The sequence below is a fragment of the Ambystoma mexicanum genome, chromosome 3q, assembly GCF_040938575.1.
Source record: "Ambystoma mexicanum isolate Mex_15411 chromosome 3q, UKY_AmexF1_1, whole genome shotgun sequence".
NCBI classification, from domain to species: domain Eukaryota; kingdom Metazoa; phylum Chordata; class Amphibia; order Caudata; family Ambystomatidae; genus Ambystoma; species Ambystoma mexicanum.
In genome coordinates this window covers 1,245,572,674-1,245,861,031 of record NC_090926.1, presented here as the reverse complement: position 1 = coordinate 1,245,861,031, position 288,358 = coordinate 1,245,572,674, and the positions used below count along the sequence as shown (strand labels likewise).

General features: G+C 50.0%; 1 protein-coding gene across 1 annotated transcript; it reads left to right on the top strand.

Moving 5' to 3' along the window:
* Positions 1 to 97,604: 97,604 nt before the first annotated feature.
* CNN1 (calponin 1) lies at positions 97,605 to 263,623 on the top strand. Its single transcript, XM_069604210.1, has 7 exons — positions 97,605 to 97,795; positions 232,812 to 232,933; positions 235,610 to 235,676; positions 240,932 to 241,069; positions 246,882 to 246,992; positions 251,196 to 251,342; positions 263,085 to 263,623. Exons 1-7 carry the CDS (start codon positions 97,736 to 97,738, stop codon positions 263,334 to 263,336), a joined length of 897 nt encoding a protein of 298 aa, XP_069460311.1. The 5' UTR covers positions 97,605 to 97,735; the 3' UTR covers positions 263,337 to 263,623.
* The last annotated feature ends 24,735 nt before the right edge of the window (positions 263,624 to 288,358 follow it).

Genomic DNA, 288,358 nt, shown 5'->3' with positions numbered 1-288,358 from the left:
TGTTTTGCTATAGTCAACCTGAGTGTGACGGGTATGCCCAGACGTGGGTCCCAGGTCTGCTGCTCCTAAAGAACCACACTTCCCCTCACTGATGGGGCCAAATAAGGCAGAAACATGTCTGGGGATGCTTGTGGTCTTGTGCAGAAGGGATGTGACGAAGCAGTTAGGGCTGGACTGGCCCGCTTGGGGTAGGACCAAGCCTAATTTGCATATGGTCTTTCGTCTTTTGTAATGGCTTGGCTGGCAAAGAACGATTGTCTAGAGGGTTGCTGAGAGCAATGCCAGAGGTTAAGATTAATTCTAAACCTTCCAGCCATCACCTCCTTTGTTTTGCTGTGGTTTCTTTCTGAGCCTATGTGAATTCTTATATACAAAAGGGGGTAGGGGGTAGGAGGGTACTCTGCATCACTCAGAATACACATTTTTTCAATATATATGTTTTCACACCATATAATAAAAGCAAAGCTGGGCATAGAATATAGTTATTTATTAGGTTCTAGAGCTATTTTCCAAGAAAATGTGATTGTCCTTCATTAACAATACACTCAGGTGCTTGGTAATTTGTGTTGTGTAATTTATGTTTCGCGCCCACAGCGCTTTCTCAAGGCCTGTTAATTGTAATGGGAATAAAGACTCCAGCTGGCATAAAAGACTGAGGTTCTTTTCTTTCCTAATACTACCATACCTCCTCTTTTTCCTCCTCCTTCTATTCCCTTTCCTCTTGCCAGCATTATAAATAACCAACTACAATTACATTTCTTTAACTTGTTCAGCACTTTGGCGTGCAGTGCTCTATAAATAAAATAAAAAATACAAATTAGAAATAACGCCACAAGTCGAAATTTCATCAAGATATTAATGCGGAATTCCCTTTAGGACTGCGGATAGACGCGTGCAAAATTAGGTACGCAGCACTTTTTGGATATTTGTTCCCAGTATGCAGCATTCTGCCAAGATCTGCGAGGGGGCTGGAGTCATTTCTCCTGTTACAATTTATAGGCCTTGAGACATCCCCGTGGATGTAAAACAAGCGTTGATTAAAGTTTATGTGCAAAATACTCAAATTATCAAGGAGCTGAGTGCATAGTTAATTAAAGAAATATACCTGGACACACCAGGGCATATCTCTAGTCTAGAACCTGAAATATAACTATTTTCTACATCCAGCTGGACTTGTATTATGCGGCATGTACATGCACATTGAGGTGCAGTGCCCACTGCGAAACCCCCTGCACTGTTTTTTTAAATGTATTTTATTATTTTGTATTTTTTACTGGTTTAGAGAAAAAACATTACACAAATGAAAAAGAACAAAGAAAATACATTAAAATAAAAACATTCAATTTCCATATTTCCAAATTAAAAACATGTCAAAACATAGGGGCCGATTCATGTAATAATTGTGCCCCGAAATCGGTGGCGCAAGCAAGAAAAATCTAGCGCACGCGTGTGAATCGCACGCAAGCGATTCATGGAAGTCTGTGTGCGTGTTTTTCCTGGGAGATGCGCTGAAACCGCTTGTGGGGCACATGTCACTGCGACATCCGGAACGCCGTGCATGACGTGCACAGCAAAAGCGCCCAACGTGTAGCCCACACACAAAAAAGGGGGCAGAACACACGGAATGGGGACCAACGCGTGAAAATGAGGGCGTAACTGGGGATGTACTGCTAGGAAATACATGGAACGCCCACACGCTCGCGAACAACACGTATTCATGGAATCGAAAATGGAAAACCCGCGCACACCAAAAGACACGCCCATGCGTAACCACGTCTGCCACACAAAGGCAGGCGGAAGCCACCCTGCGCTATATAAAAGTTCACGCAAAAAACAAACACGCATATACAGCTACGATGAATGTCCCATTTCTCGCAGCAGTGATCGTTGGACACCGCAGGAGGAGGAGAATAGCCAGCACCACATTTTTTTGCCCAGGACTGGCCTTTTTGGAATGCCTGATGACGAGGTCTAAGGCAGGTATAGGTTTCCACCTCATATCATCCTAGACCTAGTCACTGAGTGGGAGGATGACCTCACATCACCCACCATCTGCTCCCAAGCACTGAGTCCCTTGAAAAAGGTGCTCAATGTCCTGCATTTTTTGGCCACTGGGTCATTTCAGAGGATAACTGCCATAGTTGGGGGCGTCTCACAGCCCACGCAGTCACGCTGCCTACACGAGGTGTTGGCAATCATGACTGCGCGCACCTCAGTCCACAGGCACATATACATGCCCAGAACATCCGCAGAAAGGCAGGCCATGGTCCAGGACTTTTACAGGGTGGCGCACTTCCCTAAAGTGCTTGGTGCCATAGATTGCACCCATGTGGCCCTACGTCCACCTAGGGCCACTGAGAACATCTGCCGCAACCGCAAGCACTGGCATTCCATCAACGTACAGGTTGCTTGCGATGCCCATGGAATCATCACCTCTGTCTATGCAAACTATTCTGAGTCTACCCTTGACAGTTTCATATACTGAATGTCCGCCCTGCACCGGGACCTGGAAGCTGGGGAGCATGGCAACACATGGCTTATTGGTGAGTAGAAATGTCTGTGCACATGCATGCATGTCACACACAGACAAATACACAAACCCAACTAATGATAACCGTCATCACCTCCCCAGGGGACAGTGCCTACCCTCTGAGCACCCACATGATGACGCCAATATGGAACCCCACCACACCACCCCAGGTAAGATACAACGCAGCCAATATTGCAACCAGGGCCATAGTGGAGCACACATTCGGAGTGTTCAAGTCACACTTCCGCTCCCTTGACTGGTCTGGCGGGCAGCTACTATATGCACCCCCAGTAGATACAGAATCATTGTGGCAGCATGTGTCCTGCACAATGTTGCAACAGGCAGGGCGTACCGGTGGACATGGTGGTCCCCCGACGTCCCCAACAACACGCACAGGTGCTGCTCATGGGAGGGGAAAGGGCACGTGGCAAGGCAACCCGGACCCAGCTTGTGGCCCCACTTTTCACCTAAACTCCCACCCCTGCGGAGTGCACACAGGCCTGGCACATACCAGGTGAATATCGATGATGACAAAGAGACACTCAACTATCACAACCTTACCACCCTGAGAATGTTTCCATGGAAGTGCTAAATTGTGTGCATCCCTAGCTACTTAAACATAACCAATCCGGTATGACCAAAAGGAACACATGCAAGGTGCATATCCCACCACCCCCTGCAAAACAGGCTTTGAAAATCACTGGTATGTCACCCAAGCCCTCCCAACCCCCATTACCCTCGTCGGCCACACAATCACATGGCATGCAACAGCAAAAGAGCAAACCAAATGCACAACACATGACAAATTAGTCACGAAGTGCCACGTGATAAATGGAAACAGGCCTGAGACAATCACACCTGACATGGAATCAGGTCAAATGACTGACCAACAACCTCCCACACATACAAAGTCATACACAAATGCATGCCACCAGTGGTACCATCAACAAAAGACAGAATGCCTGTTGGCATGCACATTGGGCAATCCAAATCCACAAATCCCAAAAGCGTGTGCTGTGTGTGTCCCCTCTAACACACCACTCAGCACACACCACAGTGAGCGGCCATTGTGTTGGGGATACACCTTGCGCATCATATAAAAAAGGACAAGCAACAAAAATTACCCATTGACGCATGTACATGATCCGAAAATTGTAAGTGATCATGTGCTGCAGGGACACAGCATGGCAGAGAAGGCAATCTGTGTGCACGTGTGGGCATGGATGGGTGGTTGTATGTGTGGTGGTGCGTTGTGTGTGTGTCAGTAGGGACATGCACTCAATACATGCATGTGAAATGAAGTGACCCTCAGTGTCCTGTACACATCACATGTGAACATTGCCCATGTGGACACCCCAGTGTGTCAAACCACACCAATCCCCTGACACCGGAAAAGTAAACCCAACACAGGAACATCCATTGACCAGCAGAACACATTATGTACATAGTACCCCACATTGACAATGTCAGACAGTGACCAATTGCTGTAGCCCAAGCGTACTGTCAGACAACGAAAGCCCCTCCCTCATTTCCTCATCAACTTGACCTTCAGTGAACTGTCTCTGAGGTCCGTCGGCTTCTTCCTTCTAGTCTACCTGGCTTCAGGATCCCCTTTCTCCTTGGTTTTCTTGTACTTCCTTCCATGTAAATAGGGTCTAGCCCCCTCAGAGGCCACCTTGACCGGTAAAAATACCAAATCGCAGAGAACTCCAAGGAGCCAAACCCCCAAACCAAGGAAAAAGCCTCAAGTCGCCAAAAAGCCCTGGAAGAGTCTCTAGTAGATGACTTGAAGTTGTAGTATATGGGAAAGTAAATGTCCAAGCTGAATGATGGAATAACTTCCAAGGTTGCAAAGTTGTAAATGGTTCAACAGGATGGGTAGGAACTTGAGTAGACAATAATCAATGAGGATGCCACAACTGATGGGTAGAGCTGAAACTTGAGTATAAAATACCCAAGGAGGCTGGCACAACAGGATGGTTGAGCTGAAACCCAATCAATCCTTGATAGCGTGAACGGAGAAAGGCAGAGACAGCACAAGTCCGGAAAGGCAGAGTGAACGCGAGATCGCGGGAAACAGCTGACAGCAAGTTAAGAGCCAGACAGTCAAATAGCTTTGGTAAAAGTCCGAAGTAAACATAAAGGTATGGATGTAATAGATGAAAGATAGGAGGAACGAGAGAGAGAGCGAGAGAGAGAGAGATGCTGTGGTACAGAAGTGTACCGAGGCTAACCGAGGCAGCGTACGAGTAAGCTGAAAGAACTGCACGAGAGACGAGTGGTCAGATCTGCAACAAGGACAGTAGCAGGAAGATAAACAGGGACCAAAGGCACCGGAGAGTGAAAAAGGAGTAAAGGAGCTGGAGTCTAGTAGAAAAACTGCGCCGTCATGCAGCAGCGAAGTCCAAGAGGGAAGACAGATACAACGTACCGTCCAAACGGAGCAGAGCATAGAAGTAGTCTAGGCGGCCATCTCGGGTGAGGACTGGACCGTGAGTTGTGGTTCTTGGGTCACATTCCTAATGCTTCCACCTTTGCCACAATTCCTAGGGTGTGAACTTAACACGTACCAACTTGACACTGTCACCACCCAGCCCCCTCCCACCATCAGTGTGGCTTTCACAGCTAACGGGTTCAGGCTACCGTCTACAGCATAAAGTGCATCAAGCACGTATACAGGCAAGAAATGAAAAACATCACAATCAACTTCAATAAAAGCGCAGTTCAAAAATGTACTCACCAACATTGATTGCAGACATGCCATGGAGAAAACATCCATAATCCCCACTAGGGGTGTATACACAGGTAGTACAGCAGACTGGCCACAGATATGATGAAAGTCCAATGCCCCTGTGTAATTTGCTGTCACACCGAACCATCCTTGCAAGCCCATGGAAAGGGGAAGCAGGAGTGGCATATGTGTCAGGACCCCAAGCCACAAACACATAGATGAGACAAGCTTGTATGGGCCCAGCTGGAACACATAGTGGATGCTTTCAAAAGCCACAAAGCACCACACCGTCACATGAATGCACAATAGACAAACAATATTATTTATTTTTTTAAAGAAAATGGCCACATACGACCTGGGGCTGGGGGGGTCACACAGGAGGGGGTGGTACAGGGTGCACCTCAACACCCACATGCGATTGATGATGTTGAGATAAAAAAAAATGCATGGGCTCAAAGCCTGCATGGCCCGACCTTTGTGGAAGATAAGTCGTCGTCCTACTCACCCTCTGGATAGAAATCAGAAGGTGGACGTTGTACAGTTGCCTGACCACGCCTATCTGCAGCTTGCCCCTACACGGCAGCAAGCATGCAGGTCTGGTAAGCCTGGTACTGTGTGTCAATGGTACGTAGGTCAGCATGCAGCACCTCATGTGATACGCGTATTTCCTCTTGCAAGGTATCCTGTGTAACACAGAGTTCTGCCTGCATGGCCTCACATGACATCTGGAGAACCTCCCGGCATGCACGTAGCTCAGCCGAGATGGTGTTCTCAAGCTGTTCCAACCTCACTTCTGACAGCTGCCTCTGGGACATGTTCAGCACACCCAGAGTAGATCTGAGGGATTGGTGTTCAACCATCAGGGCCTCCCTGTGTGCCTCTGCCTGAGCAGCAATTGCTTCGTGCAGAGACACCGTTTCAGCCTGGCGTGCCCTGTTTGAGGCCGCCATGCCCAGCCTGAGTGAGCGGCATGTGGACTGCGCTGCCTGCTGCTGGAGCTCCACCTGCCTATCAGGGGGGAGCATGGATTGGGCCACACTTTCCATGCCTTGAGCAATCTTCTCAATAGCTGCCCCCTGTTACTTTGAACTGGCATACATGGATTGCTCCCACTCAGTATTCCTCGGTGGCGCACGGCCAACACGTTGCCAGACATTACACCTGTGGGACACAAGGAGCCGTGGTCCTTGCTGGATTGGTACTGCCCGCAGCTGCAGGACTGCATCCCTCCATTGACATGATGCCCAAGGCACATCAGCAACTGGTGTGGAGTGTGACTGTGCATCCAGAACCACCACAGGTGGACGTTCCAACACTGCATGGCCCCTCAGTGCAGGTGTTGCGGACAGAAGATCATCCACATCAGGCTCACTCATCAGCAATGAAAAGTCATGATGTGCATCCAATTCAACATTGTGCTCAGAGTGTTCATCAGACCTTCACTGATTTCCAGCCCTGGACACGACAGTCTGGAGCACAAATGGGTTCTCGTGGTCTACCACCACACAACCCCCACTTGTGCTGGTTTGCTGATATAAAAGCAACCCTGTGTATGGAATGACATCACCATCCTCTGGCTCCATTGCGTCATCACCTGTAACGTGAACAAAACAAACATGAGTAAACATGGCAGCAGCACATAACCCACACACACATAGACATCACTACATCGACAGCCAACACATGAAGCAGACATGTCACACACAACTCAAATTCCAGCATGCATCCAGTGGTATTGATATGCAATGGCATCCCGAAAGCAGAAATGGATGGGTGTAAATTGCAAAGCCTACACATGTACTTAATGTAGTATATCACCTCCATCACACACCACCTCTGGCAGGCACATATCACAGGCAGAAATGACAGATGGCAACAAAGAGATGGCACGTAGCATAAGCATGTTTGAACAGCCAAATGTCCACAGCTGCAAGTGAATCAAAACACACCATGACACACGTAATATGCATGTAGACATGCATCACTAAATCATCATCACCAATATAGCTTCATCGATCTGCAGCTCGGCCCGTACCGGGCGTCATGGGTCCTGAAGACATAGTGAATGTCCGAGCAAAGCGAGAGCCTTTAACGAGGTATGATGGACCATAACGCCCAGTACGGTCCAAGCTGCCAGTCCATGAAGAACACATGTGTAAATAAACACTTTCACACACACCTAAGTAAGTAGCTGCAATGTTGCACAACACAACGTTGAAGCTGCTTGCATATGTATATGTGAAAGTGTTCAAATACACCCGTGGTCATATACACCTGTATGGTGTATATGAACAGCATTCCATACAGCAAAGCAAGCAGCTTCAACGCTGCTTGCTTTGATGTATGTTAAAGTGTACACATACACACGTGCAGGTAGCTCGGCGGTAATTACAACCTGATTTGCAGGTTATGATCAATGTGCGGGCTATGCCAGTTAGTATAGGCCGCAGATTGACCGATCAACTTTGCTAAACACCCACTAGGGTGTTTCAATACAAAGTACATGTGTCACAGGATGCACCTGTGCTAGTGCGTTTCATAACAGTGAAGGGATGAAAATCTGAACATACATGCCAGGTCACTTTGACATTGCAGCCGTTGAGTAGGCCTGTACAATGGTGTAACATGGCTCAGAAGTGAGTGGGTGCAGTACAGTACATGTGTACGTTACCAACAATCTACATCAACAAGTACATTTTGATGTCAATCACTTAACATGATGGCAGTGTAAGGACAAGTTCAGCCATCATGTGCAATGTGCATGCACTGGATTGCATGGCTACAGTTAACCCCCCGCCCCCTCCTTTAGTGAAAATGCAGGGAGGCATTGCATGGCAATGGAAGGTTGACCAGAGAACTGTGTATTGGCAGACAGTGTTGGCTAGCGTCAATTGCATCATCTCAGTCAACTGACGCCATAGCAGATGAGAATGGGACAGTAAGCAGGACACGTGATTAACCGTCAGTAGTACATCCATTCATGCAGAAGGCACTACACCAGTTGAACAGAGTCAGGGGGCCTGCAACAGGGGAGGCCTGTGCCCTACACAATGACACCCGAAACATGTGCGTGATGCAGGACTGAGCCAGAGTGAGCATGGAATGGATGACCAAATGCCATGATACGTATATAATCCCGGACACGTACTGCAATGATCATCCTGCCAAGGACACATAGGGGCGTGCATGGAATGCAGATGGAGCATGAATGGGCACTCATGTCCCCGGGGAGCATCTGCCATCTGCACAGTCCGAGTGAGACACCCTGCATCAAGGAAAAAGTATGCACCCCACAGTATGTGTCTGGTAGGTTCGCAGGGGGAAGTGTGCATGTACACAGGAGCGTGGAGCAGGCCATTGCAGTAGTCCAACATGTTACCCACCAGTGCCATGGTGAAATTGAGGTGCAGGGGGGTGGAGGGGCAAGAAAGCATGCCCGCGTGGAGTACCCGCATGCAAGCTGAACACAAATGCACGTCAGTCATGCGATGATATAGTCCAAGTGCTGAGTTCAAAGATACCACAGGCTACATGCAGACTGGTCAGTGAGCTGAAACATGGACCGTAGGGGCAGCCGGGTGACTAGCATGTGAGTAGGGTGTATGTGTGGTGATGAGAACAGTCCCTGTCTGCTTCACATGTCCAGCATGCATCACAACAGGCACACATTAGTGAAGCATTGCATGACTCGCACATGAGAACCATGTACACATAGCATGTAATGGCAGTCATGCACAACACATCACACAAGCAAACAACACATGGGCTGGACAAACACGCAACAACACTCACAGGACGGGGCATCATAATCCTGCATCTCTCCCACTCCTTCGATCAATTGTGCCAGGATGAACTTCTTCCTCCTCAGGTGGTGGCCCACTGCCAGTCACCTGAGTCATGGCATAATTGAAGGCATGCTTTTGCCAAAGCTGGGCAGACATAGTATGGCAATTTGGGCCCACTAGCATATTGCGTTCGTGTTCCGACACGTAGCCCACAAGGAAGTCCAGTTCCTGCTTGTTGAAAGCCTTCTTCCTAGACGTGCCGGAGGCCGGAGCCGTGTCTGGGGTCCCAGCCTCTTGCGCAGGAGCATCCTTCCTCCTCTTGGGCAGTGGTACGGACCCTGACTGGCAAATGCCGCCCTGATCAGTAGGGGCAGTCGATGCTGGTGACCTGGACCAAGGAGTGCAGGTGGAACTGGGATGGAATTGGGAACTGGGAACTGGGATGGAACTGGGATGGAAGCCCTGACTTGCGTCAGTGGCTGCTGGGTGCTCTTGACAGGACCCAGCGCAACAACAGCCTCTGTACCAAGGTCTGTGACCGACACAGTCCTGGCTGGCAGACTCACAGACAGGGTGGTGTTGGCTGCATCTGCCCATGCAGTCGCCAACACCCGGCTGCTTGGGCAGAGTTGTCATGTGGGGGTCACCGGGGGTCGCAGTTGCGACCCCTGAGGTCTCCCTTGCTACCCCTGTGGTCTCCCTTGCTACCCGTAGGAAAAAAAGATTTTTTATTTTTACTTTTTTTAAATGTAAGCTCCTGGGCAGTGGCCAGTGTCATGTGGCTCTTTATTTTTGAAGTGGCTGACTTTCTTGTGCAGGCCTCTTAAAAAAAACGGGGTTCCACAGGTGTATCACTTTGAGCAGTTACGCAAATAAGAAAGAAATAGAATAACACATCATTTGTCTTTCTGGAATTCTATCCAATAATTGCTAGACTCAATAAAGGTTTATTTCCAGGCACACTTTATGTGGCGAGTCACTGATTTAGCCTGTTCTTAAACACCTAAACTCAGCCTTTCACCCTTCTGAGGCCGGTAAAGGAGTACCAACCCAGGTTGGGTGATATTCTATGTATATTTGAACTATATAAAGTGCTTATGCGTAAGTGCTATATAATAACATATCATTATAATTTGGCCTTGGACGTCTGCTTGCATTCACAGTAATTTGGTAATATGGTCCTATACACACTGATATTAACAATACATATGGTGATCCATTCTTGTATAAAATGTATATAACAGTGATATCGCAACCATATTTTTTGCAGTGTACTTAGGAACAATATGTGATGTCCCTTCCTGTTTTGTCAAGGGGTGAAAGGTCGTGTTCCATCGCTTCCTGTGATGTCACTTCGAGGTGGGGATCAAATGACATCACTTCCTGTCTTCCTGTGATGTCATCAGAGGGCAAAGGTCATGTGATGTCGCTTCCGCTACCCCTGTCATTTTGGTGAAATGACGTCCCTGTGCTTGGGGCAGCAGATGACAACACCGCCCCAGGGACATGTGCCTCGGTCAGAGCATCCCTGCACGGACATTGCCTGTGCCTCCTGACCACCTGGAATTCAGCCTGGGAGTCCTCAGGTGCCAACGCATCATGGGCTGGCCGACCCTGAGCCTGGGTGGTGGTCGGCACAGCTGCACCTGCAGCTACCACTACCATTGGGACTGTGAAAGTAGATGAAACTGACTGCCGGGTCACATGGGCGCCAGGGTCAGATGCAAGAGCTGCATCTCCCGGAGCTGCAGGGGGTGGTGGCATGACTGTACCAACACATGGCAGAACATTCTGCCGAAGTGGCGCACCCCTGCCTCTTCCCCCTCTGCAGCCACCCTGGCCACCCTGGACTCCCCCTACTCCCTGGTCACCCTGGCCACGTCACTGACCACGCCCACCACGTGGATGACACCCACCTGAGGTGCCCCTCATCTTTCGTGGCATCCCAACCATGGCACGGATGTACTAGTGCCAATGTGAGGTGTACACGACAATTATCCTGGGCAATTGTGGTGAAGGGGGTGGGGTATGTGATGTAAACAGCACCCCAGTGCTCCTGCAAGGCTGTATGTGACCCCTGTGGGAAAATGACAGGTCTCGCAACGATCAGGTACCCCAAATCTGCAATAAAAACGTGCACGCAAGTTCCGGTAGCCCACATGTGTGGATTTAACCTCCCGCAGTACGCATGGCACCCAGGGACACAAAAAACGTGTACGCATGGGACACACAGGCTACTATGACCTCGAAAAAGGGTATGCGCTATACAGGGGGACCCGCAGTGGAAGAAATAGCGTGCACGACTCACCGTCTGACTAGCGTGGGAAAGAAAAACACGCGTAGGCAAGACCCCCGCCAAAAGAAGAGGTACGTCCTTGATCCGCTGTGAAGTGATGGCGTGTGAAACAACAAGAAGTAGCAACACACGCGTCGGTCTCCACGAAAAGCACGTACAGCGAACTTCTTGCCCTCGCTCACCTTTAACCCGTGCCGAGTGAAACGCCCGCGCGTGCCACATCACTTACGCGCTTACACGCTAAGGCCCTTTCCTCGAATTACACGCCGACGTGCAGTTTTTTCACATGCTAAATCACTCTGCATTGAGCTGGCCACACGACAACACACGGAAGACCACGCTCCTGCCATTTTCCTGCCCCCTAGATCCCCAAGCAGCCTCCCGCGAGCCATCTGCCTGCCTGCCTGCTGCCCACGTGCCCTGCTATTTGGTGCCTGCACACCAGCCATCAGCAGGGGTCCAGTTGCTGCAACCACCCTGCTGGAACAGAAGACTCCCAACTGCTGTTCCATCGCTTCACAGCCCAGACCCAGGACCCAGTTGCCCACCTACACCTGCCTTGGGGGTTGCCACATCGGGGCAAACACCATCTGAGACCACTGGCAACCCCCAGCCAGAGAGGCAGAGGGCTGTCAGCTTCTCAGCCACAGAAGTTGGCATCCTGGTAGAGCAAGTCCTGGGCCATTATGATGCCCTCCTCAGACAACTGTGCACCGACAAAGAAAGATGGAAGAGGACCTGGTCGGACATCGTGGTTGCCATCTACGCGGAGGGGGTGGCAACCCGCAACTTGAAACACATCCAGAAGCGCTGGGAGGACTACAGGTCCAGGACCCTCATGATAGCCCGGCACCTCTTGTGTGCAGCGGATGCAGGGGGGCGCCAGGTCCAACTTTCCATCGACTAGATGAGGTTCCTGGAATGCATCAACCTAGTGCTTCACCACCAGGTCCTAGAGAGGCAGACCTGTCTGGGGTCGAGCAGTGAGTGTCTGGCCTATCCCATTCCACACAGTGCATGTTGAGGTGTGGCAGGAGTGTGCAGCTTGGACATATGTCTGACATGGCCCATGTATGGATGTGTGTGTGCAGGGACATGCCCGTGCTGCATGTGAGTCCAGTCATGTGTGATGCCCATCAATGGTGTATGTGTTCCAATGCATGATGCCCAACTGCATGTGGAGATGCACACATGTTTGCATTTCTGTGTATGTACTATGCCATGGTTGGGGTGTGACACATGGATGCTGGTCCCACCTTCATGTATGTGCACAGTGTACATGTGGGTGTGTCTGTTTGGCATGTGTGTGATAGTGAGACGCCATTGATGCATGTGACCCGGGCATCTGGGTACCTGATTGGCAGATGTGACATAGTTGCCGATGATTGCACTGTGACAGGTGGTGGAGATGTACAGATGCATGTGTGTGGTGCCGTTTGTGCATGTGATTGGCACTCTCCATGTTGATTGTGACGTCATGCCAACCTTTGGATGTTCATGCAGTTACGTGTGCATGGATGCTGATGCCTGCTGCACGATCCCAGTTTATTTGTGCAAGTGTGTGGGTTCAAATGACATGAGTGTTGGGGAGTGTGATGCCATCTGTGATGTCTGACACTGACACTCTTGTGCAACTGTCATGTGTGTAGCAGACCATTGTACAGTGACCTAATGCCTGTGTTCTGTCTCTCCCTGACTGCATCGTCGACTGATGAAGAGGGCGGAGAAGGTGCTGTGGAGCCCAGCGGCAGGGATGCCACCACCAGCCGGAGAGGCAAGGCCCAGCTCCCCTCCCAGGTTATTATATCTTCCGGGAGTGAGAAGTCTGGTGCCGCGTCCATGGTCGCAGCTGCCGAGGGTAGGCCCAAGAGGCCAAGGTTGGAGGTGGACTCCTCAGCAGCAGAAGGGGCAGCCGAGCCCCCACAGGGGCGTACTGAGGAAGACAGCACAAAGTCATCCAGGTTGGTGGGGGATGTGGTTGAGGAAGAGGCCGTATCAGCTCCATGCATGGGGCCTGGAGGGGGAGGTTCCACTGGTGGGAGTGGTGCAGTCCAGGGGCATGGGGCAGGAGGCAGCACAGGTTGCCGCGGAGGTGCCTGTGTGTAATCCTGTCCCTGATCCTGTGACTGCATCATCCCGCACCAGCAGGGATGCCACTGTCCAGGCCCGTACGCAGGTAGGGGATGCGTCTAGAACAACTGGCCATCCTCTACCTGCGGACGTGGCAATCCGTGACCATGTGCAGCCTGTCCTAGTCGGTGTGGCGCTGTGCACGTGTGCTATTCGGGATGACGTCATGGTTCTAGGCAGGACAGTGCACGTCATTCTGAATACCTGCTTGGCCGTCTCGAATTGCTAGGACAGGTCACTGGCGCAGGGTTCATCCGTGTGCTGGACGCTCTTGCAACCCCCTCCTCAACTGCACACCCCCTATGCGCCTTTCATCCTCCGTACTGTCTTCCCGCCCATGTATCACCTGGGCCCCCTGTGGAGCTGCCCCAGAGGCCGTGGCCAGGCTGGTGGAGAGCACATCCCTGCCACAGTCGGGAGTTGGGGGTCCAGCAGGGGTGGTCACACCACCAACTGGATCCCAGCAAATGCAGGATGTGCAGGTATCATCAAGTAGGGCACGTGCACGACGGCGCTGGGGGATTCCATCAGCCCGGAGGCCGTCGTGGTGGCAGAGGAATTTGGCATTGAGGCAGCAGCAGGCTCGGCGTGGGAGGCGTCATCACTTGGGGCCAACACCATCCCAGGGGCAGGCATCGGCCGACGGGCAGGAGGACCCAGGACTGCAAGTGGCAGCGGTTGTGCCAGCAAATCGATGCAGAGCGGCGGCGGGCGGAGAGGGCACGGCTCACGATGGTCAGGGTGGAGAACTCCATGCACCGGGTGTTGAGGCGGGCTGAGAGCCTCGTGGCAACTTGCAGGGACTTGGAGGAGTCCATGGCAACATCCCTGCGAGCCCTCGAGCCCAGGGAACAGGCCCACCTCCGGGACATCGACGTGGAGTTCAATGATGCCTTGGCCCGGAACATCAAGAAGTGAGCTGTCGGACTAGCCCAACGCCTTTGTACATAGTTATTTAGGCATAGGTTTCCTTTCGTTTCATTTATGATTTGGAGCCCACCACCGATTTTTGATAGGTTTCCTTTGTTTTTGGGATCATGGACCCTTGTGACTTACATTGTCAATAGCTCCGGACGTGTACATAAATTCTTTTTTTTTCATCCCATGGAGTAATGGATTCTTTTGTTTTTCAACTTTATTTTCTGTGGAGTTTGGCAATGGAGCACTTTTCATTTTTCATGTCTTGGATTTTTATTTTTCCTTGGATTTACCTTTCTTTTTGGTATTGCTTTGATAATTTGGTCATTTGCATGTGTGGTTTTGATTTTGTCATTTTGTTTTCTTTTTAATACATTTCACGTATCTTCATTATTGTTGTGGTGTACTCTCATTAGTTTTGTGCATGTGTCACTGTCCATTGCCTCTGTCATGTGTCACCACTGTGTGGCTCTGTTGGACATGTCTTTGTGTGCATGTGTGTGGTTTTTTTGAATGTGAAGGCGTGGTGCTTTTAGGGGAAGTGGGTACAAAATATGGTTGTGTGTTTGGACTGGGGTGCTGCGGTGTGGGGTGGGATTTGGGTTGGCATTTCTGACATGGGCCCCTATTCTGACAGCACGTTGGGTGGGAGACATGGGTCGGGGCCTGCTGGCAGGTGCCTGTCACTGGTGGGGGGGACATGAGTCGGGGCCTGCTGGCAGGTTGCCATCAATGGGGGTGGGGTGACATGGGTCGGGGCCTGCTGGCAGGTGCCTGTCACTGGTGGGGAGGACATGAGTCAGGGCCTGCTGGCAGGTTGCCGTCACTGGTGGGGGGACATGAGTTGGGGCCTGCTGGCAGGTTGCCGTCAATGGGGTTGGGGTAGGGGGACATGAGTCAGGGCCTGTTGGCAGGTTGCCGTCAATGGGGTGGGGTAGGGGGACATGTGTCAGAGCCTACTGGCAGGTGCCCGTCACTGGTGGGGGGGACATGAGTCTGGGCCTGCTGGCAGGTTGCCGTCACTGGTGGGGGAGACATGAGGCCTCTATTCTGACAGCACTTTGGGTGGGGGGACATGTGTCGGGGCCTGCTGGCAGGTGCCTGTCTCTGGTGGGGGGACATGAGTCGGGGCCTGCTGACAGGTTGCCGTCAATGAGGGTGGGGTGGGGTGGGGGAACATGTGTCAGGGCCTGCTGGCAGGTGCCCGTCACTGGTGGGGAGGACATGAGTCTGGGCCTGCTGGCAGGTTGCCGTCACTGGTGGGGGGACATGAGTCGGGGCCTGCTGGCAGGTGCCCGTCACTGGTGGGGGGACATGAGTCGGGGCCTGCTGACAGGTTGCCGTCAATGGGGGTGGGGTGGGGTGACATGTGTCGGGCCTGCTGGCAGGTGCCTGTCACTGGTGGGGGGGACATGTGTCGGGGCCTGCTGGCAGGTTGCTGTCAATGGGGGTGGGGTGGGGGGACATGTGTCAGGGCCTGCTGGCAGGTGCCTGTCACTGGTGGGTGGGACATGAGTCGGGGCCTGCTGGCAGGTTGCCGTCACTGGTGGGGGGGACATGAGTCGGGACCTGCTGGCAGTTTCACCTTCAATGGTGGGGGTGCTGGCAGGTTGCCGTCAATGTGGGTAGGGTAGGGGGACATGTGTCGGAGCCTACTGGCAGGTGCCCGTCACTGGTGGGGGGACATGAGTCTGGGCCTGCTGGCAGGTTGCAGTCACTGGTGGGGGGGACATGAGGCCTCTATTCTGACAGCACGTTGGGTGGGGGGACATGTGGCAGGGCCTGCTGGCAGGTGCCCGTCACTGGTGGGGGGACATGAGTCAGGGCCTGCTGTCAGGTTTCTGTCAATGGGGGTGGGGTGACATGTGTTGGGCCTGCTGGCAGGTGCCTGTCACTGGTGGGGGGGACATGTGTCGGGGCCTGCTGGCTGGTTGCTGTCAATGCGGGTGGGGTGGGGGGACATGTGTCAGGGCCTGCTGGCAGGTGCCTGTCACTGGTGGGGAGGACATGAGTCAGGGCCTGCTGGCAGGTTGCCGTCACTGGTGGGGGGACATGAGTTGGGGCCTGCTGGCAGGTTGCTGTCAATGGGGGTGGGGTGGGGGGATGTGTCAGGGCCTGCTGGCAGGTGCCCGTCACTGGTGGGGGGGACATGAGTTAGGGCCTGCTGGCAGGTTGCCGTCAATGGCGGTGGGATGGGGTGGCATGTGTCAGGGCCTGCTGGCAGGTGCCCATCACTGGTGGGGGAGACATGAGTTGGGGCCTGCTGGCAGGTTGCCGTCACTGGTGGGGGGGACATGAGTCAGGGCCTGCTAGCAGGTGCCCGTCACTGGTGGGGGTGGGGGCACATGTGTGGTGGCCTGTGTCAGGTGCCCGTCACTGGTGGGGAGGACATGAGTTGGGGCCTGCTGGCAGGTTGCCATCAATGGAGGTGGGCGGACATGTGTCAGGACCTGCTGGCAGGTGCCCGTCACTGGTAGGGGGGACGTGAGTCGGGTCCTGCTGGCAGGTGCCCGTCACTGGTGGGGGGGACATGAGTCAGGGCCTGCTGGTAGGTGCCCGTCACTGGTGGGGGTGGGGGGACATGTGTGGCGGCCTGCTGTCAGGTGCCCGTCACTGTTGGGGGGACATGAGTTGGGGCCTGCTGGCAGGCGCCCATCACTGGTGGGGGGACATGAGTCGAGGCCTGCTGGCAGGTGCCCGTCACTGGTGGGGGGACATGAGTCAGGGTCTGCTGGCAGGTTGCCGTCACTGGTGGGTGGGACATGAGTTGGGGCCTGCTGGCAGGTTGCCGTCAATGGGGGTGGGGTGGGGGGACATGTGTCGGGGCCTGCTGGCAGGTGCTCATCACTGGTGGGGGGGACATGAGTCGGGGCCTGCTGGCAGGTGCCCGTCACTGGTGGGGAGGACATGAGGTCAGGGCCTGCTGGCAGGTTGCTGTCACTGGTGGGTGGGACATGAGTCGGGGCCTGCTGGCAGGTGCCCGTCACTGGTGGGGGGACATGAGTCGGGGTCTGCTGGCAGGTTGTCGTCACTGGTGGGTGGGACATGAGTCAGGGCCTGCTGGCAGGTTGCCGTCAATGGGGGTGGGGCGGGGGGACATGTGTCGGGGCCTGCTGGCAGGTGCTCGTCACTGGTGGGGGGGACATGAGTCGGGCCTGCTGGCAGGTGCTTGTCACTGGTGGGGAGGACATGAGTCAGGGCCTGCTGGCAGGTTGCCGTCACTGGTGGGGGGGACATGAGTCGGGGCCTGCTGGCAGGTTGCCGTCAATGGGGGTGTGGTGGGGGGACATGTGTCGGGGCCTGCTGGCAGGTTGCCGTCAATGGGGGTGGGGTGGGGGGACATGTGTCGGGGCCTGCTGGCAGGTACCCATCACTGGTGCGGGGACAGATGTGTTGGGGCTCACAAGTGCATGTTGCCATGTGGCCTTCCTGCGGGGCATGGTCAGGGGTTGTAGGGGTGTCCCCTGGGGTGTGGGCTGCCTGCGGGGCATGGGGAGGGTGGATGGGCTGCCTGCGAGGCATGGGGAGTGTGGATGGGCTGCCTACTGGGCATGGTCAGGGTGGATGGGCTGCCTGTGGGGCATGGGGAGGGTGGATGGGCTGCCTGTGGGGCATGGCCAGGGGCCGTAGGGGTGTCCCCTTTGCGCCATGTAGCGGATTTGTGTGGATGTTTTTTGGGCAAGGGGCGGGGTTGAGGGAGTAACTGGCGCTAAAAAATGGGTTTTGGATGAATTACCCCCATAATTATTACAGTTTTCCGGGTCAGTTCAGTAACATAGCCTTGTGAAATCCACTGTCCTCCAAAAATACAACTAAGCACATAATCAACTTACTCAATTAGCTTCAACTGAGTTAAAAAGGAAACAGCCGAGACTAAAAGTGAAGTGGGCCGGCCACTAAAAATCCTGCACCCATAGGAACATTCGTGAATACACTTTAAACACGTCTTCAGCCTTGCACAGGACACAGCGTGCACATGCGCTGCAGGGTCCACTCCAGATGGCAGAGCCCACACGCATTATCAATGCTGAGGTTCCTGATAACAGGTATCTCTCGCGCATGCGCAGAAGGTTAGACCTAAGTCTACCCTCAGGGCATTTATTGATGTGCGCAGGACCAGCACCCAAACGTGTGTATTCACAAACACCATTTCATAAAACAATCAGGGCCTAGTCAATGGAACTTTGTGCGCAGTGCAAAGTGTCTAGAGGTATGAGAACCTCCAGAAACACACGTGTTAATCCGATCATCTTCGTGAACTTTCTTTTTTGCTTCCTCTGGATCAGTAAAAAAGGCGCTCGTGTTGCATATTGTTCTAGATACATGGGCAAGGGCCATGCACAAAGGCAGTGCCCAATGAAAGGCATCGGGACCAGAGAGTCTAGTGGAGCAGAAAGTGCTGGGACCCTGCCCTGCTGTGCCAGGGCGCTGTTCCTACAAGGCCGTCTCCCTGGTCTCCCTGCCTGGGGCCTCGGGGACCAGAGTCCCGTGGAGCACAGAGTGCCGGGACCCTGCCCTGCTGTGCCAGGGCGCTGCTCCTACGAGGCCGCCTCCCTGGTCTCCCTGCCTGGGGCCTCGGGACCAGAGAGTCCTGTGGAGCACAGAGTGCCGGGACCCTGCCCTGCTGTGCCAGGGCGCTGCTCCTATGAGACTGTTGTGGGGCACTGCATACCCCAGCGCAATGTCCTGTGAGCCCCCAGCTGCCTGTGACAGACTCACACATACAGCTTTCCCTCGCCCTGCCCTCAGGGGGTACCTCCTGCTCGGCTCGGGGGAGGAGTTCCGCTGGTAGCCGGCACACTGACAGGAGATCGAGGGAGGGGTCCAGCACCCCCGCCCTCGTCGGGTACGTCCACAATATCTCGGTCCTGGCCTCCCCCAGTTTCTTAAAGAAGCTAACATTCCTCGTGACCGATGGCCGGCCATCCGAGGCGGTCACCATGGACCCTTTCACCGCAACCATGTCCAGCGGCTCAGGTTCATATGTCAGGGATAACTTCTCACGGGGGTGCCTGTTTCGAATTAGCACCTCGTCCCCTGGGCACAAGTTGCTGAGGTCGGAGGCCTCGCCTCACATTCTCCTGCTCTATCCTCAGCCATCGGTCCTGCTCCACCTGCTGGTCGTTGATGACTCCTGGTTCCTTCTCTCCGACCTCAGGCAGTAGCCCCCTCGGCACCGCTTGAATAGTGCTTCCGCCGGGGCCACCCGTGTGGAGGTGTGTGGGGGTGTCCGATAGACCTGCAGGAATTGATATAGCGCCCTTTCCAGGCACCGCCCTTGCCCTTGTGCGATGCGGAACACTTTATTCAAAGTGTGCATAAGTCTCTCCACCTCCCCATTGGCTCTCGGCCAGAGCGGGGTGACTTTCTGATGCTGCACTCCATAATCGTCCATCATGGCTGCAAATCGCTCGCCTTGGAATGGGGCCCATTGTCCGAGCACAGGGTTGTGGGCAGTCCATGAGCAGCAAACACTTTCTCCATCACTACCACCATGTGCTCTAAAGCCACAGACTCGATGAATTCGACTTCCGGGTACCTGGAGTACTCATCAACCACCACCAAGAAATGAGTACCTTGCGAGGTGGAACCGAAGTCCGCATGGACTACCTCCCACGGGCGCATAGCGCGGGGCATTGCTTCAATGGCTGGCTCTCTCTGTGCTGGGGACGGGGCCTGGCACCACACGCATGTAGTTACATACTCGTCAACACGTCGCTCGAGCTCAGGGATCCATACCTTGAGACGTAGGCGGGCCTTGGTCTTGGCAGCCCCTTAATGGCCTTGATGGGCCAAACCAATGACCTCTTGGACTTTGGCCTGAGGGACCACAATCCGATCTCCTCTCAATAGCAGTCCGGTCACCGAGAACGACAGCTCTTCCCGCACCTTCCACAGCTCCTCGAGCACCACCTTTGCCTCCTGCGTGCGCCCTGCCAACGACTCCAGCACACTCTTCCAGGACCCTTGCTGCATGGCCGTTCTGAGGATGCGGAAGCACTCGTCCTGTGAGGCCACAGCCTCCAGTTCCTCTAATGGCAGGGCATTTGGGGTTGCCGCCTCCACCACCAGTTGAACGTGATCATCGGCTTCTTCTGCACAGGCATCCATCTCGCCGTCGGTGTGCCCTCTCAGCTGGCGAGACAGAGAGTCGGCCGCGTTGTTGGAGCCAGGCCGCTAGACCAGCGAGACCCCATACTCCAGCAGCGCGAGCATCCACCTTTCGATACTCGCCGGTGGTTTTGATGATGATGATCCGGCGAGGATTGGGAGCAGGGGCTTATGGTCGGTGACCACTGTCACTGGCCTACCCAGAACGTACAGCTGGAAGTGCCTGCACCCCCACAAGCCAGCCAAGGCTTCCCGTTCTATCTGAGAGTAGCGCATTTCAGTCTCAGACAGTGCCTTGCCGACATAGGCCACCGGGTGGATGCTGGAGTCAGGCCCAATCTGTGTCAGCACGGCCCCCAGGCCGAACGGGCTAGCATGCATGATTATTTTGGACTGAAGGGCGGGGTCAAAGAACGCCATTGTGTCTTCCGCCGTGAGGGCGCTCTTAATGTCCTCGAAGGTTGCCTGTTCAAGTGGTCCCCACTGCCACACTGTCTCTTTCTTAGTGAGGGCCCGTAGGGGCTCGGACTTGGATGCCAAGTTTTTGATAAAGCGGCCACAATAGGTTACCATGCCCAAGAAACTTCTGACTTCTGACACATTTTCGGGTGGGCGTGCATCTTTAATGTCCTTTACCTTTTGGATCGGGAGACAACCCACCCTCTTTGAAACATGAAGCCGAAGAATTCGATGTTTGTCTTCAGAAATTCACATTTCTCCCAATGGAGCGTCAGGCCCAAGGACTGCAGGCGTTCGAATGTCTTGGCCAGTTTGTGTAGGCGGTCCACTTCAGATTTGGCGAATACAAGAATGCCATTGCTGATGTTCAGCACGCCTTCAAGATCAGCCAGTGCACCCCTGATTATGTTTTGAAAAACCTCAGCTGCTGAGGACACCCCGAAGCTGAGTCTCTTATACCGGTACAGGCCCCGGTAAGTCGTGAATGCTGTGATGTACCTTGATTCTGGATGTAAGAGGACTTGGTGGTATCCGGCCCTGAGATCAAGCTTTGAGAAGAAGCGAGTCCCTTGGAGCTTGGTGATAATATTGTCTATGGTCGGTGTGAGATGTCGCTCTCTCCGGATTGCCTTGTTGGGAAGCCTCATATCCACACAGATCCTCACCAAGTCAGGTTGCTAGGGTTTTCTGGCAACCAAAATAGGGGACACCCAGGGTATCGGACCATCCACTTTCTCGATGATATCGAGGTTCACTAGGTTGTCCAGTTCTTTGTCTACCAATTGCCTCAAGTGGAAGGGCACCCTGCGGTGCTTGAGGGCAATGGGTTGCACTGATTTGTCGATATTCAACCTCACTGGGTCGCCAGCCATCTGTCCAATCCCTTGGAAGTGTTTGGCATATTTGTCAAGTAATGTCTGGGTGTCCTCCACGTACACCGAGGACACAAAGCTTACTATTCCGAGGGGTTCCTCTGCCGTGCAGCTCAGCAGTGTGTTGGTGCTGATGGGCATCACGTAAAATCATGCTTTTATTCTGGAACCACCATGCCCCACCTCAGCTACAAATGCACCATCCAGGGGGATTGATTGGGAACCCCCAAATGTGAAAATGCAAGCCCTGGGAGCGGAGAGCTTTGGGGGGGATTCTATGGCGTCATAGTGTTCTCTGGCCATCACATTGACAGACGCCCCCATGTCTACCAGCACCGGGATGGGAGACTCGTACACTGCCAAAATGCATCGGAGCTCTTGGACTTGAGGGACTCTACGCTCGAGACAAAGAAAATGTTCTCTTCTTCTTCCTCCTCCTCCTCGTCCGGTTGTGCACCCTCCTCACCCTGATCGACCTGGGCGACATTGGGCGGGCGAGATTGTCTAAAGAAACCAGACCGCACTGGGCCCCTGGGGACCATCACCGGCAGGGACGCTCTGCATACTCTGGCGTAGTGGTCAGCCATGCCGCACCGAAATCATGTTCTTCCTGCCGCTGGGCACTCAGCAGGGTGAGGCAGGTCATAACCACACTTTAAGCATGCCTCCCCCGGCTTTCCGCCCCTGTCGCAGAAGTTGCCAGCCAGCCTCCTGGCACGGAAGTTGCCAGTCAGCCTCCTGGCACCTCAGCCACCACGCCCTACTGCGCAGACCTCATCCGCTTTGGAGTGACGTGCACCTGCTTCTATCCTTGACACACGTACCTCTGAGACTTCCTGACAGCGACCCAACTCTAGGATGCGGGGAAAAGTGATCCCCGGTTCTCACAGCACCTGTCCCTGCAATTTACCTGATGAACACCCATCTATGAGCTGGTTTCTGACCATGTCGATAGGGTTGTCCCATGCGCATGCCACCGACAGCCGCCTGAGACGGACATAGAAAGTGTCCAGGACCTCATCCTCCTTCTGGTGAATGGAGAGCATCACAAATCTCTCATAATCAGCATTGGCCAGGGGCAGAAAGTAATTGTCAGTAGGCTGGAGGGAGTCCAATATTTCAGGCACAGCAGGCCCTGCGACATACAACAATGTGGCCAACTTGCTGTCATTGTTGGTTTCCATCGTTTCCCTGAAATACATGTCCAAGCAATCGATCCATCGCTTCCACCTGGGCCCAAGGATGAAGGGCCAGACACGTCGAACTCAGGGATGGGTTGAAGTGCCGCTGGTGGCCTCATCTGGGCCATGGCTGGAAGTACAGGTGGAGGCTGGCCTTGAGGCTGTTGTTGAGCTACTGGTTGCCCTCCGTCCTGGTTAGCTGGATCACTCATGGGTCAAGCGCATGAGCACTCCTCTTGGATGACACAGGGGCCACAACATACCCAGCCAGACTGGCTAAAATCTGGCACCTTGATCTTCAAAACTTCCCCACCAGGACACACAAAGCACACCTCTGCAGGCCTTCTTGATCTTCAGCAGTCCACACCAGTTCAAAGCCAGGGTGTAGAGCATGTAGCAAAAAGTCTAATCATAAGGTATCTGGCCACACGGTTGTAATATGGCCCAAAGTCCAGTGAGGAGTGTCTAAAAATTGAGCCAGGGAGGCCTAGGGTACATACTTGGAATAGCAGGTATACCCCCCAGCACCTCACATTCACTTGATGAAAAACACCTTGAAAATGGGAAAATGCCCAGAGTTCCAGGTATATGTGAGCAGAGATAGCTGCCCGCTATTCAGGAATCCAAAAATTAGGCTTGGATGGCATCCGCGGGCCCCTCCGGAGCATCGCAAATCTCCCGTGCCTCAGAGACAAAATGGTCACCACCGCGTGGTTTACACCCTTTCCTCGGCATGGAACGAGTGGATTCCGTCCCTCGTTCCGAAACAAAAATTAAGTTTGCTTTCACCGCCGGGCCCGGGTGTATTACCGGCCTTGTCGCCACTGTTGTGGAGCACTGCATACCCCAGTGCGATGTCCCGTGAGCCCCCAGCCCCCTGTGACAGACTCACACTGAGATGTCTACTCGGTTCTGGCTCCCCGGTCGCAATGACTGTATGGGCATACCCCTTTATTTAAAGGTACGCGACGGAGTGCAACGTCATTCCGCCGTGTGCCGAAGCCCTTAAAGGAGCAGCACCACAGAGGCCGCCTCCCTGGTCTCCCTGCCTGAGGCCTTGAGACCAGAGAGTCCTTTGGAGCACAGAGTACCGGGACCCTGCCCTGCTGTGCCAGGGCGCTGCTGCTACGAGGCCGCCTCCCTGGTCTCCCTGCCTGAGGCAGGCCAAGAGGTCTGTGTGGCCCCAGGCTTCTTGTCATCAAACCCAAAACTGTTGGCTTTCCCAGTGCTTGTTAGTTTAGTGTGTGCTCTTTCACCCATTCCCAGACTTCTCCCTCTCTCCCTTTTGTGGGGTCGCTGACGTGAGTTTTCAAAGCTCCCTCCCACCCTATTTTGGGGTTGGTGAGCTCAGCCCTCACACACTCACGCCCATTCCCTAAACGTTCTGTTTCTATGTGCCTTTTAGTCACCGTCCACAGACACACACTCACCCATTCCCAGACTTCTCACTCTCTCTCTCTTTTTGGGGTCTCTGAGCAGAGTATTCCAATCTCCCTCTCACCCTATTTTGGGGTTGGTGAGCTCAGCCCTCACACACTCTCACCCATTTCCCTTTGCCTTTTAGTCACCGTCCACAGACACACACTCACCAATCTTCTCCCTCTCTCTCTTTTTTGGGGGTCACCCTATTTTGGGGTTGGTGAGCGCAGCCCTCACACACTCTCACCCATTCACCTGTGCTTTTTAGTCACCGTCCACAGACACACACTCACCCATTCCCAGACTGCGACCCCTCGTCTGTTTTAGGTCCATGGGTGTAGAACGAGAAGCTCATCCTACCTTTTGGCCAGTGGAGGTGGAGGGGGGTGCTGGGGCAGCCTCACTATTTCCCAGACCACTCCCACTCACTCTAAGTGTGGGTAAGTGAGAGCAGTGAAGGTGCACTCATTCCTGGCCTGCACTGTGGTATAGTTGAGTGATCACGTCCTGCCAGAGTCCCGCGCATGCCCAGTCTGGGCCCTATCAGTGGCACGCAGGTTGAGCGCGCGCAGCCTTTCGGCGCAGTGTTGGCGCGGGCAGCCATATGACGCAGCCGGTTAGTGCCTGCAGCCTGGCAGGAGGGCATATGATGTGATAGAAGGCCCTGAGCTGGTGCAGTGAGTCCCAGCATCAGATAAACTCTAGAGTTGGCCCAAGCAATGAGCAATGACCCTTACTGGGGGCTGTCAACAGCTGCGCCCGCCTGAGTTTAATCCTAGTGTCCATGTCAATCCTTTGTATTTTAGGATATTTATAGTATGTGCCTACCCTGTGTCAACAAAGCTGTGTGTTGCTGTGAGGTAGGCAGTCCTGTTTCCTGGAATGCTTTGCAGTCTTTAGTTTGGGCTCATAGAGGTGGCGCTAGTCACTTGCATGGAACAAAATATTAGTATAGAAAGCGGTTTATGGTCTTTCCATCTAATGCCGCATCTTATGCCATTCCATCGAATTATTTACATCTAAAAACGTTGCATCTAATGCATGTTTTTTTGGAGGGGTGTTAGTGGGGGGGGGTTTGGGTCCCCCAACCCCTGTGTTTTACCCTTTATAATGCACCTAAACAAAAGTTAACCCTTTACCCTCCCCCAAAATGCATTAGATGCAAAGTTTTTAGAAGGAAAAAATTCGATGGAATGGCATTGACCAGATACCATAGAAAGTATATGTAAACGTGCCACCTTTTGCCTGCCTTTTGTGTGAGGGCGTATATATGCAATCGCTGGACAAGCTGCCCATTCTCTGTGTTTGCTAAACCCTTGTCACCTGATGGTACCTTGAAACAGACACCCGGTCAGACACTCATGTCCTCAAAGTAATGGATTGATTGCAGCTGTTAAGCAGCTCTCGATGTCTTAATAGCTTCTTAGCCCAGCGGGCCCTCAGCCACTTTACTCATAACCAACAGAGAGAGTGGATTATCCCAGTGCATAGCCTGAATTAAAGTACCCCACTTCTCCATGATGCGTCCCTTCTATAGACATGATTAAGAGTGATATTATCATATCATACTCCATGACGTCTTATCCCGGCGTTAAGGCCCACCTATAGCTGCTAGTCCAGCAGAGGAACTACGCCCAGTCCTGCCAGTGCACCGCAATCTTTGCCTGCCTCCCCCTCCCCCCACACCGGTTGTTCTAGTGCAGAGACCCACAGGCAGCTCTGACAGTGTAACTCACCCTGCTCTGCCTGCCTTTTTCTCAAGCTCTCTTTAGCCCCCGAAGCTCAGGGGATGCCGCTGCTGTATCAATAGTTATTCCTTCATACAGAATGGATCACAGTGCACACAGCTGCAGAAATCGGACAGGGCAACAAAGACCACTAAGGAGACAGTGCTGCCCCAAACCCTGAAGTAGAGGGGTCAGTAGTGACTAAGCAGCACTTTCTCTCTGGAAACCGTGAGAGTGGGCTTCGGCGACTCCAGGTGGATTCCCTTCCACCCACCATTCACTTGCATTGATTAAACATCCTGATTTCGACTGCAAAAAATTATTTTAATAAACACTTGAGTCACTTTTGCCCTTAATCATTTACATGTGCATCTAATTAATTTCCTTAATGTCCAATGGAAACCGAGTGCTCATGTCAGGGTAGACGCAAACGTGGATGGGCCAATCAGCATCCATAGCCAAAATATCTGGCTGCTACAGAAACAGTCTGCTCTGGGCTTTGAGGGCACATCTGGCTGCTATACAAACTGTCTACTCTGGGCTGTGAGGGCACATCTGCCTGCTACAGAAACGGTCTGCTCTGGGCTGTGAGGGCACATCTGCCTGCTATAGAAACTGCTCTGGGCTGTGAGGGCACATCTGGCTGCTATACATACTGTCTGCTCTGGGCTGTGAGCGTATATCCGACTGCTATAGAACTGTCTGCTCTGGGCTGTGAGGGCATATCTGGCTGCTATTGAAACTGTCTGCTCTGGGCTGTGAGGGTATATCCGACTGCTATAGAACTGCCTTCTCTGGTCTTTGAGGGTATATCTGCCTGCTATAGAAACTGTTGGCTCCAGGCTGTGAGGGTATATCTGGCTGCTATAGAAACTGTCTGCTCTGGGCTGTGAGGGTATATCCGACTGCTATAGAACTGCCTTCTCTGGTCTTTGAGGGTATATCTGGCTGCTATTGAAACTGTCTGCTCTGGGCTGTGAGGGCATATATGGCTGCTATAGAACTTTCTGCCCTGGGCCGTGAGGGCATATCTGGCTGCTATAGAACTGTCTGCTCTGGGGTGTGAGTGCATATCTGGCTGCTATAGAACTATCTTCCTTGGGCTGTGAGGGTATATCTGGCTGCTGCTATAACATTCTCTGCTCTGGGCTGTTAGGGTGTATCTGGCGGCTATATACCGGTCCATAACTGTCTGCTCTGGGCTGTGAGGGTATATCTGGCTGCTACAGAACTGTCTGCTCTGGGCTGTGAGGGTATATCTGGCTGCTATAGAACTGTCTGATCTAGGCTGCGAGGGTATATCCGACTGCTATAGAATGGTCGGCTCTGGGCTGTGAGGGTATATCTGGCTGCTATAGAACAGTGTGCTCTGTTCTGTGAGAGTATATCTGGCTGCTATAGCACTGTCTGCTCTGGGTTGTGAGGGTATATCTGGCTGCTATAGCACTGTCTGCTCTGGGTTGTGAGAGTATATCTGGCTGCTATAGAACCTGCTCTGAGCTGTGAGGGTATATCTGGCTGCTATATAACTGTCTGCTCTGAGCTGTGAGGTTATATCTGGCTGCTATAGAACTGTCTGCTCTCGGCTGTGTGGGTGTTAGGGAGAATTTTCATTTATGGCTAATTTCCCTCACCTAGTGAGTCTTTCAGCAGTTTTGCTGGATTTCATGGGTTTATTTTTTCCACCTGATTTTTTGCCATGTGTATTTCCGCTGTTTGTGTGATCTTGGGCTCTGGAACTACACCACTCCATGAGCACACTTTGTGTGTGTGTGTTACACAGCACCTTCAGTGCAGTGACACATGTTTGTCTTTGAGACTTCCCACTGACTCCACGTTTCTGGGGCTGACTACTGTCCCCCAGAAACAGGTAAAATTGCCATTTACTTTATGTAGTCATCTAAACTGCAGACCCAATGCACCCCATCTTACATGGAGTATTGAAAGGGTTAATTCCTACCCCTTTTTGCTTGTGCCTCTCTGAGCTTTATTTTGTTCTCTTAACACTAAGACTTGGCTGGTGGCAGTGGTACCTACTCTAACTTTTCTACCGCAATATTGTATTAGCCTCGAACTTAAACCCCCTTGACCAAATACTTTTTATTTTGGCTCCGGTTTGGTTTTATTGCCATTTCATTCTGTTAAAGTCCTTCTTGTGTTTTACTTTGCACGGCAAACCTGGTTTGCCTCCTTTGTTCGGTGTGTATCTGGCTGCTATATACCGGTCCATAACTGTCTGCTCTGGGCTGTGAGGGTATATCTGGCTGCTTTAGAACTGTCTGCTCTGAGCTGTGAGGGTATATCTGGCTGCTATATAACTGTCTGCTCTGAGCTGTGAGGTTATATCTGGCTGCTATATAAACTGTCTGCTCTGGGCTGTGAGGGCACATATGGCTGCTGTAGAACTGTCTGCTTTGGGCTGTGAGGGTATATCCGACTACTATAGAACTGCCTGCTCTGGGCTGTGAGGGTATATATGGCTGCTATAGGACTTTCTGGTCTGGGCTGTGAGGGCATATCTGGCTGCTGTAGAACTATCTGCTCTGAGCTTTGAGACTATATCTGGCGTGTGCTATAAAACGGTCTGCTCTGGGCTGTGAGGGTATATCTGGCTGCTATAGAAAATGCTCTGGGCTGTGAGGGTATATCTGGCTGCTATATAACTGTCTGCTCTAGGCTGTGAGGGTATATCTGGCTGCTATAGAACTGTCTGCTCTGGGCTGTGAGGGTATATCTGACTGCTATAGAACTGTCTGCTCTGGGCTGTGAGGGTATATCTGGCTGCTACAGAACTGGGTGTTCTGTTCTGTGAGAGTATATTTGGCTGCTATAGCACTGTCTGCTCTGGTTTGTGAGGGTATATCTGGCTGCTACAGAAACTGCTCTGAGCTGTGAGGGTATATATGGCTGCAATTGAACTGGCTGCTCTGGGCTGTGAGGGTATATCTGCCTGCTATAGAACTGTCCGCTCTCGGCTGTGAGGGTATATCCGACTGCTATAGAAGTTTGTGCTCTGTTCTGTGAAAGTATATCTGGCTGCTATAGAACTGTCTGCTCTGAGCTGTGAGGACATATCCGGCTGCTATAGAACTGTCTGCTCTGTGCTGGAAGTGCATATCTAGCTGCTATAGATCTTTCTGCTCTGGGCTGTGAGGGTATATCTGCCTGCTATAGAACTGTCTGCTGTGGGCTGTGAGGGTATATCGGGCTGCTACAGAACTGTCTGCTCTGGACTGTGAGGGCATATCTGACTGCTATAAACCTGTCTGCTCTGGGCTGTGAGTGTATATCTGGCTGCTATAGAACTGTCTGCTCTGGGCTGTAAGGGTATATCTGGCTGTCTGCTCTAGGTTGTGAGGGCATATATGACTGCTATAAAACTGTCTGCTCTGAGCTGTGAGGGTATATCTGGCTGCTATATAAACTGTCTGCTCTGGGCTGTGAGGGCACATATGGCTGCTGTAGAACTGTCTGCTTTGGGCTGTGAGGGTATATCCGACTGCTATAGAACTGCCTGCTCTGGGCTGTGAGGGTATATATGGCTGCTATAGGACTTTCTGGTCTGGGCTGTGAGGGCATATCTGGCTGGTATAGAACTGTCTGCTCTGGGGTGTGAGTGCATATCTGGCTGCTATAGAACTATCTGCTCTGAGCTTTGAGACTATATCTGGCGTGTGCTATAAAACGGTCTGCTCTGGGCTGTGAGGGTATATCTGGCTGCTATATAACTGTCTGCTCTAGGCTGTGAGGGTATATCTGGCTGCTATAGAACTGTCTGCTCTGGGCTGTGAGGGTATATCTGACTGCTATAGAACTGTCTGCTCTGGGCTGTGAGGGTATATCTGGCTGCTACAGAACTGGGTGTTCTGTTCTGTGAGAGTATATTTGGCTGCTATAGCACTGTCTGCTCTGGTTTGTGAGGGTATATCTGGCTGCTACAGAAACTGCTCTGAGCTGTGAGGGTATATATGGCTGCAATTGAACTGGCTGCTCTGGGCTGTGAGGGTATATCTGCCTGCTATAGAACTGTCCGCTCTCGGCTGTGAGGGTATATCCGACTGCTATAGAAGTTTGTGCTCTGTTCTGTGAAAGTATATCTGGCTGCTATAGAACTGTCTGCTCTGAGCTGTGAGGACATATCCGGCTGCTATAGAACTGTCTGCTCTGTGCTGGAAGTGCATATCTAGCTGCTATAGATCTTTCTGCTCTGGGCTGTGAGGGTATATCTGCCTGCTATAGAACTGTCTGCTGTGGGCTGTGAGGGTATATCGGGCTGCTACAGAACTGTCTGCTCTGGACTGTGAGGGCATATCTGACTGCTATAAACCTGTCTGCTCTGGGCTGTGAGTGTATATCTGGCTGCTATAGAACTGTCTGCTCTGGGCTGTAAGGGTATATCTGGCTGTCTGCTCTAGGTTGTGAGGGCATATATGACTGCTATAAAACTGTCTGCTCTGAGCTGTAAGGGTATATCTTGCTGCTATAGAAACTGATCTGGGCTGTGAGGGTGTATCTGGCTGCTATAGAACTGTCTGCTCTGGGCTGTGAGGGTATATCCGACGGCTATAGAACTGTCAGCTCGGGGCTGTGAGGGTATATCTGGCTGCTATAGAACTGTGTGCTCTGTTCTGTGAGAGTATATCTGGCTGCTATAGCACGGTCTGCTCTGGGTTGTGAGGGTATATCTGGCTGCTATAGAAACTGCTCTGAGCTGTGAAGGTATAACTGGCTGCTATTTAACTGGTTGCACTGGGCTGTGAGGGTACATCTGGATGCTATAGAGCTGTCTGCTCTCGGCTGTGAGGTTATATCCGACTGCTATAGAACTGTGTCCTCTGTTCTGTGAGAGTATATCAGGCTGCTATAAAGTTGTCTGCTCTGAGCTCCGAGGACATATCTGGCTGTTATAGTACTGTCTGCTCTGGGCAGTGAGAGCATATCTGGCTGCCATAGAACTGTCTGCTCTGGGATGGGAGAGCATAACTAGCTGCTATAGAACTTTCTGTTCTGGGCTGTAATGGTACATTTGGCTGCTATAGAACTATCTGCGCTGGGCTGTGAGGTTATATCTGACTGCTACAGAGCTGTCTGCTCTGGGCTGTGAGGGCATATGTGACTCCTATAAAACTGTCTCCTCTGGGCTGTGAGGGTATATCTGGCTAGTATAGAACAGTCTGCTCTGGACTGCAAGGGTATATCTGGCCCGTCTGCTCTGGGCTGTGAGGGCAGATCTGACTGCTATACAACTGTCTGCTCTGGGCTGTGAGGGTATATCTGGCTGCTATAGAACTGTCTGCTCCGTGCTGTGATGGCATATCTGGCTGCTGTAGAACTGACTGCTCTGAGCTGTAATGGTATATCTGGCTGCTACAGAACATTCTGCTCTGGGCTTTGAGGGCATATCTGGCTGCCATAGAACTATCTGCTCTGGGCTTTGAGGGCATATCTGGCTGCTATAGAACTGTCTGCTCTGGGCTGGGAGGACATATCTGGCTGCTGTAGAACTTTCTGCTCTGGGTTGGGAGGGTATATCTGGCTGCTATAGAACTGTCTGCTGTGAGGATATATCTGACTGCTATAGAACTGTCTCTTCTGGGCTGTCAGTGTATATCTGGCTGCTATGGAACTATCTGCTCTGGGCTGTATAGAACTGTCTGCTCTGGGCTGTGAGGGTATATCTGGCTGCTATATAACTGTCTGCTCTTTGCTGTGTGGGCATATCTGGCTGCTATAGAACTGTCTGCTCTGGGCTGTGAGGGTATATCTGGCTGCTGCTATAAAACGGTCTGATCTGGGCTGTGAGGGTATGTCTGGCTGTTATAGAAAGTGCTCTGGGCTGTGAGGGTATATCTGGCTGCTATAGAACTGTCTGCTCTAGGCTGTGAGGGTATATCTGACTGCCATAGAACTGTCGTCTCTAGGCTGTGAGGGTATATCTGGCTGCTATAGAACTGTCTGCACTGTGCTGGAAGCTATAGCTGCTATAGATCTTTCTGCTCTGGGCTGTGAGGGTATATCTGTCTGCTATAGAACTGTCTGCTGTGGGCTGTGAGGGTATATCGGGCTGCTACAGAACTGTCTGCTCTGGACTGTGAGGGCATATCTGACTGCCATAGAACTGTCTGCTCTGTGCTGTAAGTGCATATCTAGCTGCTATAGATCTTTCTGCCCTGGGCTGTGAGGGTATATCGGGCTGCTACAGAACTGTCTGCTCTAGGCTGTGAGGGTATATCTGACTGCCATAGAACTGTCGGCTCTAGGCTGTGAGGGTATATCTGGCTGCTATAGAACTGTGTGCACTGTTCTGTGAGAGTATATGTGGCTGCTATAGCACTGTCTGCTCTGGGTTGTGAGGGTATATCTGGCTGCTATAGAAACTGCTCTGAGCTGTGAGGGTATATCTGGCTGCTCTTGAACTGGCTGCTCTGGGCTGTGGGGGTATATCTGTCTTCTATAGAACTGTCTGCTCTCGGCTGTGAGGGTATAGCCAACTGCTATAGAATGGTGTGCTCTGTTCTGTGAGAGTACATCTGGCTGCTATAGAACTGTCTGCTCTGAGCTGTGAGGACATGTCTGGCTGCTATAGGACTGTCTGCTCTGGGCTGGGAGGGCATATCTAGCTGCTATAGAACATTCTGCTCTGGGCTCTGAGGGTATATCTGGCTGCTATAGAACTGTCTGCTCTGGGCTGGGAGGGTATATGTGACTGCTATACAACTATCTGCTCTGGGCTGTGAGGGTATACCTGGCTGCTATAGAACTGTCTGCTCTGGGCAGTAAGGGTATATCTGGCTGTCTGCTCTGGGCTGTGAGGGCATATCTGACTGCTATGGAACTGTCGGCTCTGGGCTGTGAGGGTATATCTGGCTGCTATAGAACTGTGTGCTCAGTTCTGTGAGAGTACATCTGGCTGCTATAGAACTGTCTGCTCTGGTTTGTGAGGGTATATCTGGCTGCTATAGAAACTGCTCTGAGCTGTGAGGGTATATCTGGCTGCTCTTGAACTGGCTGCTCTGGGCTGTGAGGGTATATCGGTCTGCTATAGAGCTGTCTGCTCTCGGCTGTGGGGGTATAGCCGACTGCTATAGAATGGTGTGCTCTGTTCTGTGAGAGTACATCTGGCTGCTATAGAACTGTCTACTCTGAGCTGTGAGGACATGTCTGGCTGCTATAGGACTGTCTGCTCTGGGCTGTGAGAGCATATCTGGCTGTAATAGAACTGTCTGCTCTGAGCTGGGAGGGCATATCTAGCTGCTATAGAACGTTCTGTTCTGTGCTCTGAGGGTATATCTGGCTGCTATAGAACTGTCTGCTCTGGGCTGTGAGGGTATATGTGACTGCTATAAAACTGTCTGCTCTGGGCTGTGAGGGTATACCTGGCTGCTATAGAACTGTCTGCTCAGGGCTGTAAGGGTATATCTGACTGTCTGCTCAGGGCTGTGAGGGCATATCTGACTGCTATAGAACTGTCTGCTCTCCATTGTGAGGGCCTGTCTGGCTGCTGCAGAACTGTCTGCTCGGAGCTGTAAGGGTATATCTGGCTGCTATAGAACATTCTGCTCTGGGCTGTGAGGGTCTATCCGACTACAATAGAACTGTCGGCTCGGGGCTGTGAGGGTATATCTGGCTGCTATAGAACTGTGTGCTCTGTTCTGTGAGAGTATATCTGGCTGCTATAGCACTGTCTGCTCTGGGTTGTGAGGGTATATCTGGCTGCTATAGAACTGGCTGCTCTCGGCTGTGAGGATGTTAGGGAGAATTCTCATTTATGGCTAATTTCCCTCACCTAGTGAGTCTCTCAGCAGTTTTGCTGGATTTCAGGGGTTTATTTTTTCCACCCGATTTTTTGCCATGTGTATTTCCGCTGTTTGTGTGATCTTGGGCTCTGGAGCTAAACCACTCCATGAGCCCCACTTTGTGTGTGTGTTACACAGCACCTTCAGTACAGTGACACATGTTTGTCCTTGAGACTTCCCACTGACTCCACTCCATGTTTCTGGGGCTGACTACTGTCCCCCAGAAACAGGTAAAGTTGCCATTTACTTTATGTAGTCATTTAAACTGCAGACCCAGTACACCCCATTTTACATGGAGTATTGGAATGGCTTAATTTCTACCCCTTTTTTTCTGTGCCTCTCTGAGCTTTATTTTGCTCTCTTAACACTAAGACTTGGCTGGTGGCAGTGGTACCTACCCTAACTTTTCTACTGCGATATTGTATTAGCCTCGAACTTAAACCCGCTTGACCAAATACTTTTTATTTTGGCTCCGGTTGGGTTTTATTGCCATTTCTTTTTGTTAAAGTCCTCCTTGTGTTTTACTTTGCGTGGCAAACCAGGTTTGCCTCCTTTGTTCGGTGTGTGGCTGCTATACACCAGTCCATAACTGTCTGCTCTGGGCTGTGAGGGTATATCTGGCTGCTTTAGAACCGTCTTCTCTGAGCTGTGAGGGTATATCTGGCTGCTATAGAACTGTCTGCTCTCGGCTGTGAAGGTGTTAGGGAGAATTCTCATTTATGGCTAATTTCCCTCACCTAGTGAGTCTCTCAGCAGTTTCGCTGGATTTCAGGGGTTTAGTTTTCCCACCTGATTTTTTGCCATGTGTATTTCTGCTGTTTGTGTGATCTTGGGCTCTGGAGCTACACCACTCCATGAGCCCCACTTTGTGTGTGTGTGTTTCACAGCACCTTCGGTGCAGTGACACATGTTTGTCTTTGAGACTTCCCACTGACTCTACTCCATGTTTCTGGGGCTGACTACTGTCCCCCAGAAACAGGTAAAGTTGCCATTTACTTTATGTAGTCATTTAAACTGCAGACCCAATACACCCCATCTTACATGGAGTATTGGAAAGGGTTAATTCCTACCCCTTTTTGTCTGTGCCTCTCTCAGCTTTATATTGCTCTCTTAACACTAAGACTTGGCTGGTGGCAGTGGTACCTACTCTAACTTTTCTACCGCGATATTTTATTAGCCTCGAACTTAAACCCGCTTGACCAAATACTTTTTATTTTGGCTCCGGTTGGGTTTTATTTCCATTTCTTTTTGTTAAAATCCTTCTTGTGTTTTACTTTGCCGAGCAAACCAGGTTTGCCTCCTTTGTTCGGTGTGTATCTGGCTGCTATATACCGGTCCATAACTGTCTGCTCTGGGCTGTGGGGGTATATCTGGTTGCTTTAAAACTGTCTGCTCTGAGCTGTGAGGGCATATCTGGCTGCTATATAACTGTCTGCTCTGAGCTGTGAGGTTATATCTGGCTGCTATATAAATTGTCTGCTCTGGGCTGTGAGGGTACATATGGCTGCTGTAGAACTGTCTGCTCTGGGCTGTGAGGGTATATCCGACTGCTATAGAACTGCCTGCTCTGGGCTTTGAGGGTATATATGGCTGCTATAGAACTTTCTGGTCTGTGCTGTGAGGGCATATCTGGCTGGTATAGAAATGTCTGCTCTGCGGTGTGAGTGCATATCTGGCTGCTATAGAACTATCTGCTCTGAGCTTTGAGAGTATATCTTGCTTGTGCTATAAAACGGTCTGCTCTGGGCTGTGAGGGTATATCTGGCTACTATAGAAAATGCTCTGGGCTGTGAGGGCATATCTGGCTGCTTTATAACTGTCTGCTCTGGGCTGTGAGGGTATATCTGGCTGCTATAGAACTGTCTGCTCTGGGCTGTGAGGGTATGTCTGACTGCTATAGAACTGTCTGCTCTGGGCTGTGAGGGTATATCTGGCTGCTATAGAACTGGGTGCTCTGTTCTGTGAGAGTATATGTGGCTGCTATAGCAGTCTGCTCTGGTTTGTGAGGGTATATCTGGCTGCTATAGAAACTGCTCTGAGCTGTGAGGGTATATATGGCTGCTATTGAACTGGCTGCTCTGGGCTGTGAGGGTATATCTGGCTGCTATAGAACTGTCCGCTCTCGGCTGTGAGGGTATATCCGACTGCTATAGAAGTTTGTGCTCTGTTCTGTGAGAGTATATCTGGCTGCTATAGAACTGTCTGCTCTGAGCTGTGAGGACATATCCGGCTGCTATAGAGCTGTCTGCTCTGTGCTGGAAGGGCATATCTAGCTGCTATAGTTCTTTCTGCTCTGGGCTGTGAGGGTATATCTGGCTGCTATAGAACTATCTGCTGTGGGCTGTGAGGGTATATCAGGCTGCTACAGAACTGTCTGCTCTGGACTGTGAGGGCATATCTGACTGCTATAAAACTGTCTGCTCTGGGCTGTGAGTGTATATCTGGCTGCTATAGAACTGTCTGCTCTGGGCTGTAAGGGTATATCTGGCTGTCTGCACTGGGCTGTGAGGGCATATATGACTGCTATAAAACTGTCTGCTCTGGGCTTTGAGGGTATATCTGGCTGCTATAGAACTGTCTGCTCCGTGCTGTGAGGGCATATCTGGCTGCTGTAGAACTGTCTGCTCTGAGCTGTAAGGGTATATCTTGCTGCTATAGAACATTCTGCGCTGGGCTGTGAGGGCATATCTGGCTGCTATAGAAATGTCTGCTCTGGGCTTTGAGGGCATATCTGGCTGCTATAGAACTGTCTGCTCGGGGCTGTGAGGGTATATCTGGCTGCTATAGAACTGGGAGCTCTGTTCTGTGAGAGTATATTTGGCTGCTATAGGACTGCCTGCTCTGGTTTGTGAGCGTATATCTGGCTGCTATAGAAACTGCTCTGAGCTGTAAGGGTATATATGGCTGCTATTGAACTGGCTGCTCTGGGCTGTGAGGGTATATCTGGCAGCTATAGAACTGTCCGCTCTCGGCTGTGAGGGTATATCCGACTGCTATAGAAGTTTGTGCTCTGTTCTGTGAGAGTATATCTGGCTGCTATAGAACTGTCTGCTCTGAGCTGTGAGGACATATCCGGCTGCTATAGAACTGTCTGCTCTGTGCTGGAAGGGCACATCTAGCTGCTATAGATCTTTCTGCTCCGGGCTGTGAGGGTATATCTGGCTGCTATAGAACGGTCTGCTGTGGGCTGTGAGGGTATATCGGGCTGCTACAGAACTTTCTGCTCTGGACTGTGAGTGCATATCTGGCTGCTATAGTACTGTCTGCTCTGGGCTGTAAGGGCATATCTGGCTGTCTGCTCTGGGCTGTGAGGGCATACATGACTGCTATAAAACTGTCTGCTCTGGGCTGTGAGGGTATATCTGGCTGCTATAGAACTGTCTGCTCCGTGCTGTGAGGGCATATCTGGCTGCGGTAGAACTGTCTGCTCTGAGCTGCAAGGGTATATATTGCTGCTATAGAACATTCTGCGGTGGGCTGTGAGGGCATATCTGGCTGTTTTAGAACTGTCTGCTCTGTTCTGTGAGAGTATATCTGGCTACTATAGCACTGTCTGCTCTGGGAAGTGATGGTATATCTGGCTGCTGTAGAAACTGCTCTGAGCTGTGAAGGTATAACTGGCTGCTATTGAACTGGTTGCACTGTGCTGTGAGGGTACATCTGGATGCTATAGGGCTGTCTGCTCTCGGCTGTGAGGTTATATCCGACTGCTATAGAACTGTGTCCTCTGTTCTGTGAGAGTATATCAGGCTGCTATAAAAATGTCTGCTGTGAGCTGTGAGGACATATCTGGCTGCTATAGTACTGTCTGCTCTGGGCAGTGAGAGCATATCTGGCTGCCATAGAACTGTCTGCTCTGGGCTGGGAGAGCATATCTAGCTGCTATAGAACTTTCTGCTCTGGGCTGTAATGGTACATTTGGCTGCTATAGAACTGTCTGCGCTGGGCTGTGAGGGTATATCTGACTGCTACAGAGCTGTCTGCTCTGGGCTGTGAGGGCATATGTGACTCCTATTAAACTGTCTCCTCTGGGCTGTGAGGGTATATCTGGCTGCTATAGAACAGTCTGCTATGGACTGCAAGGGTATATCTGGCCCATCTGCTCTGGGTTGTGAGGGCAGATCTGACTGCCATACAACTGTCTGCTCTGGGCTGTGGGGGTATATCTGGCTGCTATAGAGCTGTCTGCTCCGCGCTGTGAGGGCATATCTGGCTGCTGTAGAACTAACTGCTCTGAGCTGTAAGGGTATATCTGGCTGCTACAGAACATTCTGCTCTGGGCTTTGAGGGCATATCTGGCTGCTATAGAACTGTCTGCTCTGGGCTGGGAGGACATATCTGGCTGATGTAGAACTTTCTGCTCTGGGTTGTGAGGGTATATCTTGCTGCTATAGAACTGTCTACTGTGAGGATATATCTGACTGCTATAGAACTGTCTCTTCTGGGCTGTCAGTGTATATCTGGCTGCTATGGAACTATCTGCTCTGGGATGTGAGGTCATATCTGGCTGCTATAGAACTGTCTGCTCTGGGCTGTGAGGGTATATCTGGCTGCTATATAACTGTCTGCTCTTTGCTGTGTGGGCATATCTGGCTGCTATAGAACTGTCTGCTCTGGGCTGTGAGGGCATATCTGGCTGCTGCTATAAAACGATCTGATCTGGGCTGTGAGGGTATATCTGGCTGTTATAGAAAGTGCTCTGGGCTGTGAGGGTATATCTGGCTGCTATAGAACTGTCTGCTCTGGGCTGTGAGGGTATATCTGACAGCTATAGAACTGTTGGCTCTGGGCTGTGAGGGTATATCTGGCTGCTATAGAACTGTGTGCTCTGTTCTGTGAGAGTATGTGTGGCTGCTATAGCACTGTCTGCTCTGGGTGGTGAGGGTATATCTGGCTGCTATAGAAACTGCTCTGAGCTGTGAGAGTATATGTGGCTGCTATAGAACTGTCTCTTCTGGGCTGTCGGTGTATATCTGGCTGCTATGGAACTATCTGCTCTGGGCTGTGAGGTCATATCTGGCTGCTACAGAACTGTCTGCTCTGGACTGTGAGGGTATATCTGGCTGCTATATAACTGTCTGCTCTTTGCTGTGTGGGTATATCTGGCTGCTCTTGAACTGGCTGCTCTGAGCTGTGAGGGTATATCTGTCTGATATAGAACTGTCTGCTCTCGGCTGTGAGGGTATAGCGACTGCTATAGAATGGTGTGCTCTGTTCTGTGAGAGTACATCTGGCTGCTATAGAACTGTCTGCTCTGAGCTGTGAGGACATGTCTGGCTGCTATAGGACTATCTGCTCTGGGCTGTGAGAGCATATCTGGCTGTAACAGAACTGTCTGCTCTGGGCTGGGAGGGCATATCTAGCTGCTATAGAACATTCTGCTCTGGGCTCTGAGGGTATATCTGGCTGCTATAGAAACTGCTCTGGGCTGTGAGGGTATATCTGGCTGCTATATAACTGTCCATAACTGTCTGCTCTGGGCTGTGAGGGTATATCCGACTGCTATAGAACTGTCAGCTCGGGGCTGTGAGGGAATATCTGGCTGCTATAGAAACTGCTCTGAGCTGTGAAGGTATAACTGGCTGCTATTGAACTGGTTGCACTGGGCTGTGAGGGTACATCTGGATGCTATAGGGCTGTCTGCTTTCGGCTGTGAGGTTATATCCGACTGCTATAGAACTGTGTCCTCTGTTCTGTGAGAGTATATCAGGCTGCTATAAAACTGTCTGCTGTGAGCTGTGAGGACATATCTGGCTGCTATAGAACTGTTGGCTCTGGGCTGTGAGGGTATATATGGCTGCTATAGAACTGTCTGCTCTGGGCTGTGAGGGTATATCTGACTGCTATAGAACTGTTGGCTCTGGGCTGTGAGGGTATATTTGGCTGCTATAGAACTGTGTGCTCTGTTCTGTGAGAGTATATGTGGCTGCTATAGCACTGTCTGCTCTGGGTTGTGAGGGTATATCTGGCTGCTATAGAAACTGCTCTGAGCTGTGAGTGTATATGTGGCTGCTATAGAACTGTCTCTTCTGGGCTGTCAGTGTATATCTGGCTGCTATGGAACTATCTGCTCTGGGCTGTGAGGTCATCTCTGGCTGCTATAGAACTGTCTGCTCTGGACTGTGACGGTATATCTGGCTGCTATATAACTGTCTGCTCTTTGCTGTGTGGGTATATCTGGCTGCTCTTGAACTGGCTGCTCTGAGCTGTGAGGGTATATCTGTCTGCTATATAACTGTCTGTTCTCGGCTGTGAGGGTATAGCCGACTGCTATAGAATGGTGTGCTCTGTTCTGTGAGAGTACATCTGGCTGCTATAGAAACTGCTCTGAGCTGTGAAGGTATAACTGGCTGCTATTGAACTGGTTGCACTGGGCTGTGAGGGTACATCTGGATGCTATAGGGCTGTCTGCTCTCGGCTGTGAGGTTATATCCGACTGCTATAGAACTGTGTCCTCTGTCCTGTGAGAGTATATAAGGCTGCTATAAAACTGTCTGCTGTGAGCTGTGAGGACATATCTGGCTGCTATAGTACTGTCTGCTCTGGGCAGTGAGAGCATATCTGGCTACCATAGAACAGTCTGCTCTGGGCTGGGAGAGCATATCTTGCTGCTATAGAACTTTCTGGTCTGTGCTGTGAGGGCATATCTGGCTGGTATAGAACTGTCTGCTCTGCGGTGTGAGTGCATATCTGGCTGCTATAGAACTATCTGCTCTGAGCTTTGAGAGTATATCTTGCTTGTGCTATAAAACGGTCTGCTCTGGGCTGTGAGGGTATATCTGGCTACTATAGAAAATGCTCTGGGCTGTGAGGGTATATCTGGCTGCTTTATAACTGTCTGCTCTGGGCTGTGAGGGTTTATCTGGCTGCTATAGAACTGTCTGCTCTGGGCTGTGAGGGTATGTCTGACTGCTATAGAACTGTCTGCTCTGGGCTGTGAGGGTATATCTGGCTGCTATAGAACTGGGTGCTCTGTTCTGTGAGAGTATATGTGGCTGCTATAGCAGTCTGCTCTGGTTTGTGAGGGTATATCTGGCTGCTATAGAAACTGCTCTGAGCTGTGAGGGTATATATGGCTGCTATTGAACTGGCTGCTCTGGGCTGTGAGGGTATATCTGGCTGCTATAGAACTGTCCGCTCTCGGCTGTGAGGGTATATCCGACTGCTATAGAAGTTTGTGCTCTGTTCTGTGAGAGTATATCTGGCTGCTATAGAACTGTCTGCTCTGAGCTGTGAGGACATATCCGGCTGCTATAGAGCTGTCTGCTCTGTGCTGGAAGGGCATATCTAGCTGCTATAGTTCTTTCTGCTCTGGGCTGTGAGGGTATATCTGGCTGCTATAGAACTATCTGCTGTGGGCTGTGAGGGTATATCAGGCTGCTACAGAACTGTCTGCTCTGGGCTGTAAGGGTATATCTGGCTGTCTGCACTGGGCTGTGAGGGCATATATGACTGCTATAAACCTGTCTGCTCTGGGCTTTGAGGGTATATCTGGCTGCTATAGAACTGTCTGCTCCGTGCTGTGAGGGCATATCTGGCTGCTGTAGAACTGTCTGCTCTGAGCTGTAAGGGTATATCTTGCTGCTATAGAACATTCTGCGCTGGGCTGTGAGGGCATATCTGGCTGCTATAGAAATGTCTGCTCTGGGCTTTGAGGGCATATCTGGCTGCTATAGAACTGTCTGCTCGGGGCTGTGAGGGTATATCTGGCTGCTATAGAACTGGGAGCTCTGTTCTGTGAGAGTATATTTGGCTGCTATAGGACTGTCTGCTCTGGTTTGTGAGCGTATATCTGGCTGCTATAGAAACTGCTCTGAGCTGTAAGGGTATATATGGCTGCTATTGAACTGGCTGCTCTGGGCTGTGAGGGTATATCTGGCAGCTATAGAACTGTCCGCTCTCGGCTGTGAGGGTATATCCGACTGCTATAGAAGTTTGTGCTCTGTTCTGTGAGAGTATATCTGGCTGCTATAGAACTGTCTGCTCTGAGCTGTGAGGACATATCCGGCTGCTATAGAACTGTCTGCTCTGTGCTGGAAGGGCACATCTAGCTGCTATAGATCTTTCTGCTCCGGGCTGTGAGGGTATATCTGGCTGCTATAGAACGGTCTGCTGTGGGCTGTGAGGGTATATCGGGCTGCTACAGAACTTTCTGCTCTGGACTGTGAGTGCATATCTGACTGCTATAAAACTGTCTGCTCTGGGCTGTGAGTGTATATCTGGCTGCTATAGTACTGTCTGCTCTGGGCTGTAAGGGCATATCTGGCTGTCTGCTCTGGGCTGTGAGGGCATACATGACTGCTATAAAACTGTCTGCTCTGGGCTGTGAGGGTATATCTGGCTGCTATAGAACTGTCTGCTCCGTGCTGTGAGGGCATATCTGGCTGCGGTAGAACTGTCTGCTCTGAGCTGCAAGGGTATATCTTGCTGCTATAGAACATTCTGCGGTGGGCTGTGAGGGCATATCTGGCTGTTTTAGAACTGTCTGCTCTGTTCTGTGAGAGTATATCTGGCTACTATAGCACTGTCTGCTCTGGGAAGTGATGGTATATCTGGCTGCTGTAGAAACTGCTCTGAGCTGTGAAGGTATAACTGGCTGCTATTGAACTGGTTGCACTGTGCTGTGAGGGTACATCTGGATGCTATAGGGCTGTCTGCTCTCGGCTGTGAGGTTATATCCGACTGCTATAGAACTGTGTCCTCTGTTCTGTGAGAGTATATCAGGCTGCTATAAAAATGTCTGCTGTGAGCTGTGAGGACATATCTGGCTGCTATAGTACTGTCTGCTCTGGGCAGTGAGAGCATATCTGGCTGCCATAGAACTGTCTGCTCTGGGCTGGGAGAGCATATCTAGCTGCTATAGAACTTTCTGCTCTTGGCTGTAATGGTACATTTGGCTGCTATAGAACTGTCTGCGCTGGGCTGTGAGGGTATATCTGACTGCTACAGAGCTGTCTGCTCTGGGCTGTGAGGGCATATGTGACTCCTATTAAACTGTCTCCTCTGGGCTGTGAGGGTATATCTGGCTGCTATAGAACAGTCTGCTATGGACTGCAAGGGTATATCTGGCCCATCTGCTCTGGGCTGTGAGGGCAGATCTGACTGCCATACAACTGTCTGCTCTGGGCTGTGGGGGTATATCTGGCTGCTATAGAGCTGTCTGCTCCGCGCTGTGAGGGCATATCTGGCTGCTGTAGAACTAACTGCTCTGAGCTGTAAGGGTATATCTGGCTGCTACAGAACATTCTGCTCTGGGCTTTGAGGGCATATCTGGCTGCTATAGAACTGTCTGCTCTGGGCTGGGAGGACATATCTGGCTGATGTAGAACTTTCTGCTCTGGGTTGTGAGGGTATATCTTGCTGCTATAGAACTGTCTACTGTGAGGATATATCTGACTGCTATAGAACTGTCTCTTCTGGGCTGTCAGTGTATATCTGGCTGCTATGGAACTATCTGCTCTGGGATGTGAGGTCATATCTGGCTGCTATAGAACTGTCTGCTCTGGGCTGTGAGGGTATATCTGGCTGCTATATAACTGTCTGCTCTTTGCTGTGTGGGCATATCTGGCTGCTATAGAACTGTCTGCTCTGGGCTGTGAGGGCATATCTGGCTGCTGCTATAAAACGATCTGATCTGGGCTGTGAGGGTATATCTGGCTGTTATAGAAAGTGCTCTGGGCTGTGAGGGTATATCTGGCTGCTATAGAACTGTCTGCTCTGGGCTGTGAGGGTATATCTGACAGCTATAGAACTGTTGGCTCTGGGCTGTGAGGGTATATCTGGCTGCTATAGAACTGTGTGCTCTGTTCTGTGAGAGTATGTGTGGCTGCTATAGCACTGTCTGCTCTGGGTGGTGAGGGTATATCTGGCTGCTATAGAAACTGCTCTGAGCTGTGAGAGTATATGTGGCTGCTATAGAACTGTCTCTTCTGGGCTGTCGGTGTATATCTGGCTGCTATGGAACTATCTGCTCTGGGCTGTGAGGTCATATCTGGCTGCTACAGAACTGTCTGCTCTGGACTGTGAGGGTATATCTGGCTGCTATATAACTGTCTGCTCTTTGCTGTGTGGGTATATCTGGCTGCTCTTGAACTGGCTGCTCTGAGCTGTGAGGGTATATCTGTCTGATATAGAACTGTCTGCTCTCGGCTGTGAGGGTATAGCGACTGCTATAGAATGGTGTGCTCTGTTCTGTGAGAGTACATCTGGCTGCTATAGAACTGTCTGCTCTGAGCTGTGAGGACATGTCTGGCTGCTATAGGACTATCTGCTCTGGGCTGTGAGAGCATATCTGGCTGTAACAGAACTGTCTGCTCTGGGCTGGGAGGGCATATCTAGCTGCTATAGAACATTCTGTTCTGGGCTCTGAGGGTATATCTGGCTGCTATAGAAACTGCTCTGGGTTTTGAGGGTATATCTGGCTGCTATATAACTGTCCATAACTGTCTGCTCTGGGCTGTGAGGGTATATCCGACTGCTATAGAACTGTCAGCTCGGGGCTGTGAGGGAATATCTGGCTGCTATAGAAACTGCTCTGAGCTGTGAAGGTATAACTGGCTGCTATTGAACTGGTTGCACTGGGCTGTGAGGGTACATCTGGATGCTATAGGGCTGTCTGCTTTCGGCTGTGAGGTTATATCCGACTGCTATAGAACTGTGTCCTCTGTTCTGTGAGAGTATATCAGGCTGCTATAAAACTGTCTGCTGTGAGCTGTGAGGACATATCTGGCTGCTATAGAACTGTTGGCTCTGGGCTGTGAGGGTATATATGGCTGCTATAGAACTGTCTGCTCTGGGCTGTGAGGGTATATCTGACTGCTATAGAACTGTTGGCTCTGGGCTGTGAGGGTATATTTGGCTGCTATAGAACTGTGTGCTCTGTTCTGTGAGAGTATATGTGGCTGCTATAGCACTGTCTGCTCTGGGTTGTGAGGGTATATCTGGCTGCTATAGAAACTGCTCTGAGCTGTGAGTGTATATGTGGCTGCTATAGAACTGTCTCTTCTGGGCTGTCAGTGTATATCTGGCTGCTATGGAACTATCTGCTCTGGGCTGTGAGGTCATCTCTGGCTGCTATAGAACTGTCTGCTCTGGACTGTGACGGTATATCTGGCTGCTATATAACTGTCTGCTCTTTGCTGTGTGGGTATATCTGGCTGCTCTTGAACTGGCTGCTCTGAGCTGTGAGGGTATATCTGTCTGCTATAGAACTGTCTGCTCTCGGCTGTGAGGGTATAGCCGACTGCTATAGAATGGTGTGCTCTGTTCTGTGAGAGTACATCTGGCTGCTATAGAAACTGCTCTGAGCTGTGAAGGTATAACTGGCTGCTATTGAACTGGTTGCACTGGGCTGTGAGGGTACATCTGGATGCTATAGGGCTGTCTGCTCTCGGCTGTGAGGTTATATCCGACTGCTATAGAACTGTGTCCTCTGTTCTGTGAGAGTATATAAGGCTGCTATAAAACTGTCTGCTGTGAGCTGTGAGGACATATCTGGCTGCTATAGTACTGTCTGCTCTGGGCAGTGAGAGCATATCTGGCTACCATAGAACAGTCTGCTCTGGGCTGGGAGAGCATATCTTGCTGCTATAGAACTTTCTGGTCTGTGCTGTGAGGGCATATCTGGCTGGTATAGAACTGTCTGCTCTGCGGTGTGAGTGCATATCTGGCTGCTATAGAACTATCTGCTCTGAGCTTTGAGAGTATATCTTGCTTGTGCTATAAAACGGTCTGCTCTGGGCTGTGAGGGTATATCTGGCTACTATAGAAAATGCTCTGGGCTGTGAGGGTATATCTGGCTGCTTTATAACTGTCTGCTCCGGGCTGTGAGGGTATATCTGGCTGCTATAGAACTGTCTGCTCTGGGCTGTGAGGGTATGTCTGACTGCTATAGAACTGTCTGCTCTGGGCTGTGAAGGTATATCTGGCTGCTATAGAACTGGGTGCTCTGTTCTGTGAGAGTATATGTGGCTGCTATAGCAGTCTGCTCTGGTTTGTGAGGGTATATCTGGCTGCTATAGAAACTGCTCTGAGCTGTGAGGGTATATATGGCTGCTATTGAACTGGCTGCTCTGGGCTGTGAGGGTATATCTGGCTGCTATAGAACTGTCCGCTCTCGGCTGTGAGGGTATATCCGACTGCTATAGAAGTTTGTGCTCTGTTCTGTGAGAGTATATCTGGCTGCTATAGAACTGTCTGCTCTGAGCTGTGAGGACATATCCGGCTGCTATAGAGCTGTCTGCTCTGTGCTGGAAGGGCATATCTAGCTGCTATAGTTCTTTCTGCTCTGGGCTGTGAGGGTATATCTGGCTGCTATAGAACTATCTGCTGTGGGCTGTGAGGGTATATCAGGCTGCTACAGAACTGTCTGCTCTGGACTGTGAGGGCATATCTGACTGCTATAAAACTGTCTGCTCTGGGCTGTGAGTGTATATCTGGCTGCTATAGAACTGTCTGCTCTGGGCTGTAAGGGTATATCTGGCTGTCTGCACTGGGCTGTGAGGGTATATATGACTGCTATAAAACTGTCTGCTCTGGGCTTTGAGGGTATATCTGGCTGCTATAGAACTGTCTGCTCCGTGCTGTGAGGGCATATCTGGCTGCTGTAGAACTGTCTGCTCTGAGCTGTAAGGGTATATCTTGCTGCTATAGAACATTCTGCGCTGGGCTGTGAGGGCATATCTGGCTGCTATAGAAATGTCTGCTCTGGGCTTTGAGGGCATATCTGGCTGCTATAGAACTGTCTGCTCGGGGCTGTGAGGGTATATCTGGCTGCTATAGAACTGGGAGCTCTGTTCTGTGAGAGTATATTTGGCTGCTATAGGACTGCCTGCTCTGGTTTGTGAGCGTATATCTGGCTGCTATAGAAACTGCTCTGAGCTGTAAGGGTATATATGGCTGCTATTGAACTGGCTGCTCTGGGCTGTGAGGGTATATCTGGCAGCTATAGAACTGTCCGCTCTCGGCTGTGAGGGTATATCCGACTGCTATAGAAGTTTGTGCTCTGTTCTGTGAGAGTATATCTGGCTGCTATAGAACTGTCTGCTCTGAGCTGTGAGGACATATCCGGCTGCTATAGAACTGTCTGCTCTGTGCTGGAAGGGCACATCTAGCTGCTATAGATCTTTCTGCTCCGGGCTGTGAGGGTATATCTGGCTGCTATAGAACGGTCTGCTGTGGGCTGTGAGGGTATATCGGGCTGCTACAGAACTTTCTGCTCTGGACTGTGAGTGCATATCTGGCTGCTATAGTACTGTCTGCTCTGGGCTGTAAGGGCATATCTGGCTGTCTGCTCTGGGCTGTGAGGGCATACATGACTGCTATAAAACTGTCTGCTCTGGGCTGTGAGGGTATATCTGGCTGCTATAGAACTGTCTGCTCCGTGCTGTGAGGGCATATCTGGCTGCGGTAGAACTGTCTGCTCTGAGCTGCAAGGGTATATCTTGCTGCTATAGAACATTCTGCGGTGGGCTGTGAGGGCATATCTGGCTGTTTTAGAACTGTCTGCTCTGTTCTGTGAGAGTATATCTGGCTACTATAGCACTGTCTGCTCTGGGAAGTGATGGTATATCTGGCTGCTGTAGAAACTGCTCTGAGCTGTGAAGGTATAACTGGCTGCTATTGAACTGGTTGCACTGTGCTGTGAGGGTACATCTGGATGCTATAGGGCTGTCTGCTCTCGGCTGTGAGGTTATATCCGACTGCTATAGAACTGTGTTCTCTGTTCTGTGAGAGTATATCAGGCTGCTATAAAAATGTCTGCTGTGAGCTGTGAGGACATATCTGGCTGCTATAGTACTGTCTGCTCTGGGCAGTGAGAGCATATCTGGCTGCCATAGAACTGTCTGCTCTGGGCTGGGAGAGCATATCTAGCTGCTATAGAACTTTCTGCTCTGGGCTGTAATGGTACATTTGGCTGCTATAGAACTGTCTGCGCTGGGCTGCGAGGGTATATCTGACTGCTACAGAGCTGTCTGCTCTGGGCTGTGAGGGCATATGTGACTCCTATTAAACTGTCTCCTCTGGGCTGTGAGGGTATATCTGGCTGCTATAGAACAGTCTGCTATGGACTGCAAGGGTATATCTGGCCCATCTGCTCTGGGCTGTGAGGGCAGATCTGACTGCCATACAACTGTCTGCTCTGGGCTGTGGGGGTATATCTGGCTGCTATAGAGCTGTCTGCTCCGCGCTGTGAGGGCATATCTGGCTGCTGTAGAACTAACTGCTCTGAGCTGTAAGGGTATATCTGGCTGCTACAGAACATTCTGCTCTGGGCTTTGAGGGCATATCTGGCTGCTATAGAACTGTCTGCTCTGGGCTGGGAGGACATATCTGGCTGATGTAGAACTTTCTGCTCTGGGTTGTGAGGGTATATCTTGCTGCTATAGAACTGTCTACTGTGAGGATATATCTGACTGCTATAGAACTGTCTCTTCTGGGCTGTCAGTGTATATCTGGCTGCTATGGAACTATCTGCTCTGGGATGTGAGGTCATATCTGGCTGCTATAGAACTGTCTGCTCTGGGCTGTGAGGGTATATCTGGCTGCTATATAACTGTCTGCTCTTTGCTGTGTGGGCATATCTGGCTGCTATAGAACTGTCTGCTCTGGGCTGTGAGGGCATATCTGGCTGCTGCTATAAAACGATCTGATCTGGGCTGTGAGGGTATATCTGGCTGTTATAGAAAGTGCTCTGGGCTGTGAGGGTATATCTGGCTGCTATAGAACTGTCTGCTCTGGGCTGTGAGGGTATATCTGACAGCTATAGAACTGTTGGCTCTGGGCTGTGAGGGTATATCTGGCTGCTATAGAAGTGTGTGCTCTGTTCTGTGAGAGTATGTGTGGCTGCTATAGCACTGTCTGCTCTGGGTGGTGAGGGTATATCTGGCTGCTATAGAAACTGCTCTGAGCTGTGAGAGTATATGTGGCTGCTATAGAACTGTCTCTTCTGGGCTGTCGGTGTATATCTGGCTGCTATGGAACTATCTGCTCTGGGCTGTGAGGTCATATCTGGCTGCTACAGAACTGTCTGCTCTGGACTGTGACGGTATATCTGGCTGCTATATAACTGTCTGCTCTTTGCTGTGTGGGTATATCTGGCTGCTCTTGAACTGGCTGCTCTGAGTTGTGAGGGTATATCTGTCTGCTATAGAACTGTCTGCTCTCGGCTGTGAGGGTATAGCGACTGCTATAGAATGGTGTGCTCTGTTCTGTGAGAGTACATCTGGCTGCTATAGAACTGTCTGCTCTGAGCTGTGAGGACATGTCTGGCTGCTATAGGACTATCTGCTCTGGGCTGTGAGAGCATATCTGGCTGTAACAGAACTGTCTGCTCTGGGCTGGGAGGGCATATCTAGCTGCTATAGAACATTCTGTTCTGGGCTCTGAGGGTATATCTGGCTGCTATAGAAACTGCTCCGGGCTGTGAGGGTATATCTGGCTGCTATATAACTGTCCATAACTGTCTGCTCTGGGCTGTGAGGGTATATCCGACTGCTATAGAACTGTCAGCTCGGGGCTGTGATGGAATATCTGGCTGCTATAGAAACTGCTCTGAGCTGTGAAGGTATAACTGGCTGCTATTGAACTGGTTGCACTGGGCTGTGAGGGTACATCTGGATGCTATAGGGCTGTCTGCTTTCGGCTGTGAGGTTATATCCGACTGCTATAGAACTGTGTCCTCTGTTCTGTGAGAGTATATCAGGCTGCTATAAAACTGTCTGCTGTGAGCTGTGAGGACATATCTGGCTGCTATAGAACTGTTGGCTCTGGGCTGTGAGGGTATATATGGCTGCTATAGAACTGTCTGCTCTGGGCTGTGAGGGTATATCTGACTGCTATAGAACTGTTGGCTCTGGGCTGTGAGGGTATATTTGGCTGCTATAGAACTGTGTGCTCTGTTCTGTGAGAGTATATGTGGCTGCTATAGCACTGTCTGCTCTGGGTTGTGAGGGTATATCTGGCTGCTATAGAAACTGCTCTGAGCTGTGAGTGTATATGTGGCTGCTATAGAACTGTCTCTTCTGGGCTGTCAGTGTATATCTGGCTGCTATGGAACTATCTGCTCTGGGCTGTGAGGTCATCTCTGGCTGCTATAGAACTGTCTGCTCTGGACTGTGACGGTATATCTGGCTGCTATATAACTGTCTGCTCTTTGCTGTGTGGGTATATCTGGCTGCTCTTGAACTGGCTGCTCTGAGCTGTGAGGGTATATCTGTCTGCTATAGAACTGTCTGCTCTCGGCTGTGAGGGTATAGCCGACTGCTATAGAATGGTGTGCTCTCTTCTGTGAGAGTACATCTGGCTGCTATAGAAACTGCTCTGAGCTGTGAAGTTATAACTGGCTGCTATTGAACTGGTTGCACTGGGCTGTGAGGGTACATCTGGATGCTATAGGGCTGTCTGCTCTCGGCTGTGAGGTTATATCCGACTGCTATAGAACTGTGTCCTCTGTTCTGTGAGAGTATATAAGGCTGCTATAAAACTGTCTGCTGTGAGCTGTGAGGACATATCTGGCTGCTATAGTACTGTCTGCTCTGGGCAGTGAGAGCATAGCTGGCTACCATAGAACAGTCTGCTCTGGGCTGGGAGAGCATATCTTGCTGCTATAGAACTTTCTGCTCTGGGCTGTAATGGTATATTTGGCTGCTATAGAACTGTCTGCGCTGGGCTATGAGGGTATATCTGACTGCTACAGAGCTGTCTGCTCTGGGCTGTGAGGGCATATGTGACTCCTATAAAACTGTCTCCTCTGGGCTGTGAGGGTATATCTGGCTGCTATAGAACAGTCTGCTCTGGACTGCAAGGGTATATCTGGCCCATCTGCTCTGGGCTGTGAGGGCAGATCTGATTGCTATACAACTGTCTGCTCTGGGCTGTGGGGGTATATCTGGCTGCTATAGAGCTGTCTGCTCCGCGCTGTGAGGGCATATCTGGCTGCTGTAGAACTGACTGCTCTGAGCTGTAAGGGTATATCTGGTTGCTACAGAACATTCTGCTCTGGGCTTTGAGGGCATATCTGGCTGCTATAGAACTGTCTGCTCTGTTCTGTGAGAGTATATGTGGCTGCTATAGCACTGTCTGCTCTGGGTTGTGAGGGTATATCTGGCTGCTACAGAAACTGCTCTGAGAGTATATGTAGCTGCTATAGAACTGTCTCTTCTGGGCTGTTCAGTGTATATCTGGCTGCTATGGAACTATCTGCTCAGGGCTGTGAGGTCATATCTGGCTGCTATAGAACTGTCTGCTCTGGACTGTGAAGGTATATCTGGCTGCTATATAACTGTCTGCTCTTTGCTGTGTGGGTATATCTGGCTGCTCTTGAACTGGCTGCTCTGAGCTGTGAGGGTATATCTGTCTGCTATAGAACTGTCGGCTCTCGGCTGTGACGGTATAGCCGACTGCTATAGAATGGTGTGCTCTGTTCTGTGAGAGTACATCTGGCTGCTATAGAACTGTCTGCTCTGAGCTGTGAGGACATGTCTTGCTGCTATAGGACTGTCTGCTCTGGGCTGTGAGAGCATATCTGGCTTTAATAGAACTGTCTGCTCTGGGCTGGGAGGGCATATCTAGCTGCTATAGAACATTCTGTTCTGGGCTCTGAGGGTATATCTGGCTGCTATAGAACTGTCTGCTCTGGGCTGTGAGGGTATATGTGACTGCTATAAAACTGTCTGCTCTGGGCTGTGAGGGTATACCTGGCTGCTATAGAACTGTCTGCTCTGGGCTCTAAGGGTATATCTGGCTGTCTGCTCTCGGCTGTGAGGGCATATCTGACTGCTATAGAACTGTCTGCTCTCCGTTGTGAGGGCATTTCTGGCTGCTGCAGAACTGTCTGCTCTGAGCTGTAAGGGTATATCTGGCTGCCATAGAACATTCTGCTCTGGGCTGTGAGTGTATATCTGACTGCAATAGAACTGTCGGCTCGGGGCTGTGAGGGTATATCTGGTTGCTATAGAACTGTGTGCTCTGTTCTGTGAGAGTATATCTGGCTGCTATAGCACTGTCTGCTCTGGGTTGTGAAGGCATATCTGGCTTCTATAGAAACTGCTCTGAGTTGTGAAGGTATATCTGGCTGCTATTGAACTGGTTGCTCTGGGCTGTGAGGGTATATCTGGATGCTATAGAGCTGTCTGCTCTCGACTGTGAGGTTATATCCAACTGCTATATAACTGTGTCCTCTATTCTGTGAGAGTATATCTGGCTGCTATAGAACTGTCTGCTCTGGGTTGGGAGGACATATCTGGCTGCTGTAGAACTTTCTGCCTTGGGTTGTAAGGGTATATCTAGCTGCTATAGAACTGTCTGCTGTGAGGATATATCTGACTGTTATAGAAAGTGCTCTGGGCTGTGAGGGTATATCTGGCTGCTATAGAACTGTCTGCTCTGGGCTGTGAGGGTATATCTGGCTGCTATAGAACTGTGTGCTCTGTTCTGTGAGAGTATATGTGGCTGCTATAGCACTGTCTGCTCTGGGTCGTGAGGGTATATCTGGCTGCTATAGAAACTGCTCTTAGCTGTGAAGGTATATCTGGCTGCTCTTGAACTGGCTGCTCTGGGCTGTGAGGGTATATCTGTCTGCTATAGAACTGTCTGCTCTGGGCTGTGAGGGTATAGCCGACTGCTATAGAATGGTGTGCTCTATTCTGTGAGAGTATATCTGGCTGCTATAGAACTGTCTGCTCTGGGCTGGGAGGACATATCTGGCTGCTGTAGAACTTTCTGCCTTGGGTTGTAAGGGTATATCTAGCTGCTGTAGAACTGTCTGCTGTGAGGATATATCTGACTGTTAAAGAACTGTCTGTTCTGGGCTGTCAGTGTATATCTGGCTGCTATGGAACTATCTGCTCTGGGCTGTGAGGGCATATCTGGCTGCTAGAGAACTGTCTGCCCTGGGCTGTGAGGGTATATCTGGCTGTTATATGACTGTCTTCTCTTGGCTGTGTGGGCATATCTGGCTGCTATAGAACTGTCTGCTGTGAGGATTTATCTGACTGCTATAGAACTGTCTCTTCTGGGCTGTCAGTGTATATCTGGCTGCTATGGAACTATCTGCTCTGGGCTGTGAGGTCATATCTGGCTGCTATAGAACTGTCTTCTCTGGGCTGTGACGGTTTATCTGGCTGCTATATAACTGTCTGCTCTTTGCTGTGTGGGCATATCTGGCTGCTATAGAACTGTCTGCTCTGGGCTGTGAGGGTATATCTGGCTGCTGCTATAAAACGATCTGATCTGGGCTGTGAGGGTATATCTGGCTGTTATAGAAAGTGCTCTGGGCTGTGAGGGTATATCTGGCTGCTATAGAACTGTCTGCTCTGGGCTGTGGGGGTATATCTGACTGCTATAGAACTGTCGGCTCTGGGCTGTGAGGGTATATCTGGCTGCTATAGAACTGTGTGCTCTGTTATGTGAGAGTATATGTGGCTGCTATAGCACTGTCTGCTCTGGGTCGTGAGGGTATATCTAGCTACTATAGAAACTGCTCTGAGCTGTGAGGGTATATCTGGCTGCTCTTGAACTGGCTGCTCTGGGCTGTGAGGGTATATCTGTCTGCTATAGAACTGTCTGCTCTCGGCTGTGAGGGTATAGCCGACTGCTATAGAATGGTGTGCTCTGTTCTGTGAGAGTACATCTGGCTGCTATAGAACTGTCTGCTCTGAGCTGTAAGGACATGTCGGGCTGCTATAGGACTGTCTGCTCTGGGCTGTCAGAGCATATCTGGCTGTAATAGAACTGTCTGCTCTGGGCTGGGAGGGCATATCTAGCTGCTATAGAACGTTCTGCTCTGGGCTCTGAGGGTATATCTGGCTGCTATAGAACTGTCTGCTCTGGGCTGTGAGGGTATAGCCGACTGCTATAGAATGGTGTGCTCTATTCTGTGAGAGTATATCTGGCTGCTATAGAACTGTCTGCTCTGGGCTGGGAGGACATATCTGGCTGCTGTAGAACTTTCTGCCTTGGGTTGTAAGGGTATATCTAGCTGCTGTAGAACTGTCTGCTGTGAGGATATATCTGACTGCTATAGAACTGTCTGTTCTGGGCTGTCAGTGTATATCTGGCTGCTATGGAACTATCTGCTCTGGGCTGTGAGGGCATATCTGGCTGCTAGAGAACTGTCTGCCCTGGGCTGTGAGGGTATATCTGGCTGTTATATGACTGTCTTCTCTTGGCTGTGTGGGCATATCTGGCTGATATAGAACTGTCTGCTGTGAGGATTTATCTGACTGCTATAGAACTGTCTCTTCTGGGCTGTCAGTGTATATCTGGCTGCTATGGAACTATCTGCTCTGGGCTGTGAGGTCATATCTGGCTGCTATAGAACTGTCTTCTCTGGGCTGTGACGGTTTATCTGGCTGCTATATAACTGTCTGCTCTTTGCTGTGTGGGCATATCTGGCTGCTATAGAACTGTCTGCTCTGGGCTGTGAGGGTATATCTGTCTGCTGCTATAAAACGATCTGATCTGGGCTGTGAGGGTATATCTGGCTGTTATAGAAAGTGCTCTGGGCTGTGAGGGTATATCTGGCTGCTATAGAACTATCTGCTCTGGGCTGTGAGGGTATATCTGACTGCTATAGAACTGTCGGCTCTGGGCTGTGAGGGTATATCTGGCTGCTATAGAACTGTGTGCTCTGTTCTGTGAGAGTATATGTGGCTGCTATAGCACTGTCTGCTCTGGGTCGTGAGGGTATATCTAGCTACTATAGAAACTGCTCTGAGCTGTGAGGGTATATCTGGCTGCTCTTGAACTGGCTGCTCTGGGCTGTGAGGGTTTATCTGTCTGCTATAGAACTGTCTGCTCTCGGCTGTGAGGGTATAGCCGACTGCTATAGAATGGTGTGCTCTGTTCTGTGAGAGTACATCTGGCTGCTATAGAACTGTCTGCTCTGAGCTGTGAGGACATGTCGGGCTGCTATAGGACTGTCTGCTCTGGGCTGTCAGAGCATATCTGGCTGTAATAGAACTGTCTGCTCTGGGCTGGGAGGGCATATCTAGCTGCTATAGAACGTTCTGCTCTGGGCTCTGAGGGTATATCTGGCTGCTATAGAACTGTCTGCTCTGGGCTGTGAGGGTATATGTGAATGCTATAAAACTGTCTGCTCTGGGCTGTGAGGGTATACCTTGCTGCTATAGAACTGTCTGCTCTGGGCTGTAAGGGTATATCTGGCTGTCTGCTCTGGGCTGTGAGGGCATATCTGACTGCTATAGAACTGTCTGCTCTCCGTTGTGAGGGCATATCTGGCTGCTGCAGAACTGTCTGCTCTGAGCTGTAAGGGTATATCTGGCTGCTATAGAACATTCTGCTCTGGGCTGTGAGGGTATATCTGACTGCAATAGAACTGTCGGCTCGGGGCTGTGAGGGTATATCTGGTTGCTATAGAACTGTGTGCTCTGTTCTGTGAGAGTATATCTGGCTGCTATAGCACTGTCTGCTCTGGGTTGTGAGGGTATATCTGGCTGCTATAGAAACTGCTCTGAGTTGTGAAGGTATATCTGGCTGCTATTAAACTGGCTGCTCTGGGCTGTGAGGTTATATCTGGATGCTATAGAGCTGTCTGCTCTCGGCTGTGAGGTTATATCCAACTGCTATAGAACTGTGTCCTCTATTCTGGAAGAGTATATCTGGCTGCTATAGAACTGTCTGCTCTGGGCTGGGAGGACATATCTGGCTGCTGTAGAACTTTCTGCCTTGGGTTGTAAGGGTATATCTAGCTGCTATAGAACTGTCTGATGTGAGGTTATATCTGACTGTTATAGAAAGTGCTCTGGGCTGTGAGGGTATATCTGGCTGCTATAGAACTGTCTGCTCTGGGCTGTGAGGGTATATCTGACTGCTATAGAACTGTCGGCTCTGGGCTGTGAGGGTATATCTGGCTGCTATAGAACTGTGTGCTCTGTTCTGTGAGAGTATATGTGGCTGCTATAGCACTGTCTGCTCTGGGTCGTGAGGGTATATCTGGCTGCTATAGAACTGTCTGCTCTGGGCTGTGAGGGTATAGCCGACTGCTATAGAATGGTGTGCTCTATTCTGTGAGAGTATATCTGGCTGCTATAGAACTGTCTGCTCTGGGCTGGGAGGACATATCTGGCTGCTGTAGAACTTTCTGCCTTGGGTTGTAAGGGTATATCTAGCTGCTGTAGAACTGTCTGCTGTGAGGATATATCTGACTGCTATAGAACTGTCTGTTCTGGGCTGTCAGTGTATATCTGGCTGCTATGGAACTATCTGCTCTGGGCTGTGAGGGCATATCTGGCTGCTATAGAACTGTCTACCCTGGGCTGTGAGGGTATATCTGGCTGTTATATGACTGTCTTCTCTTGGCTGTGTGGGCATATCTGGCTGCTATAGAACTGTCTGCTGTGAGGATTTATCTGACTGCTATAGAACTGTCTCTTCTGGGCTGTCAGTGTATATCTGGCTGCTATATAACTGTCTGCTCTTTGCTGTGTGGGCATATCTGGCTGCTATAGAACTGTCTGCTCTGGGCTGTGAGGGTATATCTGGCTGCTGCTATAAAACGATCTGATCTGGGCTGTGAGGGTATATCTGGCTGTTATAGAAAGTGCTCTGGGCTGTGAGGGTATATCTGGCTGCTATAGAACTGTCTGCTCTGGGCTGTGAGGGTATATCTGACTGCTATAGAACTGTCGGCTCTGGGCTGTGAGGGTATATCTAGCTGCTATAGAACTGTGTGCTCTGTTCTGTGAGAGTATATGTGGCTGCTATAGCACTGTCTGCTCTGGGTCGTGAGGGTATATTTAGCTACTATAGAAACTGCTCTGAGCTGTGAGGGTATATCTGGCTGCTCTTGAACTGGCTGCTCTGGGCTGTGAGGGTATATCTGTCTGCTATAGAACTGTCTGCTCTCGGCTGTGAGGGTATAGCCGACTGCTATAGAATGGTGTGCTCTGTTCTGTGAGAGTACATCTGGCTGCTATAGAACTGTCTGCTCTGAGCTGTGAGGACATGTCTGGCTGCTATAGGACTGTCTGCTCTGGGCTGTCAGAGCATATCTGGCTGTAATAGAACTGTCTGCTCTGGGCTGGGAGGGCATATCTAGCTGCTATAGAACGTTCTGCTCTGGGCTCTGAGGGTATATCTGGCTGCTATAGAACTGTCTGCTCTGGGCTGTGAGGGTATATGTGACTGCTATAAAACTGTCTGCTCTGGGCTGTGAGGGTATACCTTGCTGCTAGAGAACTGTCTGCTCTGGGCTGTAAGGGTATATCTGGCTGTCTGCTCTGGGCTGTGAGAGCATATCTGACTGCTATAGAACTGTCTGCTCTCCGTTGTGAGGGCATATCTGGCTGCTGCAGAACTGTCTGCTCTGAGCTTTAAGGGTATATCTGGCTGCTATAGAACATTCTGCTCTGGGCTGTGAGGGTATATCTGACTGCAATAGAACTGTCGGCTCGGGGCTGTGAGGGTATATCTGGTTGCTATAGAACTGTGTGCTCTGTTCTGTGAGAGTATATCTGGCTGCTATAGCACTGTCTGCTCTGGGTTGTGAGGGTATATCTGGCTGCTATAGAAACTGCTCTGAGTTGTGAGAGTATATCTGGCTGCTATAGAACTGTCTGCTCTGGGCTGGGAGGACATATCTGGCTGCTGTAGAACTTTCTGCCTTGGGTTGTAAGGGTATATCTAGCTGCTGTAGAACTGTCTGCTGTGAGGATATATCTGACTGCTATAGAACTGTCTGTTCTGGGCTGCCAGTGTATATCTGGCTGCTATGGAACTATCTGCTCTGGGCTGTGAGGGCATATCTGGCTGCTATAGAACTGTCTGCCCTGGGCTGTGAGGGTATATCTGGCTGTTATATGACTGTCTTCTCTGGGCTGTGAGGTCATATCTGGCTGCTATAGAACTGTCTTCTCTGGGCTGTGACGGTATATCTGGCTGCTATATAACTGTCTGCTCTTTGCTGTGTGGGCATATCTGGCTGCTATAGAACTGTCTGCTCTGGGCTGTGAGGGTATATCTGGCTGCTGCTATAAAACGATCTGATCTGGGCTGTGAGGGTATATCTGGCTGTTATAGAAAGTGCTCTGGGCTGTGAGGGTATATCTGGCTGCTATAGAACTATCTGCTCTGGGCTGTGAGGGTATATCTGACTGCTATAGAACTGTCGGCTCTGGGCTGTGAGGGTATATCTGGCTGCTATAGAACTGTGTGCTCTGTTCTGTGAGAGTATATGTGGCTGCTATAGCACTGTCTGCTCTGGGTCGTGAGGGTATATCTAGCTACTATAGAAACTGCTCTGAGCTGTGAGGGTATATCTGGCTGCTCTTGAACTGGCTGCTCTGGGCTGTGAGGGTTTATCTGTCTGCTATAGAACTGTCTGCTCTCGGCTGTGAGGGTATAGCCGACTGCTATAGAATGGTGTGCTCTGTTCTGTGAGAGTACATCTGGCTGCTATAGAACTGTCTGCTCTGAGCTGTGAGGACATGTCGGGCTGCTATAGGACTGTCTGCTCTGGGCTGTCAGAGCATATCTGGCTGTAATAGAACTGTCTGCTCTGGGCTGGGAGGGCATATCTAGCTGCTATAGAACGTTCTGCTCTGGGCTCTGAGGGTATATCTGGCTGCTATAGAACTGTCTGCTCTGGGCTGTGAGGGTATATGTGAATGCTATAAAACTGTCTGCTCTGGGCTGTGAGGGTATACCTTGCTGCTATAGAACTGTCTGCTCTGGGCTGTAAGGGTATATCTGGCTGTCTGCTCTGGGCTGTGAGGGCATATCTGACTGCTATAGAACTGTCTGCTCTCCGTTGTGAGGGCATATCTGGCTGCTGCAGAACTGTCTGCTCTGAGCTGTAAGGGTATATCTGGCTGCTATAGAACATTCTGCTCTGGGCTGTGAGGGTATATCTGACTGCAATAGAACTGTCGGCTCGGGGCTGTGAGGGTATATCTGGTTGCTATAGAACTGTGTGCTCTGTTCTGTGAGAGTATATCTGGCTGCTATAGCACTGTCTGCTCTGGGTTGTGAGGGTATATCTGGCTGCTATAGAAACTGCTCTGAGTTGTGAAGGTATATCTGGCTGCTATTAAACTGGCTGCTCTGGGCTGTGAGGTTATATCTGGATGCTATAGAGCTGTCTGCTCTCGGCTGTGAGGTTATATCCAACTGCTATAGAACTGTGTCCTCTATTCTGGAAGAGTATATCTGGCTGCTATAGAACTGTCTGCTCTGGGCTGGGAGGACATATCTGGCTGCTGTAGAACTTTCTGCCTTGGGTTGTAAGGGTATATCTAGCTGCTATAGAACTGTCTGATGTGAGGTTATATCTGACTGTTATAGAAAGTGCTCTGGGCTGTGAGGGTATATCTGGCTGCTATAGAACTGTCTGCTCTGGGCTGTGAGGGTATATCTGACTGCTATAGAACTGTCGGCTCTGGGCTGTGAGGGTATATCTGGCTGCTATAGAACTGTGTGCTCTGTTCTGTGAGAGTATATGTGGCTGCTATAGCACTGTCTGCTCTGGGTCGTGAGGGTATATCTGGGTGCTATAGAACTGTCTGCTCTGGGCTGTGAGGGTATAGCCGACTGCTATAGAATGGTGTGCTCTATTCTGTGAGAGTATATCTGGCTGCTATAGAACTGTCTGCTCTGGGCTGGGAGGACATATCTGGCTGCTGTAGAACTTTCTGCCTTGGGTTGTAAGGGTATATCTAGCTGCTGTAGAACTGTCTGCTGTGAGGATATATCTGACTGCTATAGAACTGTCTGTTCTGGGCTGTCAGTGTATATCTGGCTGCTATGGAACTATCTGCTCTGGGCTGTGAGGGCATATCTGGCTGCTATAGAACTGTCTACCCTGGGCTGTGAGGGTATATCTGGCTGTTATATGACTGTCTTCTCTTGGCTGTGTGGGCATATCTGGCTGCTATAGAACTGTCTGCTGTGAGGATTTATCTGACTGCTATAGAACTGTCTCTTCTGGGCTGTCAGTGTATATCTGGCTGCTATATAACTGTCTGCTCTTTGCTGTGTGGGCATATCTGGCTGCTATAGAACTGTCTGCTCTGGGCTGTGAGGGTATATCTGGCTGCTGCTATAAAACGATCTGATCTGGGCTGTGAGGGTATATCTGGCTGTTATAGAAAGTGCTCTGGGCTGTGAGGGTATATCTGGCTGCTATAGAACTGTCTGCTCTGGGCTGTGAGGGTATATCTGACTGCTATAGAACTGTCGGCTCTGGGCTGTGAGGGTATATCTGGCTGCTATAGAACTGTGTGCTCTGTTCTGTGAGAGTATATGTGGCTGCTATAGCACTGTCTGCTCTGGGTCGTGAGGGTATATTTAGCTACTATAGAAACTGCTCTGAGCTGTGAGGGTATATCTGGCTGCTCTTGAACTGGCTGCTCTGGGCTGTGAGGGTATATCTGTCTGCTATAGAACTGTCTGCTCTCGGCTGTGAGGGTATAGCCGACTGCTATAGAATGGTGTGCTCTGTTCTGTGAGAGTACATCTGGCTGCTATAGAACTGTCTGCTCTGAGCTGTGAGGACATGTCTGGCTGCTATAGGACTGTCTGCTCTGGGCTGTCAGAGCATATCTGGCTGTAATAGAACTGTCTGCTCTGGGCTGGGAGGGCATATCTAGCTGCTATAGAACGTTCTGCTCTGGGCTCTGAGGGTATATCTGGCTGCTATAGAACTGTCTGCTCTGGGCTGTGAGGGTATATGTGACTGCTATAAAACTGTCTGCTCTGGGCTGTGAGGGTATACCTTGCTGCTAGAGAACTGTCTGCTCTGGGCTGTAAGGGTATATCTGGCTGTCTGCTCTGGGCTGTGAGAGCATATCTGACTGCTATAGAACTGTCTGCTCTCCGTTGTGAGGGCATATCTGGCTGCTGCAGAACTGTCTGCTCTGAGCTTTAAGGGTATATCTGGCTGCTATAGAACATTCTGCTCTGGGCTGTGAGGGTATATCTGACTGCAATAGAACTGTCGGCTCGGGGCTGTGAGGGTATATCTGGTTGCTATAGAACTGTGTGCTCTGTTCTGTGAGAGTATATCTGGCTGCTATAGCACTGTCTGCTCTGGGTTGTGAGGGTATATCTGGCTGCTATAGAAACTGCTCTGAGTTGTGAGAGTATATCTGGCTGCTATAGAACTGTCTGCTCTGGGCTGGGAGGACATATCTGGCTGCTGTAGAACTTTCTGCCTTGGGTTGTAAGGGTATATCTAGCTGCTGTAGAACTGTCTGCTGTGAGGATATATCTGACTGCTATAGAACTGTCTGTTCTGGGCTGCCAGTGTATATCTGGCTGCTATGGAACTATCTGCTCTGGGCTGTGAGGGCATATCTGGCTGCTATAGAACTGTCTGCCCTGGGCTGTGAGGGTATATCTGGCTGTTATATGACTGTCTTCTCTGGGCTGTGAGGTCATATCTGGCTGCTATAGAACTGTCTTCTCTGGGCTGTGACGGTATATCTGGCTGCTATATAACTGTCTGCTCTTTGCTGTGTGGGCATATCTGGCTGCTATAGAACTGTCTGCTCTGGGCTGTGAGGGTATATCTGGCTGCTGCTATAAAACTATCTGATCTGGGCTGTGAGGGTATATCTGGCTGTTATAGAAAGTGCTCTGGGCTGTGAGGGTATATCTGGCTGCTATAGAACTGTCTGCTCTGGGCTGTGAGGGTATATCTGACTGCTATAGAACTGTCGGCTCTGGGCTGTGAGGGTATATCTGGCTGCTATAGAACTGTGTGCTCTGTTCTGTGAGAGTATATGTGGCTGCTATAGCACTGTCTGCTCTGGGTTGTGAGGGTATATCTAGCTGCTATAGAAACTGCTCTGAGCTGTGAGGGTATATCTGGCTGCTCTTGAACTGGCTGCTCTGGGCTGTGAGTGTATATCTGTCTGCTATAGAACTGTCTGCTCTCGGCTGTGAGGGTATAGCCGACTGCTATAGAATGGTGTGCTCTGTTCTGTGAGAGTACATCTGGCTGCTATAGAACGGTCTGCTCTGAGCTGTGAGGACATGTCTGGCTGCTATAGGACTGTCTGCTCTGTGCTGTCAGAGCATATCTGGCTGTAATAGAACTGTCTGCTCTGGGCTGGGAGGGCATATCTAGCTGCTGTAGAACGTTCTGCTCTGGGCTCTGAGGGTATATCTGGCTGCTATAGAACTGTCTGCTCTGGGCTGTGAGGGTATATGTGACTGCTATAAAACTGTCTGCTCTGGGCTGTGAGGGTATACCTGGCTGCTATAGAACTGTCTGCTCTGGGCTGTAAGGGTATATCTGGCTGTCTGCTCTGGGCTGTGAGGGCATATCTGACTGCTATAGAACTGTCTGCTCTCTGTTGTGAGGGCATATCTGGCTGCTGCAGAACTGTCTGCTCTGAGCTGTAAGGGTATATCTGGCTGCTATAGAACATTCTGCTCTGGGCTGTGAGGGTATATCCGACTGCAATAGAACTGTCGGCTCGGGGCTGTGACGGTATATCTGGCTGCTATAGAACTGTGTGCTCTGTTCTGTGAGAGTATATCTGGCTGCTATAGCACTGTCTGCTCTGGGTTGTGAGGGTATATCTGGCTGCTATAGAAACTGCTCTGAGCTGTGAAGGTATGTCTGGCTGCTATTGAACTGGTTGCTCTGGGCTGTGAGGGTATATCTGGATGCTGTAGAGCTGTCTGCTCTCGACTGTGAGGTTATATCCAACTGCTATAGAACTGTGTCCTCTATTCTGTGAGAGTATATCTGGCTGCTATAGAACTGTCTGCTCTGGGATTTGAGGGCATATCTGGCTGCTATAGAACTGTCTGCTCTGGGCTGGGAGGACATATCTGGCTGCTGTAGAACTTTCTGCCCTGGGTTGTAAGGGTATATCTAGCTGCTATAGAACTGTCTGCTGTGAGGATATATCTGACTGCTATAGAACTGTCTGTTCTGGGCTGTCAGTGTATATCTGACTGCTATGGAACTATCTGCTCTGGGTTGTGAGGGCATATCTGGCTGCTATGGAACTGTCTGCCCTGGGCTGTGAGGGTATATCTGGCTGTTATATAACTGTCTTCTCTTGGCTGTGTGGGCATATCTGGCTGCTATAGAACTGTCTGCTCTGGACTGCAAGGGTATATCTGGCCCGTCTGCTAACAAGTGGCATGCGCCACACACAGCCATTACTCTGGCAGGATGCTCTGAGGCAAAGCTAGCAAAGCACAGCCATTGTGTGACATAAAACTATACCCTGAAATCCTAACCCTAGGTGCCTCGCCAGCCGACTCCTCCCATCTCTTTCTGCACGTGCGGCCACTCTTCTACCCCATGCCCAGGGCCCTCCCAAAACCTGCCTCATAGTTAAGGATCCTTACAGATTAAAAAAATAAATAGAGATAGAAATCAATCGTTCTGTTTAAATTTGTCTGTACATAAGAGGGGAGGAAATAGAAACGAATGTTTCTCTGATTGGTTCCCCGTGCTGTCAATCATGCATTTTGGGCCAATGGGTGTGAAGACTGGCACCAGGAGGAGTATAAAACGTAGCTGATTTCCCACTTGAGGCTATTTAAATTGCTATTCATTTTTTTGTTCTGGCTGTTGTTATTGGGTTAATTCTTTAAAAAGGGGAGTGGCGATGATTTCCCTGCTAGGGGGGGTGGCAGTGTTTTAAGAAGGCAGTTCTGGAGCAGGGGTGGACTGGCCTATAGAGAACTCTGGAGATTTCCCAGTAGGCCTCTGCACTCTAAACCTCTTTTGTGTGGTAACCCATTTTATTTCCAAATGTTCTAATACGAAAAGACGTGTGCTTGCAGAAAATGTGTAATATGGGGCCACTTTCAATATTATTTCCAGGGTCTCTTTTGTTTCCCTGTAATTATTTCCAGGGCCTCTTTTGGTTCCCAGTAATTATTTCCTGGGCCTCTTTTGGTTCCCTGTAATTATTTCCAGGGCCTCTTCTGTTTCCCAGTAATTATTTCCAGGGCCTCTTTTGGTTCCCAGTATTTATTTCCTGGGCCTCTTTTGGTTCCCGGTAATTATTTCCAGGGCCTCTTTTGGTTCCCAGTCATTATTTCCAGGGCCTCTGTTGGTTCCCTGTAATTATTTCCAGGGCCTCTTTTGGTTCCCAGTAATTATTTCCAGGGTCTCTTTTGTTTCCCAGTAATTATTTCCAAGGCCTCTTTTGGTTCCCAGTAATTATTTCCTGGGCCTCTTTTGGTTCCCTGTAATTATTTCCAAGGTCTCTTTTGGTTCCCAGTAAATATTTCCAGGGCCTCTGTTGGTTCCCTGTAGTTATTTCCAGGGCCTCTTTTGGTTCCCAGTAATTATTTCCAGGGCCTCTTTTGGTTCCCAGTAATTATTTCCAGGGCCCCTTTTGGTTCCCAGTAATTATTTCCAGGGCGTCTTTTGGTTCCCAGTAACTATTACCAGGGCCTCTTTTGATTCCCTGTAATTATTTCCAAAGCCTTTTTTGGTTCCCAGTAATTATTTCCAGTGCTTCTTTTGGTTCCCAGTAATTATTTCCAGGGCCTCTTTTGATTCCCAGTAATTATTTCCAGGGCCTCTTTTGGTTCCCAGTAACTATTTCCAGGGCCTCTTTTGGTTCCCAGTAACTATTTCCAGTGCCTCTTTTGGTTCCCTGTAATTATTTCCAAAGCCTCTTTTGGTTCCCAGTAACTATTTCCAGTGCCTCTTTTGGTTCCCTGTAATTATTTCCAGGGCCTCTTTTGGTTCCCAGTAACTATTTCCAGTGCCTCTTTTGGTTCCCAGTAATTATTTCCAGGGCCTCTTTTGGTTCCCAGTAACTATTTCCAGGGCCTCTTTCGGTTCCCAGTAACTATTTCCAGTGCCTCTTTTGGTTCCCTGTAATTATTTCCAAAGCCTCTTTTGGTTCCCAGTAACTATTTCCAGTGCCTCTTTTGGTTCCCTGTAATTATTTCCAGGGCCTCTCTTGGTTCCCAGTAACTATTTCCAGGGCCTCTTTTGGTTCCCTGTAATTATTTCCAAAGCCTCTTTTGGTTCAGAGTAATTATTTCCAGGGCCTCTTTTGATTCCCATTAATTATTTCCAGGACCTTTTTTGGTTCCCAGCAACTATTTCCATGGCCTATTTTGGTTCCCAGTAACTATTTCCAGTGCCTCTTTTGGTTCCCAGTAACTATTTCCAGTGCCTCTTTTGGTTCCCAGTAACTATTTCCAGGGCCTCTTTTGGTTCCCTGTAATTATTTCCAAAGCCTCTTTTGGTTCAGAGTAATTATTTCCAGGGCCTCTTTTGAGTCCCATTAATTATTTCCAGGACCTTTTTTGGTTCCCAGCAACTATTTCCAGGGCCTCTTTTGGTTCCCAGTAACTATTTCCAGTGCCTCTTTGGTTCCCTGTAATTATTTCCAAAGCCTCTTTTGGTTCCCAGTAACTATTTCCAGTGCCTCTTTTGGTTCCCTGTAATTATTTCCAGGGCCTCTTTTGGTTCCCAGTAACTATTTCCAGTGCCTCTTTTGGTCCCCTGTAATTGTTTCCAGTGCCTCTTTTGGTTTCCAGTAATTATTTCCAGTGCCCCTTTTGATTCCCAGTAATTATTTCCAGGGTCTCTTTTGGTTCCCAGTAATTATTTCCAGTGCCTCTTTTGGTTCCCGGTAATTATTTCCAGTGCCTCTTTTGGTTCCCTATAATTATTTCCAGGTCCTCTTTTGGTTCCCAGTAATTATTTCCAGGGCGTCTTTTGGTTACCAGTAATTATTTCCTGGGCCTCTTTTGGTTCCCTGTAATTATTTCCAAGGCCTCTTTTGGTTCCCAGTAATTATTTCCAGGGCCTCTGTTGGTTCCCTGTAGTTATTTCCAGGGCCTCTTTTGGTTCCCAGTAATTATTTCCAGGGCCCCTTTTGGTTCCCAGTAATTATTTCCAGGGCGTCTTTTGGTTCCAGGTAATTATTACCAGGGCCTCTTTTGATTCCCTGTAATTATTTCCAAAGCCTTTTTTGGTTCCCAGCAATTATTTCCAGTGCTTCTTTTGGTTCCCAGTAATTATTTCCAGGGCCTCTTTTGATTCCCAGTAATTATTTCCAGGGCCTCATTTGGTTCCCAGTAACTATTTCCAGGGCCTCTTTCGGTTCCCAGTAACTATTTCCAGTGCCTCTTTCGGTTCCCTGTAATTATTTCCAAAGCCTCTTTTGGTTCCCAGTAACTATTTCCAGTGCCTCTTTTGGTTCCCTGTAATTATTTCCAGGCCCTCTCTTGGTTCCCAGTAACTATTTCCAGGGCCTCTTTTAGTTCCCAGTAACTATTTCCAGTGCCTCTTTTGGTTCCCTGTAATTATTTCCAAAGCCTCTTTTGGTTCCCAGTAACTATTTCCAGTGCCTCTTTTGGTTCCCTGTAATTATTTCCAGGGCCTCTTTTGGTTCCCAGTAACTATTTCCAGTGCCTCTTTTGGTTCCCAGTAACTATTTCCAGCGCATCTTTTGGTTCCCAGTAATTATTTCCAGGGCCTCTTTTGGTTCCCAGTAACTATTTCCAGGGCCTCTTTCGTTTCCCAGTAACTATTTCCAGGGCCTCTTTTGGTTCCCTGTAATTATTTCCAAAGCCTCTTTTGGTTCCCAGTAACTATTTCCAGTGCCTCTTTTGGTTCCCTGTAATTATTTCCAGGGCCTCTTTTGGTTCCCAGTAACTATTTCCAGTGCCTCTTTTGGTTCCCAGTAATTATTTCCAGGGCCCCTTTTGGTTCCCAGTAATTATTTCCAAAGGCTCTTTTGGTTCCCAGTAACTATTTCCAGTGCCTCTTTTGGTTCCCTGTAATTATTTCCAGGGCCTCTTTTGGTTCCCAGTAACTATTTCCAGTGCCTCTTTTGGTTCCCAGTAATTATTTCCAGGGCCCCTTTTGGTTCCCAGTAATTATTTCCAGGGCGTCTTTTGGTTCCCAGTAATTATTACCAGGGCCTCTTTTGATTCCCTGTAATTATTTCCAAAGCCTTTTTTGGTTCCCAGTAACTATTTCCAGGGCCTCTTTCGGTTCCCAGTAACTATTTCCAGTGCCTCTTTTGGTTCCCTGTAATTATTTCCAAAGCCTCTTTCGGTTTCCAGTAACTATTTCCAGTGCCTCTTTTGGTTCCCTGTAATTATTTCCAGGGCCTCTTTTGGTTCCCAGTAACTATTTCCAGGGCCTCTTTTGGTTCCCAGTAACTATTTCCAGTGCCTCTTTTGGTTCCTGTAATTATTTCCAAAGCCTCTTTTGGTTCCCAGTAACTATTTCCAGTGCCTCTTTTGGTTCCCTGTAATTATTTCCAGGGCCTCTTTTGGTTCCCAGTAACTATTTCCAGTGCCTCTTTTGGTTCCCAGTAACTATTTCCAGTGCCTCATTTGGTTCCCAGTAATTATTTCCAGGGCCTCTTTTGGTTCCCAGTAACTATTTCCAGGGCCTCTTTCGGTTCACAGTAACTATTTCCAGTGCCTCTTTTGGTTCCCTGTAATTATTTCCAAAGTCTCTTTCGGTTCCCAGTAACTATTTCCAGTGCCTCTTTTTGTTCCCTGTAATTATTTCCAGGGCCTCTTTTGGTTCCCTGTAATTATTTCCAGGGCCTCTTTTGGTTCCCAGTAACTATTTCCAGTGCCTCTTTTGGTTCCCAGTAACTATTTCCAGTGCCTCTTTTGGTTCCCAGTAATTATTTCCAGGGCCTCTTTTGGTTCCCAGTAACTATTTCCAGGGCCTCTTTTGGTTCCCTGTAATTATTTCCAAAGCCTCTTTTGGTTCAGAGTAATTATTTCCAGGGCCTCTTTTGATTCCCATTAATTATTTCCAGGACCTTTTTTGGTTCCCAGCAACTATTTCCAGGGCCTCTTTTGGTTCCCAGTAACTATTTCCAGTGCCATTTTGGTTCCCTGTAATTATTTCCAAAGCCTCTTTTGGTTCCCTGTAATTATTTCCAGGGGCACTTTTGGTTCCCAGTAACTATTTCCAGTGCCTCTTTTGGTTCCCTGTAATTGTTTCCAGTGCCTCTTTTGGTTTCCAGTAATTATTTCCAGGGCCCCTTTTGATTCCCAGTAATTATTTCCAGGGCCTCTTTTGGTTCCCAGTGATTATTTCCAGTGCCTCTTTTGGTTCCCAGTAATTATTTCCAGTGCCTCTTTTGGTTCCCTGTAATTAATTCCCGGGCCTCTTTTGGTTCCCTATAATTATTTCCAGGGCCTCATTTGGTTCCCAGTAATTATTTCCAGGGCCTCTTTTGGTTCCCAGTAATTATTTCCAGGGCCCCTTTTGGTTCCCAGTAATTATTTCCAGGTCCTCTTTTGGTTCCCAGTAATTATTTCCAGGGCCTCTTTTGGTTCTTAGTCCACCACTGGTCCGGAGAGTCTGAGGCGACAGCACCCCTCTGAGGCAGAACTATTCAGGTGCAGGGATTGAGTTTAGGGGGATGGGGATGGTGGAGGCTATGGAAGGAGTGTACGATGAGGAGAGGGGAGGAGAGGTTTGAGGAGAAATAGGGAATACTGTCTGGAACTCTATGGAAAAGACAAAAGAGAATGGGAGAAAGGAGAGGAAGAAGAGAAGCAGGAACGATGGAATGGAGAAGAACCTTATGAGCCAAAAGGGAAAGGTTAGTGGGGCCAATCATTAAGTCCGAATTTAAAGAGAGTGGTAAAGGAACTTGAGAGATCCCTGGCATTCAGCAAATATCAATGGTATAATGAGGGTATTAAGTTAATTGCAAAGTGGCATATCCCTTCTAATGATTGTCCTTCCCGCTATTAGCCCTTGAATATTGTAAACATGGTAAAAAAGGAAGCAAGGAGGTGGGACCTGGAGAGGAATTTTAGAAAAGCGCCCTCATTACCCTCACCGGCTCGCTTTACAGCCTCAAGAAATTTTCCCCATGTAGGCGGGGGGACCTGCTCAGTTAGTTCTGGGCCATGTAGAAGCCTTATAATCATGACAAGGCAGAATTTGCTGCCCCTAAAGGATCGGATGAGGTGGGATTTGAATGAAATGACGAGGGACTGTCTTTGTAACCAGGAGATTTGAGGACTTGGGCCTTTTCTTATCGTTATGTCCATAGCATTCAGACATTCCTAAGCAGTTTTTACGCCATCATTTTAAAGCTCAAAAAATGTGATGTTATTGCAACGCAATTCGTTTAATTATGGAGAATAATGACGAGGAATTTCTGTAAAATTCATAGAATTATGTTTTTAGTGCACTGGATAAACACAGTGTAAGCAATGTTAAATGAAATATGAAGATGCATATATCCGGTTTTATGTTTTCTTTCTAATGGAGAAATCCGAATTAAATAAATAAATTGAATTGATAGGATGAGTCGGGGAAAGGCCGAGGGAAGGGGGGCTTCTTGGATCATTCTATGATGGGATGTGGAGAGGGGTGCTCATTGGACATCCATAATTAACGCTGAATTTGCTCGAGAGGGGGCTGATGTCATTTGTAAATGCTGATGAACCCCTTTAATAATATAGGTCATGGGTAACAGGAGCAGCCATTTGCTTTTAAGGTTAAAATGGAGCTTGCTTCCATGGACATAAAAGAAACAAATGAAACAGGGTTCCTGCACCTTTGTTTTAAAAAATATATATTGTTTTCATTTGATTAAATGTATTGTATTGTGTTTTGTCGCGGTTTATTATGCGGTCACATTCAACTCAGGGAGCTCTTTTCACCCCCAAAGCAAGGTGGTGCACAACAAAGCACTGTTTAATTTAGGTTCAATTTGGTGACACCTCCAACCCGTCTCACACCCAACCCCAACAAGTACCCAGTGCCACCAATGGACTAGGAACCAGGCCCGTGTGTAGTAAGAATATATATTTATTAATTTATTTAATCAAGATTTGACAAGCAGACTTACATCAGCCACCAATGCTGTGTCAACACCCACGATCACACAATAACTTGCTTATATAAAACAACATTGGTGACATTTTGAAACATGTGATAACAATTTACACAGATTTAATTTCAATTTAACCGACAGAAAACATTCACAATCTAATACAGGGTCCACAGGACTGACTTACTTTGAAACAATACTTTTCTCCCAGCAACCCCCACACTCCAGGCCTCAATTTAATGTGACCCCTTTGATTGAAAGGCAAGGTGCAGCGAGTGAGGACACAATGGAAAATGATTTTGCTGCTGATTTAAAAGGCACTGTTTGGGAAAGGAATTCAATGCGAAAAATCGTGTTGGGTTTATTATTTAAAAGGCAAGGTTGGGAAAGAAGAACTCAAATGAAAACCGTTTTTCAACACACTTGAAGACAAAAGGCAGGACTTGATAGTTTGAGGTCACAGAGAAATTAAAACAAAAGAAAAGTTTGGTTTTGCACCATACATGCAGATGGGATACAATACTTTGTAATTCTGGTTTAAAAGGAATGGGAGTTTCGTTTTACACCATCCACACTGACTTGAAAGGTGGTGTATTATGGATTACTTCTTTTCGGGATGAAGGACACTCCCCCCTTTCTATGTGGAGGTCAAGGATTTCCAAGACAGTCATCCAGGTCTTTGTGGGCTATACCCGCTATAACACGCTGTGCATGAGCTATTGTTAGTTTCGAATTTTAACAACCATCATCTCGTGATTTTCTATATGGGAATTAACTGATTTACTTTAATCCAATGTGCTAACGATCTACACAATTTCCCCTCTTCCCACACTTTACTGGAAAGGTTTAAGGATGGCTGGCACAACACAATGACATTTTAATAGGGGGAGGTGGGGGGATCTAATGGGAAAATAAGTTTGATTAAGATTTAATAAATTGTGTGGAGGGCCTACCCAGTCCTCCCCCCTACCCCCACTACTGTCAAGGGATAAAGGCAGGTGACTGATGGCTTTGGGATATTGACGTACATGGGAGGCTTTGGTCAGGAAAAGCAGCAGGGCTCCGCTGAGGACAGCACAGGCCTGGTCAAGGGCTTTCAGTCAGAGATTTCCTCCTGCACCCAAGACTCCTTCTGCTCCCCTGGTTTGGGCCCCAGCTAGCTTCTCTATTTCCCAGTCACAGTCTCCAATGCAAGGATTGAGGCCTCTCTGCTGGTTGTTCCTCATAAGAGTCCAGCAGCATCTCTCTCCCGGAATAATTCATGAAAAGCCCAGTTCTGATGCAAACCTGCCCTTTTATAGGGCTAGTGACACTGCAACCTTGTCATAATTCCCGCGGTCAGGATTGGCTAGCGTTTTCCCTTCACCTCCCCCACCACACCCCCTGCCTGCTGATAGGACCAGGAGCTGAGAGATATGTATGATGTAGGCTGAGGGAGTGGAATAGATACGTCATTTCAAATTGACAAGGATTCCTACATCTTTTGTCTGAAAACTCTCATACTGTAATAACTCCCTGTGTCTTTCAAATAATCCCATGATGATATGTATGTATGACTTCTATATTTTATGGTGAATCCGACCATACTAATTTTACCTCAGCACGCCCGTCCTGAGCGGGGTACAGTTTTTCTTGATTTCGTCATAGACCGTACTAGTGAAAAATATGACACTTCATCATACAAATGTTAATTTTGTCCTTCACCCTCACACCAACTTTCAAATCTCTCAGAATCATGGGCAGGCCTGAATCAAATATTTCTTAATAACTTCTATTATGTTTATCACACAACAATCATTTCAGAATTGTTCAAATCAGATTTCTGTCACTTTTAATAAAACTCTGGAACAAGCTTTGTGGCATATACGCTCCCTCTTTATACAACAAAATGTATTATTCTATTAATTAAACCCCTGCCTCACAAGCCTCACTCACTTTCCTTGCCCCCACCTTTTCTTAGGTTTTCATTCCCAAATACACTTACAGGGCAAGTGGCTTTGAGCCCATGTTGATTCTAGCTTTTCCTCAAGAGCTTCAAAAGGACTCTGCTTCAGGCTTAATGCACATTTTATGAGATGGCCTGACCCTAGGTCACTTCTGCAGGATCTGTTATCAGCAACTTATTGGCAACCAGACATCTTTCTCCTAGAGAGCCAAAATCAAAGTACAGCTTTAGATCAAACAAAGGTTTTCCCTTTTGACATTTTGCACAACATTGTGTTTGACCATTTCTATAGTAAATGACATTTAAAACTGTTGTTCATAACATATTGTTTTTTCTTCCACAATATTAACCCTGAGGTACATTCAGAATTTCACCAAACAGGCAAGTTAACAGAGAGCACCAGTGTTCACTCCTACCACAAGTAGGCCTCTCCTTTTCAATTATGTCATTTTAACTTTTATTTCAATTTTGAAAAGTAAGTGTATTTATCTTTGACAGATCCACAGTGCTTGGCTTCACTTTAGATTTCTGGATCAAAGTCAGTATTGTGCTGCATTGAAAATAATGTACACGCTGCAATCTGTCTCTTGAGGTAGAAAGTGTAGCTTTCCATGTATTTAGGAAACAGCATGTTTAGCCACATATGTCTTTTGCCATGCATTGGGCACATCCAGCACTTTTAAGTTTCCAGGCACATTTTCCTTCACTTGAGCACCCGTTCAGGCCCATTTCTGTTCATGTCACTTGTCCTTAAGCACCAGTCAGTTTAACTCTTAAATACAGGCCTGGCCTCTTTATTTCTGGCATTCAGGGGCTACATTGTATCCCACAATTGTAGCAGTCATTTATATAGCGCCTCTTCCAATTTGCATGGCCTCAAAGCGCTTTGTGGTAGGAACGCCCTTGGGCACCGAAGTCCAGGTGTGGGAACATTCCTAAGAGGAGGCTTTAGATGCGTGTGTGCATTTGGCCAAGATTAGGACTTGGGAGGGCTCAAGTAAGCAACTCAAGAAGTCAGGCATGTAGACTGGCCCTGAGGGAGGTCACGACGGAGCGCTAGTGCAGGAGAGTCAGTATGTACCCAGCTAGACCGAAATTTGCCATCGGTTGTCGCTGTATTCTAATGGCAGTGGTGTTGAGGCAAGTCTGGCGTGTCAGTACGTAGTGCGAAGCGGTTATGTGACCAGCCAGAAGCATTCTAGAGTGCGTGGATGGATAGCCGTTCCTGCGGCAGATGTCCACTGAAGTGGCACGTTTATACACACCTTAAGCTCAAATGGAGCTTATCTTTGATGTCGCTGTGTCATCTGATCGTCCTCTCCCCCCTCTTGTGGAAATGTGGGAACATACTATTCAAAGCATTTATTCCAGTGCACGCGCTCCTGCAGTGACTCATTGAATTAATTCTAACATTGCTAGTGATCGTCTCTAGATAGTGCCTGTTGCTTCACAGGTCTTCTATTGTGCCCAGCTATGGTGTTCCTACACAAAATATAAACAATACATGTCCTATTGTCTAAAGCCACAATTAATAATGCATGTGGAATAGGAATCTAAAGTCCAGCTTGTGCAATTCATGCAATGATTGGTCCTTTTAAGGCTTGTGTAACTTATGTAGTGAATAGTCATTTAAGAGTCAAAGCCGAATACATGGCCACGAGTTCTGCCACTACGGCTTTGTCAAGGCTAGGTGCATCGTTGATTCTTGATACACTCAAACAAAGCAATACATAGTAGCGCCCCATCATAAGGTTATCTATTGGCAGGCTTCCCTGAGTCATGGCAAAACAATCGGACCTTGTTAGAGTGTTACTCTGCGTTGATTACATGGGCTCATCGATGCAGCGCTAGCTTGTTCGGAGGGTTATCTCAATCCTGGCTCAATCAATCTAAATACATGAAAACGGAGGGTGCATATTGTCAGTAAGGAGTGAAATCCGTAGTGATTATCATCCTAAATGCATTTTTGTGTTCCCACAGGTAATTGCTTGCATAGTAAATTATTGAGATATCTATATTCAATTTACATACCTCTGGATAGTGTGATTCCTTGACCTGTGATTGCTTCCCCTGATTCAGTATCTGTACATAATACAAGAAAGAGTATACAGGTAAATTACCCAGTATTCCCCTGAAGTGTAAATAGACTGTTGATGTATCTTCGTTTGTAAAATACTTCAATTCTTGCCTACCGTGCTAATGCACCTGGCCGCATTCGGCTGCTCCCAATTTAAGTGGCGTCCGGCGTGTAAGTCGCTACTGAGATCAAGCATTGACATCATGCCATAAAACGTGTGATGCGTTATGTAAACAGTATGACATCATTACCTTACTCGCTTGCTGTTGTCCATTTCAAGGACTTACCAAATACACAATATTCTTAGGTCGTCATGTAAGTATCTCTAACCTCCAGTTAGTACCTGTTGTGATGATGCAATTAACCACAATCTGCTGCTTCCTACATTCGCTACCCCGTGCACATCCTGCTACACCTTACAATGAGGTCACCCTGTAAAAACGTAGAGTGCCAAAACATAAACAAATACACTGTAACTATGCTATTCCTTGTTGCCTTTTGAGAACATTTCCGGAGAGTAAATGATAACGATCATTATTGATACCAAATATTTCATATATTTATTAATTTCATACTCCAAGTACGGTTCTCCTATAGAGTACTAGCCCACATGGGCCTCCCACCACTGATATGGGTATTGTGTAGCCTAGGTAAATATTATAGGTATTGGATGGTCAGACTATGCTGACCTATGATTCATCAAGGCCTGTCAATATTATATATTTTTTTATAGTTACCGATAGTGTGGCATACCCAATTTCAGATAAAGAAATACCCTATAATCAGAACGCAAGCAGTTTGCACTTCATCGGTCATAATCGTTTATACGGATAATTATCAAAATATTCCCTTTAGCTGTTGCATGTTACACATTAGAGATTCGACTGTCCGCACATGTTTTTGCACAGTTGCACATCCTGCACATGTGTATCTCATTGTAGCTGGATACATTGGCCACCTATGCCCACTTTGCCCTCTTCAACATCACTGTATTTGGATACAAATGCCTTACTCTCCACTTATATAATTGCAAGAATATATCCAATGCGTTATCCATGTTGTGTCCCGTGATAGTTGTTTGCAGCTTGCAAATATATATGGCCCCTAGTTTCCTCAATTCCAATTTCCTTTTGCCACCTCTTGGTGATGGATTCACACAGTCCACTGCCAAAAACGTGATGTCCCTTATATTATCAAGTCGGTGCGTTAGGTTCCAGTGTTGCGCCAGTGCTGATTTTGCGTCTTGCTTCCCGATTGAGCTTAGTTGTTCCCTAAGTCAAGTTTGCAACTCTCGTATTGTGCTACCCACATAGAGTTTCTTACAGGTGCATACAATGATATACACAGAAAACTTGCTACGACAATTTAGAAAGTGCTTAATCTCAATTTGTTATATATTGCTCCCTCCAAATATTTGCGCATTGTGTAATGTATGTGGACACATCCTGCAAAAGCCGCATTTATAGGTCCCCTTCAAGTTACTTGCTGTCACCAGCCAATTACTTCCAGTTCTTCCTACCACCATGTAACGTGCATAATCACATGCATACAGTGGGGTCTCCTCAATATAATGTTGGGTTTAGTGTATATGTATTCTCTGAGTATCTCATCCATTGTCAGCAAATGCCAATGTCAATTTAAGATTTTTTGAAACTTCTTTTGCATTTATGGAAACATACTAGTTGCAAATAATATTTTTTCAGGACAAACAACAAATGTGAATACATAGAGAGAAAAATACCACCAAAAAAAACATGGATAGCTATAGAAAGAAATATTGTAAAAATGAATACCATGGGTCTGGGATCCATCCTCACAATCAAAGGTCTTCTTTTCTTTCTGGTCACAGAGAGGTGATAAAATGTACACCCCTATTCTTGGCCGCAGTCTCCACTGGCATCTTTTTTAAAGTCTCAGGACAGGTCCTGCCTAATTTCAATCACTATCGACTACCAGCCCAACTTTCCTCCTCTTCCACAACAATTTTCTCAAAAACATACCCCTCATTGGAAATGGGCCGTTCCGGGAAACAGTTATGAAAGTATTAAATATTCTGCCCTACCAGCACTGCTTCAGTGGAACCTCATGTTTGACGCTCTGTACGATAGCCCTCGCAATTCATTACATAATGTAAACAAACATTGGAAAGTCTAGGGTCTATGATTACCCGAACCTCGGACTCTTGGACATTTTCCACCATATGAGGAGGAAGAGTAACGCAAATCATTGGAGTTCTTGTAAGTTTCAATGAATCACATGTTAAATAATAATAATAATAAAAATAATAATAATTGTTTTTTTATAATGAGTGTGGATCAATTAATATTCCCTTGTACATAGATGTCCAAACTCATCTCTACAGGAGTAATCATCTTCAAGATCATTAATGGGCCAACAAATGTGTGTTACTTTTTATGACCCAGTAATGTACACATATATAGTACTAACACATGCACTTTATCCAACCCGAAGCTGTCTTTCTCCTTTTCATAATGATTGTGTAATAATTTCCTTATGATATTCCTTGCTCAAGGAACAGAAATTCTAGGGATCAGCACAGATAGACTACTGGGAAGATCCTTGAGCACTAACAAATGTACTGCAATATTGTATGAAAACTCTGCTAAAGGCATCAAACTTGCCACTTTATTGCTCAAAAGACATATTAGTCCCCTCGGTTCTGATTGCCCAATGGAGTGATGGTGAAATAGCTCAGACAGGTGCAGCTCCATCCTCATTAAACACTTCAATGCTTTCCAAAATGTTGATGTAAAATGTGTTCTGCTATCACTCACCTAGATTGATGGGGTGCCATTCTGATGGCAAGGCTCCTTCCAGGAGACTTGTATGAATGTCCGTAGTGATTGGAAGTTAATCAAAGCAAGATGATGAGATATATTTGAAGGAAATCCACTACTCCCAATATTTTTGTATTGCATTGAGATACTGGGTGTTCTGTAATATTATATTAAGAAAATCCACTACTCCCAATATTTTTGTATTGCATTGAGATACTGGGTGTTCTGTAATATTATATTTAATGATACAATGTTCTCTGGTTGTTTTGCAATTGTGAAAATCAATGGAAGCCCACTGGGATTAAAGTAGACGGGGTTGCGTGCATACAAACACCAAACAACCCCACACATTGCTCTTTCTCAGTTTATCAGCCACACCACCCAAACCATTAGGAGGCTCCATCTAGGAAAAACATGTTTTTGTATTAGGACACAGTAAAGCATCAGTTTTTCAGTTCTTATTTTCAGGGTATTTTCATTGATAGGTAAGTATAAAGTTGAGACAGGAAACGATTAACATCCATGTTGGCTGGTACTGGATCCAACACTTGCCAGTTTTAAGATACGTTACATTTCAACAATCAGGTATGATTTCAGCAAGAACTTCATAACCTTCCAAATAATGTCTCCAGTGGCTACAGGGTTGTTTTGATGGAAATAATTGTATATCTACTGTAGTATAATTACCCTCAAATGTTTACATTTTATAGAAACAAAAACCACAAAATGGATCTTTGGATCTATCGTCATCGGGGAAAAAAAACTGTCCTCTAATGAAATATTTGAAGGACCTGTTTCTAAAAAAAGGTTTAGAAGCATCTGGTTTATTCAGGTGCAGAATAAATGACAGTTTTCAATTTCCAAAATGTCAATTTCTCCTCATGCTCCATATAAATGATACAAGAAGTGTGGTGGATTGGGAGGGGTTTGATCAATATTCAATACCCAGAAATAGAATTCCTCTAAAAATCAAGACATTTTGTGCTACCTCTGATTTATAGGTGTCACCCGATATTGTGCATTCAAAGTCTTTCGAAAATAATTAATGTATGTTGCCGGTGTTCTTGCAAACCTTAGAATCTAAAGAGAAAATCACAAAACCAAATTTCCATAAATATAACTGAGTATTCCTTGAAGATGTCATTCAAGAATCTCTTAGATGCAGGGATAAATGTTCCAATGATAAGACATGCCCTTATATCCAGAATACCTGAGCCTGGATTGAAATGCTGCCTTTCGTTCGTCTTGCTCAATCCAGCCAGATAATTTGGTCTCTGCGCATTCCATTCAGAGGAAGGAGTTGGTCGTTTAAATTGATCTAACATTTCCCCAGTCAAAGGAAATGGGGACCACATCCTGAGTGCAACATCTTCAGTTCCTTGTAATCATTACAGAGGTGAAGGTCCCACCTTTTCTTCTGCACAAACATGAGTAGCCAGAACTGAAAAGAAATATTGTTAAATAAAATTTCTGAACATCTCCCCAGTATGTTGTTTCAAAACCTCTGGCCCTTTTGGCTTTGCCCCCCGGCGAGGACGTTGCTTCAGTATCTTGGGACCTCAGCTGTGAAGCAAACGGGCTACCTTGATTTGCTCAGATCCCGATCACACATGGGTCCAAGCCCTTCTCAAAGCCTATTCATTGAGCTACTATACAGTGCTCCGTTGGTCCATTGGTTTATACAGAACATCACCAGGAGGTTAGGAGGTTTCCAGTGAACGGTTTACAAATTATCGCAGCTACTTTCTACAAGGAAACCTTTTCCCAGTTTTCCAATCTTCTATCGAATCATACGAACAAAAAGTGAACATTCCTCACCTTCCTTGGGACTAAACATGTGGCCTGCACATGAAATGCAACGCTACAGAAACTCATCAACTCTGATCCATCATGTGTGACTGCAGTGACGCACAGGAAATTACACCAGGTAACTCGCCTTTAAGAGCTGTTACTATGTCATTATTGTTATTATAGTATTTATTGAGCGCAGACCTAGCCTTGAGAAGCGACATAGCACTTTATTGAGGTATACAACAATACAGATACACAACAGAGTGCTTTACAGAGGTATAGAACAGTACAAAATGAATAACTGAGTGCTTTACAGAGGCATGCAACAGTACAGATGCATAACAGAGTGCTTTACAGAGCGCTTTACAGAGGTGTACAACATTACAAAATGCATAACTGAACGCTTTACCGAGATATACAACAGTACAGATGCATACCAGAGTGCTTTACAGAGTATTTTACAGAGGTATACAACAATACAGATGCATAGCAGAGTGCTTTACATAGGTATGCAACAGTACAGATGCAAAACAGAGCGCTTTACAGAGGTAAGCAACAATACAGATGCATAACGGAGCACTTTACGGAGGAATACAACAATACAGATACACAACAGAGCGCTTTACAGAGGTATACAACAGTACAAAATGCATAACTGAGTGCTTTACAGATGTGTACAACAGTACAAGATGCATAATTGAGCACTTTACAGAGATATACGACTGTACAGATGCATAACAGAGTGCTTTACAGAGCGCTTTACAGAGGTGTACAACAGTACAAGATGCATAATTGAGCACTTTACAGAGATATATGACAGTACAGATGCATAAGAGAGTGCTTTACAGAGCGCTTTACAGAGGTGTACAACATTACAAGATGCATAACTGAACGCTTTACCGAGATATACAACAGTACAGATGCATAACAGAGTGCTTTACAGAGTATTTTACAGAGGTATACAACAATACAGATGCATAGCAGAGTGCTTTACATAGGTATGCAACAGTACAGATGCAAAACAGAGCGCTTTACAGAGGTAAGCAACAATACAGATGCATAACGGAGCACTTTACGGAGGAATACAACAATACAGATACACAACAGAGCGCTTTACAGAGGTATACAACAGTACAAAATGCATAACTGAGTGCTTTACAGATGTGTACAACAGTACAAGATGCATAATTGAGCACTTTACAGAGATATACGACAGTACAGATGCATAACAGAGTGCTTTACAGAGCGCTTTACAGAGGTGTACAACAGTACAAGATGCATAATTGAGCACTTTACAGAGATATATGACAGTACAGATGCATAACAGAGTGCTTTACAGAGCGTTTTACAGAGGTGTACAACATTACAAGATGCATAACTGAACGCTTTACCGAGATATACAACAGTACATATGCATAACAGAGTGCTTTACAGAGTATTTCACAGAGGTATACAACAATACAGATGCATAGCAGAGTGCTTTACATAGGTATGCAACAGTACAGATGCAAAACAGAGTGCTTTACAGAGGTAAGCAACAATACAGATGCATAACGGAGCACTTTACCGAGGAATACAACAATACAGATACACAACAGAGCGCTTTACAGAGGTATACAACAGCACAAAATGCATAACTGAGTGCTTTACAGAGGTGTATAACAGTACAAGATGCATAATTGAGCACTTTACAGAGATATACAACAGTACAGATGCATAACAGAGTGCTTTACAGAGCGCTTTACAGAGGTGTACAACATTACAAGATGCATAACTGAACGCTTTACCGAGATATACAACAGTACAGATGCATAACAGAGTGCTTTACAGAGTATTTTACAGAGGTATACAACAATACAGATGCATAGCAGAGTGCTTTACATAGGTATGCAACAGCACAGATGCAAAACAGAGCGCTTTACAGAGGTAAGCAACAATGCAGATGCATAACGGAGCACTTTACGGAGGAATACAACAATACAGATACACAACAGAGCGCTTTACAGAGGTATACAACAGTACAAGATGCATAACTGAGCGCTTTACAGAGGTATCCGACACTATAGATGCCTAACAGAGTGCTTTACAGAGCGCTTTGCAGAGGTGTACAACAGTACAAGATGCATAACTGAGCGCTTTACAGAGGTATACAACAGTACAGATGCATAACAGAGTGCTTTACAGAGCACTTTACAGAGGTGTACACCAATACAGATGCATAACGGAGTGCTTTACAGAGGTAAACAACAGTACAGATGCAAAACAGAGCGCTTTACATAGGTAAGCAACAGTACAGATGCATAACGGAGCGCTTTACAGAGGTAGGCAACAGTACAAATGCATAACGGAGCGCTTCACGGAGGTATACAACAGTACAGATGCATAACAGAGCGCTTTACAGAGGTAAGGAACAGTACAGATGCATAACAGAGCGCATTTCAGAGGTATACACCAGTACAGATACACATTGGTGTGCTTTACAGAGGTATACAACAGTACAGGTGCATAACAGAGTCCTTTTAAGAGGTATATAACAATACAGATACACAACAGAGCGCTTTACCAAGGTATACAACATTACATATGCATAACACAGTGCTTTTTAGAGGTAACAACAGAACAGATATACAGCGGGGTGGGATACAGAGGGGCACAGAGGGGCACAGAGGGGGGGTACAGGGCTGGGAGAGGAGAGGGGCGGACGGCATCTAGTGAGTCAAGTGGCATAAGGGGACGTGATGACCTAGGTGTTGAGGCAGAGAGAGATTCTGTTAAGAGGTGGGTCTTGAGTTCTTTTCTGACTTGTAGAAGCATGTCTGATGCTGACGGGAGGAGGTTCCATAGTCTTAGGGCGTAGGCAGAGAAGGCTTGTTTTCTGGTCCTTTACTTTTTGCAGCGGCGGATTGCAAATCTCCAAGTCAAGAGTTGTATACACACAGTTCACAGAAGCAGCCTGCATCCTACACTTGCTCCAGTAGACCACTGGGCGATGTGCAAAAGGTGTACCCGAAATCTCATCCAACGCTGGTGCATCAGAGACACCCACTGGGTCTTCTCCTTATGTCCAGGAGTGCATGTATAAGGAGGAACTTACCCAGGTGTCAGTGCAGAAGCACCCACTGCCCGGACCACTTCAGGTCTCTCCATCTTCTGCAAAGGGACATCTCACTCTTCCAGCGACTAAGTGACCGCAAGATGTCCCGCTATCCCAGGGTCAGCCAGGGCCCATGCATGGCGTTCATCCAGACTTCCACACCGGAGTGCTTGCGATGCACAAGCTGGAACCAATAGTGTCATGAGATGGTTATCCAGCACGTCATGCTTCAAGGAACTGAAATGACAGGCAAGATCTCGCTCAATGGTTCTCAGCCTATTTACCTCCGAAGGATGAATCTGTCGCTGTCAGTGAGTGCTTAACTTACTGAGCTATCAGCATTGCTATGCTATGTCGGTAAGTGCCTGTCCAGCACTTACACTGACATGAGGTCGCTTTAAAGTGCTGAGGAAAGGAGGGAGTGGAGGAAGGAGCATGCGAGATGTGGGTCTGTGGGGCGGTATGGCCCTCAATGGGTGGTGGTGGTACGAGGGTCTTTTTGAGGATGTGTGAGGGCACTGGGGTGCCCTGGGGAGGCGGCTGGGGCAGGCATGACATGTGAGATCCTGAGGCGGGCTCCGTGAGGGTCGGCTGTCTCTCGGATCTCTACGGGGTGGAGCAGGTTGGTCAAGGATAAATTTGGGGTATTGGGGTAATGGCAGGCTGTGTTGTTTGCGTTCCTAGTGCGTTTCCCTTCCTAGGAGTTTCGTTAAAGGGTGGAGGGAGCACAACTTTAGCCGATAGCTCCCAGAATCGCACCTTTAGGCCTCTTCAAGGCGCTGCAGAGGTACAGGAGACCGGGGAAGTTAGAGGCGACTGCTCAGAAGTGCTGGGGATGCTGGGGGCTGCATAAGGACGAGTATGTGGCGAGGACAGTGTCTGTGGTGGGAATGGTAGGATCTGAGATTAATATGTGAGGGTGTGTTGTGAATATGTGAGGGTGTATTGTGAATATGTGAGGGTGTGCTGTGAATATGTGAGGGTCTGTTGTGGCTACGTGAGGCTGTGCTGTGAATATGTGAGGACATGGTATGGATATGTGAGGGTCCGTTGTGGCTACGTGAGGGTGTGCTGTGAATATGTGAGGACATGGTATGGATATGTGAGGGTCTGTTGTGGATACGTGAGGGTGTGCTGTGAATATGTGAGGACATGGTATGGATACGTAAAGGTCTGTCGTGGCTATGTGAGGGTGTGCTGTGAATATGTGAGGACATGGTATGGATACGTGAAGGTCTGTTGTGTCTGAGGGTGTGCTGTGAATATATGAGGACATGGTATGGATACGTGAGGGTCTGTTGTGGCTATGTGAGGGTGTGCTGTGAATATGTGAGGACATGGTATGGATACGTGAAGGTCTGTTGTGGCTATGTGAGGGTGTGCTGTGAATATGTGAGGACATGGTATGGATACGTGAGGGTCTGTTGTGGCTATGTGAGGGTGTGCAGTGAATATGTGAGGACATGTTATGGATATGTGAGTGTCTGTTGTGGCTACGTGAGGGTGTGTTGTGAATATGTGAGGTCATGTTATGGATATGTGAGGGTCTGTTGTGGATATGTGAGGGTGTGCTGTGAATATGTGAGGGCATGTTATGGATATGTGAGGGTCTGTTGTGGATATGTGAAGGTGTGCTGTGAATACGTGAGGGCATCTTATGGATATGTGAGGGTCTGTTGTGGCTATGTGAGGGTGTGCTGTGAATACGTGAGGGCATTGTATGGATATGTGAGGGTCTGTTGTGGATATGTGAAGGTGTGCTGTGAATATGTGAGGGCATCCTATGGATATGTGAGGGTCTGTTGTGGCTGCGTGAGGGTGTGCTGTGGACCCTCAACGATGCTTCTAAGGGCCGTCGATGTCTGCAAATCCAACGTTCGTCTGTGTCCAAACCTATGCTTGCCCTCACTCTTAAATCAAATGTGATGGGGATCTTCTTAAAGAAAAATAGTGATTCAAAAGGCAATGTAAACCACAGCAGGTTTCAGGTAGCCTTACCCATAGGTGTAATTCTGCCAGTTCAAACTAGTTCAACAGGGTTGCCCTGGGAACCTTCCACGTAGGGCTCTTGCAGCAAGTCAATAGAGTTCCCAATGTCTCTGGGTCTCTTGGGGTTCCCTTCCTGAAAATGAGTTGAGTGTCGTCAGCGTATCACTGGAAATTTGTTAGCCTCGCAGGTGGGAGTAGGAGGAGGGCCTAGGGAGGCCGGCCAGAGAGTGAGGGGAAAGGATGGTGAAGGTGTGCCGATGAGGAGGATCTCCGTCTTTCTGGCATTTAGACAAAGATCATTGGCGGAGCACCAATCATGAATGGCAGTTAGGCAATCAGAGATGAGAGAGGGAGAGGAGGTGGCAGAGAGCAGCCTGAAAATGAGTTGAGTGTCGTCAGCGAATCACTGGAAATTTGAGCAGAAAGTGGCAATGCAGTGGGCGAGAGTTCCCAGGTATTGGTTGAAAAGCCAGGGAGAGAGGTTAGACCCCTGGGGAACACCACAGGTAGAGAGGAAGATAGATCAAAGGAAAGACCCAAGTTGGATCTGGGAGGGTCGATCTGAGAGGAAAGAGGTCAGCCAGGCCAGAGCCTGATCAGAGATACCCAGGTTTTCACGGAGACGGCTGATCAAGATGGTATGGTTGATTGTGTCGAAGGCAGAAGAGAGATCGAGGAGGATGAGGACAGAGGGAATGTTAGAGTCAAGGTTGGAGAGCAGATCTTCATGGATGTTCAGGAGAGCAGTTTCCGTGCTTCTGGCAGCTCTGAAGCCAGACTGGTGGTCATGTAGACAGCCAGCAGAATTGGAATGAAGGTTAAGCTGAGAGATGGCCAACTTTTCCAGGAGTTTGCCAAGAAAGGGAGTAATGGAAATTGGGCGATAGTTAGCTGGACAAGAAGGATCAGCTCTGGGTTTCTTGTGAAGAGGATGCACAAAGGAGTGCTTCAGATGGGAGGGGAAAGATCCTGAGGCAAAGGAGTGGTTGCTAAAATCAGCGGGCCACTGGTCCTCATATCGTCCCCTAGAGAGGTGAGAGCCGGGCCACTGGTCCTTATATCATCCCCTAGAATAGTGAGAGCCGGGCCACTGATCCTTATATCATCCCCTAGAGTGGTGAGAACCAGGCCACTGCTGGTCCCCCTATCATCCCCTAGAGTGGTGAGAGGCGGCCACTGGTCATTATATCTTCCCTTAGAGTGGTGAGAGCCAGGCCACTGGTCATTATCTCTTCCCTTAGAGCAGTGAGAGGCGTGCCACTGATCTTTATCTCTTCCCTTAGAGCAGTGAGAGGCAGGTCACTGGTCCGTAAATCTTCCCTTAGAGCAAAGAGAGGCACCACTGGTCCTTATATCTTCCCTTAGAATGGTGAGAGCCAGACCTCTGGCCCTTATATCTTCCCCTAGACCGGTGAGAGCCGGGCCACTGATCCTTATCTCTTCCCTTAGAGCAGTGAGAGGCGGGCCACTGGTCATTATATCTTCCCTTAGAGCAGTGAGAGCCAGGCCTCTGGCCCTTCTCTTACCTCAGAATGGTGAGAGGCAGGCCTCTGGGCCTTCTCTTTCCTTAGAGTGGTGAGAGCCAGGCTACTGGTGGTCCTTGTCTCTTTCCTTAGAGTGGTAAGAGTCAGGCCTCTGGCCCTTCTCTTTCCTCAGAGTTGCGAGAGGCAGGCCTCTGGTCCTTCTCTTTCTTTAGAGCAGTGAGAGGCAGGCCACTGGTGGTCCTTATCTCTTTCCTTAGAGTGGTGAGAGTCGGTCCACTGGTCCCTATCTCTTTCCTTAGAGTGGTGAGAGGCACCCCACAGTCCTCTCTTTCCTTAGAGTGGTGAGAGGCAGGCCACAGTCCTCTCTTTCCTTAGAGTGAAAAGAGCCAGGCCACTGGTCCTTATCTCTTTCCTTAGAGCGGTAAGAGCCAGGCCACTGGTCCGTATCTCTTTCCTTAGAGCAGTTAGAGGCAGGCCACGGTCCTTCTCTTTCCTTAGAGTGGAAAGAGCCAGGCCACTGGTCCTTATCTCTTTCCTTAGAGCAGTGAGAGCCAGGCCACTAGTCGGTATCTCTTTCCTTAGAGCAGTTAGAGGCAGGCCACAGTCCTTCTCTTTCCTTAGAGTGGTGAGAGGCCGGCCACTGGTCCTTCTCTCCTCCCTTAGAGTGATGAGAGGCAGGCCACTGGTCGTACTCTTTTTCCCTTAGAGTGGTGAGAGTCAGGCCACGGGTCCTTATCTCTTCACTTAGAGTGGTGTGAGGCAGTCCACTGGTCCTTCTCTCTTTCCTTAGAGTGGTGAGAGGTGGGCCACTGGTCCTTATCTCTTCCCTTAGAGTGGTGAGAGGCAGTCCACTGGTCCTTATCTCTTCCCTTAGAGTGGTGTGAGGCAGTCCACTGGTCCTTCTCTCTTTCCTTAGAGTGGTGAGAGTCAGTCCACTGGTCCTTATCTCTTCCCTTAGAGTGGTGAGAGGCAGTCCACTGGTCCTTATCTCTTCCCTTAGAGTGGTGTGAGGCAGTCCACTGGTCCTTATCTCTTCCCTTAGAGTGGTGAGAGGCAGTCCACTGGTCCTTATCTCTTCCCTTAGAGTGGTGTGAGGCAGTCCACTGGTCCTTCTCTCTTTCCTTAGAGTGGTGAGAGGCAGTCCAAAGGTCCTTATCTCTTCCCTTAGAGTGGTGAGTGGCAGTCCACTGGTCCTTATCTCTTCCCTTAGAGTGGTGTGAGGCAGTCCACTGGTCCTTATCTCTTCCCTTAGAGTGGTGAGAGGCAGTCCACTGGTCCTTCTCTCTTCCCTTAGAGTGGTGAGTGGCGGGCCACTGGTCCTTATCTCTTCCCTTAGAGTGGTGTGAGGCAGTCCACTGGTCCTTATCTCTTCCCTTAGAGTGGTGAGAGGCAGTCCACTGGTCCTTCTCTCTTTCCTTAGAGTGGTGAGAGGCGGGCCACTGGTCCTTATCTTTTCACTTAGAGTGGTGAGAGGCAGTCCACTGTTCCTTATCTCTTCCCTTAGAGTGGTGAGAGGCAGTCCACTGGTCCTCATCTCTTCCCTTAGAGTGGTGAGAGGCAGTCCACTGGTCCTCATCTCTTCCCTTAGAGTGGTTTGAGGCAGTCCACTGGTCCTTCTCTCTTTCCTTAGAGTGGTGAGAGGCAGTCCACTGGTCCTTATCTCTTCCCTTAGAGTGGTGAGAGGCAGTCCACTGGTCCTTTTCTCTTCTCTTAGAGTGGTGAGAGGCAGTCCACTGCTCCTTATCTCTTCCCTTAGAGTGGTGTGAGGCAGTCCACTGGTCCTTCTCTCTTTCCTTAGAGTGGTGAGACGCAGTCCACTGGTCCTTCTCTCTTTCCTTAGAGTGGTGGGAGGCAGTCCACTGGTCCTTATCTCTTCCCTTAGAGTGGTGTGAGGCAGTCCACTGGTCCTTATCTCTTCCATTAGAGTGGTGTGAGGCAGTCCACTGGTCCTTCTCTCTTTCCTTAGAGTGGTGAGAGCCAGGCCACTGGTCCTTCTCTCTTTCCTTAGAGCAGTGCCAGCCAGACCACTTGTCCCTATATACTCCTATAGCATGGCGGGAGGCAGGCCACTGGTCCTTATATATTTCCATGCAAACCTTGGGTGCTGAAGCAAGAAGGTCCGGCGGTTAGGAGATAGGGGAGGGGAGGGATGGCACTGGATGTTTGCAGAAAGATAACCTCTGTTTTTGAAGAGTTCTGCATGAGGCAGCGGCCAGACAACCAGTTACGAATTGCAGTGAGACAGTTTGTAATCAGTTCCGAGATGGCTGCGGTGTAGGAGGAAAAGTAGAAAAATATTTGAGTTCATCAGCAAAAGGTGATAGTGAAGGCCAAAGGATGATATAGGTCTTCCCAGGGCAGAGGAATAGAGGGTGCAGAGCAGAGGTCAAGGCCTGATCCTTGGGGCACAGTGACAAGGAGACGGGTGGGGTCAGAGGGCTGCGAGTTCTATGAGATCTTAAAGAATCGACCGTTCGGTGGACCAGGCAAGAGCAGATTGGTGAAACCCAAAGGTCCTGGAGAGTGAGGAGAGAGGAGTATCAAAAGCGGAAGAAAGGTGCAACAGGATGAGTGTAGAAGAGAGTTTGGAGCAGTGGACATTAGAGAGAAGGCACTAAAGATTCTCTTGTCACACTTCGTCGCCCCCGGATCTTTTGCAGAACTTGTCAAGTTGTTATTTCAGTTTAAATGCTAAGACAATGTACTTTCTGAATGTCCGTGCCATTCATAAGGGACACTATTTTAATATCAGATGGCCCTATAGGATTTGTCCCTTCAAGCGCCTTGGCGAGGGTAATGGTTGTAGCAGCAGCCTTGCTCACTAGTTGCTCTGCACTCCTGAGGGGACACTCAACGGAACCTATCCGCAGACCCCATGTGGCTCGAAGCTGATTGGTTTCCTGGATGGATTGTAAGTGATCGTGTCCAAGCTTCTCACAAGAGCCGCATGGTGGCGGCCAGTAGAGTGGAAAACTCTTAAAATCTTTGCATCCTTTTCAAATGCATCCACCGGCTGCCCCTGCCTCCCCTCGGGATAGCATCACACAGTAAATCCCGGAACGGGACCCCTGGGCTATGGAGGATCACAGACTATTCATACATAAAACTGTGCCAGGCCAGAGGCGATAGGACTTTCATTCTCGGGATCCAGGATTTGGAGTAAATAACAGACGCAAGGTGTTTCCAGTTCCATGTCCCTGATGAAGCAGCGCATGTCCACGTAGATGTTATGTTCTGTACAAGTTCTTAAGTTATGTAGAAATTCTTATGTTATGTATAGGTTCTAGTGGAGATACGATCAGCTAGTCGAGGCAATATATAAATGACCCCACTAAGAACAAAAGAGCGATACAGGGGCCCCGCCTTCTTTCACTCGTTCCACCTACTTGGCTGTTAACCCGACCCGGCCACAACACCTTGTCACGTGTTGCATTGTACTCCTGCCTCCGCAAGCTAACCCGAGAACCGCAAGTTAACACCATAATCAAGAAATGCTTCTTCCCCCTACACACGTTCAAAAAGATTCTACCATTCCTCTCCTTCACGCACAGAACACTGGCCATCATGTCCAGGATAGACTACGCCAACAGCGTATACCTCGGGAATGTCTGATTATTTACTGACGAAACTGCAGTGTATACAAAATGCAGCAGACAGACTTCGCCTTAAACTCTCGTGTAGGGACCACATCACCCCAGCGCTAAGGATGCTACACGAGCTCCAAGTCAAAAAACGAGTCACCTTCAAGACTGTGCATAACACACAAAGCAATCCACGGCCAAGGAGCAAATTCATACAAAAGAAAATCACCATCTACCGGCCGACTAGAGCACTCAGATCAAGCAACGACATCCACCTGGAACCTAAACCAGACACAAGGAAAAAAGTTGGCGGGTCAGCATTCTTTTGTCTAGCCGTTAAACTTTGGAAAGCCATCCCCAGAGAAATACGAACCATAAAGGACATCTAAAATTCTGAAAACATCTAAAAACCTGGCTCTTCAACTCAGAACGGGACAAAAAAACAAATGAGCAACACCCACGGACCATGGAATAAACACACAACTGGAAAGACCGGGAACTAGGCCAGACCACGTCGAGAGGCGTCTGAATGGGAGGAAGACCCAGGTGTACCCATTCCCATACAGGGTCCTACCGGAAACAAAGGAGAGAGATGGGATGGACCTAATTGAAAATACACAGAGGGCATTAGAATCAATGGGGAGAGAGTGGCGACCCACACTCGGAACAGGTGGACCACAGGGCACAAGGAGCTCAAGGGCACAGGGAACAGGTGCCTACCCCCCCTGGAGGGGCCCATGGAGGCGATGATTGTTGCACCCCAGGATGTGCCAGGGGGTAAAATGATGTGGACATCCATTGGTTTGAACACAGGGATGGAAAGAGTACCACCACTAAATAGCCCTGTTAACAGCCCACACCTCTGCACAGAAAATAGGAATGGGAATTGTAGCGCACCACAATGTACGACATTGGAAGGGATATGTGCCGCGGGCAGCCAAAACTGAGTGGGTACGATAAGGTCTTGCCACTAATCAACCCCACACAAAAAACGTATCCTTCTGCATACACCTCTCAAACTCTGAACCGAACACACACATACCTCTACAGCACAACACACCTCATGCACGCACTTCACTACACTGAAACAACGAAACTAACCACACATAGCCACCCACAACAGCACATGGTGGCTACCAACCAAATATTCACACCTACGCTCAGCGAATGGTGTAAACGGAACGGAAGCTGCCAACAACACATCACAGCTCTCTTGCTACACTTTTCTCCCGCTCAGTCCTACTAACTTACCCCCCCTCCAAACCTCCTTGCTTTACAGATCCACCAGAGCGCCAAGGGATCACGCAGGTGCTGATAGTGCGCGGTATAAATAACCTTTAACGTAACATAAACGATGACTATCTGTGACACCTTTGTTTCGGCGCTCGAAGAGCGGCGCAGGGCGGTGGGAGCCGCGCAGTTGCCCCGGCGCCACCGCCGCCAGCAGGAGAGACCCAGGTAGCCAAGGCCCAGGTAAAAAAAAGTCCATCAAAGTGCCTTTTCTCTTTCTTCCCGGTGTGGGGGTCTGGGACTGCACACAGGGGAGGGCGCCCCGGGGGGGGGGTGTTGGGAAATGGCTTCCTGGTCTCCCCCTGTCCCTGGGACGGCGAGCAGAGATGAAGGGCGCTTTTGTCCCCGCCTGGCTCGTGCCTGGGACACCAGCCCCCTCCAGAAACACTGCACGGCTAATTAAGAAAGAAGCATCAACCGCAACCCAACGCTTCCACGTGTCCTCGGGTGTCCCCCTTTAGGGGCGTTTAACAGTGTTTATTCTTAATTAATCTCCATCCGGCCCTGCCTCGCTGCGCGCGTGAAAGGGCTCGCTGCCGCCCCCGAGCTGGCTTGCTTCTAGGCGCTTGGGCTTTACTGCTGGAGTGAGGGGCCGTGGGGGTGAAGTCTTTGGTGTCTTTACCTAGGTACCCCCAACAATCTTTCCTTCCATTTCTTTTCATTTATACTTCTTTGACTAATTTCAATTAATACAAAAATTAATGAAGTTCTTGGAACTGCATACCCAAAACCAACTTCGATAGTCATTGCTGGGTGTGTTCATATGAGTCCTTGTCTTAATGTGAAGACACAGCGGGTCTATTGCTTTTCCGTGATCTCTCAGCGGGTGGTGCAGTTATGTCAGGAAATCTACCGCACGGTTCGTTATTTCAAAGCAAAACAAACAGCAGCTGATGCAAACGATTCTATCACACGTCCATTTCATGGATGTAAACAACAGAAACGACGGATACAAATGTGACCCCCCAGTGCTTGTGTTGCTTCTCAACACCCAGGCGCTGTTGTATACAAAGGCCCTGATTCACGGAGCGTTTTCCAATGGGGTTTTGCCATTATAAAACGCTTGTGTGAATTAGCCCCACATATCACCATATAGACTTTCTCCAAGGACCCTTTGTGTTGTCTTCACATTACACAAATGAAGATCGGGAGAGTGGAAAAAATATAAACACATGTCCGAGAGGATAGCTCAGGGGCAACGTGCTCGTCTTGGAAGCGAGACGACACGGCGGGTTCGATCCCTGGGTCTGCGCTTAGAAACCTCTGGGTATTATTAGGGCGTTATAAATAACCTATAGTTTCATTTCATACCACCAATAAATATTGAAGTTGGTTCTGAGTGTGGAGTTCCAAGAACTTCACAGATAATTGAAGTAAGTCAAACAAATGTAAAAGAAATGGCATGGCATGGCATGAAAGAGTGTTGGGCACACCTGTTGTAGCCCACTATACCCAAGAAAAGGGGGTTCATTATGTAAAGGTGGAGTCTTTGGGGGCAGTGGAAGCCCCTCGTGCTGTAAGCATGCATCCTTGCCCATCACCCCATCACCACGCTGTGGCTTAGAGTCTTGGGCATATAGTGGCATAGTGTGCCCCCGCTCGGGTGTACTGTTGTGCCCCCGCCGGGGTTGTGGACTGTGGGGGACAGAGGGGTGAGTGCATAGATGCCAGTGTAGGGTCGAAACAGACAGACAATTTGAAAAGTAAAAGGGGTTTTCGGGGTCTGATTGTGGAAGTGGGGGTGCTGGTGAAAAGCAGGAATACTTCCTCCGGGCACGCCGAGCATTTTCTAGTGCACTGTTGCGTGCACGGGCGGTGCGGTGGACTTGAGATGTGCTCACGCGTGTTCCTAAAGTGTGGGGGCTTCTTCACCAGATACATTTTAGCCGATCACACCGCCCCCACCATTCCTGCCACGCACCACGGGGAACTCTGCGCACACCGAGCTGACTGCCAGTAGTGCCAGGGCCAGGAATAGGCCATGCACAGGTGAATGCGGAAGACAAAAGGGAGAGAGGGAAGGGGGTGCAGGGAAAAGTCAGACCTGCGTGTCCACTCCAGTGATAGAAGATGAAAGGGACCATGATAGAAGTAACTGCGAGTAGGCTGCCAGATCATGGCAATGTGTTCTTCTGCACTCTGGGGCAGTGATAGAAGTACTGCGAGTAGAGCGCCAGATCATGGCAATGTGTTCTTCTGCACTCTGGGGCAGTGATAGAAGTACTGCGAGTAGAGCGCCAGATCATGGCAATGTGTTCTTCTGCACTCTGGGGCAGTGATAGAAGTACTGCGAGTAGAGCGCCAGATCATGGCAATGTGTTCTTCTGCACTCTGGGGCAGTGATAGAAGTACTGCCAGTAGGGCGCCAGATCATGGCAATAGATACTTCTGCACTCTGGGACAGTGATAGAAGTACTGCGAGTAGGCTGCCAGATCATGGCAATGTGTTCTTCTGCACTCTGGGGCAGTGATAGAAGTACTGCGAGTAGGCTGCCAGATCATGGCAATGTGTTCTTCTGCACTCTGGGGCAGTGATAGAAGTACTGCGAGTAGAGCGCCAGATCATGGCAATGTGTTCTTCTGCACTCTGGGGCAGTGATAGAAGTACTGCGAGTAGAGCGCCAGATCATGGCAATGTGTTCTTCTGCACTCTGGGGCAGTGATAGAAGTACTGCCAGTAGGGCGCCAGATCATGGCAATAGATACTTCTGCACTCTGGGACAGTGATAGAAGTACTGCGAGTAGAGCGCCAGATCATGGCCATAGATACTTCTGCACTCTGGGGCAGTGATAGAAGTACTGCCAGTAGGGCGCCAGATCATGGCAATAGATACTTCTGCACTCTGGGACAGTCATAGAAGTAATTGTGAGTAGGGCGCCAGATCATGGGAATAGATACTTCTGCACTCTGGGACAGTGATAGAAGTACTGCGAGTAGGGCGCCAGATCATGGCAATATATACTTCTGCACTCTGGGAGAGTGACAGAAGTAACTACGAGCAGGGTGCAAGATCATGGCAATGTGTTCTTCTGCACTTTGGGACAGTGATAGAAGTAACTACGAGTAGGCCACCGGTCAATGGAAATGTGTGCTTATGGGCTGTGAGACAATGATAAATTGCTAGACTTATCCATGGCCTCAAGCCCAGGGACTGCATCTGTCCAGCCCTGACATCTCTCCACTGGCTCCCGGTTGTTGCGAGGATCAAGTTTAAGACCCTCTGCCTCGTCCACAAGACTTTCTGGGGCCTGGGACCCCGCTACATCCAACTCTCTCTCCCTAAATACCTCTCTGTTAGAGCCCTTCGGTCTTCAAGCTCCAACTCGCTGCAGATCAGACGCTTCTCTGGGGAGTGAGTGGGGGTAGATCTCTCTCCTCCACAGGTACCTCCATCTGGAATGGCCTCCTGACCCTTTTAGACTTCAGCCGGACCTCCTTAAATTCTGGAAGCTTTTCAAGACCCTCCTTTTCTCTTCTTCCTCCCCTCCCCCCTTCCCTGCTAATGTCCCCCTCTACCCTCTGCTGCATTTTGACTGGCTGCCTGGTTCCTACTGAGTCATACAGGGTACCAGGTCCTCCTCGCCCAGTCTACCCCAGCTCCTCGGTCACCCCTGACCTCCCCCCCATTCCTGCACTTGCCCTATCGTGCTCCCTCCCCTGTACTGGCCTGAGGGGAGGTGGGGTGCACCCCTCCTTAGCATTAGTGCAGTCTGCTCTGACTGGCACTTTTCCCGTCTCCCCACTCCACTGCACTTCTCGTTACTGCACTTGCACGATCCGAATGAAGCAAGGCCTGGTAGCACCGTTTTATTTATTTTGTATTCTTCACCCCTGTTCCCCCTTAAACCCCTGCCCTTTTTTGTCCCCCCATTTGCTGTATAGCCGCATTATAAATACCCAATGAAATAAAATAAATAAATAATATAAATAAATGTAACTGCAAGATCATGGCAATGTGCACTTCTGCACTCTGGGACAGTGATAGAAGTAACTGTCAGTAGTGTGCCAGATCATGGCAATGTGCACTTCTGCACTCTGGGACAGTGATAGAAGTAACTGTCAGTAGTGTGCCAGATCATGGCAATGTGCACTTCTGCACTCTGGGACAGTGATAGAAGTAACTGTCAGTAGTGTGCCAGATCATGGCAATGTGCACTTCTGCACTCTGGGACAGTGATAGAAGTAACTGTCAGTAGTGTGCCAGATCATGGCAATGTGCACTTCTGCACTCTGGGACAGTGATAGAAGTAACTGTCAGTAGTGTGCCAGATCATGGCAATGTGTACTTCTGCGCTGTGGGACAATGACATGGGGCAGTGATAGAAGTAACTGCGAGTAGTGTGCCACATAAATACAATGTGCACTTCTGTGCTGTTGGGCAGTGATAGAAGAAACTCAGAGTAGGCCGCCAGTTCATGGCAATGCGTACTTCTGCTCTATGGTACATTCACACGGGACAGTGATAGAAGTAACTGTGAGTAGTGTGCCAGACCATGGCAATGTGTACTTCTGCGCAGTGGGGCAGTGATTGAAGTAACTGCGAGTAGGCAGCCAGATCATGGCAACGTGTACTTCTGCACTCTGGGACAATGATAGAAGTTACTGTGAGTAGTGTGCCAGACCATGGCAATGTGTACTTCTGCGCAGTGGGACAGTGATAGAAGTAACTACGACTAGTGTGCCAGATCATGGCAATGTGTACTTCTGCGCAGGCGCAGTGGGGTAGCGATAGAAGTGACTGCGAGTAGGGCGCTAGATCATGGCAATGTGTACTTCTGCGCAGTGGGGCAGTGATAGAAGTAACTGCAAGTAGTGTGCCATGTGTGTATGTCTGCGCAGTGGAGCAGTGATAGAAGTAACTGTGAGTAGTGTGTCAGATGATGGCAATGTGTACTTCTGCACTCTGGGACAGTGATAGAAGTAAAAGCGAGTAGGGCGCCAGATCATGGGCGGCTGTTGCTTTCAGCGGCCCCTCGATGTGGACACCTGAAGAAGCCAATATTGACCCCCGTGGGAAGGTTATAAGACCATTCGGAAGGGGCAGAATGAGGGGGCGCGTGCAGAGTAGTAATCCTGGGACTGGCAAGCCAAGTGGCGGAGGCAGAGCGGGTGGGCCCAGGGGGGGTGGGCCAGAGGGCAAGTCTGGTAGACTTCTGCTCTGTGTGGACTGCTCCAGTGATCCTAAACTATCAGGCCCCACTGCCTCATTTCCACAGTCTCACCCCGGAAGTTGAACCATGCACGAGGGAACAGGCGAGGTCAGGGGCAGTAGAGAGGAAGCTGGGAGGGTCTACGGGCACTTGCCAATGAGGGTGGGTTCTGAACCCTGGTTTATAAGGGGAGAATTCCCCGGATTAGGCTGCCTGGAGTTTCCTAGGCCTCCTCAATGTGTTGTGCCCACGCCTCTTCATACTTTTTCTTTGGGCACACCGAGGTCCTCACACTATCTTTCCATTGGCCCCAAACTCCTCACAATGCTCGTGCGGCTTCAGCTCCTCAAACTGGCTGTTCGTGCACCATAAGCCCCTCAACACTGTTCCTAAAGCACCCCAAACTCCTCATACTGCCAGGGTGCCCCAAGATATGCCTCCCACAAAACAACTCTTCATGTGCCCCAAACTCCTCAAACGGTCTTGTATCCCAAACCAGTGGCGGGTCCAGACTCTTTTGACTGGGGTGGCCCAAGTGACTTATGCAGAGGTGGCATGAAGTACGAGCACGCGCGCTCATGGTCACACACGTCTGAATAGCATTAATTTACTAATTATCTCCACTAGCCATATCTACTTTAATTACTAACATTAGTGTCTTACATTCCAAAGTTTAGGACAATGGGGCGGTTCCTGGGGTGGCCAATCAGATTCCATGGATAGCACGTGCCACCCGAGGCCACTCCCTGGACACGCCTATGTGCCAAGCTGCTTAAACTGTCCTTTCAAGACGCACAGAATCCTCACCCTGCGCACGTGCTCCGAGCTGCTCTCGCACCCTGCATGCGGCCAAAGCTCCTCGAAGCAGCCGCCATTGCACCTAAAGCTCCTCGCAGCAGCCGCCATTGCACCTAAAGCTCCTCGCAGCAGCCGCCATTGCACCTAAAGCTCCTCGCAGCAGCCGCCATTGCACCTAAAGCTCCTCGCAGCAGCCGCCATTGCACCTAAAGCTCCTCGCAGCAGCATTACGGATACTCTTGCGTCGATTCATGGAATTTATTGCGCAGAAAATAGGCTACTTCTGCCCAATCTGCACGCGCAACTCTGTCGATTCATGGAATCGAATGTGCAGCACATTTCCTGGACTTACGCGGAGTCCACGGTGGCCTGGCACGCGTGTGCGAGCCGTCGAGGGCCTTGTGTGAGGCTCCGAGCATAGGGTGGCCGTGACCTGTGCAGAGGGCTAGTAAGGGGGTGGAACACCAGAAATGGGGACTAACTTGCGGCAAAGTGCGTGTTCCGAGTGATGGCCTGCAGGCAGTCCCTTGCACACCCACTATTCATGGAATCGATTGTGTAAGGTCTCGGCTGAGAAATGCCCACGCAAGTCCTTCATAGGATCTGCCACGCGCGTAGGATTTTAAGCGTGCAGATGGGATCGCATGTCGGATTTCAGGGTACCTCTACTCAATCAGGGTTCCGATTGAACGTAGGGGTGCACATTAGCTGTGTAGCGGTGTACAGGAATGTTTTACATGGGTTTGCCCGCATATTTCCTGAGTTATTGCTGAGTTACGACTTTCGATACACATGTTGTCGGGGTGCCGGGTACAGTTACGGGGGACCCCGCGCAGACTCCCCGAATTGCAGGCCTGCTTACGGGCCCCCATGCACTGTTTGAAGGGTGCGTGTATTCACGGGAGCAGCCAAAGGTAGCTGATCTGGCAGATTTGCGTGTAGGCGTGCGGGGGGCGTTCCAGCTGTGACTTGCGTATATGGTTACTTTGCGCAAACCATTCAATGAATACCCCATGAATTATCAGACTGGGCTGATACAGAGGGGCCGAATCATGGAATTCCACGCAGAAAGCACGCAAGTGCCACGCGCCGAGAAGGACAATGCACGAGCCTGCGTGCCGAATAAGAAAAATGCGCACGCGCAGGCTTGCGCATTGTTCTTCTCGGCGCGCAGCACTTGCGTGCTTTCTGCGCGGAACTCCATGAATCGGACCCTTTGTATCGGCTCAGTGTGATAATGTGGCGTGATGCAAGACAACCCAACGGGCTAAGTAAGCCTTGGTAAAGCTGGAGACAAGGAAAATTCTGCGAGTAAAGTCAGAAACCTCTCTTCATGTTTGCGCGCTTATGTGCTATAAACTTCCTGAACCCTCCACCCCACCTCTCCCCCTCCCCCATACCATAGTTCTTCTGCCAGTACCACTAAAGCCAAAGCGTTGACGGGCAAGGAGAAGGCACATCTGTCGCAGTTTCAGCAGACAGACCACAGACTGAATGGGTGCGCTCTGTCATCGGGGTTGGGGGCAGTGTGAGATGCTCGCCCTCCCGTGGCGGACTCTAAGTACTGAATGACCGTGGAAGTCAGCCTTCAGTAGCAAGGCATTCATAAAAGCGCCCAGAGGCGATTCAGCGCGCCCCGTGGGCACTATACCAGAACATTCGCCCACGTCAGGTGCCTCTGCCAGCGCTCCATTCTTCGAAGAAGACCCAGGGCGGAAAAAATGACACAATATTTAATTTTTTTTGTCCTCTCAATACCTTCTAGTTGACATCACCACTAGGCCCGCGTCGATTGGCCGCCCCTCGTGGCCAATGGGAAGGCCACGCCGGGGACACACACATCACAGACTTATGAAAAGTTTAAAACGTTGCTGTGAAGTTTCCCCGAGTCATCAGAGCCCCAGGAGAGGAGGAGAGAGGCAGAGAGAGGTGGGATTTCAACCACCGTGGAGCAGGAGATCACCAGGACACCCCCAAAAAACACCAAGGAGCCCCAACAATGTCAGCCCATTTCAACAGGGGACCAGCCTACGGTCTGTCAGCAGAGGTGAAGAGCAAGGTAAGGGCTCCCAGCCTGCCGCCGAACAGGGGCTGTCTCATTAATGCCCGCATATGTATAGTACTTCATAAGGGTGTTAAGCTCGTTCCAAGCAGATGCTGGTCTGCCCAGGATCACACAGTGTTGGTCAGTGGAGACGCTGGGATTAGAGGCCGGGTCCCAGGGGTCTCTCGTGGGCTGAGTATCCAGCTAGAGGTTTGGCACTAGTGGCATGTGCAGGGTGGGTGCCCGGCTCAGCCCAACGCATGCGGTGATATTCGGCAACACCCGCCGACTCGTTCTTGTTACGCCAAAGAGATCCGGCGTCTCCGCGGGAAGAGGTGCTCTGTCTGCGGGGGCGAGACACCGGTCTTGCAGTCCCGGTTGTCCTTCAACAAATCTTGGGTCTAATTAGATCAACCACGACTACAACTCCCGGAATGCATTGCTTCGTTTAATGAAAGAGCAGGAATGGAGAAGCGGCGCTTTTGTGGCAAGGAGTGAGGGTCTTAGCGACTAGACGAGGGGTGCGAATATAACAGAGAGTAGGCAGTGGACAGAGACATAGCTCCCTTTCAAAAAAGAGAGAGCGAATGAGTGTGTGACAGGGCGCGCGTGCGGGCGCGCGCGCGCGCGAGAGAGAGAGAGCGTGTTCCCAGTGTGGGCACTAATTGCACACCTTGCTAAGACCAATTCTTCGACCTGCCCATGCTTGTGCGGCACCAAGCTCAACGCTAATCGCGTTATACACCTCCGAAGAAGGATGAAAGGCTGAGTCAGGCGGCCTTTCAGGGTTCCAGCCAGTGAGCCTCCGTGAGTCACCTGACCCGTTTGCCAGGCTCTTTCGGACCCCAAAGGGCTAACTCAGAGTGTGAGTGAGTGCGCGGAGGGTCCGGCGGTGAGTCAGCGATTCAGTGTGATGGGGAATGAGTAAGTGCCTCGCCTGCTTTTATAACAAAACATTGCTGAATGCCTTCTGTTTCCCCGAAATGTAATGCTAATACTGCTGTATATTAGGTAGCGCTTAGAGGGACTTCATAGCACTATATGTAACAGGTGAGAGGCCGAGTTATCTTCTTTGGGTTTGAGAATTATGGTGTACTAAAGATATCGACAGATCACTGCAGCAGGCGCACAAACCTCTGGGACATCTTAACATGCGACCTCCTTCTTACAGAGGAATCCGTGCAGTCCTATCCCCGCTTCTGCCCACCCCTCACTTCTGCCCTTTTAACTTTCTTCTTCCTCCATTGCCTACAGTCCCGGTGCCCTGAGCGATGGGAGGAGGGAGAAGGGAGGGGGCATATACCACAATTTCTCCGACTTCTACGGTTGTGATTGGTGCAGTATTAAAGCTTTGAAGCATGACAAGAACTCAACCCACAGAGCAGATCCAAACCCGTGACCCTGCTCTTCACATGACTCTCCGCAGCTGTTGCATTCATCCACTGAGTTGTCCATGGGTTTCAGAACGCGACCTTTGACGTGGCCATTAATCTCTGCAGCAGGCACAATACCTCTCCGAGCTACCTTATAGGGATATGCACCTGTGACCTCTGAGGTATAAGTACGTTTCTGCAGCAGATACATTGAAGCGCCGTTTTCTATTCAGGCTTCGAGGCGTGTGCCATCTGATGTACCCATAGATGGCCGCAGCAGGGGCATGAACCCAATGAGCAATGTGACCTGGTTATTGAAGTCTGGTCCACCTGTCCCTTGGTCAAATGAAGTTGGGTTGCGGGTTCAAATCCCAGCTGGCGGGCTCTGCGCAGTAACACGAGGGTCGCCTAGCTCAGTCCCTCAGAGTGACCTCCTTCAGAAGGAGTCGATGAAATGGGGGAATGGAGGCAGGCGTCACGTGGGTAAACTCTCGACTTTTATCCTCATAGCGCTAACACACGATCATCCTCCGGGGGGATGAAAGGAGGACCATTGCCCGTGCTTTCAACCTTGGCGAGGAAAGAGTGTGAACAGGCCGCAGCCCCAGCTCTGTGGACGGAGCTACTACTGGCCAATCAAGACGCTTCCTGATAGGCCGGTGCTTCTGAAAGCGACAGCCGGTGGGGCTGGGGCAGAGTCACGCATGCGTCCATCTGCCGCTCACCGCCACCCGCCAAAACACAGACATAGACACAGGCGTGGGGGCTGATGGCAGAACACAGATCACCTCTTGTCCTCATGTACGTGATGTACCTACCTCAATCTCCAGCTCTGTCTTTGCTCTGAGCTGATGACCAGCACAGCGGCGGGCAGGTGCGGAGGGTGGGGTGTTCATTTAACCTCTAACCTGACACTAAGGGAGAGAGACCGTACTTTGAACCCCTACCCCAACCAAGTAACAGGTGTAACGCTGCACTAAAACTCGCGTGTACCCTCTTGCGACCATCACAACGGGCACGTCGCCTCATTCTGCCCCTATAAAGCGCTTTGAAACACATTGTATAGGTGGTATATACATAAACTATCATATCATAACCTTCCCCTGGGGTGAACCTTGGCTTCTGCGGGGGTCCGCATCGAGGGGCCGCTGAAAGCACACTCCAGGCGGGGGTCTGATTCAGGGTAGTTTTGCCCCCAAGCCTTTAAAATGCACGTACATTCGTGGGACCGCGTGGGAGCCCTTCTGCTGAGATAAACATGCCCGTGCCCTGTTCTATGGGTAGGCGCCCACCCAGGAGGGTTTACCATCGCTCTTCAGCCCACTGAGCGCCTCCAGTGTTAAGCGTTGGCAGGTCAGCCTATGCCCCTGTGAGACAGGGCAGCAGTGACATGCCAGGCAAGAGAAGGCGGGCGCTGCGGGCTTGCTGGGCACCGTAGGCAGGCGCTGAGGTCTAGCTGGGCACCGTAGGCAGGCGCTGCGGGCTTGCTGGGCGTCACAGGCAGGCGCTGCGGCCTTGCTGGGGGTCGCAGGCAGGCGCTGCGGCCTTGCTGGGCATCGCAGACAGGCGCTGCGGGCTTGCTGGGCGTCGTAAGAAGGCACTGCGGCCTTGCTGGGCGTCGCAGGCAGGAGCTGCAGCCTTGCTGGGCGTCACAGGCAGGCGCTGAGGTCTAGCTGGGCACCGTAGGCAGGCGCTGCGGCCTTGCTGGGCATAGCAGGCAGGCGCTGCGGCCTTGCTGGGGGTCGCAGGCAGGCGCTGCGGCCTTGCTGGGCATCGCAGACAGGCGCTGCGGGCTTGCTGGGCGTCGTAAGAAGGCACTGCGGCCTTGCTGGGCGTCGCAGGCAGGAGCTGCAGCCTTGCTGGGCGTCACAGGCAGGCGCTGAGGTCTAGCTGGGCACCGTAGGCAGGCGCTGCGGCCTTGCTGGGCATAGCAGGCAGGCGTTGCGCCCTTGCTGGGCATGGCAGGCACTGCAGCCTTGCTGGGTGTTGTAGGCAGGCGCTGCGGCCTCGCTGGGCATAGCAGACAGGTGATGCACCCTTGCTGGGTGTCGCAGGCAGGCGCTGTGGCCTTGCTTGGTGTTGTAGGCAGGTGCTGCACCCTTGCTGGGTGTCGCAGGCAGGCGCTGCGGCCTCGCTGGGCATAGCAGGCAGGTGATGCACTCTTGCTGGGTGTCGCAGGCAGGCGCTGTGGCCTTGCTGGGTGTTGCAGGCAGGCGCTGCATCCTTGCTGGGTGTCGCAGGCAGGCGCTGCATCCTTGCTGGGTGTTGTAGGCAGGCGCTGCAGCCTTCCTGGGCATCGCAGGCAGGTGCTGCGGCCTCGCTGGGCATAGCAGGCAGGCACTGCAGCCTTGCTGGGTGTCGCAGGCAGGCGCTGTGGCCTTGCTGGGTGTTGTAGGCAGGCGCTGCATCCTTGCTGGGTGTCGCAGGCAGGCGCTGCATCCTTGCTGGGTGTTGTAGGCAGGCGCTGCAGCCTTCCTGGGCATCGCAGGCAGGTGCCGCGGCCTTGCTGGGCGTCGTAGGCAGGTGCTGCGGCCTCGCTGGGTATAGCAGGCAGGCGCTGCGGCCTTGCTGTGTGTTGTAGGCAGGCGCTGCATCCTTGCTGGGCGTCATCAGTGAGGTGCATCTCTGCTGCTGCAGGGGTCTGCAAGCTGCAGCTCTCCAGATGTTCTGGACTACAACTCCCATGATCCCGCAGCATTGGTTGCGCTGGCTAGGGGTGATGGTACTTGTAGTCTGAAACTGATGGGGAGAAGCCGAAGGTTATAACCCCTCTGGGCGCAGAGAGCCGGGGTCCATGTCTGTATTGCACGTACTACCTTAGGGGGATAACCCAAGCATGACAACATGTGCCACAAGTGTGAGAGCCCCTCTTCTGGGAAGAAGCAAAAAAAAAAAAAAACTGTTCTATTGGGAACGAGTGAGTGTCTGCAGTCTTATTTCGGTGGTTCTTTAAAGTCCAGATGGCCTCATTATGAGTTAGGTGGTATTCTGGCGGTGAATCTGTCAAAATTACCGTTACTGCCACTTGGTCTGGCGGATTTACCGCCGGATTACAAGTGGTGGTGGCGGTGTTAGTCCCCATTAATTTAGAGTCCATAGGACTCCCTGGGGGATTTTGGCGGTATTACCGCCACAGTCAGAAGTGCGACGATTGGGGGTAAATCATCTACTCCAGGGTCATATCCGTAGTATGGTGATGCTAGAAAAGTGGCGGTAATAACACTGCCGCCACTTTTTCCACACACCGCCAAACTCGTGATGAGCCCTCCAGTTATGAATATTGCCGTTTCCAGAACATGCCGCGTGGTGCGGCTTCAGCAGAACAGCAAAACTAAGCAAGAACAAAACAGTATTTTAAAAAAATGTAAAAAGGAGCAACATCTCCTGTTTACTGCTCACTCCTGAGGCTGCCCTGGTGTGTCACCCCGGGCGATTGGCCCTGAGGCCTTGCTTGAACGTTCTCATGTAGTTTTCATTACCAGAAGGCATGGTGGTCTCGCTCCACACACCCTGCACTCAAATGTAACACACGCACTATTGCACATCACCTCTGCCATAAGAATGAAGTTACTGTCTTCCCACATAAGTCTCTATCTCCTTAAACACTCCCCCCCCTTTGGTCCCTCGAATACCACCGCTGCACCCATACACACTCCATTTAGACATGGGGGACTAGAAGGGCGTGGCCACACCTGCATAACTTTAATGGATGAAATGCACACACGCATAATAGCACCTCCCACATTTTTGGACTCCGGTCCCTTCCGAAGGCGTTAAACCAAAAGTACGTTGGGACCATAATTATGGTGAAAGGCGCTACAACAAATGATGAAAGAATGAATGAATGAATGAATGAATGACTGAATGAATGAAGATGAGTAGGCAAAGCACTCAATGCTGATATGTCTGTGATCTGCAGGGCACACACCTCGAAGAGGAGATCCAGCCTTTCATCCTTCTGCAGATGATGAAAGTGTTTATTTATTTATTTGCACATTTATAGAAGGGCACTAAGCCCGTAAGCATCAAGGTGCTGGTTAAAGTGCCCAATCAGTAGGCGAGGAAGCGCCTGACGGGGAACATCGATTGAACAGCCCGGGTTTTAATTGTTTTGAACGGCCAGTATGAAGGTTCAGAGCTCAGGCGAGTGGTGATAACTGGGGAGCTAGAGCCCCCCGCTCTGGAGCTCTTGAAGCTTAGTGTGCTTGGTGTGGTGGATGTAGTTCGCGCGCACTGGCCTGTTCGAGGTGCTTTTGTTTAGTCTTTGTGCCAGGTAGGGGGGAGCAGAGTTTGAGCAGCATCTATGCGTGATTAAGAGGGTTTTGAATTTGATGCGCTCACGTACCTGATGCCGGTGCCCTCTTCGTCAGGAGTCTGTGATGTGGTCATGCTTAGAAAGGTCCAAGGCGGTGCAGATGGCATTATTTTGAATGACTTGTAGTTTGTTGAGGTTGTGTTCAGAGGTGCCAGCAACAACATGATGACTGGTTTTGATTCACAATAATGGATGTAGAAACGTAAAGCACTTTAGAAATAAAACAATAGCAGTATTACACACACCCACACACACACATGCACGCACACACACGCACACACACACACACACACACGCAGACACACGCACACACACACCCATACGCACACACACACACACCTACATACACACACACTTCCACCCACACACACACCCACACAAACACACACCCACACAAACACACACACACACACACCCACCCACACACACATGCATACACAAGCACACACAAACACACACCCACACACGCATACACACACACCCACACACACACTTCCACCCACACACACCCGCACCCACACACACACACACCCACACACACACACACACACTTCCACCCACACACACGCATACACAAGCACACACACACACACGCACACACACACACCCACACACATACACCCACACACATACACACACACACACACTTCCACCCACACACACCCACACACACGCATACACAAGCACACACACACCCACACACACGCATACACAAGCACACACACACACACACACCCTACATACCCCAAATTCAAGCTTTCGAGAGTTAATCTCCTCCTAGATATGGCCAGCCCACCATTAAAAGCACTGCTGCTGGCCCATGGACAGGGGGCACCAAGGATGTGGATTGTCTGGGGTCTGGGCATGCACTGCAAAGCAAGTGTGGGTCTGCTCAGAGACAGAGAGGCGCACTGCCACTATTCAGCAGTAGATTCCAGGCAGCCCTCTGGACATTTGAAAGGTGCCCCCCCTCGGGTAAGGGATAGGGGTAGTGCAAGGGATATAGAAGAGAAGTCCCCCCACTGGTGTCATTTGCTGGCAGCATTTATATGCCGGCTTCTTCGCAAAGAACGCACACACCTATCTGTACATTTAATGGGACAGTGCCTGCCCTTCTCAGCAGGGCTGCTGTACATTTAGTGCGACAGTGCTGGCACTTCCCAGCATGGCTGCTGTACATTTAGTGCGACACTGCCTGCACCTCTCAGCATGGGTGCTGTACATTTAGTGGGACAGTGCCGGCACTTCCCAGCATGGCTGCTGTACATTTAGTGGAACACTGCCTGTGCCTTCTGGTAGGGCTGCTGCACACATTTAGTGGGACAGTGCCTGCACTTGCCAGCATGGCTGCTGTACATTTAGTGGGACACTGCCTGCACCCCTCAGCATGGCTGCTGTACATTAAGTGGGACAGTGCCTGCACTTCTCAGCATGGCTGCTGTACATTTAATGGGACAGTGCCTGCACTTCTCAGCAGGGCTGCTATACATTTAGTGGTGGATAGTACCTGCACTTCTCTGCTTGGCTGCTGAACATTTAATGGGACAGAGCCTGCACCTCTCAGCAGGGCTGCTGTACATTTAGTGATGGACAGTCCCAGCACCTCTCAGCAGGGCTGCTGTGCATTTTGTGGGACACTGCCTGCACCTCTCAGCATGGCTGCTGTACATTTAGTGATGGACAGTGCCTGCACTTCTCAGCATGGCTGCTGTACATTTAATGGGACAGTGCCTGCACTTCTCAGCAGGGCTGCTATACATTTAGTGGTGGATAGTACCTGCACTTCTCTGCATGGCTGCTGTACATTTAATGGGACAGTGCCTGCACCTCTCAGCAGGGCTGCTGTACATTTAGTGATGGACAGTGCCTGCACTTCTCAGCATGGCTGCTATACATTTAGTGATGGACAGTGCCTGCACTTCTCAGCATGGCTACTGTACATTTAGCGGGACAGTGCCTGCACCTCTCAGCATGGCTGCTGTACATTTAGTGAGACAGTGTCTGCACTTCTCAGCAGGGCTGCTGTATATTTAGTGGGACACTGCCTGCACCCCTCAGCATGGCAGCTGTACATTTAGTGATGGACAGTGCCGGCACTTCTCAGCATGGCTGCTATACATTTAGTGGGACAGTGCCTGCACCTCTCAGCATGGCTGCTGTACATTTAGTGGGACAGTGCCTGCACCTCTCAGCATGGCTGCTGTACATTTAGTGGGACAGTGCCTGCACTTTTCAGCAGGGCTGCTGTACATTTAGTGGGACAGTGCCTGCACTTCTCAGCATGGCTGCTGTACATTTAGTGGGATAGTGCCTGCACCTCTCAGCATGGCTGCTGTACATTTAGTGGGGCAGTGCTTGCACTTCTCAGCAGGGCTGCTGTACATTTAGTGGGACACTGATTGTACCCCTCAGCATGGCTGCTGTACATTTAGTGATGGACAGTGCCTGCACTTCTCAGCATGGCTGCTGTACATTTAGTGGGACACTGCCTGCACTCCTCAGCATGGCTGCTGTACATTTAGTGATGGACAGTGCCGGCACCTCTCAGCAGGGCTGCTGTGCATTTAGTGATGGACAGTGCCTGCATCTCTCAGCATGGCTGCTGTACATTTAGTGGGACACTGCCTGCACCTCTCAGCATGGCTGCTGTACATTTAGTGGGACAGTGCCTGCACCTCTCAGCATGGCTGCTATACATTTAGTGATGGACAGTGCCTGCACTTCTCAGCATGGCTGCTGTACATTTAGTGGGACAGTGCCTGCACCTCCAGCATGGCTGCTGTACATTAAGTGGGACAGGGCCTGCACTTCTCAGCAGGGCTGCTGTACATTAAGTGGGACAGTGCCTGCACTTCTCAGCAGGGCTGCTGTACATTAAGTGGGACAGGGCCTGCACTTCTCAGCAGGGCTGCTGTACATTAAGTGGGACAGTGCCTGCACTTCTCAGCTTGGCGGCTATACATTTAGTGATGGACAGTGCCTGCACTTCTCAGCATGGCTGCTGTACATTTAGTCGGACAATGCCTGCACTTCTCAGCATGGCTACTGTACATTTAGTGGGACAGTGCCTGTGCCTTCTGGTGGGGCTGCTGTACATTAAGTGGGACAGTGCCTGCACGTGCAAGCGTGGCTGATGTACATTTAGTGAAGGACAGTGCCGGCACTTCTCAGCATGGCTGCTGTACATTTAGTGGTACAGTGCCTGCACTTTCCAGCATGGCTGCTTTACATTTAATGGGACTGTGCCTGCACTTCCCAGCATGGCTGCTGTACATTTAGTGGGACAGTGCCGGCACTTCTCAGTATGGCTTCTGTACATTTAGTGGGACACTGCCTGCACTTCTCAGCATGGCTGATGTACATTTAGTGGGACAGTGCCTGCACTTCTCAAGATGGCTGCTGTACATTTAGTGGGACAGTGCCTGCACTTCTCAGCATGGCTGCTGTACATTTAATGGGACAGTGCTTGCACTTCTCAGCATGGCTGCTGTACATTTAGTGGGACAGTGCTGGCCTCCCTCAGCATGGCTGCTGTACATTTAGTGTGACAGTGCTTGCACTTCTCAGCATGGCTGCTGTACATTTAGTGGGACAGTGCTGGCCCCCCTCAGCATGGCTGCTGTACATTTAGTGTGACAGTGCCGGCACCTCTCAAGAGGGCTGTTGAACATTTAGTGAGGGACAGTGCCTGCACTTCTCAGCTTGGCTGCTGTACATTTAGTGGGACAGTGCCTGCACGTCTCAGCTTGGTTGCTGTACATTTAGTGATGGACAGTGCCTGCACCTTGCAGCATGGCTGCTGTGCATTTATTGGGACAGTGCCTGTACTTCTCAGTATGGCTGCTGTACATTTAGTGATGGACAGTGTCTGCACTTCTCAAGATGGCTGCTGTACATTTAGTGAGACAGTGCCTGCACCTTGCAGCATGGCTGCTGTACATTTAATGGGACAGTGCCGGCACCTCTCAGCAGGGTTGCTGTACATTTAGTGGGACAGTTCCCGCACCTCTCAACATGGCTGCTGTACATTTAGTGGGACAGTGCTTGCACTTCTCAGCATGGCTGCTGTACATTTAGTGGGACAGTGCTGGCCCCCTCAGCATGGCTGCTGTACATTTAGTGGGACAGTGCCGGCACCTCTCAAGAGGGCTGTTGTACATTTAGTGATGGACAGTGCCTGCACTTCTCAGCAGGGCTGCTGTACATTTAGTGTGACAGTGCCTGCACTTCTCAGCTTGGCTGCTGTACATTTAGTCTGACAGTGTCTGCATATCTCAGTATGGCTGCTGTACATTTAGTGGGACAGTGCCTGCACTTCTCAGCATGGCCGCTGTACATTTAGTGGGACAGTGCCTGCACTTGCCAGCATGGCTGCTGTACATTAAGTGGGACACTGCCGCCACTTCACAACATGGCGACTGTCCATTTAGTGTGACAGTGCCTGCACTTCTCAGCATGGCAGCTGTACATTTAGTGGGACAGTGCCTGCACTTCTCAGCATGGCGGCTGTACATTTAGTGTGACAGTGCCTGCACTTCTCAGCATGGCTGATGTACATTTAGTGGGACAGTGCCTGCACTTCTCAAGATGGCTGCTGTACATTTAGTGGGACAGTGCCTGCACCTTGCAGCATGACTGCTGTACATTTAATGGGACAGTGCTTGCACTTCTCAGCATGGCTGCTGTACATTTAATGGGACAGTGCTTGCACTTCTCAGCATGGCTGCTGTACATTTAGTGGGACAGTGCTGGCCTCCCTCAGCATGGCTTCTGTACATTTAGTGTGACAGTGCTTGCCCTTCTCAGCATGGCTGCTGTACATTTAATGGGACAGTGCTTGCACTTCTCAGCATGGCTGATGTACATTTAGTGGGACAGTGCTGGCCCCCCTCAGCATGGCTGCTGTACATTTAGTGTGACAGTGCTGGCACCTCTCAAGTGGGCTGTTGTACATTTAGTGATGGACAGTGCCTGCACTTCTCAGCAGGGCTGCTGTACATTTAGTGGGACAGTGCCTGCACTTCCCAGCTTGGCTGCTGTACATTTAGTGGGACAGTGCCTGCACGTCTCAGCTTGGCTGCTGTACATTTAGTGGGACAGTGCCTGCACTTGCCAGCCTGGCTGCTGTACATTTAGTGATGGACAGTGCCTGCACTTCTCAGCATGGCTGCTATACATTTAGTGATGGACAGTGCCGGCACCTATCAGCAGGGCCGCTGTACATTTAGTGGGACAGTGCGTGCACTTCGCAGCAGGGCTGCTGTACATTTAGTGATGGACAGTGCCTGCACCTTGCAGCATGGCTGCTGTGCATTTATTGGGACAGTGCCTGTACTTCTCAGCATGGCTGCTGTACATTTAGTGATGGACAGTGTCTGCACGTCTCAAGATGGCTGCTGTACATTTAGTGAGACAGTGCCTGCACCTTGCAGCATGGCTGCTGTACATTTAGTGGGACAGTGCCGGCACCTCTCAGCAGGGGTGCTGTACATTTAGTGGGACAGTGCCTGCACCTCTCAACATGGCTGCTGTACATTTAGTGGGACAGTGCTTGTACTTCTCAGCATGGCTGCTGTACATTTAGTGGGACAGTGCTGGCCCCCCTCAGCATGGCTGCTGTACATTTAGTGGGACAGTGCCGGCACCTCTCAAGAGGGCTGTTGTACATTTAGTGATGGACAGTGCCTGCACTTCTCAGCAGGGCTGCTGTACATTTAGTGGGACAGTGCCTGCACTTCTCAGCTTGGCTGCTGTACATTTAGTCTGACAGTGTCTGCATATCTCAGTATGACTGCTGTACATTTAGTGGGACCGTGCCTGCACTTCTCAGCATGGCTGCTGTACATATAGTGGGACAGTGCCTGCACTTCTCAGCATGGCTGCTGTACATTTAGTGGGACAGTGCCTGCACTTGCCAGCATGGCTGCTGTACATTAAGTGGGACAGTGCCGGCACTTCTCAACATGGCGACTGTCCATTTAGTGTGACAGTGCCTGCACTTCTCAGCATGGCTGCTGTACATTTAGTGGAACAGTGCCTGCACTTCTCAGCATGGCTGCTGTACATTTAGTGTGACAGTGCCTGCACTTCTCAGCATGGCTGATGTACATTTAGTGGGACAGTGCCTGCACTTCTCAAGATGGCTGCTGTACATTTAGTGTGACAGTGCCTGCACTTCGCAGCATGGCTGATGTACATTTAGTGGGACAGTGCCTGCACTTTTCAAGATGGCTGCTGTACATTTAATGGGACAGTGCCTGCACCTTGCAGCAGGGCTGCTGTACATTTAATGGGACAGTGCTTGCACTTCTCAGCATGGCTGCTGTACATTTAATGGGACAGTGCTTGCACTTCTCAGCATGGCTGCTGTACATTTAGTGGGACAGTGCTGGCCTCCCTCAGCATGGCTTCTGTACATTTAGTGTGATAGTGCTTGCACTTCTCAGCATGGCTGCTGTACATTTAGTGGGACAGTGCTGGCCCCCCTCAGCATGGCTGCTGTACATTTAGTGTGACAGTGCCGGCACCTCTCAAGAGGGCTGTTGTACATTTAGTGATGGACAGTGCCTGCACTTCTCAGCAGGGCTGCTGTACATTTAGTGGGACAGTGCCTGCACTTCTCAGCTTGGCTGCTGTACATTTAGTGGGACAGTGCCTGCACGTCTCAGCTTGGCTGCTGTACATTTAGTCGGACAGTGCCTGCACTTGCCAGCCTGGCTGTTGTACATTTAGTGATGGACAGTGCCTGCACTTCTCAGCATGGCTGCTATACATTTAGTGATGGACAGTGCCGGCACCTCTCAGCAGGGCCGCTGTACATTTAGTGGGACAGTGCGTGCACTTCTCAGCAGGGCTGCTGTACATTTAGTGATGGACAGTGCCTGCACCTTGCAACATGGCTGCTGTGCATTTATTGGGACAGTGCCTGTACTTCTCAGCATGGCTGCTGTACATTTAGTGATGGACAGTGTCTGCACGTCTCAAGATGGCTGCTGTACATTTAGTGAGACAGTGCCTGCACCTTGCAGCATGGCTGCTGTACATTTAGTGGGACAGTGCCGGCACCTCTCAGCAGGGGTGCTGTACATTTAGTGGGACAGTGCCCGCACCTCTCAACATGGCTGCTGTACATTTAGTGGGACAGTGCTGGTACTTCTCAGCATGGCTGCTGTACATTTAGTGGGACAGTGCTGGCCCCCTCAGCATGGCTGCTGTACATTTAGTGGGACAGTGCCGGCACCTCTCAAGAGGGCTGTTGTACATTTAGTGATGGACAGTGCCTGCACTTCTCAGCAGGGCTGCTGTACATTTAGTGGGACAGTGCCTGCACTTCTCAGCTTGGCTGCTGTACATTTAGTCTGACAGTGTCTGCATATCTCAGTATGGCTGTTGTACATTTAGTGGGACAGTGCCTGCACTTCTCAGCATGGCTGCTGTACATTTAGTGGGACAGTGCCTGCACTTGCCAGCATGGCTGCTGTACATTAAGTGGGACACCGCCTGCAGTTCTCAGCCTGGCTGCTGTACATTTAGTGGGACAGTGCTTGCACCTCTCAGCATGACTGCTGTACATTTAGTGAGAAAATGCCTGCCCTTGCCAGCATGGCTGCTGTACATTATGTGGGTGGGACACTGACTGCAGTCCTCAGCATGGCTGCTGTACATTTAGTGGGACAGTGCCTGTACTTCTCAGCAGGACTGCTGTACATTTAGTGGGACAGTGCCTGCACTTGCCAGCATGGCTGCTGTACATTTAGTGATGGACACTGCCTGCACTTCTCAGCATGGCTCCTGTACATTTCGTGATGGACAGTGCCTGCACTTCTCAGCATGGCTGCTATACATTTAGTGGGACAGTGCCAGCACTTCTCAATGTGGCCGCTGTACATTTAATGGGACAGTGCCTGCACTTGCCAGCATGGCTGCTGTACATTAAATGGGACACTGCCTGCACTTCTCAGCAGTACTGCTGTACATTTAATGGGACAGTGCTTGCACCTCTCAGCATGGCTGCTGTACATTTAGTGGGACAGTGCCTGCACTTGCCAGTATGGCTGCTGTACAGTAAGTGGGACACCGCCTGCAGTTCTCAGCCTTGCTGCTGTACATTTAGTGGGACAGTGCTTGCACCTCTCAGCATGACTGCTGTACATTTAGTGGGACAATGCCTGCACTTGCCAGCATGGCTGCTGTACATTACGTGGGTGGGACACTGACTGCAGTTCTCAGCATGGCTGCTGTACATTTAGTGGGACAATGCCTGTACTTCTCAGCAGGACTGCTGTACATTTAGTGGGACAGTGCCTGCACTTGCCAGCATGGCTGCTGTACATTTAGTGATGGACAGTGTCTGCACGTCTCAAGATGGCTGCTGTACATTTAGTGAGACAGTGCCTGCACCTTGCAGCATGGCTGCTGTACATTTAGTGGGACAGTGCCGGCACCTCTCAGCAGGGGTGCTGTACATTTAGTGGGACAGTGCCCGCACCTCTCAACATGGCTGCTGTACATTTAGTGGGACAGAGCTGGTACTTCTCAGCATGGCTGCTGTACATTTAGTGGGACAGTGCTGGCCCCCTCAGCATGGCTGCTGTACATTTAGTGGGACAGTGCCGGCACCTCTCAAGAGGGCTTTTGTACATTTAGTGATGGACAGTGCCTGCACTTCTCAGCAGGGCTGCTGTACATTTAGTGGGACAGTGCCTGCACTTCTCAGCTTGGCTGCTGTACATTTAGTCTGACAGTGTCTGCCTATCTCAGTATGGCTGTTGTACATTTAGTGGGACAGTGCCTGCACTTCTCAGCATGGCTGCTGTACATTTAGTGGGACAGTGCCTGCACTTGCCAGCATGGCTGCTGTACATTAAGTGGGACACCGCCTGCAGTTCTCAGCCTGGCTGCTGTACATTTAGTGGGACAGTGCTTGCACCTCTCAGCATGACTGCTGTACATTTAGTGGGAAAATGCCTGCCCTTGCCAGCATGGCTGCTGTACATTATGTGGGTGGGACACTGACTGCAGTTCTCAGCATGGCTGCTGTACATTTAGTGGGACAGTGCCTGTACTTCTCAGCAGGACTGCTGTACATTTAGTGGGACAGTGCCTGCACTTGCCAGCATGGCTGCTGTACATTTAGTGATGGACACTGCCTGCACTTCTCAGCATGGCTCCTGTACATTTCGTGATGGACAGTGCCTGCACTTCTCAGCATGGCTGCTATACATTTAGTGGGACAGTGCCAGCACTTCTCAATGTGGCCGCTGTACATTTAATGGGACAGTGCCTGCACTTGCCAGCATGGCTGCTGTACATTAAATGGGACACTGCCTGCACTTCTCAGCAGTACTGCTGTACATTTAATGGGACAGTGCTTGCACCTCTCAGCATGGCTGCTGTACATTTAGTGGGACAGTGCCTGCACTTGCCAGTATGGCTGCTGTACAGTAAGTGGGACACCGCCTGCAGTTCTCAGCCTTGCTGCTGTACATTTAGTGGGACAGTGCTTGCACCTCTCAGCATGACTGCTGTACATTTAGTGGGACAATGCCTGCACTTGCCAGCATGGCTGCTGTACATTACGTGGGTGGGACACTGACTGCAGTTCTCAGCATGGCTGCTGTACATTTAGTGGGACAATGCCTGTACTTCTCAGCAGGACTGCTGTACATTTAGTGGGACAGTGCCTGCACTTGCCAGCATGGCTGCTGTACATTTAGTGATGGACAGTGTCTGCACGTCTCAAGATGGCTGCTGTACATTTAGTGAGACAGTGCCTGCACCTTGCAGCATGGCTGCTGTACATTTAGTGGGACAGTGCCGGCACCTCTCAGCAGGGGTGCTGTACATTTAGTGGGACAGTGCCCGCACCTCTCAACATGGCTGCTGTACATTTAGTGGGACAGAGCTGGTACTTCTCAGCATGGCTGCTGTACATTTAGTGGGACAGTGCTGGCCCCCTCAGCATGGCTGCTGTACATTTAGTGGGACAGTGCCGGCACCTCTCAAGAGGGCTTTTGTACATTTAGTGATGGACAGTGCCTGCACTTCTCAGCAGGGCTGCTGTACATTTAGTGGGACAGTGCCTGCACTTCTCAGCTTGGCTGCTGTACATTTAGTCTGACAGTGTCTGCCTATCTCAGTATGGCTGTTGTACATTTAGTGGGACAGTGCCTGCACTTCTCAGCATGGCTGCTGTACATTTAGTGGGACAGTGCCTGCACTTGCCAGCATGGCTGCTGTACATTAAGTGGGACACCGCCTGCAGTTCTCAGCCTGGCTGCTGTACATTTAGTGGGACAGTGCTTGCACCTCTCAGCATGACTGCTGTACATTTAGTGGGAAAATGCCTGCCCTTGCCAGCATGGCTGCTGTACATTATGTGGGTGGGACACTGACTGCAGTTCTCAGCATGGCTGCTGTACATTTAGTGGGACAGTGCCTGTACTTCTCAGCAGGACTGCTGTACATTTAGTGGGACAGTGCCTGCACTTGCCAGCATGGCTGCTGTACATTTAGTGATGGACACTGCCTGCACTTCTCAGCATGGCTCCTGTACATTTCGTGATGGATAGTGCCTGCACTTCTCAGCATGGCTGCTATACATTTAGTGGGACAGTGCCAGCACTTCTCAATGTGGCCGCTGTACATTTAATGGGACAGTGCCTGCACTTGCCAGCATGGCTGCTGTACATTAAATGGGACACTGCCTGCACTTCTCAGCAGTACTGCTGTACATTTAATGGGACAGTGCTTGCACCTCTCAGCATGGCTGCTGTACATTTAGTGGGACAGTGCCTGCACTTGCCAGTATGGCTGCTGTACAGTAAGTGGGACACCGCCTGCAGTTCTCAGCCTGGCTGCTGTACATTTAGTGGGACAGTGCTTGCACCTCTCAGCATGACTGCTGTACATTTAGTGGGACAATGCCTGCACTTGCCAGCATGGCTGCTGTACATTACGTGGGTGGGACACTGACTGCAGTTCACAGCATGGCTGCTGTACATTTAGTGGGACAATGCCTGTACTTCTCAGCAGGACTGCTGTACATTTAGTGGGACAGTGCCTGCACTTGCCAGCATGGCTGCTGTACATTTAGTGATGGACAGTGCCTGCACTTCTCAGCATGTCTCCTGTACATTTAGTGATGGACAGTGCCTGCACTTCTCAGCATGGCTGCTATACATTTAGTGGGACAGTGCCAGCACTTCACAATGTGGCCGCTGTACATTTAATGGGACAGTGCCTGCACTTGCCAGCATGGCTGCTGTACATTAAATGGGACACTGCCTGCACTTCTCAGCAGTACTGCTGTACATTTAATGGGACAGTGCTTGCACCTCTCAGCATGGCTGCTGTACATTTAGTGGGACAGTGCCTGCACTTGCCAGCATGGCTGCTGTACAGTAAGTGGGACACTGCCTGCAGGTCTCAGCATGGCTGCTGTACATTTAGTGGGACAGTGCCTGTACTTCTCAGCATGGGTGCTGTACATGTAATTGGACCGTACCGGCACTTCTCAGCATGGCTGCTGTACATTTAGTGGGACAGTGCCGGCACTTCTTAGCAGGACTGGTGTATATTTCGTGAGACAGTGCTTGCACCTTTCAGCATGGCTGCTGTACATTTAGTGGGAAAGTGCCTGCACCTCCAGCAGGGCAGCTGTACAGTAAGTGGGACACTGCCTGCAGTTCTCAGCATGGCTGCTGTACATTTAGTGGGACAGTGCCTGCACTTCCCAGCTGGACTGCTGTACATTTACTGGGACAGTGCTTGCACTTTGGGCTAGACATGTCTGCTGTGCAGGGCTGCAGGCCATGCTCCCCGGGCAATGCATGTAGAGGTCACGGTGCCCAGGGCATGAGCTTTGACCATGCCCCAAACACAGGGACTGATGTGCATGGCCTCTGGTCTGACACTGTAAGTTGGGTTACTGTGCCCAGGGAATGGGACAGTGGCAGCTGGCGTGGAAAGCACTAAGGGTGGAATCATTTGGCCCTGGGCATGGCTACGGGCCATGTTCAGACTTCCCTCCAAGTGGGCCTTTGAGCAATAACAATTCCCAGAAAAACCCTTCAAAAATACTACTCCTGAGACTAAACAGAAGAGACCACATCCCACCAGCCCCGAGAAGCCTACACTGGGTCCCAGTAAAGAAAAATGCATCAACTTTAAAGCGCTCTGCATCGCCCACAAATCACTACACGGACAAGCAGCCGAATTCATCCAAGCCAACATCAACTGCTACCAACCAGGAAGACCTAAGATCAAGCAACTATCTCCAAATCGAAATGAAACTCTATGAGAAAAGGACATTCGAAGGAACGGCGTTCTCCTGTTTGATGAGAAAACTGTGGAACTCAATCGGAATGAAGTAAGAACGACAGAAGACCACCTCACCTTCAGAAAACCACTGAAAACCCGGCTACTCAACTCACCAAGACTAGCATAAAAAAACGGCACCTCTCACAACCCTTGCCTCGAACCCAAGGTAATCAAGGGACAGTACGGATCCTGGAGCCGGCAATAAAACAACCACGTGGTACTAACCACTAAGCACCGGCACCCGCCTCCCCGCCACTCGTCAGCATGCCTCTCACCTACCACATACACCCTAACGGGCCAGCCTTTCTATGCACAAAACTACCACAAACAACCCAGACACTGGACGTTGCCCTCTGGGCACAATACCCGCGTGCACACAGCCGACGCACACTCAGAAACCTCCCACCCACGGAGGCCATTTACTTCCGGTTCTGCGTGCTCTCAACAGAGGTGCACCACCTCCATCCCATCCCTCTCTCGCTCCCTAACCAGCCCCACCCGCTTTTCTTACAAAGCCACCTGAGCGCCTGGAGACCATGAAAGCGGTAGCGGTGCGCAGCACAGCTCACCTTACCATTACATGTGCTCTGTTATGGCAATAGACCAAACCACCTTAAGAAAGTCTTACCAGTGCCCAGGAACACCACTCGTTTGCTTCGAAACTTAAAAACCACTCCAGCTCCTGAACGAGTGGGCACACAACCCTAACACACCGCGTGCCATGCAGTGCTCATGGCATCACTCATGGTGACACCCATGGCTCCCTCGATCACATCACTGAAGGCAGCATATATGACACCGCCGGAGGCAGTGGGCACGGGCGATTTATTTATTTATTTTTGCATTTGTATAGCGCACATACAGCCAAAAGGCACTGTGCATGGGGCAGGGGCAAGGTTTTTTTGTTCTTTGAATTTGGGTGTTGCTTTTTAACATAGTTTATCGCGTAACCAGGCCTGGGAATATTACTCGTTTTAGATAAGCGATTTCTGGGGGTCTTTTCGTGAGAGAGCGGGCGTTGGACTTTCAGAACTGCTCTTCTGGGAAGGTGTGGGGAACACATATATATCGGGATTGGCCTTTGGAGCGCAGCAGGGGAGAGAAGCAGAGGCATTCTTGTACTTGGCACTGGGGAGGGTCCAGGAGCGCCTGGGGGGGGAGAATATTACCCGTCAACAGAAATCCCCTGTGGCTCGGAACCGAACCGAGACAAAGGCGGCCTGTGGGGAAGAGCCTTCTCGCAGGTCCTACCTGGGTCTTTATGTCTTTCCCCGCAGCGCTGCCAGCATTCAGGCGGTTCCGAGGCCCGGAAGGAACCATCGCCCAGTGACTTTCCAGCCAACTAAAAGGCGGGAAAACCCCCCAAACACAGGGAGTGCGGCTGACGCCACGAAGGAAAGCGGAGCTCAAATATGAGAATGCATAAGGCCAATTTAGCAACTGGGCACGTTAAGGGGGTCTACAAGTCTCAACAACTGAATCTAAGTGTGGGGGTAGGGGGGCTCTTTGGGTGGCCGGTGGCTTCCATCCCATAGGATAACGGACCAGAGAGTATGGTTAGGAGTGACTGCAGGGTGCAAGTAGGCAGTCTGGTGCCAGCAGCGACACTTGGCACTAGGCTTCGCTCTGCCAGAATAAGGTCCTCTGACTCGCCCGCTGCCTGGGCAGCAACACGCACGAGGTACCTAAGCCATGGCCATATGTCTACACAAATACATCCTTTCTGGCTCAAATCACAAGAACTAAACCCCTGAAAGAAGGCTGACTCAGTGATATAGCATTAGAGACCAAAGAAGGGGGCATTATCATGGGATAATGCCCCGAAATGATGTCCCGAGGAGATGCCAAGCGACTTTATCACAAAAGAAAATGACCTTGCCTGAGTTTTATACACACAGTGCTCATTGCAATACAGGTTTTGGAGATATGGCGGCAGTGAATAAAAAAAAGTTTAACAGTGAGTGAATACACAAAATATGTAAAGACACAACACGTAGTATCATGCTGTAAAATGCCAATGTAAAGGTTGTCTTGCTATAAGGCAAGCATTTTAATCATAAACTTGCATGAGCTAGAATGCATTGTGTGTGAAATGAAAGGGAAGGGCCTTTCTAGATGAAAGTGAAAGCATTGCTCTTCGTTGAACCTTTCACTTCACTCCATTGGACTGGAGGCTGCCTGTCACCTTGAAGGTGCAGTGAAACACATCTCCTCCCAGAGATGGAGTCTCTTGCTGGGACATTGCATTGCTTTCACCTGAAAGCAGTGAAAAGCGTTCCGTTGTTTCCCTGTCTGTTACTGTTGCCCGAATGTTTGGACTGCAGTCAATACCGTGAGGTATTGACTGCATTCTGAGCATTCTGATTGGGTAAGAGGGGTCAATAATGAGCTTCGTGTGCTAATAAAGAATATGTTGCAGACCCTTTGGCATATAATTGGAGTAATTTAAGTCAGAAAAATGGGCACAGTCTCCTTTGAAGCGGGCAATAACGTTTGATAACTAACGAAACCAACAAAAAAAGTCAGGCACTTCGTTTATGTTCCTGGAAAGTGCAGGAACCGTCTCTTTTGACTTAGGGGTGGGCGGTCTTAAAGTGCTCGGCGCGAACTCGGGCTCGAGCCTTCCATGTAAAGGTTTGACTCTGCTCGCACAAGCTGAAAACGCAGGAAAAGTCTAACCACTGGACCAGAGTATTATTAGACCAGAGAAATGTGTTTACAAAATTATATCAAAATGGCCCTCATTACGACCCTGGCGGAATTCGCGGTGCAAAATGCACCGCGGAGCATGGCGGAAAGCCGCCGATAGCGCCATGGGGGTTGGCGGACTTACCACCCCATGCCGACCTTGGCGGAGCGGTAAATCCCCAATCCCCATTTTACCCTTCCCCATTCCCATTCTTGCCCCATAGGGTATAATGGGAGTGGGGAAGGAGTTAATTACGCCGCCGTAAAGTACGGCGGCGTAATTAACAACGAGGTCCCTTAGCACCATGGTTTTCTCCGCCCGGTAAAACCAGGCGAAGAAAACCTCCATGGCGCTAAGGGAACTCGTAGTAGGGCGGACGTGTCCGCCGCGATTACCGCTGGCGGTATCCCACTCCGCCAGGGTCGTAATGAGGGCCAATGTATTTTAAATGATACACAAATTAGAAAAAGTGAATAAATCACAAATTAATAGACACTACACAATTTTTAGAAAACACAGCAGCGCAGCAACATTATTTTGCCTAAAAGGGCTAATAAAAGCACGCACACTTTCCATTCATAGTGCAACATTCAAACACACCTCAACAATCAGTGACATTCATACAGTTTGTTGAAAACCAAACAAATAGAATTGTAAACATGAGAGGAGCGCAGTTCATGATTTCTCCCCAGAAAAACATTAATAGTTTATACAGCACACAATAGGAGTTATTAAACAAACCTATTGAAAAGGCGGATCACAGCGAAAATTCAGATCACATCCCTTTGAATTTTTCTCATGACTCGGCTCGCGCCATCTGACCTTTGTAGCGGTGTCTCGCGCGTTGAATCAGGCAAGTCAATAAATGTCCTGGTTTGCCACAAACTGGCTAAAATCCTCCCGGCCCAATTCGAGCCACATCTTACGATGGCTCAAAATTGGGCTTACATATTTCTGTTAAACCATGTGGATTTAAAAAAAGGCTGGGGCCGATTCTCTAACTTTTTTGAGGCTCAAGTGATGACATGGGCTCGTGCATCCCAAAACCTGCGCAGAAAAAAAACATGCCCCCTATTCTCAAAGCGCTTCTGAGTGTGTACATTTGCACTAATAAGAGCTTATTTTTTGCACTTACACGTGCATTCCGAATCCACACACAGAACGCTCATTGGAATGCACAAAACATAGTCACATTCCCCTGGCCCTCTTTGGAACAGCTGCAAGTGGCTGTGCAATGCCTAGGAGGGTCCGTGCCACGCCCTGTCATGCATGTTTGTGTTATGTAATAGCAGCAGCAGGAACAGTTGCTTTCCCGCTTGTATTTCTATCCCTTAAACAGGGATAGACATGTTTTTTTTCTGTCAACATTTGACAGCCGTCCATCCCTGTGAAATACTGTCCCATCATCCAGCCTGCCGTACATTAATTTCTGAAGTGTGCTCCCAACACTAATGCATGCAAGGGGGCTGGCCAGAGCATCATGTGTGCTGCTGCAGAAACCCCTGAAATGCACAGGTCACCTTTGATCAGGGCTTTAAGTGGGGTAAGAGTTTGAGGGCGTTGTTTGCGGGATGGGCGTGGCCTAAAAAGTACACAAACCATGGTAAGTTATGCATACAAACATATAACATTTACATATTTGTGTGCATACCTTATGGTCTGCGTACTTTTCAAGCCATCCCATCTTTTTTTTAACATTTCTATATTTATAAAAGATAGCTTGAAAATGACACAATTCAAGGCAAAATTCAAGCCATCTTTTAGAAACACTGAAATTTGCACGGGGTCCCCGGGTTCGGCAATTGTCAAAGACGCCTCAGTGACCTGGGGAGGGGGCAGGAAACAAAAGGACAGCAACTTCCTCTGGTGACCCCTCGCGCGAGGGGTCACCAGAGGAATTTACTGGCTGGAACGTCTGTCAGCTTGCCTGACTTAATGGCGGACACAGCTCCGGCCGAAGCTTCGGCTGCGGACGGATAAAGTGTCTTGCCAAAGTAATAATGGGACTGGGGGGCTCTGGCAGGGCCCCGACTCAGCCTCACTTTTTGGAGGCTGCCGGGGCCCGGCCCCCACTGGCCCCGGCCCACTTAAAGCACTGCGTTTGATGATAAAGTAATATTCTTCTGGGTGCAAGTGATGAGATGGGCTCGCACATCTCATTACATATTGCGAAAAAACGTGTGCCCTCTTCTCGGAGTGTCAGAATGCGCGCATCTCAGGTGCGTGCACTCACGTGCACTTTTCACCACATTTGCACAAAGACAGGGAATTTCTAGGCATTTCAAAACATGCCCCAAATCCACAAATGTATGGCTCTCCGAAATGCACAGAAAGTGGTCACATTTCTCTGCGTCTCTTGGGAATGGGCACAAAGGTGCACAATGCACGACAGAGCTACTGCCGAACCCCACCGTGCATTTTGTAAAATCTGGAGCATCAGGGCCATAAACCGCGGCTGTCACAATTGCATTTCTTTCCCTCAAACAGTCATAGAAATGACAGTCTCTGAGAAATGAACTTCCAGCACCCAGACCCTGTGAAGCATCATTTGCTTTGCCGCACGGCACCCCTAAAATGTGCAGCTCAGCTTTGTGGATCTGGGAATATGCACGTTTGCAAGATGCGCACGAAGGAAAGACGCACCTCCTCTGCGCTTCTTTCAAGTGGTGCATTTGTATGGCTCCGGTGTATTATTTCTTTAGCCACCAGTAATACTGGCCCTAGAATTCAGTATTACCAAAGAGCTCTATTCAGGCCAACTCGAACTATCAAATACTCGAAACCTCTATACGAGCGGCTCCAATTCTGGGTCAAACGTTTCGAGCCATTTTGAGTTTCTACCCCGAATGGTTGCACTCTTTCGAGACGCGTCGAGACCGCGCGGCATAGGTAGCTTCATGGCTTTTTCGAGTCGGTTTGCCCTTCCCTACTCTATGGTCAAGCGACGGCTTCAGATCCCAGCAGGGCCCGCGCAGCCTCCACTCCTCCTAGGACGATGGATTCAGTATCACTGCATCAGGAAGTAGCAGCATCCTTTACTTATGTCTGATAAAGCGGCATGACTGTGGTAGCAGGATTGTAAACTCGGTCTCGGGGTCGGCACCTTGTTGCCTAAGCCGACCTACTGGGATTTCAGTCACCTTTTGGACTGCTGATCAATTATTTCACATTTAACACACCTTTTAAAACAGATTAGAACCCGGGATGGTGGCAGCAACCAATCAAGTTGCTCGGAACGTGGGCTGAAACTACCGATCTAAGCTCGCTTTCCAGGAAACCTGATGGCGGCTTCCCCTGCCCATCATTTTCCGTCCACCCTCCATTCCCTTCTTCTTTTAATTCCCCCCTCCCCACTTAGCTGATTTCTGTGGCAGCAGCATGGGCGCCGCCACTGTTGGCTCCTCCCTTTGTCCGTGCTGGCCGTCATGGATATGGAAGAGGGGCTCTGTGTGGAGCCTCGTCTTACTGCTCCGTGGCAGCCATCTTGTAGCGTCCTGTATATTCAAACAAAATACAATGCTCTCAGCACCCCAGGTTACCGGATTGGCAACTCGGAGTGCTAATGGCATTCGTACCCGATCCGGTGTGCCGGATTGGGTGTTATCGGATCGGGAACCCTTCGTTAAAAGCTCTCGCTGCGCACAGGCCTTTAACTCGGGCCCTCAGCCGATAACACCCAATCCGGCCGGCCGGATCGAGCATGAATGCTTATGTATGCTCCCTTTCAGGCTTGATAGAGTCCATCAGGCCCGGCTTTGTAAATCTTGTCTCTTCCGTACTCAAGGCTGGTGGCAGCGCTGAGGTAACACGGTGCCACATTGAACATGAGCATTTCAAATCTGGCCCCAATGCAAGGGTGGAGGGGAGCGGGGGATCACCAAATTGCCACTTTGCAGAGACGGCTACAGTCTTTGCACCCACCCAGCCTGCACGCCGTCCTCGGACCCCACTAGTGGATTCCCATTCCACTAGGCATGGGATGCCAAGATCTGGAGTGTGTACAGACCGCACGCTTCCTAGAAGCCCTGACCCACGCCACATCTTGATTGTACAGACCATAAGAAAAACACGAATTCCGGAAGCTATGCAACGCGGTCCACCAGCCTGGCTGCGAAAGATGCCTATTCCCCTCGCCCCTGCTCTTCCTCTCTCCCACCCTCCTTTCTTCCCCTAGCGCTCTGAAGCGGTTTCTAGGCTGTGCAATGAAAATACATCAACAGGACAAAGGTTGCATTTAGTAATACCTTTAATTGGTTATTTATAACGTGCTAGCACAGACCCAGGGATCGAACCTGTGTTGCACCTCCTTCCTTTTGCTTCCAAGGCGAGCACGTTACCCCTGAGCTATCCTCCCGGCAGTAATTGACGTTAACAGAGGCAGACTGTTGTTTCAACACAGAGCAAGTCCGCATGCTGGCAAGCTTCCTACAGCTTGTCCTTGTGCTTTATCTGAAGCCCATATGTAAGTCACGTGCGTATGTGATTGCGCCAGCTGCCATTGCCACCTTCTGTAAACCCAGGGCATTTGGTAGGGTTTTCATGGGTAAGAGAGCAACGTTGCTCTTTTGAGTCTTTCATCACAGGGGTGATGATGGCTGTGCCCTTCCGCCCTCTGTCTAGAAGCAATGGAAGGATGGCACCTTTTCTGAGCGCTCGTTTCTGACGTCTGTGTGCAGCCTGCTGACGCAGGTTTGAATCCCGGCAGGGCCAACTCAGCCTTTCATCCTTCTGAGGTCGATAAATTGAGTACCATGCGGTGGGCAATGATATCAGCTGTTATTACTTTGATACCCTCAGGTGCACTAAAAACCTTTTTTTTCTACGTGGCATCACCTGCTCGGCGTGCAGCCCACTCCTGGGCTGGCAGCCACTGGAGCTGGGTCTTTAGGGATGAAACGAGACGAGACACTCGCTTCCACTGGCCCCTAATTCCTCCCACGCGCAGCTGCGGGGTCCCTGCGAAGCCCATCGTCCTCCAATGGCTGTGTGACGCGGCCCCAGTGGCCCACAGCCTTCATGATAAGACTATATACAAAACGCACTATATCTCTACTCCACATTTTTAAAATGAAAACACCTTTCAACATTTTCACAAATATTTGAACTGTTGTCACCCCAAATTCCAAGGCTGGGTGTGAGCAGCTTCACGTGAGCCCCTTTACCTTTTAGGGTATCTGAAAAGAAAAGTGGCTTGGCGTATTCTGGGGCAGGGTCTGCGGACCTCTAGAGACGTCAGAAGGACCATATTTGGAGTGGTGTGGCCAGTTCAATCAGGATTCCGGCCGGGGCAGGGAACGGGGTGCATGCTGGTTTCTGTGGTGGATGACCTGGCTAGGCTGGTGGACCGTGGTGGAGTGGGCGCATTGATATTGTTAGACCTGTCTGCCGCATTCGACACAGTGGACCACTCCATCCTACTATCCCGCATGGCCACTGCAGGTCTCTCCGGCCTCGTCCTGGTATGGTTTTCCTAATCTTTGTCTGATAGGGGACAATCTCTTTTGCTTTCACCCTTTCTCTCTTCTTTTCACTTGCTTTCATGTGGTGTTCCTCAGGGCTCTGCCTTGTCCCCATTGGTATTCAACATCTGTCTGCAGCCATTGGTTGGTCTTATCCCCCCTCGCGGTTTCCAGTGCTATGGTTACGCCGACGACACCCAGATTTTGATCCGTTTCGATCTTGACTGATCGGAAGTGTTGTCGGACCTGTGCACGTGCCTGGGGGCCGTGAAGGCGTGGATGGACAACAACTGGCTGAAGCTTAATGGGGACACGACGGGTGATCTTGGTGGTGGGTTCCCCTCCTGATCCTACTCTTTGGGTTCCTTGGTTTTGACCTTTAAATCTTGGTAATCTGCCTACACACATGGCAGTAGTGTAGAATGTAGGCGTGTTTTTATCAGCTTCACTTTCTATGGTCTCGCGGGTTAGTGCGACTTGCAGAACTGGTTATTTCCTGCTTAGGATACTTCGTACGTTGTTACCATTTGTGCCCATGCACTTGTGCCCTTTGGTGGTATCTGCAATGGTAATGAGTCGTATTGACTATTGCAATGCCCTATATCTTGCTCAACCTGCAGGTCTCCTACATCGGCTGTAGCTTTTGCAGAACTTAGCTGCTCAAGTAGCTACCTCCACTCCCTATAGTGCTCACATCAGACCAGTCCCTCGTACTCTTCGTTGGCTTCTGTAACCGAAAGGATTAAGTTTAAATCACTATGCCTGGTTCATCGAGCTTATTACCACAGAAGGGCTGATTACCTACAGGATGAATCGGTTAGTTAGGCCATAATGAGGCAGGGATTGCCAGTTTCATATGTCACTCGGTCTTGTTTACCACTGTGTCCAATGTATGTGGAAGAGCAAAATCACTTAAAAGTCCAAAGTGAGGCGTACAGTTAAATAACAACGATGTCTTTGCACAATGCTCGTAGGCCAAATATCAGGGCTAAATCCCAGCACAGTATTAAGGGGCCTTTTGGACACAGTGCTAAACAAGACCGAGTGACATACGAAACTGGCAATTCCTGCCTCAATATGACCAAACTTACCGATTCAATCAGAAACAGATTCCTATAGAACTATTCAGTCCCTCAGGTCATGCAAATTTCATAAGACAACCTGAGGCCTTGAGAACAACCAGGGGGTCGAAACACGTGTCGGCTGTATTTCACATGGAATCAATTTGGCTATTTTTAGCCTAAACCTATGGTCTCCTGCACACCATATATTTTGATCCAATGTGCTTTGTAGTTATTGTTTCTTCATAACAATCGCCAGTTCTAATATCCAATCCAGAGCGCAAGTCCACATCACAAATCAATAATCAATTGGTAAAATAATCTCCCTCCCAGCTGTGGCAAAATGTTGGCGTGTATGCAGTTCTGTGGGTCACATTGTGTGGTGTTTCTGGAGGCCATGCTTGGAGTATTATGGCCATTCAGGAGGCCTGTGGAGGATGCTGCCAGAAGAATGCTGGGGTGTGGAGGAGCAGTTGTGCTGCGGGACCCTTTCAGTCTGCTATATGTGCACCCCATTCCGGTACCCCAGAATGTAAGTAGTAAAGGAGGTTACTACTGTACAGCACATCCTGCCGAACTAGCCCCCGCCTCTCACGGCGCTGATGATTAGCAGGGTTTGTTGCGGCTGTGGGAGGTTCATTTGTCAAGCTCACCGGACTTCACAAGCAATTTGGAAACGATGATTGAGATGTCCACCCAGGGACTGCCCCAAATGTTGACTAACAAGGGCTTAAAGCTGGGCGAAAATTCACAGAGGCTTGCGTTGATCTGTTTAGGTGGGCGATTACGAATTTACCTTTAAGTTTGGCCATGAAAGGTCCCCAACTGTACATCACCATTAATGTACATAATGTTTTACTCGATATAAACCTCTTTCTATCAAGCACCTCCCCAATTCCCTCCCTTTCCCACTCATTTACATGTATTTCTGTCTCGTTGTCAAGCTGCAAAGTTCTGGATAATTGCATTGCAGACTCAATGCAGCAGCCATCTTTGACTAGTAAGTGAATGTTGCTGCCTAGTCTTATGTGAGCATCTGGGCAGATAATGATTGTTTTCATCTTCCAATCACTACCCTTTGGCCCACCTTCTGATACAGAAATCAACAATGTGTGCTCTGGTGAGGTGCTCCTTATAGCCTCTCCCTAACACTTCCAAAATAGGAAATTACATTTTTCATTCACGTGAGGTGCTTCAATAGAACGTGTATTGCGGTTTTTAAGATGTAGCCCGCAGCACTATCCCTCCCCCGCTATCCATGCTTGGCATGGGTGGGGCGCACAGTGAGCATGTTCTAGGTTCAGTTTGGTGTTGTATATAGTGCTAAAATAGAGTTGTAGTGCAAAACATCTGGAGAACGAAGGTTTCACCGTAGTGCTGGCTCTTCTGTGAAGGCTCTGCAAGCGCCCCTCTTCCCGCAGCCCACTCCCTGTGCTGCAGTGGCCTCCTTCCATTAATAGGTGGCAATGGGGTGAGGCTGAAGTTGTTGGGGGTGCATGGGGGAGTCATACAATGGGGTTTTCTGGGCCACAGACCAGGACGATGATGAAAATGCACGCGTCAGTGGGTGCCAAATGTGTGTGCAACTTGCTGTATCTTGTGCTAAGCTGCGGGGGTAGGAGTCCATCTTACATCAACCTTTCCAGGTCTATCTTTGGCCATGACATCTCTTTCGATGGTCTGGGTGCCATTTTAAATGTGTTACTTGGTTATTTGGGAGTTTCATAGTGTAATAATGGTCATCTCGTGATAACTTTCAAGCGCTCATCCTCGTTATGGACGTTGGGTTTCCTATTAAGTCGCCCTGAATTGCCTGATCTTCGATGGAAAGGCATGGCCAGTGGAGTGTTGACCGGTTGATGGGCCCAGACCCTCAGCTCAGAGGTTGGTATTGTCCGATCTGATCTGGGGGTCGATGCTGTGATTGGTCGCCTGTCCCGCAAAAGCGGGGGTCCCTTAAACTAGCAAAGTTGACATAAGTGCTCTGGATTGGTAGAGGAGCAGCAAGCCTGGAGAGCATTTACTCCTGTCTAGTTGAGATCCCACAACAGGCCAACCAGCCATTCAGAAACACAGAAGTGATGAAGCATCCTTGGCTCACTTATAAGTAGCGTGGTCCGAGTTCAGGTCTTAGCCCTTCAGGGGGATTCTGCAGGGGCCTTAAGCACAACCACACAGTGAACCGATAAAGAACAAAAGATCCACATTAGAGCACTTATCAAAATAGCTGTAAAGGGTCAGCTCCACGGGCAGACGTTTGTGGGAGCCAGACATTTTGAGTGCAGAACTCCAGCGGGTTGCCTTTTACTTATTTATTTTATTCTTCATTTATAAAGCACTTAATGCCAGCGAGTGGTTTCTAAGTGCGAGAAAGGGATTTGAACCTGTGTTGCGCCGCGTTGGCCCTGAGCTATCCTTGCTCCCTGAAAGTGCAGCAAAAGTGCCTGTGTGTGCTACGCTTGCGCGACACTGGGGAAGACTTCTGGGAGAAACATCTGGCCGTTCCCCGGCCTCATGAGTCCCAGACGAACAGCAGGAGGGCTCAACCGAGCACAGAATCTGAGCAAGGTGGAGTAAGGGTTGAGGTGGCACTTAGCTGCCAACCAACCTACTCTGTGAGATTAGCGCCCCGGCGTCACTCAAAAACGATGGACGTTTTTCAAGATTCCATTCCTTACTTTCATGCAAAAGGCGGCCTGCAGCTCGCTGACCGCCTTTCCCTTCCTGGGACGACTCTCTTTCCCTGGGTGTGCGGCGCCCGGGAGCCGCCTCTCTAGAGAGAGGGATAGAGTCTGACTCTCTGCTTGAAAGGTTCGACACACGAGTTCCCACCAACTCTGTCATTCTTTTCCAAGACTCCACAGTTTCTCTATGAGTCCACCATTTTCTAAAAAACCAGCACTGGTATGTAACCCTCTTCTGTGTGTCCCAGAAAGTGCACCCTACTCTGCACCGAGTGAAGGCTAGGATTTCTTTTCCCATCCCTGGCATTCACTTTTTGTCGGAATGTTCTGGGGGTTCAGGGAATCAGGTTGAGCTCCAGTGGTCTTTCTCTGCGGCAAAAGGCGCGTGCCCCCCAAAACCCTTAGCACTTTAATTTGGGGAATGAGTGGAGTGCCCGGCCTCTCCCCTCCTCGCATCTGCCAATCCCTTGATCCTTCTTGCAAGCAGTGCTCAATGTGTCTACAAAAGAAAGAGAGACAGAGAGAAAGAGAGGAGCGATAGAGAGAGAAGGAGAGAGAGAAGGAGGAAGGGAGTGAAAGAGAGACAGAAGTAGAGAGAGAGAGAGAGAAAGAAAGAGATGAAAGAGAAGGAGGGAGAGAAAGAGAGACCGAAGGAAAGAGGGAAGCAGGGAGAGAGGGGGTGAAAGAAAGAGAGGGAGAGAGAAAGGAAGAGCGAGCGACAGAAAGAGAGACTGAAGTAGAGTGAGAGGGGGAGATACCCATTGGGCAAAGCATTAATGAAATGGTAGCCAGCTGCAGAGGCAAAAGGAAGGCGTGAGGAGAGGAGACAGGTGGTTGCCATGATTTCCTACGCTCTGTTCTTCCTTTCTTGCCCCATCATACCTTGTTATGCCTTGCTGCGCCATGTCAGGCCTTCATATGTGTGGCTCCATGATTGCATGTGCCCTTCACTAACCTGCCCACCATGCACCCTTACACACCACTTATCCCATGTATCCCAATGCACATGTGTTCTTGGGTGCCCCACTGATTATACTCCCATCTGCCACATTGGGGTCTCCTTCTGGTAACCCACTAGCAATCCGATCACTGTAATTTTGCACTTATGTGCCCCCACTGCAATTTGGCTTCTCTGTGCTTTTGCTCCGAGGTGTCTCCCTGCAGTTCTGCTTCTAGGTGTTGCACTAGAATTCTGATCACTGTGATTTTGAATCTCTGTGATTTTGCTCCGAGGTGTCCCCCTGCTGGTCTGCTTCTAGGTGTCGCACTAGGATTCTGATCACTGTGATTTTGAATCTCTGTGATTTTGCTCTGCGGTGTCCCTATGCAGTTCTGCTTCTAAGCGTCGCACTAGCATTCTGATCACTGTGATTCTGAATCTCTGTGCTTTTGCTCCGAGGTGTCTCCCTGCAGTTCTGCTTCTAGGTGTTGCACTAGGATTCTGATCACTGTGATTTTGAATCTCTGTGATTTTGCTCCGAGGTGTCCCCCTGCTGGTCTGCTTCTGGGTGTCGCACTAGGAGTCTGATCACTATGATTTTGAATCTCTGTGATTTTGCTCTGCGGTGTCCCTATGCAGTTCTGCTTCTAGGCGTCCCACTAGCATTCTGATCACTGTGATTCTGAATCTCTGTGCTTTTGCTCCGAGGTGTCTACCTGCAGTTCTGCTTCTAGGTGTCGCACTAGGATTCTGATCACTGTGATTTTGAATCTCTGTGATTTTGCTCCGAGGTGTCCCCCTGCTGGTCTGCTTCTAGGTGTCACACTAGGATTCTGATCACTGTGATTCTGAATCTCTATGATTTTGCTCTGAGGTGTCCCCCTGCAGTTCTGCTTCTAGGTGTCGCATTAGGATTCTGAGCACTGTAATTTGGCTTCTCTGTGCTTTTGCTCCGAGGTGTCTCCCGGCAGTTCTGCTTCTAGGTGTCGCACTAGAATTCTGATCACTGTGATTTTGCTCTGAGGTGTCCCCCTGCTGGTCTGCTTCTAGGTGTCACACTAGGATTCTGGTCACTGTGATTTTGAATCTCTGTGATTTTGCTCCGAGGTGTCCCCCTGAAGTTCTTCTTCTGATCCTGGGGACTTTTTTCACCTGGGGTGATTTCACTCCCCTGTTGTACTCAGTGCTGCCCGCTTCTGTATGCTGTGCCCAGTCTTTCTGCACTGTGACTCAGCACCGGGCAATGCACACTGGCCGCTGATGGAAGACCTGCCCATTCCAGGGTGCTCTAGGCCTTCTCCTCACAATTACCCAACAACGACACGTGTGCCCCAGATCAGGTGATGCCCCAAAGCCCCACTGAGGCCCCTGCTGCCTTTGCCCTGCACTCTCATGCACACACCTACGCCTCATTGCGTAGTCCAGTGGGAAATGGACCTCACGGCTGCTACTAGCCTCCAACAAACAGATTTGAAAGGTTTGGAAAACGAAGACGAAGAGCAATCCCAAGTGACATGGTTTGGCTTTACTGAGCTGCACTCCTGGAATCTGGACTTGAAAGCTGGTATAGTGCTCCATGCCATCTCGAGGCCACAGTCTTGCCTCTCGTGCTGTGTTTCTACATGTGTGTCTTTTGTAGTCAAGCACACCTGTCAGGTGTTGGGTTCCTGTTGCCTTGTCGTGCCTTCTATGCTACGATGCTTGATCTAGAGTACCTTGCGTGCACTGGCCCTGTGGGATCAGACTAAGGGGTTTGCGCTGTATAGCTGGTTAGATAGCACAGCGGGTTAAGCACACGCTGCTTTGATCTGTGTGTGATGTGCAGATCGGTGGTTCGAATCCTAGCAAGGAGGGCTCAGCCTTTCATCCTCCGAGGTGGATAAAATGAGCATCCATTTTGATTAGGTAATATTAATTGTATATAGACATGTTTTATGTAAAGCGCTTTGGATAAAACTGCACTATAATGGCAAGTGATTATCTCGAAGAGCCTATTGCACTGATTGTCCAATGATCATTTTGGAATGTTTATCAAAAAGGGCACCTGGTTGATGCCTTGTTCTACCCAGGTAGGTAATAACGTGCCAAGGAGCAAAAGTGAGCAAGGTCATGGGCTACCTAACTGCTGAACGAAGGGTGATCACACTCCTGTGTGGGTTACACCTTTGCGAGGTGGGTACACACAAACTGTAAATGGATTCTGACAGAGATGTAGCAAGACAATTTAGACTACTGCAGTAGGTTTTTTAATGAAACTGCACTTATTGTGTTAGAGATACACTTGACTTAGGAGTAACACAAGATACAACAGTATTTACACATTTTGAAGGTATAGTAACCAATTCATAGGTAGCGTCTTTTTGGTGCTTCCACGTCCACTGAGGGGTCCCCGGGTGCACCCACGCTTGCGGTCTACTTTGTGTATTGCTTACGCCGGACTGTTCCACGTAGTTATCACTGGCAACAAGTCTCCCTGAGGAACGGCCACACCTAGGACCTTAAAATCCTCCAGTGTACTTCTGACACTGCGACTCCTTGAGCCACCGAGCTCCCAAGTTCCAACCTCACAAGATACTTCCGTCTATGGAATATCTTATCCTGATGAAGGCCACACCACCAGAGCTCATCCAAGCTCACCTTCTGGCCGAAACACTGTTGTGTTGACATGTTATATTGTGTGTGTTGTCATTGTGCAAACCTACATTGTTTTGACGCATCTGTGCTGTTCAATATGCTATCACCTCACTAAGTCCACTGGTCTCCTTCCCAAGGACCCCTCAGTGGACGTGGAAGCACCAAAAAAACGCTACAAATATTTGATATTTGTTACCTATGAATTGGTTACTATACCTTCAAAATGTGTAAATACTGTTGTATCTTGTGTTACCCCTAAGTCAAGTGTATCTCTAACACAATAACTGCAGTTTCAATAAAAACCTACTGCAGTAGTCTAAATTGTCTTGCTACATCTCTGTCAGAATCCATTCACAGTTTGTGTGTACCCACCTCGCAAAGGTGTAACCCACACAGGTGTGTGATCACCCTTCGTTCAGCAGTTAGGTAGCCCATGACCTTGCTCACTTTTGCTCCTTGACACAATGTTCATTTTGGGCACAGTATCCAGGGCATTAACGCTTGCATAACGACTTGATTTGTGCTGTAAAAACCAATACAATTCAATTTTAAAAATCCAGTGGGAAGTTTATAAATATCCGATCCCTGTTTGCCTTTTCCTCCTCTTTTTTTGATATGTTTGTATATTTAAATTGTTATTGAATATTTTCAGTATTTTGATATTCCAATGTGTGTGTGACAGGCTGGTGCCCTTGGGGTATCGTTCGGGGGTAGAACAGCAGGGAAAGAGTGATGCAGAGGTATGAGTGTGACAACACCAATATCAGGGGTTGAAACATAGCAAAGAAACGGGAATGGAGATGTGACAGAGACAGAGACTTATACACCTCAGAGCTAGTGACCGAGGGTAGTAAGGGAGCAAGAACTAACCAAGAGGTATTCTAGGTGTTCTAAACACATCATTTAAAAACAAAATAATGAGTTAAAAGGCTTTGTTAAAAATTGAGGAAAAAGTAATTCAATTTACAATTGGTTCGGCAGAGTAGCATTTGAAAAGATCCAATAGATGCCAGATCACCAATTGTACAAAGTGACATTTTACAGTGAATGTTCATGATGCCTATGCACACAATATATGCCAGAATTGCCACTGTAAGAGCACAGTCATGCTGACTGTGCTCAATAACACACATATTGCCACTGTAAAAATATGCTTTCATGCTGGCTGTTACAATGTAGCCTAGTATTGTGACTGAAAGGACACCCTCATGTTACCTATGCCTAATAATGCCAGTATTGCCACTATAACAGATGTGTGATGATGGTGCTTAAATGCCAATAGTGTCACTGAAAGAAAACATGTTCATGCTGGCTGTGCCAGTATATGGCAGTATTGCCACAGTAAGGACACCCTATGTTTGGCTATGCCCAATAATGCTACTATGTACCACTGTAGGAACTCACTCACATTCACTAAACCCAATAATGCCAGTGTTGCCAACGTAATACATGTGTTTGTGATCACTGTGACAATATATGCCAGTATTGCCACTGTAAGAATACACACATTGTGTGTGCTGAATAATACAATATTGCCATTGTAAGAGGAATCATGCCAGCATTGCTCCAGGCTTCATTGATGGCACCTAGTCTCTCCCTTCTGCACGACATCCCCCCAAGAGCCAGCACTTCACCTCTCATTTGAAGAACACCCTAAGAACTGGTAAATTAGTCCCTTATCTGAGAACACTAGACCCAAGTACCAACACGATATCTCTGATTCAGAAACACCTCTAAAGCCCCGGCACCTCACCTCACCCCTCATCCTTCCCAAACCTGACACACACATACTCGCGCACATTTGGAAACATACACACCTATGTTGTCATGCCACAGGATCTACAGATGACTCAAAGCCAAGGGCTGAGATTCCAGGGTCTTCATTAGATAAAGAGACAACTAAGGTATTATTGTTAAGTGAAGTCAACTTAGTAGGAATTCAAGTGACTTGAAGAAATCTGGCTATCTGTATAGGACCGTGGTCCTCGGTCCTCCCTGCTCCTCCTTCGGCTCCACCCACCTGGCAGGTAAAGAGGCACTCACAGTCTCTGCGGTTTAAGTCACACAAAACCAAATTCTTGTCTCTTGTAGATGGTTGCTTGGCTTTTTGTAGCTGTTGTCAGGTGTGTCTCTCTCCTTTTGTAGAGAACCCTGGTGCCTTGGGTTGTCTAATCATGTGGTGTCAGACTCTGTCATATCTTATGAAAGATTGTGGTGATCCCCGGAGATTTCATGCAACCCCCTTTTTGGTGGTAGTTATAGGCCTGGTTGGGAGCTGTGTCTCAACTCAAGCAATCTTCTCTCTTCCTGTCCCTTGTCTTGGCTCCCTCCTCTTCTTTACTTCCCGTTCCTCCGCTTTTACCTCCGGCTTCTGCCTCCACCTCCCCTCCACAACGTGCCACCATGCTCTGCTCTCCTCCTTCGCTGCCACTGTCGTTCATTTTTCTTGCCTTTCCCCCCTCGTCACCTGAGTGTGCTTCTTTTCTCTACTGGTCCTTCTTCCCTTCTCCTCCTAACATTCTTTGTCACCACCTTTCCTGCCAATCCTCTGTTTTCACCTATTCCTTGCTGCTCCCCTTAACGGCGTGCACCTCCGCTCCTCGCGCTGTCTTTCACATTATCTCCACTTCCTCTTCTTACCCTCAACGCCTACACTCCTTCCTCTATCCTTGCTGCTCCGCTCCGCTCCGATTCCTCCCCCTCTATCCTCTCCTCTTCACCATCATGTGTTACTGTTCAACTCATGCCTCCAACTCCTGACTCCCACACCTCTCCTTTATTTATTTATTTATTCATCTGTTTATAACGCGCTGGTTCTCGCAGGTCTCAGGGCGCACACATACACAAGGACAACAAAGAGAGAGCACAGGACAGTGCTGAACTTCACCTCGTCATCTTCCCACTTTTATAGTCTAGCAGATTTACCCAGGGAACTTGTAATGGTTGAATTGACTTCAGCTGGTGGTGCCTTGTAAGCAGCGCCTGTGCTCGGTGACCTGAAATCTGCCGAGCTGTCATTGTTTGCCATGCGTGGCGTTGCATGGTCCGCTGCACGCACTTTAACTGGGTTACAGTCTTTTCATCGAAAGATTTTCCATCAAAAGATTTGCCATCGAAAAATTTTAATTGAAAACTTTTTTTCATTGAAAAAATCTTTCAATTAATATTTTTTCCCATCAAAAATGTATGTATGTATATTTGGGTGGGCTAAAGGGTTAAAGCGTTCAATGTTACATTCGACCAATGGCGGTTTGGGGGTGGACCCTTAATTTAAAAAAATAATTAATTTGGGAATGGGTGTTTTAAAGCGCCGAAAAAAAAATAATTATACAGGTTTTCAATGTAAAGTGGTATTAAACCACACTCGATGAAAAAAAATGAGTTGAAAAAAATTCGATGAACATCTCTTCGATGAAAAGACATGTAACGGCTATAACTATGCAGGCTGCCATTTTGGAACTGTCCTGGTCATTGTAGTGGGCAGGACCTCTCTGCAGAACCCAAAGCTCCCATTGTCATGCAGTGGGTGGTTTCGGTTCCCAGACGCATGCATGATCGACCCAGCCGCTCCATCCTTCCGTCTGTCAAGCTATTCAGACAGGAATGCGCACTCTGATTTGCAGAGCTCCAGAGCCGCAGGTCTGTCGCTCAGAGAGACTGGGGCTCTGGCGGCTGAGCCTGTGCAATGAACCTTTCATGAGTAAAGTCATTTTTTTATTTCTTTATTTTTATTTATTTTTACACTTGTAGAGCGCATTGCAGCCCATAGACATCGAGGCGCTATTACAGGGAGGTGTACGCAGGCAAGATTATGTATACATAGAAGGCATATGGTACTTAGTTACAGAGAGAGAAACGGAGCATGCTTACATGTGACGTTCGTCTGCCTGCAGAGATCATGGCAGGTAGGTTGACAGCCTAGTTTTTAAGGCTTTGCGGAAGGCTAGGTGAGAGTCAATCCCCCTGCTATGGGCCTTCCTGGCACTGCCCAAGGACTCCCTGCATCTGCTGGGGTCCTCAGGCAAAGCCGGCCAGGGATGCACTGGCCGCCTGTGGGATCCGCCATATTCCTTCTCCAGGGCCTCTGTCTTCCGACCCCAGCATCCATGGTCTTCCCAGTCCCATCCTCCAGCCTGAGACATGGCACTTTCTCACAGGGCACAGACGGCACCTTGCATGCATGCACGAATGCATGCAAATCCACACACACACACACATACATATGCATGTGTGTGCGCTCCCACACACGAATGCACACACACACACTTAGCTGGCCTGTCCACATCAGGAGGACTCCATGCTGCCTCAGACAAGATAGCAGGGTGTCCGCAGCCAGCAGGCAGAGTTATCAATCAGCACCTCTCTCTGCATTCTGCTTCTTGCGCGTGCACTGGCAGCGTGAAGTAAGAATCCCGGAGAAGGCTAATGAACGGGGAGGTGCAGGGCTGCTTCCTGCACCGAATGTCCATGCTATACTCCAGCCAGCATGCCCAATGGGCTATGCAGGACTGGAGCAGCAAAAGGTCCCCGGCCTGGGCCTGGCACTGCAGGTGGGGCACTCTGTCTGTGCACAGGGGTAGCAACTTTCCTGACAACACTGGCCAGCATAGGAGCACTCCCTCAGCTGCTCAACACTGGCCAGCATAGGAGCACTCCCTCAGCTGCCCAACACAGACCAGCACAGGAGCACTCCCTAATCTGCCAAACACAGCCAGCATAGAAGCACTCCCTCGGCTGCTCACCACAAGCCAGCACATGAGCACTTCCTCAGCTGCTCAACACAGGTCAGCACGGGAGCACTCCCTCAGCTGCTCAACACAGGTCAGCACGGGAGCACCCCCTCAGCTGCTCAACACAGGTCAGCATAGGAGCACTCCCTAATCTGCCAAACACAGCTAGCATAAAAGCACTCCCTCGGCTGCTCAACACAAGCCAGCACATGAGCACTTCCTCAGCTGCTCAACACAGGCCAGCATAGGAGCACACCCTCAGCTGCCCAGCACAGACCAGCATAGGTGCACTCCCTCAGCTGCCCAACACAGGCCAGCATAGGTGCACTCCCTCAGCTGCCAAAAACAGCCAGCATAGAAGCACTCCCTCAGCTGCTCAACACAGGCCAGCATAGGTGCACTCCCTCAGCCGCCCAACACTGGCCAGCATAGGAGCACTCCCTCAGCTGCTCAACACTGGCCAACATAGGAGCACTCCCTCAGCTGCTCAACACTGGCCAGCATAGGAGCACTCCCTCAGCTGCTCAACACTGGCCAGCATAGGAGCACTCCCTCAGCTGCCCAACACAGACCAGCACAGGAGCACTCCCTAATCTGCCAAACACAGCCAGCATAGAAGCACTCCCTCGGCTGCTCAACACAAGCCAGCACATGAGCACTTCCTCAGCTGCTCAACACAGGCCAGCATAGGAGCACTCCCTCAGCAGCCCAACACAGGCCAGCATAGGAGCACTCCCTCAGCTGCCCAACACAGGCCAGCATAGGAGCACTCCCTCAGCTGCCCAGCACAGACCAGCACAGGTGCACTCCTTCAGCTGCCAAAAACAGCCAGCATAGAAGCACTCCCTCAGCTGCTCAACACAGGCCAGCATAGGTGCACTCCCTCAGCCGCCAAACACAGGCCAGCATAGGAGCACTCCCTCAGTCGCTCGCTGCCGCTGAGGGAGCACACAGGTTACATTGTCCTCTGTCTGCTCTGGCTCCTGTACAATGGGAACTTTCCAACGTTCCCCAGAAGACACGATTCTTTCAACAGAATATTTTGAATGTTATTCCAATTATTTTAGCAAATCAATCATTTGGAATAAAAATATGATCTCATTTTAATGATCTTTCCATCCGGGCGTGTTCAGGTGAGCGTGGGTGAGACCCCGACCCTCTTGGGCCTCGTGATCCGGGCCTTGTCTTCGTGCTTGAGCCCCCCGGGCCCTGCCTGCAGCGTTGTCCGCCCCGTGTCCCTGCTTCCCCTCTCCCCCCTCCTCCCGCCCCCAGCCATCCCCCGTGATGTGATTGGCTGCTCTAAGGCAGCCGGCGAACCTAGTCGCCGTCCCAGCTCCCGACCGCCTTTCCATCCGGGCGTGTTCAGGTGGGCGTGGGTGAGACCCCGACCCTCTTGGGCCTCGTGATCCGGGCCTTGTCTTCGTGCTTGAGCCCCCCGGGCCCTGCCTGCAGCGTTGTCCGCCCCGTGTCCCTGCTTCCCCTCTCCTCCCTCCTCCCGCCCCCAGCCGTCCCCCGTGATGTGATTGGCTGCTCTAAGGCAGCCGGCGAACCTATTCGCCGTCCCAGCTCCCGACCGCCTTTCCATCCGGGCGTGTTCAGGTGAGCGTGGGTGAGACCCCGACCCTCTTGGGCCTCGTGATCCGGGCCTTGTCTTCGTGCTTGAGCCCCCCGGGCCCTGCCTGCAGCGTTGTTCGCCGTGTCCCTGCTTCCCCTCTCCTCCCTCCTCCCGCCCCCAGCCGTCCCCCGTGATGTGATTGGCTGCTCTAAGGCAGCCGGCGAACCTAGTCGCCGTCCCAGCTCCCGACCGCCTTTCCATCCGGGCGTCTTCAGGTGAGCGTGGGTGAGACCCCGACCCTCTTGGGCCTCGTGATCCGGGCCTTGTCTTCGTGCTTGAGCCCCCCGGGCCCTGCCTGCAGCGTTGTCCGCCCCGTGTCCCTGCTTCCCCTCTCCTCCCTCCTCCCGCCCCCAGCCGTCCCCCGTGATGTGATTGGCTGCTCTAAGGCAGCCGGCGAACCTAGTCGCCGTCCCAGCTCCCGACCGCCTTTCCATCCGGGCGTCTTCAGGTGAGCGTGAGTGAGACCCCGACCCTCTTGGGCCTCGTGATCCGGGCCTTGTCTTAGTGCTTGAGCCCCCCGGGCCCTGCCTGCAGCGTTGTCCGCCCCGTGTCCCTGCTTCCCCTCTCCTCCCTCCTCCCGCCCCCAGCCGTCCCCCGTGATGTGATTGGCTGCTCTAAGGCAGCCGGCGAACCTAGTCGCCGTCCCAGCTCCCGACCGCCTTTCCATCCGGGCGTGTTCAGGTGAGCGTGGGTGAGACCCCGACCCTCTTGGGCCTCGTGATCCGGGCCTTGTCTTCGTGCTTGAGCCCCCCGGGCCCTGCCTGCAGCGTTGTCCGCCCCGTGTCCCTGCTTCCCCTCTCCTCCCTCCTCCCGCCCCCAGCCATCCCCCGTGATGTGATTGGCTGCTCTAAGGCAGCCGGCGAACCTAGTCGCCGTCCCAGCTCCCGACCGCCTTTCCATCCGGGCGTGTTCAGGTGAGCGTGGGTGAGACCCCGACCCTCTTGGGCCTCGTGATCCGGGCCTTGTCTTCGTGCTTGAGCCCCCCGGGCCCTGCCTGCAGCGTTGTCCGCCCCGTGTCCCTGCTTCCCCTCTCCTCCCTCCTCCCGCCCCCAGCCGTCCCCCGTGATGTGATTGGCTGCTCTAAGGCAGCCGGCGAACCTAGTCGCCGTCCCAGCTCCCGACCGCCTTTCCATCCGGGCGTGTTCAGGTGAGTGTGGGTGAGACCCCGACCCTCTTGGGCCTCGTGATCCGGGCCTTGTCTTCGTGCTTGAGCCCCCCGGGCCCTGCCTGCAGCGTTGTCCGCCCCGTGTCCCTGCTTCCCCTCTCCTCCCTCCTCCCGCCCCCAGCCATCCCCCGTGATGTGATTGGCTGCTCTAAGGCAGCCGGCGAACCTAGTCGCCGTCCCAGCTCCCGACCGCCTTTCCATCCGGGCGTGTTCAGGTGAGCGTGGGTGAGACCCCGACCCTCTTGGGCCTCGTGATCCGGGCCTTGTCTTCGTGCTTGAGCCCCCCGGGCCCTGCCTGCAGCGTTGTCCGCCCCGTGTCCCTGCTTCCCCTCTCCTCCCTCCTCCCGCCCCCAGCCGTCCCCCGTGATGTGATTGGCTGCTCTAAGGCAGCCGGCGAGCCTAGTCGCCGTCCCAGCTCCCGACCGCCTTTCCATCCGGGCGTGTTCAGGTGAGCATGGGTGAGACCCCGACCCTCTTGGGCCTCGTGATCCGGGCCTTGTCTTCGTGCTTGAGCCCCCCGGGCCCTGCCTGCAGCGTTGTTCGCCCCGTGTCCCTGCTTCCCCTCTCCTCCCTCCTCCCGCCCCCAGCCGTCCCCCGGGATGTGATTGGCTGCTCTAAGGCAGCCGGCGAACCTAGTCGCCGTCCCAGCTCCCGACCGCCTTTCCATCCGGGCGTCTTCAGGTGAGCGTGGGTGAGACCCCGACCCTCTTGGGCCTCGTGATCCGGGCCTTGTCTTCGTGCTTGAGCCCCCCGGGCCCTGCCTGCAGCGTTGTCCGCCCCGTGTCCCTGCTTCCCCTCTCCTCCCTCCTCCCGCCCCCAGCCGTCCCCCGTGATGTGATTGGCTGCTCTAAGGCAGCCGGCGAACCTAATCGCCGTCCCAGCTCCCGACCGCCTTTCCATCCGGGCGTGTTCAGGTGAGCGTGGGTGAGACCCCGACCCTCTTGGGCCTCGTGATCCGGGCCTTGTCTTCGTGCTTGAGCCCCCCGGGCCCTGCCTGCAGCGTTGTCCGCCCCGTGTCCCTGCTTCCCCTCTCCTCCCTCCTCCCGCCCCCAGCCATCCCCCGTGATGTGATTGGCTGCTCTAAGGCAGCCGGCGAACCTAGTCGCCGTCCCAGCTCCCGACCGCCTTTCCATCCGGGCGTGTTCAGGTGAGCGTGGGTGAGACCCCGACCCTCTTGGGCCTCGTGATCCGGGCCTTGTCTTCGTGCTTGAGCCCCCCGGGCCCTCCCTGCAGCGTTGTCCGCCCCGTGTCCCTGCTTCCCCTCTCCTCCCTCGTCCCGCCCCCAGCCGTCCCCCGTGATGTGATTGGCTGCTCTAAGGCAGCCGGCGAACCTAGTCGCCGTCCCAGCTCCCGACCGCCTTTCCATCCGGGCGTGTTCAGGTGAGCGTGGGTGAGACCCCGACCCTCTTGGGCCTCGTGATCCGGGCCTTGTCTTCGTGCTTGAGTCCCCCGGGCCCTGCCTGCAGCGTTGTCCGCCCCGTGTCCCTGCTTCCCCTCTCCTCCCTCCTCCCGCCCCCAGCCGTCCCCCGTGGACTGATTGGCTTGCTGGCCCCTTTTGTCTGACCCTTCCAGGGCAGCCCCCTGCCCGGCAGCCCTTGCGGCTAAGGGCCCGGGGCATAGGGCGGCTCCTACATTGGCGGCTCCAGGACGTGTCTGCAGGTGTCCGCAGGGGAAGCTAAGGAAGCCAGACACCAACAAAACTGTGAGTATGGCATGGGTGGGGTGTAGAGCAATCACTCTACTCCAGAAAGCCCCTGTCACTCTACCTTACCTTCCATAGCATAGACTGCCATAGACTTAAATCAAGACATACCTAGGAAGACTTGCGACCACTGTAAATGGATTGTAAATACTGCCTTACGATGCACATGAACTTACTTGCCAACTTTAGCTAGTGCCACACGTGTAGGGAACTGAGCTTTAGCTTGCACCGCATCTAGATAAAAATTGGTATTCTTAACATGCACCACACCTAGAATTCTGAACCCTAGCCTGCGTCGCATCTAGATAGAAATGTGATTGTTAGCATGTGCCTCACTCAGGATTCTTAACTCTAGCTTGCGTCGCATCTAGATAGAAATAGGATCATTAGCATGTTAGAAGTGTCCTCAATAGCCTCTGTGAAAAGTCGATTTTAGAAGTGTGCCCAATAGCCTCTCTGCTAAAGTTGAACCTAGAAGTGTCCCCAATAGCCTTCTGTGAAAACCGAATTTAGAAGTGTCCTCAATAGCCTCTTTGTTAAAGTTGAATCTAGAAGTGTCCTCTATAGCCTCTTTGTTAAAGTTGAATTTAGAAGTGTCCCCAATAGCCTCTCCAAGAAAGCAGAATTTAGAAGTGTCCCCAATAGCCTTTTGTGAAAACTGAATTTAGAAGTGTCCTCAATAGCCTCTTTGTTAAAGTTTGCATTTAGAAGTGTCCCCAATAGCCTCTGTGAAAGTAGAATTTAGAAGTGTCCCCCATAGCCTCTTTGTTAAAGTTGAAGTTAGAAGTGTGCCCAATAGCCTTTGTGAAAAGTTGAATTTAGAAGTGTGCCCAATAGCGTCTATGAAAAGTAGAATTTAGAAGTGCGCCCTATAGCCTCTCTGAGAAAGTTGAATTTAGAAGTGTGCCCAATACCCCCTGTGAAAGTAGAATTTAGAAGTGTGCCCAATAGCCTCTGTGAAAGTTGAATTTGGAAGTGTGCCCAATAGCCTCTGTGAAAGTTGAATTTAGAAGTGTCCTCAATAGCCGCTGTGAAAAGTCGATTTTAGAAGTGTCCCCAATAGCTTCTCTGTGAAAGTAGAATTTAGAAATGTGCCCAATAGCCTCTGTGGAAAGTTGAACCTAGAAGTGTCCCCAATAGCCTTTTGTGAAAACTGACTATAGAAGTGTGCCCAATAGCCTCATAGTGAAAGTTGAATTTAGAAGTGTTCCCAATAGCCTCCTTAGAACATTTTAGAAAACACTTGAATGACCATATAACCCACCATATGCTTACTCTCTCCTTTACACCACCACTCAACTAGAACACAGAGATACTATGACACCATTCGGTATAACTGTTCTCATACCAACATTCCGTCTCATACTCCACATCACTCTATGTAAACACTGCTGGTTACACACCCCCAGCCAGGCGTTCTCCTCAGGCCTAACGCAGCCACATCCGGTCTGGATTAATCCTGCCAGAACGAACACATACCCCTGACCCCTCAACCACCACACCTACCGCTAAGAAGCAGCTATTACACGAATACCGCACAAGCTGCACACATACATGGTGCCCACACGCACCTTTGACTCTCTACTCCCTCTACTGATCTGAACTTCGGTTCCCCAAGGGCGTTCAACCTACCAGCGCCTTCAGACCATACCAATGGTATATAAGGCGCTATATAAATGCAAAATAACAATAACAATAACAATAACAATTAAGACCAAGAGATGTTTCTGTGAACAAATTCACATCGCATTGAACAATGCACAATGTGAAAAATGAAAAATTCCTCAATAATTATAAATGAGTCCATACAGATATAGAATCGACTAAGACCCTTAAAGAACAATAAGATAACAATACAATATGAAAGTACACATATAAATGAATACCAGCTGTACATTCCACACATATTTAAACAAGTGATACATGAGAATAAATCATATGCATTTTCATTCATGTGTGGCTGTTGATAAAAATCTTTGTATTACCAACCGGGTTTCGGCTCTAATGGTCTGCCTAATTGTCACGAACCAGCCTTCTTCAGGACCTATTCTCATTTCAGTGGAGGATGTGTATTTCTTTATGTGTTAATGTAATAGTTAATATTCCAAACTAATAGCCAATGAGGTAGGGCGTACTACTTCCCATCTCCTATGTCCGTTGCTTCTGTTCAAGCTGATGCAAAACCAGATCCATGGTCGCATCAATGGACTACTCTCCCAGTTAACTATTTCCCATTCTAGTAATGAATGTGGCCACCCCATGTCTTGAACATTATTTAATTAATTAATTTTATTTTCTTCATTTGTAAAGCACACAAACAGCCCGGGGGCTTTGCCGCGCAGGTGCCATGTTCAGTTACATACATTCAGACGTATTGCGATATGCCGGTGGTACAAGTGAGGATTCCAAGCATTCAAAGGTACTTAGCACAGGTCGTTGCGGGCTTGGCCTCTTCAAAACAGCCAGGTTTTGAGGACTTTGCGGAATTTCCAGTAGGATGGTTCAGCTCTCACGGTGGGAGGCAGGGAGTTCCACTGTTGGGCTGCAATGTAGGAGAAACGAGCTCCACCGGCTTTGGCACGCCTGACTCTGGGCTGTATGAGTCAATGGGCATACAGAGTTCTTGTCGGCCTGGAAGGGCAGGCTCTTACATTTTTCTGTGAGAGATAGGGGGGTGCTGTGTCATAGGGGGGTGCTGTGTCGGAAAGGCACTTGTGGGTTATGGCTCGGGTTTTAAATAACACACGCTCCCTAAAAGGCAGCAATTGGAGCGGCTCTCCTGGCTGCAGAGATGTGTTCCCTTTTTGGGATTTTTAGTGCTGCTCGTATTGCATTATTTTGAATGACTTGCAACTTCTGGATGTTTTTTGCGAATGTGCCTGCAAAGAGGGCCTTGCAATAATCCAGCCTTGAGCCTACGATGGCTCTGACAATGGTGAGGCAACTGGCCGTGGATAGGAAGGGTTTGGCCGCATTCAGTAGTTTGGTTGCATAGGCTGCAGAGAATGCAATGGCATTGACTTGGCGTGTCAGTGAGAGGGTGGCATCCAGGTACACCGGTAGGGTTTTAACTGAGGACAAGACAGGGCTTCGGATGCCGTCAGTGTCAAATGCTGAGTATTGGTCATTGAGCTTTTCCAGTACCGGGGGGGGGGCACTCCATTTAGACCGAGGCCGTTGGCCGCCACCCAGGTCTGGATGGTGGAACATGCCGCATTCAAGGTCTTGGAATCATCTGCATAGTTGCCTGTGAGGGGAAGGAGAACTTATGTGTCATCGGCATATTTGGTGTAGGCTATGCCGACGGAGTGCAAGATGTCAAAGAGAGAACTGGTGAATATGTTGTATGAAGTAGGGGAGAGGCACGAACCTTGTGGCACGCAATGGATAGGGGTTGGGACAGCACTTGCGTGCTCAGCAAACACTCTCATGACTCTGCCTTCTCGGAAGGAGGCGTTGCATTTTGAGGCTTCCTGAGAAAAGTGGGCCGAGGTGGTGACACAGGATTTTATGCTCTACTAGATCGAATGCGGCTGACAAGTCTAGGAGGAGGAGCCGTGCCGGCTTGCCACTGTCTCTAATCTCGTCCATCTGTTTTTTTTAATCCAGTTTATTTTTTTAATGCCACATACATTTTCTTCTTTAAATATGATTTAGTTGTGAGGATTGTAACTCATCCGCAGGAGCTGTCGATCTCCCACTCTCTGTTTGATGCATGGTCTACTCAGACTGGGATCCACGGTGCCGCCTTGTCGGCCATTATCTGAGAGCCACCACTGGTATACACTCAGCAGAAGATATGAGAGACCCATTAGAAACCTAATATAAAGAGCACAGTCAGGGAGGGGCAGGGTGAGAGAAGAAATCAAAGCAAGACATACAAACCTCAGGGTTAGAAACAGAGTAAAAACAGACTGAAGGAGGAGGGGAAATAGGAGAGAGAGCTTTTGAAAACCTCTGGTTCATAAATAGAGTAGAGGAGGGGAGATAGGAGGGAAAGATTTTGAAAACCTCTGGTTCATAAATAGAGTAGAGGAGGGGATATAGGAGGAAGAGATTCTGCAAACCCAACGGTCATAAATAGTGTAAAGGGGGAGAGATAGGAGAGAGAGAGTTTAAAAACCTCAGGATTATAAAGACAGTGTAACAGGGAAGTATTGATATGACAGAGGCATAAAGGTCCCATTATAGGTCTTGTAACGGGACGTGTGAAGCTTACTTAACCGTAGGATTATAAACCCATTCATTATAGTATCTCAAACTGAACCCCACCAAGATGTCAACCTGGAGGGCTTCACTCAGCAGCTGACCCCCTAAGCTACAGGAGATGACTTGTAGACCACCACCTCTCCTGCAAACCCGCGTGGTGAAGGAAGTTCAGGCAGTGTGGTGCCTGCTATGCCTCCTGTGGGAAAGCCATCGGCCCCTATGCCAGACACCAGCTTCTAATCCCCCACATAGTTCCTGCTCCTGTCTCACCTGGACAGACGAAGCACCGTGCTGGCCGGCCTACACGCTGCCAACCTAGTGCCTACGAGAAACGTCCTCCAAACTGCGGCCGCGTCATCAAATGTCTCCAAAAATACAATCATGGCCTCCCTGCCAATTTACACAATTCCATTCGTGATGCCTTGAGCCAGTCCTGATTTTTGCTTCCAATTGTATGCTGGGACTTGCAGTTTCCTTTCTCCCATTGTAAGGATGGGCCTACAAGTCCAAACATGCGGTGCAAAGAAAAGCCAGGACTGGAAAACACCACAGTGCTCATGCTAACTGGCTGCATCTGACAGCACGCATCGCCTTCAAAGCCGGCCGCATGATGTACAAAGCGGTCACCATGCCCACTCCCTACTATCCCTGGTGGTGACTCTTCGCCAGAGGTCAGGACCTGGCCAGACTAGAGCATCAGTCAGGAAGCACCTTCTCAGGCCCCTGAAGCTGCACCGCACAGTGTCTCTTCTGACGCCCAACCCTCTGCATTGCACCACTATGTCCCACAATGCACCCCCCCATTCAGCACGTTGACATGTCCCCCACTAACGATACATGCTCAGTATTTCCCAGTGATTCATTCTATGCGATATGGCTGCCCCTCCCCCATCGCCATCTAACGTATGCCCTTACTCCTACTGCTGTACAGCACTCTGTTGCTTCCTGAAAATTGCAAATGTCAGGGTTTTAAATACAGTAGAGGGGTGAGTATATTGCAGACGAGAGGAGTGGCTCCAAGCAAAGCGATCATGGGTGGGCATGGGGTTTATATAAGAAGGTAATAGCCTGGAACCCAGGGGCGGCTCATCCAAAATGGTCGAGGGGGCGCCAACCTGCCCGAACCCTCGCCCATCATAGAGGAGCCACGCCAGCCCATTGGAAACTCTGAGACCTCCCTCAGCTGCTTCTTGCAGTTGAGTGAACACTCCTGGGCCTGCTTGAACTGTCAAAAGGAAACCCTGTTTCCCGTTGACAGTTTGATTCCCCCATGCGCATGATGATGGGCCATGCAAGGCCGGGGGTGTTTTACTTCCCCACCTTGCATGGGCCCTGTGCGATGCAGGCTGAGGAACTGCACCTTTGCGCGTCAGATCTGCTTTTTTCTTCCTGGGTCCTATTCGTGCTGCGCTGGAGCCGTAAAGCATTAACGGAGGCAGCAGAGCAGGGTCCAGACCGGGGCTGAATTCGGGTACGAATTAATGTATTAATGATTGTGATTGAGTAATGTGTGTGTGAATGAGTGAGTGTGTGATGTATGGGTGTGTGTGTGTGTTTGTGCTGGGTCAGGAAGATGATTTTGGTGTGTGGGAGGAGGGGGAGGGATGGGAGTGCAGCATCACTGTCCTTTTTTATTAGGCATCTATCATCGATGCCCAGTGAAAAATACAGTTGATTAAAAAAGGATGGTATTTGTAAGTTATTATGTGGCTAGACTGTCATTTTGGGCCAGCCAGTCTAGCCATTTATTACTGTGGCATAGTGTTTTTTAACTGAGCATCTATGACAAACAAACTATGATATGTGTCATTACATGGCTCGACTGGTACTTTGGTGCATCCAGCCCAGCTATTCCTTACTGTGGCATCGCATTTTATTCTGGGCATTTATGATAAAGCAAACATGAAAGGTGTTATTACGTGTAAAGACTGGACTACATTGTGTAGCCAGTTTGGCATTTGTTTTGATGGTGGCATGGCATTTTTAAAGGCAAGCCAACATCAGTATGTTGTTATGTGGAGACACTGCCATATACTGGCAGGTCCAACGTGGACATGTTTTCTTATAGTGTTATTACTGCCATTATGTGCAAAGCAAACATGAGTATGCTCTTATTTGTGAATGCTGGCAGATGTTGGTGCAGCCAGCATGGACATCTATGGGCACAGCCAGCGTGAAAATGCGTTGGGGAATGTTCTTGTGCACTGCTGGTGACTTGCATCTATTGGATTTTTCGTTTTAAGTTACCCTACAAAACCAATTGCAAACAGTCCAGGTTTTTGTACATTCTTAGCAGAATGTGTGATGTATAATGCACCATTTTAACCCATTCTTGAAACATTTTTCACCGGAACTCCCTTGGTTGGTTCGGGCTCCCTTGATGCCCTTGGACACGCTGACATATTTATAGGAAATATTTACACCCTCCAATTAAAAATTCACCAGCCACCGCTGCTGGAACTACTCTAGCCCAGCGCAGTGAGGGGGGCAAACTGGAAATGGAATGCCGATTGAGCATGGAAAGACCATAGAGGGGCAGCAGGAGAACAAAGACAGAGCTGGAGGCATGTCCTGTGCAGGCAGGGCGCCGAGCAGGCTCAAAAGGTCCGCCCGTCCTCGTTTGCCCCCAGTGCCACAGTATTGCCCTATCTCTTCTTGAGAACATTCCCCGATAAGCACATGTCTCCACGGGCCTAGCACAAAGACCCGTATAGCAACAAGGGTCGTTTGTCATCCTCCTCAAGCCAGCGTGCTTGGAAGGGGAGCCTAAAAGACGAACTGAGGCTACACGCGTCAACATTTCGTGGATTCCAGGGCACAAACGTGGCAAGAACTCCCTGAAATGAAGCAGGAATCAGAAGCCAAGGCATCTTCTGAGAGACTGGGCTCTATTTAAGGAGGCCTTGGCAGGCCTCAGAGCTCCAAACAAGCGCGAGGCGACGTCCAAATTTGGACTGGTGGACTTGCTTCATTGAAAAAACAAAAGACGTGACGAGAGAAGAGCAGAGTGTGTAAAAGAGAGAGAGAGGAGGGCCATGGGGGAAAGGGGTGCATGCAAAACGCAGGACTGGGGAGGCAGGAAAAGGGGGGAAGAGGCTGGTGATGAAAGGAGGAGAGGATGCAAAACAAAGGAGAGAATACTAGGGAGAGGAAATAGATGGGGAAGGACACAGAAGAGGATAAAAGGGGCTGGGCAGAATAGAAGTGGAAGAAAGATAAGAGAGGATAGGGAAAAGGAGGGAAAGGAGAGAAGAGAGAGGGAGGGAGAGAGAGAGGAACTGAAGTTAAGTTATGTTATGTTGATTTATACCGTGTACCGCTACCACCCAAGGGCAGTCTCCAGGCGCTCGCGTGGCTCTGCAAGAACGAGCACGGGGTTGGTTAGTGAGGGAAGAGGGATAGGATAGGTCCAGAACCAGGAGAAACTCTTATCTGTGTGTGTGTGTGTGTGTGTGTGTGTGTGTGTGTGTGTGTGTGTGTGTGTGTGTGTGTGTGCTGGCTTGCAGATGGTCGCTTGCATGCACTGGCTTGTTGTATCCATACGGCAAAGGTCCAATGCTGGGGATGTTTCCATGTGACTGGTTGTTATGTTGGGGTGTGTAAGTGTTTTATGTGTAGACTGGCAGGTGTAAAGATTGTACGCACTGGCTTGTTGTGTCCGTATGGGTAAGGAGCAGTGTCTGGGTTTGTTTATTCGAAGTGTGTGCCGCTTGTGTTTGTAAATGTCAGAATTGAATGAATTGGGTTGTGATGTTGTGTTGTGTGACTGAGTATGAATGAGGTATGTCCGCTGTATGTTAGTTTTGAGATATTATAATGATGCTGTGCCTTACCCGTTAGGTGATTGATTTTTCTAACCGATGTTGAATTGTATTAAGAGCGGCACCGCTGATGATTTTTAGAATAATTGTGTAATTTTAGAGTGGTGTTTTTCTATGTTTGAATAAAATGTTAACTATTTCAATGTGTCGAGTGATTTGAATTGAATGTTTTCATCTCACTCACGTGTTTTAAATGGATATTATGTTTTTCTCTTTCTCTGTTCACAGTTGTATATGAGATAATGGTTTTGTGGACGTGCACATTGAGTTAGGGCTCTCCTCACAGAATCACTTGTTCTATGATCTTCTATTTTGAATTAAATATAACGGTGTCCAGGTCAGATCAGGTGTCCAGGTCAGATCATAGAACCGAGATACGCCTGGTATCCCCTGTCACTTCTGTTTTTTGCTGTACTCCCACCCAGACCACACTTACCTTGTAAGTCGCTGCTGGGTGACGGCTGGTAGGCTCCACAGGCAAACACGGAGTGGAGCTGTTTCTTGGGGAGCTGCCCTTTGCCTTGGGGCCCTTAGCCGAGGGCTGCCCGGGCAGGGGCTCCTCTCCAGGGGTGAGGGAGAGGAAAGGGAACGAGAGAGAGAGAGTGAGAAGAGAAAGAAAGAGAGAGAGAGGAGCCAGAGTAAATGAAGGACCGCCAACACTGGATCACCAGGAGGTGCTGTAGCTCCTGGTGCACAGGTCTGTTCTCGTCTGAGTCCTGCGGTGGCAGGGAGTACTGCCGTCCAGGAATGAGGTGCACTGACAGAGGTGTGTGCTTTCCAGTGCTGTAAAAGAAGGGGTGCATTGGTTGGTGGACTTGTATTTCAGTCCTACTGCTGGAGTTATGTTATGTTAGTGCATCATGCTATAGTACATCATTTGCCATGTGTATGTCCACTTGCTGATGTGTGCAATTCCTAGTACTGCAATAGCAAGGGGGCGCTGGGGGTGCTGGGAGCGAGTGCCTGCACTGGAGTAGCAAAGCCTACTGCCGGAGCAGTGTATGCGTCCTATAGCTGGAATATCAGGGGTGCATTTGGGGAACTGTGGGTAAGCCCCAGTGCTGGGATATCAGGAGTGCATTTGGGGAACTGTGGGTAAGCCCCAGTGCTGGGATATCAGGGTTGCATTGGGGAGCTGTGTGGAAGCCCCAGTGCATGGGTATCATGGGTGCATTGGAGGAGCTGTGTGCAAGCCCCAGTGCTGGGACATCAGGGGTGCATTGAGGAGCTATGTGCAAGCCCCAGTGCATGGGTATCATGGGTGTCTGATACCCTGCATGCCTGTCGTGCTGAAACATCAGGGGTGCCCGAGCAGAGCAGCGCACCCTGCATGCCTGTCCTGTTGGTGCTGGAATACATGGGGTGCCCTGGAAGAGCTGAGCGCCCTGCCTGTCCTGCTGGTGCCGGAATATCAGGGGTGCCCTGGCAAAGCTGTGAGCCCTGCATGCCTGTCCTGCTGGTGCTGGAATATCAGAGGTGCCCTGGCAGTGCTGTGAGCCCTGCATGCCTGTCCTGCTGGTGCCTGGAATACCAGGGGTGCCCTGGCAGAGGTGTGAGCCCTGCATGCCTGTCCTGCTGGAATATCAGGGGTGCCCTGCATGCCTGCCCTGCTGGTGCTGGAATACCAGGGGTGCCCTGGCAGTGCTGCGCGCGCTGCATGCCTGTCCTGCTGGTGCTGGAATATCAGGGGTGCCCTGGCAGAGGTGTGAGCCCTGCATGCCTGTCCTGCTAGTGCTGGAATATCAGGGGTGCCCTGGCAGTGCTGCACGCCCTGCTTGTCCTGCTGGTGCTGGAATATCAGGGGTGCCCTGGCATTGCTGCGCGCCCTGCCTGTCCTGCTGGTTCTGGAATATCAGGGGTGTCCTGGCGGTGCTGTGAGCCCTGCGTGCCTGTCCTGCTGGTGCTGGAATACCAGGGGTGCCCTGGCAGTGCTGCGGGCCCTGCGTGCCTGTCCTGCTGGTGCTGGAATACCAGGGGTGCCCTGGCAGTGCTGCGCGCCCTGTCCTGCTGGTGCTAGAATACCACAGCACTGCGTGCCTGTCCTGCTGGTGCTGGAATACCAGTGGGTGCCCTGGCAGAGCTGCGAGCCCTGCGTGCCTGTCCTGCTGGTGCTGGAATACCAGGGGTGCCCTGGCAGAGCTGCGAGCCCTGCATGCCTGTCCTGCTGGTGCTGGAATACCAGGGGTGCACTGGCAGAGCTGCGAGCCCTGCATGCCTGTCCTGCTGGTGCTGGAATACCAGGGGTGCCCTGGCAGTGCTGCGAGCGCTGCATGCCTGTCCTGCTGGTGCTGGAATATATCAGGGGTGCCCTGGCAGAGCTGCGAGCCCTGCATGCCTGTCCTGCTGGTGCTGGACTATCAGGGGTGCCCTGACAGAGCTGCGAGCCCTGCATGGCTGGAATATCAGGGGTGCCCTGGCAGTGCTGCGCGCCCTGCATGCCTGGCGTGCTGGTGCTGGTCCCCGCCTATTCCATACACTACCTTAGAAGGGATGGCGCTAGGGCTCTGCTATTTATATCTGGTGGTTATTAAGAGTGATCTTTGCAACAGGCTGAGCCCTGCTGCTGGGCTGGGAGCAGGCCCAGAATGCGCCCAGGAAGGCCAGAGCTGGCGCTCACTCCACCTGAGCTCGTCAGCAGCACCCAAGACGTGTATTTTATTTAAAGCAGAATTCAATCATTTTAACACTTCTTTGGAAGATTATGTTAAACAAAAGCATATGTCGTTGTTAATGTTCTTCAGTGGACCTGCAGCGCCCCCTGTTATCTCAACACTGGAAGGCATGTGCAGCTCTGCTAGTGCTCCCCAATCCTGTGGCACCCCCCGTTTTTACCTCTCTGGTTCTCGCACACAGCTCAGCGTCATGACACCACGTCCTGGCACTGCTCTGCCATTACATCTTTGCAGCAGCCACTGGTATTCCATCAGGGCTTTAAGTGGGCCGGGGCTATCCAGACCCAGTCTCCCAAGGCTCACACTCCCCCTACAGCCCCAACATCCACTTTACTTTTCTTTCCGTGTGGGGAATTCAAACCCACACACTGCCAGTGACTAGGCAGTGTCACATTGCAGGCCCTCATTACGACTTTGCCAGTGCTGGTATTACTGTATACCAGCATGTTTCCGCACAGGCAAAGTACAGGTGTGCCGGTGAGATGGCCGGAAAGACTTCCAGCTAAGAGCTGGAAGTCATTCCGACACTTCGCCAGCAAAAATAACCGTGTTACCGGTGCCATTATTACCGGTGCCAGTAATACCGGCAAACCCCCCGACCCCATGGAGTCCTATGGGACTCCATGGAATGGGGATTTACTACTGTTACCGGAACATGGAATACCGTAGACATTCCACCGGACTGGGTAACGGGACCTATATCACCATTTGCTGGTATCCTGGCGGGTATACCGCCCGATTACAGTCAAACCTGTAATGAGCCTCTACGTGCCAAGCAGTCTCCTGAATGAAACAAAAGAAATCCAGCACCTGCGAGATAGCACAGTGCTATTTCGGAGGTGCTGGATTTCTTGTGTGTCATTCAATAGACGGCTTCACACATAAAGCCTGTCAAGTAGTCTATTGAATTAAACAAAAGAAATGGATCACAAATGAAATGGCACTGCGACGCTGGCTTGTCAGCAGGGCTCGGGGTAGTCCCCAGCATGGGGCAATAAAAAAATAAAAAATGAGTCATGGGCGCCCCTCTACGAGAACAAACACTGCAAATATGGCCTGTTCTTTGGGAAGATACCCACTCGAGAGTCTGCAGCCACACTTTAGCTCACTGTACCTTTCACAGATGTTAATGTTAATGTTAAAGGATGTTTGTACCACGCACTATCACCACAGGAGTGGTCCCGGGAAATACCCATTTGCAGGCAGTCCAGCACCAAAATGCTTTGGCAATTCCCTTCTAAAGAAGAGTGACAACAGCAACCTCAAACACATGTTTCAGCCTTGTTGGGCCTCATCAGTGAGGGGGAGCTGTGCCTTTCTGAGCACAGTGAGCAAAGGGTCCACGTCTGGATGAGCCTGGGAAACGTAGGGTGACTAGGCCTAAGGCCCTTGAAAAAATAAAAAAAATAGTCATGGGTGCCCCTCTACGAGAACGAACACTGCAAAAATGGCCTGTTCTTTGGGAAGGTACCCTCTCGAGAGTCTGCAGCCACACTTTAGCTCACTGTGCCTTTTACATATGGGAAATAACAATTTGCATATCAGTCTTTGTCCCACCCACATGGGCCGTCCATCACCGAAATGCCAGGAAAACCTCCTTTGAAGAAGAGTACCAACAGCAACCCCATACACGTGTTTCAGCCTTGTTGGGCCTCATCGGTGAGGTGGAGCTGTGCCTCTCTGAGCACAGTGAGCAAGGGGTACACATCTGGATGAGCCTGGGAAACGTGGGGTGACTAGACCTAAGGCCCTTGAAAAAATCAATAATTAGCCATGGGCACCCCTCTACGAGAACGTACAGGCAAAATTGCTTGTTCTTTGGGAAGGTACCCACTCGAGAGTCCGCAGCCAATGTTCTTCTTTATTGTCCCGTGCGGGGGACACTTCAGGCCACACTCATCATTTAGGGCACACACCCTCGTTGCAACCCTGCTTCGATTTCTCACCCCACTTAAAGCACTTCCATCATTGGGGTCTGCTCCCAGCTCCTACAGGACACCCCAATCCTGACCTGAAGGAGTCAGACTCCGCTCTATGACACTGCTGCAGCGTTGCCCCTGGCACTAGGCCCAGCTTTATCCAGTAAGGAAACGTTCACCCAGCTCCGCACGTGCTCAGCCCTTCCGGCCTAAATAGCCACTGCTTTCCTCACAGTGGAGGGGGGGGGGGCGCACCTAGGGACTATGTTCTTCCCAATTTCATTAGGCTGCAGAGGAGCACCCGCATTTTCCCAGGTGCCCCATTTCTCTGGACCGTCCTTCCCGCCCCCTGGGGTAACCCCATCCATAGGTTGGCATACCTGTGCTGGTACGCCCTGTATTATTGGCACAGCGCTTTTGACGCCTGCCGTTTTGGTGCAGCACCTTGGGCGCAAGTCCCTTTTAGGAACACCCTCATTTTCAGTGCTTCCGGTGACAATAAATGTAAAATTATATGTTATCAATAACGCACTTAATAACCAGAGGTTTCTAAGAGTGGACCCAGGGATCGAACCTGTGTTGCTCCACATCATCTTGCTTTCAAGGCGAGCGTGTTGCCCCTGAGCTATCCTCCCAGGACAAACAGCACTACCCAGGTGTGCAGATCCGTGCTGCCTGTAGACCGCGGCCAACAGGTTGCGCCTAAATGGGACTAGTGCCCAAACTGCAGCACCGAAACAGCAGGTGCCGAAAGCAGGGCACCGCAATGTCCGGCTTCACCCTGCGCTATGGGTCATTTTCTTTCCATGCCCCTTGTTCCACGCTTGCTGTTGACTTGCGCCATTTTACCAATTCCCAGTGCCAAGGTGTGCCGCCCCTGTGTGTAAACTGATGCTTCTGGTTTTTGTGGTGTGCAAGGAGGCAGGGCCAGTCTTTCATAAGGCAACCCAGGCAGCTGCCTCAAGTGCCAACATGAAGGGGGGGCAGGGGGTGCCGACAAGAGGGTGAACTAGTAACCAACAACAAGGTGAATTAGTAGGTGACTATTGCTTTCTCTGTGAGTGGAGAACTGGTTAAAAATGAATGCAGGCAGCTCTGCACCTCGCTCGTGCTGGCTTCAGCAAGTTAGGCCCTGAGCTGAAAATTCAAAGACCAACACTGGGCCTCATTACGAGGTTGCCGGTAGGACACCGGTGGTACCGGCAACCTCGCCTTACCGTTACCACCGTCTGACATCCCGGTGCTACCGGGATATCACAGGCAGCGTAGGACTCCACGGGAATGGGAACCCTGAAGCACCGGCACGTTTCAGTGAAACACCTGCCGGTAAGGACCTGAGCTACCGGCAGGTCAGGCCTGCTGGTAGTTCACAGCTGCTACCGGCAGACTCGGAGTGAGCAGGTCTGCAAAGGCTGCTGTTGACGTTGTTACCGGCACCTTTATTTCCAGACCGGCTCATTTGTAATGAGGCCCATTGATGCTTATTTACAGATCCTGTTCCAATAGTGTATACATGCACTGTGCACGGGAAGGCGGAGGGGTACAGAACCTGATGTCCCTTCGACTTGGAGTGTCTCGCACAGGAGAGACGAGCTGCGAACAAGCCAGAAGAAATAGCTGTGAACTGCCTGCTCCACGCAGCACTCAAATCTAAGCGTTAACAGTAGAGTCCCAGCTCGCATGAAAGGAACAGAGCATTGTCGGAGCAAGAGGACAGTGTCTCTAAGGCAGGCCAGCAGTGACTTGACTTTTTCTCGGTCTGGCGTCCCGTCCGGTGATTATAAAATGCGCACATTCTAATCAATCACAAAACACTCCTGCAAAAAACCCAAGGAGGTAGAGCATATAAGAAGCAAATGCTGTGGGGTTTGCTTCCCAAATGGTTGTTTGTTGTAGTGTAAAACTGTAGCCAGACCCAGCTCATGCATCCTGCCACTGAGCAGTCCGCCCCCTGCAGGCCTTTGTGTTGGCTGAAGGTGGCTAGATGCTCAATCATTTCACAGCGCATTAATTGCACTAGGTCACCTGGCAACGGCTTTCTAGCACCCCTGAAGAAGGTCCCACTTCATAGTATAAGGACCGAAACATGTAGGATCAGGCCAATGCAATTGAGGCATTGTGTTAATGAATCGGGGTATACAAATCAAAAACAAAAAAATCCAGTTTTTTCTGGCCAAAGTGGCCCACTTTTTGTGCCAATGTGCTTCAGTTTGGGGTGTTACTTCACCATGCGGCTGGTGGTTTTGAGCATTATTACTCAAGAAATGTTGTTTAAATTGCACAACTTTCATCACATTTCATCAAAAAACTCCCCCATGGGTACTATTTTAACAGTCTGTCAGAAAATGAATGAATTGCCATTGACAACAGTGGGCCACTTTTTCATTGCTGCCCAGTCCGAGCCTCCCTATAGGCCACTTTTCATTGGTGCCCCAGTCCGAGCATCACTATAGGTCACTCTATAAGCCACTTTTCATTGGTGCCCTGGGCGACCCTCTCTATGGGCCACTTTTCATTGGCGCCCCAGTCCGAGCCTTTCTATAGGTCACTCTATAGGCCACTTTTCATTGGTGCCCAGTCTGAGCCTCTCTATAGGCCACTTTTCATTGGTGCCCAGGGCGACCCTCTCTATAGGCCACTTTTCATTGGTGCCCAGTCTGAGCCTCTCTATAGGCCACTTTTCATTGGTGCCCAGTCTGAGCCTCTCTATAGGCCACTTTTCATTGGTGCCCAGGGCGACCCTCTCTACAGGCCACTTACAGAGAAGCGGATGGAGACGTGTGCTCTCTGGATAGTTTGTTGCTTTAATCTTCTGCAGTTTGGGGGACCTGGTTTCTGCCTGTAACCTCTGGGTGTATGGTGCAGTTGTGTTAGTTGCAGAATGGGCTTGGTTTGTCATTCAGAACTGGGCATGGAATTGCCTCAGGCTGGGTGGCAGGACTTGAACTCAATGAAGCTGCCATTGTCAGGAATATTATAAATATGGCTGGTGGCACCGCAAGATGCTTGTGCCGCGCCTGCCCAAAAGACACGTGTGTACGGCCCAAGAAAATGGGCGCATTTTACCCATGGACCATGGACTTATGTCACATTGCTTTTGCATTACACTAAACCAACACATTAGTAGTCTCTCTCTCTTGCCCACTCTCTCTCCTCCCTCTCTCTCTCCCTCTCCTCTCTCCCTCTTTCTTTCTCCTCTCTTTCCCACCACTCTCTCTCATCTCTCTCTCTCTCTCCTCTCTCTCTATCTCTCTCTCTTACCCTCTCTCTCTCCTCTCTCTCCTCTCTCCCTCCTCTCTCTCCCTCTTGCTTTCTCCTCTCTTTTCGACCACTCTCTCCTCTCTCTTTCTCTCTCCTCTCTTTCTTTCCCACTCTCTCTCCTCGCTCTCTTTCTCTCTTTCTTTCTTTTCTCTCTCTCCCACCTCTCTCTCTCTCTCTCTCTCTCTCTTTTTCTCTCGCTCTCTCCTCTCTCTCTCCTGTTACTCATTCTTTCTCTCTTCTCTCTCACCACTCTCTCTCCTCTCTCTCTCTTTCTTTCTCTATTCTCTCTCTCCTCTGTCTCTACTCTCTCTCGTTCACTCTCCATTGCGCTCTCCTTTCTCTCTCTCTCTCTTTCACTCACTCCTCTCTCTCTTTTCCTTTCACCCCCTCTCTCCTTTCTCTCTCACTCCTCTCTCTCTTCTCCCTCTCCTCTCTTTCTCTCATCCTCTCTCCACTCTCACTCTCATCTCTCTCCTCTCCTCCCTGTCTTTCTCTCTCCTCTTTTTCTCTCCACTCTCTCCTCACATCTGCTCTCTAATCTTGACTCCAGCCTTCCTTCTGTCCTCACCCGCCTTGACCTTTCCTCTGATTTTGACATGGTCATCCCATCCTGGTCAATAGACTCTGTGAGAACCTGGGCCTCACGGATCAGGCCCTGGTGTTGCTGACCTCCTTCCTCCAGGACCGACTCCAACTTGGGTCCTTTCTCTCCACCACATCTCTCTACACATGTGGTGTCTCCCATGGCTCTGTCCTCTCACCCTGGCTCTTCAATGTCTACTTGGCCCCTTTGGCCGACCTGATCTCTACCTTCTCCTCTAACTTTCAGCGTTATGCGTTATGCAGATGACACTCAGCTCTCCTTCAGGCTGCCCCCCCATGTCTCGCTCCTTCCTATCTATCCGAGATTCAGGATTGTTGCGCCTCCAATGAGGATCCTTCTTATTGGGACCACTGTTCCTGCTTTCCCTCTCTCGCTCTGGCCACCCTCCTTGGGCCCCAATCCTTTGCCTTTCTGTTAAGGCAAAAAACTGTGGTGTCATCTTCGACTCCACTCTCTCCTTACACTTTTTTGACATTTTAGAGAGGGAGGAGGCACCAAGGATGCTCATGGCCTGCGGTGCAATCTGGTCTAAGACCGGCCCTGACCTTGTCAGTCTAAAGCATGGCTACTCATTATGTGGCCCTCCAGATGTTTTGGACTATAACTCCCATGATCCTTCACCATTGACTATGCTAGAATGGGTTGATGGGAGTTATAGTCCAAAAAATCTAGAGGGCCACATAATGGGTAACCAGTCCTTTAGACTGTGGTTTGCTCATCATGTGATCCTCCAGATGTTTCGGACTTCAACTCCTATGATCCTTCGTCACTGACTATTTTTGAATGGGTTGATGGGAGTTGAAGTCCGAAACATCTGGAGGGCCACTCGATGAGCAACCACAGTCTAAAGGAACCGCGGCCGGCTTTTAGTATAATGAGTCGGTTTCCCACAGAGCGGGGTGCGAGGTTTGATGTATTTGCCATGAAAGCATTGCATTTTATAGTTTGCCAGTAATCATCGATTAACTCACCAAATGCATTCTACAGTTAGGCAGCGAGCTCTGGTGCAACCCTCCTGGCCCCACTGCACAGCTGCTGCTGCTGCTGCAAATGCAGCATTCCACCTTAAGCTCTTGCAGCACCCCAGGCTGCTTAGCAACCAAGTCAGAATCCCTTCCTAGGAGAACATGATGGTACCGGACACCCCCACGCCCAAGCAGAAGCCGGAAGTGCAAGAGAGATGCACACACAGATAACGCGGTGATCAGGAGAGACCCGGCTCCCAGGCCCTGGGTGCAGAGCAGGGAGCCGCAGAAAAGAGTCTCGCACAGTGAGGGCGGGGCTTCAGCTAGCCCTACAGGCCTGATGGAGCACTGCAGTGGCCTCCCGGCTGGAATCAAAGTGCAGGCTTTACCAGGGTGCAAATCCTAAATACAAAAGGAGGGCGGGGGGGGTCATTAACATGCCAATTGAATGTGGTGTCAACCAGAAATTAGCATACCAAGGTGCCCTCTGAAAAAGGTGGGGGACCTTCTGAAAATAAAGTTGGAGGACTTGTGCCCTGGACTTTACCCAGCTCAGAAGGGCAGGTGTCCGGAGACAGGCACTTTAGTAGTGCTCTGATGGAAAACTTCCTCTGCACAAGGGAAGGGGGGGCATGCTGTGTGATTAGGAGTGGGGGTGCTCCGTTTGGCCCATGCTTAATCCAGCGCTGAGCTCATGGGCATGAGTGCCTGGACACAGCCTGCAATGCAACCCTGAATTCCAGTTTGGGTGAACCAGCCCATCACCACAGCGAGGCATGCCGACAGCTGCATGCATGCATATTCCCCAGCACCCATGCATGTGCACATGCATGCATATTCCCCAGCACCCATGTATGTGCACATGCATGCACATTCCCCAGCACCCATGCATGTGCACATGCATGCATATTCCCCAGCACCCATGCATGTGCACATGTAAAGGCCTTCCTCTATGATATGATAGGTAATTTATAACGCGCTTAATGCCCCGAGGTTTCTAAGCACGCACCATGTGTTGCTCCGCGTCGTCTTGCTTCTAAGCCCCTGAGCTATCTTCCCGAGGTTTTGTAGCCTAAGTGTATTTAGAGTCTGTCCACGTGTGCAAAGCGTTAGGATTGTTGCTTTTTTTATTTTTGTATTATTTATTTTTTACTTCCCACCCACCTTAGGATCCTTCCTGGTGCCTGAGAAAAGCCGGGCAGCCATTTCTATGCTACACTATGGGACACTGAGAAACACATGCCCGCCTACAGGCATGTCAGCAGGGACAGAGCCAGCCTCAGCATGTGGGTGGGGGGCCTGGGTGACAGCTGGTGGTGAGTGGCAGCATTAAACCCATTGAGCTGTCAACTTGCCCCCACCTTCCCCTGAGCCCCGGTGCCTGAATGGATGCATCTGACACCCCCACCTGAGAGGTTATTCAGTCTCACACAGAGATGCCACTCTTTATCATGAGGCCTGGGCAGCTTCTACCCTCCCCCTCTGTACATTTGCTGCTGTGCCACATTCAGGATTTTGTAAATGTAAATACTCTGGCAGCAGAAGCTTCCCAGTCATGGCAGCCCAAACATGGAGCTCACTCCCCTACTCACTCCGGGCTGATCAAAACTACTCCAGTTTCAGACGAAACATACAGAAATGGATTAGAACCAATGACGCTCACCCAACAATTTAGTGTCAAACAACAGATCAAGCCAGTACCTGCCACCATATAAGTTGGCACTGAAACTTCACCTCTTACTGCCTTCCTTAATGCAACTGTATATACTGTAATGTATTGTATATATCTTTAACTGCCTGCCGGTAACCTGTGACTGGCAATTCTAGTAATTCTGTGACTGTAACTTTATGTATCATTAAGCCTAAAGCCTTCTTGTACTGCTTGCGCCCAGTTACCCTCGGGTTTGGTGCGCCCTATAAAAACAATAAACAAACAAACAAACAAACAAACAAACTCTGCTCCCCCAGGTGAGACATTTGACAGGCTCTGGTGGTAGCGCCCCCAAGCTGAGCATCATGGCAGAGTTCCGCCTTTGACCTTCAACTTCCACAAAGGGGGAGGGCTTGAGCCCTCCCAAGGCAGTGGCTAGTGCCTCCGCTGCACACCAGGTACACCAGTAAGTAGCCCACCTGAGTGAGCTGTAAAGAGACTCCACCACAATGAGATTCGGCCCTTTCTTACCACACAGCCTATGGTGTGGCACGGCCCCATCACATCAAACGCCATCTTAACCCGTCGCGCTTCTGATATTTCCACCGCTGAGAAGAGCGTTTCTCGAATACTCTTAATCACTGGCTGTGCTGCCACTCTGCACCCTAGACTTCTCCTCGGCCTGTCTATCCGTACCTGGCCACCAGTACATTGGCATTACCCACCTCTTGGTCAGTTACCAGTTTGCAACCCTCGCAATCTGGCAATGTCATTACTTCTCACGCTCTCAGGCAGACCACCTTCAGCTTCGTGTAGTAGTTACTCGTGTGTGTCGGTGGGCCGAACCTCTTGGTAAGGTCACCGCCACCCAAGTTAAGGGCCCGTGCGGTCGACCGGCCGTCTCTAGTTATATCGCCTCAATAGCACCCTAAGTGGGGCAGCAGCCAATCAGCTCTGTCCAACACCGGGCTGAACCCCAGGGCATACACCCACATCCGGCAGGAGTTTCCTACAACTCCCTAGTGTGCCAGACTCCACAATTCTGCATCACTTCTCCCCGCTGCGACCGCTTCTTTCCCGCTCTATTGGCCGCTCTTGGTGGATCCCAAAGTCACCTGCCATTTCACAACCTCCTCGTCCTCCCAACGAATTCCACCATGGACAGCGAGAAGGGACTTGCGGCAGAGCTCCGCTCACATGGTGCCCTTGCTGCAGACTAACATTCCCTTCTCTGATGCATGGGCGCATGGCCACGTGCGCCCATTCATCAAAGGAAAATGTTCTTTTCTGGGAAAGACACTACTGCTGCCCTGGGAAGAATGCCAGGATGCTAATACTTTTAAGCCATTCGTTTGGAGGCAGCCATGGCCGGTAATGGACCGCCAGCCCCCGCAGACACCCTTGCTGCCCTCTGACCTGAAAGACTTGTGCTGGAGTACCATTAATGGCAATGTCCGCCTCTGAAAGTGTGGCTTAACCCTATGGTCTAGCTCACACAGTACACAATGGAATGCTACTCTAGCTCATGCAGTACACGGTGGAATGCTATTGTAGCTCACACAGTAGACAATGGAATGCTACTCTAGCTCACGCAGTAGACGATGGAATGCTGTTGTAGCTCACACAGTACACGGTGGAATTCTACTAAAGCTCACACAGTAGACCATGGAATGCTACTCTAGCTCACACAGTACACAATCGAATGCTACTCTAGCTCACACAGTAGAAGATGGCATACTACTGTAGCTCACGTATATATGATGGAATGTACTCTAGCTCACGCAGTGCACGATGGAATGCTACTCTAGCTCACACAGTACACAATGGAATGCTACTCTAGCTCACACAGTACACAATGGAATGCTACTGTAGCTCACACAGTAGACAATGGAATGCTACTCTAGCTCACGCAGTAGACGATGGAATGCTACTCTAGCTCACGCAGTAGACGATGGAATGCTACTCTAGCTCATGCAGTAGACGATGGAATGCTACTCTAGATCATGCAGTACACAATAGAATGTTACTGTAGCTCACGCAGTACACGATGGAATGCTACTCTAGCTGATGCAGTAGACAATGAAATGCTACTCTAGCTCATGCAGTACACGATGGAATGCTATTCTTGCTCACGCAGTGCACGATGAAATGCTACTCTAGCTCACGCAGTACACAATGGAATGCTACTCTTGCTCACACAGTAAACAGTGGAATGCTACTCTAGATCATGCAGTACACAGTAGAATGTTACTGTAGCTCACGCAGTACACGATGGAATGCTACTCTAGCTGATGCAGTAGACAATGAAATGCTACTCTTACTCATGCAGTAGACGATGCAATGTACTCTAGCTTACGCAGCACACGATGGAATGCTACTCTAGCTCACGCAGTACACAATGGAATGCTACGCTTGCTCACACAGTAAACAGTGGAATGCTACTCTAGATCATGCAGTACACAATAGAATGTTACTGTAGCTCACGCAGTACACGATGGAATGCTACTCTAGCTGATGCAGTAGACAATGAAATGCTACTCTTACTCATGCAGTAGACGATGCAATGTACTCTAGCTTACGCAGCACACGATGGAATGATACTCTAGCTCACACAGTAGAAGATGGCATACTACTCTAGCTCATGTAGTACACGATGAAATGTGCTACTCTAGCTCACGCAGTAGACGATGGAATGCTACTCTAGCTCACACAGTAGAAGATGGCATACTACTCTAGCTCACGCAGCATACGATGAAATATGCTACTCTAGCTCACGCAGTAGACGATGGAAAGTACTCTAGCTCATACAGTAGATGATGGAATGCTACTCTTGCTCACGCAGTACATGATGGAATGCTACTCTTGCTCACGCAGTGCACGATGGAATGCTACTCTTGCTCATGCAGTAGATGATGGAATGCTACTCTTGCTCACGCAGTACATGATGGAATGCTACTCTTGCTCACGCAGTGCACGATGGAATGCTACTCTAGCTCATGCAGTAGATGATGTAATGCTACTCTTGCTCACGCAGTAGACGATGGAATGCTACTCTAGCTCACACAGTAGAAGATGGCATACTACTCTAGCTCACGCAGCATACGATGAAATATGCTACTCTAGCTCACGCAGTAGACGATGGAAAGTACTCTAGCTCATGCAGTAGATGATGGAATGCTACTCTTGCTCACGCAGTGCACGATGGAATGCTACTCTAGCTCATGCAGTAGATGATGTAATGCTACTCTTGCTCACGCAGTAGACGGTGGAATGCTACTCTTGCTCACAGATGATAAAATAGTTCTACACTTTGAAAGCTTGGAAAGCACCATTTTCAGAGTGAAGTGTTGTTGTGGACTGAATAGATGAGACACAAGGCTTATCCAGTGAAGCCTTGAACATGGCAGGTCCCTGTGGGTTTACGTGTGTGATTGATGAGACTCCCCTGTGCAGCTGCAAAGGATTTCATAACTCTTCCATGGCTCCCTTTGTGCTTCGGACCAGTGACGCCGGAGGCTGAAGGACAGCCTTTTTGGGAGTGTTTAGGCGGAAATCTCGCCCAGGTGGGACATGTGTACACTTGTCCTGCCAGTGGAAAGTGCACTGCATGCTGAGTGCCAGGTGGCATCCTCACCGTAGTGCAAAATGACCCCTTTTGGCAGGTCTCCCATACAGGAGCTGTCAGTGGACGGTTGGTCTGCCTGTATGGTGCCTGCCCTCGCCCTACTTCCTGGGTGGCTTGCCAGCTACTCCCCCCACCCCCTCGGCCTCCCTAGAGGGGCAGAATGGTCTCCCAGAACTCTGACTAAAGAGCCCGCAGTAGTCTTCTGCTTGTGGCCCTATACAGGGGCGTGTCCAGACTCTTTTGACCGGGTTGGGGCACTGGTTTAGCACTGGTTTCTGCAGGGGTGGCATGAAGGACGAGCGCGCGCACACACACACATAATGATCATAGTTCAGGATAATGAGGTGGCACCAGGGGTGGCCAATCAGATTCCAGGAGTAGCACGTGCCACCGCAAGCCCCTTCCTGGACTCACCACTGGCCCTATATCCCTGAAGAGTCTCCAATCACTGACCCACTGTTCAAGCTCAGCCCCTCATCACGTGACCCTGGCTTTCCAATGAGGGCCTTGCTGGTCCTGGGGCGCCGATGGACCTAACACAGTGCCTTCTCTTCTTATCCAATCACTGACCCGCTGTTCAAGCTCAGCCCCTCATCACGTGACCCTGGCTTTCCAATGAGGGCCTTGCTGGTCCTGGGGCGCCGATGGACCTAACACAGTGCCTTCTCTTCTTATCCAATCACTGACCCGCTGTTCAAGCTCAGCCCCTCATCACGTGACCCTGGCTTTCCAATGAGGGCCTTGCTGGTCCTGGGGCGCCGATGGACCTAACACAGTGGCTTCTCTTCTTATAGTGTGTTTATTATGTCAGAAAAATGTAATGTACAGGCATGTAAGGAGTACATGCATATGGCTCCATTCGTAGACTTACCTAAACGGTATGTCCCGATGGATTTATTTATTTTATTGTATTGGTTTTTATAACTGCTACCTGGGCTGCAGGTTCTCACCTCTCCATAAGCAGTGGGGACCGCGCTACCTGAGCTGCAGCTCCTCTTTCCCTGCAGGCAGCAGGGGCTCCACTACCTGTGCTGCAGCTCCTCTTTCCCTGCAGGCAGCAGGGGCTCCACTACCTGTGCTGCAGCTCCTCTTTCCCTGCAGGCAGCAGGGGCTCCACTACCTGTGCTGCAGCTCCTCTTTCCCTGCAGGCAGCAGGGGCTCTGCTACCTGAGCTGCAGCTCCTCTTTCCCTGCAGGCAGCAGGGGCTCCACTACCTGTGCTGCAGCTCCTCTTTCCCTGCAGGCAGCAGGGGCTCCACTACCTGTGCTGCAGCTCCTCTTTCCCTGCAGGCAGCAGGGGCTCCACTACCTGTGCTGCAGCTCCTCTTTCCCTGCAGGCAGCAGGGGCTCTGCTACCTGGGCTGCAGCTCTCACTTCCCTGCAGGCAGCAGGGGCTCTGCTACCCGGGCTGCAGCTCCTCTTTCTCTGCAGGCAGCAGGGGCTCCACTACCTGAGCGGCAGCTCTCACTTCCCTGCAGGCAGCAGGGGCTCCACTACCTGTGCTGCAGCTCCTCTTTCCCTGCAGGCAGCAGGGGCTCTGCTACCTGGGCTGCAGCTCTCACTTCCCTGCAGGCAGCAGGGGCTCTGCTACCCGGGCTGCAGCTCCTCTTTCTCTGCAGGCAGCAGGGGCTCCACTACCTGAGCTGCAGCTCTCACTTCCCTGCAGGCAGCAGGGGCTCCGCTACCTGGGCTGCAGCTCCTCTTTCCCTGCAGGCAGCAGGGGCTCCGCTACCAGGGCTGCAGCTCTCCCCTCCCTGCAGGCAGCAGGGGCTCTGCTACCTGAGCTGCAGCTCCTCTTTCCCAGCAGGCAGCAGGGGCTCTGCTACCTGAGCTGCAGCTCTCCCTTCCCTGCAGGCAGCAGGGGCTCCGCTACCTGGGCTGCATCTCCTCTTTCCCTGCAGGCAGCAGGTGCTCTGCTACCTGGGCTGCAGCTCTCACTTCCCTGCATGCAGCAGGGGCTCTGCTACCCGGGCTGCAGCTCCCCTTTCCCTGCAGGCAGCAGGGGCTCCACTATCTGAGCTGCAGCTCTCACTTCCCTGCAGGCAGCAGGGGCTCTGCTACCTGAGCTGCAGCACCTCTTTCCCTGCAGGCAGCAGGGGCTTTGCCACATGAGCTGCAGTTCTCACCTCTCCATAAGCAGCATGGGCTCTGCTACACGAGCTGCAGTTCTCACCTCTCCATAAGCAGCATGGGCCCTGCTACCCGAGCTGCAGTTCTCACCTGTATATAAACAGCAGGGCTATGCTACTTGGGCTGCAGCTCTCCCTTCCCTGCAGGCAGCAGGGGCTCCGCTACCTGGGCTGCACCTCTCCCCTCCCTGCAGGCAGCAGAGGCTCTGCTACCTGAGCTGCAGTTCTCACCTCTCCATAAGCAGCATGGGCTCTGCTACCCGAGCTGCAGTTCTCACCTGTCTATAAACAGTAGGGGCTCTGCTACTTGGGCTGCAGCTCTCCCTTCCCTGCAGGCAGCAGGGGCTCCGCTACCTGGGCTGCACCTCTGCCCTCCCTGCAGGCAGCAGGGGCTCCAGCTCTCACTTCCCAGGGGCTCAGCTACCTGGGCTGCAGAGAAGCTCTCCCTTCCCTGCAGGCAGCAGGGGCTCTGCTACCTGGGCTACAGCTTTCACTTCCCTGCAGGCAGCAGGGGCTGCGCTACCCGGGCTGCAGCTTTCACTTCCCTGCAGGCAGCAGGGGCTCTGCTACCTGGGCTGCAGCTCTCCCTTCCCTGCAGGCAGCAGGGGCTCAGCTACCTGGGCTGCAGCTCTCACTTCCCTGCAGGCAGCAGGGCCTCTGCTACCTGGGCTGCAGCTCTCCCTTCCCTGTAGGCAGCAGGGGCTCAGCTACCTGGGCTGTAGGGAAGCTCTCCCGTCCCTGCAGGCAGCAGGGGCTCTGCCACCTGGGCTGCAGCTCTCACTTCCCTGCAGGCAGCAGGGGCTCTTCTACCTGGGCTGCAGCTCTCCCTTCCCTGCAGGCAGCAGGGGCTCTGCCACCTGGGCTGCAGCTCTCACTTCCCTGCAGGCAGCGGGGGCTCTGCTACCTGGGCTGCAGCTCTCACTTCCCTGCAGGCAGCGGGGGCTCTGCTACCAGGGCTGCAGCTCTCCCCTCCCTGCAGGCAGCAGGGGCTCTGCTACCTGAGCTGCAGCTCCTCTTTCCCAGCAGGCAGCAGGGGCTCTGCTACCTGAGCTGCAGCTCTCCCTTCCCTGCAGGCAGCAGGGGCTCCGCTACCTGGGCTGCATCTCCTCTTTCCCTGCAGGCAGCAGGTGCTCTGCTACCTGGGCTGCAGCTCTTCCTTCCCTGCAGCGCTTCCTTCCCTGCAGGCAGTGGGGGCGTTGACACACCGTGCTGCAGCTCTGGCCTGGTGTGAGATGTGGGAAGTCTCCCTGGCAGACAGGTTGGGATCTCCTTGGCGTGCCGCCTGACTGGCAGTGCCAGACCCCTTGGGTGGGTGCTGGGCTGCGCTGGGAGAGTGCCAGTGTGTCTTCATTCTGGAAGCCCTTGGGCCACCGTGCTGGCAGACTCGCCAGCTCATCGCTCGCCATATATGGAGAGATGTCTAGCTCTCTATGAAGCCCATTGTGCCCGGCTATATATGGCAGAGCCCAGAGAGCTGGAGACTGGCAGGGATATCCTGTGCTTGCAGGCACACAGATGCCCACACCCAGGCACTGCCCAGAACACACCATCTGCCTTTGTGTAGTGAACGGAATGCATGCAGGCCGTGTCTTACCCACAGCCATACTCCAACGAAAAGAACATGCTCACTCATAGGCAATGCTGCATCCTGTCATGTATACTGCGCCTAATCGCCACCATAGTGGTTTCTCAGCACTAGGCTCCCCTGTGGAGTGGCATAGAGTGCCCCCACCCGACCTTACCCTGCTGGAGGTACTGAGTGGGTAGGGGGAAGATTAGAGGATGGGGAGCCGGGGAATAGGTGCTACGAAGACAAGGGTGGGAGTCAGTGGAGTAACTTTGCTGAAAATGTTGGGGGGGGCATGACATCTGAAGAAAAGGTGCTCCAGCCAAATGAATGGTGACAAAACGGTGTGCCATGAAAGTTGGGGTGACAAACACCCCTGCCCCTAACCCCATAAAATTACGCCCATGGTGGGAGTGATGGTGTGGGTCTATTTGACCTAAAATATTTAACCTAATCACATTTGATCGCATTTTGTGGCCTTTTTTCAGTCTAAGGTCCGGGGGAGACCCCTGCAAATCCCCCCTCTTACTCTCAGCCTGATCTATACCCTTACCCACCCCACTATATATATATTTAATTCAATTTGACTGAAAAAAAAGGTTAAAGAAATGTGGTCACTAATGCTCCAGGGGAAGAAGGCTTTGTGGTAGTGCGGGTGGATGCCAGTCCTGTGACGTGGGTCATCGTTCTGCAAAGACAGGGTGCGGATGCATCCTAAAGTGTTGCGATAATGTGGTTTTATTTCCAAGGTAGATTTGGAGAATTGTCGGTTAGTACACAACGTAATGTTGGATGCATGAGCGGGTATAGAGAGGGCCTGGGCAATCCTGGAAGGTTGGCGAGCTGTTTGCCCGGGCATCTCTATACCTTGTACCCCGGAATATACATTCTTCGACTGCCAATCCTGAGCCAGGAGCGGCTTAGTCAGGAGCAGAGCGCGTGCAAAGGTGACTGGTGTTGGCAACAGGTGGCAGTGGAATGGTGGATTCTGACTAATGTGGTAAAATTGGAAAACCCTGGCACCGTGACGCCAAAAAGCTTCTCGTGAACAGTTTGTTCCATGACCTCTCCTGCTAGACTTTATTTTAGTACATCGTGAGTCAGTGTGCAGCTTTCCATGGGAGTACGCAGCAGAGTGCACCAATATACACCCTCTGTAGCGATAAAATATACCTTGAGCTCAGGGTCGAACTGGGGCACCAATGAAATGATGGCCCACAGTTGCAAATGGCAATGCAAGCTATCCCCTGGGTGCCCTTCCACCACCCTTGCCCCGCTTACCTTTCGATACCTGGTTCCACACCAGCGCCGGAAACACTAGTGTTCCTGGCGAATCCCTGATGCAGTAATGGCCGCCATGGAAAGGGAGAAGGGACCATGTGTAGCTCCTTTCTCCCCAATCCATGGAAACCATCTTTTTTGCATTTTTTTATTTATATTGTGAAATGGCAAATACATAATTTCTCAACTTAAAAAACTTAAACTTAAATAAGACAAATTCTTTCAGAATGATTTTAATGATGAATATATCAGACAACACTAACACCGAACAGCAATTCAATTCCTAGTATTATACAGGCAGAGACGTATATGTCAATAGTCCCAACAAATATATGGACTAGCCCCCACATTTCATATATATATATACCCTTGTCGTTTCCATGACACAGTTTCAGTTGAATTGCCGGGTAGCCGCGGTTATACCCCAGGTTGTAGATGAGGGTATGTGACAAATGTTTGAGCCTCTTGTCGCAAACTTTGTCCCTAGTCCCCTCCAACTCCCACATTTCACTCGATGTCCTCTTGCCTCCCCCCACCTCTAGCCTGATGGCATTTGCATGTTTTTTGACCTGCAAATGGCATTTTTCTACGTTTTACTTTTCCGATACCATTGGCTATAACCTGGGATATAACCGCGGCTACCGCTCGCAGGTTACATGTGATTTTAACAAACAAAATTCCAACTAATGAAATAATAATGAATGGAAAAATATGATTTTTTTTGTTTTAACTTGAGGGGGCACACCCTCTAACCCCCCATTTCCCCAAGCTTCTTATCCAACCCCAGACCCCCTACACACCTTTTAACCCTTTACCCCATCCCCCTTATATTTATTTTTAGATATTTTTTCATTCGTTGTTTTTCTTTTCCGTTAACATCACTGCATAACCCGCTCGAATTGAGAAAAGAAAAGATGGCAGCTTTTTCATTTATAAACACCCTAAACAACCAGATGCTCAATGTATCCGGGCAGATATAGCTATAGGCACCCCCTTCTCTGTCAAATATTTTAAAAAGTATTGGACGATATAACCCAAACCACAAAAGGATCACGAGTGAACGCTTCCTACCCACATTTTTTCAAACCTGATCCAAATCTGCCCTGCGGTTTTGGCTGTTCGGACAAGCACAAATTGACCTTTTTTGTCCATGGGAAAATGAATGGAGAGTACACCGAAAGTGTTTTTTTTGTTACCCTAATAACTTTTTTATTTTATAACGGATCTTTCCCAAACTTTCCAATCTGGAGGCCCCGGGTGTCTAGAATTACCAGCAAACTTTCAGCCAAATTTGTCGCATTAATCAAAAGTCATTAGCAATTCATTCACCTTAACTGTAGGGCAGCGACCTTCGGCAATGGCCACTGTACATTTCCCTCAATGTTTCTTTTGGACCCACTAGGTGACCATTGCCGAATACATTTATTTATTTATTTATTCATTTGCATTTTTAAAGCGCTCACACAGCCCGGGGGCATCGAGGCGATGTTACAGAAATATGTCTTGGTTGCGTATTTATAACACGCTTAAAACAAAGAGGTTCTAAGCATAAGCGCGGACCCCGGGCTCAAACCTGTGTTGCTTCGTGTCGTCTTGTTTCCAAGGCGAGCACGTTGCCACTGAGCTATCCTCCCGGGACATGTCTTTTGGGCCCACTAGTCAAGGCCTTGAGCTGTGTCCACTGTACATGGTTCCCCAATATGTTTCTTTTGGACGAACTAGGTGGCCACAGCTTCAGCCATGGGCACTATACATGTCTTTCGGGCCGTGGACAATGAGCAGGGCCTTCGTGCTCCCCGGCCAGGGCCATATTGCCCCCACCATGACATGTTGCCCTAATAGGTTACCCCACACCTCACTGTAAAATTCTACTTTTTTGGTTTAAACGCAATTTTGAACTCTCTCTTTCAAAAAAAGGGATTTTCCCCCATAATCGTGGTTATATCAGCAATGAACTACAAATAATCCTGAATATTTCGAAAATATACACGGTTATTTTACATGTGACGGACGTTTGAACATAACCAGCATATTAAAAAATAAACCTATATATGGTAAACAACCTCAAACATGTAAAATAATGTTGAATATGTGTAAACGTTTCAGCTGTTAACTGGATCCCCAGCCCCCCTCCCAACCCCTCCAATTTCACACGGGGCCTGTTCTCCCCCCCCCCTCACACCTCCAGGCTGATGCCATTTCATTCTTTGTCCTTCTCCAAATGGCATTTTTTCAACTTTTCGTTTTCAGATAACCTCGATTATTACCCAGAATATTCATGAATATCTCATGCATCGGACATTTAAAAAAAGGGTGGCTTTTTCATTTCTGAAAAGCATTTCAGCTGCAATGCAAAGACGACTGGACGCAATAACCCCAAACGACCCCCTGTAAACTGAGTCAATGCTTCGTGCCCCAGCTGTTTCATACCGGTCCAATTCCATCCAGCAGTTTTCCCTGTGCGCGCAAGCAAAAAATTGGCCTTTTCTGTCTATGGGAAAATTAATCAGCACTAGTCAGAAACTGTATGTTTTTGTTTTCTTAATAGCATATTTTTCTTTTAACGGATCGCTCTCAAAGTGTCCCGTCTTGTGGGGGAAGGGGACTCAGGAGATGAATGGCACTCATTTGTTGATTAGTCCTGTTTAGGATATGGCTGTTCACTTTGCTAGTATCACCACACAAAAATAAGATCCTGATTTGTGCTTTTTATCTTGATTTTCCAGAGTTTTGTAGAGTAGAAGGAGAGGGGAGCTCTTATCCCTTCAGGCTGTGAGCACCGTTCACATCCTGAGGACCCACACTATGTGGTGAAACACCTGTAGAGGTTTCTCTTGATCAAGTTACAGAAGTTCCTCTTGAAAAATGTGCATTCATTTCTCTGGATGAACACAATGTACTGACTATAATAATAACACCAGAAAAGGAAAAATAAACAAAAAAAATGAAAAATTGAATATATCCTCTTTCCTCAGCACATGAAATTTAAAGATCAAATTCAAAGCTATATTTTTACTGTTGGGCAAACCCAACAGTGTATCTTTAGTCAAGCGACAAGGACACCAAAACCTACAACCTGAAAACCCAAGAAACGGAGAGATTGTTTGCGAATACATTAATAATATATATTTTATAGCATTAGTAGAACCTTTGGTACTATGTGTAGTGTGAAGCATGAGCAGTTTTAGTTGAGACAGGGAAGTTGAATCAGTGTAGCACAATATAAGCACTGGAATTCCGTACATGCTTTAGCTGAAGAGAGATTTAGGGGCCAGTTTAATGCAACAAAGACCGTACAGATTTAAATTCGGCAGGTGTTAAGTTATCATCGGTGACATCCCTGGAAACTAGAGCATGCTGATGACATCATATGTGACGTACATGTCTGTATACACAATGACAGGCCTTTTTTTCAAAGACATTTGACGATCACTCTACAGCGGGATGCATTTATGCCAACACAGGAGAGGTGACCCTTTCAGAGAGCAAGCCTGACAAAATGAACCTCCAGGTCCAGAAAACCTTCAGCTGATAGGTTTAGTGCAGAACTGTTTCATTTTCCTCTGTCCTAAAAGCAAATGTAACTGTAACTCCTCAAGATGGACTGTTAGTGGTCACCTACGGAAGGCTTGTCGTTTGGCCTGGTACGGCTCTACCGTCGCCGGGTCTGCCTTCTCCTTGGGGGACAGTGCATTGTGATACAGAAACCAAAGGGGTTTGGTAACCTGTTCCCTCTCTTTTGCATTACTCGGCTTCTCTGGACTTCTGCAAAGGGATATTTACAGAGACGCACCATATCGGTAGATGACGGGCCAACTCTCTAAAGTATTTCTGCCATTCGAGCCAACTGGGTGCCTAATGTCCACCACCCAAACCTTCCTAACCATTAAAGGCTTTGGGAGTAGATACTTTTCCTATGCACCCCCATGCTACCCCACACCAGCTCTGCCATCAGGCCAACAGCCTGAAGTTGAGGAGACCCACAACTTCTTGGCATTGCCTTCTGTGTCCGTCCACTCCCTTCCCCCTCCCTCTCCCACTAGCGGGAAGCCGCAGCCTGACACTGGCTAATGGCCACATACCAAACCCTCATATAAAAAACAAAATATGTAGGACTTCTGAACTAGATTCAGTGTTCCAGTAATGCCGCGATCTGTTCTTCTCAGGTCCAACATTTGGGGAGGCCATAATTAGGGGCAGGTGGTGGGACACCACCAGTATTCCCAGTATTCAGACTCTGCAGTGCTTTATTGTAGGGAAACCCCAGCTCCCAGGTGGGGAAAGTAAAGGGGAGGTAGCAAAAAGCTTATCTCCCCATTGCAATAACAGTGGGAGGCCCCCATGGCTGTGGCCAGAAGAACTGAGCTGGACTAGACTATTGGTCAGCTCCTGCCCACAAAACCACTCCAAACGCAGTGCCCCTTAGGAAGCTACAAGAGGAGAGGACACCGCCTATAGCATAGCTTAATGGGCCAACACAATCTCCCTACCCAATCCTCACTTCAAGTTCCACTTTGGGCAAGGACACTGGATGCTGTTTTGAGTAGGAAAGTACCTTCTTCAGGGTCATGCCGGCCACAGACATTTCCCCTCGCTGATAGACTCGTCTAACCAACCCTGCCACAAACAACTCGCCTTGCCAGCTAGACTCCACTATCCTATTCAGGTGGTCCTTCAAGACAGGAGCCTTGGGGACAATACAGACTTGCTCATGATGACCTCTAGAGAACAGCCTTCCTGCATGCGTTGCACTCTTACAGGAGATCTTGCTTTCCTGATGATGCTCTCTTTGAGGAGACAAATTGGCTACTAGCCGAAACATGCCCCCCCCCCCTTGCCCAGAGAGTAGGTCCGTGACACGAGACTCCTTCATGCAAAGATGTGGTGGGATCCCTGATGGGGACCTGGAGTGGCGCGGCTTCTTATAAGGCTGGTTTTGCTCTGCGTGCTAGTTTGTGTAGCTCGGTTCCTGGTGGGCGGAGCTCAGGGTCCTTGGTGGAGAACACACCTGCTGCAGTAACATGATATAACAATGTTATGTTTAAGCAAGAAACTGGAAAGACTTGGAAGCAGAACTTTGAAAGTCTAGACTGTTGATTTGTTCGGTGTGCAATAACCTAACCCTACCTAATGCACACCACTTAGCCGCTTGAGGGCAAACATTCCTGCCATTTGTTAATCACTAGATCTTTCAACAAGACAGATACATGCCTCTGCTGGCCAAATAGAGGCACAACCTGCCACAAGGGCATAGAGACCCCAGTCCTAATCGGTCTGGTTGTGTTAGAAAGACATAAATTTAACCTGGAGCCTGCTCTTTGCCCCCCCCCCCGGCCCCTCCACAGGTGGCGGTAGCTGGCTGTACTTTGTAGTTGGTCCTGCCCACTTCCAAACAACCTGAATTAAAAAGTATTAAGTGAACTTTAATTTCTCTTAGCACCCAGGAGATCAGCCAGTCAGGTGGCTTACTGATCCAACTATATTTCCACCCCGACAGCATGCAGGTCTAATTCAGTACTTGGCACACCTACGCTGGACTCCACCAGCCTCTTGACCCCCACGCCATACACACCTACTCTCTTCCTTCGTAACTCAGCGGACTCATGGGCGAGGGGCTCTACCTGGAGCCTTCCCGAACATTATCCACTGTCGACTTAACACGCAAATCGGATCACAGATATTTGACCTCTCTGTTAGTATGCACTGCACGCACACCGACAATATGCTTGTCTAGGCCAATAGTATTTTCTACTCTGACAGGTGGCTTCCTGTGATGGCATATTTGATGTCATCAATGATGTTATCTCTCTTTTATCAATATGTTCTAGTTTCCAGTGCTGTCATTGATGATGTAATAAGCGATGTAATGTGGGATACCATCGGTGATGACATCATGACAGGGCACCCCGAGTTAAGATCGCATAGCTGTGAACATTCAGCGAATTTTAGGATTTGGTTTCATTAAGCTGCCACCTTAACGTCATTTGAACTGGAGTTGTATCACTGAATTTCAAGGGTTTTGCTGCATTGTCTTGATTCACCTTAAATGTCTCTTAAGCAAAGATTTCATTACATTTCAAGGGGTTCGTTGCATTGTGTTAGCTTACCTTAACTCTCTCCTAACCAAATATTCCATTGAATTTCAAGAGGTTTGTTGCATTGTCTTGGTTCACCTTAACTCTCTTGTTAGCAAAGATTTCATTGAATTCCAAGGGTTTTGTGGCATTGTCTTGCTTCACTTTAACTCTCTCCTAACCAAAGATTTCATTGAATTCCAAGGGTTTTGTTGCATTGTCTTGCTTCACTTTAACTCTCTCCTAACCAAAGATTTAATTGAATTTCAAGGGTTTTGTTGCATTGCCTTGGTTCACCTTAAATCTCTCTTAAGCAAAGATGTCTTTGAATTTCAGGGGTATTGTTGCATTGTCTTGGTTCACCTTAAATCTCTCTTAAGCAAAGATGTCTTTGAATTACAAGGGGGTTGTTGCACTGCCTTGGTTCTCCTTACCTCTCTCCTAACCAAAGATTTCATTGAATTTCAAGGGTTTTGTTATACTATACCTCACACCACCTGTAGTAGTTACGTTTTTTGTTTTCATATCATGAAAGATGTCGTATTCAATGTCATTGGGATGTTTCTAAAGTAAACACAATAGGGTTTTTTCTCCATGATGCGTCGCAGCCTACTGGCCATGACCAGTGGCTACTTTATGTAATGTCATGTAATGTTATGCTATATGGCATTTTATAGCACCCAATACCATTGGAATGGACTCAAAGCACTGTGGGGTGAACCCCCTTGGAAGACCGAAGTCTGAGGTATGAGAATTGAAAGGAGGATTTTTAGAATGTGTGTGTGCATTTTACCCAGCCTGAAGGCAGGGAGGGGTGGCTGAGTCCCTGCTAGCGACCCATGTAGATCTGCTAGGCTAGTGGATGGGTGCTGTGATAGATTGTTGGGAGAGTAGGCGAGTCAAGGAGACTGATTGTGTGCCCTGCTGGAAAGAATTGTTGTTGTGGGATTTAGTTGCATTCTAATGGCAGAGGTGATATGCATTATGAAGTAGAGTAGTGAATTGCTACAGATGTTTGAGGGAGAATGGCCGTGCCCTGGGCGGGATACGGCCATGTTCCATTCAGATGGAGTGCTATACGTACCAGAGAGTCCCTGTAGGCTTTGAAACACAAGTATAAACTACAACTCTGTCCCCGTGGAAAAAATGCAGTTGTGGCAAAAAGCCATAGCTAGATTCAAGATACAGCATCGAAATACAGGCCTACAGCAGTACTAAATCGTACTAAATCATTTCCTACCCGATTGCTGCAGCAGACAGGGGTCGTGGCATAGCAGGGGCGCCCATGGCGAACAGGCAAACAGATGATGGAGGTGCCCTTAGTCAGAGCCCTTAGCCAGCTGCCCGGGCAAGGCTGCCCTGGAGTTTCTGCTGAAGGCTATGCTTTCTGGGTCCCGTGACCTGCTCGCTTAGCCAATCAAAGGGGAACATGGGGGAGGGGCACAGAGCAGGAAGGGCTGGTGGAAGGGAGGAAGGATAGTGCAGAGAGAGCTTTGGAAGCTGGGATTCCCTTTTTATTAAACGGAATTAAGATGGCGAGCCCCCGAGAGGAATGGTAATTGCGCTGGTGCATAACGAGGGACCGGGACGAGGATGAACATGATATTTGGCATGACATTTTGAAAAAAATGTGTTTGCTCTCCTCCACTTCTTCTCACAACATAGTCTCAACAATACATGCCAGCGTTGCCACTGTAAAACACATTTTCATCTTACTAGTGCCCAAAGAAAGCATGAGACCTTACTCAACGATCAATGCCCACGCTGACCCCTTTCATGCCGCTAGCGTCAAAATCAAATCATGCAGTCTGTCTCAATACATGCCCACACTGACCCCAGTCCTGCATCATGTCCAATAAACTGGATCTTTGCCCCAGCATGCGTGCACACACTCACACGCTTTGAAGCACACACACCTTTTTTTTCTTTTTTATGAGCCTTTAAAACCAGGAATGGCTAATTATTTCCCAACTGACATTGGAAGGCTTGAGATCTCCTTAAAATGTCCTAGTTTCAAGACCTTTGTAATAAACGCATCTGCTTGTAGTCACTGTTTGACAAAGGTATGCATCTTCTAGTTATGTATAATGTACACAGCATGTGTACATCAAACAATCGGCTATAACACTTAACGAGCTTCGAATGGAAATGGCCACCACTACATTTTGTGCCATGTCAGTAGGAGCAAATAATTAAAATGGTGCCTGTAAGAGGGGCATTGCTGGAAACAAAGGCAAGTGTGAAACCAGCACTGGCAAAGCCAACACCTTTGTTTTTTGCATAGGGATGAGATGGGCATATGCCAGGCACTGACATAATGGTTCCACGTGACCATAAAATGGTAACAGCTGGGACATGGTGTGAGTACTTGGGCATATGATAGCATCGCCTGGCAAACGCATATCTCTGAACAAGTCAAGGCTGTTGGTTTCTCGGTGCTTGTTTTTATCAGGACCCTGGTGGAAGGAAGAGATGAGAAGACACGCCTAGGGTCTGTAAATCTAGTTGCTAGCGACAAATTGCACTAAGGCTTATAATAATATTTAGTTTTATATAGCGCTACAAGGCCGCTGGCATCTGAGCGCTGAGGTAACAGTTCATATTATTATCCCACAGCGTGGTACTCAATTTATCAACTTGGGAAGGATTAAAGGCTGAGCTGGCCCTGCTGGGAGTCGAACCTGCATCAGCAGGCTGCACACAGACGTCAGAAACAGGCGCTCAGCTCGCTGTGCTATCTGACCGGCTCTAAGGCATTGTAGCACCCCCTGTAGCAGATTTAAAGCTACAATTGAGCCATTAACTCTAAAAAAAACTGCTTTGAAATAGCATTGGCGAGCCCTATGCAACACGAAGTGTGATGTTACTGGTGGATAGAGCAGGCTGGTAGAGCTCTAGCTGTACTCCTTTGCAATTGTGTGTGCATATAAGTGGCGCTTAAGTGCCACCTTAAAGCCAAAACTTAAAACGATGCACTACCTAAAACGTGTGATGTGGTCAGGGCACTTCAAAGTGTCGCGATACTCTCTGCTGTGGTACCTGAGTGGAGGCTCGCTCCCTGCCCCCCTTGTTGGTACCCCTCTGCCACTTGCCATGTCAATGGCGGCCCGCTTTGACGTTGTCCTTTTGTGTTGGTCGCACGCTCTGAAGGCGCCCCTATCATGCAGGCCGCTGATAGGTTGCTCCGGCATGGCGCGCTCTGCGGTGGCCTGGTGCCACGTGGTACAGGCCGCGGAACCTGGTACTGTCGCTTAGAAGGCCCCGCTTTGCGGCCCCCTTCACACGCGCTTGAGACGCGAGCTGAGATCTTCTTAACTTTGTGTGTTGTTTTACTTGGCTTTGGTGGGTCCTGCTAGAGAACTGAAAGAGCACCCTCGCTTTGGGGTCCCAGTGCACCTCAGGCGGGATTCCATTGCCTCGTCGAGTTCAGAGGCATTTAAACTCTGCCTTTTCTTGCTTTGCACAAACTGGGCCTTGTTCATGGTGTGTTTACTGTGCCCCATTGTACTGTTGTTGGAATGCTGCCACCCACACACTTCCACCTGAGGTGCACTGCCCTGGGCCCGCAACCAAACCGAGAGCACGGGCCTGATCTGGAGCCAGCGCTTGGGTGTCAGAGCAGGATTACTACAGGAGGCCAGAGCTAAACCTGCCCGCTAACCCTGGCGGTTCGGTGTCAGAGCAGGATTACTACAGGAGGCCTGAGCTAAATCCGGTCACTAAACCTCGCCGCTCGGTGTCAGAGCAGGATTACTACAGGAGGCCAGAGCTAAACCTGGTCACTAAACCTGCGGCTCGGTGTCAGAGCAGGATTACTACAGGAGGCCTGAGATAAACCTGGTCACTAAACCTCGCCGGTCGGTGTCAGAGCAGGATTACTACAGGAGGCCTGAGCTAAACCTGGTCACTAAACCTCGCCGCTCGGTGTCAGAGCAGGATTACTACAGGAGGCCTGAGCTAAACCTGCCCGCTAACCCTGGCCGTTGGGTGTCAGGCAGGATTACTACAGGAGGCCTGAGCTAAACCTGGTCACTAAACCTCGCAGCTCGGTGTCAGAGCAGGATTACTACAGGAGGCCTGAGCTAAACCTGCCCGCAAACCCTGGCCGTTGGGTGTCAGAGCAGGATTACTACAGGAGTCCTGTGCTAAACCTGCCCACTAACCCTGGCCACTGGGTGTCGGAGCAGGATTGCTGCAGGAGCCCTGAGCTAAACCTGGTCACTAACCCTGGCCGCTGGGTGTCAGAGCAGGATTACTACAGGAGGCCTGAGCTAAACCTGCCCGCTAACCCTGGCCGCTGGCTCTCGGAGCAGGATTTCTACAGGAGGCCTGAGCTAAACCTGGCCGCTAACCCTGGCCGCTGGGTGTCAGAGCAGGATTACTACAGGAGGCCTGAGCTAACTCTCGTCGTTGGGTGTCAGAGCAGGATTACTACAGGAGGCCTGAGCTAAACCTGGCTGCTGGGTGTCAGAGCAGGATTACTACAGGAAGCCTGACCTAACCCTGGCCACTAACCTTGGCCGCTTGGTGTCAGAGCAGAATTACTACAGGAGGACTGAGATACCCCTGGCTTCTGGGTGTCGGAGCAGGATTACTATCGGAGGACTGAGATAAGCCTGGCTGCTGGGTTCGAAGCAAGATTACTACAGGAGGCCTGAGCTAATCATGGCTGCTGGGTCTCAGAGCAGGATTACTACTGGAGGCCTGAGCTAGCCCTGGCCGCTGGGTGTTGAAGCAGGATTACTACAGGAGGTCTGAGCTATCCCTGGCCGTTGGGTGTCGGAGCAGGATTACTACAAGAGGCCTAAAATAACCCTGGCCACTGGGTGTCGGAGCAGGATTACTAGAGAAGACCTGAGCTAACCCTGGCCGCTGGGTGTCGGAGCAGGATTACTACAGGAGGCCTGAGCTAACCCTGGCCGCTGGGTGTCAGAGCAGGATTTCTACAGGAGGCCTGACCTAACACTGGCTGCTGGTTGTCGGAGCAGGATTACTACAGGAGGCCTGAGCTAACGATGGCCGTTGGATGTCGGAGCAGGATTACTACAGGAGGCCTGAGCTAACCCTGGCTGTTGGATGTCAGAGCAGGATTAATACAGGAGCCCTGAGCTAACCCTAGTTGCTGGGTGTCAGGGGAGGATTACTACAGGAGGTCTGAGCTAACCCTGGCCTCTGGGAGTCGGAGCAGGATTAGTACAGAAGGCCCGAGTTCACCCTAGCCGCCTGGTGTTGAAGCAGGATCACTACATGAGGCCTGAGCTAACCCTGGCCACTGGGTGTCGGAGCAGAATTACTAGAGGAGGCCTGAGCTAACTCTGGCCTCTGGGTGTCGGAGCAGGATTACTACAGGAGGCCTGAGCTAACCCTGGCCGCTGGGTGTCCGAGCAGGATTAGTACCAGAGGCCTGAGCTAACCCTGGCCGCTGGGTGTCGGAGTAGGATTACAACAGGATGCCTGACCTAACCCTGGCCGCTGGGTGTCAGAGCAGGATTACTACAGGAGGCCTGACCTCACCCTGGCCAATGGGTGTCGGAGCAAGATTACTACAGGAGGCCTGACCTAACCCTGGCCGCTGGGTGTCGGAGCAGGATTACTACAGGAGACCTGAGCTAACCCTGGCCGCTAGGTGTAGGAGCAGGATTACTACAGGAGGCCTGAGCTAACCCTGGCCGTTGGGTGTCGGAGCAGGATTACTACAGGAGGACTGACCTAACCCTGGACAATGGGTGTCGGAGCAGGATTACTACAGGAGGCATGAGCTAACCCTGGCCGCTAGGTGTAGGTGCAGGATTACTAAAGGAGGCCAGACCTAACCCTGGTGGTCTGTGGCTAGGGAGGAAGGAAAGGGCGAGGTTTAAAGCGGGCTCACAGGACACTGGGGCTCATACCAAGTTTGGCAGTGCGGGAAAAAAGTGGCAGTAATTCTGTTTGCAGGTGGGGTGGCCTGATTTACCTCCAGCCAAGAGCTGGAGGTAAGTCAGGCACCCACCGGCAAAAAACAGTTGGTATTACCGGAAACCACCCCCATGCAGTTAAGTCAGGCACCCACCTGCAAAAAAAAGTTGGTATTACCGGAACCCCCCCCCCATGGAGTTAAGTCAGGCACCCACCAGCAAAATACAGCTGGTATTACCGACAATCCCCCATGGGGTCCTATGGACTCCATGGAATGGGGATTAAGTTATCGTTGCCGGTAACAATAATACTGTCTGGTGGTATCTCGCCGGATTTACTGGTGGAATACCACCAGACTTAGGCTGAGCCCCACTGTCTGTGGTTATATGAACAGGGAAAGCGAGAAAGGGTGACAAACCAGCACTGAAAGGTTATTCATAACAATTCACAATATGTATACACACCCACGTGTGAGCCAATGGATCGAGTAGAAACCATTTAGAATTAGGATAGTCCCACCTTCAGGTGGATAACATGAGAGCACGGAGCATAATCACAGTGGCGGCGCGATATCTAAACGTGACCCATGCCAGCTTCTACCAAATCCAGTTCTGGCATTTGGAGCTCGAAAGATTGCGCAATAGTTAGATGTAGCAAAGTTATTAAGCAATGAATCAAATATAATCAGTACTGGAATTCCAACAGATGATCTTAAACCCATGTGTCAACAACTGGAACAAGCAAACTTCTGTCAAAAGTCGCTGTTGAAAAACATTTCAGGTGGCGCAGCCTCCTGTAGTGAGTTCCTGTCGCCTCCAATCAAAAAAGAACTTGTCATTATTGTCAAATTAACCAGCCATGGTTATGAATTGAGTTCCTCTGTGTGCAATATTGCTCCATCCAAAGGTGACAGAAGTTCATACGAGAGTCGCAAGCAGGACTCTCATCGCATTAGCGACAGATCTCCAATGTTGAGGCCGCCTTGCTCCACTCCAATGTAACTGCCCAGAGCCAATGCCGCGCGCCGATGGCTAGTGGCGAGTCCACATATTGAGGCCAGCTAATCCCGCTTCAAGTACAAGATCAGCCCATTTCAAAGACACATCTTAATTCTGCACCAGTGGCTTATCTGTCAGGTCCTATGGGCTTCGATCAAAGCTAAAGTCGTTGGATCCTATAGCCCTGATTCTGCCATCAAATAGCCATCGAATCCGACCCGATACCCTTTAACGCCCCCTCTACTGGTCAAATCCCCTATCATTGCATCCTCTGCCCTTCCCAACTCTGCTCTTCTTCTAATAGGTGTGGAGGGGTTCACCCCCATAATCCCTTCCCTTCTCCGTCATGTCTATACACTCAATTGGGTGCTCTGACCACTCCATGACCACCCCAAACCCACCCTGAGACCCTGCGACTGCGACTACTTTCACATTCTCATTTGAATACAATGCAACATGAACTCAGAAAGGCAAATATAGACTTCAGATTGCAAAGCTGAATAGAATTATACCAGACAAATTGCTATCACACAGCTGAAAATCTGCTCTTTAGGGCATGTGTTGTTACAGATTCTAAGAGAAAAAAAGGTGCTGATCTTTTATGCGTAGCCTGCAACAATACAGGAACATCTTTTCTGTTGGCAAATGTTTATATGCAATGTATACTTTTTCAGTTGGAAAAAACAAACTGAAAGAAATGTGCATAGATACTTTCAGTTCCTGTCCTGTCACTTCCCCTTTCCGTACGTCCTAGTCCCCCCCTTTTCTTTTTTTAAGGACTTGAGTCCTGAGTTTGACATTAGCTGATATTTTATCATGAATAAGTTGCATATGTTTGTGTATTGGAGAGAAGGAGTGGCGAGGATAAGTGAAAAGGGAGCAGCATTTGTTTGGGTGGGGTGAATAGTTGTGAGATGGAGTTCACGCATTTCAGATTTCCTCTTGACCTGTGTCCTGCATGACCCGACATGAACCATTTTATACATTTCTATGTGAGCTGCAAAGAAGTTTCGAAACTCGTCCGCATCGACTTTGCAACTGGATAGAGAATGCATCTGATTCACAAAGGCAGTCCCTTTGCATTTGTGATGCCTCCTACTTTAACTGCCACTGAATATGAAACAATCTTCTGTATATTTGGTCCATCTATTTTTGTTAAATCTACTTTATTTCTGGCTTTTATACTTTAAATAAAGGTGCTACATTAATTACAATGAAGTGAAATAAAGGTATAGAAAGCATATCAAATGGTGCTTTATTTGTTTTTGTGATAAGTGTGTTTTTTGAAGTTTGGAACATGATTTATTAAATAAAGCAACTATTCGGTATTCGGCCTAATACTAAATATGCTATTTGGTACAGCCCTAGAGCTGATGGCCTATATACATCAAGAACGCTGTCTGTTGTCCCCCGCTCCCACAGGGAGATGATATCCCGGCCTACCCATTGCCCAGTCCGACTCTGCTCTCCATGTCCTGTGATGATAAACAGCAAGCCACCTGTGACACATAGATAGGTTGGACATTGTCCATGTACTACGGGGTGCCCAATTCATTCTGATTCTTGAGGACCTGATCTTAACTTAAAGTAGAGGCACGTGGACCGCATGGAAGTCAGAACAGTTCTTGAGGTCACTTCGGTCCATTTCTCGTACTGCCCTGTGATGAAGGCCCATGTCTGGCTCTGGGGCCATCTGTAAGGGGATGACCAAGGGGGCCGGGTAGCTCCCAAAGCTAGCAGATGATGTACCTGGGTGTGTGAAGTGGTATGCAGAATGAGCCCGGAGTGTGGAATGGTATGCAGAGGATCACACGCTCATTCTTGCTTAGTGTAGAGTGCTATGCAGAGGATCACATGCTCATTCTTGCTTAGTCCCTGTCACATATCAGGTGATGGACCCAGAGTTTGGAGAGGTATGCAGTGGCTCACATGGTCATTCTTGCTTAGTCCCTGTCACATAGCAGGTGATGGACCTGGAGTGTGGAGAGGTATGCAGAGGATCGCATGGTCATTCTTGCTTAGTCCCTGTCACATAGCAGGTGATGGACCTGGAGTGTGGAGAGGTATGCAGAGGATCACATGGTGATTCTTGCTTAGTCCCTGTCACATAGCAGGTGATGGACCCGGAGTGTGGAGAGGTATGCAGAGGATCACATGGCCATTCTTGCTTAGTCAGTGTTACATAGCAGGTAATGGACCCGGAGTGTGGAGAGGTATGCAGATAATCACATGGCCATTCTTGCTTAGTACCTGTCACATAGCAGGTGATGGACCCGGAGTGTGGAGAGGTATGCAGAGGATCACATGGTCATATTTGCTTAGTCCCTCTCACATAGCAGGTGATGGACCTGGAGTGTGGAGAGGTATGCAGAGAATCACATGGTCATTCTTGCTTAGTGCCTGTCACAAAGCAGGTGATGGACCCGGGGTGTGGGGAGGTATGCAGAAGCTCACATGGTCATTCTTGCTTAGTCCCTCTCACAAAGCAGGTGATGGACCCAGAGTGTGGAGAGGTATGCAGAGGATCACATGGTCATTCTTGCTTAGTCCCTGTCACATAGCAGGTGATGGACCCGGAGTGTGGAGAGGTATGCAGAAGCTCACATGGTCATTCTTGCTTAGTCCCTGTCACAAAGCAGGTGATGGACCCGGAGTGTGGAGAGGTATGCAGAAGCTCACATGGTCATTCTTGCTTAGTCCCTGTCACAAAGCAGGTGATGGACCCGGAGTGTGGAGAGGTATGCAGAGGATCACATGGTCATTCTTGCTTAGTGTAGAGTGCTATGCAGAGGCTCACATGGTCATTCTTGCTTAGTCATTGTTACATAGCAGGTGATGGACCCAGAGTGTGGAGAGGTATCAAGAGGATCACATGGTCATACTTGCTTAGTCCCTCTCACATAGCAGGTGATGGACCCGCAGTGTGGAAAGGTATGCAGAGGATCACATGGTCATTCTTGCTTAGTCAGTGTTACATAGCAGGTGATGGACCCGGAGTGTGGAGAGGTATGCGAGAATCACATGGTCATTCTTGTTTAGTACCTGTCACTTAGCAGGTGATGGACCCAGAGTGTGGAGAGGTATGCAGAAGCTCACATGGTCAGTCTTGCTTAGTCCCTGTCACATAGCAGGTGATGGATCCGGAGTGTAGAGAGGTATGCAGAGAATCACATGTTCATTCTTGCTTAGTGTAGAGTGCTATGCAGAGGATCACATGCTCATTCTTGCTTAGTCCCTGTCACATAGTAGGTGATGGACCCACACTGTGGAGAGGTATGCAGAGGATCACATGGTCATTCTTGCTTAGTCCCTGTCACATATCAGGTAATGGACCCGGAGTGTGGAGAGGTATGCAGAGGATCACATCGTCATATGGTCATTCTTGCTTGGTGTAGAGTGCTATGCAGAGGATCACATGCTCATTCTTGCTTAGTCCCTGTCACATAGCGGATGATGGACCCACACTGTGGAGAGGTATGCAGAGGATCACATGGTCATTCTTGCTTGGTCCCTGTCACATAGCAGGTAATGGACCCGGAGTGTGGAGAGGTATGCAGAGGATCACATGGTCATATGGTCATTCTTGCTTGGTGTAGAGTGCTATGCAGAGGATCACATGCTCATTCTTGATTAGTCCCTGTCACATAGCAGGTGATGGATCCAGAGTCATATGGGGATGATTCCATGGTCACCCTTTATTAGTCCCTGTCACCTAACGCAGGAGGGTCACATGAGACCCTAAGTCTCTGTATTTCCAAGAGAATTAGCTGCTGTACCAGAACATTTTAGAATTAATGGCAATAATACACAGTTACTGGCACTGTCCCTTTAAGAGAATGCTGCATTGCGGCTTGCCACAATTCTGTAGCTTACGTACTGGACCGCCATTGAAACAAGATGATCATCAAAACTCTTCCAAAGTGTATCATGTCAACTGGGTCAAGGCCTGGAGGGGTACGACGTTCATTTATCGACCAGTGTTTTTTTATGGGTTTTTTGCTAAATTCTCCCCCCCCTCCACACACAGAAAAAAAACACCTTGAACAATATTGGGGTTGTGGGGGGGGGGGTATATAAGGAGTGAGGGGGGCAGGAATAGTGTACATTTAAATCAGAGAGTGGGTTTGGGGGGAAGCCCCAAAACTAAAAATAAATATTTCCAATGAGTTTTTTGAAGAAAACAAATGTTGGCAAAAGAAATTCCAAAAAACACAGTTGATGAATGAACATAGGACCTCTGGAGGAATCCAAATGAATCATGACTGATGTCACCTAGAGGAAGACAATGGGGAAATAAACTTGGCACCCTTAACCGACTTGATCCCGAAGACCTGGCTCCTGAGCAGCCCCGGGATTTGCAGCTGTACCTACAGCCCGCCGCAGACATCTTCGCGTGGCCCGGAAGGCCCAAGAGATGGCCTACTGAATATATACCCCCTCCAGGAAAGTCAGTCAGACGCGACTCTATCGTGGCTCATCGAGGCCTGGAAGGCCCAAGAGATGGCCTACTGAATATAGACACTCCAGGGAAGTCAGTCAGGCGCGACTCTGTCGTGGCTCGTCGGGGCCCGGAAGGCCCAAGAGATGGCCTACTGAATACAGACTGTCCAGGGAAGTCAGTAGACGCGACTCTATCGTGGCCTGTGAGGCCCAGGAAGTGGCCTACTGAATATAGACCGCCCAGGGAAGTCAGTCAGACGCGACTTTATCGTGGCTCATCGAGGCCTGGAAGGCCCAAGAGATGGCCTACTGAATATAGACCCTCCAGGGAAGTCAGTCAGACGCGACTCTATCGTGGCTCATCGAGGCCTGGAAGGCCCAAGAGATGGCCTACTGAATATAGACCCTCCAGGGAAGTCAGTCAGACGCGACTCTATCGTGGCTCATCGAGGCCTGGAAGGCCCAAGAGATGGCCTACTGAATATAGACACTCCAGGGAAGTTAGTCAGGCGCGACTCTGTCGTGGCTCGTCGGGGTCCGGAAGGCCCAAGAGATGGCCTACTGAATACAGACTATCCAGGGAAGTCAGTAGACGCGACTCTATCGTGGCCTGTGAGGCCCAGGAAGTGGCCTACTGAATATAGACCGCCCAGGAAAGTCAGTCAGACGCGACTCCATCGTGGCTCGTAGGGGCCCGGAAGGCCCAAGAGATGGCCTACTGAATACAGACTGTCTAGGGAAGTCAGTAGACGCGACTCTATCGTGGCTCCTAGGGGCCCGGAAGGCCCAAGAGATGACCCACTGAATATAGACCCTCCAGGGAAGTCAGACGCGAGTCTATCGTGGCCCGTGAGGCCCAGGAAGTGGCCTACTGAATATAGACCGCCCAGGGAAGTCAGTCAGACGCGACTCCATCGTGGCTCGTAGGGGCCCGGAAGGCCCAAGAGATGGCTCACTGAATATAGACCCTCCAGGGAAGTCAGTCAGACGCGACTTTATCGTGGCTTGTAGGGGCCCGGAAGGCCCAAGAGATGACCCACTGAATATAGACCCTCCAGGGAAGTCAGACGCAACTCTGTCGTGGCTCGTCGGGTCCCGGAAGGCCCAAGAGATGGCCTACTAAATATAGACCGTCCAGGGAAGTCAGTAGACGCGACTCTATCGTGGCCCGTAAGGACCAAGAAGTGGCCTACTGAATATAGACCGCCCAGGGAAGTCAGTCAGATGCGACTCCATCGTAGCTCGTAGGGGCCCGGAAGGCCCAAGAGATGGCCCACTGAATATAGACCCTCCACGGAAGTCAGTCAGACGCAACTCTGTCGTGGCTCGTCGGGCCCGGAAGGACCAAGAGATGGCCTACTGAATATATACACCCTCCAGGAAAGTCAGTCAGACACGACTCTATCATGGCTCGTCGGGGCCCGGAAGGCCCAAGAGATGGCCTACTGAATACAGACCGCCCAGGGAAGTGAGTCAGGCGCGACTCTATCGTGGCTCCTAGGGGCCCGGAAGGCCCAAGAGATGACCCACTGAATCTAGACCCTCCAGGGAAGTCAGACGCGACTCTGTCGTGGCTCGTCGGGGCCCGGAAGGCCCAAGAGATGGCCTACTAAATATCCAGGGAAGTCAGTAGACACGACTCTATCGTGGCCTGTAAGGACCAAGAAGTGGCCTACTGAATATAGGCCGCCCAGGGAAGTCAGTCAGACGTGACTCCATCGTGACTCGTAGGGGCCCGGAAGGCCCAAGAGATGGCGCACTGAATATAGACCCTCCAGGGAAGTCAGTCAGACGCGACTCTATAGTGGCTCGTAGGGGCCCGGAAGGCCCAAGAGATGGCGCACTGAATATAGACCCTCCATGGAAGTCAGTCAGACGCGACTCTATAGTGGCTCGTAGGGGCCCGGAAGGCCCAAGAGATGGCGCACTGAATATAGACCCTCCAGGGAAGTCAGTCAGACGCGACTCTATAGTGGCTCTTAGGGGCCCGGAAGGCCCAAGAGATGGCCCACTGAATATAGACCCTCCAGGGAAGTCAGTCAGACGCGACTCTATCGTGGCTTGTAGGGGCCCGGAAGGCCCAAGAGATGACCCACTGAATATAGACCCTCCAGGGAAGTCAGACGCGACTCTGTCGTGGCTCATCAGGGCCCGGAAGGCCCAAGAGATGGCCTACTAAATATAGACCGTCCAGGGAAGTCAGTAGACGCGACTCTATCGTGGCCCGTAAGGACCAAGAAGTGGCCTACTGAATATAGACCGCCCAGGGAAGTCAGTCAGATGCGACTCCATCGTAGCTCGTAGGGGCAGGGAAGGCCCAAGAGATGGCCCACTGAATATAGAACCTCCACGGAAGTTAGTCAGACGCAACTCTGTCGTGGCTCGTCGGGGCCCGGAAGGACCAAGAGATGGCCTACTGAATATATACACCCTCCAGGAAAGTCAGTCAGACGCGACTCTATCATGGCTCGTCGGGGCCCGGAAGGCCCAAGAGATGGCCTACTGAATACAGACAGTCAGGGAAGTCAGTAGACGCGACTCTATCGTGGCCCGTGAGGCCCAAGAAGTGGCCTACTGAATATAGACCGCCCAGGGAAGTGAGTCAGGCGCGACTCTATCGTGGCTCCTAGGGGCCCGGAAGGCCCAAGAGATGACCCACTGAATATAGACCCTCCAGGGAAGTCAGACGCGACTCTGTTGTGGCTCGTCGGGGCCTGGAAGGCCCAAGAGATGGCCTACTAAATATCCAGGGAAGTCAGTAGACGCGACATCATGGCCCGTAAGGACCAAGAAGTGGCCTACTGAATATAGACCGCCCAGGGAAGTGAGTCAGGCGCGACTCTGTCGTGGCTCCTAGGGGCCCGGAAGGCCCAAGAGATGGCCCACTGAATATAGACCCTCCAGGGAAGTCAGACGCGACTCTGTCGTGGCCCAGAAGGCCCAAGAGATGGCCCACTAAATATAGACCGTCCAGGGAAGTCAGTCAGACGTGACTCTATCCTGGCTCGTAGGGGCCCGGAAGGCCCAAGAGATGGCCCACTAAATATAGACCGTCCAGGGAAGTCAGTCAGACGCGACCCTATCGTGGCTTGTAGGGGCCCGGAAGGCCCAAGAGATGGCCCACTGAATATAGACCCTCCAGGGAAGTCAGACCCGACTCTGTCGTGGCCCAGAAGGCCCAAGAGATGGCCTACTAAATATAGACCGTCCAGGGAAGTCAGTAGACGCAACTCTATCGTGGCCCGTAAGGACCAAGAAGTGGCCTACTGAATATAGACCGCCCAGGGAAGTCAGTCAGATGCGACTCCATCGTAGCTCATAGGGGCCCGGAAGGCCCAAGAGATGGCCCACTGAATATAGACCCTCCACGGAAGTCAGTCAGACGCAACTCTGTCGTGGCTCGACGGGGCCCGGAAGGACCAAGAGATGGCCTACTGAATATATACACCCTCCAGGAAAGTCAGTCAGACGCGACTCTATCATGGCTCGTCGGGGCCCGGAAGGCCCAAGAGATGGCCTACTGAATACAGACTGTCAGGGAAGTCAGTAGAAGCGACTCTATCGTGGCCCGTGAGGCCCAAGAAGTGGCCTACTGAATATAGACCGCCCAGGGAAGTGAGTCAGGCGCGACTCTATCGTGGCTCGTCGGGGCCCGGAAGGCCCAAGAGATGGCCTACTAAATATCCAGGGAAGTCAGTAGACGCAACTCTATCATGGCCCGTAAGGACCAAGAAGTGGCCTACTAAATATAGGCCGCCCAGGGAAGTCAGTCAGACGTGACTCCATCGTGACTCGTAGGGGCCCGGAAGGCCCAAGAGATGGCCTACTAAATATAGACCGTCCAGGGAAGTCAGTAGACGCGACTCTATCGTGGCCCGTAAGGACCAAGAAGTGGCCTACTGAATATAGACCGTCCAGGGAAGTCAGTAGACGCGACTCTATCGTGGCCCATAAGGACCAAGAAGTGGCCTACTGAATATAGACCGTCCAGGGAAGTCAGTAGACGCGACTCTATCGTGGCCCGTAAGGACCAAGAAGTGGCCTACTGAATATAGACCGCCCAGGGAAGTCAGTCAGATGCGACTCCATCGTAGCTCGTAGGGGCCCGGAAGGCCCAAGAGATGGCCCACTGAATATAGACCCTCCAGGGAAGTCAGACGCGACTCTGTCGTGGCCCAGAAGGCCCAAGAGATGGCCTACTGAATATAGACCGTCCAGGGAAGTCAGTAGACGCGACTCTATCGTGGCCCGTAAGGACCAAGAAGTGGCCTACTGAATATAGACCGTCCAGGGAAGTCAGTAGACGCGACTCTATCGTGGCCCGTAAGGACCAAGAAGTGGCCTACTGAATATAGACCGCCCAGGGAAGTCAGTCAGATGCGACTCCATCGTAGCTCGTAGGGGCCCGGAAGGCCCAAGAGATGGCCCACTGAATATAGACCCTCCAGGGAAGTCAGACGCGACTCTGTCGTGGCCCAGAAGGCCCAAGAGATGGCCTACTAAATATAGACCATCCAGGGAAGTCAGTCAGACGCGACTCTATCCTGGCTCGTTTGCGGAGAATGAAGTCGAGACGATTCTAAACCGCGATGTCCGTGGAAAGGAGGGGGGACCCGAAGTGATGGCATTAATGTTTCCCTCTTAAAAATAGCAACCTGCCAGAACCACACACACACACACGCGCTCTCTTCACCAGCCCACTGCGCCCTTCATGTGACGCACATGTGGGACGGGGGCAGCAGAGAGGTGGGGGTGAAACATAGACAATGCTTTTAAAACAATCTGTTTCTTCCCTGGGACTGTGGGGGCCTCTGGGATAAATCCCTGTCAGTAATCTGGCGCCCCCCTCTGGTAGAGTGGCGCTGCCAGGGCGGAAGCGTACACCCCTGAACTCGTCACAGGCTTTGCTTCCGGCGCTTCCGCAGTACAGAGGATGTCCAGCCATCTCACCTTGGAGCCTTGGCGGTGTGGGCGTGGTGGGTACCGTAGAGTCCCAATTCTTCTGCCTAGTTTGGTGAATTCCACTGATGGAGTGTCTCTCGCTGCAGTTGGCACAAAGCCCCTTGGCAAAAGGCAGGGATGGGAGGTGCCCGGGCAGGCACTGGAATATGTTTTATCCTGGCGAGGAGAACCTTGTCAGTGCCAGTATGAGAGGCACAGGAAGAACGGGCAGCGTATGCCAGGACCCGGTGGCAGACTCTAGCCTCTACTCCCAGAAAGCAGTGCCAGGGCCCAATACATCCCCATGATAAACTGTTACCGGCAACTGGCATCAGCCTCCAGGCCCAGCACCACTCCCCAGAGAGGGGTACTACAGGGGCCAGGGCCTGGGCAGGCTCAAAATGTTGGTGTTTGGATGACATTTTTGAAAGCTGGTGGTAAGTGGACGTATTAACCCATTGTGCTGTCGAACTCCTCGCCTTCCTCTGATCCCAGGAGGCTGAATAGATATTACGACTTTCTTTGGCCTACGGATGCAACTTACCTCCCCATTCAGAGTCCATTTACTTTCCCAAAGATGGCTCTCATTGGAGGCCTGGCCCCTATAAATGCTGAGGCCAGACGTTAAACCCTGGGCTTCATCGGAGGCGGGAATAGTGATATTGCCCAGCCAGGCTTTTGCCCTCAGCCTCTGTACATTTGCTGCTGTGCCACGTTAACGATTCTTTAAAGGGAAATACTCTGCTCCCCCAGGTGAGCAATTTTACATCCTCTTGTGGTAGGATCCCTTTCCCATCGGAGTCCCGGCTACGCATCCTAGGGGTTCCAAAACCAGGGGCTGGCACAGCACCCTGGGGCACTAGGACTCAGACAAGCCACACACCTCAGAAATCTACCATGTTCCCAGGAACTACAACCAGCATAAGCAGGTGGCACGAGACCCACATCAAGCACAGTTCGGCACCCAGCAGCTGAAACCAGCCCTCAGACCAGCACCCTAAAACTAGCCAAAACCATCAGCCCCGAGGACCCGCCAGGCAGTTCTTTGAGTGGGCCTGGGTTCAGCCCACATAGTCTCCAAACCTACTGACCTGATTTGCTAGCTCTTTAAAAATTATAAGTGGCAATTCTGCTCTTCCCCAGTAGATGTCAGTATTGGTCATGTTTAGAACCACATCGCGAGTTACAGACATTTGGAGTTGGATAACTTCTTTTTCTCCACTGAAGTGAAGGGAAAGTATAATTTTGTAAATACATCATTTAAGTTTTGCAACATATATTCAAATGTTGGATTAGAAATCTTTAGAACTATTCATTTATAAGAATCATCTGTTTCCTGCAAAAGAAATGAGCAAATTGGAAGCACATTTACCTGTTTTGATTTGATTTGAATTTTGGATTTGAATATCTTTATATCAGTTGAAATAGATTTTGACTGCACATTAATTATATTTACCACCCTTTTAAAAAAAAGTTCATGTACTTTAATTTCAGGTACGAAAACTGAATCTCTTCAGTTAGGCCATTCCTTTAAAGGTTCATTAGCTACTTGGGATTTTGAGGCGCTGTCCGAGGCCACGTCGGGTACTTCTCAGGCCACATCCCAGATGAGCCGTGGAGGCCTGGTAAGAGAGGGCATGTGCTAAGCGTCTGGCCACAGGGAAATCCTGTGCGCACCTGGGTGTGACACCACAGGGCGAACCAGGAAGTGTGACGGTGGATCCCCCAAGCTCGTGGACCCACGCCTGTGCATGGCGAGGATCTAGATCATGGGCACCTTGGAGAAGGGGAGGCTGTCTAAGGTTCCCCAAGCAGTGGGAGGGAAGGCCCTCACCAATGCTGAAGGCAAAGGGGAAGTAGGCCACCCCGCGCTCCTGTGCTTGGCGCAATTCCAGGAACCATTTATGGAATCCTTCCAAGAGTAATTTACCTCGCTTAAGGCGGACCTGACACTCTCCATTAAGGATATTAAAGGGGAACTGGCTCCACTGGACCAAAGTTCCGATACCACTGAGAGGACTTTATAGAGTGTTGCGGAGGAGGTCAAGGCGAACAACGAACTGCTGGAACATCTACACAGGCCCTCACAGAATCTAGAACCGCAGTGGGAGCACCGAGACAACTGATCAAGAGGAATGAATATACGAATAAGGAACCAGTCGGAAGATGTTGGTGATAAGGAGCTCCAACCTTGCATCCAGAAAATGTTCCGCGAGACACTGGCAGACATCATGCCAGACACAATTCACACTGATAGGTTTCATCGCACGGGCCCCAAAAAAAGTGGACCCGAGTGGTGTCCTATCAGCTATGGCCTTGTACACACAGAAGGAGGCCATTCTGGCAGCGGCAAGACATAGAGGCCCACCCATGGTGGGGCGACCCAGACGTCCTTTTGTTCCAGGACCTTGCCTTCACCACGCTACAAAAACGCAAAGAGCTGGCACCCATAATGAAGGGGTTATCCAAGAGAGAAGTTAGGCACCGGTGTGCCTTCCCGTTATGCCTACTTTGCCAGTGTGAGGGATCCCAATGGCGTATAACTATGCCAGGTGGAGGCATCACCCTCTTCCTCTGCAACTAAATGAAGATGAGATTGGTGTACATCCGAGAGGCAACGTGAAGACGGCACAGAGGAGGAGACCGGGCGAGTGGCTGTAGGTACCCAAAAACTTAAGAAAGAAAAGTCTGCAAAAACAGCAGGGGGGGAATCGGAGAGGGAGGGAAGACAACACTGCTGTTTGAACACCAGACGAACCAACTCAGAACGGCTACTCTGAGACAGAGGGACCACGTCTCGGATGGCGCCTTTTTCGCACACAGCCTCACCTGCAAACCAAGGAACATTTGAAGAAAACGGTGCATGGCAGCAGCAGACTAAACTATTTCCCTGGGTGGGAACTGCCATCTTTTGGATTCCGATGGAAGCCTTTAGGTTGCCCTCTACATTCCGATTGTTTGGTCGGTTAGCCATCTCCTGAGCTTTAGGATACTCCAGAGCCAATGGGGATTGGGACCTTGACCTTGACCTTTATGTTTGGGGAATGTGGTTTACTATGTAGGTTAGTGGGGGAGGGTTAGCGTTTACGCAAGAGGAGTGGGCGGATGGTACCAAAGGAGATCAGGGGAGGGAACTCTACCAGTGCACACAGGGTGTAGGGACAGCGTACAGTTCAGTAAACATCTCTACGGCAAATAGTAATTCAGGTTATTGACTCAAAACACGCAGGGCCTCAACTGCTTGATTACGAGGAAGAAAGGAGAACACTTCTTCCAGGGAAATAGACTGGAGTGATCGCCCTACAAGAGACCCACCTTAGAACATTAGACAAAAATACAGTTAGATTCAGGGGAAATAACCAAATATTTCACTACACCAACTAACAGCAAAACATTTGGCGTCTTGTTAGACCTCAGAGACAATGTGAAAAGAAAGAGGTGATGGCTGGAAGGCTTGGAATTAATCTTAACCTCTGGCATTGCTCTGGGCAACCCTTCAGACCATCATTCTTTGCCTGCAAAGTCATTACAAAAGGGGAAAGACCATATGCAAATCAGGCTTGGTCCCACTCCTAAAGAGGAAGTCCAGCCCAAACTACTAGGTCACATCCCTTCTGAAAGAGACCACAAGCATCCGTAGACATGTATCGGACTTATTGGGCCTCATCAGTGAGGATTGGCTTGGGTCTCTAGGCCCAGCAGGCACGATTTGCACATCTGGGCTACCCGTCCCACTTGGGGGTGACAAAGCAAAAACAAAGAGGTGATGGCTGGAAGGTTTAGAATTAATCTTAAACCTCTGGCAACTGCTCTGGGCAACCCTCCAGACCATTGTTCTCAGAGACAATGTAGACTATAAATTGGACAAAATACGGGGGACCCAACGGAGGGACACTCAGGTGCTACCTATTCATAGATGGCCAATTGGGCACAGGCCCATCACCCTCGCAACATTATACGCTGAAAATGCAGGGCAGGAGGAATGTATCTATCTGACCATCCTGAATTTTTGGGATTAGTACTTGTTTAGACGGCGCAGGTCCAGGATGGGTCACCATCCCCTGTCTTCTTTCTGACCAAAAGGTCTCTGCGATCGACTCTGGAGCCCCGGAGCCGTTGGGGAACGAGCTCTACGGCCCCTTTCCGTAACATGGCTTGCACTTATTCCAGGAGCTGAGGGATGTGCTGCTCCTGACGGGTAATGGGTGGAATACGAGGGCACCTGCTTTGGAACTCCAAGGTGCGTCCCTGCGCGAGAGCGTCCAGCACTCATCTGTCGGTGGTGATGTTCTTCCACTCACTGATGAACCTCATCAGCCGGCCTCCCACTGAGGTGCATGAGTGGGGGCCGACATCTTGGCCAGTCCAGGCTTGATTGGGCACCAGTGCCCTGCCTTGTGGGCAATGGCAACGCTGAACTCTGCTAACGTAGACCTGTGAGGCTTCCTGCATGGAGGATCGGGGAGGTTGCCTGTACGACGTGGAGTATCCCTTGGATGATCTGCTCGATTTTCCCCTGGAGGAGCGAAAAGATGACGAGCGATGCTGCTGCAGAGTGCCAAGGGAACATGCCGTCTCTGTGCCCTTCTTTATGGCTTGAAGGGATTCGCCGACCGCCTTCACGAACAGATTTTTGCCATTGAAAAGCATGTCCAGCACCTTCGCATTAACCTCCTTGTGAAAGTTTGTGGCCTTCAACCATCCCTGCTGACTAAGGCAAACTCTGTCTCCCATCTGTCAGAAGCCCGTGTCGGCGATGTCCACTGCCACCATAATGGCATGGTCCAACGCCACCTCCCCTTCCTGAAAGAGGGTGACAACCTCAGTTTTCCTGTCATCGGGGCAGAATTCCAGGGTAGGGCCCAGCTTTTACCAAAGCTCTGGGTCGTATCGGGACAAAATAGTCCGAGCATTAGCTGCCTTGATTGTGGAGGTCGCTGTGTAGATGACTCTCTTAGCCATGGCGTCCATCTTCTTCCTCTCATTGTCTGGGGGGACTGATGATGCGGAGGCCGGGTTGGATGAACGTTTCCTTGTGGCTGCTGACACTACCGATTCTGGCGACGGTTGTGACATCAAGCACTTGGGTGCAGAGTGCAGAACCCTGTATTTCTTCTCCAACCTGTCTTGTTTGGTTGGAGCCGTGCAATGATTTTTCATGAGGTCTAGGCCTTCCTCCCAAATGTCATCCAAAAAGGGCACAGCCATGATCATCTTCCTCTGGAACTCCCGTTGCTAATATAGGAAGCCCTTCTTCTTGGTTTCCTCGTGCACCAGCTGGAACAGCTTGGAGGCACTGGAGATCATCGAGTGGAATGATCCCACTTCGTCTGGTGGAGAGCTTCTGTGAGGGGCATGCAGGTAAGTTTCTGCGCTGTCTCCGTACCAGTGTCCGCGTGTGTATCCAGGTCCGCTGGTGGAGTCGGGTCCAGACGTGGTGGAGGAGGCTGATGCGGTGGCATCAGATGATGCTTACTCTTCTTATGTGGAGGATGGTCGGGGGCCTGCGGTACAATAGGTGCTGCTGCTGGAGGCAACCTTTGCTGGATCTCCATCACTAGGGTGTGGAGAGTTGACAAGATGTCCACGAATATGTCCCTCGGCTGTTGAGGGAATGATGGCGTGCTAGGCCCTGCGCCGCCGCCGTCCTCCTCATGGACTGTATGGACGGACGATTGGTCGTCGTCGTCCGTGGATGAGATGTCCATTGGCTGACCGTAGACCTTAGATGGCTGCTTTGGGGGACTTGCCCGCTTTTTTTCCCTCCTGAGGGCCGTGTTCCGGGACCTGAACCGGTGCCTTTCCCCCGTCAGGGGTGCCCGCAGCCTTCGCCGCTGCCTCGGCAGCTGTGTCCCACCTGGGATACAGGGATACTTTCTGTGCTGTAGGGACCACCATCGTCGGGTCAGTACCACCCGCCATAGCGGCCGCCCCAGAGGATGTCGACGAAGTGGTCGAAGGAGTCTTCGGCTGCGCTTGAGGAGCCTGCTGTGAAGCCTTCTTCTCTTCCTCCGGCCTTTGTTTCTCTGATTTGTCCCATAAATATGTTGTGGTGGAGGACTTCCTCTTTGAGGGGGAACCCGATGGCAGGCTGGCTGATGAGGTGGACGGCGATGTCGATCGTGGTCTATCCGACCTGGACCCACATCAGCGGCGAACTCAGCAAAATCGGCCTTGCGGCCCTTGGCCTTCTCTTGGACCTCCATGGATGGCGCGTTCTCAAAGGACTTCGACCTCCTCCTGGAGGCTAGTTGTTCCTCAGACCGACCGGCCCTGACTGAGGCATTACCCTACTCGGAGCACCGGTCAGGTGGTTTGCTCGACTTGAGCCATGCCGCCAGCATGCTATACCTGGCTTTCTTCGTTTTCTTCGAGAAGCCCAGGCATATCTCACACCCATCCTCGTTGTGGTCCGGGTGCAGGCAATACAAACACTTCTGATGTTTGTCCTCCATGAAGACGTACCTTAGCCCGCATTGGGTGCAGGACCTGAAAAGTGTCCTTCCCTCCTTTTTCTCCTCCGTCATGGTCGCAGGGTGTGAAGTAGGCCCAAGACGGTCTTCCAGAAACTTTGACGAACAACCAACCGTGAGGGGCACGCAACTTCACTGACAACGGATCCCTGTTGCCGGCCGATGTAGATAGGGGCACAAAGGCTCCAATGGAACAAAAATAGAACTTGTCCATGAAAAATGTGGAAATTATTGCAAAATAGCTCGGAGAGCAACTCGAGGACTCCCAATACTGAAGTGTACAGTAAAAATCTGAAGATGGCTGCCAGAGGTGGGGCTTAGGGCGAGGACTGTCATTGGATGGGGGCAGTATGACCCAGAGGACAGTGATTGGTTTAGAGGACAAATGCAGTTTTAAAGTGAAAGTTAAACAGTTTTTTCTTTTACTGAGGATTCCCAGCCTCACGACAGATTATTCGTTATTCATGAGCAGGTGAATCCATGCCAGACCCCAAGCTGGAGAAAGAACGCTATCCCTACTTTTAACTGAGAAATTGGGTATCCAACACAGAGCCTCGAGCAGCGGCATCTAGGATTTTGACTCCATTTGAAAAATTCATGATCCCCCAAACGGACTTGAAGAACCTACTATCCGCATTCTACAAGATACTGTTGGAGAACACTCAGGAAAGCATAACCTCGGTCTCCTGTTGTTTTCAAGAAGTAAATTACTTTTGTGGCAATGACTTCGAAAATACTTTGAATTGTATATGTATTTGTGTGGTACAGGTTCTAAGGGGGGTAGGGAGGGGTTTAGGTGGTAGTAAAGGGGAAGGGGGCATTGGAGGGGGACCACCCCAAAAAATGCAAGTAATTTAAAACTGAGTAAATTACATTGAAGTGATGTACTTTGTTGAAATGATATGGAACCGAACCCTTATATGGGGCTAAGTGGAAGGCCATAGAAGACTGGGTATTACTGAGAAGCAGAGGGAATATCCATAAGCATGCGAGAGCGATAGAAGTTAGGGAAATGTACTGCAAGATGCTGGTACAGTGGCGTTACACACCCGCTAGACTTCATGAGATGTTCACCCGGATTTCTGAGGGGGTGCGATGCTAGAGGTGGACCTGCCTAAAGATTCAGGAGTTCTGGAAAGCGATAGGAACTATCCTCCAGTAAATATTAACTCCTCCTTTCCCAGAGTCGTGGTCCTTTCATCTATCAGGTATACGTGACCCCGAAACATAGTCAGACGCCAAAGCAGAAGCCAAGGAAATGTATGTGTCGCTGGCAGCGGCGTAGCTGCTAGCAGCCCAGAGTTACAAAAGTGAGCAAGTGCCGTGACGCATGAGCCGATACGCAACATATGGCTCTTTGTCTCCCTGGACTGGGTTATATGGGATTTTACTGACAGACATTACAGAGTGGTACATTTCATCACGGCCAAAATACTGAAAAACCCTGATTGGGGGTGGGGGGTGCCCCCCCCCAAAGCCCTCAATTTCTGTACCTTTATAACACCACCCCAACCCCATCCCTAACCATTTTAACCCCTTTACCTCACTACCCTTTATATATTTATTTAATGTTTTTGTGTTTTTTTGGTATTATGGTACTCGGTGAAATGTACCACTCTGTAATGTTTTCGGTAAATTAACTGGGTACCGAATGTGCATCATCATTCCTGCAGGATGACTATATGCCACCTCTATGCCCGCAAAGATTGAAGCTGTCAAACATCTAATTTCTGACTTATATGCTATCTGCCTCTATCTAGTCCTGATCTTTGCAGCCCATCATCATCACCAGCACCCTAGAAACTATCACTAACCTAAGGCCCATCAATGGTCCCCCAAAAACCAGGAACAAGATCTCAAGGCCCAGAAACTGGCATCAGACTCTGACCTAGCCCCCGAAGGCAATCCAGTGCCCAGCAAGCACCACCAGCCGCAGTGATTTGGAACCAGTCCATGGAGTCACTTTCAGCCCTGGCTTGCAGAGACTAGCCCCAAGGCCTAGCACTGGCAGCCAAATGCCTGAGCCCAGTGGTGGAAATGGAAAAAATGTGGTGGGGGTCCCACAACCCAAGAGCTGGGATGTGGGAGGAGGGCGGGGCCGGGAGGGGCGTGGTCTAGAGAGGGAGGGAGGGGCTCGTAGTGGACATCCAGCAATGCTGGAATACTTAAAAAATAAAGAAAGTAACCGCCCGCGACGGCAGCATTGCCTTTCAGCGCAGCTCTGGCACTGGTGTGTAAAGCACAATGCTCGCTACATGTACAACTTATTCCTTTCAGTTGTACATGGAGGGAGCATTGTGCTTTACACACCAGTGCCAAAGCCGCGGTAAACGGCAATGCTGCCGTTGCGGGCGCTTTCTTTCTTTTTTTACGTTTTCCAGCGCGGTTCATGGGCTTGGGCGGCTGACTCTGGCCGGATCCCGAGATCCGGCTACACATCTGGTGCCGGATCTCGGATCCACCGAGAGCCCAGCCAATGACCAGCACTGTCTGGGCCCTGAAACTGGCTCCAAGCCCTGGCGCAGAATGCCCAGGCCCAACCCCAGAATTACAGAAATCTGATACCAGTCCCTGGGCTCTAAAACCAGTTCTCTGAGCCGGTCACAGCATAGCTCCCAGAAATACCAAAGCTGGAACTAGCTGCTAGGCCCAGGAACCGGAAGCAGAGCCCTGGGCCTAGCACAAGTCCACGAGAACAGGCACCAATCAGCAGGGTGAGCACCGGTCCCTGGGAACTGGCCCCAAACCCTAGAGCCAAGAAGCTGTTCCCAGCATAGCTCCCAGAAATACCAAAGCTGGAACTAGCTGCTAGGCCCAGGAACCGGAAGCAGAGCCCTGGGCCTAGCACAAGTCCACGGGAACAGGCACCAATCAGCAGGGTGAGCACCGGTCCCTGGGAACTGGCCCCAAACCCTAGAGCCAAGAAGCTGTTCCCAGCATAGCTCCCAGAAATACCAAAGCTGGAACTAGCTGCTAGGCCCAGGAACCGGAAGCAGAGCCCTGGGCCTAGCACAAGTCCACGGGAACAGGCACCAATCAGCAGGGTGAGCACCGGTCCCTGGGAACGTGCTGCAGTCGCTAGTGCCGAGAAACAGTTGCCATCAAAGCTCCGAGAAGCTATCATCACCAGCCCCCATGGCATAGACCAACTTCACAACAAATTGCAGCAAGTCCTGTGCCCATCGTGTGCACCAGCCTCGCGACCTACAGCAGCTCCCATCGCCACCCTTCCCATCCCAGCGCCAGCTTCACAGCAACTGGCCTCGTCGCCTAGAACTGCCCATGAGGTCTCGGACCCAGAATGAATACGGGTGCCAGGGCACAGCACGAGCCCTAGCTAAGCAGCCCCATGGTTCAGGCCAGAACCAATGCCACCCATGGCATTGGCGAAGCTCCCAAACACAGCACTAGTGCCTGGGGCCAGCAGCAGACACCAGAGCCTCCAGGACCCACAGGCCTCAGCAATGAGACAGGCGCGTGCGCAGGAGAGCCCAGCCCCCACCAGCACTTGAAATTATGTGTTCACGGGAGGGAGTGGGTGGCTGCAGTTGAGCTCTTCCGAGCCTCAGTCTATAAACAATAGCCGTGTAAAGCACCCAGCATGTCCATTTATAGCTAGTCTTGGGAGCAGGCCCAGGGCCGGGCTGAAATATTGCACAGTTCAGGCCTGCCTGTGCATTCCCAGACTCGGCTCGCGCGCCTGCCTCTGCTGCAGCACCTTCCAGAAGAGTCCAGGGGGGGGGAGGGGCGAGCTGGTGTCTGTGTGAGGCAGAAGGGGGCTGCGGAGAGAGAGAGAAGAGAGAGAGAGGACGAGGAGAGAGAGAAGGGGGAGGGAAAGCGAGAGAAAGAGAGAGGGGAGAGGCAGAGAGATAGAGAGAGGGGTGTGGGAGGTACTAAGAGAGAGAGGACGCTAGAGAGAAGGGGCGAGAAAGCGAGAGAGAGGGGCGAGGCAGAGAGATAGAGAGAGGGGTGTGGGAGGTACTGAGAGAGAGAGGACGCTAGAGAGAAGGGGCGAGAAAGCGAGAGAGAGGGGGGAGAGACAGAGAGATAGAGAGAGGACGACGAGAGAGAAGGGAGAGAGAAAGCGAGAGAGAAAGCGAGAGAGGGGGTCAGAGAGATAGATAGAGGGGTGGGGGGAGGTACTGAGAGAGAGAGGACGCTAGAGAGAAGGGGCGAGAAAGAGAGAGAGAGGAGCGAGGCAGAGATAGAGAGAGGACGACGAGAGAGAAGGGTGAGAGAAAGCGAGAGAGACGGGGAAGCAGAGAGATAGAGAGAGGGGTGTGGGAGGTTCCGAGATAAAGAGGACGAGAGAGAAGGGGAGAGAAAGCGAGAGAGAGGGGAGAGAAAGCGAGAGAGAGGGGCGAGGCAGAGAGATAGAGAGAGGGGTGTGGGAGGTACTAAGAGAGAGAGGACGCTAGAGAGAAGGGGCGAGAAAGCGAGAGAGAGGGGCGAGGCAGAGAGATAGAGAGAGGGGTGTGGGAGGTACTGAGAGAGAGAGGACGCTAGAGAGAAGGGGCGAGAAAGCGAGAGAGAGGGGGAAAGACAGAGAGATAGAGAGAGGACGACGAGAGAGAAGGGAGAGAGAAAGTGAGAGAGAGGGGGGACAGAGAGATAGAGAGAGGGGGGTACTGAGAGAGAGTGGACGCTAGAGAGAAGGGGCGAGAAAGCGAGAGAGAGGGGGGAGAGACAGAGAGATAGAGAGAGGACGACGAGAGAGAAAGCGAGAGAGAGGGGGTCAGAGAGATAGATAGAGGGGTGGGGAGAGGTACTGAGAGAGAGAGGACGCTAGAGAGAAGGGGCGAGAAAGAGAGAGAGAGGAGCGAGGCAGAGATAGAGAGAGGACGACGAGAGAGAAGGGTGAGAGAAAGCGAGAGAGACGGGGAAGCAGAGAGATAGAGAGAGGGGTGTGGGAGGTTCCGAGATAAAGAGGACGAGAGAGAAGGGGAGAGAAAGCGAGAGAGAGGGGCGAGGCAGAGAGATAGAGAGAGGACGACGAGAGAGAAGGGAGAGAGAAGGGAGAGAGAGGGGGACAGAGAGATAGAGAGAGGGGTGGGGGAGGTACCGAGAGAGAGACGGGGGAGAGAACGTGAGAGAGAGGGGGGAAGCAGAGAGATAGAGAGAGGGGTGTGGGGAGGTTCTGAGATAAAGAGGACGAGAGAGAAGGGAAGAGAAAGAGAAAAGGGGGGAGAAAGAGTGGGTGGGAGAGGCAACGATAGAGAGGAGGGGGAGAGAAAGCGACATAGAGAGGGGGAAGAACAGCTGGTGTCTGCATTGTGAGCAGTGCTGGCCCCAGGTCTGCCAGCGCCCTGTGTGAGATTTGTGCACCCCCCGCCCGACCCACCACAAATGCAGAACAGCAGGTGGCTCTGTTTGTCTTGTAAAGTGTGTTTAAGGGCACCTTGCCTCCAGCTCAGTGTCATGTAAACAGCGCCTATTAATGAATCACGGCACTCTTTAATAGGCGCTGCTTACATGACACTGAGCTGGAGGCAAGGCGCCCTTTACTTGCTGAGCTGTGGGGGTGCCCTTGTGCGGGCGCACCCTCTGAGCGCACCTTGAGCGGCGCTGACGGTGAGCGAGAGGGGGAGAAAGAGAGAGGGTGGGAGAGGCAGCGAGAGAGAGAGAGAGCATGAGAGGGGGAAAGAGACGGAGGCAAGAAAGGGGGAGAGAAAGGGAGGGTATGTGTGTGAGACAGGAGAGCTGGTGTCTGTGCGATGGGGAAGGAGAGGGAGGGGTAGCAAGAGAGTGAAAGAGAGGGTGGTGAGCAGGCCGGAGAGGTGGAGAGATGGAAGAGAGGGAGAAAGGGAGGTTGGGTGTGTGTGAGAGAGGGGGAGAGAGACAGGGAGAGAGAAAGAGAGAGACTGAGTAGGACAGAAAGAGAGAAGGAAGGTGACAGAGTGTGCATGTGTGAGTAAGAAACAAATAAAGAAACAAAGCAAATGATTTTTCCGACGGATGAGTCGAATAGGGTGCAGAGGAGTGGTTCTAGGAGCGATCCTCGAGAAACATCTATTGAAAGGGGTGTTCGGGAGGATGTGCAAGAGTCCCATGCGAGATAGGAGGACCCCAAGTTGAGCGTGCTGTCATGGAAGCCAGGGAAGGAGAGAGTTTGAACCCGGGAGGAATGATCCACAGTGTTAAAGGCAGCAGAAAGATCTAAAAGGATGAGAATGCAGGAGACGGGCAGGCATTAGTAAGACAATTAGCAACGTGGACGAGGACAGTCTCGGTGCAGCATTTGGACCAGAATCCAGATTGGAGGGGATCTGCAAGTGAGTGGGCCTTGGGATAGTCAACTATGTGGTTGAAGACAACCCTCTTGAGTATTTTAGAGTGGTAGGGAAGGGGAGAAAAAGGTCTCAGGAATGAGGCCTCGTTTGATTCTTTAGGCAAGGAATGATTGCAGCTGTTTTGTAAAAAGCTGGGAAGATACCAGTTGAAATACTTACATTGAATCATGCAGACACGGAGGAGAGTGGAGGTGGCAGGTGCAAGGCCCTTAACAAGTTGCGGCTCAAAGGATCAATTGCAGCTCAGCTAGAGCTGGCAGAGCAAGGCAGGGGTAGAGGTTTAGCAGAGGATGTGGGGGAGACGTGCGGTAGAGAGTAGGGAGTTGGGAGGAGGGGAGAAAGAGGGAGTGGTGGGAGAGGCAGAGGGTGGACAGGGTGTCGCGTATTTTGATGACTGTCCTGGAGAAGTAAGAGGCAAAATCGTTGGCAGAGAGAAAGGAAGAAATGTAGCGTTTCTGTGGCGGGGATAGCATGACCTGGAAGGCTGTGGATAGCTATGGAGCGGTGTGAAAAGAGAAAGGAAACAAAATGAGTGTAATAGGATTGAGCTGTGTAAAGAGATGTGGTAGAGAGCCCTTTTAGTAAGTAAGAAGCACTGGTGTCCTCAGCAGCTGGGAGGCTGGGGAAATCTATGTTCAAGGAGGCAGGGGTCAAGGAGCCAGCAGGGCACTGATCATTGAAGGAGTGAGACAATGCATAGCTGTACTAGGTAAAGGCAAGTTCAATGGAGGGAGCAAGTGCGAGAATGTCCACATGGAGTGCAATGTTGACTTAGTCAAGGTAGGGGACTCTGGAGTCGAGCTTGAATTTACGTTTGATGGCCAATGAGGGTGGGGGATGGGAAAGTCCCAGCGCACTAGGAATGGTGAAGTGCATAAGAGAGTGGTCAGGGGTGGAGCAGTTCATTGTTGGAGTAGAGGAGACCAGGGTGGGGGGGAGATATATGAGATGGAGAGAGCTGCCTTGGGCGTGAGTTTGGAGGTTATCTAGATTGACTAATGAGTTGTCAGCGAGAGTGGAGTCAAGTTCCAGCTGTTGGGCCTCAGTCATATTAGAAAGATTGAGGTCACCCAATATGACGGCAGGGACGTCAGCTGGGAGCTTTGCGACTAGGAGGTCAGGATCAGAGAAGAGGATGACTGTTCCCAGTAGGCGATAAATGAGGCAATAGTGAGAAGGGTGAGAGCAAGAAGTTGGACAAAGAGGTCAAGGAGTGCCAGTAGTGTGTTGTTGCTGATCATGTGACCAGCACTAATGCCACGTTTTAGATAGAAGGGGAAAGAGGCAAGGTCGATGTTAATGGCAGCCAGGGAGGCAGTGTCAGGTGGTTAGACCAGGTTTTGGTGATTACATCAAGTTGTATTTCGGGTGATGGAAATGAAAAACATTGGTGAGAAAGGAGTTTCTTTTGCAGAGGAATTGGGAATTCCACAGACCCAGGAGGGGGTCAACAGGGGGAGTAGAGGCAGAGGAGGGAGGTGCTGGAGTCATTGAAAGGAAACAGGGGGAGTAGAATGTTGGGAAGGAGCCTAGTGCTTTTCTCCATTCCCAGGTTTTCCAAGCACTTTAGAATTAGGCAAGACTTCTGTTAACTGCTTTCTAAGCACTACAAGAGTCCAGGGGGGAGGAGGGTAACTAAATAAAGATAGTTAGGATTTAAATATAAGGCACAAATAATTATTTAGATGGATATCTTTGTAATACTGTTAAATTGTAGTTAGCTTTGCTTAAAGCACACAGTGAATACAGCATCTGCTAAAAACAGACTACAGGCATTGCGTCACCGAGGCTAGCTCACCGTGGCGGAGCAGCTGTTCCTATCCATCAAATGCCCATGACGAAGAATAGGAGTGTACAGATTCAATGCACGACAATACTATGGGGAAAACAGTTTTTTTGTAGAAATTTCTGGACGAGATAAAATCTAATTTAATTGAATGAAGAGTTGAGAGAATGGCAGGAAGATGTGTTGATGTATTAATGTTTATAACATAGCAAATTATGCTAAACAAGAGCGACAATGTATTCCTGCAGAGGCAGCTTTAGGTTAAAGTAGTCTGTCCCAAACAGAACGCAGCCATCCCAGAAGAAGAACTCCAGCATCCCATGCAAGGCAAGGACAATTCTGGATGAGCTCTGCCGGGATCCAGTAACCAAGTCAAGAGTATTTAAGCCCCAGGCCCAGCACCAGAGTTCAGGACCTGAGGGCCAGCCATGGACGACAGAATGCTGGTCGGAATGGCAGAGTCCTCTGCCATTCTCCCCAATCCTCATCTTTGTAAGGATTAAAGTTTATCTCTGTTCTCTGGCCAGATAGACCCATGGCCTTAATTCCCTATAGAGGTGTATTTACTCTGGTTTGAGCATGATCAGGTTGTACCCCAAAATATTTAAGGGGCGCTCCTGTAAGTTTGGGTTCACTTTCAAGAGGCAGAGGAGGGAGGTGCTTCCAGAGACCCAGGGTGAGGTCAACAGGGGGAGTAGAGGCAGTGGAGGGAGGTGCTGGAGTCAATGAAGGGAAAGAGGGGGAGTAGAGGCAGAGGGGGGAGGTGCTGGAGTCAATGAAGGGAAAGATGGGGAGTAGAGGCAGAGGAGGGAGGTGCTGGAGTCAATGAAGGGAAAGATGGTGAGTAGAGGCAGAGGAGGGAGGTGCTGGAGTCAATGAAGGGAAAGATGGGGAGTAGAGGCAGAGGAGGGAGGTGCTGGAGTCAATGAAGGGAAACGAGGAGTAGAGGCAGAGGGGGCAGGTGCTGGAGTCAATGAAGGGAAAGAGGGGGAGTAGAGGCAGAGGACGGAGGTGCTGGAGTCAATGAAGGGAAACAGGGGGAGTAGAGGCAGAGGAGGGAGGTGCTGGAGTCAATGAAGGGAAACGAGGAGTAGAGGCAGAGGGGGCAGGTGCTGGAGTCAATGAAGGGAAAGATGGGGAGTAGAGGCAGAGGAGGGAGGTGCTGGAGTCAATGAAGGGAAAGATGGGGAGTAGAGGCAGAGGAGGGAGGTGCTGGAGTCAATGAAGGGAAAGATGGGGAGTAGAGGCAGAGGAGGGAGGTGCTGGAGTCAATGAAGGGAAAGATGGGGAGTAGAGGCAGAGGGGGCAGGTGCTGGAGTCAATGAAGGGAAATGGGGAGTAGAGGCAGAGGGGGCAGGTGCTGGAGTCAATGAAGGGAAACAGGGGGAGTAGAGGCAGAGGGGCAGGTGCTGGAGTCAATGAAGGGAAAGAGGGGGAGTAGAGGCAGAGGGGGCAGGTGCTGGAGTCAATGAAGGGAAAAAGGCGGAGTAGAGGCAGAGGAGGGAGGTGCTGGAGTCAGTGAAGGGAAACAGGGGGAGTAGAGGCAGAGGGGGCAGGTGCTGGAGTCAATGAAGGGAAACGAGGAGTAGAGGCAGAGGAGGGAGGTGCTGGAGTCAATGAAGGGAAACGAGGAGTAGAGGCAGAGGAGGGAGGTGCTGGAGTCAATGAAGGGAAACAGGGGGAGTAGAGGCAGAGGAGGGAGGTGCTGGAGTCAATGAAGGGAAAGAGGGGGAGTAGAGGCAGAGGGGGCAGGTGCTGGAGTCAATGAAGGGAAACAGGGGGAGTAGAGGCAGAGGAGGGAGGTGCTGGAGTCAATGAAGGGAAAGAGTGGGAGTAGAGGCAGAGGAGGGAGGTGCTGGAGTCAATGAAGGGAAACAGGGGGAGTAGAGGCAGTGGAGGGAGGTGCTGGAGTCAATGAAGGGAAAGAGGGGGAGTAGAGGCAGAGGGGGCAGGTGCTGGAGTCAATGAAGGGAAAGATGGGGAGTAGAGGCAGAGGAGGGAGGTGCTGGAGTCAATGAAGGGAAACGAGGAGTAGAGGCAGAGGAGGGAGGTGCTGGGGTCAATGAAGGGAAACGAGGAGTAGAGGCAGAGGAGGGAGGTGCTGGAGTCAATGAAGGGAAACGAGGAGTAGAGGCAGAGGAGGGAGGTGCTGGAGTCAATGAAGGGAAAGAGGGGGAGTAGAGGCAGAGGGGGCAGGTGCTGGAGTCAATGAAGGGAAAGATGGGGAGTAGAGGCAGAGGAGGGAGGTGCTGGAGTCAATGAAGGGAAAGAGGGGGAGTAGAGGCAGAGAGGGCAGGTGCTGGATTCAATGAAGGGAAAGAGGGGGAGTAGAGGCAGAGGAGGGAGGTGCTGGAGTCAATGAAGGGAAACAGGGGGAGTAGAGGCAGAGGAGGGAGGTGCTGGAGTCAATGAGGGGAAACGGGGAGTAGAGGCAGAGAAGGGAGGTGCTGGAGTCAATGAAGGGAAACAGGTAGGGAAGATGAGGCGGGAGTGGGTGGGATGAGAAGGCAACCAGCGGTTTGACTGGCGTTTGGGAGGGGAGTGAAGAATGGGAGAGAAATGGGAAGGTGGCAGAGGCCATGAGACCAATAGGCAAAGCAAAGTAAGGAGGAGGAGCAGGATTGGCAGGTCCATGGTAGGCAATGAGTGATGGGTAGGTTGTAGTATGGACAGCAGGGTCCTATGCAACCAAACAGTGCAATAAGAAAATATACAATACGTCCGAGGAGACTAAACTATGCAATTGTGGAGTATATACATTGGTTGTAAGGTTATCAGCCTGCAGTACATATGCCGGTGGTAGGGGAAGAGGGGGATAATGTCCATGGGGGCGATCGCACCAGACATCCCAGTGCTAGTTCAAGAGAAGGAGGTGCTTCTTCAGGGCAGCTTGGAAACCTAATACAGCAAAGATGAACTTGAGGTCAGAGGGGAGGGAGGTGATATGTGATAAAGATTAACTGGATGGCAGAGGGGAGGGAGGTTATATGTGATAAAGATGAACTTAATGTCAGCGGGAGGAGATAAAGATTAGCTTAATGTCAGAGGGGAGGGAGGTGATATGTGATAAAGACAAACTTAGTGTCAGTGGGGAGGGAGGTGATATGTGATAAAGATGATCTTAGTGTCAGAGAGGAAGGAGGTGATATGTGATAGAGACAAACTTAGTGTCAGAGGGGTGGGAGGTGATATGTGATAAAGATGAACTTAGTGTCAGAGGCTAGGGAGGTGATATGTGATAAAGATGAACTTAGTATCAGAGGGGTGGGAGGTGACATGTGATAAAGATGACCTTAATGTCAGCAGGGAGGGAGGTGATATGTGATAAAGATGAACTTGATGGCAGAGGGGAGGGAGGTGATATGTGATAAAGATGAATTTGGTGTCAGAGGGGTGGGAGGTGATATGTGATAAAGATGACCTTAATGTCAGCAGGGAGGGAGGTGATATGTGATAAAGATGAACTTGATGGCAGAGGGGAGGGAGGTGATATGTGATAAAGATGAATTTGGTGTCAGAGGGGTGGGAGGTGATATGTGATAAAGATGACCTTAATGTCAGCAGGGAGGGAGGTGATATGTGATAAAGATGAACTTGATGGCAGAGGGGAGGGAGGTGATATGTGATAAAGATGAATTTGGTGTCAGAGGGGAGGGAGGAGATATGTGATAAAGGTGAACGTAATGTCAGAGGGGAGGGAGGTGATATGTGATAAAGATGACCTTAGTGTTGGGGGAGGGGGTGACATGTGATAAAGATGACCTTAGTGTCAGAGGAGAGGGAGTTGATATGTGATAAAGATGAACTTAGCGTCAGAGGGGAGGGAGGTGATATGTGATAAAGATGACCTTAGTGTCAGAGGGGTGGCAGGTGATATGTGATAAAGATGAACCTAGTGTCAGAGGGTAGAGAGGTGATATGTGATAAAGATGAACTTAGTGTCAGGGGGGAGGCAGGTGATATGTGATAAAGATGAACCTAGTGTCAGAGGGTAGAGAGGTGATATGTGATAAAGATGAACTTAGTGTCAGAGGGTAGAGAGGTGATATGTGATAAAGATGAACCTAGTGTCAGAGGGGAGGGAGGTGATATGTGATAAAGATGAACTTATTGTCAGAGGGGAGGGAGGTGATATGTGATAAAGTTGGACTTAGTGTCAGAGGGTAGAGAGGTGATATGTGATAAAGATTAACTTAGTGTCAGAGAGGAAGGAGGTGATATGTGATAAAGATGACCTTAGTGTCAGAGGGGAGGGAGGTGATATGTGATAAAGATTAACTTAGTGTCAGAGGGGAGGGAGGTGATATGTGATAAAGATGACCTTAGTATCAGAGGGGAGGGAGGTGATATGTGATAAAGATTAACTTAGTGTCAGAGAGGAAGGAGGTGATATGTGATAAAGATGACCTTAGTGTCAGAGGGGAGGGAGGTGATATGTGATAAAGTTGAACTTAGTGTCAGAGAGGAAGGAGGTGATATGTGATAAAGATGACCTTAGTGTCAGAGGGGAGGGAGGTGATATGTGATAAAGTTGAACTTAGTGTCAGAGAGGAAGGAGGTGATATGTGATAAAGATGACCTTAGTATCAGAGGGGAGGGAGGTGATATGTGATAAAGATTAACTTAGTGTCAGAGAGGAAGGAGGTGATATGTGATAAAGATGACCTTAGTGTCAGAGGGGAGGGAGGTGATATGTGATAAAGATGGACTTAGTGTCAGAGGGGAGGGAGGTGATATGTGATAAAGATTAACTTAGTGTCAGAGGGGAGGGAGGTGATATGTGAGTGATGCACAGGTTAACTGTGACTCTGATGATGACACACATATGTGCTGACAAAGCACGCTGAGTGCGTGATAGTCACTTTCACTCGGGCCATGGATCGGAACAGCCCGTTTCAAAACTTCAAATGTTCTTAAAGATCCGTTCAAGAGGAACCTGGGCTTTGTTACGGGTATGGTGGCAATGGTAAAAACATGCTCTTTAAAATAACCCATCATTTTAAATACCCTAAAATAACACATATTCCCTAATGCACTGCTTTCTGTGTGGCCAATGGGGTAAAAACACCTGTTTACCTGGTGGTTAAAATGCTACATAGGTTTACTGTTACCGGCATACTCATAATTGACTGAGCCCTCCCCCCTCTGCCCCAGGAAGCCCGCTGCTCTATGCCACGAAGACGGGCATTAAAAGGGCCGCACTGATGCCAAACACAGCAGGATAGCTCAGGTGCTATGCAGAAGTGAGATACATGGTTGCGTAGTTTTACAGGGTTCCATATGGTATTGAGATAGCAATAGCTTCCCAAATTATTACTTTTCAAGGTCTTGTTTGTAAATAATTTCGTTTTTGTGATATATTATAGATTGTTTTTGCAAACCATTATTTATTTTCAATTACCTTTGGATGTCATCGTGTTGCTCACCCCTGCTTTAGTATCTGCCACCTACTTTACATTGACGTCAGTCATTGTGTTGCTCACCCCTGCTTTAGTATCTGCCACCTACTTTACATTGACGTCACTCCTGGTTTAGCATCTGCCACTTACTTTACATTGGCGTCAATCATTGTGTTGCTCACCCCTGCTTTAATATCTGCCACTTACTTTACATTGGCGTCAATCATTGTGTTGCTCATCCCTGCTTTAGTATCTGCCACCTACTTTACATTGACGTCAGTCATTGTGTTGCTAACCCCTGCTTTAGTATCTGCCACCTACTTTACATTGACGTCAATCATTGTGTTGCTAACCCCTGCTTTAGTATCTGCCACCTACTTTACATTGACGTCAATCATTGTGTTGCTAACCCCTGCTTTAGCATCTGCCACTTACTTTACATTGGCGTCAGTCATTGTGTTGCTCACCCCTGCTTTAGTATCTGCCACCTACTTTACATTGACGTCAGTCATTGTGTTTCTAACCCCTGCTTTAGTATCTGCCACCTACTTTACATTGACGTCAGTCATTGTGTTGCTAACCCCTGCTTTAGTATCTGCCACCTACTTTACATTGACGTCAGTCATTGTGTTGCTAACCCCTGCTTTAGCATCTGCCACCTACTTTACATTGACGTCAATCATTGTGTTGCTAACCCCTGCTTTAGCATCTGCCACTTACTTTACATTGGCGTCAATCATTGTGTTGCTCACCCCTGCTTTAGCATCTGCCACCTACTTTACATTGGCGTCAATCATTGTGTTGCTAACCCCTGCTTTAGCATCTGACACTTACTTTACATTGGCGTCAATCATTGTGTTGCTCACCCCTGCTTTAGCATCTGCCACCTACTTTACATTGGCGTCAGTCATTGTGTTGCTCACCCCTGCTTTAGTATCTGCCACCTACTTTACATTGACGTCAGTCATTGTGTTGCTAACCTCTGCTTTAGTATCTGCCACCTACTTTACATTGACGTCAATCATTGTGTTGCTCACCCCTGCTTTAGCATCTGCCACCTACTTTACATTGACGTCAATCATTGTGTTGCTCACCCCTGCTTTAGTATCTGCCACCTACTTTACATTGACGTCAGTCATTGTGTTGCTAACCCCTGCTTTAGTATCTGCCACCTACTTTACATTGACGTCAATCATTGTGTTGCTAACCCCTGCTTTAGTATCTGCCACCTACTTTACATTGACGTCAATCATTGTGTTGCTAACCCCTGCTTTAGCATCGGCCACTTACTTTACATTGGCGTCAATCATTGTGTTGCTCACCCCTGCTTTAGCATCTGCCACCTACTTTACATTGGCGTCAATCATTGTGTTGCTAACCCCTGCTTTAGCATCTGCCACTTACTTTACATTGGCGTCAATCATTGTGTTGCTCACCCCTGCTTTAGCATCTGCCACCTACTTTACATTGGCGTCAATCATTGTGTTGCTCACCCCTGCTTTAGCATCTGCCACCTACTTTACATTGACGTCAATCATTGTGTTGCTCACCCCTGCTTTAGTATCTGCCACCTACTTTACATTGACGTCAGTCATTGTGTTGCTAACCCCTGCTTTAGTATCTGCCACCTACTTTACATTGGCGTCAATCATTGTGTTGCTAACCCCTGCTTTAGCATCTGCCACCTACTTTACATTGACCTCAATCATTGTGTTACTCACCCCTGCTTTAGCATCTGCCACCTACTTTACATTGGCGTCAATCATTGTGTTGCTCACCCCTGCTTTAGCATCTGCCACCTACTCTACATTGGCGTCAATCATTGTGTTGCTCACCCCTGCTTTAGCATCTGCCACCTACTTTACATTGACGTCAGTCATTGTGTTGCTCACCCCTGCTTTAGCATCTGCCACCTACTTTACATTGACGTCAGTCATTGTGTTGCTCAACCCTGCTTTAGCATCTGCCACCTACTTTACATTGGCGTCAGTCATTGTGTTGCTCACCCCTGCTTTAGCATCTGCCACCTACTTTACATTGGCGTCAGTCATTGTGTTGCTCACCCCTGCTTTAGCATCTGCCACCTACTTTACATTGGCGTCAGTCATTGTGTTGCTCACCCCTGCTTTAGCATCTGCCACCTACTTTACATTGACGTCAATCATTGTGTTGCTCACCCCTGCTTTAGTATCTGCCACCTACTTTACATTGACGTCAATCATTGTGTTGCTCACCCCTGCTTTAGTATCTGCCACCTACTTTACATTGACGTCAATCATTGTGTTGCTCACCCCTGCTTTAGTATCTGCCACCTACTTTACATTGACGTCAGTCATTGTGTTGCTAACCCCTGCTTTAGTATCTGCCACCTACTTTACATTGACGTCAATCATTGTGTTGCTAACCCCTGCTTTAGCATCTGCCACTTACTTTACATTGGCGTCAATCATTGTGTTGCTCACCCCTGCTTTAGCATCTGCCACCTACTTTACATTGGCGTCAATCATTGTGTTGCTAACCCCTGCTTTAGCATCTGCCACTTACTTTACATTGGCGTCAATCATTGTGTTGCTCACCCCTGCTTTAGCATCTGCCACCTACTTTACATTGGCGTCAGTCATTGTGTTGCTCACCCCTGCTTTAGTATCTGCCACCTACTTTACATTGACGTCAGTCATTGTGTTGCTAACCTCTGCTTTAGTATCTGCCACCTACTTTACATTGACGTCAATCATTGTGTTGCTCACCCCTGCTTTAGCATCTGCCACCTACTTTACATTGACGTCAGTCATTGTGTTGCTCACCCCTGCTTTAGTATCTGCCACCTACTTTACATTGACGTCAGTCATTGTGTTGCTAACCCCTGCTTTAGTATCTGCCACCTACTTTACATTGACGTCAATCATTGTGTTGCTAACCCCTGCTTTAGCATCTGCCACTTACTTTACATTGGCGTCAATCATTGTGTTGCTCACCCCTGCTTTAGCATCTGCCACTTACTTTACATTGGTGTCAGTCATTGTGTTGCTCACCCCTGCTTTAGCATCTGCCACCTACTTTACATTGGCGTCAATCATTGTGTTGCTCACCCCTGCTTTAGCATCTGCCACCTACTTTACATTGACGTCAGTCATTGTGTTGCTCACCCCTGCTTTAGTATCTGCCACCTACTTTACATTGACGTCAGTCATTGTGTTGCTAACCCCTGCTTTAGTATCTGCCACCTACTTTACATTGGCGTCAATCATTGTGTTGCTAACCCCTGCTTTAGCATCTGCCACCTACTTTACATTGACCTCAATCATTATGTTGCTCACCCCTGCTTTAGCATCTGCCACCTACTTTGCATTGGCGTCAATCATTGTGTTGCTCATCCCAGCTTTAGCATCTGCCACCTACTCTACATTGGCGTCAGTCATTGTGTTGCTCACCCCTGCTTTAGCATCTGCCACCTACTTTACATTGATGTCAGTCATTGTGTTGCTCACCCCTGCTTTAGCATCTGCCACCTACTTTACATTGACGTCAGTCATTGTGTTGCTCAACCCTGCTTTAGCATCTGCCACCTACTTTACATTGGCGTCAGTCATTGTGTTGCTCACCCCTGCTTTAGCATCTGCCACCTACTTTACATTGGCGTCAGTCATTGTGTTGCTCACCCCTGCTTTAGCATCTGCCACCTACTTTACATTGGCGTCAGTCATTGTGTTGCTCACCCCTGCTTTAGCATCTGCCGCCTACTTTACATTGACGTCAATCATTGTGTTGCTCACCCCTGCTTTAGTATCTGCCGCCTACTTTACATTGACGTCAATCATTGTGTTGCTCACCCCTGCTTTAGTATCTGCCGCCTACTTTACATTGACGTCAATCATTGTGTTGCTAACCCCTGCTTTAGTATCTGCCGCCTACTTTATATTGATGTCAATCATTGTGTTGCTCGCCCCTGCTTTAGTATCTGCCGCCTACTTTACATTGAAGTCAATCAATGTGTTGCTAGCCCCTGCTTTAGTATCTGCCGCCTACTTTACGTTGACGTCAATCATTGTGTTGCTTGCCCCTGCTTTAGTATCTGCCACCTACTTTACATTGACGTCAATCATCGTGTTGCTCACCCCTGCTTTAGTATCTAACACCTACTTTACATTGACGTCAATCATCGTGTTGCTAACCCCTGCTTTAGTATCTGCCATCTACTTTACATTGACGTCAATCATCGTGTTGCTCACCCCTGCTTTAGTATCTGCCACCTACTTTACATTGACGTCAATCATCGTGTTGCTCACCCCTGCTTTAGTATCTGCCACCTACTTTACATTGACGTCAATCATCGTGTTGCTCACCCCTGCTTTAGTATCTGCCACCTACTTTACATTGACGTCAATCATCGTGTTGCTCACCCCTGCTTTAGTATCTGCCACCTACTTTACATTGACGTCAATCATTGTGTTGTTCACCCCTGCTTTAGCATCTGCCATTGACGTCAATCATTGTGTTGCTCACCCCTGCTCTAGGATCTGCCACCTACTTTACATTGCCGTCAATCATTGTGTTGTTCACCCCTCTCAATCTTGCGGTAGTTCTGCTCACTTTGCGCTAAGTCTTCAAAATCGTAGAATCCTGGACTTTCGCTGTCTCCCGGTGCTGTAAGGTATACCCAAGCTTAATCCAAGTTAATTATTGTAGTTGAGTACCCGAGTATGGCGCAAGTTCCTCCCAGAAATAGTTGAGCTAGTCAGCATATAACATATCAGTTAGGTATCAAGAAATAAGTGTGCAAGGGGCCTCTATTGCCCAGGAGGCCCTTCTGTTGACACGTGTTGCGACCTTGCAACAGTCTTTTTCAAAACAGGGCATTCATTCTCTATGATGTATTTAAATAAGGAAAACATGATAATAACAGCCATATTAAGTAAACCATATGGCGTGACATCACGTGAAGTAAAAGTGGGCCAGTCGGTCCAAAGAGTAATAAAAGGTATACTTGTAGTGGACTTGTACATTTATCATATGTCATTGGACCCCCTTTTTAAATGTCATTTACCTTATTTTGGAATGTTCCAACTTTATTTTTGTTATTGGTCCCTATTTGTTACCAATTTTGTCCCATACAACAAACTACCACTCCATCACAATGGTACCCTTTCTCTTTAAAAATCCTTGATCGCACTGCCTACTCCCAACTTCAAACTCTCCTAGAAACCAACAACCAACAACCTACTTGGTACCCGTCAATCAGGCTTCAGGCCCAGACACAGCACGGAAACTGCCCTTCTTGATCTAAAGATCCAACTTGACCCCATCCATTATGATGGTGACCTTGCCATCCTCCTTCTAATTGACTTTTCGTCAGCGTTCAACCTCGCCGACCATGATATCCTGTGCCACCACCTCACTGGCCTATTCAACCTCTCTCCCGAAGCAGCCGACTGGATCAAATACTTTCTGAAAGATCAATCCTCCAGGATCTTTGCCGGGTCGGAATCAGCCAATCCCATTCATTTCTCTTTTGGTGTCCCCCAAGGCACCTGCCTATCACCCACACTGTACAACATGTATATAAAACCACTCTTTGACCACCTGGACAACCTTAACATATCCTACACCACCTTCACTGATGACACACAAGTCCTCCTTAAGCTCACCAGCAACCCCAAACTTGACTCCGAGAAAATCAACCAAGTTTACAGCATCTTCCAAACCTGGATGTCTAACCACCACCTCTGCCTTAACGACGATAAGACGGAACTCCTCATCGTTGGCTCCCTGCACCACCTCAAACATCTTGACCCCGCCTTCTCCTCTTCTGTATTGGTGGAAACACTACCCTGGTCTCAGCCCATGTCAAAACGCTGGATGTCTACCTCTACTCGGAATTAAACATGCATAAACATGTAAAGGCGGTCGCCTCATCTGCAGCATATTCCACTAAACTCATCAACCTATCTAGAAAGTTCCTCACCCCCATCAACTGCGTCACACTAGCCAGAGCCATCATAGGAAGTAAACTTGATTACTGCGATGCCATCCTTGCATGCACTTCCGAAATAAACCTCAAGAAGCTGCAATTGATCAAAAACAACACTCTGAGTGCTGTCTGGGGCTTGAATCGATCCAACCACATCTGCAAAGCTAGACGGGAAGCCCACTGGTTACCAATCAAGGCACGCATTGACTTTAAAATCCTCTCCATCACCCACTGCTGCCTTCATAACACTGCCCCCCCACCTCACCCGCCGCATTTCCAAAAGACCTAATGTGCGCAGCCTGCTCTCCTCCTCCTCCGCGCTACTCAGCACCCCAGATTAACCAGAAAACGAGCCGGAGGAACCTGCTTCACCACCATTGCCCATACCCTGTGGAACACTCTCCCTTCCAACAACAAAGACGATCCTTCCTACCTGACTTTTTCGCAACAACATTAAAACAACACTATTCAACAAATATGTCTAACACCTCATATCTGCTTCTACATTGTCTACATCCAAAACCTGCGTTCTTGAAATCACCAAGACACTATGTACTTTATCTGTTCCTATGTACTGTTTTGCCTGTAATATAACCTCTAGCGCTGTGATACCTCTGGGTGCTGGGCGCTAACAATAAATGAAATAAATAAATAAATGACCAGCGAAAGCCCATTCTAGCATCACGGTCCACCTATAGGACAGCGCGTTCCCCAGGGGGTACTTGTTAGGGGGCAGGCTGGCGGAGCTGCACATGACCAGCAGAAGTCCATTCCACTGGCATGGCCCACCCATGGGAGGCCGCGTTCCCCAGATGAGAGTATTTAGGTTTACCGGCAGGTTTTCATGCCCTGAGTGGAGAGCTTGTTTAGAAATGTATGGTAGATCGTTTCCTGAAAGGATCTGAGGTGGAGTGGCACACCCACCCACAGTGCGGTAGAGTAGTTAATGCACGGCTCATACTACCATAAATTGGATGCTCTGATCTCGTCAGACCTCCCCCTCTCCAACCCTCTCACCATTCCTCCCTCTTGGACTGACCACATTCTTCTCCTCTTGGAAACCTGAACATCCACTTGGGTGCTGCTAGCCACTCCTCTGGGCTCTTCCGCAACCTTTGCGACTCTCTCTCTCTATTATTCCCTCTGGCTCGACTCACTCTGCAGGGCATTCTTTGGATGTTCTGATCTTGTCAGACCTCCCCCTCCCACCACTCCTCTCTCTTGGACCGACCACATCCTTCTCTCCTCTCATCGTTCGCTCTCTGCCCCTCAGGTTAAGCCGACCCCAGCACTGCCATCCACCTTCTCAGTCGTCCGGACCATGAAGCGTGTGGCAGTGGAGGCTTTTGCCGCTACTTTCTCTCCTCCTCCTACACCTTTGGCTGACTCATTCTCTGATACAGCCCTCTCCAACCTTCATCTCTCCATCTCTAGCACTCTGGATGTCCTTGCCCCTGTCATGAGGATCTGTTTGAAGCCTGCATCCAAGTGCAACTCTTGGTGCGATTCTGAGATCTTCACCCTTAAGCGAAAGTGTAGGGTGGCTGAGAGAAAATGGAGAGCATCAAGCGCACCCTCTGACAAACTGGCCTGCCACCTGCTGCAAAGGCAATACAGACTCCCTGTCCTCTCTGAGAAGAGAGCCTACATCCAGGCCTGCGCCTCTGCAGCATCTACAACTCGGGTGAATTTCTGAAATTCTGCAAGGAGCTGGCCAATCCTGCTGCAGTCTCTACCTCTCCTGTTGCCACCCAGGCCCTCTGCATGGCTTTGGCATCTCATTTCACCACGAAAACTCTGGTCATCCTGTCCACTCTCTCTGCCACTACCTCCTCTTCCTCTCCCTCTACCATTTCAGGGGCATCTCCGGCCGTATATCCTCCTCCTTTCTCCTCTTTCCCCTTATTCACTCCTGACAATGTTTCAAGACAAGTTCGATATATGAAAGTCTTGTCAAAGCAGGTGCTCCCCTGTTCCTCCAAAACCATTAAGGACCACATTGACACCCTTGCTCCAGCCTTGGCCAATTTCTGCAATCACTCTTTTGCCACTGGAACCTTCCCCTCCCCCTCAAGCACTCCCTTGTGCACCCCTTTCTTAAGAAACCCTCTGCCGATCCTTCCTCTCCGGCAAACTATCACCCGATCTCCATCACTCCTCTCCTGGGCAAACTCCTGGAAAAGCTGGCCATCTCTCAGCTTAATCTACATACTGAATCTGTTGGTTGTCTCCATGACCATCAGTCTGGCTTGAGGGCAGCCAGAAGCACGGGAACTGCTCTCCTGAACACCCATGAAGACTTGCTCTCCAATCTTGACTCTAACCTTCCTTCTGTCCTCATTCTCCTTGATCTATATTCTGCTTTTGACATGGTCAACCACTCCCTCCTGCTCAATCATCTTTGCGAGAACATAGGCATCTCTGGTCAGGTAATTGCCTGGTTGACCTCCTTTCTCACTGATTGACTCTCCCAGTCCAACTTGGGTCTTTCCTCTCTTCTATCTTTCTTTCTACTTGTGCTGTTCCTCAGGGATCTACCCTCTCTCCCTGGCTCTTTAACCACTACCTGGCACCTCCGGCCCGCCGCAGCTATACCTTCTGCTCTAACTTTCAGTGTTATGCAGATGACACCCAGCACTCCTTCACGTTCCCCTCAGCCTCTTGTACTCCTTCTCTCATACCAGACTGTATGCAATTCAGGAATGGTGTGCCTCCAACGATCTCTGCCTTAATGCCAGTAAGACTGAGATCCTCCTCATTGGGACACGAGCTCCCACCTTCCCTCTCTCACTCTGGCTGCCCACCCTATGCCCTCTACCTGCTCCTTCCTGTGAGGCTAAGAACCTTGGGGTCATCTTCGATTGCACCCTCTCCTTCTCTCCTCACATTTCTGACATGTCAAAGAAGTCACACTATCAGAGCACCTCCGCAGAGGTACTCTTCCTTTTCTCACTTTCCCCCAGAAGCTCACTGTCTCCAGAGCCCTGGTCCTCTCTAGGCTGGGCTATTGCAACAGCCTCTATCTAAATCTGCCTGCCTACTCTTTGCCCTTTACAGCTTATCAAGAACAGGACTGCGAGACTTGTCCTTGGCCTCAAGCCCAGGGATCGCATCTCTCCAGCACTGAAATCTCTCCACTGACTCCCTGTGGCTGCAAGGATCAAGTTCAAGACCCTTTGCATTGTCCACAAGGCTTTCTAGGGCTGGGGACCACGCTACAGCCAACTCTCTCTTCCTATACATCTTCCTTCTCGAGCCCTATGCTCATCCATTTCCCACTCTCTGATGGTCAGACGCTTCTCCAGGCAGAGATTGTGGGGTAGATCTCTCTCTTTGGCTGGGGCTTCCCCTCTGTAACAGCCTCCCTGCCTCTCTCAGTGACCATCTAAAGTTCCGGAAGCAACTCAAGACCTTCCTTTTCACTTCCGCTTTCTCTCTCCCGCTCCCTTGCTGATGTCCCTGTCTGCTGTGCACTCTGGTCATCTGGCCACCAACTGAACGTACGGGATTAGCCTCCTGCATGACCAGTTGCCCTTGCACTGCCTCCGGGTCTCCCAACCACTTAAGGGACTGTATCTGCAACCCGTCAGTGTTCTCACTCTCTGCACTTATGAGCCACCAACTGACGCACTTACGAGTTACTTGCAATCTTCCCCTCCCCCACACCCGGCACTTCTCCCACCCCCCCCGCCCCCACACTTGCACGATCCGAATGACACAAGGCCGAGTAAGATCGTTGTTTTGTCCTCCTCTGTCCCTCCTTGTGTTATAAATGACCTATCATATCATACCATCGGTCGATGATCTGGGAAGGTGAATGGTAGTGGTATTATTAAGATCTTCTCTTGGAAGACTGCTTATGGGCTATTTGGATCCTGGCTGGAGTGGGTGGCGCAGACCTCACTCTGATTCATGTCTTCTTTTCTTGAGTAGTTAGCTGTGAAGGAGTTTGGGGCATGGCGTAGGATGCTCAACCCTGCCCAGGAGGGGTTTGAACCTTGGGACTCCTGGCCTTGAGGCTCTTGTGGTTCATCCATATCTCTACGGTTCCCAATCCTTAGTCCACGACCTACAGTTCTCAGAGGTCACAATAGCGCTGTATAACACAGATACCGGTGCAGAGCTGTTTCACAGTGCTACACCGTTCAGTAACAGCTCCAAGATCGCCCCGGGGAATAGATGCGCTATACTAAGCTCTGGTAACATAACATAACCGCTGCTAAGTTGGGCCAAGACTTGGGCCCTGTGACATATTCACTGCCCTCCCTCTCCCGGCTAAATCTTGCCGCTATTTGCAGAAGATCAAGCGTGGCCCTAACCAAGCTCTTCTGCCGGCGGCTGATGCCTCTTCCTTCAGTTACTACGGGCAGGCCTGTAGGGGGCGATGTCACACTGTGCCGCCGCAGTCTAAAATAGACCCAGTCTCCTAAATCCCTCTCTAAAAGGTTTCCAGAAGGTGCCACTGTGTGGCCTGGTGCACAGCACTGGACTCAAAGCACACACAATCTTACATTCCAAACAGCTATACTAGAATAATCCAGTAAAGATGCTGTGTGTGGTCTGCTACAAACACACAGACACACAAGCACAAACAAGGCACGTACTCATTGCCAAGGCCCATCACGCAGACGTGGATGGGAGCTTGAATGAATACAGGTAGGACCCTACACCAGGTTATTGGTGCTGCCTGGAAGTCCTGCCCTGGGATGTTGGGCTCAGAGCCTCCAGAGGGCAGTCCTAAAAGGTACCGAAAAAAACATCATTACTAACAAGGTCTATAGTCAAACCAAATGCACACATCCAGCCGCTAGCCCAAGAGAGGTTGCCTTTTACTTCCCTTGAAACATACCTTTCTCTGTAGCGTCCAATGAACTGGAATCTGCTGTCCCATCCAATCCCTAAACTGCCCCTGATAAGAAGAAAAACTGGCAACGCAAACAGTTTTGGCTTTTGTGTAGGCATGGGATAGCATTTACAGGCACTGCCCTAATGGTTCCACCTATACCTAAGATGGAAACAGTTGGCAAATGCTGTTAACACATGGGCATATAATGGCAGCGCCTGGCAAATGCTTTACTAATGCATATACATGAGCCAAACAAATGTGGCTTTGCCAATGCTCTTTTTTGACAGGAATTCATTGCAAAACACAGATGCCAGGACACACATATTGCTTGTAAATCAAGTGGCTGAAGCATTTACTGCTGTAATGAAGCAATTACCTTTTAGAATACTGCTTTGAAATACCAGTGGCATCCCCTGTGGAAAAAAAACAGAGGTACCCAAATAGTGTGTGGGTACAGCATTAAGAACTATCATGGCAATGAGCGGTCAATGGGTGGGTGAAGAACCAAGCAACACCCTCGGGCTGTGCGTCTCTAATGACATCCCATCTCACTGCTAGCTACCTTCACTTCCCATGCCAATAGTTTCAGCTTAGAGGCAGCGCTTAGAGCAGCGCCTAATAGCCAAAAGTAAAACACACCCCGCCGGTATTCCCAACGTGGCCTTGAAATCGTCAGCAAGTAGCCCTGCAGCAGTGCACACGCCATCAGCACTTGGCCAGGAAGAAGGGTCCAGTCCAGCAGGCCTGTGGTTCCAGGAGGGCAGGCGATATGTCCTGATTATGTAGGCCTCTACCAAGAAGCAAGCCTCTAATCAGTGTCAGAGTGGAGATGCTCCACCATGGAGCTTTCCATGGTCCTGAACATGCTCGTGTCTGCGCATGCCCAACTCACAGAGGCCGGGCGGTAGCTTTGGGGCAACGCCTTGATTTGGAAGCCAGTCAATGCAGAGCAACAAAGGTTCGAATCCCGGTCCTGCAGCTTAGAGACTGGTCTCCGGTTTTAAGCAGTGTTCTAAAAGATGATTGTAATAATAAAGGCGAGGTGGCCCTTTTGTAGCCTTCCCAGTTAATAGTGACTCTGAATGAAGGGCAAGGCTCCCTCTCGGTGTTTGATATGATTGGTTATTTAACACGCGCTTAATATCCAGAGGTTTCTAATATTAAGCGCAGACCCGGGGATCGAACCTGTGTTGCTTCCCTTCGTCTTGCTTCCAAGGTGAGCGCATTGCCCCTGAGCTATCCTCCCGAGATTGTCTAAATCTACTACATGAAAGAGGTTGCATTTCCAGGGCACAAGGGCTGTTTCTCCAGTAAGCAAGTCCCACGCGGGTAGTTGCAGGTGCTTGGACATAGTCCTTTTCCAAAGGGATGTTGGCACGCCTGGACGGATCATAGACGGATGTTTGCGGTGCAGCTTCTGCACAGTTGCACCGTTGGAAACAAAGGCGAGAGTTCAGCAGTAAGGACCCCAGGTCATAGCGGCGGTTGGCGTGCCATCACCCTCTTGCCTCAGCGACACAGTCATCGTGGCACTCCGGGTGGTAACTCAGCTGGGCGCGAGGACCCGTGCTGCCCCTCAACACCTGCCCAGAGCGCCTGGAGAAGTGGGTGCTCACTGAGCCCTTTTTACACGGCTGTGGCTGCTGTTGGCTGCCCCTTTAAAACCTTGTGGCCTGCCGTCTGACCAGGAGTGGACTGGGAACCAAAAGAGGCCCCATATTACAAATTTTCTGATAACCCAACCCTTTTCCTATGGGAAAATTGGGAAATACCACACAAAAGAGGTCCAGGGTGCAGAGGCCTAGCGGGAACTCTCCAGAATTCCCTGTAGGCCAGTCCAATCCTGGGCCCAGGGTGCAGAGGCCTACCGGGAAATCCCCAGAGTTCCCTATAAGCCAGTCCATTCCTGGGCCCAGGTTGCAGAGGCCTACCGGGAAATCTCCAAAGTTCCCTATAGGCCAGTGCATTCCTGGGCCCAGGGTGCAGAGGCCTACCGGGAAATCCCCAGAGTTCCCTGCGTCGGAGCAGGGAGTTAATCACTGGAATAGGGTGCCATTGTGAAAGCATCAGCACCCTACTCCAGTGAAGACTGCCCCTCTTCTGTGCTGGAGCAGGGAGGTAATTGCCTCAATAAAGTGCCAATGCGAAAGCATCAACACTCTATTGTTATTAAATGCGCCCGCTCCCACGCTGAAAAGCCCGGCACTCGCACAAAAGCGGGGCACATTTACTCTCAACGGGGCGCCTTCTGCACCTTCTTCCATCACGCCAGTTCGGGGGAGCCCTTGAAAGACTCCCCCCAGCTGGCGTGGAAGGGGCTGATAGCGATCCGGGCATTCGACCGGGCGGCCCTGCCCTAAGGCCAGCCCTGGGTGTGCCGCCACGAGGAGAACCGTCAGATGAAACCGAGACCCTTTGCCATCTAAACCTCAGCCAACATCTGGCAAGCGCCCAGTCTGGCCCAGCAAAACCACTGGGGATACTAACTTACCAAACCCTTGGAGCACCCAGGGCAAAGGAACGGCTGAGTCATCTTTTTGAAAGGGTGCACTAAAAAGCTCTTTGCAGCCTGGGCAACCAAATTCAAACAGAGCTTCGGATGAGCCAACTGCACCTTGTGTCTGCCACCGGCATCATATGTGCCTGGATGGTGAAAGGTTCATAAACCACCCTCGCCACATGCACTGCCATACAGAGTTTGCGAGGTACACACTATCATGTCCATGTTATATAGCAAGGCTTAAGTCGTGGGACGACATGGCTGGACGGCGCGCGCCCAATTTATTGAGAAGGGAGAAGGGAGGCCGCTCCCCCCCTGTTTTTTTACGAAATAAAAACAATTTTTAATAATAGGCTACAGCTGGGAATCGAACCCTGGCCTCACGCCTCTAAAACGAGACACAAACAAGTTAATGCCTTGACCAGCGCGTGCCCTCAATCTATTTTTTAAAATGCCGGCTTTGCCCAGTGACCACAAACGGTGTTATAATAGGGGGCATATTTCGCAATAGTTCATCAAATAAAATGCGTCATTATTTATTTACCGTTGTTATGTCTACATCATAGATAACGCCACAGCCAACACGTGTTTCCACCATAACACGTCTTTTTCAAGGCGCCTGAAATTGTTCCAATTCCCCTTCTGTCGGCCAATTCCAAAGTTGTTCAGACACACATGTATTTAGAACGGCCACTAGAAGGCCCTGTTCTACCAAAAGTCACAAAATCCACTCCACAATTCGATAGAACGGCAAAATGAATCCTTCTTTCAAACGTCAGATATAGCTCCTGATATTCAGGTCAGTTGCCTATTCGAACAAGGGGGGGCGCCTTTCCAGCCCCCTGGGGCTTTGCTGAGCCTAATCAAACCAGCTCATATTGGCAACTGTCGAATTGCGGAGTGGATGTTGTGACTTTGGTAGAACAGGGCCATCTAGTGGCCGTTTTATATATATGAAAGTCTGGACAACTTTGGAATTGGCCGACAGAAGTGTGGAATTGGAATAATTTCAGCAGCCTTGAAAAATACCTATTAAGGTCGAAACACCTGTTGGCTGTGATGTTATCTACGATGTAGAAATAGCAGCATTAAATAAATAAATAATACATTTTAGCTGTAGAACTATTGCGAAATATGTCCCCTATTATAAGACCCCTTGTGGCCGCTCAGCAAAGCCGGCCTTATTCTTAGAGTAAACTGGGCCTGCGCGCTGGTCAAGATATTCATTTGTTTCTATTTACTCGTTGGGGCATTTGGGCTTTGCCACACCTTTTTCCAGACCCCTGAAGCCCACTAAAACAACTGACTACTGTTAGTATACATTTAAATAGATTTTTGAAGGAGTTGCTCGAGACTTCAGGAGCCCAGATTTTTTCCCCTCCAAAAGGAGAGACTTAACCACAAGGCCACGGCCATCCTGCACGGTGGAGCTGCACGGTGTCGCATACCGACACCTTACTTTGCAGGACGTGCTCTGTTACAGTTTCTCCGGTTTGCAAGATGCATACATTTTATACTTTTTAGCAGCAAGGTAATATGAAAATATGTTCTCTTGGCAAATGCTTTTTCGTCGTGTGCAGTTTTTGGAATTGTGAAACAGAAGCCTGAATTAAATTTGCGTATTTCATTTGGACGTGAGGTGATTTCACTTCCCAATGCATGTCAGAGTCCCCACTTTCTTTTTTAGAAATCGAGCCCTGCTATATATTTACCTATTTATTTGGCATTTGTATAGTGCGCCGAACCCTCAAGGTGTCTGGGTGCTGGTTGCAGCAGGTACAGAAAGGCATGCAATCCCTTAAACAGGCAGCTTGCATACGTGGTCAAGTCAGATAGTACAAGCAAATATTTTCTGAGGTGTGAGATATCCTAAAGGCTTTGTTTAAATAACCAGGTTTTTAGTTTTTTGCGGAAGGACTGGTGTGAGGGGTCTGACCTAAAGTCCAGTGGCAGGGTGCTCCACTCTTTTGTGGACAGGCGTGGAAAGCTCCGGCCCCCTGCCTTGGCTCTTTTGAATTTGGGCGTGGTAAGGAGGTGTGAGGTGGAGGCTCCAGTAGGTCTGATAGAATGGGTTATAGTGATTGTGTTGGCAATGTATATTGGTGCTGTGTTGTTGAGGCATTTGTGCGTGATAGACAGGGTTTTGAATCTGATGCGGTCTTGGACTGGGAGCCAGTGTGCATTGTGTCTCGCTGCAGAGATGTGATCTTTCTTCAGGATGTTTAGTGCTGCACGCAGTGAATTGTTCCGAATGACTTGTAGTTTTTTTATATTGCTTGAGGATGAGCCTGCGAACAGAGTGTTGCCATAGGCTAGTAGGGATAATATGAGGGCCCTGGCCAGCCTGGTACAGTTGCCAGGTGTGACGAATGGTCTGCAGGCGTTGATAAATATTGATGTGTAGGCCGCCGCAGAGGCCGTTGCATCACTTCCTTCCTGGGCAAACTCCTGGAAAAGCTGACCATCTCCCAGCTTAATCTTCATGCTAAATGTGTTGGTTGTCTCCATGACCAGCAGCCTGGCTTCAGAGCAGCCAGAAGCACGGAAAGTGCTCTCCTGAACATCCATGAAGACCTGCTCTCTAACATTGATTCTAATCTCCCCTCTGTCCTCATCGTACTCGATGTATCTTCTGCCTTTGACACGGTCAACCACACCATCCTGCTCAACCGTCTCTGTGATAACCTGGATATCACTCAGGCTCTGGCCTGGCTGACCTCGTTCCTCTCTGATTGACCATTCGAGGTCCAACTTGGGTCCTTCCTTTACTCAATCTCACTCTCTACCTGTGGTGTTCCCTAGGGGTCTAACCTCTCTCCCTGGCTGTTCAACCAATACTTGGCACCTCTCAGCCACTGCATTGCAGCAATCTGCTCCAACTTTCAGTGCTATGCGGATGACACTCAGCTAATTTTCCGGCTCCTCTCTGCCACCTCTTCTCCTTCTCTCATCTCTGGCTGTTTGTCTGCTATCTAGGAGTGGTGTGCCGACAATGATCTCTGCCTTAATGCTACTAAGACAGAGATTCTCCTCATCAGCACACCTGCACCTCCTTTCCTGTCACTCTCTGGTCGGCGTTCCTTGGCCAGTTTCCTTCTCCCACCTGTCAGGCTAAGAACCTCTGGGTCATCTTTGACTCCACACTCTACTTTTCTCCTCACATCTCTGACGTCTCTAAGAAGTCAAACTACCAATTGCACCTCCTCAGAGGTATTCTTCCTTTCCTCGGAAGATCGCTGTCTCCAGAGCTCTGGTTCTCTCTAGGCTGGACTACTGCAACAGCCTCTTTCTAAATCTGCCTGCTTCTACTTTCCGTCCTCTGCAACACATCCAGAACTGGACTGCAAGATTGTCCTTGGCCTCAAGCCCAGGGATCGTATCTCTCCAGGACTGAAATCTCTACTTTGGCTCCCAGTGGCTGTGAGGATTAAGTTCAAGACCCTCCACATTGTCCACAAGGCCTTCTGGGGTTTGGGTCCTCAACACCTCCAACTTTCTCTTAGCAAACACCTTCCTACTCGAGCTCTTCACTCCCCCACCTCCAACTCCTTCAGGGTCAGTCACTTCTCCAAGCAACGAGTTGGTGATAGATCTCTTTCCCTGGCTGGTTCATCCCTCTGGAACAGCCTCCCTGACTCTCTGAATCTTCAGGAGAACCAACTCTGGTTCCGGAAGCACCTCAAGACCTTCCTCTTTGCTTCTGCTGATTTCCTGGCTGATACTGCACTGGTCACCTGGCTACCCCCTAATTTCGGGCCCAGGTCCCTGCCTGCCCAGTTGCACACATGCACTGCCTCCCGGCAACCCCTGCACTTGGGTCTGTATCTGTAACCCTACAGTCCCCCTACCTGCACTTTTGGACACCTGTTGTTTCCACTTACCCTTGCACCTGCCCCCTGAGGGCTGCACCTCTTATTATTGTTTTGATCCCATGGACAGCACTGCCCCCTCCCCTTTACCCTGACGCTCCTCCCCCCCTGCACTTGCTCGCTCTCAATATCACTTGGCCTAGTAAGATCGTTGTCTCTGTCCTCCCTCTGTTCCCCCTTCCTTGCCTCGTCGCGCATTGAAACACTTGTGTATAGGCATGTTACAAATGAGCGACGAGTCTAGGTAGACTCCTAGGGCCTCATTACACGGTGGGCGGTGGACCAAGGTGCTATTAGCACCTTGGTCCATGCCGGTAAAATACCAGCACCGCCTTGGAGGAAAGGGGAATTACCGCCCTATTCCAAGGTTGGCGGGGCGGTAATTCCCCCTTCCCCCATTGCCCTTCCCCATTCCCATTTTTGCCCCATAGGGCATAATGGGAATGGGGAAGGTGCTAATTACGGTACCGCAAATTGCGGTACCGTAATTAGCACCCTGGTCCCTTTGCGGGTTGGTTTTTAACGCCTGCTAAAAAGCAGGCGTTAAAGTACCAACCCGCAAAGGGACCTCGTAGTAAGGCGGTAAGGGTTAACGGTCAAGGGTACCATTACCGGTGACCGTTAACCCTTACCGCCTTCCGTGTAATGAGGCCCCTAGTGTTTTGACTTCTTTCAGGACGGTGATGCTGTTCCCGTCGATGGAGAAGGCTTGATATTTGGTGTCTAGTTGGTTGATGCTGGGCTGGCTCACTACTAGCAGGAGCACCGCCTTATCATTGTTAAGACAAAGTTCATGTTGTGCCATCCAGTTTTGGATGTATTGGTATATTTTGTTGAGGGCAGCAGAGTCAGTGCCACAGGCAGAAGGATCTGCGTGTCGTCCGAGTAGTTGGTGTAAAGGATACACAATCATTATTAGTGTTTGATTAAACAGGGTGATCAGACATGCAGAGAGGCGCTATTCTCTATGGAAGAACATTCAAGCAATGAAGATATTCTGAGATTTGTCAGGTGACCTCATACTGGGAGACTCCACTGGGAGAGGAACCATGGGGGGAAACCTGGAACACACTGACGTCAGAATGGTTATCAAACGATAGACCACATCCCTTCATGCCATGAGCCTGGACAAAGGAATTCCTCTCTTATTCCTTTTCTACATTTTTGTATTGTCAAACTCGGTTTAAATCAAGTCATGACCATTAGTTACAAAACTCATGGAAAGGGAAAAAAGACTATAGAACACTGCTCCAGAAATAGGGCATCATTATAAGTTTGGCAGTGCCGCAAATGTGTTGGAAAAAGTGGCAGTAATTCTCTTACTACTGCTTATTCTACACCGCCACTGGATGCTCCAAGGGTTTAGTAAGTTACTATCCACCAAAAAACAGCTGGCATTATAGGGACCGGTAACACTGGTGCTGGTAATCCCAGCACTTCCCCTGTCATGGAGTCCTGTGGGACTCATGGAATGGGGAATGACCGCCATTGCCGGCACCTGTAATTGCCCGGTAATACCGGGATATCAGGCGTTGGTGACGGTAGGTAAATTTTCCGCTATCCCACCAGAAATACTGGCGGGATACCGGCAAATTTATAATGAGGCCGATCATTTCTGTGTATTTGCATCACTGCACACACAGCCATCAAATATCAGAAGTGCAACAATAATATTGAAGAACTGATCATAGCAGAGGCATAGACAGGGTAGGGCCTGAGCGTGTAAGGCCCACCCAAAATCTGGAAATGCCCACTCAGCAGGTGTTAATGTCACTGCGGTGGGCCCAACTACCTTAGCTTCATGTCCCACTTGTTAGACAATTCTGGCTACGCCTCTGGACCACGGGCCCACTTGGAGCCATCAGTACAGTGCATCGATAAGACACGCGGTTCTTAGAATCTGACGTCATAACACACTTGTGTCTATTAAATGATTACAACACATGGCCCTCCTTATGTTGACCTCTGCTGAAATGGTGCCATTTGAATGTCCCGTCATAAAAACGTGCAGGGCCTCATCAAAGCAATTCATTTCTTACTTTTCAAGGTAAAAGAGCACCTCAAAGTCTTGTTCTCCCAATTTCCCCGCCTACAGATCCTGCCTGCCTGCGGGAAACCCTTTGGAGCATAGGAGACCACTGGAGCTTGCAACACACTCTTTGGCTTGATTCTTAAGCGCATTCATGAACCGCTTGGGGGTAACCCACCTACCAACCAGTTACTGATGCTCATCGCCATTAACTGCACAACATGCGCGGACAAGTACCGCGCACATCCCTAATGTGGATTTAGAACAAATGCATCCCGCACAATCCCTCCAATGCTGTTAGTCTGGCCAGCTCAATCTTACTGCAAAGGCAAGATAGGCTTTTTCCAAACTATTATAAGATATGTTTATAGCTCGGAAGTAGTGGAGCGCTGTACAGGTCATAGAGCAAAGCATTGTTAGTGAAAATGTACCAAGTCATCAAGTGGCGATCAGTAATAACTGTCACAGCACAATAAACGAATGGGGGTGTGCATGAGATAGCCCGAGTAGAGGCCACATTTCTGTTGCTGACAGAGCCAGGTCTTTCGGCTCCTCCCTAAGCTGAGGGAGACTTGGAGCAGCCCGGATTGCCGCCGTGATGGCCTCCCAGAGGTCCGGAGCAAAGCATGAGAGGAAGAGTAGGGGGATTGTTGGCAACCCGCCAAATCAGCCTCCAAATTTAACAAGAATGCCCATCAGCTGGTCCCTTTTAACTCCTTGTTACGCGCGGAAGCGGCTGCCCTATGCTCCGGCGCGCACTCCCGTGCGCAGATGTGGAGGCTCAGGCGTGGTTTTTAATTTCTCCTTCTCTTGACGCCAAGACAGCTTAGCCTTGGACTTCCCAACATGCCATCATGGCTTCACTAGAATTCACTGAGCGGTTATTCCCTCTGAAAAGTAGCCGTGCCCGCTGAAAGCCCCCACTAGCACGATGGAGCCATCGGCCTAGGACGGGAGGCGGACAGTTACTGCCCCTAAAGACATGGGTCTGATGCAGGGTTTATCTGAGGTTTAAAGGTTGAAGAGGAGAGGGGCCAACACACAGCCTTGCTCCAGGCCGGCTGCCGCCTATCTCGCTTCTGCCAATGGCACTCCGAGGAACCCAAGAAGAGTGCCACACTCACCGCTGAAGCGCACCTTTATTTATTTATTTTATTTCTAGAGTGCTGGAACAGGACCTGGAGGCATAGGAGAGCTTAAACTAAACATACGACACAGAACAAAACATGCAGGGCGAGCCAGAATGGGCTCCTTAGCAATCCAGGTGCTGAGAGGGGTGCTGGGAAGCAAGCCAGTGTGCACATGTATGATATCATTTCTTGATTTTTGGCTGGGATGTTTTCCACCTAGAGATGCAGAATGTTCCAGGGAGGCATGACATATTCCGGCGGCGCGAACGCAATGTTGCAGCTGCGCTCTGCGGCACTTCTTTCACGTGCATTTCTGAATATATTGTAATTGTGATTGGTTATTTATAACGCGCTTAATACCCAGACGTTTCTAAGTGTGGACCTGGGGATCGAACCTGTGCTGCTCTGCGTTGTCTTGCTTCCAAGGCGAGTGCGTTGCCCCTGAGCTATCCTCCCGAGACATGAATCATGTAATGCTTGTTTTTATTTTTCATGAAGCGCAGCAATGCCATTTACGCAGCAGCATCAGTTTGCTGACATAAAAGGTAACATACACAATGCAAAGCACGCATCTGTGCTCAGTGAGTAGCTGCTCTTAAAGTCATGTTTTAATTCCTACCACAGCAAAGTGGTGTGTTAAATGACTAGGCGCCTCGTTACAGGTATGGTGGTAATGGTAAAAACAAGTGGTATTTTAAACACATCCTACTCCTCAGATATAGACGCTGTGCATATGCTTAGGTTCATGAGTTTACTTGCGCCCCGATGCACGCTAAGTAGAACGCCGCTTGGGCAGGCGGCAGAGACTCTGCCAGCGGCGGCTGCGGCAATGCTGACCCTCAGCAGCGTGTGCAGGATCATGCGGCTACGCCACTTCTCACTTGTAGGCGGGGAGTCTCACACCGTGGTGCAAAGCCTCACTGTGGGTGGGCCACAATACCCCTGCCACCTTTGGCTTCGCCTCTGTCCCACTTCTGGGAATCATCCATTCTCTCTCAGAATGGTAAATTCACCCCAAAGCAGCTCCCGGCAGATGCTCAGGCATGGAGATGGCCAGGTTGTAAGCACAGTCTCTTTTCTCTCCCGCCCACCCTAAAGCGGCTCCCGGCAGATGCTCAGGCATGGAGATGACCAGATTGTAAGCACTGTCTCTTCTCCCTCTCGCTCCACCGTAAAGCAGCTCCCGGCAGATGCTCAGGGCTTGAGATGGCCAGGTTGTAAGCACAGTCTCTGGAGATGGCCAGGTTGTAAGCACAGTCTCTGGAGATGGCCAGGTTGTAAGCACAGTCTCTGGAGATGGCCAGGTTGTAAGCACGGTCTCTGGAGATGGCCAGGCTGTAAGCACGGTCTCTGGAGATGGCCAGGCTGTAAGCACGGTCTCTGGAGATGGCCAGGTTGTAAGCACAGTCTCTGGAGATGGCCAGGTTGTAAGCACAGTCTCTGGAGATGGCCAGGTTGTAAGCACGGTCTCTGGAGATGGCCAGGTTGCAAGCACAGTCCCTGGAGATGGCCAGGTTGTAAGCACGGTCTCTGGAGATGGCCAGGTTGCAAGCACAGTCCCTGGAGATGGCCAGGTTGTAAGCACAGTCCCTGGAGATGGCCAGGTTGTAAGCACAGTCTCTTTTGTCTCCCGCCCACCATAAAGCAGCTCCCGGCAGATGCTCAGGCATGGAGATGGCCAGGTTGTAAGCACAGTCTCTTTTGTCTCCCGCCCACCCTAAAGCGGCTCCCGGCAGATGCTCAGGGCTTGAGATGGCCAGGTTGTAAGCACAGTCTCTGGAGATGGCCAGGTTGTAAGCACGGTCTCTGGAGATGGCCAGGTTGTAAGCACGGTCTCTGGAGATGGCCAGGCTGTAAGCACGGTCTCTGGAGATGGCCAGGTTGCAAGCACAGTCCCTGGAGATGGCCAGGTTGCAAGCACAGTCCCTGGAGATGGCCAGGTTGCAAGCACAGTCCCTGGAGATGGCCAGGTTGTAAGCACGGTCTCTTCTGTCTCCCGCAGTTGGCGCAGAAGTATGATCCTCATAAGGAGCAGGAACTCAGGCAGTGGATCGAGGAGGTGACGGGGATCAACATTGGGGCCAACTTCATGGAGGGGCTGAAGGACGGTGTCATCCTCTGCCAGTAAGTATGAAAGGGGCCTGCTGGAGAGTGGGCCGGGGAAGCTCTTGCTAGCCCAGCCTATCAATATCCCTGCATCACCATAGAACCTGCCAAACCTCTGCTTCACATAACCTCTCTTTGCTCATCATATCACCAGTCTGCCTCAAGGGCATGTCATCCATCCAAGCGCTTGTGCCAACCAGCCTTCTTATGATTGCCCCCTCGCCTCTCATCCCAACCCGGTGACAGTAACATTGCACCTCCCTGTGCTTTACTCCCACCATTCATCCCCCAATGCATGCACAGCCCTCCTGTGTGATATTCCCCCTCTCACCTCATGGGGGATCATTTCCACTTCCAACTGTTATTCCCCTGACATCATCTGGTATGTCAGCCCCCTGCATTATTTCTCTGCTGTGCCCTGCTGATATGTTATTCCCCCATTCGAGCAGTCGCCATGTCCTTACTCTATGTTATTCTCCATGTTACCTTCTGGTAGGTCATTCCCCCTATATTATCCCCCTTCCGTGCCCTGCTCCTATGTTATTCCCCATTTGACCAGTAGCCATGCCCTTGCCCTGTTATTTCCCAAGTTACCTTCTGCTATGTCATTCCCTATTTCACCACTTGGCATGTCCTTGCCCTGTTTCTCCCAATTTTCTTTTTTCTTTTTTATTGATTTATTGGGTACTTGAATGGCACCTATACACAAGTGTTTCCAGGTGCCACAAAGCAGGAAACATGGGGGCGGGGGTGGGGGGGTTGCTGGGGGCATAGGAACAAAACCAACAATTGTGGTTATATTGACCTTGTAACAATCCTACAGTGAAAGTGCAAAGAAGAGGTGATATGTGCAGGTGAGAGTGGAAGGGGGCAGGCATTGGAAGGGGGGAGGAAATGCAGGAGAGGGGGGCCCAAGGGGTGAGCAAGTGCTGAGGGGGCCAACAAGGGCAAGTGCCAGGGGAGAAAGGGGTGGGCAGATAAGTGGGAAGGGCAGGGTGGACCAGGATTCGGCTAGTTCGGGGAAGGGTGCCCGAGGGCAAGTGCTGGTAAGGAATGCTGTGGGAGACTGGTCGGGGTGGCCTGGCCCCTGTATGACTCAGAAGGGACCAGGCACCAGTGCACAGTGGCAGGAGAGAGGGAAGGCAGAGGAGAAAAGAAAAGTCTTGAGGAGTTTCCTGAACTTAAGAAGATCAGGTTGAAGTCTGAGGGGGGAAGGGAGGCCGTTCCAGAAGGAGGAACCTACAGAGGAAAGGGATCTTCCTCCTACTCTCTGCTTGGAGAAATGTCTGACCTGCAGAGAGTTGGAGCTAGAGGTCCGAGGAACTCTATCTGAGAGGTATTTAGAGAGATAAAGCTGAATGTAGAGAGGTCTCAGACCCCAGACAGCCTTGTGGATGTGTAGAGGTTCTTGAATTTTATCCTTGCAGTCACTGGAAGCCAGTGGAGAGATTTGAGGGCTGCGGTCACTGGCTTTAGGATTAGTTGAAGGGGGCAAAGGGAGGAAAAAGGTAGATTGAGGAAGACGCGGTTGCAGTAGTGCAGTCTAGAGATAACCAGAGCTCTGGAGTCATTGAGCTTCTGAGAGAAGGTGAGGAAAGGGAGAATGCCCCCGAGGAGGTGAAGCTGAGTGGGCCTTCTTGTAAGGTCTGTGATGTGCGGAGAGAAGGAGAGAGAGGAGTCTAAGAGGGTTTTTGGCCTCCCAGGAGGGTTAGGGAGAGGCTCAAGGAGGGTGGCCAGAGAGTGGGAAGGAAGATGGGAACAGGGGTCCCAATGAGAAGGCTCTCCGTCTTACTGGCATTAAGGCACAAATCATTTGCAGACCACCACGCATGAATAGCAGTCAGGTCTGAGAGAGGAAAGAGAGGAGGTAGAGGATGGAAGCTTAAAGGAGAGCTTTGTGTCATCAGCATAACACTGAAAATGAGGAGAGAAGATGGAAATCAAGTGGGCCAGAGGGGCAAGGTAGATGTTGAATAGCCATGGTGATAGAATAGAGCCCTGAGGGATAATACATGTACAGAGTGAGGTGGAGGAGAGGAAAGGGGTCAACCACGCCAGTGCCCAGTCCGTGTTGCCTTGGGTATCATGGAGACGATTGGTGAGGATGGAGTGGTTGACAGGCAGAAGAAAGTTTGAGGAGGATCTGAACAGAGGGAGGGTTTGAGTCCAGGTTAGAGAGAAGGTCTTCTGGTGTTACCTTCTGGAATGTCATCTCCTTATATTGTTTCTTTTGTGTGCCATGCTGGTATGTTCTTCCCCATTTCGTCAGTTATGTCCTTGCCCTGTTATTCCCCACGTTACCTTCTGGTATGCCATCCCCTTATATTGTTTCTCTTTTGGGCCCTGCTGGTATGGTATTCCCCATTTCAGCAGTCACCATGTCATTGCCCTGTTATTCCCCATGTTGCCTTCTAGTATGTTGTTCCCCATTTCACAAGTCGTCATGTCCAGTACCCTGGTATTCCCCATGTTACCTCCTGGCATGCCATCCCCTTATACTGTTTCTCCTCACCATTCCACAGCTTGGCATGCTCTTGCCCTTTCTTAATCCCCATGTTACCGTCTGGTATGTTATTCCCCTATGCTAGCGCACTTTCTACTCTCAGCGGTGCACGCCTGCCCTGCTACCACTTGCCTCCCAGCACCACTGCCTCTCTCTGCCTTGCTACCTTCCTTCTCTGTTTCTCCCCATAGGCTCATCAACAAGCTGCATCCGGGCTCCGTGAAGAAAGTGAACGAATCCACGCAGAACTGGCCCCAGGTACGGCTGCTGCCCACAGGCCCCTGGGACCTTCCTCTTGACTCGCATGTGCTCCAGTGCAGTCTGAGGCATCACCCGCCATTGCCCTCAAGCACCCCAGTGGAGCCTCAGTCAACACGTATCCTTATTCACATCAGCCGAATTTCTCTCTTTGCCCTCATCTAGATCACTGGAGTCTCACCCATTCGCCATCTCTGGCCTTATAGGTCTCAATAAAGTCTCACTCATTTCCTATCACTACCCTCATACACTCCAATGTGGTTTCACTCATTTTCCATAACAATTCAATGTGGTTTCACTCATTCCCCATAAGTGCCCTGATACACTGCAATAGTCTTTCTCATTACCCCTGGCTGACCTCATACATCCAATAAAGCCTCACCCGTGACTCATCACTGACCTCATACCCTTCAATAGTGCCACTCCTTACCAATTACCAGCCTCATGTACCTCAATGGAGTCTCACTCTTTCCTCCATCACTGTCCTCATTCCCAGCAATGGTGTCTCACACATTGGCCATTGCTGGCTGTCTTCACTCCATGGGAGTTTTGCGGATTCCCCACCCACTGCCTCCTTGCACTCTAGGACTGGGAGCCTGTGGAAGATTCAGAATAAGGAGTGGAGATGTTTCCCTGAATCTGATTAGATTGCGTTCGGTGTGGATGTTAATAGCGCACATGTTCCAAACTGGGGCCCTTGGACTAAGCGTGCTCTGTGTTCAGAGGATCTTGAGAAGGTTTCTGTGTGAGAACAGAAGGCAGAATGCTGTATTGTGGCATTTTGAGGTGTTTTGGGTGTAGATAGAGAGCCACTGGAGTGATTTCAAGTGCGGGGAGGCATAATCACAGGGCTTCTCGCCAGCTATTGGTCTTCCAGCAGTGTTCGGCCTCTTGGAAGAGCGAGTTGGCAAAGGCAAGTCAGGTGTTTGTGGTGGTCCTCCGGGAGGATATGAGCAATCAGGCGGTGGTACTAGTGGAATGTGCATATTGCACTGGGAATTGAAGGACGTTTGTGAGTCGAGCTTGACTACCGTGGGGGGCTTCTGAACTTGTCAATGTGGGGAGGAGGGTGGTCGACGGATCCAGGACGAGTGTCAGAGTTTGGATGTGCAGGAGGTTGCTGGCTCTGTTTGGCTTCCATTTTGTTTCTAGAGGGTCACTGCCATCCAGTGGTTCTATAGAGGATATGCAGATTTCTTGGAAATGGCTTCCATTATTGGTGACTTGCAGGTAGAGTTCGGCATGATCATCACAGGAGCAGCATGATTTCCATTTGGGGGTGGGCTACAGGCATTCCAAAGAACTAGCAATGGTGCTTATCCTGCAGGCATTCCAAATAACTAGGGATGGTGCTTATCCTGCAGGCATTCCAAAGAACTAGGGATGGTGCTTATCCTGCAGGCATTCCAAATAACTAGGGATGGTGCTTATCCTGCAGGCATTCCAAAGAACTAGGGATGGTGCTTATCCTCACAGACATTCCAAAGAACTACAATGGTGCTTATCCTGCAGGCATTCCAAAGAACTAGGGATGGTGCTTATCCTGCAGGCATTCCAAGGAACTAGCAATGGTGCTTATCCTCACAGACATTCCAAAGAACTAGCAATGGTGCTTATCCTGCAGGCATTCCAAAGAACTAGGGATGGTACTTATCCTGCAGGCATTCCAAAGAACTAGCAATGGTGCTTATCCTCACAGACATTCCAAAGAACTAGCAATGGTGCTTATCCTGCAGGCATTCCAAAGAACTAGGGATGGTGCTTATCCTGCAGGCATTCCAAAGGACTAGGGATGGTGCTTATCCTGCAGGCATTCCAAAGAACTAGCAATGGTGCTTATCCTCACAGACATTCCAAAGAACTAGCAATGGTGCTTATCCTGCAGGCATTCCAAAGAACTAGGGATGGTACTTATCCTGCAGGCATTCCAAAGAACTAGCAATGGTGCTTATCATCACAGACATTCCAAAGAACTACGGATGGTTCTTATCCTCACAGACATTCCAAAGAACTAGGGATGGTGCTTATCCTGCAGGCATTCCAAAGAACTAGCAATGGTGCTTATCCTGCAGGCATTCCAAAGAACTAGGGATGGTGCTTATCCTGCAGGCATTCCAAAGAACTAGGGATAGTGCTTATCCTGCAGGCATTCCAAAGAACTAGCAATGGTGCTTATCCTGCAGGCATTCCAAAGAACTAGGGATGGTGCTTATCCTGCAGGCATTCCAAAGAACTAGCGATGGGGCTTATACTGCAGGCATTCCAAAGAACTAGCGATGGGGCTTATACTGCAGGCATTCCAAAGAACTTTCCATGGTTCTTATCCTGAAGACATCCCTAAGAACTAGCAATGGTGCTTATCCTCACAGACATTCCAAAGAACTTGCAATGGTTCCTATCCTGAAGACATTCCCGTGAACTAGCAATGGTGCTTATCCTCGCAGACATACCAAAGAACTAGCAATGGTGATTATCCTGAAGACATTCCATAGAACTCCCAATAGTGCTTACCTTGAATACATTGCAAAGAACTACTGATGGTGGTTATCCTGAAGACATTCCAAAGAACTAGCAATAGTGCATATCCTCGCAGACATTTCAAAGAACTCGCAATGGTGCTTATCCTGAAGACATTCCAAAGAACTAGGAATGGTACTTACCCTGAAGATATTCCAAAGAACTAGTGATGGTGCTTATCCTGAAGACATTCCAAAGAACTAGCAACAGGCCTTATCCTGAAGACATTCCAAAGAACTAGGAATGGTACTTCTTACCTTGAAGACATTCCAAAGAACTAGGAATGGTACTTACCCTGAAGATATTCCAAAGAACTACTGATGGTGCTTATCCTGAAGAAATTCCAAAGAACTAGCAAATTTGCTTATCCTCACAGACATTCCAAAGCACTAGCAATGGTGCTTATCTTCATACATGTACACAAAGTACCTAGCAGGAGCTGGAGAGTAAGAGGTCCAGTGCGAGACATTGACATTAGCAGGAGAGGAACAATTCAAACCTGCGAAAGAGGAGTCTGAGACTTGTAAGGGGACATGGGACCTCCTGGTCAACCATGTTGAAGGAAGATCTGAGGACACATAGTTCTAGCAGGTCTGTCTTGCCTTCCCCTGCTCCTTTGGGGGTGGCATGCCTGAAATTGATTACCCTGTAGACTGAAGGTGGTGAATGTAGAGGTGCACCTGGGAAACAGCGGTTTACGCAAGGTTCTTGGATGCATTGGCATTGGGGAGGCCAATGATGGGCCTGTAGTTGTTGAGGGGGGCTATGTCGAGGAGGACTTTCATGAGCAGGGGTGTGCTGATGGCTTGTATGACCTGGGGGATTGGTGAGGTAGGTTAGAGCAAGGGGCCCAGATGTTCCTATGTGCTAACCTGCAGTCAGAACACTCTCTGCATCTGGATCCAGGCAGAGTGGCCATTTCCCCACCATTGCAATGCAGGTTCACACATGTCCCCATCTCTGACATGCTGAGTCCTGCCTCCCACGCCTCTGTTCTGTCTCTGCCTGGTTGACTGTGTGGCTCACACTCTCTTTATGTCTCTCTCGTCGTCATTCTCACCCTAGTGTGCCTTCGTCTCTACCAATGTAAGTCCCGCACACTCCCTCTCTTTATGTCTGGCGTTTTCTCTGTTCTGTCTCTGCCTCTACCAATGTAAGTCCCAAACACTCCCTCTCTTTCTCTCCGGTGTGTTCTCTGTTCTGCCTCTGCCTCTACCAATGTAAGTCTCACACACTCCCTCTCTTTCTCTCCAGTGTGTTCTCTGTTCTGCCTCTGCCTTGTTCACGGTGTGTCTCATACACTCCCTCTCTTTCTCTCTAGTATGTTCTCTGTTCTGTCTCTGCCTGGTCAATGTGTGTCTCACACTCTCTTTATGTGCCTCTCGTCCTCATTCTCACCCTAGTCCTCCTCTGCCTCTACCAATGTAAGTCTCACACACTCCCTCTCTTTCTCTCCAGTGTGTTCTCTCTTCTGTCTCTGTCTGATTCACTGTGTGTCTCACACACTCCCTCTCTTTCTCGCCAGTGTGTTCTCTCTTCTGCCTCTGCCTGGTTCACTATGTGTCTCACACACTCCCTCTCTTTCTCTCCAGTGTTTTCTCTGTTCTCTCTGCCTGGTTCGCTGTGTGTCTCACACACTCCCTCTCTTTCTCTCCAGTGTGTTCTCTGCCCTGTCTCTGCCTGATTCACTGGGTGTCTCACACACTCCCTCTCTTTTTCTCCAGTGTGTTCTCTGTTCTGCCTCTGCCTGATTCACTGTGTGTCTCACACACTCCCTCTCATTCTCTCCAGTGTGTTCTCTGTTCTGCCTCTTCCTGGTTCACTGTGTGGCTCACACTCTCTTTATGTCTCTCTCATCGTCATTCTCACCCTAGTGTGCCTCTGCCTCTACCAATGTAAGTCCCGCACACTCCCTCTCTTTCTCTCCGGCGTTTTCTCTGTTCTGTCTCTGCCTCTACCAATGTAAGTCTCACACACTCCCTCTCTTTCTCTACAGTGTGTTCTCTGTTCCGCCTCTGCCTGGGTCACTGTGTATCTCATACACTCCCTCTCTTTCTCTCCAGTGTTCTCTCTGTTCTCTCTGCCTGGTTCGCTGTGTGTCTCACACACTCCCTCTCTTTCTCTCCAGTGTGTTCTCTGCTTTGTCTCTGCCTGATTCCCCGGGTGTCTCACACACTCCCTCTCTTTCTCACCAGTGTGTTCTCTGTTCTGCCTCTGCCTGATTCACCGGGTGTCTCACACACTCCCTCTCTTTCTCTCCAGTGTGTTCTCTGTTCTGTCTCTGCCTGGTCAATGTGTGTCTCACACTCTCTTTATGTCCCTCTCGTCCTCATTCTCACCCTAGTCCTCCTCTGCCTCTACCAATGTAAGTCTCACACACTCCCTCTCTTTCTCTCCAGTGTTTTCTCTCTTCTGTCTCTGTCTGATTCCCTGTGTGTCTCACACACTCCCTCTCTATCTCTCTGGTGTTTTCTCTGTTCTGTCTCTGCCTGATTCACTGTGTGTCTCACACACTCCCTCTCTTTCTCGCCAGTGTGTTCTCTCTTCTGTCTCTGCCTGATTCACTGTGTGTCTCACACACTCTCTCTCTTTCTCTCCAGTGTTTTCTCTGCTCTGTCTCTGCCTGATTCACTGTGTGTCAAACACACTCCCTCTCTTTCTCTCTAGTGTTTTCTCTGTTCTGTCTCTGCCTGATTCGCCGTGTGCTTTACACTCTCTTTTTGTCTCTCTCTTCCCAGCTGGAGAACATTGGGAACTTCTTGAAAGCCATCACAGATTATGGGGTGAAACCCCATGACCTATTTGAGGCAAATGACCTCTTTGAAACCTCCAACCACACTCAAGTCCAGTCCACACTCCTGGCCCTGGCCAATGCGGTGAGTCCAACAAGAGAACGGGACACTTCATGGCTGGGCACTGTGGGAGGGCCGAGTGGTGGCAAGACTGAGGGCAGGGTGGACCCAAGAGAGGAAGAATGGGTCAAGCGCTGTGGGAGCATGAGAAGAGGACTGGACCAGCACAGAGGTGGGATGAACAAAGTACAGAGGGGAGGTGGACTAAGCACTGTTGTAGTGTGCACTAAGCACTGAGCAAGGGTGGACCGATGGCATGGGAGGCCCCCAAAGCAGCTGGTGTAAGCCTCAAGAAGTTAATCGATGTCCTCCAAACTGGCCTAGAGGCATGGCTCAGTGATGCAATTCCATTTGCATGACATGAGCACATATGGCGGAGTTAGCAATCCTATGGATGGGGACCAGATGTTACTAGATGAGATGTAGGAATACAAATTTACATATTACAGGATTAACACTTGTGGGTGTAGCCATATGTAAAACAAAGGGGGTTCTGGGAGTCTCTCTACCAGCACGAACACAGCCCATTGACCTGTTCTTGGGTGGAGGTGGACTAAGCACTGTTGTAGTGTGCACTAAGCACTGAGCAAGGGTGGACCGATGGCATGGGAGGCCCCCAAAGCAGCTGGTGTAAGCCTCAAGAAGTTAATCGATGTCCTCCAAACTGGCCTAGAGGCATGGCTCAGTGATGCAATTCCATTTGCATGACATGAGCACATATGGCGGAGTTAGCAATCCTATGGATGGGGACCAGATGTTACTAGATGAGATGTAGGAATACAAATTTACATATTACAGGATTAACACTTGTGGGTGTAGCCATATGTAAAACAAAGGGGGTTCTGGGAGTCTCTCTACCAGCACGAACACAGCCCATTGACCTGTTCTTGGGTGGAGGTGGATGGCCCCCGGGAGAGTCTCAACCAAGTCTTTAGCTCACTGTCCCTTTCACAGAGGAGAAATATTCATGCATATCAGTCTTTGTACCGCCCACTTGAGCAGTCCAGCACCGAAATGCTAGGCAATTCTCCTCTGAACAAGAGTACCAACAGCAAACAGCAACCCCATGCACGTGTTTCAGCCTTGTTGGGCAGCATGAGTGAGGTGGAGCTGTGTGTTCTCTGAGAACAGTGAGCAAGACATATATTTCAATACTATCAGTCACAGTATTAACAACGAAGCGCAGGTAAACGGGCAGGATGAGAAATTCCAAGAGGGTGGAGGTGGGACCACCAGATACCTCGGGTGCTTCTTCCAGCCTCTGAAGACAGGTCGAAGGGGGGACAGACTTGGTGCCAGTAGATGGGAGGTCCCAGTGGTGGGGTGCAAGTAGGGTGAAGGAGTGAGAGGTAATGCTGAGAGGACAGGAGGGGTAGAGGTTGAGCAGAGAGAAATGGTGCTAGAGAAGGGCAGGGGGTGGGCGTTAAAGCATTGATGGATCTGTGGCGAGAAGTAGGCATTTAAGGATGGAGCCACTGCACATGGTCAGCCATCCCACCTCGAGGCCTTGTGCCCCGGGGTGGGAGGGTGGAGATATGGTGATGTGAAAGAGGGTTAGGGTAGCAAAATGGCCTCCTGTGTCAAGTGGACTAAAGTGTGAAAGGGCAGTCCCATGAGGAAGCTGGGTCAGTAGGACAAGCGATGAGATAAATACTTGCTGAGGAGTGAAAGGTGAGAAAAGAGTGGTTTCTCCAGATGTTGAGGAGGTTAAGCTATAATGTGAGACCCCAAAAGAGCAGATAGGCTTGTCAAGAGACCAGGTATAGAGAGTGAACAGAAGAGGCCAGAGGACAGAACCTTGGGGGAACCCAGGTGGTAAATGGGTGCAGAGCTTGTTCCAGGACATAGAAGAGGGGTCACTGGTTGAGGAGGGGGCACTGCAAACAAGAGCAGAGCCCTGGAAGCAGAGGTGAAGGAGAGAGCGACAGGAGGAGAGAAGGGTGGTGACAGTGTTGAAGGTCTCAGCAAGATGAAGGAGGAAGAGGATGGCGCATATGTGGGCAGTGTCAAAGGCTGCAGAGAGATCGAAGAGGATAGGGGAGAGTGGTGGGAAGTGTTGAAGGCTGCAGAGAAATCAAGGAGGATTAGGATAGGTGGGAGTAGTTCACAGTCTCAAAGTCTGCAGAGAGATCAATGTGGAGGAGGATAGAGGAAATCAGGAAGGATGAGGATAGGTGGGAATAGTGGACAGTTGCAAAGGCTGCAGAGAGATCAATGTGGAGGAGGATAGAGGAAATCAGGGAGGATGAGGGTAGGTGGGAGTAGTGGACAGTTGCAAAGGCTGCAGAGAGATCAATGTGGAGGAGGATAGAGGAAATCAGGGAGGATGAGGGTAGGTGGGAGTAGTGGACAGTTGCAAAGGCTTCAGAGAGATCAATGTGGAGGAGGACAGGAAATCAGGGAGGATGAGGATAGGTGGGAGTAGTGGACAGTTGCAAAGGCTGCAGAGAGATCAATGTGGAGGATGATAGAGGAAATCAGGGAGGATGAGGATAGGTGGGAGTAGTGGACAGTTGCAAAGGCTGCAGAGACCTCAATGTGGAGGAGGATAGAGGAAATCAAGGAGGATGAGGATAGGTGCGAGTAGTGGACAGTTGCAAAGGCTGCAGAGAGATCAATGTGGAGGAGGATAGAGGAAATCATGGAGGATGAGGATAGGTGGGAGTAGTGGAAAGTTGAAAGGCTGCAGAGAGATCAATGTGGAGGAGGATAGAGAAAATCAGGGAGGATGAGGATAGGTGGGAGTAGTGGACAGTTGCAAAGGCTGCAGAGAGATCAATGTGGAGGAGGATGGAGGAAATCAGGGAGGATGAGGATAGGTGGGAGTAGTGGACAGTTGCAAAGGCTGCAGAGAGATCAATGTGGAGGAGGATAGAGGAAATCAGGGAGGATGAGGATAGGTGGGAGAAGTGGACAGTTGCAAAGGCTGCAGAGACCTCAATGTGGAGGAGGATAGAGGAAATCAGGGAGGATGAGGATAGGTGGGAGAAGTGGACAGTTGCAAAGGCTGCAGAGACCTCAATGTGGAGGAGGATAGAGGAAATCAGGGAGGATGAGGATAGGTGGGAGTAGTGGACAGTTGCAAAGGCTGCAGAGACCTCAGTGTGGAGGAGGATAGAGGACATCAGGGAGGATGAGAATAGGTGGGAGTGGTGCACAGTGTTAAAAGCTGCAGAGGATGTGGGGAGGGGGTTAGAGGAAAGGTGGGAGTGATGAGCAGTAGAGGGGCAGTTACGTTCATGAGTGAGTGACGTTTCTGTAAAGTGACAGCTGCAAAACCCAGATTCGGTGGAAACGTTTCCAGGAAATTGGTGACACGGTTGAATACCAAGCACTCCTGGATTTTAGAATAGTGAGAGAGAAGGGAGACCCGCCGGTAGTTAGCAAGGTTATTGGGGACAGCTGTATGTCCTTTTAGGATGGGCAAGGCTGTGGTCACCTTATAGCAGGCGGGGGAGATCCCTGAGAGCAAGGAGACATTGAGGTTAAGGGGTTACGAGGGCATTATGAGGGTGGGGGAGAACCTAGGAAGAATGAAGGGGTAAGACTGGAGGGTGGGGCATGAGGGAAGGGAAAGAGGGTAGTGAGAGTGTCACACATTTTAGAGATTTCGATGGAAACAAATCTAAGTCCACAGCACAAGTAGGAAGGAATGGAGAATGGTCCAGGTGGGTAGACCATGGACTGGCGGGTGACACCCATCCTTAGGCTAGACCCTTGCTTTAGGGTGTCATCTGAGGCCAAACATGCATAGAAGCACTATAGGTGTCTTATCACAGCATGGTGGAGAGGCAGGCCTGCTGGAGGAGGCAGGCTGGACCAGAAAGCAGGAGTGGGAGAGTCACCCACCAGGGGGGCTGTACTCAGCCTTGGTAGTTGTGGGAAAACTACAAGAGACGCTTGGACCCCGTGGAAGCTGAGTCCAGAATCAGTCACATGCTCCATCCCCAGAGGGCCGCCGTGGTCATAATTAGTGCAGTCTAACAAAAAATCAAGTGGGGGAAGAAAATCCTACCCAGAACCTCTAGTGAAGGGGGGGCTATAGAGGCCATGAGGGAAGAGGGGTGGGGTGCTACAAGGTCTTGGCTCAGTAGAAGGTATCATGAGACGACAAGGCACAATGAGGTTAAGTGTGCACCTCTTTCCTGGGTGCGGATCACGGGAGAGTATACACTATAGGACCTCATCACAAATTCAGCGATATCACAGCGGTAAATACACCAGAATACTGCCCAATGCAATTACCGTTACTGCCCCTTCATCCGGCGGTATTACCGCCGGATCACCAGTGGCAGTGGCAGTGAAAGTCCCTATTTCTTTTGAGGCCATAGGACTCAATGCGGATTTTTTGGTGCAATTACTGCAGTGGTCATTGCACTGTGGTAATTGCACCAACTGAATCCCCCAACTTTCTGGCCAACTATGTGCGGCGGTAACGTTATTCCTGCTGCATTTTTACTGCACTTGTGATGAGGTCCGATATAAGCTATTGAACACTGGGCCCTAGGTGCTGATGTGCGCTATATGAATGCTAATGAATAAATAAATAAATAAAGGTCCTTTCATTTCAGAACTCTGCTTTATGGACTTGGAGTTATGCCTCGATCCTGGCACGGCTTTCCCAAGAATCTCCCTTGTTATGTTTTAGTTGGTATCCCTTCGAACCTCTGGTCCTCCAGCGCGAGTACCCTAGGCTGAAGGAAGCCACGAGGATAGGCAGCTCCAGAAGGAGTGTGGTGGACGGGTGGCCACTTAAGTCCCTGAGTCATCCTTCAGTTCACCTCATCCCATCCACAGACAGGCGGCCCTTTCACGTCCCAGGGAAGCTGGATGTGTTGTTTGCTGCTAAAGAAGTGGGCATTACGTGACAATAAAATGGAAGTTACGTTGCGCCCCATTTCTGTACCTTGAGTCCTCTGTTGTGTCTCCCATTGTCACTAAAAACATCACATCGGTCCAATAGACAACATTAGACGCCATTTGCAAGAGGCATCTGCCATTGGGCCTCATTCCGAGTTTGGAGGTAACCATGGCGCTATCCGACTCAGACCTTTGCGGGACCGGTAAGTCCCCATTGAAAAAGGCAATCCCCATTCCCATTTGAGCCCCCATAGGGCTCAATGGGAATGGGGAGGGAGCTAATAACGGTACCGCAATTTGCGGTACCGTTATTTGCTCCCTGGTCCCTTTGCGGCTCCCGCCAAGGCCGCCTGGTAAAACCAGGCACACATAGCGGGACCCATAAAGGGACCTCGGAATAGGGCGCAAAGGGATTACCGGCACCGTTGTCCTTAACGGTGCCCGGTATCCCTTTGCGCCAGGGTCGGAACGAGGCCCATTATCTTGATTGCATTTTAGTAACTGAAATGTAACGTAACTTACTATGCATTTATACTGCATGCATGCCGACATTATCCATTCCACTCAGGAGACACTAGTCCAGTCCTGGCTTTAACTTTGCCTTCAGGGTTTATGATGGGGAAATCCAGGACTATGTGTCCCAGAATGCAAGGTTAAAACCAGGACCGGACTAGTGCCTTGGGAATGGAATGGATAAACTGCCTCACTTCTACAGATCTGGAAGGAGTTCAAGGCCCTCCTCTTCAAGGAATGGCTCCTCCCTAATACCTCAGTCCACACACCCTCCATTCCACTCCCTACCTGACGCTGAGTGATCTGAACCCCACTGTTCCCTCCCCTGCTTGGTTGCGGATCCCTTGCTACCAATTGCCGCCCCCTAAGCACTATCTAGAGACCAAAGCGCCATGGCGCCTTGACCAACCCTCGCTAAGCACCTGCAATAATAATAACCGCCTCTTGCATCGTCCCCCTGCAGGCCAAAACACGGGGCGCCAAAGGGAGCATCGGCCTGAAGTATTCGGACAAGCAGGAGCGCCGCTTCCAGCCGGAGAAGCTGAAGGAAGGTCGCAACGTCATCGGACTGCAGGTGAGTGACACTACCCACACGCGCATCCCATCTTGCATTCACATGTCTCCGGGATCCAGCTTTGCGGCGCATTGCCACCTGGAATCCTGGAATCCTGCTGAAGAATCTGAGAATAAAACGAGGTTTGACGTTCCATGCAGCGCTTTGGGCGCCAGCCATTTCATGCAAAAAAAGGTTGTTGTGTCCTGCAAAAAACATGCCAGGCACAGGAACCTATTTCTGCATGGAGCGTGCACTCACAGTGCAGATCCATGTGCTGAGCAGTTACAGTTTGCTTAAATATAGTGGGCCTCATTACAAGTTTGCCGGTCCAGGAACTACGTTATCGGTAAGCTTGCCAGTACTGTAGTTCCAGGACCGGCAAACTACGAGTTGTGCTCGCAGGTGCCATTCTACCCACCAGGTCAGACCTGGCGGACAGCGCGGCACCCGCGAGCACAGCATGCCGGATGCACCAGCACCATTCTGAATGGTGCCGATGCATCCGACCTCCCCATTCCCATTGAGCCCTATGTGGCTGGTGCAAGGGAGGCAATGTTGTCCTTGATAGTTCTTGAGGAGCAGGGGAGCACCTGTTTGGAGGAGACTTTCATAGAGGACTTGTTTAGACACCTCATCCGGTGCTATGGGCGAGAACAACTTGTGTATAGGTGCAAAATAAATAACAAATCAATCAATCAATCAAAGAGGCGATTAGGAGGGAGAGTGAGGACAGGATGTCCTGAGTTTTGGTTAAGAAGTGGGAGGACAGTGAGTACAGAGGGTCAGGGATGGCAGGGGAGAAGAGGAAACTGAAGTAGCATTGACCTTGCAGATTTTAATAGTTTGCCCGTGTTGTTAGTGTCCCCAGAGATGCAGGCTTGGATATGAGCCCTCTTCTTTGAGCGGGTGAAGAGTCTCTATTGCCTTTGGAGAGGCGGCAGGCAGGTCTGTCTGAGGATGTCCCTGATGCCTGCCACTTCCACTTAGCAACTCTGCACTTGCATTTCAGAGAGGCTAAATCGGAGTCATACCAGGTGTTGTGCTTGGAAGCAGGCTTCAAGTGGATTAAGATTAGCAGTGGGAGGGGGAATGAAAGTGGCGGCAAAAGCAGCAACTGACACTCGCTTCATCGTTTGGATGACAGAGACGGAGACTGGCAGTGAGGGCAGAGGCTTAGCCAGGGGACCTAAGAGATGCAGGTGAGGGGACGGGACAGCATGTTAAGTCCAGAAGAGAGATGTAGTGAGAGGGATGGAGATGGGGATGCCTGCTGAGAGAGCATCCAAGGTATGTCCATCTGAGTGCATCGGAGCGGAGGGAAGAATGGTGAGGGAAAGAAAGTCACAGAGGATGCAGAAGAGTCCAGTGGTCGAATCAGGAGAGTCAAGGTTGCTGTTTCCCATACGCCGATGTAGGGTGCTCATAACCGCCTGGTGGTCTACTGTGTCGAAAGCGTCCGAGAGGTCGAGTTGAACCAAGAGGCATGGATGGCCGTCACCAAGCATGTTGAGGGCGTCGTCGACCATCTGCATAGTTGCTGTCTCCATGTTGCATCTGGGTCTGAACCCGGATTGGTAGGTTTGGAGGAGATTGTTGGTGTCTATGTGTTGCTGCAGTGGCTACTGCTTTCTCAATGATCTTACCTAAGAAGGGGAGATGGGTGATGGGGCAATAGTTACATAGGTTGTCAGGATCCAGAGTTGGTTTCTTTAGTAGAGGGAGGATTTGTCCCGTCTTTAGGGTTGATGGGAAGGTGCCTTGAGTTAGGGAGCTGTTGATGATCTCCAGTTAGGGAAGGAGAGCTTCTGCGGGGAGGGTCCTGGGGATGGACGCTGGGAGGATGTCGTCTGTATACGATGTGGCTTTGAGGGTGGCAAGGGTTTCTACCAGGTCCTCTGTCGAGAGCGACTTGAATGTTGTCCAGGGTGTGGAGTTTTCGTGAGGAGGGACGTGAGGTGGGTCTGTGGATGCAGAGCTGGTGTCTATGTGCTGGCAAATCTTGCTGTTTTTGTCGACGAAGGAGGTGTTGATGGTGGTAGATCTTTAGATGGAGTGCGGTATGGCAGGGTTGGTAGCGAGTCGATGCAGTGCTCTACTGCTTTGAAGAGGGATCTGCTTTTGTTGTCGGCTTCTGCTATGGTGTTCTGATAGTAGGAGGCAATGGCTGTGTTGATGAGTTGTCAGCGGGTTGCTTGGAGTTCCTTGAGGAGCACCAGGTCAGATGTGGTCCTGGAGTGGCACTGGGTTTTCCCCTGTTTCCTGATGACTCTTTTTCTGAGGTTGAGTTATTTTGTGTATCAGGGTGCTGCCGGTTTCGGTTTGCAGGTGCCTTGTTTCAGAGGCGCATGTCCATGTAAGGTGGAGGTTGGCGAGGTCTTTTGTGAGGGCTTCCACCGGGAAGTTTTGAAGGACCGGAAGGTTTGTCTGATGGGTGTCTGATAGGAGTGCTTGACTGGGGTGGTGTGCGAGATGTTGAAAGACACGGTTAGATGGTCAGACCAGCCAAGAGGGTAGCAGCGAGCTGTAGTGGAGGGAAGACAGTGCAGTGATGATTCGGTCAATGATGTTACCTTTCTCGTGTGTTGGGTCTTTTGTGTGCTGTGTGAGGTTGAGGGCGCCGAGTAGGCAGAGGAGAGATTCCTTCATCGGTTTGGTGGCCTTGTTGCCTGGGACGTTGAAGTATCTTAGGAAGATGTTGTTGGTGTGCATGAGGGACAATATGGGGAAAAGGCCAGTGAAGTCTCTGATGAAGGCCGTGTTGAGTTTGGGTGGTCTGTAGATGAGATGGAAGGTGACTCTGTCCGTCTGGTAGAGCGGGAAGTGGCAGGAGAGGACTTCCAAGGAGCCAATGTTGTCGATGTCAATTCTGGTGCAGGGTCACAAGGTCTTGTGGATGACTGCGACGCCTCCACATGTCTTGTTTGGTCAGTCTCTGTGTTGGATGCTGTAACCATCGGGGACAAGGACATCTAGGATGTGGGTGGAGGTGGGTGTCAGCCAGGTCTCGGGGATGAAGATGGCATCAAGGTTGTGTGCAGTGATGAGGTCGGCGAGGTCTGAGGCGTAGGTGATAGCTGAGTGGACTTTGGAGAGCAGCAACGTCCGTGTTGTGGGTGGTGAAGGGGTGCAGATGGGCTTGGGGCTGATGTGGTTGCTGCATTGCGGTGTCCATGCTTAGAGAAGGGGCAATGTCGTTGATTTTGTTGTTGCCTGCTGATGGTGGGGATGGCCTGTGGGGACGGAAGGGGAAAACACATGTCAGCACTTGTTTTCTGTAGTCTGAGCAGGAGTTCGGGCCCTTGGTCCTCCCGGTACAAACAGGTCCAAACAGGAATTGCCCTTTTCTTTTTCTGACCTTCACTTTGGACGGCCGGGCGAGAGACGCCCTTGATCTAAGAGTTAAGAGCAGAAAGGAAGATGCAGGGCTAAGAAGGTGGGCGGGGCTTAAGTCCACGTGACCTGGATCCAACTACGAAGGAAAAGAGGCTGGAGAGCTGCTTAAGTAGGGAAAAAGGGTGGCTAAACAGAAAGGCACCAACACTTTAAAGTGATGTACAGGTGGGCGGGGCTTAGGCCACGTGACCTAGATCTCCTTCCACTATGGTTCATGTCTAGACCACATTGCTGCTGTTACTAGAGCTTGCTGCATCTTGAGAACATTGCAACACTCCTCGTCTTCTCAGCTACTGAGCTTTTGCTGCAGACAGGCTACTATCTTGCCTTAAGGTTGGCCTTCCAGCTTATGAACTTCTACCCTCTCCCTCACTCTCCAGTCAGCATTGTATATGTCCTCTCGTGCTCTGCTCACGTCACTTCCCAGCTGGCATTTCCACAATGGCTTCCACTTCATAGTGATTCTAGAGTTTCATTTGCTGTGTACTGTGTGCTCATAATGTTGCCCCTCCTTATCTTTCTTCTCTTATCCCGTTTAACTGATCTTGCTGTGCATCTCTCTCTCTCTCTCTCTCTCTCTCTCTCTCTCTCTCTCTCTCTCTCTCTCTCTCTCTCTCTCTCTCTCTCTCTCTCTCTCTTTCTCTCTCTCTCATACTCGTAAAAAAGCGATCTTCTTTCTGAAGCTTTCCCTCAACTGGACACATTTAGAGTTTGTAATTCTTTGAGGTTTTTGTAACTTGATATATTGTTCAGCACTTTGACCAAATGTCCTCTGTTAATTAAATACAAAAGTAAATACCTCTTTGTTTCTCTTTCCTGTTTCTCCAGATGGGCACCAACAAATTCGCCAGTCAGAAGGGCATGACCTCCTATGGCACCCGCCGGCACCTCTATGACCCCAAGCTGGGCACCGACCAGCCTCTGGACCAGGCCACCATCAGCCTACAGATGGGCACCAATAAGGGGGCTTCTCAGGTAAGCGTGGAGGGACCAACCCATCTCCTGCAGCCCACAGCTCTGCGTAACCTGCTGCTCGCGTGTTGAGATCCCTGCGGTACCCCACAGCTCTGCGTAACCTGCTGCTCACGCGTTGAGATCCCTGCGGTACCCCACAGCTCTGTGTAACCTGCTGCTCACGCGTTGAGATCCCTGCGATACCACACAGCTCTGCGTAACCCGCTGCTCGCACAATGAGATCCCTGCGGTGCCCCACAGCTCTGCATAACCTGCTGCTTGTGCGTTGAGATCCCTGCAGTACCCCACAGCTCTGTGTAACCTGCTGCTTTTGCGCTGAGATCCCTGCGGTGCCTCACAGCTCTGTGTAACCTGCTGCTCACGCGTTGAGATCCCTGCGGTACCCCACAGCTCTGTGTAACCTGCTGCTCACGCGTTGAGATCCCTGCGATACCACACAGCTCTGCGTAACCCACTGCTCGCACAATGAGATCCCTGCGGTGCCCCACAGCTCTGCATAACCTGCTGCTCGTGCGTTGAGATCCCTGCAGTACCCCACAGCTCCACGTAACCTGCTGCTCGCTCGTTGAGATCCCTGCGGTACCCCCACAGCTCTGCGTAACCTGCTGCTCGCGCGTTGAGATCCCTGCGGTACCCCCACAGCTCTGCGTAACCTGCTGCTCGCGCGTTGAGATCCCTGCGGTACCCCCACAGCTCTGTGTAACCTGCTGCTTTCGCGCTGAGATCCCTGCGGTGCCTCACAGCTCTGTGTAACCTGCTGCTCACGCATTGAGATGCCTGCGGTACCGACTCTGTCCTTCACCCTTCAGAGGCCGAGTTCACTATGGGGTGCACTAGAAACAAGGCCATTAGTAATATCAGGGCACCCCACCAGGTGAAGCATGCAGCAGCAAACTTGTAGAGCCCAAAGACAGCACCCCACTGCGCCATCCGTCTTGTTGCAAATGACATCACTTCCTGGGGTGGGGTCAAATGACATCACTTCCTGTGATATCATTAGGGGTCAAGGGTCATGTGATGTCACTTCCGCTACCCCTGGTGTTTTGGTGAAATGACATCCCTGTGCTTGACCAAGTTAAAAACTCAATCTGGAGACTAAAGAATGTAGCGTAATCCAGGTGGCTATTCTGCAAATGTATTGAGTAGAACATATCACTGAAAGGTCACAAACACTGCCTTGAGTCCTGCATCATGAATGTCATTTTCAGAGGGGGTAAACCCCAGACTGACTACCATGTTTGCATGTAGCAAGCAATCAAGTCAGCTATTGAGGCCTTAAAGGGTCGCTCGCCTGTTTGCGACACAAGTGGCGTCCAAGGACCAGATATAAGATACCTTTCCTGCTTCATGAAAAAAAGTGAGTAGGTCCTAAAGACCGCCTTGCTCTCATGAGAACATCAAAGACTCCTTGGAAGCGAGAGCCTGAAACATGCTCACCCTATGAGCAGGTATGACGGGTGCAAGAAACAGGGCCTTTCATGACTCCAGTATGAAATGACTGGAAGCCTTGGTGGGGTCTCTAAACTGGGGGGAGGGGAGACGTTCAGTCCTATCAAAATACTGATGCCTAACCATAAGCTTTTTTTAAAGAAAACCACCTTTGACTAAGTTCTTTTAGCAACCATTTGCTGTTGGCAGGGAAACATGGCTCGCACATCATGTTAGGGTAGTGGCAAAGCTGGCATTACATCTCCCATCACTGGATCCGACCACTCTACAGATCTCTCAGTTTGTAGGTGAACATCAGTGGACCATAACAAAACCTAATAAGAATCTTCCAGAAGCCAATGTGTCGGTCTACACAGTGTGAATATGACCTCCAGCCCCCACCCCCGCCTTATATAGTCCATTCATTCCTCTCCAGTGGTCAATTCAGATGACCGCCGTGCAGATCACATGACAAGATCCCGAGAGAGCTCAGGCCAGTGAGGCTACCAATCAAGCCCCTCCTTGTTCGCCTGGGCTCTTTAACATCTACCTTTCTCTGCTGGCACATCTCATCTGCTCTTTCTCCTCCAACTTCCACTGTCATGCTGATGACACACAACACTTCTTCAAACTTCTCGCAGACACCCTTGCTCCTTCCATCATCCCTGACTGCCTTTCTGCCATCCAGGACTGGTGCACTTCTAATGATCTCTCCCTCAATGCCAGCGAAACAGAGATCCTTCCTATTGAGATTCCTGCTCCAGGCTTCTTCCCCTCACTCTGGCCTTCTTCCATGGGCTCTCCCTCTGCTCCCTCTTCGGAGACCAGCAACCTTGGAGTCATCTTAGACTCCTCTCACTCCTTCCTCCCTCACACTCAGTACATTGCCAAGAAGTCCCACTTTCAACTCTTCCTTCTCAAAGGAATTCTACCTTTTCTCACCTGCCTCCAGAGGCTCAATGTTACACGGGCCCTGATTCTCTCTAGGCTTGACTATTGCAACAGCCTCCTCCTCAATCTACCTTCTTATACTCTTCAACCCCTCCAGCTAATTCAGAATAGAGCAGCAAGACATATCCTTGGCCTCAAGCCCAGGGACCGCATCTCTCCTGCCTTACAAAGTCTACGCTATCTGCAACTCTCTCTTACTAAATATTCTCCCTCTAGACCTCTGTGCTCCTCTGGAACCAATTCCTTGTGTGTAAAGGAGTTCACTAAGCAGAGGGCAGGTGATCGATCCCTTTCCTCTGCTGGCTCCCTTCTTTGGAACAGCCTTCCCCCCCCTCTTTGTCTTGAGCAGGACTTTCTTAAATTCCGGAAGAGTCTTAAGACCCTCCACTTCACCTCTTTCATCCCCCCCTCACTCCTCTGCTAGTCTCACAGTCATCAGATTGGCGTGCAGGGCCCTTATGCATCCTCAGGGCCATAACCTCCCCAACCTTATCATCCCATCTTCTGTCTATCCTCAGCACTTGCCTCGGCTCACCCACAACCCTTGGTGGATTGCAATTACCTTAGATTGCACTTCACCAGCTGCTCGCCCACGAGCATCACAGCACCTATCCCATTCCCTCTCCCTTCTGCACTTGTACATTCTGAACGCTCACAAGGCATAGTAAGTTTGTCTTCCCCATCCCCACTATATTATGTATATATATTTATTTTTATTATTGTATTTTTTAATTGTTTATCATCCCATGTCCCCTCCCTATTGCCCTGTGGGCGCTTTGAAACAGTATTTACTTCCTGTATCAGCGTCTTACAAGTGGCGAATAAGAGAACACTATAACCAGTATCACCAAGGCCAAAAGGACAAAAGGAGCAAAGGGATATCACTTGCTTAAAGAGGGATATCCAACAAAGGGACATTATAACCTAGATTGGCAACAGTCAAGAGGTTATGATAAAAAGAAATCAGAAACTGCAGTACAAAGACCATCCTTGTAGAAAGGTTTAAGGGCAAGAAGAGTATAACCTGCATTGCCGAAGACAAACTAATACCTATGAGAAGTATTGTCCTTTTGTACTGTATACCTCTAAAAGAAGTTGTGACCCAATTGTGCTTAAAGTCAAGAGATTGAATCAAGAAGCATTTAGAAATTGTGAACCAAACGTGTTGTGTTGAACGCTAAGAGATTGAATCAAGAAGCAGTTGTTGATTTTCTTTCCCCATTGAGGATTTAAATGTGGAAAGACTGGAACAAACCTCACTGCAAGGTAAAAAGAGTAGTGGTAGGAGTTTTATCCTGGCAGGCGAGTACACCAGGAAAGGGACAATTGGAGTTTAGTCCTGGCAGGCAAGTGAACCAGGAAGAAGATGATTTAAAGTACTATAAAGTGGTAGAAGGTTGTGGTGGAAAAAAGTGAAAATTCCACCAACGTGGTTTTGATGAACTGTTATGTAAATCCTCCTGACTAAACGACGCTGCACAAGAAGAATAAATATGAAATGATAATAAGTGATTTGCTTTCAAAGTGAAGAATATTTACATTGACAATTGGTATGACATCTGAAGAGAGAACCCTCTTTGGTTTACCAAGCAAAGATTGTTGAAGCTTTGATAATTGTTTACAAGATAACAAACTTTTGTTGGAACTGAATTAGTAAACTTAGCCAAGACAGGGGACATTTTGGAAATATGCATTTTACTTGGCTAATGAACTTGAACTTTGGATTTGAAACATCCTATATTGATCCATAGGAAGGGAATCCTACACAGATCACAAGGATCCTTGTTTTTCTGAATTTATGAGTTATTGTGCAGAGCTCACATTGCCAGACATTTCCTGTATGTTTTGTTGTATGTATATTAGTGTGAGGGACAGATACTTTTGGACATACTCGTGCTCTACCTCCGAGTATTGAAGTGGAGTGTGTTCTGTCAGGCAAGTCCTGGGTGCGCAAAATACTTAGAATATATCATGGGTGGACCAGGCAAACCATGTAGCATGTTGGATCTAGGGTGAAAGGCCACCAACAGAAGACTGATGCTACAGAGGCCGCTCAGTAACGATCACCTCCCACAAGGCCGCTCTTTGTTTTCCCCCCTCTCTCTGCTCAGTTTCAGGAGGTCCTCTGCCAGAACTACTTTTCCCGCTCTGCATCCCCTGCATCTCAATCTCCAAGATCCTCTCCCCCCCCCCCTGTTCACCCGTTCCCCTCACTTCCCTCTCATGGCACTACTCCATATCCAACTGCACTCTGCATCCACAGGACTGCTGCACGATGCACTGTGCATCGGCCTACGCACGGCTCCCTTTCGTGTGTTGGGCCGCAGACCACAATCGAACATGCCAAGCCAACTAACATTTTGCAGTTTGTACCAACTTTGGTTGTGATGATTAATGTATGTAAATATTTTCTATGTACAGCGCTTAGGCGTAAGCACTATGTAAATAACAAAATAAATCATGTTGTCCTGTGTATGAAATGCAACGTATATGCCCATGTGCACAAGGCCCAACACACATATCCTGTGCATGCAGTGCACTGTTTAATGCGCTGCCCTTTGTACTGATGCACACAGTCCACATGTACCAAGGCAGCAGCTCATCTCATGTCACATATATATGCAGTGTATCCTACATGTCTACATAAGTAACTCACTGGGGCTCATTTTCAATCGGGCATAATATTATTGAATGAGGTAAAAGCCTTGTGTAAGCCTTTTACATCTTTCATTAACATTACTGATTTTCCTCAATTTGTATGGCTGGGATTCAGGAGCGGAACAAAACGTATGTTTCCGCGGCTCCCTTCCTCTCCGCTATACAAAAACTCCCAGCATTTGCGCTGGCATGGATTTTCAGGTTGGCGCAAATGCTGTGGATCCCTATGGAGCCTGCCGGCCTTTAGCAGGCACACTCCGAAGGGATCCACTGTCAATGCGGTCTGCCCTACAAACATGGCAGGCGGCATTTACTAAATTTGCACGGCTGAGGTCAAATTGCAGCATACACAATTGTAAGCCACTTTTTGCCATCCCCTTTTGCACTCCACTGTGAAAATGGTTCGTATTTTGCAGCCGGGGTCTGCTAACGTGCAACAGGTCCCTGTCACAGAATTCTACAGAGCTGAGAAAGGACCTCCTCTGCATTATTTCACATGCGCTGCAAGCAGTACACTTTGCAATTCTTCCATGGACTATTTAAGCAGCCTCCCCCATGTGTTATCATGTCATCTATGTAGGGTGACCAGATGTCCCGGTTTTTCCGGGACTGTCCCGGAAATTGGAGCTCTGTCCCCCTTTGTCAAGACCGTGTTTCCATTGGAAACTGCAGTGGTCCCAGTTTTTGGTAGCAGGTCTTCATAGCAGGCAGACACAGCTCGTCCCGAAGAAATTATGCATTTCACAACTTAAGATAGTGTTAGTTTGTGATAAATTAATTATACCATGTGTTTATTTGAACAGTAACACTTAAAACCCCTTCTCCTCCAACCACTACTGAGGTTCTTGACAGCACTTTCAAGAGTTAGGGCCTCATTACACGGTAGGCGGTAACCATGGCGCTATTAGCGCCATGGTTGCCGCCGGTACCGTACCGAGTCCGCCTTGGTGGATGGCGGAATTACCGCCCTACTCCAAGGTGAGCGGGGGTGGTAATTCCCCAATCCCCATTTACCCTTCCCCATTCCCATTTTTGCCCCATAGGGCATAATGGGAATGGGGAAGGTGCTAATTACGGTACCGCAAATTGCGGTACCGTAATTAGCTCTGAGGTCCCTTTGCGGGTCCCGTCCTTAACGCCTGGAAAAACCAGGCATTAAGGGAGGACCCGCAAAGGGACCTCGTAGTAATGCGGTAAGGGTTTACCGGTACCGGTGCCCTTACCGGTACCGGTAAACCCTTACCGCCTACCGTGTAATGAGGCCCTTAGTCTTACTTTTATGTTAGTTGCCCTGTCCCGGTTTTCAACTTTTTAAATCTGGTCACCGTACATCTATGAAGTGCACCATATGCCATCCCCCTCTGTAGTTCAGTCTTTTGTAGTTCATATTTTATTGGACTTCAAACATGTGACCTTAACCACCAATCACCATAGTCCATCCCTATAAATCCAGGCCACCATTTTGATTCCTCCTCTTTCTTTGTCTGATCTCTTCTGAACTGTAGCAACCCAACCAGTCAACGCTTTAAACTGGTCCCTTAAAATGACTTCATGATCCTGTTGTTTTGTTTTCCGCCAAAGAACCTGAAGCACAAATCATATTTCAGACATCTGTCCCAAGGATGGGTAATCGACATGAGCAAGACCATTCAATATTCACTTTTGGCAACATATCATCGTAACATCATTATCATCACAGAAGACATCTCATTAACTAATCATGACATTGATTACTGGTTGGGATATTTCTTCGCCTCTGTGTCTTTATTAGAATTATGACTTAAAATAAAAGGTTTTAAAGGTTGATTCTTTCGCCCAGTCTGCTGCCTTCATGATGTCTTCCAATTTGGCCCCTGCCTGAAAAGCCTTAGAGGCCATTGCTGGTCTCACTGAGTGAGCCCCATAGAAATCTTTATCTACTCCCGCTTGGGACATAACCCACCAGATCCATCTAGCCAGCGTAGCTGATGCCGCAGCCCCAAAAGGTTTGTTTATGGCTATGAATACCTGAGTCACCCATAGGGGCCTCATTTCTCTAGCCATGGACTCATAGGTTCAAATGCATAGCTTGGGTTGATCTGGGAATGCTTCATTAGATAATAATATTGATCTCAACCATGTTTTTGTCCTTTTCACAATATCAAACGTCATTCCCTGAGGGTGAGGGGATAAGGTCTTCCTATTGATCTCTAGCACTCTGATGTCTGATACCCTCTTGCATGACAATAAGCATAAAAGCATAGCCAATTCGGCTGATAACGCCTTCCTTGTCAGTTTGTCATTTTCTGCCCATGATATAAACATTCCCAGGACTTAATCAACGTCCCATACCTTATCATATTTTTGTCTTGGAGGTCTAATTATCCTAACCCCTTTCAAAAGTCTGCAAATTAGAGGATGTTCCCCCACTGTTATCCCTTCAATTCTCGGATGCCCCGCAGAAAGAGCTGAGCGGGCTATGTTGATCGCCCTGTATGCTTTGCCCTGCGCTGCCAACTGCGCCAGAGAATTGGCTATGTGTACCACATCTGTTCCAGTGGGATGTACGTTCCTTTCCACACACCAATTGTGCCAACCTGCCCAGGTTCTGCATGCCTTCCTGGTCTCAGGTGCCCAGGCTTCTTCAATAATCTGTTTCGCCTCGTCCGATAGTCTTGGCCTAGCCCAGGATCCCCTGAAATTGCCCACCCAATGTAGTTAAGACTGCCTGTCCTCACCGGAGGATGACCCCCCCCCGTGGGGTCCCTCACTATTAGGTCTAACCTTGGTAGTGCTATTGGGTTGTCATAAGCCATCTCTAGCAGATCCGGAATCCATGCTTGACCCCTCCAATCTGATGCAATCAGTACCATGGATACTCGCTGTCTCCTCACCTGCGCCTGAGTCCTCGCGATCATCCTGAATGGAGGAAAGGCATATTCCTTGCTCGGACCCCACTGCTACAGGAATGCATCTATCGCTTCCGCCTCCGGGTCTGGTCTCCAACTGAAGAACAGAGCAATTTGCCTGTTCAATCTCGATGCAAAGAGGTCTGTCTTGCATGGACCCCATCTCTCCATCGGTGTCTGAAAGACCCTTTCGTCCAGCTTCCTATCGCTGGCATCCCTGAGGAATCTGGAGTTCCAGTCTGCTACCTCGTCCTGACTTCCTGGTAAATATTCTGCCGTCACGGATATCTTTCTCTGTAGGCAAAAGTACCAAAATCTGTTCTCTAGCACCGCTAACATTCTTGACTTTGTGCCTCCTAGTCTGTATATATATCAGACTACCGACACGTTGTCCATCTTGAGGAGCACGCAGCCTTGTGCCCTCCTTTGTGTCCAACATTTCACCGCAAATGATCCTGCTAGGAGGGAGTTCTAGGCAGTTTATGTGAAGATTCAATTCTTCTTCTGTCCATCTTTCCCCTGTCGGCAGATCTCTGCATCTGGCTCCTCATCCTCACCTGCTGGCATCGATTCTATCACTAGGTCAGGGGATGAGCCAAATATTGCCCTTCCATTCCAGGCATCCATGTGGTACGAAGGAGGAACTGTAATGGTAACCACCATTACAGTTCCTCCTTCGCTTCTATAGAGAGGCGTATCCTTTGCTCGTAGGATGCACCCCTCCTGAGGTGTTGGATCTTCAGCCTCTGAAGGGCCCTGTAATGTAGAGGGCCCGGGAAGACCGCCTGATGATGCCAGGAGTCCCACTGGCCTCGCTAGCTCTCTCAGAGATATCGTCTCTGATGCTAATCTGCTCCTTATCTCCTTCTCGATATCATTTACTTTGTTCAGAGGGAGGTTTAACGTTCCCCGCACTGTGTCTAACCTGAAGCCCAGAAACTCCATGCTCTATTCCGCCTGCAGGCTTGATTTCTCCCAGTTTATTGTAAACCCTAGTTGCTGAAGGAGGTCTAAAGTGACCGCTACCTGTTCCTTGATCCGCAATCTGTCCTGGCATATTATACAAATGTCGTCCAGATAAATGATTAGTCTGACCCCTCTTTCCCTGATGAAGATCACTACTGGTTTCATCACCTTCGTGAAACACCATGGAGTCGATGCTAGCCCGAAGGGTAGGCAGGTCAACTCTCAAATTTGAGCTTGCCACCGAAACCTCAGAAATGTCAGTTGTTATACTGCCATAGGTATGGTCAGGGAAGCATCTTTGAGATCTATCCTTGCTAACCAATCCCCTTGCTGTAATATGTCCTTCAGGGGGAGAATGCCCTCCATCTTGAAATGTCTGTATATTATAAAGAGGTTCAGTTCTCTTAGATTTATTACCGTTCTCATCTTGTGACGGCCTACCGCTAAGAACATGCTCTTTATAAAGCTGTTCCTCATATCTGTTTCCTGCCTGATATTACCTTTCTGTGCTAGTTCTCCTATTTCTGCATCCAGTGACTCTTTCTCTGCTGTGCTGAGCACTAGTGCCTTTGGCCATCTCTCCTGCTGTGGCGTATTTTGCCAATCTATGTGAAAACCCTGTACGGTGTTTTACACGCAATCATCTGTAGAAATCATTCGCTTTTTTCGACAAACTTTTCTATGCTTCTGCCTACTGTGGGAGTATGATTCTGTGTTATCTGCGCTTGCGCACTCATTCTCACGTGCGTTAGGTTGATGTTGGTTATCTGCTTGTCTCCACGCTCGCCCTCATCCTCTTCCTCTTGAAGGGAAGAACGGGTTGGGTTTCCTTTCCTCTTGCTTCCAATGGTATCTGTCGGCGGGGAACCTGCTGTTTGTGAAGCGGCTGGCGGAGGGCCCCTGCCTCTTCCAGCCCAGCAGAAAAGCTATCTGGCAACTACTCTCTTTAAGGAAGCCTGGGCGCTATCAATCTCTGCATAAGAATTTGCAAATGTGTTTAATTCTTTGATAAATATATCTGTGAAGAGTTTCCATTTGGCGGAAGCTGTCGCCTCTGTTGTGGCCAGCTCCCTGAGCTTGGGGTCGATCTTAACCAGGACTGATCTCCTACTTTCCACCATCATAGCAGTATTGGCATATTGCTCTCTGGGCCCAGCCACGCAGTATAGCTGGGTCTATGGCCTCATCCTTTTCTTTTACTTTGCCTGCCATTTCCATGATTTTTGTAAGGGTCCCAATCACGTCTAACGTTTTGTCCTGGCATGAGCACCAGGACCTGTCTGGAACTTTTTTAATGTCCTTAACGTACCTCCCCATGGATGTGACCATGCAGTCACCAATATCTGGGGTCTCCGCTATGCCTTCAGGCAGGTGTGGTCTTGGGCACTCCACCCTCAGTTAATTTCTGGCTTCTTTTGTCAGTGGGGTTCTGAGCCTTTTCTTTATGCATGCCGCTATCCTAGTCGGCGGTTTCCATTCTGAGGAACGTGGGTGGATCAAGGCGTCCAGGTCAAACTCGTCCCCGGCTTCTACCTCCTTGTCTTCCATTTTCTTTTTCTTGAAAGTGCTATTAGTTTCCTCTTCTTCTCAGGATATAAGCTCGACTATTTCTTCTAATGATTGACTCCCCCAATCATCTTCATCGCATCCTTCTGAACTGTCAGAGGTTGCATTTCGCCATTTGCACTCTTCATTTTTTTGGCTTACTGCCTTTCTCTTGCCCCTTCCTTTCACTGGTAAACTCTGTGGGTTCTTGGCCTTTTTGGCCTTGCAGGCTTTCTTTCATCCCCCTTTCTCTATTACTTGACCACCTGTCTCTCTAAGTCCTTCCATCCCTCTGGAGAACTGTATCCAGTCTTCCGTGATTTCCAGCTGTTGTGAGCTTTGCCCCGTACTGTGTCCCAGAGCTTGGTGTAATATTTCCCCCATGCCGGCTTGTATTCTTTTCTGGCTCACCAGAGATCTTCCCTCTTCACTTGAGCTGGACAATATTGTGCTTGACTGGAGACAGATGTGCCACTGTTAGATAAACCGCAGGTATCTTGGGCCTGTACCCGTCTTCCTTAGGCTGACTTGCCTTCTTTGGCCACTGGGTGGTACTTTTCTTTTAATGGGCATTGCCAAGCGCTGCTTTATACCTCAGGCGCTTTGTGCCGTGTTTCCGGGGAACCTCGCACGCTGGTACGCTCACTGTAACCTGAAACAGCTGATCTCCTCAGAACTATCCGATTGTTGAGAAAACAGGATAATACTTTTGAAATACAGAATGCCCCGATCTCCGTCTTGCTTCTGTGATACTGAAATGTCACGGAAGTGTAGCTGAGGAGCACCGGCCTGCTCCCCACACTTCCGTGACTGTAGTGCCCCCTCTGATAATGATTACTGCGGTCGCCAGAACGGTTTGTCCCATTATGAACCGCTCCAATAAAGCGATACGGTAACACCATCACTCGATTCATAAACAGTCTGCCAGTAATTCCCATAAATCCATGATCACATTACCCATAAAAAGTAAGAATGGGTACTTAACTGTCTGCCTGAGCAGCAAAGAAAGAGGATGAATCGAAAAGGTGGACTGGATTTTTAGGGATGGATTATGGTGATTGGTAGTTAAGGTCACATGTTTGAAGTCCAATAACATTAGAACTACACAAGACTATACACTTATGGGAGCTGTAGTTTTTTTTGCAATTGTGAGTCATTGTTATTGGGGTTTGATGATGCCGCTCGAACAGTAAAGTTGTGGGAAAGCATAATACGAGCCTTCATGTCTTGACATAGAATTCAACTTCCCTGCTTCCAAGTCCCACATTTGCTGACTCTGTGTTCTGCTTCTGTCTTTCCCCTGCAGTCTGGCATGACGGCCCCCGGCACCAAGCGGCAGATCTTCGAGCAGAAGCTTGGCATGGAGCACTGCGACATGCAGAACATCTCGCTCCAGATGGGCACCAACAAGGGCGCCTCCCAGCAGGGCATGACTGTCTACGGACTGCCGCGCCAGGTCTTCGATTCCAAGTACTGCCTCACACCCAACTACGCCAGCATCGGCGACGAGGATGACCAGTATGCCCACAGTGGACACAACTACTACAACTCCGAGTAGTGTGCATGCGCGACGCAAGCGCGACCGGGTAAAAGTTCAACACCAAACCACTACCGAGATTCCAACATGAAGCTCAAAAATGCCTACAAGAGGAACTACAAATTGCCCCAAGCCCTTCATCGTCAACTCCCAATTTTCATTCGCCATTTTGTTTTTTATTGAATGTTTTTAAAAATATATATTATAATAATAATTATGTACAAACTTAAAAAGTGCACTGATGTAAGCCGAAACGTATTGCTACAATGACAGAGGAGACGAACGTGGAAATAAAATATAGAAGCCTTTTTCCCCCTTCTTTCCTTCTTGTTGTGAAAGTTGCTCGGTTTAGTTAAAGAAGAGGCAGAGGGTGTTGGGATGTTACAGATGTTGGTAAAGCATTCAGATCGCAAACAACGGCAGACCTTGAGGTTCACATCACTTTTCAATCTGGAATAACTGGTAAAGGAGGTTGCCAGAGTCTTGTGGGCTCTCCCACTAGCCCGGTTGTGTTCGGAGCTATGTTAATATCAAGAAGTTTACAGACCAGCTTAGGTTCAACCACGTACCACACCCTTTAATCCTAGCATACCTTTCAGACCTTTACATCCATCCCCCAAGCATACCTCTCAACTCACACGCTTTTGGCAGGTGTCACCCGCCACTTAGGCAGCTCTCTCGCCCGCCAATCTCCCTACACGCCCATAGGAATCCATAGGCTTTCACCCGCCAAATACTAAATCCAGTGTTTTCACCCGCCCAAGGGCCATGAAAGGTGGAGAGCTGTGCCCAAGTGATTTCAGAGTGAATATTGGGGCAAACGTACTGAAGCTAAAAAGTTTACTCCATCTATAAAATTAGTAATGCGATAGTGACACACAGGGACGGACTCGCCTATAGGGCAATAGGCCCAAGGCCGAATCAAAAACACAAAATGCTGTTGTGGGCCGGTTATTTGGGTCAAAGTGGGCCACTTTTTTGGCCAATGTGGGACAGTTTGATGAGTTACTTCACCATGTGGCTAGTAGTTTTGGCAGTGTGCCTCAAACAATATTCTTTAAAATGCACAATTTGCATCACCTTTTATCAAAAACTCCCCATGGGGTACAATTCAGACAGTGTCACAAAAGGAATGACTTGCAACTGTGGGCCACTTTTTTATTGGTGCCCGGGACAATTTTATGGCTTAGTCCGACCCTGGTGACACACACATACCTACATTTACACAGAAAACACTTCCCCTCAAAGCAGCCTGAGAGCACTGCACACACGAACCCAAGGTGTACCCATGAGCTGTGGGATGACCAAGAGAAACGATTCACTCCCCACAAAGCCGGCTTCAGCATTTGTAAATCAGAAATACACAGAACCCTTGTGAGACTATGGAAGGTTTTTGGAGGCCATTGCTGGCTAACCACACAGCAGAAGACTTCACAGGATGCTGGGGTGATGGTGTATCTGAAATTGGATAGATGCCAATCTTCTGGGACTTCACTTCAGGCTATGCAAGCAGCCTATACTGGAGAACTTTATTTTAGGGATGGTGCAGGTTAGGGGTCACCAGCTGACAGAGAATATTTACATACACCTGTGTGTGGCTCCAATACACCAAAAGACTTTTCCCCCCGCTACCTACACTGGCCTGAAGGTGAATATTTCTGGGAAGGCATGTACAGAGCAAGGCTAGGTAGTTAGCTTTTCCTGCTGACCAGAAAACTCCATGTAAATGATAGGAAGGTGGGGATTATGACCAATGAGATTGGTTCTCCTTTGACATGGAGCCAGGAAACCACTTACTGTGCAGGTTTCAGCAATCGGCCAATGACTGCCCTCGATATTTCCACGTTTCCCTGCTAACAAAACAACCCCATTCGCTAAGACCAAGAGTCTGTATCCTGAATTTGAAACTGTCTGACCACATGCAGGCGGCCCTTAGATAACCTCCCTGGTTGCCCGTCTTGAATCATGTTCCAACGATGGAGTTCTGTGTAAACCACAAGGTTGTTTCACGGAAGAAGGTCCAAATCGCAGATCTCGCTTCCAGAGGTACTGCCCGTGCCACTAAAGGACATGGGTACCACGTCTGAAGATGCGCTAGATCTCACTGGACTCACCTGAATATCAGGTGGTAGGCCGGGCAGGAGGAGATCGTAGACCCACCTCTTTTGATGACTATTTGAAACACAGCTCCTTCAACTCTCGAAGATCTTGTTGCGTTAACCCAGCACTCAGGATTCAGAGTTGGCCCCTGAAGTCTACCCTTCATTTCAATTCAGGCCCTAATCCAATCCTCACATGCACAGGTCTCCAAAAGCATGCAACCACACGCGTTCCATGAGGGAATGCATTCTGGGAAGTTATTGAAGTGATGCATTCTGGGAAGTTATTAAGGTGATGCATTCTGGGAAGTTATCGAGGTATTTGGAAATTGCTGCTTTTTCCCTTTTCCATGTTCACATAAATAGGCGATCTAGTCAAGGCAAGAGGAATTTACATTAAATGGCACATTAATTTATAACATATATGGACTGCGTGAGGCACTAGAAGACCTAGAACGTCTCTTTAAGTGAGAACTAAGGACCAGAGTGAACGAAATTCAGCAAATATCTGACCTGGTGAAGGGCAGGTGATTGGGGGTAACTCTGTGTCCCAAGACATGTTTTAGGTCATGGTGAGAGGAAAAGTCATCCAGTGTTACAAGACATTTTTAAGGGCAGGTGAGTGCTTGTCCGCTGTGCCCTATAGACCTAAGACAACGCCCGTTCACAAGCAGTCAAGCAGCCGATATCCCAGTCGTGCCAACTCAGCCCTTCACCCCTTGCTCCGCCACATCGCTAAATTGGATACCACACGTGGTATTAAAACTAACATTGATTAGCAGTGTCACAGAACGGCCTCGTAGCCTGACCCTCCTGAGAGAGGAGACCACCCTCCCCCAACACTCTGAGGGACAAGGGTGTTGCTAGGTCTGGAAAAGATCCAGGGCTACACTAACATCAGGGCTGTCGGGACACAGGGCTAGCTAGCCTTTTGGTTGTAGCCTGTGAGCTTCTATCCGGGGCTACAACCAAAAGTCCCGGGACTATAGCCCCCTCGGCAACCCCCTAGCAACGCCTCTGCTGAGGGACAATCACACTCTAACGCCAACAACCAGGTGTCACAGAAGATCCTGAATCCTGAGCCAGCAAGACATACTCACCATCCACTCAACCGTGTTGAGGGCACAGCATCACTGCACCCCTTCCATCTCGCCAGACAACTTCCCGGAGGGAAAGCCGCGAGGGGCAGAACATCTCAGCGACCACCGAGACAGTCGGCAGCACAATGAGGCCATGAACATGGCTAACACTGCGCTTCACAAATACTGGCATTCAAGTCTGGTCCTGAATCAGTCCCACAACTGTTGACAGCGCCAAGGGCCCCATTTTGGTTCTCAGACGGTCATGGTCAGCCATCTTGCTGCGTTAGTACAACACAGCGTCAACAACTAGCGTAAAACACAAACAAGGAGCATGATGTATCCTGCCTCCTGCAAGATATACCCTGGGCCAGTGATGTACAAGGAGCAGGAACTAGGCTGACCTAGGTCAGTAGAAACAGGAACATGCTTTTATTGTTTCTTTGTTACATAGTACAGGTAAGAAGTAGGAGAGAAGATCTACAGGCCTCCACCCTGGTTCCCTGCCCAGCTCCAAGTCCCAACCGTCAGTTCCTGGAACACTCAGGTGTCCCAACACTCCAAGCGCCACCTGAGCATTGCACCAGGCCCCTGCACTCACACATACCACCAATCACAACATCTAGGTTACCACAGAGCACCGTCAACAGTGCCTCCATACCGCAAAAAAAGAAACCATGATACTGCCGAAAACCTCAATCTCACAGGGCTATTAAAAAGAGAAACATGCCATTTAGCTGTACAAATTACAAACAAAGGTATAGGGAGTCCTAGAAAAGCAGTACCTTTGTTCAAGCTGGTACTTATCGGTCACGTGAATGGCATAACCTATGGGCATCTTATTCGCTTCTCATGCTCAGCTCAGCTTCTAAACTGTCAGGATACAATGTCCTCCATATTTAAGCAATAGGACCGAAGCCCAGAGCAGTGCCTGGGATTAGGTACCCAACCTAATGACGCTAAGCAAAGCGATGGCTGTTAAGGGGAACCAGCGGTCACCTAATTCCGGACACCGTCCATGGCCCAACGGTGAGTGCTGTGGCTTTTAGTGACTGTCGCGGTGCTGCGTGGGACCCCATGCCCCCTTCACAAGAGAGGTCAACAGAAATGTACAAAGTCCCAGGCTGCAGTAAGAGGCATTGCTGGGGCCATGTGTGTGGGTGCCCAGAAAGCCAATGGAGAGGGCCAGGATCGGACTGGGGCATACCATCGTCTCGGCACCATTGAAAAAGTGGCCCACAATTGCAAATGGTAATTCCCTGAGCAGTACCCAAGGGCAAGGTTTTTGATTAAATGTGATGCAAATTGTATATTTCAAAGAATATTAATTCTTTAACGTTGGTCAAAACTGCTAGCCGCATGGTGAAGTAACTTATCAAACTGCCAAAAAAGTGTCCCACTTTGACCCCCAAAAATGGCCACTCTAGCTTTTTGCGTTTTTGGTTTGGGCGTTGCCCTATCGCCCTATAGGCCAGTCCGAGCCTGGAGAGGGCCCCCAGGCCGCGAGGAGAAGAGCGGAGGCGCAGGTGGGTGGGGCAAAAGACAGAGAGTGGGCACATGGGGGAGGGGTGTCGAGCAGCAGAGATGCAGAACTGCTGGGCAACTCCTCTTTAACTGTGCCCGGAATTCCTGCATTCCGATTGGTCGGGATGCGTCGAGCATGCTAAAAAGGGAGTGCTCATTCATAGTATGTTTATGTGTAAGGGGTGTATTTCATTTGAACTCAAAACAAAATCAGTGAACACATCAAGGCGGGCTACTAACTTTATTTACTTGCATGGTTTCTGGATAAGTGGCTAGCCTGGTTCAGTCATCAGCTCACGTTGTGTTCATGTGTGGGTTTTCTGTAGTGTGGACAGGGCTGTGAAGCTGTCACTAGTAAGCTTAGCTAACATGGCACCCTTGCCAACTGTATGTATTATACATGAACACGCCCTTGCAGTCGCGACCAATGTCATTTTACCGCATCTAGATCTGTATATGACCTCAAGTGGCTCCATTGCACCCCTGATGGCACGACGGATACCCCTAGAGTTGGAGCCGGAGCACCTACTTTGATGCCATTGACAACACTACCAATGTCCACTTGGGCAACTTAGAATGCCGCTGATTGGTGCTTTGAACAAGTGGAACTGCTTCTGCGAAACTTTGCCAGGAGAACTGGTGATTGGATGAAATGATGTGATGTGATGCTTCTCCCCCACTCAGAGATCCTTCACAGAAAGGTTCATCAAACACACAGTGTGTGTGTCAAATGCAGCATGCCTAGGCACAGGGGTGGGATGCCTGGGCCGGTGTAGCCGTATGCACCCTAGCCAAAGGTGCAAGGGATTCATAGCAAAACATGATGTGGTATGATAGGTTATTTATAACGCGCTTAATACCCAGAGGTTTCTAAGTGCGGACCCGGGGATCGAACCTGTGTTGCTGCGTGTCGTCTGGCTTCCAAGGCGAGCACGTTGCCATCAGCTATCCTCCCGAGGCGATACAGCCAATGCAGGCTGTTCAGATGCATGCAACAGTGCTGGTCATGGATGCAAGGAGCGCCAGGCAAGACCCAAGTCATGTGACTCTGGACAGGCCGCCTGCCTCTGAGATGGCTGCAAGAGCCCCATTCAGGTGGCGGCCCTGTGAAAGCAGGGAGTCTGGGAAGCGGGCCATAGGAATCCAATAATGGCTTCATGCTCTTGGTCAGTGTATGCCACCTGCACGAAAAGGGCAAAGAAGACAAGTATTGAGGCAAGAAGAGGGGACATGAGGAAACATTGATTTCCGGAAGTCTTCAGGCGAGAAAGAAAGGAGACTTAATATGACAGGAAGCACCCGAGGAAGCTGCGTCAGTTTCAGGGAGAGATTCCCCGAGGGCTACTCTAATGATTTCCAACATGCACACGAATTATTCTTTAGTTTCTGTTCTGGCAATGACACAATGGGCACGCACGTGTTACACCTGATTGCTTTATTGAAAACCCAATGCAAAGTAAGTCATTTCACAGCAGTGCATGTCACTTTCTGCTGGTGAAACACCTGGACTCTGCTGCTGCATTGACCAAATAAAAGAACTGCAAAGTACAGTGTTCGTAGCCTTCTTCCAAAGACTTTTCGGTTTGTGCTGATTTTTTCTCCCATAGAAATACACTGAGCTCTGGGTAATTGTCTGGATTTCCAGGTGGGTCAGCAACTCTAAAGAGCCAGTGACTATCGAAAGGCCTGACAGGTTTAACCTAAAGTACTCAGGTTTCCTGAGTGTAATTCTATCTGCTCGAAGGCTGCACAGTGACATTTTACAAACTACTAAACCACAAGAAGGTAACAAGTTCGGCGGGTGGGTTCTGGGGCCTTCCTCTATGATATGATAGGTTATTTATAACGTGCTTAATACCCAGAAGTTTCTAAGCGCCAACCCATGGATCGAACCTGTGTTGCTGCGTGTCGTCTTGCTTCCAAGGCGAGCACGTTGACGTTGCCCCTGAGCTATGCTCTCGAGAGCCCCCGACCTCTGGTGCCCCTACCCGACCTCTGGTGCCCCTACCCACAGGGGCACACAGGCACCCTTTTTACAGGCTGCAGGCATCCTACAGCATCGCTGGGCGTTCACACCCCTCTATGCTAAGAAGGCTATAAGGCTGGCTTCTCAGAGTGTAATGAGTCCTCCAACTGGTATGCATGAGTGTGCACTAGACACAGCGAGGAAGTGAGGACTAGACATAGCTGTCTAAGAGGGTGTGAGTCCATTTGCCATGGGATGCAGATTGTTCTTCCGGAGGGACAGCCCTCATGGCCACTGCCGCCAGGACTGTCCAAAGACCCGCATATAGCCAGAGGCCCAGCTATGCCGCCAGGGCTGTCCAAAGACCCTCATAGACCCTCATAGAGCCAGAAGCCCAGCTATGCCGCCAGGACTGTCTAAAGACCCTCATAGAGCCAGAGACCCAGCTATGCCGCCAGGACTGTCCAAAGACCCTCATAGACCCTCATAGAGCCAGAGGCACAGCTATGCCGCCAGGACTGTCTAAAGACCCTCATAGAGCCAGAGACCCAGCTATGCCGCCAGGACTGTCCAGAGACCCTCATAGAGCCAGAGGCCAAGCTATGCCACCAGGACTGTCTAAAGACCCTCATAGAGCCAGAGACCCAGCTATGCCGCCAGGACTGTCCAAAGACCCTCATAGAGCCAGAGGCCAAGCTATGCCACCAGGACTGTCTAAAGACCCTCATAGAGCCAGAGACCCAGCTATGCCGCCAGGACTGTCCAAAGACCCTCATAGACCCTCATAGAGCCAGAGGCACAGCTATGCCGCCAGGACTGTCTAAAGACCCTCATAGAGCCAGAGACCCAGCTATGCCGCCAGGACTGTCCAAAGACCCTCATAGACCCTCATAGAGCCAGAGGCCCAGCTATGCCACCAGGACTGTCCAGAGACCCTCATAGAGCCAGAGACCCAGCTATGCCACCAGGACTGTCCAAAGACCCTCATAGAGCCAGAGGCCCAGCTATGCCACCAGGACTGTCCAAAGACCCTCATAGACCCTCATAGAGCCAGAGGCCCAGCTATGCCACCAGGACGGTCCAAAGACCCTCATAGACCCTCATAGAGACAAAGGCCCAGCTATGCCACCAGGACTGTCCAAAGACCCTCATAGGCCCTTATAGAGCCAGAGGCCAGCTATGCCACTAGGACGGTCCAAAGACCCTCATAGACCCTCATAGAGACAGAGGCCCAGCTATGCCGCCAGGACTGTCAAAAGACTCTCATAGAGCCAGAGGCCCAGCTATGCCGCCAGGACTGTCCAAAGACCCTCATAGAGCCAGAGGCCCAGCTATGCCACCTATAGAGCCAGAGGTCCAGCTATGCCACCAGGACTGTCAAAAGACGTTCATAGAACCAGAGGCCCAGCTATGCCGCCAAGACTGTCCAAAGACCCTCATAGACCCTCATAGAGCCAGAGGCCCAGCTATGCCGCCAGGACTGTCCAAAGACCCTCATAGAGCCAGAGGCCCAGCTATGCCGCCAGGACTGTCCAAAGACGCTCATAGACCCTCATAGAACCAGAGGCCCAGCTATTCCACCAGGACTGTCCGGAGACCCTCATGGAGCCAGATGCCCAGCTATGCCACCAGGACTGTCCAAAGACCCTCATAGAGCCAGAGGCCCAGCTATGCCACCAGGACTGTCCAAAGACCCTAATAGACCCAGAGGCCAAGCTATGCCACCAGGACGGTCCAAAGACCCTCATAGACCCTCATAGAGACAGAGGCCCAGCTATGCCGCCAGGACTGTCAAAAGACTCTCATAGAGCCAGAGGCCCAGCTATGCCGCCAGGACTGTCCAAAGACCCTCATAGAGCCAGAGGCCCAGCTATGCCACCAGGACTGTCCAAAGACCCTCATAGACCCTCATAGAGCCAGAGGCCCAGCTATGCCACCAGGACTGTCCAAAGACCCTCATAGAGCCAGAGGCCCAGCTATGCCACTAGGACGGTCCAAAGACCCTCATAGACCCTCATAGAGACAGAGGCCCAGCTATGCCACCAGGACGGTCCAAAGACTCTCATAGAGCCAGAGGCCCAGCTATGCCGCCAGGACTGTCCAAAGACCCTCATAGAGCCAGAGGCCCAGCTATGCCACCAGGACTGTCCAAAGACCCTTATAGACCCTCATAGAGCCAGAGGCCCAGCTATGCTACTAGGACGGTCCAAAGACCCTCATAGATCCTCATAGAGACAGAGGCCCAGCTATGCCGCCAGGACTGTCAAAAGACTCTCATAGAGCCAGAGGCCCAGCTATGCCGCCAGGACTGTCCAAAGACCCTCATAGAGCCAGAGGTCCAGCTATGCCACCAGGACTGTCAAAAGACTTTCATAGAACCAGAGGCCCAGCTATGCCGCCAGGACTGTCCAAAGACCCTCATAGACCCTCATAGAGCCAGAGGCCCAGCTATGCCGCCAGGACTGTCCAAAGACCCTCATAGAGCCAGAGGCCCAGCTATGCCGCCAGGACTGTCCAAAGACGCTCATAGACCCTCATAGAACCAGAGGCCCAGCTATTCCGCCAGGACTGTCCGGAGACCCTCATAGAGCCAGATGCCCAGCTAAGAAGGGGACTCGTATTATAAGCTTGCACTCGGTGGATGTTTCTGGTTTGGATGAGCCCTGGTGGTCTAGCAGAGGAGCGCCCCGCTAGAGACCCCTTGCTGCACTGTAGGGCTGGGCCTACAGCAGGGACTGTCTGTCTCCCTGAATCTAAAGATGGGTGACTTGTGCAATATTTGCCTGTCTTTTAGATCCCACAGTGGTCTCACTGAACTCATGCAGTGCCCAGTGGGGCTGCTAACAAGGGAGGCCTGGGAGTATTACTCCCTCAAGGGAAACCTGCACTGCGCCACAGTTCACCACCAGGCCCAAAGTGCCAGAGTATCCGTTCTATGTTTTCTCAAAGTTGCCGCCACAGAGATGCGCCAGCATAGAAGCAGTCTGCTGCAAACCCACTATAGTCTAGAAGGTTCCATGTGTCAATATCCCCGTAAAAATATCGCCATACAAGAATGGCGCCATTTTTTGCAGCGATATTAACCCATGGAATCTGCGGGGGAAGCCCCCGCAACTCCCATTTTTTTTTAAAGGGAGCGGGGGACAACCCCGCTCCCATTTACCCCATAAATGATCCTCATCAATAACATCGCCTAGGGCCGTTTCCCGACTACTATATATATGGCGATATTATTGGTGGGGATAATATTACCCGATACCGTCTTGGGTTCCATGTGTTAATATAACAGCAGTGGAAACACAACCTGGCTACCAAGAGGATCTGGGACCATTAAAAACACATAAAGGGAACCTGTGACTAGCCCACTGAAGGGGGTGACATATGTTAGCCGCAAGGCATGAACACACGAGCCCGCTCACCTTCCAACTGTGTTTTTAATCTTACTCTTTCTTTTTCCGGTCATTTGTTTGCTCACGGAGCCTTCAATGAATTCATGCAGACCCTCTAATGGATGGGCTCTTGCGAGGTTGCACACGTGCAAAACACCGTGGGAGCCATCAGGAAACGCAACCCACGCGGCTGTACTCCATTTTATAAGCGAGGAATGTCAGAATGCCAGTAAACATCTCAAAAGCTGTGAAGCAGCGACCCCCAGAGGAAGCAGACGGTTATTTATTCAGATAAATCTTCTCTACCACTGCTTTAATGGCCTGCAAGACTGCCGTGTATTTACGTTTTCTCTATTTAAAGATACCGTGGGCCTCATTATAGGTTTGCTCGTGGAAAATCCGCCAGGATACCGGCAAACGTACCTACCGTTTCCATCGCCTGATGTCCCAACTTTACCAGGATATTACAGGTGTCGGAAAGCGTGGTAAATCCCCATTCCATACAGTCTGATAGGACTCCATTGGGGGCTTTCCCAGTATTTTCGGCACCGGCAATACGGGTTCTGAAATTCACCAGCTGTTTTTTGCCAGTGGGGGCCCGAGTTTCCTCCAGCTCTTGGCTGGAGGTAAGTCTGGTTACCCCAAGCGACATACTTGTACTCTGCCAGTCCGGTAAAGTGCCAGTATACGTAAATACTGGCACTTTATTACCGCATCAGCAGGGTAATAATGCGGTCCACAGTGTCCGCACTGATCGCTGGGGGGAGGAAATAACTCTTGGCCGTAATGGATGACAGGAATTCATAATACAGAGGCCTGTTCTCCTCTGCGACTTTGCTTTAGCTCACTACCCTCTAACTTACATTCATAAAAGACCCTGGCATATACTGCCATGACTGACTGGATGCTTTACGGGCTAACAGGTTCCAGAAAAGTAAATAGCTGCTGCTTTAAGACCACACAAACCAGACCAAAAGGGCCCGTCAATGTATCGCTGTACCCTACTCCCCAAAAGAAAGAGTGCGCTGAGCAGGAGCACCTACATCTGGCGGCACCCAATAAAAAAAGTCCCATTAAATGTACAGGGACTCTTATGCAGATGGCCTCTCCTGGGGGGGGGGGGCTCGGGCCCTCCAGCACCCACGTGCTCGGCGCTCTTGGCACTGAGCCCTTATTACCACTCATCACTGCCATCATCAATGCATACTTCGTATCCTGCTACGTACCGGCCTTGCTCAAATAGTCATGGTTCTCCCCACTGCTTAAAAAAGCCTCTCTGGACCCAGCTGTTTCAACCAAATACCGTCCCATAACCACTCTCCCTTTCCTGCTGAAAACTGATAGGAACCTCCTTGGCCTACAAAATCAACTTGATGACTGTAAGACCGCAGGCAAACTCTCCCTCCTCCTGCTCCTAGACGTCCCAGCTGCATTTGATCTTTTTGACCATCAAACTCCATGCCACCACTTTACTGCCTCAGCACATTTCTCCAGTGAAGCTGCTAAAGGCATATCCTCCTTCCTAGCTGTTAGAACCTCGAGGGTCTTTGCTGGCGAAGCCTCTGCACCACCCATGCCCACAGAGGTCCTGCGTTTCCCCCACCCTCTACAATGTTTACACCAAACCTCGATTGGACCACCTTGACTCAATTGGTATCTCCTATATGAACTATGCAGATGATACCCAAATACTCGTCAGCCTCTCTGTTGACTATACCCAGGACAGCCCCAAAGTCAACACCAGCTATGAAATAATCCAAGTCTGGATGGCCGCCCATTTCCTCTGTTTGAACGATGAAAAAAGAGCTCATTCTTGTTGGAACCTCTACCCGTCCCACCAAACTTGACAATTACTACAATTCCTTCACGATAGATGGCCACATCATCCCAGTCGCAGCAGCCATCAAAACCTTGGGGGTATAACCTGACGCAACACTTAAAATGTCGAGACATGTCAACCACATTACATCCACTTCTGCCTACGCCACCAAACTCATCCAGGCGAGCAAACCCTTCCTCTCCTCTGACAATCGCCTCTTAATTGCCCAAGCACGAGCTCTTGTTGGCGCCAAAGTAGACTATTATAACGCCCTTCTCTGTGGTACAACCAAAAAAAACCTACATAAACTTCAAATCGTACATTACAATGCCATCTGAGCTTCGCACTGGACCTACAGAAGTACAACCATATCTGTGACGCCAGAAGAGCTGCCCACTGGCTCCCTGTCAGCTAAAGGACTCTCCCTCTCTCACCGGTGCCTCTCTGTCAATTAACTGTAACCTGCGTCTAAACAGACATAGGCCGCCAAGACCTCTGCTACCCTCACACAGCTAGCGCCTCCTCGCTCCGTAAGAAAGCAGGAGAGTCCAGTTTCTCAGGTTGCGCTGCTTCCGTCTGGAACAGCTCACCACTGCACATGTATTCTGACCCATCCTATTTCCCATTCAGAAAAAACCGCAAAAGCCACTTGTTCCAATAGCTCCATACCCCCCATCTCTACAGAACTGTTCTTGTTTCTAAACTAGCGCCTGGACGCCCATGTCATACATGTAATAATAAATAAAATAAATACTTCTGCCTTTTAATCACTAACTGGCAGCACAATGGGGGCCTCTGTAGAGGAGGGCGCACCTGACGAGGCCCGGGCCGGCTTGTAACCCCGGATCCCACGGGCCTGCCACGGGCCCCACCATGGCTGCCCAGTGAAAAATAAAAAAAGCATTTCTGCTTTCTCATGCCAGCAGAGCCCCTTTTATTTACGAGTGTCATGATGACACTCATTCTTAAAGGGGCACCAGGCCCACACAGAGGCCCACACTTAAAAAGGCCACACACAACATCCCTTCTTTATTATAACCAGAAAAACCCACAACACACAGAAAACAGCGACCCTCTATGGGAGTCTAAATGTATGGTGCATTGCAGTCCGCACACCACTGCTATACTACAAAATCACTACAAACGGTGGTGCATTCCAGTCCGAGCACCCACTGACAAACTGTTCAAACACTGCAAACACTGGGTGCATTCTAGTCTGTGCCCTGCGGGGGCCCGATAGCAGGCACTGGGGATTGATCAGAAAATGCCTGGATCAAACTGGCCGCTTGCGCTGCTGCAGGACAGAAGGAACACAGTTTCCTCCTCTTCTTCCTCGGCATAGTCAAACAGTCCCCTCCTTTGTTCTTCAGCCACCTGGATCGCTGCCACTCTGGGGGACTTCCTCTCTGTGCCCTCCTTTGACACACACCCTGCCGATGCCCCCACCATGCTGGCCAGTGACACCCGATCGAAGTGATCCACCTTCCCGCATCTTCCACAGATGTGTCCTTTGACTGGGCACTCCTGTGCGTGTGGGAGGTCCCACCCACACTGATGGCATATGGCGGCCCCTGGGTCTCTCCGTGGCCAATCCCCTCATCTTGTTGGCTTCTCTCCTTGCTACTTCTGATGACTGACACCTCTTCCAACTTGGCCCATTGCATGGGGGCTTCCAGCTTCAGCTGTTGCCTGAAGAGGTCCATATCAGAGAGGCACGCACCTCTGCCAACTCTTGGGCGCGACCGAGTACTAGTATCCAGTCGAGGGTTAGCGCTGGGTCCCTGAGGTCTTGTTTTCGCAGCTTAGGTGACCTACAGCCATAGATGATCTGTGTCCTGATCTCGTCCTCCTCAAAGTCACCCAGAGCGAAGGGGAAAACGCAATGCCACACAGCTTTCTGTGAAACGCGTCAAGGCTCTCCCCTTCCTCTTGCTTCACGCACCTCACACTAAACCGTTGATAGTCCCTGTTGACCAGGGGCCTGAAGTATTTGTTCAGTGCTGCAATAGCTGCGCCATATGACTGGTCTCTGGGCCGCAAGGTTTTAAACAGTCTCTGGACGGCGGGGCCGGTTCAGTACAGGAGAGTTGGGCATTTTGCCCTGTCCTGGATTTCCACCGCCTTAAAATACAGTTCCAGGTTTTCTACCCATGCTGTCCACCGGGGTCCCAGACTGGCAGGATAACCCACCACAATGAAGGGATACAGGGGCGCCAGCTGACCACCTTGTCGACACACCACCTCATTTTCCTCCTCCCCCATGATGGATGCTGGGCGTGCCCCAGTATGCGCTCACTGTCGATGGGCCTTGGGTTGACTGATCCCTGTGGAAGTCCATGAGGTCGCACAAGCACTCTTTATGGAGTTGCTACCCTCTCAGGGCCTTGTTGATGGTGCAGATGGGCTTGATGACTTTGCCGGGCCCAGATCACAGAGGGCGCACAAGCCGTCCCTGAGGAGCTGCTACCCTTCAGGGAGTTTGGTGGAGGTAGAAATGTCAGGAGGGGTTGATTAGTCCTTTAGTGCCCAGGACACCTGAGCACCTTCCAGGGCGGACCGGTTGTTTACTGGCCTCCGCCTCCTCAGTCTTAGTTTTCACTGTGGGCCCAGTTGATTGTATGTCACGCCCCTCCTTTGCGGGGTACCACAGGCCGTAGTGTACCCTTGCACCTGTATGGGAGTGAGGGGTCCCCAGGCCCCCTCGCGCCGTACACTCCTCAGTACAAGGCTTGGACCACGTGCCTCCGATAGTGGGATTGCCCCTTGCCCTTATGTAAAGTTAACCACGGTTGACTGCTACATAGATGGGACTACTGAGCAGGAAACGGGGCATCCATCTTTTGTGCCCCCTTTCGACTCCATCTTGGGTAAACAGGCCTCACTGCGATAGTACAGCAATGCTCAGCTCCCCTTCCACCGCAGCAGCCAAGGACAGAGACGCACACACACGAGACACGCAGGCAGCTGGCTGGCCCCCACCCTTGCACTCCCCCTGCGAAGGAAAGCTCTGCGCTCCCATTCTCACGCTGAAGCCGGAGAAAGTTGCAACAACCAATATGATACAGTTTAGTTTCTTCCTCTGAGATCACTGCTAGCATGAGAACCACCAGCATGTGAACCAGGATGAGCTAAGCACTTTCTGCTCGTCCGCCCCCATAAACGTGCAAGCCACCCACCCCCATTTAGAACAATTTATTGCCACCTTGTCCCTGCGCTCCCTGTAAGGTATTTCTTTCAAGTGCCAGCCCCTCGCCTGTGCTGCGAAACCCACCCAACACACTCACTACTAACCTTAAGCATTTCTACTACTATATATGTTTTTACTTGTACTAATGAGTTTGAAACCTAGGAAAAGATGCGAAACACAGCCTGATTCGTCTACATGCACAATAAGGTCAAGGCCTCCAATTAAAGCCAGGAATGACCCAATTGTACTGACAATAATTGTTATGTGTAACTTGTGTAGAAATATGAAAAGTAGCATAACATGTTTTAGATAATTTGTTATTTAGTGTTTTTTGGATCTAACATATTAGCTTAGGTAGTGACCACAGTGACCGGACCCTGACCTGCGTGGAACACAAGATGTTTGACGTCCGTCATCTCGTCAGCCACTCAGCCAACCAGAAGGAAGAGATGCCACCCACACCTACAGCACCACACCGCCTGGCCAATCGGGTCCATTTAGCATTTTTTGTTAGAGTTACTTTAATTAATATATATATACTAGCACTGATGTAAATGTTTGGTAAGGGTTTTTTGGGTTATTTCCTAGCTGGAGAAATAAACCATCCTTTGAACTCTTGCAGCCGGGTCTCGGTGCCTTCTTCCCCGAAAGGGGTTGGGTTGGTTATTTTATTTTCTCTCACACGTAGTAAGCCGGGGAAAGGCACCTACACCCCTCAAACGTTTGTAGTCTTTGTTATCCAAATGTTACAAGAAAAAACGTTTTTTTTTCTTCTTTGGCTGGCCTGCTTATTCACTGTTCCGTTATGATGGAGCCTTCCATCCACCACTGCGGGCCCATGCGACAGTAGGCCACGCCCGCTTCTGAGGCTGACCTCGATGCATGCGGGTTGCAGGCCCAACTGTCCCTTTTCGTGCACCGCCGCGGCCTGGTGGGTACAGGCCACATCCCTCCTTTCGGGCCACTCTCAGCCGCCACCCAGTCCGGGGCTTCCTTTTCTTTTTCAAAGCGGGCCCGGGTGGTGATGGGCCTGCCTCCTCTGCGGACCCCTTACTGGGTCCTTTGTCCTTCTCGCCCCAGGCACACGAGGACCCACGTGCAGGGGTGGCCAGCTGGCCACACCGCCCCTGCGGCCCCACTCCTTCGTTCGGAGGCCACACCTCCTTTTTCGCTTTTTCTGGGGGAGCCAGGGACTTCATGGGTTCGGCCCCTGGTGGGCTCCTAGAGCCAGGCTTGACCCCCAGGCTCGGCCCTACACATGGCAGGGCAGGAGGGTCAGTTTGTAGAGCAAAGAAAAGATGGATCAGCAAGGCCTGCGGGGGCCAATGCGTGTTGACTGGGACACCGGCAAAGGATGGAGTGAGTCCCGTCCAGTCCCCTGAGCTCTCTCCTTTCGGGCTATTCCGTGTCACGGGCGATTCCATTACTGCTCCCCTGAAAGGCGTGACGCTTGAAATATACATTTTCTTTTTTCTTCAGTTACTCAGGACGCGAGCTCCCCCTGTGTTTGGACACTACCAAATGCTTTCATTAAGAAGCCTCCTATTCAAGGGAGGAGTGAATCCGAACACAAAATGGAGGGTACGGTTTACAATGTTGTTTTTTCATGTTCTAAGCAGCTGCCCTACCATACCCACAGTGAAGATGTAAAGTAGATAATTAAATATGGAACTAAGGTACATGTACACTGGATCATAACTGCCATACAGAGGCGTTGCTAGGGGGAGCGCTTAGGGGGCTATAGTCCCGGGTCTTTTGGTTCTAGCCCCGGATAGAAGCCTGTCCCAGCATTAGCTTAGCCCCTGATCTTTTCCAGATCTAGCAACACCCCTGCTGCCATATGAACATGTTTAGGCATCTCACGTTCTTCAGTTATATTTTACGGATCCATGTGTTAATATCCCCGCAAAAATATTGCAATACAAAAAGAATATCGCCATATTTTTGCGGCGATATTGAGCAATGGACCCTCCGGGGGACACCCCCGCAACCCTTGCATTATTTTTAAATGTGCAGGGGACAACCCCGCAACCCACAAATTATCCCGCCAAAAATATCAGCTATGGCGAGACAAACGACCATATGTACGGCAATATTTATGGTGGGGATAATATGTAGGGATACCATATTTTACAGACAAAAAAGAGAGATATATCTCAAATGGCAGTGTCATCCACATTTTCATATTATTTCTTGTTCTAACAGATGTCCCTGTACGATACACACAGAATTGGTATCAACCATAAAAACCCCGAATTATGACGTGTTTCATAAAGCTTTATCCGATACCTCCTCCAGTGCAGGGGTTATATCAACTGTATCGGGCTGCCAGTAAACGTGGGTTCTAGACAATGAAATGCTAGGTTAAGTGCCCTGCCTGGATGTTTGAGAGACCAGGGGTTCCCACTTGCAGTGATGATGGACCGAAGGAAAGATCCCCTGGCCGGCCCAACTTTCCTTACATGGCAGCACTGTCCCATGAGGTACTCTGGTTCATCTGGACCTTTGAGAAATGGTCTGTGTTGAATAGAGTGGTGTTGGTGACACTGCTTCTGTAGGGGGAATGGACAGGCAGTTGGTAGGACCAGGCAGGTACCTGAAATAGGGAGGTGGCAAGACATCCAACCAAAGGCCTGTGGAAAGCGTGGAAGGGTCTTGCGGTTGGCAACAGCTCAGAATAGCTGAAAAGCACAGTCTTTAGGTCAGCTTGGAGGCTGAAGCCCAATGGTCGAATAATGGCTACAAATAGCAGTGTCAGGAGAAGGAAGTGGTCCTATCAAACTAGCAGCAGAGATGAAATGAGCAAGTAATACTGCACCACTGTGAGGAAGTGTGAGTGACAGAAGGATGGTCCATTCTCATCTGTTAGGAATTACAAAGGAGACTTGTTGTAGCATAGGACCAGAAGAAGACATCCTGGCTTTGCTACTTTGATAAGAGACTAGCCTCTTTGCCCCAGAATGATAAAAAAAAAGATTACTACCATAACTTCCTACATACCCCCAAAAATTGCAGAGAGGTTTTTGCTCTAGCCCTGAGCACATCATCCGCATCCTACATCCGAAACCTTACAAAGTTCCACTAGAAGTAGCCACAGCCCAGAGGTAGGACTTGTCTCTGTGTGCTGTCTTCGAGGAGACAATTCTAGCGACGGAAGGTAGAGGCATGGTTGGGCTTTATTTTATAATGAATAGACGACGTTGTATTTGGCTATGAACAATGTTAAGGGGTATGGGCAGACCGTTATCAATTCCCTGCCAGCAGGACGCCTGGAGGCAGAAAAAACACAGGACCAGCTCATCAGTAAGCTGTTATGGTCTGGGATATAACAACGCATGAGAAGTACTGTCACGCATGCCCCCATTTGCCAAAATGCCTCTAGAAGTGACATTGTGAAGGCCCAACTACAAGCGCTGCCCTTCATTGATGTTCCTTTTTCACTTATGGGGATGGATCTTTTAGGTTCTCTAGGCCGTTCTACAGCCAGAAACTGCTATATCCTGGTCATATTAGACAAAGCCACTCAGTACCCAGAGGCCTTCCCACAGAAAACAATATGGTACATTATGTACAAAAATACTTGGTTCCCTATATCTGCGGTGGGATTCCCAGAAGAAATACTTACCAACCAATGGACCTCGCTCATGTCAAAACTGATGACCGAATTAGAGAACGTTTTACAAATAGGGACTCGCCACGCCTCCATTTATAGACCCCAGACAGATAGCTGGATAGAGCGATTCAATCAAACTTTGAAAACCTTTTTTCATAAATAAGTCTGCAATGGTGCAAAGAAATAGAACAATCTGTTACTGTGGGCCCTATTCGCTGCAAGAATGACTCAACAATCATCCAGTGATTCTTTAACCATAAGAACTGTGTACAGGCGAGGGAATGATCCCTGACCGGCACATAGAGTCAGAGCTCACCCTCGAGTACTTTAGGACAAGATAGCTGCACCTTGAGATGGAAGGGGTGCAGGATTTCTTACTCCAACACCAATCAATAAGGACAAGTCAGTGGTTTGGCAAAGGGGAGTCCGTTTAATGACAAGTACAAAAAATGGGGAAACATGGAAATCAACAGTGATGCGATAGCCCATCTCGCTTCAACTCCCAACAATCTTCATTCAAACAGTAACAGTTCTCCCAAAATTCGTCATCATTGATGTGTAACATTCAGAAATTTGTCATGCAGTTCTATTGGTTGGAAAAGGTAACTTAAGTATAGGTGTTATATCAGTATATGGTAACGGAGTGAGAGGATTGGTCAACCCTTATCAGGTGGGCGTCCACGCCCTTCCCTCCAACATTACTCAGGTAGAAGTCACTAAAAGTACGGCATCCCATTGGTTCTACTATCTATAGGACCCTAGATTATTTGGGCCACTGTGATTGGGTTGGCTATAATCCTAAGCATAAATCTCCACTTTAATTAGCAGCATGCAGAATGGTCAGCCAGGTGCAGGATGCCCCAAGATTCACCCAGCCTCCCTTCCATCAATCAGTACTCCAAGGGCTATGTGTCAATTAGTTGGCTGTGGTCGGCCTCGAAACTGTAGCTTCTTGTCTGGAAAAATTATGGTATCTCCTGTTTTGGGTGACATCAGACGTTGGTGTCTCTTCGCGCTTGGCTGGTCACGTGTTAGCACACCGTGAAACTGCTTCGTTTTCCTTCTATTTGTGCATTTAATTCTCATTTCGGTCTGCCACTAGCCAGGGCCTCCTTATCTCGACCTTCACAGGGCAGGCTGATCTGCTCTTAAGTTTCGATTCTCTGAAGCTACTGTCCGCCTCCCTTTCTTGGTTTGACCTTGACTTCCCAGGCACGGACTGCTCTTTGCTGTTTCGATTCCGCCATCTCTTCTTGTTTAGCTGGAATATGAATCCTGTCTTGTTTGACCCTTTGTAACCTGGGTTAATTCTGCTATTGTATAAAGTGGACTCGCACTTATATAGTGTGCTTCGTTGGAGTAGACATATAGTTGGCGCAAGCATAGAAAGCCTTGCTGTTTTCTTAGCTTCTTGTGTTACAAGCATATGTACAGGCGTTAACTGGTTGAATATTTTCATCCTGTTTGACAGTTTAAGTTTCTCTATATTTCAACATCGGTTCTCCTTCTAAGTTCATGATATCCTTATTCATGACATTTTGTCTTGGTGTGTCACCTTTTGGTTGTCGTTTCATCCATCTGAGAGTCTGTCCGGGTCCTTGCATCTTCACCATTCGTCTTCAATTAAGTTTCAATTTCGAGTTTCTTCTGGGACAGTGTTTAAACAATCTTTATTTCATGTCATTTGCTGGTAGGGTTGCCTCTATGGATACCTCACTGTCCATGGTTGTCTGGTTATTGGCATTTCAATAGGTGTTGCTCTTCTGATGGGCACTGCACAGAGTCCTAAGGTGTCTCTCTGCTGGTTTATTTGTTCGTCATACATCACATATCTCGGCGTGAACGTTCCTGGTGCTTCAAAATGGGTGGCTGGAGTGCAGGCCATATTTGGGACCTCTGCTACAACTGATGTGTGGCCTGGAGCCCCACGATGTTCCAGAAATGATGAACCTCATGCACCAGCACTTACAGACAAGCCAAGGTAAAGAACAATGGACAGACCAGCCTAAGAAGATTCCAGGTTGGCAAACAGATACTTGTGCTTCGACTAACCTCAAGAAAGAAGTCGCTGGCCAAGTGTCATGGCCCTACTAGATTACTGGAGTTTTGGGCAATTGAAATTATCGAGTCCAATAAAGTAACCACAGGAAAACCTCTTGAGTATACCAGGTCAACTGGTGGAAGCTTGGCAACATTCTGGGAAATGCCAAACCTTACACCAAGTCTTTCCATGGAGTTGGCCAAGATGATGACGTGAAACCCACAACAAACCAGCATTCTCCAGAATACGTAAACGCTACTTTAGTGACACGTTTTTGGATAAACCCAGACGTATGGACCAATTCGTCCATCATTTTGACACACCTCCATGCACCAGGCATAGCAAACTGGCTTAGCACTCACCGACTTCTGAAAGCCGAACAGCAAGCCATAAAACAGAAGTCTGGAACATGCTAGAATTGGGAATGAATGGTCATTGCCTCTTTTGTTGGCCACCAAATTGGACGGACGCTGTAGGTTCTTTATTGACATCCGTAAAGTCAATGAGACATCCCTGTTGAATGTCCATCAGAGACGAGATGATCAAGCGGATTGGACCAGCAAAGTATCTCCACTTTGAATCTCTCAAAAGGCTAAAAGTTGATCCCTTTGCCAAAAGAAGAACATGTTTGTGATTCTCATGGAGCTATACCCTTCGCATTCTTACCCTTTGGCCTACAGGGAGCTCTAGCCACCTTCCAACTTAAGATGGATACTATGCTACAACCACATCAAGCCTGTGCTGGAGTCTGCCTAGATGACATTGCCGCCAAAACAGGACTGAGCACATGAGACATTTGTATATGGTGGAATGAAGTCCCCTTGTCAGCTCTGGATGCTGTCAAGTTGGTGACTTAGGGGACAGGTGCCACCCCAAGCTAGTGGATGTGGAGCCTAGGACCGTATGGCCACTTTACCTTGGTCCCTGTCACATGACAGGGGACAGTCACAGTGCTTCAGGACTGGTTGGTCCTAGGGGCCTTGTCTCTTCACTCTCCGTAAGTCACATCAGCTTTTAAAAGCCTTGACATTGGCCAACACCCCTGTGAGAGCTTACAGGGCCATGGTCATTAGTTAGCTCTGGCACAAAACTTCGAATTTCAATGTAACTGGACTGCCCAACCTATCCCCCTGCCACACACCCCTCTCTTTCACTGTCCATGTGCTGCTCTCCACCTTTCTGCAGCCACCGCACACCTTTAGGCCAGGGAATGGAGCGCCCAGCTTTATGATTTGAGAAATCCAGAATCTATGTTGTATCTTTCCTGCTCTTCATTTTACCAGGAGGAATGCCTCCAGGGTTTCAGCCTCTTTCTGAAGCGGAAGTTAAGGAACGGCTGCAGTACCAGGTGCGACGTGACAGGAGTTTTATTTTGGCCTAGGGCTTTGTGCACTGTGTGAGTGGTATTTGAGGCTGGGGTAGACTTCTTGGAGAAACCGCTAGGTATTGTGCCCCCTATTAATATCACCCAATGGACACCTAACAAATGCCACCCACTTCCCCAGGGTGTGTTACCCTGAGAGGGAAACGTCCCAGCTGGCCACCTGAACACAGCACCTGAGCAAATTACAGTGACATTTGAGATGTTACTCTGCCTGCAAACCTACATACAAAGGAGGATGAAATGGGTCCCTGGGTTTTTAAATCTTAAGCAGTAATTTCTCTGAACCAAATCTTCATTACCCAGAAAACCCATAGCACCTAGCTTGCGGAAATGAGCCGAGACTCCAGACTGCCCCCCTCCATCATCTTCCAATGTTTATCAATTCACAGATTCTTGTGGCACATAGGGTAACATGTATGTCAGAATGTGAGAGAGAGAGAGAGAGAGAGAGAGAGAGAGAGAGAGAGAGAGAGAGAGAGAGAGAGAGAGAGAGAGAGAGAGAGAGAGAGAGAGAGAGAGAGAGAGAGAGAGAGAGAGAGAGAGAGAGAGAGAGAGAGAGAGAGAGAGAGAGAGAGAGAGAGAGAGAGAGAGAGAGAGAGAGAGAGAGAGAGAGAGAGAGAGAGAGAGAGAGAGAGAGAGAGAGAGAGAGAGAGAGAGAGAGAGAGAGAGAGAGAGAGAGAGAGAGAGAGAGAGAGAGAGAGACTGGCGAAAGGGGATATGTCTGTCAGAGGCAAGTGATAGGAGACTGGACAGGACAGCAGGCTCTAAGGCCATTTGCATGTGCTTCTATGGGTTCTGCATTGTGATGAGAGGTGGTTTCAAATTTGTCTGCCCATTGAGGTTCTCTGACAGATCCCAATACTAACAAACTCAAATTCTACATTCTATCACACAATACACGTACCAACTAAGCCACGGACATATGTCAATTTGAACACGCTTTCCAACAGACATCAAACATTAGTACAATACACCTCTTAAATCAACTCACATAGCACACCTCTGCCAAGGCATCCTAAGGCCAGGTTACTTCCGGTCGGCACACATCTACACAGCAACAAAGCTATCTTGCATTCCACCTCCCTCCCCACTAACCTCATCCCCACCCTCTCAGAACTGCCAGAGTCCCTTGAAGCCATGCTACTGGCAGTGGAGTCGAGTATAAATTGTTTTGTATTGTGCTAAATTTATAAAGCACGAACTATGGCTCAAGAGCATCTAGATGCTAACCAGGGACAGGCGGACGGGAGCCCACTTCACAACAGATATATTAGCAAAGATGCGCCTGGATGGTTTGGTAGATCGAACTCAGTGTGTTGGAGTCAAGAACCTTGAGGGACGCCACAAGTGACAGGGGCAGGTGTAGCCGAGGCAGATGGTGAGAACACTCTCATGGTCCTTTTTGGATAGAAAGGAGGGGATCCAGGTGGTTGCTTTGGGCAAAATGTGGGCAGCTGATGAGAGGTGTTGGCAAAGGATTTGGTGATCCACCACATAAAAGGCAACTGATAGGTCAAGCAGAAGGAGGAGAGCAAGCTTGCCCGAGTCGTTGGATTCGTCCAGTTGGTTCTTTAAGTCAAGTAAAGCTGACTCAGTGCCGTGACCAGGTCGGAACGCTGATTGGCGCAGGCCCAGAAGGTTGTAGGATTCCAAGTGCATCTGTATCCGTAAGTGGGCTGCTCTATCTAAGATTCTGAGGAGGAAAGGGACGGTAGTATCGGGCAGTAATTTGTAGGGTTGTCTGGGTCGAGGGAGATTTTATTTAAGAGAGGTAGAACCCAGGCGTCTTTAAGGTTGGCTGGAACTCTCCCGGATGAAAGCGAGGTGTTGATAAGCAGGGCGATGAATGGTGCAAGTGCTTCCGCACAGTGTTTGATGGCTGTAGCCGGGCAGACGTCCCCTTGGTATCTGGAGGGCTTGAGCCCTCTGATGATTTAGATTAGGTCCAGCTCTGAGACAGGATTGAAATCAAATATAGGGACATCATGCTGTGAAGCTCGGGGGTGGGGTCAGGTTGGGCGCCTGCAGTGATTTATTTTTGCTAATGAAGCGATTTTGTCCAGTAGAGCATTTTGTCTGTTTATACATCAAGTGGTGTCTTTAGTACAGATAGAGGCGGGGGGGGGGGTGAAGGGGGCTGGAGATCCTAGATCCCGCAGTATGGCAAAAAGTTCACGGGTGCTGCAGTTGGCTTTGGCAATTCTAGCATTGTATGTAGAATTTTTGGCTTGAAGTATTGCTTGTTTGAAGGCCTTAGGTAAGGCAGTGAATTGAACTTTGTTTGGCGTCGTCGGGTCATTCTTCAAGGTGGATTCTGCTGTGTGTTTAGATGTGCGGTGTGCTTTGAGGTCAAGAGTGAACCAAGTGTTGAGGTGAGCAATTGGTTTTGCTTTGCGATTGACCATAGTGGCTACTGTGTCAATGGCAAGCGTCAGGGATTGTTTGTAGGTGTCGACCATAGAAATGGGGTCACTATATGTGGCTTGATAGTCAGCGAGTACCTTCAGCAAGGGCAGGATGCGCAATGGGGTAGTGTTCCGCAAATTCCTTGTTTGCGTGGCAGGTAGTGTCGGTGGCGAGACAGGTGATAAGTTACATGTAAGTATGTTGAAGGCGATAATGTTGTGGTCCGACCAAGGACATGGCCCATTAGACACACCCCAAGTGTTACAGTTGAGGTTAGCCAGCCAATCTACGATACAGCCTTTGGCATGGGTGGGGTTGTGATGCGTTGTGGGAAGTCTAAAGCCTCAATGGTGTTTGCTAAGGCAAGGGCATTGGTGTCAGTGATGCAATTGAATACTGAATTTAGATTGGCCAGGAGGATAGGCCTGAAAGATGTTTTGTCTCAGCGGAAAGAAGCTGTGGATTGTCGTCCTCGAAGGATAGAGGTGGGCCTGGTGCCCGATAGATCAAATGAAAGGTTACATTAGCAGTGTGGG

Excerpts from the sequence above, each read along its gene's own strand:
- CNN1 (XM_069604210.1), top strand. The coding sequence starts at position 97,736 with ATGTCAGCCCATTTCAACAGGGGACCAGCCTACGGTCTGTCAGCAGAG. Across the intron at positions 235,677-240,931 it reads CCACGCAGAACTGGCCCCAG|CTGGAGAACATTGGGAACTT; the intron begins GTACGGCTGCTG and ends CTCTCTTCCCAG. Across the intron at positions 251,343-263,084 it reads CCAATAAGGGGGCTTCTCAG|TCTGGCATGACGGCCCCCGG; the intron begins GTAAGCGTGGAG and ends TTTCCCCTGCAG.